The sequence below is a fragment of the Rhinolophus hipposideros genome (assembly GCF_964194185.1).
Source record: "Rhinolophus hipposideros genome assembly, chromosome: 19".
In the NCBI taxonomy this organism is placed as follows: Eukaryota; Metazoa; Chordata; class Mammalia; order Chiroptera; family Rhinolophidae; genus Rhinolophus; species Rhinolophus hipposideros.
Genome location: NC_138065.1, coordinates 38259147 through 38498558, shown reverse-complemented (window position 1 = coordinate 38498558; position 239412 = coordinate 38259147). Strand labels below are relative to the sequence as shown.

Here is a 239412-nt window from a genome sequence, read left to right as displayed (position 1 = left end):
CTTAGGTATTGGTTTTCATAATTGGATGTACAAGAGGGCCTATTTCTTTTGTTTGTCTATGTTTTTCTGAAGAAGGAAAAGGAAAAAGAAGTTGGTATCTGGCACCTGGGGATGAGGAAGGAAGAGAAAAGAGAGAGGGAAAAAGGAAGGACAGGATGTGCTGCATTCCCCAGCCTGGCTTCAGAGATCACTGATCTACAAGAAGCACCTTACATAAAAGATGAATTGGGGGCAGGAGCATGGCTTGATTGGTTAGAGCAAGAGCTCTCAACAACAAGGTTGCCAGTTCAATTCCCACTGCACCCTCCACAACTAGATTGAAGGACAATGACTTGGAGCTGATGGGCCCTGGAAAAACACACTGTTCCACAGTATTCCCCAATACAAAGTTTCTTAAAAAAAAAAACAAAAAAAGATGAATTGTTTGAAGATTCAAGTACACCAAATTCTAGGTTAGGAGACATGTTCTCTCTCTTAATATTGTTTTTCCCTTTTATTATATTTAGCACAATTTATAATTATGAATATTTTTGGTATAATAATTTACTTAATATTTATGTCTGCACTAGCTGTAACTTTCATGACACAAAGAGCCTGCCTGATATCCTCTTGTGTCTAGTGTTCAGGTCAGGGCCTGGCACGTGGTAAGAGTTCAAGATATAGGTGCTGAGTTAATAAATGATAACAGTTTATGTAGGAATAAAAATTACAGGTTTTGTAGATTCATTAGTGTTGAACCAGTGCTTTCTCATGCCTCAATTCTTTGTATATGCTTTCTTTTCAGATGTATTAAACAAACAAACACCCTTCAAAAAAATTATAGCTTTAAGTTTATAGGCATACATAAATTAATGAACTTAAAGTCAATGATTTTCTATGTTTTTTCATATATATTAATTTGCTACTTGTTCATACTGCTATCTTCCACTAATAGACAAGTGGTAGCAGGCACTGGAAATTTAAGAAATTATATGGGAGAAACACAGGAAATTGAGAAAGTTTTACATACCAACTTGTTTTTTTCAGAGATTTTAGAAAAGACAACCATTATTATATTTTACCTGTAGAATACCTCAGTAATTACATCGAATTCTGTACTGGTGTTTGAGGATTGAAAGGTTAATTTGTATTGTTCCAGATGTACAGTAACCATAGATCTAGAACGACAGGAGACCTACTACTTGTGTAGTTCTTGGAGCATTGGTCAAAACTATTACTTCTCCATTACTTTCTAAATGGGAGCTTTGGGGAAGGGACATATGAGGGAACTATATGAATTTCTCATGCCACTGATCCAAAAAGAAGATATCTTAGAGAACTATCAGAGAATCATTCAATTTTAGAGGCAAAAGAGGTTTAAGGCCAATTTCCCTTACTGTATAGTTGGGGAAACACAGGCCTATAAATGAATTGTAGAGTCACACCTCCTGTTGTTACAACTTGTTATAACCTCACATCTGACCTCGGGTCCTGATCCTAAATTGTGTGTTTGTGTGTGTGTGTGTATTTAAATTTGTGTAAATATTGAATTCTTACTTATAATCAATACTGGTGCACATAATTAAACAAGCCTATGGTTATAGCTTTGGTGATTTACCTTGAATGAGAAACCACCCCAAATATACTTATTTCATAAGTTTGGAATTTTTAATATTAGGTTCTCTTTAAAGTGAGGCACAGCTGAACTACTCTGATGAAATCCCAATTTTAGTACAAGTGAAAATGTCACTTTCTCCCCTTACAAATGCTTGCTAAGATATTGGTGAGCTCACCATGTGTCACACAGTTAGGTCAGAGCCACGTGCTGCAGTGGCCCAGGCATGGCTATCAACAGCTGAAGTGGAGGGTCTCTTATACATGAATCATATATTGCCATCCTGCCAATTTTTTTATGACTTGTTTATTTTTGTGCATTTTAAAGGAAATTGATAGTTTTGTACAGGCCATATATTCGTATTTACTTTCTTAGTAACAGAATTTGGTTAAGAAATGACTGATCCTCCACAAATATAGGGAATTTTCTCAGATTTTGTTCTAGAGTACTTGCTTTCTACACTAAAATTGGTATGAATGGCTTTGCTGGCTGCAAGTCAATAAAAACAAGTATTTGGTATAAAACACACATAAAAATGTAATTCACTTTGCTTCAGAACAGCTACTATTTAGATTAAAACATTTTGTTCCTTATTTTACCATTCTTATTCCTTTGTATGATTTTCAAATTTTAGGAATGTTGAAGTTAGAATCCATTTATATCCATTTATAGATCTTACAGAAAAGTGCTATTTTAGCCAAAAATGGTGTTACCCTGCTCCTTCTAAGAATTGCTTTCTTAAATTTTAATCCTGTTTTCAAGATTTGATGATGTCTCATAATAGTTTTTGAAGTTCTATGCCAAGTATCATTAAATTTGAACAATTTTTAAAATTAAATAATACAGAAAATGTGGTAATGCTCTCTCAAGAAAACTAGCTATTGACCATTTCCCCCATATTCTATATTTTAAAAGCCACACCCTTCGTCTTTATCAAAAAGCATGTATTCACTCAAAATTCTGTGTTAAATACAAGAAGGTATCAGTTTAAATATGGAAGGTATTTAAAAAGTTCCCCCTAAAACATGTTTTACTCAACTGTGTATTATCAGCACTCGGCAAACAGTAGGAGTTTATTAAATGTTTTTTAATTAATGTTAATATCAACTAGGTACAGAGTAAAGAATAATAGTCAATAGTCAACTGTACATAGACTATAATATGTAAGATTAAATTCTACACCAATACCATCATATAAGTGTTTATAAGGAGTTTGTAGGAAAACTGAGGAGAAAAGATGCTCTCCTTAATTGGAACAAAAATTCACAAAAAGATTGCATTGATTTTACAGAACATATGGAGCTGGCTTGGCAGATGGGTGGGAGTAGGTGGTTCCTGGCATGCAGAGGGGCCCTATGGGTCCATCTTCCTGCTTTTTGTCAGTAGAAAGAGAATAAGTAGAAGGAGAATAAGTAGAAAGAGAATAACACATACGAAGTGTTTCTCTGTTTTCAAATAGAGGTCCATGAAGCGATGAGACTTGGTCTCTATAATTTTTTTCCTTGCTGAGCTTTCTTTTTTCCGCTCTTTCTTGGACTACTTTACTGTGGTTAACTTATCAGCTAGTTTAACGGAATAACTTTAACTGAAAAAAAATGGTTTAAAAACTGAACGGCAAGGAATGACCAGTTATTTTGGTGCCCTATACAGAGCTTGGCTAAAGACTCAGGTCTCCTGCCTTCAAATCCAGGTCATGGACCACGGGGTGTGTGCATGTGTGTACGTTTGAAAAGTTATGTATAAATTGAATAAAATTTAAAAATCCAAATCTGTAGTAGTGTTCACAGTTAAAGACATCCCTGGTTACACTGATGGTCAATTATTTTTAGTGAAGATTCCTTCTACCGAATCCCAAACAAATGTGTTTCTGAAGCTTGGAATTTTTATATTGTGTTTTCTCCATAGAGAATCTTTGAACTTACTCTGATAGGTTCAAATCCCAAATTTGGTACAAATTAAAATGTCATTTTTTCCTTCTCTATTGTTAACAGTTTAGTATATATACTTCCAGACTTAAAAAAAAAATGCATATGTGTATATGTCCCACCCAAAATGTAGGATGATGACAGTCAGCATTTTGTAGTAGCTAATGCTTAAAAAGCTCAGTTCTTTTTTGTTCTTAAAAAATATGTATATATGTGTGTGTGTGTATGTGTATATAAACATAAAATAACACTACATATGTATGTATGTATGTATGTATGTATGTATGTATATATGTATATAGATAATAACATTATATATATAAAAATAACACATAAAACCTTCGTCAGTATCAGTACAGAATTAAAGTGATTACCTCCGGGCAATGTTAAGATGGAAATGGGATATGAAAACAGACAACCCACCTTTTAATTATATATTTCAATATTGTTTGAAATGAGAACATATTATTTTTGTAATATATTTTCTTGTTTAAACTTTTTATTATTATGAGGGTTTTAACTTTATTACTTTGTATGAATACAAAATTAACCAGAATAGTATAATGAACTTCCACATACCCACCATCTAGCTTCAACAACCATAAACTCATTGCCAACCTTGTTTTATCTATGTTCCTATCCATTTTCCACCTCCTGTCTTATTTGGAAGCAAAACCGAGATACGATATTTCAACTGTAACTATTTCAATACTTAATTCTAAAAGAGGACTCTGTTTTGAATACAAACACAGCATCAATTATCACATCTTAAATTGTTCATAACGATTCCTTAATATTGAATCGATATTCAAAGGTCCCTAGAAATGGCATAGACAGCTTTTTTATTTTAATTTGTTTATTTGAGTTTATTTGAGAGTGTTCTCTCCCAGAGAGATGCCACAGGAGATGAAGGACCTCAGAGCTGTCTGTGCTCAGCAATCAGCTGCAGATAGAAGTAGATCCGGTCCACTGGCAGGGAAGCTGGCCAGGGGTGGGCAGGGCCTGGGGTCACAGATAGGGACCAGGTTTGGGGAAAAAATGTTGTAGTTCTGCCCCTTCCCTCTCCCTGGATTGCCCTAGGCAGATTTCCCCTCCTTTTGGAACTGCGGAGGCTGGATATGAGAGTACAGGCTAGAAGCTGTGTGGCAACTTCAAAGCAGAGCTTTGAGCTGGAATGATTATGAGCAGATGGCAAGGAATGTAGCTGGTCTGCCCAGTCTCTGGAATCCCCCCTCCACACACATCCTGCTCCCAGCCCCATGTGGGCATCCTTTATAATACAGAGTGCCTGCCTCCAATAAAAGATGATTGGGAGGTTCTTTTGAGACCTGTTTGAGCACAATACCCTGCCTCTCCCACAAACGCACCCAGCAACAAACATATGAAGTGTAATCAAAAAATACAGTGAATGTTTAAATAAAAAAATTTATTACAGTAAAAGACAAATTTCCATTAATCCCCCTCAAAACACTCCCCCTTGCTTTGAACACACTTATCCCATCGTTCTTGCCACTTTCTGAAGCAGTTCTGGAACTTCTCTTCTGTGAGTGTCTTTACTTCATCATTCTCCATCCTGACAATGCTCTGTGTCACACATCATTTCTGGTATGGTGATTTCTGTCAAGTAAAAACATTACAGTGTGTCCTCATCCACCTTATTCACCAGATCTGGCACCGTGAGACTTCTGGCTTTTTCCCAAAGTTAAAATGATGCGGGATATCAACGCAGCCACAACAGGGCAACTAAAGACACTCACAAAAGAGGACTTCCAGAACTGCTTCAGAAAGTGCCAGGAATGATGGGATAAGTGTGTTCAAAGCAAGAGGGCGTATTTTGAGAGGGACTAATGGCAATGTGCCTTTTACTGTAAAACATTCTTTTTTTATTTAAATATTCACCGTATTATTTGATTACACCTCGTACATACCAATTCGCCTGGAGAAGCACAAGCTTACTGGACCTCTGCCCATCCCTTCGGGTGCATTTTACTCATCAGGACAGCTCGAGGTCCTGCAGGAATGTGGATGAACTCAGAGGGCAAGTTCTGAGAACGGTAAGCTTGAGGAACAACAAACTGGGCACCCTATACCAGTTAAGGCAAAACTTATGGAAATCAGAAAAGGAATTTAAAACTAGAATAACAAATTATGCTTGAAGAGATAAAAGAAGGTACTGGAAACATGAAGTGAGAATATGTAGTTCAGTAAAAGAATTAGAAATAGTAAGCATGAATCCTGCCAGACAAAGACAAATACTGCATGGTATCACTAAGAAGTGGAATCTGAAATAACAAAACAAAACAAAACCCTCAAATCATCATGTTGTACACTATAAATATCTTAGTTTTGTCAATGATAGCTCAATAAAGCTTAAACAGTTAAATTTAAAAAATAAAAAAAGAATCCTGTAGTTAGTAAATAAAGAATTCAATGGATAGCTTAAAGTAGTAAATATATGAGCTGAAGATTAGGTTTAGGAGGACCCCACCCTTTCCCATCAGGAAACGGAAAAGAACGGAACAAAGAAAGAAAAGAAACTTGGAGACTCAGGTAAGTGTCAAAGCCTATTTCTTAGAGACACCAGAAATAATAAAGGAAATGGAAGGAGGCAAATAGTTCAAGCAACAATAACCAAGAATTTCCTAATGCCACACAGCTAGTAAATGGCAAAGCCAGGAGAGATCCAACTCGAGTATACACCCTTGACTCTCATTTACCGTGTTAGCTCTACCACATCAGATGCTGGTCTGGAGGAGGAGAACTAGGAATAGGGCATAAAGAGGGAAAAATTATAAAATAAGCAGAAGAGGGGCAGTGCGTGAACTGAGGAAGTGCGTTAAGAGTGGGGATAAGTCTGGATGTCTCAACTCAGTGTGACTGAGGTCCTGAAAAACAAACATCAAAACCCCCAAAACACAGAAACCACAATCTAAAAATAACAACAACAAACACGTTACTTCAACTCTCTAGTCCTCACTTTCTTCATCTATAAATGGGAGACTGTAACCCCTACGTAATAAGGTTGTTGTAAAGATTATATAACATAAGAACTCTGAGCACAGGAAAATAACCACATATACTCACATAAAAATAAATTTATTCAAACATTCCATAATTGTTAAGAATCTTCTGTGCACCAGGCAGAAGAACACACTGGTGAAAAAAACAGACAAAAATCTCTGTGATGGAGCTCCTGGGGGGAAGGCAATAAACACACAAAAATAAAGGAACAAACAAACATAAATAGATAACATAAAGTGAAGGGGCATGAGTGCTACCTAGGAACTTAGAAGAGGGGAAAGGACTAGAGATTTGGGTGTGAGGAGGTGCAGGATATTTGGGAAAGGTCTACCCCAGGAATGAAGCCAGGAAATGGAGTGCCTGGTAGAGAACATGTGCAATAATCCTAGGGTGGGAAAGTACTTGTCATGTTCAAGGAATGGAAGAATGTCGGTATGATAGGGGCAGAATGACCCAGGGAAGAATAGTTGCAAATTGGATCAAAAAGGTAGATAGTGGCCAGATCACCTGGGTTTTCATCTATCACTAAATATTCAGTTTCTCTGTTACTATTTGAAAACTCTGTCCTTGCCGATCCCAGGAAATCTGAGGTGACTGTAATGGAAGTGCCAGCACATGCCTTCTTAACGTTCGTAAACATTTTCTAGCGCCTAAGATTTACTATGACCGAAGATACCTTGGCCTCCTAATTGTAGCCGAAGACACTTCAAAATTAAGCTTCCTGAGGAATCTGCCTTTCCCTGCTGGCCACGGAAAGTATCTTTCGATCCTCAGTGGTCATTCCAGACCAGTCCTCTAATTGCCCTTGTCCAGGTCCGTGGGAATGAATCGGAAATGTTTGAAGTCCCAGAGCCAGTCACACTCTGAGTCACCCCTCAGTCCAGGGGAGGCGGCCAGGAAGCAGCCCCGTCTTGGGGGAGGTTTTGATTTAGTGCTGTTGGACTCTCTTACACAGCGCTACCCATACCGGAGGGTAACCCTATCTCACCACTGCAGGCTGGGGTGTCCGTGTTCTTTACAAAGGCATCCCAAACACGAACCAACCCTTCCCTCCCCCAACAAAGGTTGTTCCTTGTCGCTAATCACAGATTCCTTTCATGTCCCATACTTTTCAGAGGGGTGTTCTGGCTACAGCTGCCCATGTGAGAATCGAATGCACCCGGTTCTTGTTTTCACTTTCCAGTCATGTTTAAATTTGTAATCCGTCTGGCAGGCTGTCCAATTTTTACGTCTATAAACTTGGTAGTCCAGTTTGTATTATTATTTGTTGACAACTTCATCTACGTGTTTAAATTACATTTAAAAAATAAGCCCAGAACTAAGGAGATGAGGGAAAAACATAACAAATGAATCGCCACCTAGGGGGGCTCTATTTAAATTTGGCACCTAGGACTACTAGAAGAAGAGTCTATAACATTGGAACCCAGCTTTCTCAGGCTGCATGTAGTTTTAGATAATAATTTTAGAGGTTTAGTGTAGCTACAAATATTAGCAAACACAGACAGTATCAGAAGGAAGGCCATATCTGGACTGGCCCCTTTATTCTGAACACCCTCATTATGAGAAGGTAAAGACACACCCTAGCTCCAAATATTTTTCTTCTGAGGTGGGAAAGGACTGAAAAATGTATACAATGAAGAGGGGACTCTATTGACTTTTTTAACTCAGAAATGTCCTGGCTGACTTGACTTCTTATAATAAGGTGCCTAACCATACTTAATTTTCTATGAACAATGATTTTAAGATTCTACTCAGAATTTCTCTATTACAGTTATTCTTAGCAACCTGGCACCTGTTCCCACTATCATGCCACAAAATGGCAACAGGCAGATATTTTGGAGATTAGATGGGGATAATTACAGCTATCATTTACCTGCCCTCATGGAACTCCATGAAGGTGTTGATGGCTCTTTGGCCAGCCACGGTAAATTCTAGAGCTGTGTACCTTCCTAAGAGCTGGCCTAGGTAGGGATAAAAACAGGATGAAGAATAGTTTAGCTCAGTTCATGCATGATTCATAACTAACTATTCTTAGAAATTAGGGTATTTCTGACCTTTTGAAATTGATGTCATGAATAGAAACGACTCCACACTCCCAGAAAAGTGTAACTTCATGCCAATCAAAAGCTACCTCCTGTATTGCTAGAAGAACCATGGACCCAACTTGCCACTTCTTGGACTTCACAAAGCTAAAAGGTGAGGATGTTGACCCAGGAATTTTGGGAGCTAATAACAAGGTATTAAAGTTCTTCAAGGGGTGGCGGGTTAGCTCAGTTGATTAGAGCGCTGTGCTCTTAACAATAAGGTTGCTGGTTCGATCCCTGCATGGGCCACTGTGAGCTGTGCCCTCCCCAACTAGATTAAAACAACTACTTGACTTGGAGTTGATGGGTCCTAAAAAAACACACTTAAAATAAGTTTTAAAAAGTTAAAAAATAAAGTTAAATAAGTTAAAAAAAGAAGGCCCAGGTTTGAGTCTTGGTTTTACCATTTACTTAGGTACTTAATATCATCATACATGTCTAAGTACAACATACTTAGGTCTCAGTGTATTTCTCTCGTAAACAACAATAAATACTACTAACCTCAACATATCAGTCTGTTCTGGTTGCTGTAATAAAATACTACAGACTGTGTGAATTAAACAACACCTATTTATTGTCTCATAGTTCTAAAGGCTGGATGTCCAAGATTAAGGTGCTGTCAGCATTAGTTTCTGCTGAGACCTCTCTCCTTGGCTTGTGATGCCCTCCTTCATGCTATGTCCTCACATGGCCTTTTCTCTGTGGAAAGAAAGAGCTCTAGTGTCTCTTCCTCTTTTTTAAAACAAAATTAAAAAAAAAAAAAGCCTTTTATTTATTTAAGTGTGTTTTTCCAGAACCCATCAGCTCCAAGTCAGGTAGTTGTTTCAATTTAGTTGTGAAGGGCGCAGCTCACAGTGGCCCATGCAGGGATCAAACTGGCACCTTGTTGTTAAGAGCACCACACTCTAACCAACTGAGCTAACCGGCCACCCTCTTCTTCTTCTTATAAGGACACCAGTCCTATTGGATTAGAGTCCCCCTCTTATCACCTCATTTAACCTTAATTATCTCTGCAAAGGCCTTATCTCTAAATATAGCCATATTAGGACTTTAACACATAAATTTTGGAGGGACACAGTTCAGTCCACAACACTTAACACTGTCACAAGGATTACTTCCAATTATGTATATACAGGACCCAGTCTTGTTCCTAGAGCATTGGAAGCGCTCAGTGGTTATTGGTTCCCTTACCTCATCCCAGTGTCCCTCACCTCCCAAGTGGGTAACTTTCTTTTCTACACATGAAAAGCCATCTTTGCATAGATCATATAAACAGTTATAGAGTGAACAGAGGGATTCCCCAAGACTTCACTTTGGTAAAAATCTTTCTCCCTTCCCTATTGGTGTGGTTTCAGATGCTCCCCTGGGCCACTCACTCCCTTCTGGGAACTGCCCTTCCCACCCATAGGGTTAGCTCAGACACAGTAGCTTGTTCCTTCTCCAAGACCCCAGACTGATAACTCAAGCCATATTCTTTCTCTTGGGAATTTGGATTTGAAATTCAGTTCCTGCTGAAGGAGAGAAATCCAGTCTGGAGAGACAGAATGAGGTTGACGATACAAATAGGTAACATTGAGGGCTCAGTGTGTAGTAGGTACTGTTCTAAGGGTTTTTCACACATTGACTCATGTGATCATTACTATAACCCTATAAGGTAGATATGTTCATCATTCCCCTTATTACAGGTAAGGAAATTCAGGTGTGAGAGCTTTAGAACTCTGTCCGGGGTCACGTAGCTACTAAACCTAGAGCACAAGTAGAGGATGGTATTCCCAGCCAGAGGGAGAAAAGCAGAGGATCCCCTTGGTTCTCTGGTCCCATACTTCTCGTGGGTTCCATGACATGTTCTAGTATCCTGCCAATATATTCCTTTTTCACTTGAACAGCTTGAAGTGGGGTTTTTTTCCTTGTAAACTGAAGGAATTTGTGCTAAGATGATTGGCGCTGCTTACCAGATGTTACACCCAACATTAGATTATGTTTGACAACCATAAGTAAATGACTGTGGAGAGTGTTTTTTTAGTGACTATTCCATTACAAAATCTAAAAGTGTTGAAATCAAAATGAAGAAGCCCTCAAGAAAAGATTTCAAGGGGAGGACGGGTGGCTCAGTTGGTTTGAACGTGAACTCTGGGCAATGGGGCTGCCGGTTCGATTCCCACATGGGCCAGTGAACTGCGTCCTCCACTACTAGACTGCAGTCTATGAGCTGCCGATCAGCTCCAGGTGGCCAGATGGCTCAGTTGGCTGGAGTGCCAGCTCTCAACCACAAGGTTGCCAGTTCCACTCCTCGACTCCCACAAGGAATGGTGGGCTGCGCCCCCTGCAACTAACAACAGCAACTGGAACTGGAGCTGAGCTTCACCCTCCAAAACTAAGATTGAAAAGACAACTTGACTTAGAAAAGTCCTGGAAGGACACACTGTTCCCCAATAAAGTCCTGTTTACTTTCCCCAATAAAGTCTTTTCTTTTTAAAAAAGATTTCAAGAGTAGTAATGCCTTTTCTGGATAATAGATGGTTTCCAGCAGAAGGGGTAGGTGGACTCTTCATTGGCTGTGTGACCCACAGAGGATATTGGATGTCTTTGCACAGGCGAGTGTGTAGGGAGGTAAATTGTGTGTTCCCATCAAGCCCTGGAAAAGCTGGAAGGCAAGGTTGGGGCTGTTGTGTGTGTGTGTGTGTGTGTGTGTGTGTGTGTGTTTGGGGGAGACAACAAGATGAGCCAGATGAATATGATCAGGAAGCTTATACATTTAAGACATGATTCAAAGTCTGAGACCTGAGTTGAAATTAGTAGAGAATTACAATGAATAGATTGAAACTGATAAGGCACTTAGTAGTGCCTAAGTTTTATTTCTTTTACATTGTGCTGAAAGTACCAATGTGTGTGAATTATCCTTTCCAGAGTGTACTTGATTAATATATATTGCTGTTGTATGGAATTTTTAGAGTGAATAATTGGCTGAATCTTGTACTTTGTCATTGGAAAAACTCGTGAAATGCCTCGAGTCTGCCTGACATACCTCACTCTGATATCATTGCCATGGTGCCCTCACCCAGAGGGAGAAAAGCAGTTGGTCACCGCAGTTGCCATGGTTGTTGGCACAATGTCTTAAAACAGATTCATCTTTCTCCTCCCTACTTGAAAAAATACAACCTAAAAAAATCTTTGACATTCTTTCCAGACGGAAGTAACAATGAAATAATTCACTTGTGGCCTAGATTGGCAGGCATGGATTTGGAGGCCCTCTCTCCTCTGACTCAGGTCCCTTTGAAAGGCAGGAAGCCTTTTCTTGAGAGGAGGATAAAGGTAAGAGAAATGAATTGGAGAGGTAATGACCAGAAGGCTTGGTGGCTAGTGATGAGAGGGCATCAGGAATAAGGGAATTGAGATATTAGGAAAGATGATGAAATGGAGACAGTGTGTGCCATAAAAGGGGTGCAGGTATAGCAGACCTCCAAGAGACTGGAGAGCAAACACAAATAAACATTTTGCACTTACATCCTATCTATGCCTCCATAAAACTCATCTATCATTTTACCAATAGTTGAGAGTAGTGTGACTTCTTGGCTTAGTCAACCTGGAACAAGGTCGGGCCTCTTCTCTTCCCCAAACTGAAAAGCCTCCAAGATGCAACCTGGAAGGAAGAAGGGCTCAGTTTTCTGGGTCAGTAATGATTCTCCCTAAGCAGATACCGTGAAGTTCTCTCTAAAGGGAGAAATTATATTATCACAGATACCACACTGTGCAACTCTGGGGATAACATTCACACTGTGGACCATTTAACTCCTGGAGCGGTGTGTGCACTGTGTGGGGCTGTACATGACAGGGCCACATCATCATATAGCTTTTTAAAAACCCCACTAGATGACAATGAGTTCACATTCCAGTCAATTGCCTCCATTGTTTTTATTGATAAGAAGCTCTGAATGTATACTACCGTTACTCTTAACTTTGGTTGTTCTAAAATGTTCTCTTCATTTCCTTTTCTCTGTCACCTAATATTTTTTGAGATGTCAATAATATAGGTTTATTTTATAAAAATATATATTATATTTTTGCTGTAAGTCAGTGGTTCTGAATTGAAGGGGGCCAGGTGTAACAGAATTACTCGGGAAATGCTTTCAAACGGTAGCTGCCCAATATATCAATGGGAGAATGAATAAGCAAATTGTGACAAGTACACACACACACACACACACACACATTGTAATTCCATTTATATGAAGTTTGAGAAGTAGCAAAACTACTCTACGGTGGTAGAAGCAGCCTGGAGAAGTGATACTGAGAAATCACACAAGGGAAATTTTCGTGGTGATGGATTTCTATATCTTGATCTTGGTGGCAGCCACATGCATGTATCCATATGAAAAAGTCATCAAGTTGTATGTACAATTAAGATTTGTGCTTTTTATCAAACGTAAATTATATCGCAATAAAATACTGTCTAATATATATATATACATACATACACACACACGGAGTGCGAAAAAATGTATACATATTTTAAGAAAGGAAAAAACTGTATTAAAATTGTAATACTCAATATATACCAATAACAAAACATGAATACAAGTCATGTGTATACATTTTTTTGGCACCCTGGTATATATACCAACCCAAGTCTCTACTGTAGACCCAGAAAATTAAGATGAATAAGACATGGGTGCTGGGGACCCAGAGAGGATGTGTATTTTGAAAAAAGTGCCCATTGCCTGACCACTGCGCTGTACACCTGAAGCTGAATAATACTGTATGTCAACTATAATTTAATACACATATATATATATATATGTATATATATATATATAGTCACCGGATATGGAGTACAGCATAGGGAATAGAGTCAATGGAATTGTAACAGCTATATACGATGTCAGAGGGGCAATAGATTGAGGGAGAGGGTTATCATCACTTTGTGAGGGGTGAAATGTCTATGACATTGTTTTATACACCTGAAACTAATAATAAAAAAAGAAAACATAAATAAAATAAAAAGTCAAAAAAACCCACAAAACCCCATTTTCCTTCCCTCCATTACTGCCAAACATCCTTCTAGGAGTAAACTGCCAAATATCCTTTTAGGAATTGGAATTAGGCTGAGGACAAAACAAAAAAATTATTATTATTAATAAATGTAACTTAAAAATTTGTAGAAGGTCCCTAGAGATCATCAGTTTTCCTAAGAAAGCTTGCTTACTTTCCAGTTTGCTTCGATTGAGGGAACTTGTTTTGTGTTGCTTTCAGTGATTTCAATATTTTGAGGGTATAAATTCATGCGAGGCACACATTGGAGGTAGGAGGAATCATGGAGGCCCATGAGATTCTGCCTGGATTTGTAGTTTGAATCAGGCTTAGAACAAGCTGAAATATTTTGGAGGATATTTAAGATTGACAAGTTCCTAAAACTACAACGCTTTAAAGCAAATGTGCAGTGATGTGTTTGGGGCCAAGCTCCTGCTCAGTGCGATGCTTATTAAGAAGACATGAGTATAGGAAATGGGTTTTTTGCTTTTTTTTTTTTTAAATTTTTTAAAAAATTTTATTGGGGAATATTGGGGAACACTGTGTTTCTCCAGGGCCCATCAGCTCCAAGTAGTTGTCCTTCAATCTAGTTGTGGAGGGCGCAGCTCATTGGCCCATGTGGGAACCGAACCTGCAACCCTGTTGTTCAGAGCTTGCACTCTAACCAACTGAGCCATCCAGCCGCCCCCGTTTTTTGCTTTTTTGAAAGAAGCTTGTGACTAGCGTTTACATATTTACTCAGAGAATGACTTTTTTCACTTCAAGTTGGACTTTCTATTTAAAAACGATTCTTCACCTGAAACTAATATAATACAGAAGGCCAACTGTAATTGAAAAACAATTTTTTAATTAAAAAAATAAAAATGAAAAATATTCTTACTTGCATTGCCTTTCTGTGATCTCGTCTAAAGAAAGAGAAGTGTGGCTAGTCAGATGTACTTTATGGACTTTTAAATTCACAGTGTGTTTTTTAATGTTTAGAAGTAAAATTCTTTAAATTAAAAATGAGTCCACAGGGTTAGTACTAAACCTTAGCTTTTCCCCCCCATGGAATGCTCAGCAACAATCCCAACATTCATTTTTGATTCTGAAGGCAGTGTGAAAACAGTTCTTTCACTAAAACATCGTGGCTTTATCACTTAGCTTCCTCCACAGGCATGCCACGTGCCTGGAGGAGTACACATTCATCCAAGCTCAGACCTGGAAAAGACTCCAGAGATAAACTAATTCAACTTAACTCTGAACCTCATGTCACACTCCACTTAAGACATAAACTCAGGCCTAGAGGTGAAGTGGCTTGCTCAGGGTCACACCGCTGGTCAGAGGCACAACCAGAAGTCGTGTCTCTATGAAAATGCTTTGCTCATTCTTCTACACCACACTTGTCTTACCACGCTTTGTTGGGAGTTTGGTATCACAGTGATTTTAGAACAATACACAAATGCTACTGCCTTTTCTCTAAGACCCCAAGAGACCTCTTATCTGGGGGGGGGGATGAAGGGGGGTCGGAAATGAAAAGTTGGGTTTTACCTGCCTGGAGATCTTGAAGGTATTTCCGTATCTTTAATCTTAATGTTGATTCGGTCAAATTTTGAAGAGCTAAGTAGCTTGGATTTTTGGGCCAGACAGATTAGGCTCCATTATCCTATTTCACTAGCTGTGTGACCCTTGGTGAGATAGGCAATTTCTTCATCCTCACTTTCCTTATCTAGGAAATGGGGATAATATATAATAACACAGGAGCACAAAATGCTTTCCACACTTCCTGGACCACAGTAAAGCACTCCCTAATTTTCTTTGGAATTCCAGCAAGTCCACATTGAAGATATCTAGCTAGTTCCTTGAAAGGTTGAGAAACAGATCTTCATTTCCTTCATACTTTCCCTTCTATCCCTTTCGGGTCTTCTCTACTTCTTATAGTTCTGGAGACTGGCAAATGCTCAAAGCAGTGAGTCACCACAAATTCTCATATGATGGGTACAAGAGGCTTTGCTTTTAGGTTTCCCATTCTCTTCCCCAAGAGGCCCAGGATTTTTGTAAGAGTTGTGGGACACTTAAGTAATTTGGAACAGTATCTTCTGTGACAATGACTTCAAGGATCCTAAGAAAGGCTGAAAGGACTGGGCTTCAGTCCTACCAAGATACCAGACTCTAAGGCATGTTTTCAGTAATGCAAAAGACCACAGAAATGAAGGCAAACCCTTTAATTTTACTGCTACAGAAGCCAAGGCTTTCAGGGGCTGGAATACTCAGTCATCCAATCGGTTACCAGCAGGGCAGGGCCTAAAACCCAGGTTCCCTCTCCAAGCTTGGTGCTTTTTCCATCATACCAGCTGCGTCTCATTAACTCCACCTCCGAAAGTGCTAAGGAAGTTCCCTCCCAGTGCCTACCCTGGCAGGGTGGGGCGAGTCTGTGGCATGGAAAGAACCGGGAAAACGACATATTCCAACTCCCAGCATGCATAAACTGCTTTTGCGATTCCATGAGCGGGGGTGTGTGGGGGTGGGGTGGATTAAGACTCCACGTCCAGTAACCTGAGATTCCAGGTGTCCTGGAGAGAGAACTCTGACATTGCCTGCTGGGTGAAACCACCTTCCTCTCCGCTGGTCTCCTTCCCCTGTGTAAGTGGCTGCATCAGGACGTCCTGCTTGGAGGGCTCCCCAATGTAGGATGGACTGTGGTCGGTCCAGGACGGAGGGGGTAAATGGTTGCCGCTGCCCCAGCCCTGCAGTTTTCCGAGGTCTCGGTGGGAATTTTCCGTCTTCCCGCTTTTCGCTCCCGCCGGGAGCCGCACGAGGTCGAAATGGCTGTGGTCGCTTTTCCTTCACTCCTGCGCCTCTTACTCCAGGGAGTTTATCCTGTCCTGCGTCCTCAGCCCCCACCCTTTTAAAATGTTTTCCAAACCTACCACGTTAAAAGTGCGCGACTTCTCCCGGGCCTGCAGAAGGAGCTCCTGCAGCCCGACATTCCTCGGATTCCAGCGCTGTGACGTCCCCCGGAGCCGCGCGCCTTCAGCTCGGGAGCCCTGGCTCCACGTTTCCGCGCTCCCCGCGCGCGCCCCCGCACAGGCGCGCCCCCGCCCCGCGCGCGCCCTCCCGGCCGCATTCCTCCCGCCCCCGGCCGCGCGCCCCGCGCTCCCTCCGCCTCCCGGCCCCCAGCGCCGCGGAGCCGGGCCCGGGGGTGGGGGAACCGCGGCCGCCGGCGCCTGCTCCGTCCCCTCCCACTCGCACGGCCCCTTCCTCCCTCCTCTCCCTGCTGCTGGCGTTTCCTGCCGCTCGGGTTTTCCCGGCCCGTAAAAGTTCTTCCCAACTTTTCCTTCCCGAGCGGGCTCAGCGGGCGCAGGCAGGGGGCAGGTTGCTGCGCTCCTGCTCGCCCAGCCGCGCGTCCTCCCGGCTCAGGTCCCCCGGGAGCGGCGGACACAAAGTGGCGGCTGGCGGTCCTTCCCCTGCCAGCTCAGCCCTCCTGCCCGGCCTCCTCTCCGCGGCCCCCTCCCGCGGGACAGCCCCGGGCTTAGGTGGCTGTCCTTTTTCTCCGGCTCCGTGCGGTGCGGCGCTGCCTCTCGCGCCGGGATCGCAGCGGAAACCTCCCTCCCCTTTCGCCTCCTCGGGCTCCTACCCTCCGCCCCTCCTCCGCCAGCCACTGGAATCAATTCTTTGGGGAATTGGGGCTCTGCCGCCGCGGCGGGGGACAGCCTTTCCGTGCGGAACTCCGGGGCACCGACCGGGCCATGTAAGCAGGTAAACGCCGTCTGGGGCGCAGGAGTCGGGCCCGAGGTTGGGGGCCGCCTGGCCGATGATTTGGGCAAAGGCTGGCAACGCCAACTTGGGATCGGCGGCCCGGGACGCGGACTGGGCAGCGAGGGCGCGAGCTGGCCGGGCCGCGGGAGTTTTCTGTCGCGGGGGGTGCCGCCCGCGGTGAGGCGCACGGCTCGTCCGGGGAGTTAGGTGGAAAGTGAGCGCTGTCTGGAGAGTTTGTGGTTGAACCCACACCCTCGCCCCCTCCTCTTCATTGCCTTCTGCGTTTTGGGCACCTGAGACGGCCTAGAAGGGGCAGCTGGAGATACCCAGGGGTTGGGGAAAGGAGGATGAAAGAAAACGACATTGCCGTTGCTCAAGCGGGAGAGGGACGCTGCTCCCCAACCCTCCTCCGCCCCCCTGCCCCCCGGACAGGATCTGAGCAGAGAGAGGAGTTTTTAATGCCCCCCCCCCCGCACGAGGCCCCAGCGGTGCCACCAAACTCCTCTGCTTCTTGGCCCTTACTTGGGTGGTTGGACTGGCTCATAGGGAAAATCTGTGACCACATAATTTCAGAGCAGGTCTCCACCTCCAACTTGCAAGGTTCTGCGTCTTAACAAGTTCCGAGGGTGTTGGTAATACGCTCCTCCCCTTTCTCCCTGGCATGACCCCTAAATCTGGGATTTGAATACTTGTAAGTGGGCTTTCCACCTTTTTCAGGGAGCGGTGAGGTAGCGCTGCCCCTGCGTCCGTTTCCCTTCCACTTCCTTCGGTTCCTGTCACCGCCACCCCCAACCTACCTACAACTTAAGGAGACTATGGGGTTTGTCTAGGAACTGGCTGTCGCAGGCTCTTTGTGAAGGTGAGGAGTCTACAAACTGCAGGCTGCCGCGAACACCGTTAGAGGGTTCTCACCAATGTGTTAATTTCTTAAAATGGATTAGTTCCCCCATTCATTCAACAGACGTACTATTGAGCTTCTACTTTGGGCTAGGAACAGGGGAGAGAAAGGTGCTACCAGAAGATCTGACTGTAGCCTCTTGGAGGGAAACCCACAGGCTGATTGGGAACTGCAGTGTTGGGACAGCCTGGGAAAGCTTGGTCCTGAAGGTGAGGGGATGAGGTGTGCCCTGAGCTCACCTGGAGGAGTGAGTGATATGGAGAGAGCATTGCAGATAGAGGAAACAGCTTGTGTAAAGTAAAAGTCATCCAAAACAACGCATACCAAAAGGTCATATCTATATGGGGGCCGGAGGGGGATGTATGACCAGGTTGGTACAGTAGACAGCATTTTTTAAAAAAATATATCAGAAATGAGACTGGGAACATGTTACCCACATATGAGAACCAGATATCGTCCAGAGGAGCACTGTCTCCTTTTGGACATACCTCCATGCCTGATGGCTGTTTCTACAAGTAGCAGCAGCAGTGCTACCCTCTAAATTTTAATTGACACTAATTGGCCTAAGCCTGGTTTTATTAAATGGTATTGATTCTCTTTTAAAGAGATGCTCGACTGCCATTGGTGATGGTGATAATGTATTAAGGTTACCTTATCTCTGGGTGGTGGTGTTAAAAGCTTGTGTTATAGCAATGATAGCCTTAGTGTGTGGGAGCTGTGCCCTTTTGCCCGATCTGAATGGGTGCCATGATGTGCAGAATAAGTTTATGTATGTGTCCCTGTGTTTGTTAGAGTACGCTCTACTTTTAAAAGTCATTATTGCTTCAGTACAGTTGTGAGGACTAATTTGCCTTCCTCTGAAACTTTATAAACACAGGATATCTTCTAGCAGGTTGGGATGGGCCAGGACTCAGCAGATCCTGTGTAGAAAAATTCCTTCTAGTGCAAGTAGCATTCTCTGCGTGGTTTGCCTTTCAAGGGTGCCTCTGCACTGGGCTGAAGTGGTGGTGTAGTATTTTTCACAGCGGCTGAGTCCTGGCTGAGGTGGCAGAAGTCCAGCTTTCGGTGACCTCAGGCCAGTACATCAGGGTGGGAAGAGCACACTGACTCCCTACAATTTTGAGTGTTGATCCAAGCCCCTCCACAAATACCTTATCTCAGGAACAGCCCCCGGACAAGAGGTTTCCTGAAGGCATAGGACCCGCATGAGAGAAATGGTTGAAGGAGAAGCTCTTTCTCACTAATCCCACCACTTCCCAGCTTCCATCCGTTTGCTTAAACACAGCTATTATTCACACCTTAGTTATTCAAGTTTGTGCCTACTGTGTGGCATGGACGGCTGTCTTGGAAAGAACAGTTAGACTGTTTTAATGTGGAAGAACCTAACGAATTCAGAGAAAAATCAGGTTTTTTTTTTAGGAGAGTTCTTACTTGTCCTGAAGGGATGGCCAGAGGTCAAAAACTATGAGGAATTTTCCCCAAGTAGTTTAAGGGCTGATAGGTTTTTTTTTTGCTCTTAAAGTGGGAAGCAAACATAAACTGTGTCATTGCACATGGTAGCCCACCTGGGTTCCATATCCTTGTCCTTTTTCACCCCCTGTCCTGCATTTGAACTGAGATAGTCACCAAGCGCTGTGTCTTTTTCGAACTCACTCGAAACCTCAGAACAGTGTTACACTCTTTGTTAAAGATAATGCAGGGGGAAGAGAGATAAGATGAAATACTTAATTAACCAATTAAATTATTGCTGTTTGCGCTGATTAAAAAAGAACAAGGGGAAACAAACAAGTTTTGGTAAAAAGGAGGTTAAAATTAATGTCTAAAATAAGACTTTGTGATCCCTTCTGACGCATTATTTACCTTTCCCCTGTCTGAGCCCCAGGGAGGGCTTATTGAGTGGTCCATAGAGTTGGGGTGTGCAGGTTCTGTAGCTTTCCCAGCTATCAGTGTGTTGAGTAGGTGAGAGTTTGAAATATACCTAGGTTTCAATTCCATGTCTGCCCTTTTTTAGCTGTGTGATGTCGGACGAGTCTCACAGCGCTTGAGAGTCTCAATTCTTTTCATGTACACGTTGGGGCCAGTGGTATCTAACGTGGCAGAATATTTTTGGAGAATTCCATGTAATGCTGTATGTCCCCCTCTTAACATAGAGCTTTGCACAGAGCAGGTGTTGAATTAACATGGCTGTTTATGTGTTCTAGGAGTTCTCTGTGGGCATGAATGTGTTCTTGGTGTCATTTCCCTCCAAGCAGCCTGAATTCACATGTGTGCCAATATACACATAAAGCTTTGTCTTTGACTTTTTCTTTTCTTTTCTTTTTTTTTTGGTCTGTTGGCTCAGAGCAAACGTGTTGACTGGCAGCTGTCATGTGGCTCATCCTATAGGAGGAGGAGGTTGAGAGTTGTAGGACTAGGCAGTAGGGAAGCTTGAAGAGGGAAAGCTGCTTAGAGAAGGGTTGAGAAAAGGGTCCTTTTGTCTGTGTACTACTTACTATAACAAGGGTCCCGTGCTACTATAAAGACCTTGGTAATTCTAAGGTTGAAATACAGTTAATTAAAGGAAGTTCGAATAAAGCTGCCTGCCTTTATCGAGTAGCAAGAGGGCAATAGAAAGCTGATCTTTACGAACGAAGGTCTTTGCAACCTCGATTTCCTTCTTTGAAGCCCAAATATAGAGTCAACTTCAACCCCTCTAGTGGAATGCCAGCCTCAGGTCCCTTGAACTTGAATGTTGTCTTTCATCTGAGAAGCCCAAAGTATTTGACAAACATCAACTCCTTGATCTACATATCATCCTCCCAGGAGGAGGGGATGTCAGAAGAAAGGAACCACTCAGAAAATATCAGTAGGGCAGGTGTGTAGTTTGTGTTCTTGAAACACAGTGGATTGTCGAAAATAGCCGAAAATTCGTTAAATCCTCCACGCAGTTTGCATGCTGGCCAGATCATGAAGGTGTCCCTTTGAGAGGTCATGGAGAGAAAGCCTAGGAAAAGTGCAGGTCTGGGTGGGATGTTTGCAATGGGAAGGGAAAGGAAAGCCATGATGTCCAGACCAGCCACGCCTTTGCCATACGTTGCATACATGCTGCTTGTGAAAATAAATAACCTCTGAATTATTTATAATTCTGAATGAAAGGATATGATGCAATGCTTGTGGGTAAGAATTAGAGTTGCTGATGATAAAAACGGTAATGGTGATTAAGTACCTTCTTGTGGAATAGGGGTGCTTATGTGTCTAAGTTGGATTATAAATGGCATATTAACATTGTTTTAATTTCCTTGCCCTTTTCCCTGTTGGTTCTATATTCCTTGGCATGGTTTTGTTTTGCTCTCCCAGCAGTCTTTTGTTTGACTTGCTTCATGGTCTTTGCTATTGGAAAAAACACATTGTGGCCATTCTTAGATCAATCTTGTGTGTAAAATGTGATACGTGGGTGATCTAGCTTAGTTCCTTAGGGGACTAAATTAGGCCCAGCTCAAGGGTTTCATCTTGAGTCTGGTCAATGAGCTTGACCCAGAGGCCTATTGCGTGTCCTGTAACTCTAGGAGGCCATCCCATAAATGCTTGATGTTGGTCAACAGGGAGGTGTCTGGGGAGAAAATGAGAAAGGGAGCGGCTGGTGCTGAGGCATCCTCTGAGAGGCAGAATATCCCCTTTACATTCGTGATGCTTGAGGTTTGAGTACTAAACGATATTCCGAAGTTAGGAAGCTTTACCCTGTACGCCACTGACTTGATCTCTTGTACCTCGCAAGTTTGTAGCTCCCAGAGAAAAGTCACTAATTGTTGAAAGTTAGCAAAAGTTCCTAATGCTTATCATTGTGCAAAGTGTGTCCTTTACTAACACTTCATTTCCTCAAGTCTTGGGACATACTTCTTCCTGGATGTCTTTCTTTCACACTCTGTTCCCCTCAAGTAATTGGGACATTAGCTAAGGCTACAGGCCTCCAACGCCAGGGAGCATCAGAATGACCTGTAGGGCTTGTAAGAACACAGACTGCTTTTCCCCAGGCCCACCACAGCTTCTGATTTAGCAGGTCTGGGGTGGGGCCTGAGAATTTGGAACTCCCAGGTGATGCTAATAGTGCTGGCCCTTGACCTCTTGTTTTGGTCCATCCACCCCTGTCCTCAGGCTTGGTATGTAGTCACTTAAGTTTTTCACTGCGTTGCTTTGAACGATTCTGTACCTGGTTGTTGTAGAGCTCCGGAGAAGCTGGGAATCACTGAATGGCCACTCATCCCCACCCCAGCCCCTGGAGAGCATGAATTGGATGTTTCCATGTTAGTGGATCTGCTTGTCTATCATCTCCAATCCAGACCCCTCCACGTGGTTCCAAACAGTTTGGTTTATCTGGTACTTCCATCCATCTGGATATTGGATATACTTGGCAAATTCTATGTGTCTAAATTGGACTCCCTAGTTTCTTGCCTCTACTCTGCTGCTTCTGTGTTTCCTGTGTTGTTAGTGACACTAACATCAATTGCGTTAGCTGCTGAAGCCAGACACTTGGAGTTCTCTTCATGTCACTCTTTCTTTGCAACCCACCCCCTGCCCCCCACCACTACCCTCAGACACCAATAACAAACCCAATCGGTCCTTAGATCCTTTGAGTTTTCATCCCTAAAATATCTTTAGTTTGCTCCCTTCCCTCCATCTCCACTGTCTCTTGGGATTGTTCATGAGGTTCAAAGCCTGTTTTTTTAAAATATGTTCTTCATCTACTTTCAACGAGTTTTTAAAAAATACAAATCTGTCTTTACACTACTTAAATTCCTCTTTTGCTTCTTGTTACCTCTGTGATACAGTTTCTTTATCCCGACACCTTCCCATTCTCCTGTGATTCCCTCTCCCCCTCTCTCTTTTTCCCCCTCTCCCTCTTAGCACTTGGTGGTGTTTAATTCCCCTCCCCTTTGTTACATTCCACCCACTGTGACCTCTCCTGCCTGCTGCCTGTTTAGCCCCTGCCTGGTCAGCTAAAGGTTCACCTTCTCTGACACTCCTTCCCATCTCCAGTTAGCATTCCTTTCTTTATAGTTCCATGGCACTTGCCTACACTGGTAAGTTTCATCTCACCGTATTATACATGTTTGCCTCCCGGTCTCCTCTGCTAAGTTATAAGCTTCTCCCTGCAGCATTCACGTTTTACTTAGCTCAGAATCAGAATCACCTTCCTCTACAGAGGTTGGTAAGCACTAGCCACGTCTTGAGTTTATTGACACGGACTCTAGCCCAGTTGTTTCCAGCATGTCAGATGATTTTATTAAATCTTTCAACAACCCTGTGAAGTAGGTACTATTATTATCACTGTCTTGCAGAGAATGAAATGGAATTGATTTTTCTTTCTTTTTTTTTTTTTTTTTTTAAAGTGTTTATAGATCAAGGAGTGAATGCGTTTCTGAAATGCTGATCTGAGGGTCTAGAAATCAGCCTGGTTTGGAATCTCTTATTTATTCTCTAATATAGGAAGTGCAGCACTCTGGGAAAATGACATCATGTTAATGACAATTGTGATTTTAAAAATTAAACATACCAGCGCTGTTTATTAAACACATCTTATTTGTTCATTTGAGGAGGTAAATCACATCCTTAAGCTGTGTTACTGGCACTTAGGTTTTTTGTGATTTTGTTTTACTTTGATACTTTCAAAAATGTGATAATTTCTCTGCTCATTTTTCAAACCTAGAAAACCTTGCAGATATGAAAGGAGTGTTAATATCACAGAAGGGTGAATAAGTAGGAACACTTGGAGTTAAGGCATGGGACAAAATTGTCTTTGCAGGTTTAGATATATTGATTAGAATATGCTTAATTTCCTGTCTATGCATTATTTCCTTTTATACCTTATACTGAAGCGGAAAATGCAGAAATACTCCTTATTCAATCTCTGAGTTACTAGTTTTTGACACAAGAGTCGCCCTTCATGACACCACGTCACAGTGGACTTGCCAACCTGCCCTTAACCATGACGGCCTGTTATACACCTAGAATGATAGACACTAAGCAGCACTTACATCATTGATGTTATCCCCTAAATCACAAGGAGAGCTCTCACCATTATTGTAGTTCTTCAGTACAAGGGATGAAAGCGGATTTCCTGGTCATGAAAGTGAATTTGGTATGAATCACACGTACACCGTATACACACTTCAGCTTGATATTTAAGGTTCTCCACATGTAGTCCGCAAACCGTCCTCTGATTTCTTCAGATTTATGTCCCATGATTCCCCAGGGTTCTGCCAAGCTGCAGCTGTTTCCTGAACTGACCCAATAATTTTCCTCCTATGGTTATGCTCTTTTCTTGCCTGGGGATCGCAGCACTCAGCATTGCCAGTGAAAAGCGTCCCTGGAGACCCACTTTAAATGTCCCCTCTCTGGGTGTCTTCCCTGACCTCACTCCCTGGTCACTTTGCTCTTGGCGTTTACTTCTTTGTGCTTTGTGGCCGGGTTAACCTGCCTCATCCCCCTCGTTGGCGTGTCCTCTACCCCCTGCCACCTACCTCTCTCCTCTCCCCACCTCTCCCAGGGCTTAGCAGACTGTCGCTTCTTGTCTGCTGCTGGTCACCTGTAACTGTTTCTTCGGGTCTGCCTCCTCTTTGCCCCGGGAATGCCCTCCAAGGAGGATGCTGCCCTTTCTCCCTTTATTATGACAGCCCTTCGGTGAAGATAGCTGTCTCAACATCTCTTTGTCACCTGTCCCACTGCTGGCAGTGGGGAGACCAGGCCACCCCCTACGCTACAGACTCTTGTTTGAACAACACATCTGATATCTTTACTGTCCTGCTTGAAGTATGTCTTGTCACTTTATATTGTTTAGAACAGGGGTGTCCAAACTTTTTTCAACGTTTTCCACCAAGGGCCATATGCGGTAAAATACACAAATCGCCGGGCGGCTCCCTCGAGGTGAAGTACATATTGCCTCACCTGGTTTATTTAAGTAAACTAAATATATTTTTGGAATTTGCTGCGGGCCAATAAAAAATGGATTGCGGGCTGCAGTTGGCCCCCGGGCCGCAGTTTGGACACCCCCGGTTTAGAGATCCATACATCTGTCATAAAAGTTACAGTATATGTCAGAAGGATAAACTCCAAACACGGGTTGAGGTGGGGGAGGCAGTGAGGACGGAGATGTGGTGTAGTTTTATTTCCTAAGCTGGGTGGTGGGAACGTGCGTGTTTACTATATTCTCCCATAGGTCTAAAATGTTTTATTTTAGAAACACACCAAATTGCCCGCGGTTGAATGCAGACTCCCTACCAGAGCATCCAAGGCTCTGCGTGCGTAGCTCTTGTTCCCACCTAACCTAACTTCTAGTCTCGGCTGGCCTCTCTTGGCTCCCTGTCACCATTCTCCAAACATTTCTCACGGCTGAAACCTTGTGGTTTTGACTCATGTCGTTACTGTTACTTTCCCCTTGAATTCCCTTTCACACCTGGTCACACAATACTCTCCTCCTCTGTTCTTTAATGTCTAATATGAGTTTTACATCTTCGTAGATGTTTTGTCGGACATTCCCTTTGATCATTTCAGATTGTTCATTGTCACCTGATCTGCCCTTTTGTGATACTTTACAATCTTTACTGTGATATGCTTCCCGTTGTATTGTTCTTTGTTCATCTAAATCCTCAAAGTTGTAAGCTCTTTGAGGGCGTGTTTTGTGATTTATGTATCTTTGGGTTCTTGTCACCTGCTGCTAAGTAGATGTTCAGTAAATGGGGAATTGTTGAGTAGTAGATGTAAGATTGTTCTTCATTGGAGTAATATATATATATACATTAAGTGTGTCCAAAAAAAGTTCAAAGCAAATTAAGTATCTCTTGGACTCAGTATCTGAAACGTAGGCTATACATTGAAGGGATTTACACATGATTTCCTAATTCAAGCCCATAATTTGTTTGAGAAATTATTTCTTCAGCGTTTCCTTACGGTGATGGTTTGGTGTTTTGGGTGTGTTTTTGTAGTTTGGCCCCTCTTCCCCCCACCCCGGCCCATCACCATGAGTTGTGCTGATGGTTTCTGTAGTGGTGTCTGAGGGTGTGTGTGAGCCTAGGTTTGGAAGTAGGTCTGGGCTGTGAAGTGGTACCACTTGTAAGGGTGACTTCTGCCGTCGACACTACTTGCTCTGGGGTGGAGAAGCGCCACATCCATTTAGATGAGAGGCAGCAGCGTTTATTTTTGTGGCAGACGTGTCCCACTGCAGAGGTATAATAACTGTAATGAAGGAGGATTATGCCGTATTAGGTTTATGAAGGGTGTACGATTCTGTTACCAGGGTCAGTGGTGACAACGCAAGCCAGCAATTAGGTTTCATTAAAGACTCCAGCAAGCAATTAGCGTTCACTTCTGCCAATGAAGTCCTGTGATCTATATTAAGCATACTCTTTTTCATTGTGCATTTTGTAAAATGTGCTTTAGATGTTGAAGGCACACATTTTTCAGACATACACAAGTCTCCAAGTTATCCTTTGCAAAATGGGGCTGACTTTTAGACTCCTTGTGTTTTTACATCTGTGGGATATACTAACATTCTGGGTGGATTGTGCTGATTTAAAATCTGTACATGTGAAAAAGATCATATAAATTCTTTTATTTAAAGGAATTTGTTATGGAGTATTAGATAATTATGTGATCTCTGAGGGAAAACAGTATGACTGATGTGAAACGAATTAAAACTCCAAAATAATGAAATGACACCTACCGGTCTTAATTATATTCTTGAGAAAATTATTGTTTATTTGAGAGGCATCTAAAAATAAAGACTGGAAAGGATGATTTGTGCTGTGCTTTTGCTGAGCAGCTAGCTGTTTTGGTTATTTTCAAAATGAGGCTTATTTTCCAAGTGCCAGGTTAGGTACAAGTGTATATTTCATGTCCCTTCATCCTTATGAATGTGTTTAGGAATTTGAGCTTTGCCTGTGAATATGAAGTGATATTTACACTTACTTACCAAGCTATTCAAAGAAATTTCCTCCCTCCTTCCATCTTTCTTGTTCCAGCCCTTTCTCCTCCCTGCTTTCTTCCTTTCTCCCTCCTTCCCTTCCTTTATAATACATTGTCATCATTTGGAAGGTTACTTACTGTATAGGCTAATTACTGTATATATATTCAGAATTGATATTAGGGATAATAAAAAGGAGAAATGCATAGTGCACACAACACATCAGGCCAGAAACTCAGTGCAAAGGTCTATAAAGGATGTCTGTTTCCATGGAATGATGCAGCTATTGCCCTATCGTTTGATTCTCGATGCACATTATTATTTTTCTCATTTGTAGATTGTTAAAATGGTCATAGTGGGTGGCTGAGCATAGCAGTTTGAAATCTGTGTACTTGCCTGTATTAAAGACTCCAAGAAATCTTGCAGTAAATCAAAGTGTGTCAAAACCGAATTCATTTTAGTAAGAACCTATTTTTTTTAAATTTGATTTTATGGAACACATGTCATCTCAAGAAACACTATTATTATATAGAATATTTTCTAGAAAACGCTTGGTTGAGGAGGTCCCTGTAATAGAAGATATGTTTGTTGTCTTTAACAAACTCAACATCTAAATTAGAGAATATGGGGACTTGGATTAAGATGAGTAAACATTTAGAATCTTCATGAGCATACCAGATTCACTTTATTTCTTTTTACTAATTGGAGTTTTTTGAGTGGAAGGGGAGCACAGAACAAGAGCAGGTTTAAATTAAAATATCAGGAATTTAGTCACAAAACCAACTATCAGAGAAAGTTTTAGGACAGAAAACAGTTAGTCTAACTTTATGTATTTATAATACAGTGAAGAATAATGTGCAGGTTAAATCTGAATTATTACAAGAACCTCATCATTCAGAGAAAGATCCAGATGTATTCAGTTGTCCGTCTTCTTGAGGCCGGAAGCCTCAGTATATACACTCCTGAAAAATCTTGGTTCTCCCGATTCTGGAAATCAGTCCTCCTCCTTCCCCCTTACTTCTAATACTGCCAAGAAGAAAGCCAATGGGCCAAGGAGGTAGAAACCACTTAGGGCTTTGGAAATGCCATTGCAATTATTTTATTAATAGCAGCCACTGTTTAAGTTTTGTGTAACTGGGCATTTAGCAAAGGTATGGTGAGTACAATATGGGCAGTTTTTCTCCATCATGGCCTCTTTATTTTCGGAAGCTAATTTGTTCAGTCTTTCCCGCATCAATTTTTCCTACTCCAGTTTTTGACCTTTTACAAAGCAGGGCTTCACATGTGGAAATTTCTTTTCCTGTACAACCTTTCCACTCCTAACAATCTTATGAAAGAGATGTTATTTTTATCTATAGTTTCTCCTTGAGAAATATGAGTGTGAAAGAGGTTATTTGCTTACGTCTCACAGCTAGGAAGTGAAAGAAGTGAGATTTGAACTCATTCTCTCCAACCCCACAGCTCAACTTCTGAACCACCATATTAGACCCGGAGTATATGCAGGTCAGGAACAGTGATCTTCCTTCTCCTTTCATTCTTTCCTGCATCCATCAGTTTGTTTAATAAATGCATTTTGATATTTTTTTAAGGTGGGGGTATTTTTCTGTGGCCATAATTTTTAGAAGAATGAACAACTAATAATGTACCTAATGGCTACATATGACCATGTGACACTTGAAATGTGACTAGTTGAGTTGAGACATGCTTTAAGTATCCAATGCACATCAGACGTTGCAGACTTGGTATAGAAAAAGAATGTAAAATATTGTCATTTGTTAAAATTGATTACATGTTGAAATCCTATTTTGGAGATACTGAGTTAATAAAATCTACTATTAAAATTCATTTCTCCTGTTTTGTTTTTGAAGTGGGACTCCTGGAAACGTTAAAATGACCCACGCGGCTTGCATTTGGGGTCCGTTTGCATTTGGGGTCCGTGTTCTATTTCTTTTGGACAGCACTGTGATAGACCATTATCAGACTGTTCGTGGGAGCGCTAGTGATGCGGGGAACAGTGGGTAGGGACAGAAAGTAGAACTTGTTATTGGAGACGGGAAGAAGCTCGCTTATTGCGACACCTTCGCTGACCGGCAGAGAGACTAATATTAGCTGGCATGGAGTTACTGCTTACCATCTGCAAGTACTTTGTCAAGCTCTTTAAGTGGATTCTCTTTTTGATCCTTAAAACAACCCTGTGAAGGAAGCAGTCTCGTAGGCTTATTTTATAGAGGAGAAAATGAGAGCTGAGAAAGGCCGAGGCAGGCACAAGATCCTACAACTAGTAAATACTCGTTTGCTATGTGACACCCCTGGCATGGCAAATACTAGTAAATGATGGAGCTGAGAGGTACATCTGGGTATGGATTCAGAGCTTGTGCTGGTAACCACTGGGCATCACTGCCTCTCAAAGGCGAGAGAGGAAACGTCACCCAGAGCTGATCTGGAGCAAGTGCTTCTGTTCATGCAGAGTCTATGAAGTGTGCACATTCTTCTCTCCAGCACTGGCACATGTCACCTTTGAATTAGGGACAGTACAATAATTGATGTTCCTAAGAATGTTCTTAAGTTATCAAAAACTGATGAAATTGCACTTGCAGATGGATGTGTTACAGAATTGTACACTTGAAACTTATATAATTATTAACCAATGTCACCCCAATACATTTAGTTTAAAAAAACTTTGACTGTATATGAGAAAGGGAAAAAAATGACAAAATTATGCTTGATATACTCCATTTACTAATGCAAGATTGTCTTACTTAGGAAGCTAGTTATCAGAAATTGATTTTAGAAATTTTAAGCGCACTTCAGATTGCTTTGTTGTCTACAGATTGCTTTTTAACTGACAGATATTGATGTGTTTTATAGCAAGTACAGATTTTGTGAATACAAGCTTTAAATCTTCCTCTCTCCTCAATATACTCAAAAATACTTTAAAAACATTGGTAAAAATCTACCCACAAATCTGTTCCTAGCTGTTTAAAATTTTTAAAAATATTTTTCTAGTCTTTGTTCGTACTTGGAGGTATTTTCATAGTTGTAGTTTTATATACTCCTTTACATATATGTGTGCTTTTCATACTTATTTTCTTAATAATTAATAGGTTAGTGTATCTGCATAATCATTAATGTAAATCCCTTTGTTATTTTTTTTATTGAAAACACATATATTTCCATTTCTTGCTGTCCCATAGAGGTTGACTATGAGAATCTTCACATTAATAGTTGTTGAATTTAGGATAAATTTTAGGATAAATTTCCATGAGTGCGGTTGCTTGTTATGATGCATATTTTTATGATTCTTGAATCATACAAATGTAGTGGAATTTTGAGAGTAGGTCATAATGATAAATTCACAGGTACCTCACTTTATTTTCAGATAGCTGATATTCTTTCAGCTCTTGCTTTGCGTAATGTTTGACGACTAGGAAGTAGCTTATCCCAGTAAATAACGCTGGCTTTCGCTTGTTTTTTACAGTTCCTTTCCTTATAGTCTGAGAAAAGAATTGAGTCCTAAATTCATACAAAGGCTGAATACTGACACATGGACTAGGTTCACTTTTGGCATGAGTGTTTTGCTAATCCTTATATCATTTAGAGCAGAAAAAGTGTGTTGGATAGAATTATTTCTCTTGTGAATATGGTATGTATAGAATTATTGAAAAATACATTTATAAAAAGGTAGCACTTAAGTGGGAATTAAAGATATACATGAGTAAATACTTCGCATTAAACCATTACATCATTCTAAGTTAATTTCTAGCACTTGTTTGCTAGCCTTCTTGTATATAGATGTAATTGGTATCTACTTTTTTACAATATGTTTTCTTCTATCAGCTGCTCTGTAACTTGCCATATAGTGGTGACTTGTATTAGTTTGTGCTTTGGTAACAAAAATGGTTCCATCATCTTAGTGGCTTCCAACAACAGACATTTATTTCTTGTCTGTGTTACATGAGTACTGTTGGATGGGCTGCAGCTCTTGGTGGCTGGAATGGATTCGGTTCAGCTCCACATGTCTTCTCATTTGGGAAGCCAGGCTAAAGGACAGCCCTTCCTGGGTCATGCTGTTCTCCTGGCTAAGGGCAGGAATATAGTGAGAAGCTTGCACTCTCCTTGAAAGCTGATTTATGGAGGTGGCAGAGATGCTGTCTGTTCACATCTCATTGGCCAAAGTATTCCACATGACTAACCCCAAAATCAGTGAGTTGGGGACCTATGTTCACCCCACGGCATTTCCAGGCAAGTCACAGGGACATGATGGGATGAAATGTATTACAGGAAGGGAGTAAAGAGTTGGGTTTATCCCATCTTTTATACTTCATTGATTGAACTATTCCTTTACGTCTTGGTATTTGGATTGTTTCTAGTGTGAACAACGATAAATAGCAGTGCTCCAAACATTGTCGAACAAATTACATTTATTTACCTGGAGAGTATTTCCTTGGGATACAGTTTCCAAAGTTGGCTTTCTGGGTCAAAGGGCATGAATTGCTTATAGATCCTGTTACATATAGCTAAATTGCTCTCTCCAAAGAGTATCAGTGTATAGTAACTTCATCAATATTTAAGTATACAACTTTCTTTAGATCCTACTGGTGTTGGGTTTTGCAGTTTTCATTTTGTTACTTTCATCATTGTTTAGATCTTGACTTACGTAATTAGTAATGGTGGTATTTTAAACTAAAAACTATCAGAACAAATTGTATCGTTATTCATCCGTTACTGAATAAAACAAGAGCCACCTATAATTTTCTTTCCTTGCTTTTAAAAGTCAGTGAAAAAATTACTCACGTTCATCCTCTCTTTGTTTTCTTGGCCCCATATTTTTCTCAGTGTACTGTATCTTAAATACATTTTTACCCTGACATTAAAACTAAACTGAAAAAAGTAAGAACAAAACATATACTCGATTTGAGATTTTACAACTTTTATCTGAATCAAATTATAGTAATTATTACTATGGACCTGGGTAAATGGCTGAACCTATTCATATTGCTGAATTGAGTTGCATATTTTCAAGTCTTGGGAGAGGGGATATATTATATTTATTGTCCTCTTGCCTAACATTGGATGGCAGTAATTCTATAGTTTTCAGATTCACCTATTGCCCTAGAGTTTATAAAGCAGAAAAAAAATGCCAATTGAAACTTACGAACCAGGCTTTCCTACAGTTTTCCCTCTCAAACTGTAAGCTAAAACTTTTTATTACCAACTGTATCCTCTTGGTTTACTTTACAAGTGTCATGTTGCCTGCTGCTACGCTTCTCTTTGGCTTCTGCTTAGAAATAGTGGTATCTAGACATGACCATAAATATTCTTGGTTCTGTTTCCTCATGTGAGGCTTTGAGACTTCACAGCAAAGAAGTCTCAACAAAAACACTTGCAGGGGAGATAAGAGAAATCTTCAGGCCTAGAGGTAGAATGGAGAGCGAGAGAGCAAGAGAGAGGATGGGAAGTGGTGCTAGCGTTTGGGAATGACAGTTGGGTTTTGCACCTACCATTAGAATGCAGATACCTCCCACCTCATTTAGTGGAGGAATGTCAAAAATCCTTGGAACTGAGAACTCCATTCTCTGTGTTTTTAGACACAGACTGGTAAAGCTTGTAAGCAATGTTACAGCCCGGTGAGAAGCAAGTCCAAGTGTGGGAGAAGCAAGCTGACGCGTGAACCAGACATTGGTGTGTGAACCAGAGTTTATTTAAATAGAGTTTATTTAAATAGAGTAGTAGTTGCTGACAGCAGAATGTTAAAAAGTGTGTTTAGAATATTAAGTGTGCATATTTAGACTCCAATTAGCATTGAAATATGAATTTGAATAGGTTTGCCATGCAAGTCTTTAGATTTTTTGTTCCTGAAATGGTTTCTGATTTCAATTTAAGTTCATTTTGTATAAGTCTTCTTGGGATTTGTTGCAGATTTCTTTTGGAAGATGAAGACCCATTGGTTTATGAAGTTTTGATTTTGTAAATCTTTTGGGGAAACTGGATCCTGGGGCTCAAAGTGAGAATGAAGATGCTTTACGGTAATATTGAGGATAGGAAGTAATTATAGAACCGAAACTTGCAAAATCCAGTGCAGTAAAATAGGATGCTTGTTTACATTGAACTGTTACATTTTTAGGTTGAATTTATAAAAAGAAAGTTACTATTGAACTCTTCTCAAAGGTTGTCATGGGCATTGTAAATGTTTTCTTAAGCTGCTAATAGTTTTAAAGACAAAAGTGCTTCTCTTTGCGGGGAGTTCTGCTTCACTGAATTCTGTATTTGGGGAGAGTTGAGGCTAAAGGTGTAAAATGTATGCGTATGTGGCTTTTAGATCTGGGATTGATGGTTCCCCCATACGGGACCCTGTGTGCTGTTGCCCCAAAGCAGATCGTGTTTTTTCTCCATTCTCTTCCATTTTCCTTCCCTCCTCGCTGGTATGTTGGCTACTAGGCGAGGCGAACCTACTTGTGTCGTGCTGTGGTCTGAATGTGTTCCCACAAAATTCGTATGTTGAAATCTTCACCCCCAAAGGTGATGGTATTCAAAGGTGCAGCCTTTGTGAGGTGATTAGGTCATGAGTGTGGAGCTCTCATGAAGGGGATTAGTGCTCGTCTAAAAGAGACCACACAGAGCTTCCTAGCCCCTTCTGCCAGGTGAGGATACAGCTAGAGAAGCCTGTGTCCCGGAAGAGGGGCCTCACCCTTGTGGGAACCCTGATCTTGGACTTTCAGCCACCAGAACTGTAAGCACGAATTTCTGTTGTTTATAAACTGTCCCGTGGTATTTTCTTATAGCAGCCTGAATGGACTAAGACACTTGGCTTCACCTGATGGGTGTTAGTCAGGTAAAAAATTGTAGTTGTTTACCCGAGAAGATATATGACTACTAGACTCTTTGACCATACCTGTATCCATCTGACTCTGTCTTTCCCCAACAGTGAATATTCAATGCAACCAGTAGCTTTTTAGACATGTGACAAACTTGTGGTTCTTATAACCTGTTGTTTGTGATACAGTAATTAGTACCTGTTTGTTGATATCCATGAGTTGTTCAAGGTGGTTTATAAGGAGGGCGGTGGCAAAAACCCGATAATTTCCCTTGTATCTCCTTGCTTCAGATCCCAAGGAAAGCATAGGCAGCACTCTCCGTTTTGCTGGTGTGCTCAGTTGTCAAATACAAGTGCATTTGGGGGAACCCATCTTGTGAGTGACCCTTCACCTTCTCTCCTTGGCTTCTTTGATGACCTTGATCTCACAAACACATACTTTGCTTGTGATTAGGTATCCATGACACATGGATTAGGAACCATCATTCTTGACTTCTTTGCCAGTGGGTATCACACTGAAGCCCCCCTTTTTTAAAACAACAACAACAACAACAACCAACCATCCTGTAGTTCTTAAAATGTCTTAAGAATCTTCCCATCAGTTACTATTCTACCACTCAGCTAGCCACTGAGTTTTTATATTCTTTCTAAACTATGTTGACTGTATAACTATAATCTAGTCCTAAATATAGAATAATAGTCAAATAGAATTATATATTGGGTGGATACTTTTTATGCTGCTTTTTCCCCTCTTATCTTTTTAGGCATACTTTCCCCTGGTTCTATACAGTTGTAATGTATATAGAAATTTAATGGAAATATTAAATTCACTGAATTAATTTGTTCTAATTAGCCATTTCTATTTGTTGACTACTTGGGTTATTTTCAGAGTTTGGCGTTATTATAACTAAAATGCCATTAATATCTTTGTACAGGTAATGTCTTTCTGCTTTTGGATTATTCCTTTGTGTTGAATTTCCAGGAGAAAGATTAATGCATCACAGGAAGTAATATATACATTTTTATGTTCTTTGTTGGCAAAACCATCCTTTCGATGATTGCCAGATTTTATGAGTTATAAGGCTCAGACTTACTGTTTTCTTTTAAGATGTTTTTTTATTGGGGAAGGGGTACAGGACTTTATTGGGGAACAGTGTGTATTTCCAGGACTTTTTTCCAAGTCAAGTTGTTGTCCTTTCTGTCTTAGTTGTGGAAGGTGCTTCAGCTCCAGGTCCAGTTGCCGTTGCTAGTTGCAGGGGGCCCAACCCACCATCCCGTGTGGGAGTCAAACCGGCAACCTTGTGATTGAGAGGACACGCTCCAACCAACTGAGCCATCTGGGAGCTCAGCGGCAGCTCAGCTCAAGGTGCCGTGTTCAATCCTAGTTAAAGGGGGCGCTGCCCACCATCCCTTACGGGACTCGAGGAGTTGAACCGGCAACCTTGTGGTTGAGAGCCCACTGGCCCATGTGGAATCGAACTGGTAGCCTTTGGAGTTAGGAGCATGGAGCTCTAACCGTCTGAGCCACCGGGCCGGCCCTTAGTTATTGTTTTGTTTTATAGATTAATGTTAAATATTTATTATTAAGATATTGTTGACTTGATGTCAAGGTCTTTATTCCATTATTGGCCCTTCGTAGGTGCTCAGGAAATTTTGATTAATTGAGCTTTAGGGAGAACTGCTTCTCAGTGTTAGTATTTCCAATATTGTAACTATGTATCTTTATGTGTACTTTACTAATTTTAAATGTTGGTTACAGAGTTTATTTAAAAAAAAAGCTATGAAGAGAAAAAAATTTAAAAACCACTAGACTGCATTTGGCTGACAAACTGTAAGCTTGGCTTAACTACTTTCCCCAACTGCCTTTTAGATTTTTCTACTTGATTGATTATGTTTAACTAGCTGTCCCTCAATCTGCATTTCTGTGCTACTGCGAAAACCAGTCCGTTTTTTAACAGACAGGGCGCCTTAGAATCTTGGATGTCCCTGCTGGAAGGAAGTATTGTTATACTGATAGGACTTTTTGGTTAATGAAAAGGAATGAAAAAGAAGAGTTAAAAATGTAATGAATGTTTGAAGGACAGACACCCTGAAAGGGCAACAGAAATAACAACAGGCTATCCTCATGTTATTACCGTTGGTAGGGTGACTTAATTTCGTTTATGCAGAATTTCTGAGTACGAAATTGATTTGCCCAGGCATTAGTCCTTTTGGGTTGAGAATGAGCTGAGTCCCCTTGACAAGATAGGCTGCTCAGTGTAATTTCTGAGCTGGCATTGTCACTGCTGCTTGTACTCAGAAAATCAAGTTCCTTAACAGGCAAAGCAAAAGACGGGACCTGATGTGTGGACAGAAACCTCTGTTTGCACCCAGACGGAACTCTTGAGCTATTCTGAAACGTCTGGTCTGATTAGTCTGTCCTGACCAGGACCTTCTTTTACTGAAGGCAGGGAGATTTCCTGAAGCCCTCTAGGATAAGATATACTTTTTAGCTTTTTCCTGCTTGCATCACTTGCTCTTTTTATTACTTTATTACTTTCTTTTCTTCTTCTTTTCTACTTTTTCTCCCCTTTCTGTCACTCCCCCCCCACACACATCCCAGGCTTAAAGGAAAACAACAATAACAAAATCCCCTGGATTTTCAAATGTTTTGCCAATCGTAATGGCCCGTCTTCTCTGCTGGGCCTGGGCTGGTCAATACTGGGCTATAATCTTGGTTTCCTTTCATTTCTGTATTTTGTTTCTGGAGTGATGTTGCAAGAACTTCTTCTCTGCTAAAGCTAGCGTTCTCTCTCTCTCTCTCTCTCTCTCTCTCTCTCTCTCTATATATATATATATATATATTTTTTTTTTTTTTTTTTTTCCTTTTAGTGTCTGGGGACCTTGAGTCCCTACTAAACAAATTCTAGAGGTTGTCTCCTATAGTGCATATTTTACTTGTGACTGAGTACATCAAGAGGATATTTTTTCCATCTATTAATTACTCTTTGACCTAGAAAACCAAATAGTGACTTCTTTGAATGGTATTTGAATTACTGTTGGTATGTATACACTTTAACTCCAGCTTGGTATTAATCACCGATCACACATATGTCTAGAAAAGCAACTACCCATTAAAGAGGCAGCAGCACCATGCTGAAGTGACTGGCTTGTTACATGAGAGTCCCTTAGGCTATGTAAGATGAAACCACTCTGGGCAGATGTGTAATGGGCCAAGTCCATTTTGAATTTTTGCAAACTCTCCAACCATCCCCCATCATCACCCATGTGGTCTAGTGGAAAGTGCACTCCTGTGGAATTTCAGAAACTTGAGTCCTACTTCTGCCGCTAATTAGCTATTTTGGGTTTTGGCAAGTTACTTAGCCAGTCATGACTCAGTTTCCTTGTCTTCGTCGTGAGTTAGCTGGTCTAGTAGAAAATGATTTTCAGGATCCGAGCTCCACACTTCCTTGAAAATTCAATAGCTCTAGAAAACTTTTTGTTCCAACTCTGCGGCTGAATCTGTGGCCAGAGTAAAGAAGGAAACTTCTGTGCTGGTCTTCTGAAGAAACTACTAGTTGTTTGATTTACCTTTGTCCAGGGAGAGATTCAAGTAGTATATTTAAATATTAAATTTAAACTGTTTTTTTTTTTTGTGCAGTGATAGTTCATTTTATTTGGCATGTACTTCTGACCCTTCCCATGAAATATGGGGCTGTAATGTATGCACATATACTTGTTACTTCATTCATTTAAAGGAATAATTTTGTTTGGCTATATTTTCAGAGCTTCACCCTCGTCGTTCGGGTCATTTTAGACAGTATTAGGTGTTGCTCTGTCAAAGGTTGGAAATCTCTGGGGTGAGAGGAGGTGTGGAATTTAGCAGAAGTTTCTCTGTACTGTGGCAAAGGATATATATCCTGCTATCTGTCCATTGCTCTCTGCAAAACATTACCTTTGATAGTGTAGGTATGACTTACCTCTTCCGGGAGATTTAATGGCAGGTATTGCTGTTACTGTGGAGGTCTTGAAGTGGGTTTCTGTAAGTTACATATGTGCCTCTTTGGCTTCTCCTGAGCTGTGATTTGTATCCTCATGGGAATTGCAACATCACCTCCAAGGTTTTAGGTTTCCTGACACCCTCCACGGCCGATTTCTTTATAGCATACGCTTATTACATTGATTTGTTTTGAGAATTTCATAACTTATTTTGAAATAATTTGAGACACGCAGGCATGTTTCAAATTTTGGACGTCTCCAGTCCAAAAAGCAGTATGTGATAGACAAGAGAGAAAAGAGAAGATTGGGAGATCGGTCAGTGATTTTCAAACGGAGAGCCATGGCTGATGATGGGTAGGGTTTGCTGGACACGAGTGTAGTTGAAAGAATAGACTTCATAGTATATACATTGCCTTTCTTTTTTGATCCTGTTATATTTTGAGTGCTTTCATATTCTTAAAAGCACACCTTAAGTTGCTTACTTTCTACTCTAAGTAACTGGATTTTAATTTAACAAAAAATCTTTTTTATTTTACACACACACACACACACACACACACACACACACACACACTGAGTTTGTCTTCATTGATACCAGTTGTCATTCTGTCCCTTTTACTGCCTTGAAACATGCATACTATTCTCACTTCTAGGCCTCCTTTCTCAAGGATTGGTTCCAAAAGTTTGTTTGTAAATCAATTAGCCCAAAAGCAGGAATTGATTTTCCTATAGAAAGATGTTAAAATTGGTGCTTCAGTTCTCAGCTAACCTGGCAAATCTCATGCAGCATGTGAGATTTCCTTCTTCAGTGACAGGAGCCCTGAGGCTCCCGGTCAGCCCCAGCAGGAGGAAAGGCTACAGGCTTTGTGCTGTGCCCAGTGCCGCTAGGCCAGCTGCTTGGGGAATGCTGCTGGCCACCTGGGCTCCCGTTCCCCTGGGTGCTTTCCCAGAAACTGCCCTCAGGGCCCCTTCTTGTGGAATCCATGGAGCTAAAGTAATTACTCTGGGTTCATTCTTGGTTAGGAGACTAGCAATTCAGGATGTATAAGGAAAATGGGAAGATAGAGGAGGAGGTGGGCAGCAGCTGTGCTCCTATGAGACATTATGTTGACCTTTGGCTGCAAGGTCCAAGGTCACACTGCCTCTACAAAGATGGATCATGCCTCTCCCTGTAGATCCTGTACTGTAAAAATATCAGGATCACGCAAGGATTAATAGCATGTTAGTCTCCTATAAGCTATTAGTTTCCTCATAAGTGTGATTGAGTCTAAAAAAGTCAGAATAATCTCCATTATTTAGTATGTAGTCTGCTCCTAATCACCATTGCAGTTAAAAAGAAAATCTTGCGTTGGTGTTTCCCTGCTTCTTAATAGCAGGGCTGCCTGCTTTTCCCTCTGTCTTACGTTCCGAGCATCTTAAATGTTACTGATATCTCCTGTAATTTTATTACATGTTAAATGCGGAGTAGTGTGTTAAATCATTTAAAACACGCCTTGTCCTTCTTTTTCACAATTGGTTACCTTTCGTTTACAAGTGACGTTTTTACAGCTTTCTTGCTGCTTTTTCTTCTGGTGATCTTCGCTTTTCATGTCCTTTATTTAAAATAGCCTGGAGTCTGCTAACTGCGCTCTCGGCAACCTTCTCCATTTAGCCCCATTTGGTGCAGTTAGACTCACGGATTGTTAGCTTTTTTTTTTTTTTTTTTTTAAATGCTGGTTTAAGCCACATGTAGTTGGGAAATTGAGTTTCAGAACCTGATGTGGACATGCATTCCTTGTGCATTCTTTGGTTACATTCTACTGGTCTGGATGTTTGTGTTCTGCTTGTTCCTTCTCGGAACATAGACAATTATATGAGTCCATTGAATTAGCTAACTGTTGGTCAGTCATTTTGTAAGTTATCTTTTTTTGAAAAAGAGATACTGGCTTAAAAGCTTGCTGTAATAGTTAGTGATTGGTAGTGATTTTACCAACCCCCAAATTGGCTCTTCTGTATTCCATTAAAGCTACAACTTTTGAATCTTTAAGAGGCTACCTTACTTATATGAAATCTGCCATAGTTGTGCAAAAAAATGATGTTTATATTTTCTTGGAAATTAAATAAAAACAAAACCAAACAAATCTCATAAAGCATGGTTTTAGGTGCCTTTGACAAACAATAAGGAGAACACATGCTGGATCAACATTGCCCATACTTTTCCTAATTGCTTATTTTGCATTTTAAAAATAGATTTCGTATCGCACTCTTCTTGCTTTTTCTTGTGCCTCTTTATTTCTACTGTCATCAGTTTAGTATTTATGCATGTTTTTCTCACATGGGAGGGAACTGCTTTCTAATTGTATTAGTTGTTTTTTTCAGTAAGTTTTTTTCTGTAACTGAGCCACAAGTCCTTTCATCACTAACTAAGGGATTGTCAAATACGTTATGAAAACAACATACATGTGTGTGCATTTATATGAGACATCTTTTTATTCACGCTGTTAACATGTCATGTGTACCATGGCCCTTGTACTGATTCATGCCTTTTCAACACAACTTTTTAAAAAAACATTGTATCTAGCCGTTCTTTTTCTTTTTTTTTTTTTTAAACTGCCACTTTCAAAGATAAATTTCATTCTCTACTTAGAGAAACAGATGACTCTCTTTCCCTACAGTTCCTTCTGTGAAATGGCATCTGGACCTGGCAGCCATTGTGAATCTGTTTCATTTTCCCCGTGTGTTACTACAAAAAGCTGGGAAGGCATTTCAGTCCCTTTAAAGAGAAACAAGCCTGGGGTAAATAACAATTGAGTCCAGGTGGGTAGAAAAGAATGCTTATGACATTCTTTTCATCAGCTCCATGTGTAACCTCCAAGCAGGAGGTCAGGCAGTAAAGCATTTGAGTGAACTGGTGAAATGTTGTGTATTTATTTACAAGACTCTTAATCACAAGACTGATCCCAGTAAACTCAACAAGTCTCGGTGAGGGAGGAAAGTATATGAGGCGTGCAGAACAGTAAATGTGGGGACTGGTGGGGCCTTTACACTGTGTTTAGCCTGCTCTTCTTTTCCCACTATGGAAAGAGGACCATTGGATTCTTTGGTGCAGGGGTCAGGGGTGGCTCGGATGAAGAATGGAATTATATCCATTCTGTTTCCACCTGCTGCTGAACTACTGGACATCTAGGTTCCGGATAGCCTGAGTGTTCGAATTCCGTTTTTGCTGAAAATTCTCATTTCTTTGTTGCTTTAACTTTCTCTACCCCAAACTTCCCTTCCAGCATTCCTAGTGTTTTCTGAATTTTCTGTGGTTCTGGAGTTGGTGACTTGATTTCATTGGTTACCAAAGTCTGATTTCAAGTAAAAGAATTCTTATCCCTTCTAAGTTTTGTCATTTTTTTCAAAATTGTTACCGTATTTTTAAAATTTTGCTTAGATATAGCTTGTAGAGAATCAAAAAAAAGGAAAGTGGACAGTGCCTCCAGCTAAGAAGACCGAAACGTTTTCCACCCAGAAGGTCCTCCACACACTCAGTCATAAGCTCCAGCATCGATAAATGTTCTCTCATCTTTCCTGCAGCCTGGCCGTTCATCGTCTTATTGCATCTCCACCACATGATGGGGAGAGCTTTCGTTCATACCTGACAGCTGGGCTTTTCTCTCTCTCAAATAAAAGATGTCATGGGGTAAGAGGTTTAAACTCTTTGTGAATCTTAATGATCCAGATTCATTTGAAAGAACTTTCATTTTAGATGCTACTAGGAAAACAGTTTTATACAAGCAAGTATCTCACTCGCCTAGCAGAGAAGTCTGGGCGGGATAGATTTCATGAGTAAAGAGGAATAATTTAGTCTTAGCTTGTGATGTAAATCAGAGGGCTTTAGTGTCTGCAATAAGATTTTGTTATTTTTTTGGACATTTCTTTTTTCAAACTGTCTCGAGTGTATTAATGAACATGAGGAAGTTACTTCATTGTGGACCAGTATCAAGTATTACTGAGAATTTACTGTGTTGCAAGTATGGAAGAGGGACAGTAACAATGAATAAATGGCTCCCAGTTGCGAATGACGGTGGGGGAACAGACTCATAATCAGGTCGTTTTAATAGAATGGTGAGGGCTTTGACCCAGAATGCAGTTGATGCTGCTCTGGGAACATGCTCCCTCTTTTCGAGGTTGTGTTTGTGTTTTTTTTTTTTTTTTTTTTAAAGGCACTGATCAAATTAGGGAAGTAGTTTAAAACCAATATTTCTGGAATATAAAACAGAACACAGGGCACACATTCTTAGACATTTTTGCCAGGTTACCATTTCTTTTATTTTGCTGTTTGAATGTAAAGACTCTACATCTTGTAGTTTAGTGTTTTCATTTTGTCTCTGTTTCAGTTTAACTGAATTTAACTTTACTTAAAATGAAATGAATAGCTGTTGTATTTAGAGATAGAGCAAATAGACAACTCTGTCCTTTCCTTATTCTCTCTCACTTGGACGCAGCTGACCTAAGTGTTCAGTGGAGTTTTGGATGGTTTGGATGGTTTCTTTTGAGTCCTTGGCTCAAGAGAACCCATAGGAAATTTCACTTTCAAAGATTTCATCCTCTCTGTGGGAATAAATTACTTGATCATTACCTACTGTTTTTCATTTTCTGTGAGATGCATCATCTGCCATAAATGGATGATGGAGAATAATAGTTTGCTAGACAAAAGAGCTTATATTTGGAACAGTTAGTGTAATACATTGAATCCACTTAGTGACCTTAATGAATGAAGAAGTGAAATAAACTCTTGTTGTTCTGGAAAATCGTTGATCACAGTCTAAAGAAGATTGTCCTGAATCTACCTAGAAAAACCCTTTTTATTTTTTAAATTTTATCAGTACTGGTAAACAGAGATCAGTGGCTTTGGTAGGCTGGAGTCATATTTTCCTTGGGTAGAAATAACTAAGATTTTTACATGATGTCATGCTTCTCCATTTTCCCCCACCCCCAGGCAATAATATCTAGGAAAAGAAGTCCATCAGTCCTGGATTTTCAGTTACAGTACCCATCTCCATCTTTTGACAAACATTTGTTTACCGTGTACTAAGTCAAGTGGAGGTGGTAGTTGAGGGGTTATGAAAAGGTGTGAAATCGTGGTTCTTTTTTTTAGAGGATTTTATTACAAGTTCTTTTTATTTGAAGTCCCTTTTGTTTAGTGGACTTTATTATAAACTTTCCATATTTTAAGTCTTTTCTCTTTCCTTCCCTCTTCCCCCGCCTTCAATTTTTTTTTCTTTCTATTTTATCTTAGAAGAAAGATGCGTTTTGCTTCACTGGTGTGTCCTTGCACCTTTGCCTTTGTGGCTCCTGGTTATTGCTATGATAAGAGTTTTGGAAGTAGGTGGTTAACTAGTTCTTTCTTTAGTGATTTTCACTCTCATTATCATTAGATTTGGTGAGTTGACCTAGCAGCATCATCTTATGTGTCTTCTTTAGAGTCAGTGTACCGTGTTGCCCTGAAAATAAGACTTGGCCGGACAATCAGCTCTAATGCGTCTTTGGAGCAAAAATTAATATAAGACCTGGTATTATATTGTATTATATTATATTATATTATATTATATTATATTATATTATATTATATTATATTATATTTTAGACTCGGTCTTATATAGGACCCAGTCTTATATCATATTATATTACAATAATAAAATAAGACCGGGTCGTATATTAATTTTTGCTCCAAAAGACACATCAGAACTGATTGTCTGTTTAGGTTTTATTTTCGGGGAAACACCATATGGACTGATTTTATCTTTAACTAGTCTTAGCCTTGATGGGAGGGTTCTCACTTCTCCACTTAGGTGCCTAAGTTTTGGTGCAATGATGAATTCAGAAAAGAAGAAATAGCATGCATTTCTTAATGCATATGTACAGTTTGCTTTTGGGGAAAAGTTATAGTGTAGCTACTGTGCTTTCACAGAAATGGAGGCCACACTTAATTCATACATGCTAAGGTGACTGCTAAGTTTCCTTTCCTGAAGCAGGTCTCTCTCTGAATCTCTTTAGGCAGGTGAAGAGGAGGTAAACACTCTTCCTGAGTTTGTTGTTAAATCCCTTATCTCAGGGATTAACAGTGACAAATTTATACACTATTTAATTGTTTTCGAAATAACCTGCATGCCAGGGTACATGCTGGGGAGACTCACTTCCGACCACCACATAACAAAGGGATGTGTGTGAGTTTTCTATTTGGAACAATAAGAATTTTCCTAGATGGAACACTTAGTACCTGCCTGTCTCGCTCAGTTTTCTTTCTTGGTTCAAAGTTAATCTGGTGTTTTCAAACAGAAACTACCTTTCTATTTCCATTTGATTCTGTCTCTAAGGAAAACCAATATGTACAGTCCTGGTGGGAGTATACATTGTCGGGGTTAGCTTTCAGTAACAGGGAATTCTGCAAACACACTTATCAAAACCATTTTGTGTTTCTTTTGCTCTGGTGCTAACCTGGCAAGAATGATATCCCACAGGAAAGTCAACATATCTCAATAACTCATGTGTTTTACAGGAATGCTAGGTTTCTGGCAAATGTAATATCTGCCTGGCATACATTTCTTGGAGATGACTCTTTTAAATTTGTCCCAGTGGAGACTGCATATTTCCTTGGTCACTGCTGTCCTTGCAAAGGATAGTCTGAAGTACTGCGAATTCCTTTTCAATTTGTGTATGTACTTCAGCCTACCCTGTCAGCATGAAAAACAACAAAACAAAACAAAACAGAAAACATCATACATAAATTATTCCTACCTCTTCAGTAGTGCGGCCTCACCTGTTAAGGGTGGGTGGGGAAGGGTGAGGAAACTGGAGAGGCAAATCATTTGTTCTTATTTTGTGGCTGGGCTTGTCAGCTATGCATGTGCCGACACACAGAGGGACATTTTTCTTGAGAACCTGGGGGTGGGGATGGAGTGGGTGGGGTGAGTCTGCCTCTTCTGGGATGAGGTGGAGGGAGGTGTACTTCCTGCTTTTATGGTTTGGCAAGAGGAATTGAGGGGAATTATACCCAGATATTAGGAGCTTCTTTGAAATGTTGGTTACAGCCTTCTTTATCAGATACAGGATAAGGTCTCAGTGAGAATATCAGCCCAACTGTAGTTTGGCCAGGAAATTTGTAGTTTGCCAAATGTTACTTTTCCAAGGGCAGTGATACAGCAAGACATTTTTGAGAGAAGGAAATAAAAACCCATTTTATGGGATTAAAAATGTAACAAATATGCTGAACTCAGTTTGTCAAAACTCAATTAAATAGTGTATAAATTTGTCATTGTTAATCCCTGAGATAAGGCTTTTTTTGCTCAAGGAGGGATCTTTGGAATTTTGGCTAGTTGACTGGTCACAAGACATTGCAGGGATGCCATTCTCTGAGCTGTGTTGCCGTTTTATTAAGTTAGAAGACGTAATGGGAGGAATAATTTCTTTTCTTGGCGGTTGGATCTATTTAGTCATTGCCAGGTGGAGGGAGCCTGGAGGGAGAAGGATACTTGCTCGCTGTTGAATGGAGGAAAGGTACTTCCAGGAGACCGACCAGGGCTGAGGGTTTCTGCTTGTTAGGTGACTTAGTACATCAGTGCCTGAGTACCTGCTCTGGTCCTCACACCAAGCCTAGGGGCACCCAGGTGCTCTGTGATATGAGGGTCCTGAGGGCACACACACCGTTTAGAGTCCCCGTTGTGTAGTTGTGTGCACAGTGGCTCAGGGCAGTGACTGGTTTGAGCTGGGGTGATGGGGTGAAGGCTGGATCTGATGATGGAGAAGTTGGCACATTTCAGGATCTCAGAGTAGTCCCAGTTCCACCTGCCTGGGAGCACGTTAAAACTAGGTTCCTGCGACGGACCCCAGATGGGAGGAAACACACTCTCTAGTTGTAGAGCCTTGGAATCTGCATTTCAACCAACTCCCTGGGCAGTTTTTCAGTTGCAAAACCACTGGTTCATACTTTCCTATCCACAGACGACTGCTCTAAGCGCATTTTTGCAATTTTGAAAAATCTTTCTTCAAGATCTTTCTTATAAGATGGTGGGTGAGTAGCCCAGAGTGGTTCTTATGCACCAACAGGGCTTATATGTGCAGCATATCTTTAAATCATGGTCGCTTTGTGCTATCTTCGCAGAGAGCTTGAGAGTCTATTCAAGCACTTTTAACATGGGCTGTTTTATCCTGTGTTAAGGACAACCTCAGACTATTAATTTTGCTCCCCAGGGCTATCTGTTGAATATGCTTGCTGCTCTGGAATTTGTATCCTGGGAACATCCAGATGGTAAAAGACTACCTGGAGTTCCTAAGTCAACTCTCAAAATTATCCTGGATTAAAAAAGGTAAAGAGTGGACAAAAGAAAAATTGTTGGGGGGTGGGGTGGCACAAAGGAGGAGGGAGTCTTTCCCAATTAGGTGGGTCAGAGAATTCACTCCATATTTTAATTGTTTTCTGGCAATAATAATCACGATGGTGCTGGTGATGGTGAGAGTAATAACAAACTCAATAAAAACTAATAATGAAGCAAGTATTTAATGAGGGCTTACTCTGGGCCAAGCACTGTGGTAAACCCTTTGCATACATTTTTTCATTTAATTTTTTGACAACCCTGTGAAATAAGTACCATTCTTATCATGCCATTTTGCTGATGAGGAAACTGAGGCAGAGAGTTTAGTGCAAGTCAAATAGATAGTAGAGGCGGATGTGGAATTCAGACTCTGTGAAGACTGACTTGGAAGACCAGGCCCAAAATCCTGTACAGATTAAAGATTCAAATGCCTGTAGGGTTAGGCAGGAAGAATAAATGAGTGAAACACGCTTGTAGTCACACGGAATGGTGGGAACCACGGCCAAACCAGAGTGTGCTTCCCTGTCAATGGGGTAGTTACTTCAATCCCTGCTCGTTGTCGCTAAGCTGAGATTCAGGTCAGTGCTCTCAGATTTCTTTTTCCCCTCAAGAGTTCATGGATATCTATATTTTTGTGTGAAACATCTTGATGTTTAAATAGTGGCAACAAGCTCAGATTTTAAAATAAAGTTCTTGGGGCCAAGCAAACAGCAGAATGTAAGCCAGGCTTTCAATGTTTTGTTTACTATTGTATGCACAGTGTCTAGAACAGTGCCTGGTATGTAGTAGGCATCCAGTGAATGCTTGTTGACGAGATGAGTGAGTGAACATTTGTGGGCCACCTCACACCTTTAGGTTGCCAGTTTTCAGCCTCTGCTCTACGGCTTTGCCCAACTACATTTTAGGTTTTTCTGCTGCTTCCTATTCCAGGCCAGATAATTTTTTAGCTAAATATGTAAATCAGAAACACTACAAAGGTTAAAAATCCCCTAGAGTGAGTTGATATTTGGACCAGCATCCCTGTTGCAAGGTTTTTTATTGGTTTGTTTTTTAAAATTATCTTTTAAAATTTGTGGTGAGAAAACAAAATTTGCCATCTTAACCATCTTGCAGCATATGCTTTGCGTAGTGTCACGTATACTCACAACATTGTGCAACAGATCACCAGAACTTTTTCATCTTGCAAACGTGAAACTCTGTGCCCACTCAGCAGCAGCCCTTTCTCCCCGCAAGCCCCAGGGTGTACCACCATTCTGTCTCTAGGAATTGGACTGTGTTAGGCACCGCATATAACTGGAATCATACAGAATTTGTCTTTTTGTGACTGGTTTATTTCACTTAGCATAATGTCTTCAAGGTCCAGCCCCACTGTAGCCTCATCCTTCCTTTTTAAGGTTGAATCATATTCCATTGTATGTCTAGACCGCATTTTGTTTATCCTTTCGTCTGTCAGTGGACACGTGGGTGGCTTCCACCTCTTGGCTATTGTGAATAGTACTGTTGTGAACATGGTGTGCAAATATCTCTTTGAGAGCCCGCTCTCAATTCTTCTGAGTACATACCCAGACGTGGGAATCATATGATCGTTCCGTTTTTAATTTGGGGGGGAACCTCCATATTGTTTTCCAGGGCAACTGCACTATTTTACATTCCCAGCTGCAGTGCACGGGAGTTGCGATTTCTCCACATCCTTGCCAACACTTGTTATTTTCTGTTTTTTGATAGTGGCTATCCTAGTGGGTGTGAGGTGGTGTCCATTGTGGTTTTGATTTTCACCTTTGCGATGACTGGTGATGTTGGACATCTTTTCATGGGCTTCTTGGCCATTGTTTTGTATTTTCCTATTTAGTAGCTTCAAATCTGTGAGTTTTCAAGAGATGTAAAAATGTGTTTCCTACTATTGCTTCGGTGTAACATGGGGAAATCTTGTCCGCATGATTGTGTTCTCTTCCTGCACAAAGACACAAAAAATTATCTAACCAGCCTAACTAGCAGAACCATTAAAGAAATCGGGAACTAAAGCTAAGAACCTGAACTGCTTGGAGAAACATGGCAGAAGACCGACTGTGCTCTGGCCTAGCCTTAGACCTACCCAGAAAAAGTGCAAACAGATTGAGAGGATCCTTAGCTGTTTGTCCAATGCAGAGGAGTCCCTTTTCGTCCTGAGAGCACTGTTCTGTGAAATATAATTAAGCTTTTTGAGGTGAGATTGTGGAGGGCAAGGAAGGTGAAAAAGGAAAAGGTGGAGTGACTATGAGCGTTTTTCCAGAACGCTGAACCATCTCATGGTGGCAGAGCTTAGTGTACTTAGAAGGACTAATACCCTAAAGTAGCCGTATAAGAAAAGTAAACAAATGATCCTTTTCCCTGCTATACTGCTAGTTGGTACTGACTGGAACAAAAGAAAGTTGGTCGAATCAATCTGGTGAAAATAATGGGAATGTCTAAAACCCCCAAATCCTGGAGAAGAGTGACTTATAACTCTGTGACAGCTACTTTGTAGTTTCAGGGTTAAAGGTGTTATGTACACCTGTTGAAAATTTCACTTTAGGGTTTAATATTCTAGAGTGAACCCCTATGGACTCAGGATTAATTGCAAAAAGGTATATATGTTGAGGTCTTGACTTCTGAGATGTCCCTTACTGATAGAGCATTCTTCGGGGATTAACCGTATCTGCAGACTTAGAGACAGGAGGCATTCCTGCCTTTTCACTGTCTGGTTTGCAGACCTGAAGGGTGGGGAGGATTGTCCGGGTTATTGTTAGCCAGTCGGTTAATGGTTAACTCCTGCAGCATGCCAGACATAACACCTAATCTTTGATGAAGACCCGCTGCTCAGAATGAATAATGGTTAACCATTCCTTACTTTTGACTAAGACCATATACCTCCCATAGTTTTTTCTCTTAAGTATGTGAGACTGTGAAGGTTTTTTTTTTTTCTTTTGCAAATAAAATTTACATAGCACAGAAGTTTTATGACTCATTCCTTGCAAAGAAAGCAGGTGGTGTCCATGAAGAGTTTGCCATCTTTCAGAGACTAGGAAAATGCTACCGAATTTTCGAATTTTCGTTTAACTTGATCACTGTGTAGTTAGAGACCAATATAAAATGGTCCTTTCTAAAGTGTAAAAAGTATATATATATATATATTATATATAATTATATATATTTTTATATATATGAAAAAAATATATATATTATATGTATTATATATATATATATATATATATATATATATAAAATATATATAGTACCCTTGTTATCAGACAGGTCATTTAAAAAGTCTGCTGTGCTGCATATGACAGTGAGATTTTCTAATTTATGGGGAACCACCATCGGGACTGGAAAAAGATAAAAAATAAAAACAAAGGGAGTAAAGAAAGATCTGAGTTCTCCCTCCCCTTCACAGGGGCTGCTTCGAGCTGGGCACATTACCTGGTGGACTGTTTCTGAGGACTCAGCCGCCCCATTCCTGGTTCATGAGCGGTGGTTACCAGGTAGAATGCCTGCACCATAGAGATGCAGCTTCAGACTCACCATTTGTTATGTCCAACTGAAGCTTTTGGTGCCCTTGCCCACTTAAGAACATTCTATAAACATTAGAAACAGCCTTTATATTTTTAAAAAACGTTGGCTGTGAAGTAGTTTCTCCCAGTTCTGAGAAATGTGTTCTTAATGGTATTAATGATTCCATACTCGTTATCAGGGTCCTAGTCTCATTTCTTAATAATCTATATAAGCCGTTGTTCTCAGTTTCCTTTCTTCATAGTGGTGAATCTGTTGTCTCAGCTGAGGATGTGTGGCGGCCATGGCCAGCATGTCTCTGGCTTGGATTTACCCCTGAGAGTTCATTGTAAATCTGTTCTGAACTGACGATTTCGTCTGGGTTGGAATATGTCTTGCTTGTTACAAACCCTTAAGTTAAAAAAATAGAAGACTGTTTTATATACCACGTATCAGGGAAATCATACGGTTCTCAACTTCTTCTGCCTGACTTACTTCGCTTAGCATTATAATCTCAAAATCCATCCATGTTGTCGCAAATAGCAGTATTTCATCTTTTCTTATGGCAGAATAATACACCATTCTGTATATATACCACAACTTCTTTATCCAATCATCTGAAAACAACCAAAGAACAAGAAAAACAAATGAAGAAACAAAACTCATAGTGGTTACCAGAGGGTAAGGGGTGGGGTTGGTAGATGAAGGTAAAGGGGATCAAATATATGGTGATGGAAAGAGAAGTGACTCTGGGTGGTGAACACACAATGTGATATGTAGATGATGTAATACAGAATTGTACACCTGAAATCTATGTAACTTTGCTAATAATTTTCATCCCATAAAACCTTTTTTAAAAAAATGACTGGTCTTTTTCCTTTGTAGCTAAGGTTTTTGAGAAAGTTCTGAGGGCTGGCTACATCTCCCATGCAGGCTTTGGCTTCGTGCTCATAGCTGGCATCCTTACTTCTCAGACTCTGCCTTTGGCAAGAGGCCAGACATTTCTTAACAGCCGCAGCTCATAGTTCTCAGTCCTTATCTTATTTGACTTTCCTTTGGAATTTGACATTGACCATGGCTTCTTCCTTGAAGCATTACCTTGGTGGCGCACCCACCCCCCTTGTTCCTCCTCCTACCCTGGGTGTTCCCTTCCACTGTCCTTTGAGGGTCCTCCTCCACTGGTCACCTGTTGAGTGTAGGTGTGGTCTAGCACCTACCTGGTCCTCTGCCCTCCTGACACTTTTCTCTGGGGGCATTCACGTCCATATCCTCGACTACTTTGAGCTTGTGTGTAACTCAGTCCCCTCTCTCGTCAGAGCCCCCACATTCCAGCTGCCTACTGGATTTTCCATGTGATTGACTGCAAATGTCTTAAGCTCAGAATATCACAAACAGAATCCATTCGATTTCTTCTCAGACCAGTCCCTCTTCCTATATTCCCTACCTTGGTGACAGTGTCACCTCCTATCGCGTTAAACAAACTGGGTACTAAAGTCAACTTAGTAAACTCATTCTTCTTCACTATTTTTTTTTTTTGTCATAAGCACCAAGGTAGCTATTTTTTTTCCTAATTCAAGCCAATCCTCCTGTCCTTCAGAGTCATATGTACCTTACCTCCTGCAGGAAGATTCCCCAGAATTCCGGACCTAGCCCCTTTCCCTGGGTGTACTAAGTCTTGTTTACCTGTTGGTTTCCCCTTGATTGAGTTTAGCCACGGCTGGGGCCATGCCTCATGCACTGAACTTTCCCCAGGGCCTAGCAGAGTGGTACCTTGGAGATATGTAACTTCCTGGCAGTATCTGAGAACTGTTCCAGGGCCCATGGCTGTGCTACGTCTCGCATTTGGAAATCGGGCTGGGATAACAGTGTGTGGACTTTCTGGCCCTCACAGCTCTGTTTCTGTTGTGACTGTCATATGTTTGGTGACTTCAAGTTGGATATGACAGCTGTGGGAAGGTGATAGAGGGCAGGAGGCAGGTTTGGTGCAATGGGAAGAATACAGACTTATAGAACTTTGCTGTAAGGATTAGGGAAGGGTAACGTGTGATAAGCTCCTGATGAGGAGCTGGCTCTCATATGTTTGGGGCAGCTGCCCAGCGGCTAGGCTAGGTGCTAGGGTACAGCAGGGACAAGAAGTTTCCCTGTCTGGCTAAATGGCAATTGACTGAGGTCACAGTTCTCATGTATTTTCTGACTCCCCCCGGTGTGGTGTTAAGGTCTCCTCAGAGGTGGGGCTCAGGGGAGGCAGTGGCAGTGGCTTTATGTTCTATAATGTAATTTAGAAGACCTTTCTTTAGTCTTACATGAACTTTCCCACATTTCCATAACTAGTGGGGACGAACTGTGAAGTGGTGACATCATTGGCAGAATTCTAGTTACTAATTCCTAATTCTGCAGTGTGGAGAAGGAACCTGAGTTTCCTATTTCTCACACACCCTCATAGAGGGAAAGGTCGATACACAAAATGGTTCGTTCCAGTTGCTCTAGGCTTGTCCTTACTGTGGAAGCTCAGAGTCAGCTGTGAGCTAAAATAAACAAAAAGACATAAAAGGAAGTCAGGTACATTTGCTGCTGAACAGGTAGAAATATTTTATGTGCAGATAAAACGAAACGACTCGTAATTATTGCTGATATTAGGCTGTGTTCTTTGTGCGGCTGAGTATGTCCATGATTTTCTCTAATTGCTCGGACAAATTGTTCATAGACCAACATTACATTAGTAGGATTAGGACACCACATACTAAAGTGCTGCACTTGGCTCTGCGAGAGGAAAGAATGAGCCCTTGGAGAGCTGGTAGAAACGGTTAACAGTCCTGAAATGAAATTTAAAGTGAAAACTGAATGCTGGTTTTGATTTTTCTTTTTTATAAACTCTAGTTTTAAAGTTTATCTTGTCTTCCAAATATACACCTGGATATTGGAGATAAGAATGGAAGAGGGGCAGCTGATGAAAAATTGATGGCTATGTTTAAGTAAGATTTGCTCCTGATTACTGAGCTGTGTCAAAGATGCCATGTCTTTCAATGTCTTCCTCCCCTGCAACCCCCCAAACCCCGATACTCAACATATGTTTAGGTCGGATTACCTCTTATATGTCATTGGAGATTATTCTGAAGATTTAATGAGTTATTATAAAGGACTTTAGAATAATGTCGGCCACAGTAAACACTTATTTTGCCATTTTATTGGGGTTTTTATTGTTTATCTTAAATAAAATTGTATTTAAATTGTACTTTTAATGATATGTGTCTCCAAGTATAAACTAATATTATGATTTTCGTAATCAGGATTTAAAACTCAAGAATCCGTCAATTAATTAGATTTTGTCTTTTTGGTTGGAATTTTCTTTTTAGGTACTTTGTCTACTTTTTATAGGGTTAGGCTGCTTATATGCCTTGTCCATAATCTATACTAATAGGGTTTTTAAATTACAAATTTGAACAACTGATTTAATTTTTCTACAATCTTTAAAAACTTTTAGGGAAATCTGGTTACATCCTATGCATATAATTAATATAAGGATAACAATACCATTTCACTTGTTTTTCACGTATATATTTTCTATTATTTTTTTGGATGTCATTGTGCTGTATTTCATTGAGAAACACTTTTACATAACCAAATAAGTCTACCTTTGTTTTTGATAATTTCTTCTAATTCCTTGACATTCAGACACTCCTTTTCTCCAAAGTTTACATTAAAATGCCTAGCATTTTTCCTTAGCTCTGAAATGGTGAAAATGTTTTAAATAATATTACAAATATTCCTCAGGGCCTATGACGTGTCAGGCACTATTTGCATATATTGTTCTGGTTTAATCTTTACCACCTTATAGGAAGCTGAGGCTTATTTTTCACCTAGGAAAACAGGCTTAGAAAGTGGGTATCATTTGCCTCCCTAATAAGAGACAGCACTGAATGGAACCCAAGCTCTGTCTCTTGAAGCCCAGGCTTAGCCACCACATGGAAACATTTTCAAAATAATAACCATTAGAATTAATTGAGTACGTACATAGCCTGAAAAATGGATTTAAGTTCATTTTCTCTGTACTACACCTGGTGATCCCAATTCATTTCCTTAACAAGTGTTTATTAAGCTCTTACATTCCAGGCACAGTATTAGGTAGAATTCCACAGGGATAAGACAGACACAGGGTCACTTGCAGTTTATAGCAGCTTGTTGGTAGAATTCTTATTATGTATTCATTGATTAAGTGTCCTATGTTTAACCAGGTCTCTTATGGCGTTTGAGGCTGTAATATTATTATGGTTACATTATAATACTATTAAAACATGAAAAGACAAATTTAGCATTTTTGCCCCGTTCCGCCACATGAATGTCACCATTTGCCACATGATTCCTTGAACTTTGGTATTTACTTAAACTGCCTAGCCTATCAACTTGGAATACATTTTTATAATATTTACTATATTTAGTTTGCTAGACTACTGCTGAGCATGGCGGATCCTTCCCTGTCAGTGTTTTACATAGTTTCTAACAGTAATGAATAATTACCAAGTAATTAAATCTTTCCTCTGACACTCACCTGAATGAATCTGTTTTTCTCACATTAATGACACAGGGATCTGAGGCCCCACAGACCCACTGATGCTATCGTCCCAGGGCAGGCCTCTGCTGGCTTCAGATTTCTTTCCAAGTTTCTTATGAAGACCTTCGATAGACTGTAATCAATTATTCCTTTGTCCCCTTCTGTGATAGCCAACGTTCCTTATATACATTGAAATCTGGTGAGACTTGTGATAAATTGACTACTGAACATTTCTTTCTATCTGCTCCTTGGTGGTTCTGACACCTTGGGACGTGTTCAAGAGAAATTGCTCTTGTATTAAGAACAGCAAAAAAAAGCCATTTACTGAGTTCAAGGAAGAGGGTATTGGTGGCTTTCATCGGTTGCTGACAGGATGGCCCTGATTCTAAGAAGCTTCTCGAATGGAGAGCTCTCGGGAGAGGTGAAGCCATGCCCGATGGAAGGACAGGGGAAGTCGAGATGTTTGAACAAAGTTTGATTTGACTTGGGGATGTTGTAGATTTGGCTGGGAAGGGAGCAGGGTGGATCTATGGCCCCTTCTCATTGGAGTCTGGAACCGTCTTTGGTCCCAGGCTGCTAAGATGCGTTTTCAGGTATCTTTCGTAATTGCCACAAATATATCAACCATATTGACACCTGTGGATATGTGTTACTTATCTGGGAGACATTCTGCAGAAACCTTTTATTCTCGGACACATCCTCATTGATGTCTCAGAATTAAGTATAAAGCCCAAATGCCATAAGCTGGAATTGTGACTCATTGCCTAGAATGAGAACATATCACACAAGGGTTGCTACCAGGAACACTCACAGGTAGAACCATTTTCCCTCTCGCCTCCTCGAGTGGCTGGTACAGATGTCACCAAGAGCAACAGTTCCTGTAGGAAATATAGTGGCTTTTGAAGTTGAGTTTCCTGTAATGGGATGAGTGTTTCTGTAGTGAGAGATATCAAACAAAACTGAGTATTATTTTCTTTTTAGGAGTTATCTCGTAGGCATAATATAACAGCTTTACAGAGAGTTTGACCGATTAACCATTTAAAAAAATTAGTTACTTGAACTTTGGCAGACTTTCCGAGTTTATATAAATGGATAAATTTTTCCATGTTAAAGTGTTGGCTTTGAAATTTCACGTTGAGGGCAGAGATTAAATGTATTAAATTTAAACTTTAAGTTATGTTTATTTTTGCTTGACTGGATGAAAGATAAACAATGCAAAATTTAAAAAGTGCACAGGATTATGCAGTAAAAAGTTTTCATTCTACCGCTGTTCTCTAGTCTCAGGTTCCCCTCTAAAAGGTCACTGTTAGTAGTTTTTAATATATTCTAGAGATATTTTGTATACATACAAACATATGTATATCCCTCTCCCCCTTTTCCCACACGTCTAATGTACTGCACCACTTCGGCTCTGTATGGGTATTGTCTCTTACCCCGGAAGCTGCTTTTTTTCAGTGTATAAAGGGTCTCCAAATTCTTTTTTCCCTTATGTGGATGTACCATTATTTACCCTGTCTTCTGTGGTGAAGTTTTTAGGTTGCTTCCAGATTTTGAAATTACAAAATAATGTCCACCCATGTATGAGTCTTGGAATAAATTTCTAGAAGTGGAATTGCTAGGTTAAAGGTTTGTGCATTTGTAATTTTAATAGGTATTGCCACATTGCTTGCCGTGGAAGTCATACCACCAGCAATGTAGTGGGGCACCTTGTAGATTATTGGCTTTGAAGTCTTTCTCTTGGGGGTGGGAATTAGATAATTTGAAAATGTGCATATTTAAATATGTTTTGATGTACATTTTACTATTGTATAGTCACATTTCAATCTCTTTTTGGAAGCTAGGTGTTTAAGTGGCAATTTTCAACATTGACAGCTATCAGATTGAGAAACGAAGACTAATAAGATAATTTGAAGAACTTTTGGATTCCTGTTCTCTCTTTTTCTCTATGCCCCTCTGAATTCTTTAAGATTCAGCTCAGTGTTGCCTTCTTCCATGAAACCTATAATTATTCCAGCTCTTATTGAATTGGAACAACATTTAGAGCCTGTGTTCAATTATATGCTTTTAAAAAAATTAATCTGTGTCATGTTTGTGAGCCATGTCAGAAGAATCAGTGTTAGAACGGAAAGAGGAAGGCGCAGTTTAACTCTTGGCTTTGCCCTTGGATTTTTGTCTAGTTCTTAGGACAGAAACAATAACATTCAATAAACACTATTTTCTCCAGTTTTTAAAAGCCCTTCAAGCACTTCATTAGAACATTTTAAACATAACTCAGTATTTTTCTCATTATAAAAGTAATAATGATCATTGTAGAAAATGTAATATAGGAAATTTTATAAAGCAGCAAATAAAAAATCACTCAGAATCCTACCTTCCATGGATAAATAAATCACTCTATCAATTCTTTTATCCTTCTTTCTCTCTCTCTCTTCCCTCTGTCTTCTTCTCTCTCTCCCTCTCTCCCTGCTTAAATTGGGAACAACATGCTGATGTAGTTTTGTATTTTCCCCTTTTCACCCTACCAACAACTGACAGTTTGTGTCCTCCCAGAACGTTTCCTATGCACGTACATACATAATCTGAAACATAAAGTTTTAGAAAACAGACGAAAAACACAATTATACCAAGCATAATGCTGCACCTGCTTTTACCACTCAGTACTTTGGTCACCTCTGTGTCCTGTGAGGATGTACAGATCCTAGTTCTTTTAAACATTTGCACCATGTTCCACACAATATCCTAGTGTTATCCACTTTTGCCTATTATAAGTAATGCTGAGGTGAACACCTTTTTATGGAGATGCATTTAGAATCTTGCACGATACATTCCTAGACGTAGAATTACAGGGTTAAAGGTCATGCACACATAACTTTTTACAGGTAATGCCAAATTTCCCCTTAAAAATACCTTCCAATAAAAAACTGTGTATATTCCAATAAAAAACACTTCCATATCTTCATCAGCACTGGAAATGATCAGTCTCTTTAATTGTTTTTCTAACTTGAGAGAAAAAAATGGCCCTTTATGCCTGTGTAATTTACATTTTACTGATATTGGGGTTGAAAAACTATATGCTTCTTAGCCCGATGTCTTTCAGCTATAGATTGCCTGTTTTTTATTGTTTCTTATTATTGGGTTTCTCTGATACTGACTTTTTGTCTGTTAGATATATTGCAAGTATTTTCTCTCAGGTGGTGTTTGTTTTCTAAGCTGCTTTATTTTGTCTTTAGCCATACAGGCATTTTAAATTATGTAATGAAATCTGATATGGTTTCTAAGTTTGGGATCTTACTGAGGAAAGACTTCCATACATTCATATTTATAATGCATTTTCTTCTGGCACTTTTATAAATTTATTTTTTTTACATTTAGACTGAGCTAGCTTGATTTAATACTTTAATTCTACTATTCCATTTTCCTTGTAGTTTAATCGTGAACATTGGGATACTTTTGAATAGGACTTTTAGGATTTACCAAAGCAGTCCCATATTATAATAATAGATCAAGTTAAAGCTGAATGATAGAAATGTACATGTTCCAGATAAATTTTTCTTGAGGATTTTCAAATCGTTCTCCTGTTCTCATTTAGTTTGTCTTTTGAAATCCTATTCCCTGGTTACTTTAGGGGTCCCAGGACTTGCGACTGGGGGTGTCACAGAGGATACGTGGATTATAGAGTATATACAGTTCTGCTTTTATTGTAATGTTTCATTTGAAAATAAAGATGTTGCTTCAGGAGAGAAGCAGAAAACCAACGATTTGCAAATCTGTTTGAAGTTTGGGGAGCTGGGCAGATCATAGTAACCCATTTTCCCCCAGGGGTTCCAGTGCGTCGGTGTTGGTCACGTGTGTGGTCAGTGTGTACTGCAGCTAGAATTCCTTGCCTTGAGGACCTGGGCTGAGCTCCCTGGGCAGGGCTGGGCTCAGCCTCATTCTGCTCCCAGCCCTATCCTGTTACAGTACAAAAGTATGTTCCGTAGTTTGACCTTCTGCTCTAGAATACTTTGCATACTAGTATTCCACATTTCCTCTTAGATACCATTCTCATCTGTACCCTGGGATCTGGTGATGCAGGAGCAATAAATACTTTAGAGCATAAATATTTTGGTTAAGAACTGAAGTACATTTCTAAATCTGTGAGCCCAAAAGTGAAATGGAAAATTACTGAGTACATTATGAGCTCAGGATCAAGAATGCCATGAGAGTGTTATTTTTATGTTGAGAAAACATGAAGCGTTGTTTATCAGTGGGTGTGACAAATAAAAGAGTGTATCATAATTATTTCAAACAGTGTTTTTCCTGCCCCATCTTACTTGGGGAACTTAAGTCTTATCCAAATACATTTTCTCGTAGAGTGGATTAATGCCACATTATTTCTTACTTGGACTCCTTTGAGTTACTACAGATTTTTGACCATTTAATTTTTGTTCCTTACCTTAATATTATAGTTGACCCTTGAACAATGTGGGGGTGAAGGGCTTCACTCCCCCTCCCCTGCACAGTCAAATCTGCATATAGCTTTTGACTCCCACAAAACTTTGCTAATAGTGTACTGTTGACTGGAAGCCTTACCAATAACATAACAGTCAATTAACACGTATTTTGTATATTACATATATATATGTATACTGTATTCTTACAATAAAGTAAACTAGAGAAAAGAAAACATTATTTAAAAATCATAAAGAAGAGAAAATACATATACAGTACTATCCATATTTATTGAAAAACATTCATGCGTAAGTAGACCCACACAGTTCAAAGGTCAACTGTATTGAATTGTTTTTCAAAAGGTATCAAATAATTTTAAGTTCTTAATATCACCTTTCAAATCTCTTTATTTCTTGAATGTTAATTTTGTGCCATCTTTCCTCCAATTGGAGTAGCTATAATAAAGACAACTTATTAGGAATTTATCTGTGGTCCAGATACTCTGATAACTGCTTTACGTCCATTATCTCATAGAATCCTTCCAATAACCCTGTAAAGCGTAGTTCCTACTTTCTTCTTATATATGAGGAAACTGGCTCAGAGATTCGATAGTTTGCCCAAGATTTTAGTTTGTTAAAACTCAAACTTAGTATTCAATTTTAGGACTCTTACTTCAATGCCCAAGTTTTAACTATTGTAATGCATTTAGATTTTTGTCACCTTCATGAGTAACTGGTTGTGACTTCATCTCTTTTTGGGCTGAGGCCAAGGAGAGAGAATATGTCTCACCACAAATGCTGGCCCCAGTTTTCAGACAGTTGCTCCTTGATCCAAAGCGAACTGTGAAGTAATCCCCAAGACCTATTTACCGTGTTTCCCGAAAATAAGACCTAACCGGAAAATAAGCCCTAGCATGACTTTTCAGGATGACATCCCCTGAACATAAGCCCTAATGCGTCTTTTGGAGCCAACCTTAATAGAAGACCCAGTCTTATTTTCGGGGAAACACTGTAGTTTCATGAGTTGAACAAGAGCAATTCCAGGTCTTACAGGTATCTCTTTCCCATAAGTTCATTTGTGGTGAAAATTACACAAGGCTGGCATGGCTAATTATATTGCATTCCTTTTATCCTCGAAACTTGTCAAGGAACAGAATCACCCTCCCTCCCACCCTCTCTGCCCTCCACTGCACAGTGTCGTAGTGACTCTTGGCTTTAGAAATGTCATGAGAGGCCGCTCTTCTTTTAGACTTCCACGTATTTTGTTAGCTTCAGTTCTCTCTGCCTTGTTCATGGAAAAGCTTCCTCTGTCTGACCAGTTTCTAAAATCTCTTCCCACTCTGTCAGAAAACGAACAGCTCTAACGTCTTAAAGTTCGATAGCGGAATGCAGTGGAGCATTCCATTTACGTTGGTTAACTCCATGGGTGAAGAGAAGTAGACCCAGGGCTGGCTCCTGGATTGATCAGAAAGCCTTAAAGCATATGTTAGCGTGGCAGGAATCTCCAACCTCTGGAAGCTTGGCGGATGCTAGCCCAGGCAGTTGGGCTGACAAAACCACTGATGTAATGTGTCAGGTAAGGAAGAGAGAAGGGAGAAAGAGGAAAAGGAAGGAGCTAGAGATGGGACAGCGGACACCGGTAGGGTGTCCCAACACTTCATTTGGTTATCTTCACAGAAGTTGAGTGATACCACCTTAAAAATTGTTCTTATTTTCTTCAAATACCTACTTACAAGAATATGTTCTGTATTAAATCCTCCTAGTATAATCATTCTGCCCATATTTCAGATTTGAGCAGCTTTTGATCACACACACACACACACACACACACACACACCCTTGTATGTAAAACTCTTGTGTGTAACGTGGGTCAGCATGTCAGCGTCTATCATCTTCACTCATGCCCCGGTGCCTTTTGAGTCGATCAAAATTGTCTATACAAGTGAATTTCTTGCTTAATGTTCTGGGTTTTTAGAATAAGATTTAGTGTAATAAATAAGCCTTTTTTTTTTTTTTTTGGACGAGGGGATATAAAAGAAAAATGAATCATGGAAGGAATAAGGTGGATGTTTGCTCTGGCAAGCTACTCAGATGAACTAAATAAACTCTTGGGAAAATCCTGTGTCCCCATCTCATCCTTCAGTCTGTTTCCAAAACCAACTTTCTAAGTTTGGGAGTTTTCGTGGTAAGCCCAAAGGGGAATAGAGTTGTGCATATCAAGACTGGTGAATAAAAGTGGGAATATCCCAGCAGCACTGGCAGTATGCAGCCACCATAGAGCTCTCATATTGCGGTTTTATCCAGGAACTAATATCAAACTGTAGCATCATGAGCACATATAAAATGAGACTTGTTTTTGGAATTTTTCCAGGTTATTCCTAGTCCTACGTAATTATTAAAATGAAATCTGCAGATTTTAAAAACCCATGAAAGAAAATGTAATTTTAACAATAAATCGTCCACTGAATATGGGGTTAATACCATATTAAGCAAATTATATTTCTTAAAATCACCTAAATATAACTACGAATTCTGACATCTTTCACGGTATTGTCATTTATATATGCAAACGGGAAACACTTCTGGTGTCTGATTTCTAGACACACACGGTGTTTTGAGGAAAATGGCATGAAGTGACTACGATTTTTAACTGTGGTCTAGGGATCTATAGATCTAAGGATCTGTAACAGTGATCTAGGGATGGTGATCTATCAAAGGTAAATGTTAACAGTAGCGATTGCTTTATTCTGAGCTAGGTCATCAGTTCCCAGGGAAACGCTTGTCTTGGGAGAAAGGTTAATTCAAGGTTATATGTGAAACTTTTTCCCCTCAAAGCTTTATAGAAAAACAAATGATCTTTAAGTGTTTAGTTCTGGAACGGACCTGGATTGGTTGTGAAAGTGATCCCTCCAGCCCCATTATAGGAGGAGTCACTTTTTATTTGCTTAGAGCCTTGAGATTGGAGGGGAGAGAGGAGCTGGGTATTAGAGGGTTGCTTTTGACCTATACTTTACAACTAATAGCTAACGTTTACTGAACATATACTGTGTGCCACTTACTGAGCTAAGCTGCTAATCTAAATCCTCCAAACAGCCTTTTGAACTATATGCCTTCATTTTACAGAGGAGACACTGAGATTTAGAAAGACGCAGTAAATCGGTCAAGTTGTAAGAAATGGAGTCAGAACTTGAACTTGGGTATCTCTAGCTCCAGAGACTTGTCCTGGAATAAGCCCCTAGCTTCAGTTCTCTTATTCATTTATTCAGTCCACCAACGCAAAGCCTGCTATGCGTGAGCACTCTGCTAGGCTGTGCAGCTCGACATTGAATGTGAAATAGCCCATGACCTTGAGCAGCTCATGAATTAATGGCACGTTGGGATAAAGGGTGTGAGAGAGAGGGTCCATGCCCAGGGCAAAGCAGATCCAGAGAAGAGACATCAGACCTTAGAGAGGGGCAGTCTAGAAAAGTTTCCTGGAAACGTGACACCAAATGAGTAAATGAGTTCTGAAAGACAGGATTGGAAGGTAGGGCCTCTCAGTATCAATAAAGGGTTGGTCAAAAATGGCATGGTGGGTTCTTGCCGATTGCAGGTGATCGGTACATGTGGGGAAAGGGAGATGAGGGAAGACACAGTGCACTGGGTGAGTATTTGGGCTTTAGCTCTGCCATTTCCTAGCTTTGTGTTCTGAGCAAAGTCTCAACCTCTTCAGTCCTCAGTTTCCTCATCTGTAAAATGGGGACAAATAATGTACCTATCTTACAGGGCTGTTATAAGCATTAAATGACGTAATGAACTGGGACTACTTAGCACAATGCTTGACACAATAAGTGCTCAGGACATTGAAACTGCAATTATTAATCGCCTTCATTATTATCACCATCCTCTTCCTCATTATTCAGGTAGGCAAGGACCAGATCCTCACAGACCTTCCTCATACCTTATTTAATCTTTAGGAGTAGCCTTAGCCACACCATGGATTCGGGAAAATTCCAATGTCTTGGCATGCCATAGTGGGCGGGTAAAGTAAATTTCATTTTTTTGAGAAGTGGCAGCAAGCTCCTTTCGATGAAATGCATTCCAACATAGCCGAGAGGTCAAGAGCTTGTTCTGATGTCTGTGCTTGTTCTGGGGAAATCTGTAAGGAGGAAAAGGCAATCATAGTACTTGGTGTCACTTTTGCAGAAATCTTTTTAAACACAAGCTGTCAGACGCCTTTCCTGAGAAGGCCATTTGCCCTCTCCGATTCTTAAGAATTCATCCTTCCTAGATTATGAGCTTCCCGAAGACAAGAACCATGTTGTACTCATTTTTGCGTCTGCGGTGTGTCTGACAGCTGCTAGTTGCTCAGTGGAAATGAGTTGAATGAGGGAAAGTTAATGGGATTCCTTAATAATCTGGTATTTGACATTTAAAGAAGGACAGCTACCGTTCAGAAAAAGGTAAGACTCACGCTGGTGCACCTTTTGTTGATGCTTTTGTGCTCAGCCATGATATTGCCCTGCTTCCGTGCTGTAGAGACTGATTCTTTTGTGTGCCAGAATAGACAGCTGTTTCAGAGACAATTACAGTGTTTCATGGTAGGTGAACTATGTAAACACAGCCTATCTGTGTCTGTGGTTTTAGCCCTGCTGTCTAGCATAGTGCTCGGCCCGTCATAGGCCCTTGATAAATGTTTGCAATAATGAATTACTTTTACAAATAAGGGTTAGGCCATTGTCCTGACATATAATCTTAAATTAACAGGGACAACACGTTTGTCTCTTGGCCTTACTTTTCTTGGCTCGTAAGTGAGAGGATTGCCTGTGGTCGGTACAAAATTCAAGTTGGAGTGAAGATGCTCTTCTGTTTAAAAGGCTGGCTGACATGCCATATGGTGTATACAGAGCCTTTGCTTTCTCCCGTGGTGCCATTTGTGAGTGTCACGTAATGAGGGCAAGGTCTTTGGGCTGAAGGGGTACAGTGTTTTAGGGCATGAACTCTAGGCCCCAGCTCTGCTCCGTGTCCGTTTGCTATTGTGATTATGCCTGGAGGTAGGTTTGGGTCGACTAGAAAAGCCATCCTTTCTTGCCTTCCCCTCCCCCTCTTTCAGATGCAGCCCTTTTTGTAGCCTAAAGATCACCTTACAATGTCTATCTTCCCTTCCTAGGCATGTTAGAGAGGGGCCCCCGTGGGCTTATCTTTATGTCACTGTTCAGCGTGTTATCTCATGAAAAAATGCTTTCAAACCTTTTTCATATGTTACGTGTAAAGTATAGGTTGATGGAGGTTTTGTCCCCTATTCCTCTTATAATTGGATTTAACAGTCTCTGATTCACCTTCCTCAGTTCTAGTCTGGCTAGGTTTTGAGATGTCTCAGTAAGATGTTTATTCCCTCCTCCTTCCTTCACGTTCCTTTTCTTTCTCTAATTCTGTGTGAACCTACCCATAAATCAGTGACATTAAGATGCATATGCCTTGGAAAATAGGTATAATTTACTTGAGCTTTTTTTAATACTTAAGAGGAATGGGTGCAGTGCAATTTGTGTTCACTTCTGCACTTACCCATGAAAACATAAAAGCACATAGTTTTATCTGGTATTATTCTTTTTAAAAAATTCTTTTAAATTTCAGCTATATTGAGGGATAACTGACATATAACATAAGATATTTAAGTGTATATCATGGTGATTTGATCTACATACATATTGGGAAAGTATTTCCTCTTCTAGGTAATTAACGCATCCATCTGTCCTGGAATAAGCCCTTAGCTTCAATTCTTTCTTTATTCGTTTAAGCAATCCCCCAACACAAAGCCTGCTATGTATGAGTGCTCCACCAGGCTGTGGAGCGCCAAAGTTGAATATGAAATGACCCATGACCTTGAGCTGGGGCCTAACATCCGTGCCCTAAGACTGTCCCATTCAGCCTCACATATTTATCTGGTATTTCTTACTTTTTAGGTAGAACAAAAAGATCTTTGGGGAGTTTGACCAAAGTGCTGAAATGCATATGGATAGGTAGAAGGTTGTGCATCTGGAGGACAGTGGGTCAGCTTTTCCAGATTTCCTGAGAAATGCCACAGTTAAAACTTGGAATGTGTGAGTTTGTCATATAAATATCTGAGCACTTTCCCACATTTTGCTTTATTTATTCAGCACCGCACTATCAAGACTGCACTCTGTTTACCACTGGGAGGAGTATAAGGACGCAGGGGGTTGTTTTCTGTTTATGAAACAGGAGGAACAATGCTCGTAAACGCCAGGCATGCGTCTAGAGCCAACACCGGGCACACATCGAGTGAACACACTGGGTTTTAGCCCTCTACTCTCTCTTGTCTTAGTTTTCTTTTTCTAATGACCCTGCGTGGTTTAGCAACTTTGTTCCTGTTGTACGAATCCTACGTTCTCAAAGAACATATTTCTCTAATGTGATAACTAGTTGTATACAGCGCTGTTGGTAGGTCCCGAGCTCTGTTTCCATTGGTGGAGGTTGACTTCCTTGTATTCCTGCAGACTCTATAGAAAAGTCTTCCTAAAGGCTTATACTTGTAAGACACTATGGAAGATGGGAGACCACGTAGCCTAATGGAGACTGTGAGCGCCATCACTCGCTAGTGTGTTGTCTTAGTAAGTTACTCTTACCCTGTAAGCTCCAGTTTACTCATCTGTCAAAATGGGTGTAATGCCTACTGCAGCACTGGTGATGTGAGTACTGGAAATAATACATGTATGTCGCGGCCCGTGCAACCAGGAGGGCTCTGCCTGAGGGGGAAGGGTGAGGAGATTGAGAAAAGACACAGAGACAGGAAAGCTGGGATTGGGAGGTCCACCATCCACGGATGGCGGAGCAGTGGCACAGTTTTTACTATTCACACAGTTTTATACTGTCTTAGAACAATAGTCTACACAAGTAAGTATTCTACACAGCCCACTCCCCACACGTGTGCACAACTTGGTATAGAGGAAATGCTCCATACATGGCAACTATAATTTCTGGTAAAATTAGGGTGTGGCCTTTGGCTTTGACCATGTAGTGAGCATAACTCACTGACCCTCACAGAAATATTGACCATGGTGGTGCCAGCCTCTGTAGATGTCTGTGCTCAAGGTATCACCATGTACAGGTAAAAGGCTGGATGTGTTCATCCCTGGGGTCACCCCGCTTCATGGATTTAGGTTCAGTCCAAAAGCTGTCCCATATTTGCCTTTAGATGAACCTTCTGTGTTATTTGACTGGTAGCGTGGGGAGTTGGAGGTCTAGGTCAGTGGGATTTTAGATTTCTCTTCAGGTCCACGCCTCCCAGTTCAGTGTCCATTGGCCCTTCTTTATTCGTCTCTTCTTGTCCAGTGAGGCCTGGTCCTGGCAATTATCACCGATTTCCTAAAACTGAGGGGGATGTTGTCTTCTTGCTGAAAGAATTCCATAGGCTGCCAGGGCATTCAAGGGGAGCTTTCCTTCCTAGAGAAGCACCCCTGTCATCTCAGGCTATCTGGTACCCGTTGTGTCGTGACAGCCTCCTGACTCCTGGGAGAGACACGAAGTGCCCTTATAAGTGCTCAGAATAAAAATGAGCAAACACAGTAAGTAATGTTAGCTAGGATGATGGGAGTGGTGGGAGCTTGCTCAGTTACTCTGCATTTTCCTCCTCACCATTGTTCCATGTCATTAGCAGCATCAGCACCCTGGTGAGTCGTCACCATTTCATTTGCTTGGTTTTCTTTAAACATCTGACCGAATCTTCCCACACACCTCCAGTTGCCTTATGAAACTCCTCCTTTACAGTTTTGCACATGACCTGATCTTGTCAGATAATTTCACCCCCACTTCCCTTTCTTTTCCTCCTGGAGACATCCCTCTCGGAGCCCTCTGACTTCCTGTTCCATCTGGACTGGCAGGGTTAACACTTCCTTGTAAAGACATTCCAACAACACCCCTACTTTGAAATCCTTACCTACTCACAACCTACACACTTTGCAAAACAAAACCAGCTACCCACCTCACAAAAAAAGAACAAAACACCTGCTACCTTGGGCCTCTCAAAGTTAAATTTAAAGAGGCTTAACTCAAATGCAGCTTGCTCTCCCAGATTTTTCCCTTCTGCATTTATATTTTTTGATGTGGGGGTTTCTGAAATTCCCTTGTTTCATCAAACATGGAATTTTAGCATTTTCCCTTCTCTTGTTCCCCTTCTCAATCCGAAGTGGGTTTTCAATTGGGAAAAGGGTGAAAACATCTTTATTTTGACAATTCAAACTCAGCAATCTCCTAGCCTCTAGCTCCCAATTTCTAATTATTGACTGGATTACAAGTCACCAGACAAAGCAAGGAATTAAACCCAGATATCTCAGACCCATTATATATATATATATATTTTTTCTTTTGTCCTGTTTTCTTCGTTATCTGATACAAACGAGAACAGGCTTAGATTTTATTTTGGTGTCTTCCTTTAGTGAGAGTTTTTCTTCCTTCAAGTAAAGTTTTTATGGTCAAATCTGACTTGTGTGCTCTGTTTTTTTTCTGTTGAATAATAAGTTCATCTCAATGAGTTAGGTTGTAAAGATAACTTGTCTCATTTTAGTTCTGCAACCAAAAGAAAACAAGAAGATAGATTTAATAGGGAACCACAGAGATAATCAAAGGATGATAAACTGGGACATGAAAAGAGAAGGTAAGAAGGGTAGGATTATTTATGTTGGAGAATCTGAGGCAGTGAGTGTCATAATAAGAGAGTTAAATATTTGAAGGTATAATATTTTGTCGAGAGGGTGGTTCCCAGTTGCCCTTTTCAGGGGAAATGATTTTAAAAGGAAATAGATAAAATTAGCAGTAGAGATTTAAGTATATTTTACAAAGAAGACATTTCGACACTGTGAAGAGTGTTACTGAAATGAACCCTCAAGATCGGGTCGCCTTGTGTCATTTTTCTTTGATGTGGTTAGCCACCCTTTAGAAGTTCTAACCTAGTGTGTAAGTGACTAAGTACCCTTACGTTTTTCCAAATCAGTAGGATGAAATCTTCATTCTTCACTAAGTAGTCACAACTCATTTCGGTTGTTCCATTAGAATCGTCGTTTACCAATCGGACTTAAATACAGTAGTGCTTTTGAGAACTGATGACTGGCTCACGTGTTCACTTGAATAGAACAGTTAAAAATAATAAAAACTTACGCAACAGTGAGATGTTGGAATATTTTAATTTTTATTCTTGTCTCGTGGTGTATTTGTTTGGATCTCCCATTGCTTCTGTTTCAAATATTGCATTGATGGAAAATAAGATGAGGTTGGACATGATCTTCAGCACAAACCTCTCGACACTCAAAGCTCTTCTTTTCTTCTTGAGCCGTGTGTCTTTGCCATCTCACTCTCTACCTTTTGTAGAATATTCTGAATCCTAACACAGTCTCCAGATGGTTGGTGTCCATTTCCATTCATTCCTTATTTCTGTCTCGCCTTGCCTCTGGGCTCATCTCTTCCCAGCTGCCCAGTGTACCTGCCTCTCGTTGTTTTTATCCTTACTTAACATGTTCTATGACTTGATAGGCAGAGAGGCTGTCTTTACTTGTTCTGTGGGATTTCTCACAATCAGTAGTCTGTGCTGAATGAATAGTAGTGAGGAAACACACACACACACACACACACACACACACACACACATAAAATATGACCATATATACATATATATGGTCATTTGTTGTTCGGGCCAAGTCATTTCCACAGTTACCCTTGTTAGAGGGAACATGTTCTCTTTCTCAAAAGCTGTCCTTAGAACCACTGCTCCCGAGCTTGTGGTACTATGACACAGCACTGTAGCTGTTGAGAGAAGGGGTCTGCTGCCCAGACCTCTTGTCACATGGCATCATTGCGACTTTGATGTATCTTGGGCTGAAATTTCTTGTACTGCCTTCTTGGGGAGTCATGCTTACTGTCACCCATTAAGAAAAAAAAAGCTATAAGTTGATCTTGGTTGTTTCGACTCCCAAGTTTGATTTCTTTCTGGTTTACATTATGCATGCAGCTTTTTATTCAAATAATTAAGAAAACACATTATTTCCGTCATTTTTCAGGTACAGAAATGGAAGTACTAGCAATTTGCTGTAACTTCTACGTTTGACAGTGCTTTCAGCATGAATTTGGGAGTATTCAATAAGACACTTCTCAAAAAGGAATAGCTTTTGACTTGCTATCCTTAAGGATAGCTATCCTTAAGAAAGAATCACAGGTATAGGCAAATCTTTTTGAACCATAGCAAAAAGTTAGAACCAATCATACATTTCAACACTGGAGAAAGGGTTAAATACATGTGGATCTAAAAGGTTAAATAAAGTGATGAATATTATGCAACATTTTAAACTTGCGTTTGAAAAATTTTCAGTAAAATGGCACCATAAGCAGTAATCAAAAAGAGTGAAAGATATAAAACAATGTAGTACAATCCCAACAATGTAAACAAATTTTCAATATGCTTAATTAAAAGAAAGGGATAAAATATGCAAAAGTTTTAAATTGATCATCTCTGGGTGGTGACATTATGGCTCATTTTTATATTTTCCTTTTAAGTTTTCTGTGATTTCCTCTTATAATGAATTTATGATCAGAAAGTACTAAAGATTATTAAAATTTTAGGTCAGGTAGAAGAATGACATTTTTCACCCTAATAATTGAAAAGAATGAAAACTCATGCAAGTTCCAAGATTTAAGTGGTTTTAATCAGTTCTCATTTTGAAAATGAATTTGCTTCATTGCGAGGGATTTTGTTGTAATTTGCTTTTGCTTTTTGTCAAAGTATGATTGTGTATGCCGCGGAAAACCAGGTGGTTAATGAGCTTGTGCTGTAAATATTGCTATTTAGGAAGGAGACAGATGTGGCAATTGTGTATCTTCCAGAATAATCTCATGGTGAAAGACTGGGCTTTGGAGCCAGCCTCTGCCACCCGTTAGCATGGAACTTTGGCCAGATTATATAGTCTCAGTTTCCTTACCTGTAAACTGGGATTGTGAGGATCAAATGATACAACGCCTATAAAAGTTTTTAGCACAGGTCTGGCTCATAGTAATCACTCAGGTGATGTTATAGTTGAAATGACAAATAGATAGCTAATATAATACTACTCTCTAAGGAAGACTTAGTCCAAATTTTCTTATATATAGTATTTAGGAAAGGCAGAGATTAAGTGGTTTAAAATTATTATTATTATTATTATTATTATTATTATTATTATTATTTTTGTCTAATGCAACATTAATACTCCAAAGATTGCATGAAGACAAAATAGAGCTTTCTGTTTCACCTTTCATCCCTTTGAGGACGGAACTATCCCATACCTTTCTCCACGCTGTGTAAGCACAAACACCAGATGACTGGTTTTGCTTTCTTTTTGCCTTTTGTATTCTGCAACCTTTCCCACTTAACAGTACACCGCTCGGCTTGTGCTCTGAGTCAATAGATTCAGATCTACCTAATTTTTAATAACTACATAATACCCTAAATAATATCCTATGCCAAGATTTATTTGGACATAACTCTACTATGGATTTTCAGGGTGTTTTCAGGCCCCGACCCTCCACTACAAATACTGTTGACTGTGACATCCTTATACATAATCCTTAAGATTTGTTGCTTTTATTTCCGATGAAAGTTTCAAAAAGGGGCATTGCTGAGTCAGAGTACGTGTTAATTATAGTGCAGAGGGACTTGGGGTTGCGAATCTGTATAAAACTTTGTTGGTTCCCGCCTTCTTACAATCTAGTGGAAGAACAGAAGCATTCTTTTTCCCAGGATATTTCTTTTTTTATTTATTTACAAAGTTTCAGTAGATGGTGTTTTTTTTCCAGGGAAGTTGGAAATCCTTAACCTTCTGAAACCTAGGTATACATCAGGAGAGCTTCCGAAGGGAGCCTCTTGAATTAGGTTTACACTGTGTCATATTTGCTGTATTAATTAGCTGTGAGTGTGCCAGAAATTGTACATGTTTAAGTTTTTCAGTGTTTAAGAGCTAAGAGTCCAACTTGAGAACTGAAGCGTTTGACATTTGCCCTCCTGTTCCTCACTGTGTTCGCACCCTCGGGGCTGTAGACATCCCCCACGCCAGCGAGAGCCATTCCCACACGCAGCATCTTGTTTCTGGAGGCCCAGGCTTGCTCAGCACTGATGCAGGCAGCTGAGCCAACCTTCAGCTTGAGGTCACCGATGGTGACAGGAAGTTAGGAAGCATGCTAACTAACAAATGGTTTGCACGACAGTCAAGTTACCGCACTAGAGGTGGACAGCTAATGTCATTTCTTTGTAATGTCACTGAGAGCTACTTAGTATGACGTAAGTTTTTCCAAGTACCCACTTAGGTAGTGTGAGTGTGTGTGTGTGCGCTCCTACTAGGCAGGGGACAGAGAAGAAAGGACAATTACGATGGGTTTGTTGTGCGTGTGTGTGCATGTGTGTTTGTAATCTATCCACGTGAAAGTACCTCCATGTTGCCTGATCATCTCTGTGTAGAACTTCTGTTTTCTCCCATTAGTAATTAACATTTAGTTACATCAGTTGGGATTACGCAACTCTTTAACAGCTGACACTAGTTCATACCTGTTTTCGTTCTTTCTCCCCTCTGATTCAGCTTCTTGGCTCCACAGAAGCGATTGCATTATAATACCTCAGAACCCTCTCAGTTATATTCCTGACTCACTGGAGTGGTCACATATCTGAAACCCACTGGGTACCCTGTCACGGTTCCCTGTCAGTGGGACCTGTACTTGCTTGTTTTGCATTCATGTTTTGTCTTCTTATGAGGAACAGCCTTAGCTTCAAAAGTTCTATAGCTATTGGCTTGTGGGAAAGCAGTGTTTACTCTTGTACTCTTTAGTAGGCCCTCTGTGTTTCCTTGGGCTTCCTGTAATATTGGGTGAAATAGTAACAATAATTAGCAGTGCAAGCAAACACTAACTCCTATAATCCTCCCACCAGCTCTGTGTGGTGGGTATGTTATCGCTGCCATGTTATACATGCAGAAAGTGAGGCAGCTTCTGAGCTGTGGTCGTACAGCTTGTAAGTGGCTTATGCCCGGCAATTACTCTGCCTCTGGGTGAGGCTGGCTGGTGGGGCTCAGAAACCGAGGCACAAGGAGGTGTATGCAGGGAAATTGGGCGCTGGATGTGCAGACCCAGTTGGAAAGAATTGGCAGAGATGCTTGGCTGCTGCCTATGTTTGGATAGGAAGTGACACAGATGAGTCCCTCCCATCCGACAGCCCTGGACCTGCGAGGGAAGTTGAGGGAACTCAGGCATGGGCAGGAAGGAAAGGGAGGTGTGGAAAACTTTGCCAAGGGAGGTCACTTGCAACAGCCTCTCACGTAGAGCCCCTCTCTTCATCAGTTTTGTCCCTTGAGGACACACATCGCAGAGGAGGGCGAAGCAAGTTCAAGGTGTGTTTACCCTCAGAGAGTTTCTTCTTTTTTGATGAGTGGGTCATATGACCAGGCTGGAAAACCTCTTCGATTGCTCTTGTGATTGTTTTTGAGATTCGTTTTTGAAGAGCTCATATGCACCCTACTAGGATTATCTCAGTCCGCAGTGCAGACCAGAGCTGTACAAGGAAAGCCGTCTAGGTAAGAGGCCTTTGGTGGGGTGGGGGTGTTATGGCAGGGGCAGCACTCATTCTGTGCCATGCCCTCTGGACGGATCATCCCAGGGCTGAAAACGGGTCACCAGCCTCAGGGTCCGTCTCTGCCATAGCTGAATAAAGTCCAGTGTGGGTGAGCAAAGACCCACGGCCAATGGGGTATCCCAGTCTTCCTTATCCAATGTGCTTGCTGGCTATAGTCATGTTAGTTTTATATTACCAGGTTGTAGTGTCCAGCCTCCTTTCTGGGTAATGCTATTAGCATAGTTCCTGACCATGGAGTCAGATAACATCATTAGTATCTGTATGATCTTGGGCAAGTTCTTAACCTTTCCAGCCTCGGTGCCCTAATCTGTAACATGGGGGGCATTGGGAATAACCCAAGGGGAGTGGGGCTATTGGAGAGCATGCTCAGCAGCTGCCCCGTCTTTGCATCTGCTCTGAAAGTGGAGGTACTCTTTATTGCTTTCTTAGTATCTGACAATCGCAGGAGTCTCCCATCCTGGCCGTGATTAGCTCCCACATTCCAGGACACACATCACCGTGGGTGTAGATGCTGACAACAAAAAGAACTGGAATCAGAGAGGTGCAGATTCTACCTTCTCAAAGAAGGGTGGAGTCTTAGGACAAAGCATTCCTGGCATGACTAGACAGAGAAGGCTCATTTGAAAAGTAAGCGAATCAGGTATTCTGATTCAGTTGAGTGTGCAGGTTGGCCTGGGGAGAGTCCCTTACCTTATGCCTGATTGATTGTTCTTTGCATTTTTTATCCAACCTGTCACCTTACCTACAAAAATAATGTCTCCTGCTATCTTTCATAAAACTGAAACAAAAAACTCTGTCCATTGGATTTAGTTAAACGCAAGTTTTATTTCGGAAGGGCAAGAGGGATTTGCTTGGAGGGAAAATTCTGACCCATTTAATTCTGTTACATACCTTTGCAAAGTGGGCACTGTTTTCTGTTTTACCAGGTTACTTGACAAAGCACCATTTAGGAAGTACTTTTCATTTAAAACAAAAGTTTTTAATACGAAAAATTTCAAGCATGTACAAAATGTAGACAGAGATACGAGCCCTGACATACCTTGTCTCCCATCTTCAACAACCATCAACGTGGACAATATTGCTTCCACTGTCCCTCCACGCAGTGATCCCACCCTGTTATTTTTAAGCAAATCCCACACAACTATTATTTTACCCATAAGTATTCAAGATGTACCTTGAATGCCTTAAAAGTTCCAGTAAAGTCAAAATTGGGAACTTGCACATTGTAAGATCCTTCTTGTGGGAGGTCATGTCTCTTTAGAAACCTCAGGGCTTTAATCCTCACAGCAGCGGGTGGGGAAATGATTTTGTTTAAACAATTACCTGTCCTCCCAGAGCTCCCCATTTTGGTAGAAAAATCTTAGCCTTTGATGCTTTGTGGTACTGATTTGCTTCTGAGTGTTAGAGCAGCAATAAAAGATGGAACCACTGCTCAGGGGGAAAAGGTGATTCCAGGTAACAGAGGCTCTACCTTTCAAGGACCACTTTTTTTTTGGTTATTGTTTTTAACCACCTTGGATGGGACTGTTTGAAAAATATATTTATGGGGCGGCTGGTTAGCTCAGTTGGTTAGAACACGGTGCTCTTAACAAGGTTGCCGGTTCCATCCCCACATGGGCCACTCACTGTGAGCTGCGCCCTCCACAACTAGATTGAGACAACTATTTGACTTAGAGCTGGAAAAACACACTTACAAGTAAATAAAAGAAAAATATATTTATTTTCAGCCTTCTTAACCAGAGTATGCTAGATATTATTTCATAGTTCCTAGTTATTACAGGGTGTTTTTGACACAGCCTTCCACGCTGTGGCGTGCTTATTTTTATAGTTTACCAGTGACCTCTCTCATTGCAAATTTTCTCACTCATCAACGTGCTTTTCCTTGTCTCTCTGAAATCTGCTAAGGACCAAGAAGCAAGGTCGTGTATGTAAAGTTAGAGTAACCTCTTTCCTGCTCTTCTTTAAGGGGGAAATCAGATAAGACATTTTCACTACTCTTTTCTTTCCCGTGTACTCTCACCCCATCCCTTTGAAAAATTCTCCTTAGGAAAATGCCATTCATTTTTCAAAATCGAGCTGTGCCTTATGCAGGTTTATACACAGGATGGACTAGTTGCATCAATTTTTCCTTTCTCACACCCAGACAAGGGTTACATAGTTTTGTGAGGTGTGCTTGGGAGTTGTAATAATATGGAACGCTGGAAAAATTCCAGAGACTGATGGTAAATATACTATGCAGCTGAATAGCAGTTAGCTTCTGTTAGTGATTTCAGAACTTTAAAAGAAAAAAAACACAAGGCATGTATAAATAACATAGCATGGGAAATAAAAAGAAAGTGTGATGACCATGTTTAAGATTTGGATTTTAATTTCTGTCTTTCATTTCCCAAAGACTGTACAGGTAAGTCAATAAAGAGGATTGATTAAGCTGTGTTTGGTTGATATTATGAGAGATCTCCCCACTTCTTACTCTTTAGATTTAAAGATTTATTAGACCAGCCAAGCGACTGTTTCTATATTATGAACAAGTTATCTTTGCTTTGTGTTTTTAACTTTGCAGGTCTTTCACTGACATGTTTAGGAAAAAATGGAAACTTACGTATTAGCGCTTTTAGGAAGCTGATTGACGAGTCAGGAGTTTTAGAAGTGACTTTGAAGCTTTTCTGTATGTCTCTCCCATTGTAGCCTATTCTAGAAAAGGTGTTTAAAGTGTGCTGTTTACAGAGCAGACATCCCAACAAATTGCTTTCGGCAGTCACGGGCACACTGGAGCACTGTTTCCCACCTTGGTGGTGGCATTGTAGTTTTTGCAAAGAACTTCCATGAGATGTGGCATTTGTCTGGCCTTTGAGACCATTCCCAGTATCAGACACATCACGGTCTGGAAAAGAGACACTTGTGTGGTGGAAATGTTCTTTTTAGAAATGTCGGTTCCCATGGAAAAGTTCGTTTAGAAATTTCGCCCCATAAAGAGCACCAGTGAGCTGAATAACTTCTCATTCCTGTCTTCCACAGTTGATGCCTCTCTTAAGCCTCCAAAAGTCAGACCTATCTAAGGTTCTGAATTCCTCAAGTGTCACCAGGAAGCCCTGCCCTACCTTGGCATCAGAAATTCAATTCTTTCAGGGTTCATTCTTTCTTTCATCATAATGACAAATATTTATTTAGCTTCTCGCCATGTGCAAAGCTCCACTTTAGGGTTTATAGGAGACCACAAAGTTGAATCTGACACAGATCTTATCTTAGGATTCTAAGTGAGGAGCTAAGACACATACAGGGGTCTCTAGTGCAAAGGACACAGACGTGCCATCAGCTGTAGAAACGCAGCCATGCCGATTATAAGACCAAAGGCAATTTGGAACCAGTTTTAACACCAAACACTCTACACTTATTACCGACTGAGATAAAAAAGCTACCATATTCTTACCCACCCAGGATGGGCTCGGAATGGGACATTTTAGCTTATGAATGGCTCCTTTCTGCTCCAGGTCAGCGTTTGGGGGATGACAAGGTGGCAGTGCTGGGAGAACGCATGGTTCATGTTCACATTCAGTCAAGTTTCCCCATGGAATCATCATAGCTTCATGTTAAACTCTATGCTTTGCTTTGTCTTCTTTGTTTTCCTTTTTGAAAGATTTTCTCCACAGTATGTGGTAAGGTACCAAAATCCTCCTTTTCACTAACTTACTATGTGGGGGAACAGGAAAGGACTGTCCACACCTCTGCTGAGGGCCCCGCTGAAACATTTTCTCATTTACCTCTCAGAGACAGGTGAGTAAACTGAGGCTGAGAGAGGCTATAAGCCAGCAGTCACCCCAGGCCTCTCTGGTTAAAGCCAGTTCTTGCTTAAAGGTTTGCACGTGTCCTTCTGAGAGTAAACTTTGGCTCTTAGAACCGTTCAGGTCAGCTGTAGTTCTCTCTCCTCCTGTCAAGTGAGTGCCTTTAACATTCATTTAATATTGGCTTTGCTGAGTCAGAGACCTGGAGCTTGAGAGTTCAGAGTGTGTGTGGCCCTTTCCCTGTCATTTTCTTCACTTTTGCTTCTTATTCCCAAATTATACTACTACTCATACTACTGATCATTCTACGAAAGGCTGGGGTGCTACTTTTCTTTCTATGATACGCCTAAGAAAAAGAGGATCAATAGATTATATTTGGAAATGAGAATGAATGACTGTATTGGAAAAAAAAAATCGAGAGTCAGTCCCGTTAGTTTTACCATCTATATTTCCGTACAGATGGTTTACCGTAAAGTACTTGTTTTAACTTCCATGAATGGGTATCAGCAACAAGTGCAGCTTGATATTATTTACTGGATATGTTCTTGAAGAGGAGATAAATGAAAGTCTGTATTTTAAGTGACTTTTTATTTTTAAAGGAGCTTTCCATTAAAAAAACACACAAGGGGCAGCTGGATGGCTCAGTTGGTTAAAGCGCAGTGCTCTTAACACCAAGGTTGCCGGTTCAATTCCCATGTGGGCCAATGAGCTGTGCCCTGCACAACTAGATGGAAAACAATGACTTGACTTGGTGCTCATGGGTCCTGGAAAAACACACTGTTTCCCAATATTCCCCAATAATTAAAAAAAAAATCATAAAAGTAAACACCTTATTGTAAATAGGATGATGGTGGCCTAATTTGATCTCTTTTGAAAAGTGAATTTCATCAGGAAAATCTTGAGAAAATGGCATTTAGTTCTAGGTTTTATAATGTGCATGTGATTAAAATAAATATGATGAGCCCCCAGAGAACCACATGGGGAAATCAGAAAGGTACTAGGAGCCAGGCTATTTAACAAAGGACATCTAGTAGACCTCATAATCAATTCTATTGTATAGTGGGATATCGTAATCTTTGCTCTCTTTCTATCAAGGACTTAGCAGAGCAATTGGGCTTAAAATACAGCAGGGAGCTGGGTTATGTTTAAGGTAGAACTGTATGCCTCCATGGGGAGTTAAGAAAATAATTAGTGACACACATGCTATGGATTCTTCAAGAGCTTAAACATGGCGAGTAATCCATCCACCTATAATAGTAAAACTGAAAGGACTAACAGATCATCTTCTCTAACCCAGTTGTTACAAGTTAGTGTCAAACAGATTGTTTACCTGGGATAATTTAGGTGTAGCCCTTCCTAAAGGTAAGGAATGTCTTAAATGAGTGCCTAGAAGTTCTTTCCAGAAGCACAGCTCTATGACCACACAAGTTCTGGGTGTAAATGCCATGAGCTTTTAATTTAGGTAAATTATGTGTGTTTTAAAGATAGGGGAGTTTAGAGTAAAAAAATGTGCTGATACATCTAACATAAATTAGATTGATACATTAAAATAAGCACATATGCCTGGGAGTTCAGACAAAGAAAAAGATCAGAGAAGTCCATAGAAAGAGGCTGCAGCATTTAAAACGAGCCATAAGGAGTAGGTATGTTTGGAGCTTGTTTAATACCTGCGTAGAGGGTTGCCTTTTTCCCCCCACCTTTTGATTATGAATAAGTATACAGAAAAGCTAAAAGAATAGTGCAGTGAATATCTGTACGCCTACCTTCCAGATTTAACAACCATTAACGTTTTGTCATACTTGTTTGAGCTCTGAATTTGTGTATGTGCTTATGTGTATATGTATGTGTTGTTTTTCAGTAATTTGTAAGTAAGTTACAGGCATCATGACATTTTCATCCCTAGGTATAACCGCTGGTATATGAGATATTCCCCTAAAGACATTCTCCTATATAACCGCAATTCCACTAGCAACAACAAAAGACGCTTATCAATAATACATTAATATAATTTAATCTCTATTTCAAATTTCCCTAATTGTCTGTGTCTTTTATAGACATTTTTTTCAAACCTGGGTTTGATGAAGGGTCACACATGGCATTTTTTTTTAAACAGATTTATTTTGTTTTATTTTTGGGGGAGGGGGAAGAAGACTTTATTGGGGAACAGTGTGTACTTCCAGGACTTTTTCTAAGTCAAGTTGTTGTCCTTTCAGTCTTAGTTGTGGAGGGCGCAGCTCAGCTCCAGGTCCAGTTGCCGTTGCTAGTTGCAGGGGGCACAGCCCACCATCCCTTGTGGGAGTCGAACCGGCAACCTTGTGGTTGAGAGGGTGCGCTCCAGCCAACTGAGCCATCTGGGAGCTCAGTGGCAGCTCAGCTCAAGGTGCCGTGTTCAATCTTAGTTGCAGGGGGCGCAGCCCAGCATCCCTCCCGGGACTCGAGCAGTTGAACCGGCAACTTTGTGGTTGAGAGCCCACTGGCCCATGTGAGAATCAAACCGGCAGCCTTCGGAATTAGGAGCACGGAGCTCCAACCGCCTGAGCCACCGGGCTAGCCCGGCATTTTGTTTTGATAACTCCTAAAGCTCTTTTACTCTAGAGCAATCCCCTTCTAGTCCCACCTGTTCAATTCTTGTTTTATAATGTTGACCTTGAGAAGGACCAGACCAGTTTTCCTATAACTTTTTTGTTGATACCTTACCAGGGAAGTTTCTTGCAAATTGAAGATTTGAAATGTTTTTAAAAATTTAAAATAGTCAGGTATTTTGTAGGAGATATGTGGCCAGGTTGTCAGATGCTGCCCCCATCTACCTTTTTCAGTAGCTGATGTACTTTAAATGAATCTTTATTTGCAAAAATAATGTGAGGCATTTCTAAAATGTTAGAACAACTCAGACAGACATCTGTAAAATACAAATGAGAATTCTATTTAATGTCACTGCTATACAGCCCCGAGATAACAATTAATCATTTTAACTGTGAACTTACTTTCTTTCTCATTTGTTCATGTCGTTTGTTTATTTATTATAAAAACTGTGATGATCTCTATATGTTGTTGGGCAGCTTAGTTTTTATTTCACTAATTGTGAATTATGGACAGCGTCCTGTAGAATATGTAGCAGGGTTGTTTTCAATAGTGGCTGGGATAAATGTGTACTAAGCCAGCCACATTCCTTCATAGGTGTTTAAGATGAGACACACCCAAATGTAAAGTGCCTGGCCCGGGATTGGAAATGTGGCTTGTCCCCACAGAGCAAATATTTTTCTGTTTGAGGCGCCCTGGCTAATATAGGAATTGAATCTTGATGTTTTCTGCCCTGTGTTTCAACAAGTTGAGGGAATGCATGAGGACTAAACTCTTAAGGGCTCTGTATTTGAATTCTGGCTCTCTTTTTTTCTTTTTTTGGGTGGGTCCCTTCATATTCCTTTCAGGAGATATCAGGAGATCATCAGGTTGGCCTACCTTGAAGGTAAACATGATCCTTTGCCAACATAAAGTGATTTAGAAATGTTAATATATTTTACCAAGCCAATGTCTCTACTAGCATGTGTATTTTAAGCCACCATAAAACATATCTGTCATGCTGAGGAATGTGCCAAAGGCAGGCATCAAAGACAGGCTGAGGGAGTGTGGGGAGTGTGTTTTGCTGTGTTGTAGGGTTGTGCCCTGACAACTTGTGTGAGGCTTGGGATGCTGACACCAAGTGGTTGCTCAATATTGAAGCCATTTTATTTATTAATTCAAGAATTCCTGCAAGTAGTTACTCATATTCGTCTATCCAAGTGTTGGGGGGCGGGGTAGGGGGGAGGCTCAGAGGTAATTCTGTGGATGAAGGATGTGAAAACTGGCTGGACCTGCCTGACTTAGGGAATCAAGTTAACAGCAATCATATGAGCAAGAGGTGGCCCTTAGAGCTTGATGGAGACAGAAAGTTGAACAGAAAGGCTGTCTGGGCATCTCTGCCTTCTTTGGAAGACAGGAGTCTCCTGGTGAGAACATTACTGGCTCAGGATAGAATAGTAATGGCACTTTTGTGGTTGTTATCTTATTGTTGTGTTCTCCATGGCAATAATGTCATCACTGGCATTTGGTGGGACATCAGGGTGTCAGTAAATCTCGTTATTAGTAAGTTCAATTACCTGTAATTGGGTGACAGGGTTTTGCATCAAGCATTTCATAAAAGAACAAAATGATGGTAGGGTGGTTCCCCACATCTGTCTAAATATTTGGTTTAAAAAAAAAGCAGACAAGAAGTTGTCATTTTAAGTGTATTAAAGAATTCATACATTTAAAAATGTTTTTAAAAAGTAGGAAGTTGCTGACTCTATTAAATGTGTAATTTCCTCCATCTTCTGCCATCTATTCTAAGTAAATAAATGGACAAGAAAATAAGTAATAAAATAAATAAAATATTAAAATCAAGAAGGTAAATAATGGTAATGAAAGTAAAGAGGCAGTGTTAGAAAGAGTGAGGAGGAACAAGATACAATTTTAACTTCAGGATTAGGGAGTCATTTAAACCATCAAACCTCGAACTGATCATACAACCTACACCCCAGGGTTGTTAATGAGGTTGAAATGAGATAATATACATATTTAGAAGTTTAAAAAAACACTATTCAAATTTCACTCCTATTTCTTGAGCAGTGAAAAAAGCATGTGAATTGAAGTTGCAGAGACACTGGTTTGAATTCTGGCCATTTAGTGTGTGCGTTCTCGGATGAGTTCTTTGAATCTCTTGGAATCCCCGTTTCTTCAGCTGTCAAGTAGATGTTTCTATCGTATCACCCTTGTAAGATAAGATGAAGAACATGGACTCTCCCAAGTGGCTTGCGGTTCTGGAGGGTCATCTGTTGTGGGGAGAGGGGTAGCGTCTTGTGTTGAAGACGGGCCATCCCACCGCCCACTTCCCTTCCAGCCCCTGACCTTGCTGCTTCTTTTCTGTTTGCAGAGCTCCTGCAGAGTCCCACACTGGGCATGGCCACCTTTTCCTGTGTCTGGAGGAGCACGGCTGGTAGGACCATCGCCCAGTCCCGAAACTGCTAAGGCCATCTCAGGGACGTGGACGCAGGCACTCGAGGGCCGTGTCCGAGGGCCACAGAGCCATGCCTTTCGGCCTGAAGCTCCGCCGGACACGGCGCTACAATGTCCTGAGCAAGAACTGCTTCGTGACCCGGATCCGCCTGTTGGATAGCAGTGTTATCGAGTGCACATTGTCGGTGGAAAGCACAGGGCAGGAGTGCCTGGAGGCTGTGGCTCAGAGGCTGGAGTTGCGGGAGGTAAGAAGACTGTGTGTGTGGTGACTGTATGAGCGAGACCTCACCCAAGGGACCAGCCACCTGAGTCTTGGCACCTGCCATACCTTTCAGCCTCCGCCTTGTGTTTAGAAGAATCCTGTTCTTCTTAGCATGGGCTTGTTCTTACACCCTTCAGTGGATCGGGAGACCTGCTCTGATGTGAGAAACAAGGACACCACCTGGAGCTTGCACGGAGTGGCAGCCTCCCTTTTTGTTTCTGCTGGCGAGGAGATTTGCGGGGTGAGGGGAAGGGTTAAAAATGAGCGACTCTCTCACCAAAGTCATTTTCTGTTCTTAAAGCAGTTGAGTGGGTAGCTGGTGTTTGGCGTTCCTGCTGCAAACCAAGGAGAGAACTCCCACGTGGAGGGTAGATGCAGCTGCTTTTATTTTTTGCTTGTTAGTTTCTGTATTTTCCTCTTCAAAGGGAAGAAAAAGAGAAAAAGCATTTAAAGTGAGTGTGACCAGTGAGGCTTTTTTGTGGGAGCTTGCAGAATGGGGGTTTTGTTCCTTTTGAGAGTCCCCATGACCCTTGCTGTCTTTGTACTGTCTGTGAGACTTCTCAGGGCTTTAAGCAAACCTGGGGTTGACCATTAAGACAGTCACATTGCCACTCTTTAGAAGAGACTCTTACTTCATACAGTGCATCCCTTCTAACAAGCAAGCCTGGCTTTTTTCAGTCTTTCCAACATTCCAGAAAAGAGACTTGGTGAGTAGCCCGTACAAGCATTTGTGTCGTGAGAGCCATGTGGCAGATTGGCTGTGTGTAAGGTGGTAGGGTTGAATGGTTGCCAGTGCTGAAATGAGTATGGGTCCCTGAGATTCAAGCCTTGCTAAAGACAAGGTACAGCTTTGTAGACGTCCTAGGCCTGTGACATCATTACCCAAGTTCCTCAGGGTACTGGAGAAGGGACACGGTGGTGCCCGTTGGAAGTGATGGTGTTTGATCACCCTCCTCATCCCTCACCATCCTCTTCCTTTCCAGGTGCACAAAGGAATTTGGGTGAGGGAAGGTCTTCCTCTCCCCTTGATGTCTTCCTCACGCTGATTCTTATCCTCTGGGGGACTGTTCTACTTGAACTTTTCTATCTCGTGCTGGTCTTCATGTTTATACTTTGGTTTCGGTGATCAGGTCTTCCTTTGAAATTTAGTTTCCTATGTAGGAGACTGTCCTGCCCAACAGATATGTGTAGCTCGGTAGCTGACACAATAGAGTAAACATGTGAAGTGTTCTCACCTTGCTGGCTGATAGCTGGCTCTGTTTTGCTTATTAGTAGCCCATTTGGACATGCATATTTAAACACAGGTACATGCATGGGTATAAAGGAAAAAACCTTAATGCTATGGATTGGTTGGGCAGGACACTGGTCTAAATTCTTGTAAAAATTTTAGTTATAGATCATTTAAAAATACATGACTCTCAAGTAGTTTTACTTTTGAGTATCACCAGTAACTCACATTCGAGTGATTTAAGTAATTGTTCACATGCATTGGGAGGCAGTATAGCATGTGGTTACAGTTACAAGTGCAGGCTTTGGAGTCTTGGACTTGGGTTTAAGTTATAGTTCTGTCACTTATTAGTTAGGTAACCTGGGAAGTTACTGCATTTCTGGGCATCACTTTGCTCATCTGTAAAATGGGAATAATGACACTTGCCTTACTTACCTTAGATTAGAGGGCTGTTGTAAATGTTAAAAGAGATACACTGTGGAAAATGCATAATTCTGTCTCTAATAATATGTCACTGTTCCAATTTGAGAGTCTTTTTTATTAAACAAAATCTTGGGACTTGATGAAATGAAGATAAAGTACAGTTTTGTTTTTAAAACATGCACAGCTGAGTAGGGGAGTCCAGCATTTAAATGAACAGTGAAGATCGAATGTAATCAAGCTGAGATGCAATGCAGGGGCAGCAGTGGCTAACCTTGGAGTTGTGCAGTGCACAGCCTGCCCCACTGAACATCGCAGCCCTGGCAGGGGAGAGAAAACCCCAGAGAAGGATGAACAGAGCCTTCTCCAAGGATATGAAAGAGTAGCTTCTATTTTGGGGGGTTGAGAAGCCACCTCTGCAAATCATCAGTTAAAACTACAGTGGAAGGTATAAGGTGAGGCGTGTCTGAGATGTGTATGGTAATAACTGCTCTCAGCAGACTATTGTTTCTGGCAGTGAGAGGGTAAAGGTCAACCCTGGATTATCCCACAACAGAATTGTCAGGTAGGATTAAGCTGTGAAGTCCAGATTCTGCTGTCAAGCATGTGTTGCAGTGTGACTGATCTCCTAATGCTAAGGTGTGGTTTGTGTTTAGTGTTGGCTTTATTTTGACGGGCCCCAAACGAGTGCATCCACATTAGAGCAAATCACTTTCTTTTTAATTGTGTGCTTTTGTTCTGTGACAGGTGACATCGAAGGTATGGCCTTTTGTGCAACAGTCCTGTAGATACTTCTGAACTAAAGGGTCAGAAAGAGCAGTCTAATACTTTCTTCTTTTGTGCCTCCACACCTTAAGGAGGAATGCATTCTTCACCCAGTAGCACAAGTAGGAGTGGTGGAACACAGGGTCTGCTCCACACACTTGACTTTGGATTTGGGGTCATTTTCCAAATGATGGTGCTTTACAGGAGAAAATGGAAATCCACCTAAAATATAACACAATGTTTAGTCTTTATGAAGGTTTGGAAACCAGATTATGATGGCTATTTGACTTTGCCACTGCAAGTGACCTATAGTTTAGGTGTATCCTAAAGTTTATAATAGCTTTATATTAGGAAAGGAAAATTAATTTTGATATAATGTTTGATTTACATTAATTAGTTTGTGTTTTGCCACTTCATTTTATTAGATAATTTAAAAATAATTTTATTTTTAAAGCAGTTCAAGGTTTATAACAAAATTGAGTGGAAAGCAGAGCTCTATATACCGCCCCCCCAACTCCCGTACCCTCCCCACTATAAACATCCCACACCAGAGGGGAACATTTGTTACAACCGATGAACCCACATTAATATATCATTATTACCCCAAGTCCATAGTTTACTTTGGGGTTCACTCTTGGTGTTGTACATCCTGGGGTTTTGACAAATGTATACGACATGTATCCATGCAGTAAACTTTTTGAGGGTCAAATCTGGTTTTCAATGCATTGAAGTGATGCCATTTTGAATGGCGTCCAGAGGGCCCAGGCCTGGTTCACATGGTCAGCAAATGCAGTCAAGCCCTGGGAAGCTGACTATAGTAGGGTCCCTGCTCCCAGAAACCCTAGAGTTTAGAGAATAGGACAAACAAGCAACATAGCAAAGGGAACAGCCCGTGCCGAGGTACAGAAACAGGAAGGCACATGGGGTTTTCAGGGAATGGCAGAGTTCAGTTTGTACTGATCTGTTTGTGTGTGTCTGGGGGGGGGTCATGGCGGGTAAAGGCAAGAGTGTGGAAAGGCTGGCAGGAGTCTGCTTTGTCTCTGGCTAGGAAATGTTGATTAGATCCTGTAGGACATTGTTTCTACAGTGTGTCACAAAAAAAATAATTAAAATAACCACCCCCTTTTACTGTACTACCTATCGTGCTGAGCACCTTCCATGTATCAGCTCATTTAATTCTCATAACAAGTCTGTCAGGCGGCTACTCTTGCTGTCCCCTTTTTTATGGATGTGGGTCCACAGTACAGGGTGAGCTGCCTGCCACTCCTGGGCTCAAACCCAGGCAGGCTGACTCCAATGTTCTAATTCCCAGGGATGTGTAGTGGCAGACAGGGGCTGTGGTAAATGCTTTGGCAAACACTCTCGGAAGTTCTATAGATGACAAAAAATGGGTCGAACTCAGTATTTCACACTTATTTTAATCTTCTGTTAAGTACTCTTGGAATTGTTTGGGGAATAAAACACTGCTATGAGGTGGAAAGCCATCAGAGGATTTCAAGGTGTAATGTGACATGATCACCTTATGTTTTAGGAAGAGAACCAATTAGTAGAGAAAGAATGGGGCTGGGTGATAGGAGGATCGGAGATGCTAGTTAGGTGGACATAACAATAATCCTGGCAAGAGGAAATAAAATTAACTCTTTCGGGGGGGAAAAATCTGTTTAATTGTTTTAAGTTCTGAAAGAAAAAAAATTAGGTATGAATTTTTGGTCAGGACCTCTATGAAGGAAAAGATTTAAGAGATATAGAAGGCTCAGAAAATTAGAATTTGGGTAATATAGTTACAACATATTTGGATCAATGGATTTCACCCTTTTCGTTTTCCCCAAATGAAATTTTAGGTGGAACTTGAATGTGTAGAATGGAGCTGTTCTGTTTGCAAAGGGGATGGCTATCTGGCTAGAGTTCCATTTCCTTATGTCCTTCCTATCCCCCAGTTGAAAATCACTGTTTGAAAATCCCTGATCTAGGTTAAGAGAGAAATAGATACCACAATGTTGCTTTATGACTGATTCTCAGATTTTAAAAATAAATGCTTGGAGAAGCAGCAGAGTTTAGTGGCGAGGAATATAAGCTTGGATCAAACAGAGTCTGAACCCTGGCTCTGCCACTTACTAGGTATATAATCTCAGATAGTTCCTTACCTACCCTGTGCCTCTCAGTTTTCTCACCTGTATGTACATGGGGATGGTAATAGTAGCAACCTCCATGAGTTGTTGCGAGGATTAAATGAGTTTTTGCAAAGTTGTCGCAGTATCCCAATGCGTGGCACACAGGAAGCACTCAATATGGCTGTCTTCTCTACAAGACACCAACAGGCTATCCAGACTCTGCTACCGTCCATACAGCCCTTCCAGAGACTGGGCTGTCCCCCTTTTATAAGTCTGCTTGTTCTGTTTTTAGGCTTTGATTATACGATGCTGTAATCTTATATTGGGCCAAAATCTTTCAATTAATTGAACAGTTATTATTAATTTAGGATCATGCTGTCCAATATGGTAGCCACTGGCCACATGTGGCCACTGAGTAGTTGAATTGCTGCTCGTTTCAATTGAGAAGTGCAGTAAGCGTAAAATAAATGTACATCAGGTTTTGAAGGCCTAGTATGAAAAAAGTTAAAATATCTCATTAATCATTTTTTTATTAGTTACATATGAGAGGCATCATATTTTGAATGTATCATTTAAAAAAATTTATTAAAATTAACTTCAGGTCTATGTACTTTTTCAATGTAGCTACTAGAAAACTGAAAATTAACTTTGTGGCTCCCGTTATATTTCTACTAACCAGTGCTGTTCTAAGAAGGGCAAGGAAGTCATACTAATAGTAATAAGTAACATCAAGGATTCCAATAAAATGTAAAATATGAATAATTTTCTTTAGGGATAATCTTGACTCTACTTTTAATTAAAAACATAAATAAATGGAGGAGGGATAAATAATTTAACAAAGGTACCTGAGATACTCTTCAGGGCTAAAGTCTATTCAAGATAGGGAACTGTTGTTGTGTTAGGAAGTTTAGCATTCTGGGGATTGGTGAATTTGGTAACTCTTGGGCCTTTCCTAAGGCAAGAAAGATTAAGAATGCTGGTTTTTAAAGGCACCTCAAAAAAAATCCATAATCATTTCATAGGGTGAATGATTATCCTCCAGTTTATTCCCCTTTTCTTTTGCAAATTTATATTTTCGTCTTTACTAAAAGCTGATTTGTCCAAAGTTATTAGCTGTGGTAGAGATGCCCCACATTTTGCTATTTTCATAATGGCTAGAGTTTATAAAGATAGGGAATCTTAAAACGTATGGCCAACATCAGAGAAAAGCTAACTGACATTAAGGATATTTCTATGGTTTGATTTTATGCTAATTTTCTGGGAATGGTAATTTACCTATGATTATGGGAGTACTTGATTAAATGGCCCTGTATTTTATAGCCTGCTTAACCACATCCATATACATTTGTATGTGCAGAGGACTAAAATAATCCTGATGGAGAATCGATTGGAGTAGTCTACTGGGGAGATTTTTGGTCTTTGAATTTGTACTGTTTTTTGTCTTTGTAAGGATAATAATGTGAAATCTTCATGTCAGTTGTGTAAGATAAATTGGCACGAATGTCTGTTTTCTAGACATAGAGGTCTTCATCCTTTTGTTTATTCTAAGTGAGCTGTGCAATCTCAAAGTGTGATTTTTCTTGACTATGAGATTTGCTTCTTGGGTCTATGTTACTCTACAGTTTCTTTTCCTGTACTTTTTGAAGAGATTGGCTAGGAAAATGAAGATGGTGCAGTTGTTAATTATAGACGGGACAGTTACAGAAATCCCAGACCTACCCAAAGTAGAGGTTGATCGCACACAACTTGTTTTTTTACAGTTATCCAACTGATGTACGGTGGTTTATTTTCCAAAGCCATTGGAATGTAATTGCATGAAGTGCTGTTTCAGAGTCTGCTTATGGTCATCTTTTGAAGTATTTTCCATGCCTCAGTAGAAGTTTTAGTGCTTTATGTAATTCCTATATATTTTACGCAGAGGCATACCAACTCTGTTTCTTAGTTTACAACTGAAATACTGGGTATGCAGACAACTTATTACAACTTAATGCCAGAAATTTTGAACTTTTGCTTCTGGATGATTAACTCCCCAAAATGCTTGAGATAAGATTGTGAGTTTAATCCCTAGTAATTGCTGAGACTGTGTCTGTGACCCTTACAAATCGTTTGCATTAGAGCTGTGCCCTTGGTGGCAAAACTGGAAAAACAAAACCCTCAAACATTTTTCCCCCCATTAATAGCCAATGTGGGGGATAACAGCATTTCTATACACAAAGGAACAAATGAATCAAAAACACCCAAACTGTTTTTAAAGGCCATTACTATCATCTTTTCATGATGCTGGAAGAGGGATCTTACTAGGAAACTAAGGTACCCACACACCACTCTGCCACAAGAAACTAGCATATTTTTGAGTGTGTGCATACTTTTATGCTTCCTCTGTTAAAATGAAAAACTCTAAACCAAGTAAACCAAGAAACTACTCATATGAAAATGACAATTTAGTGTGGCATTTTTTTCTTAGTGGTACCTTTTTAGTAATTCAGGGATGTGGTTTCTCTCCCTGGGAACCAGGGTTCTTCTGTCTTCTTTTCTCATCATTGCAGTGAACTGACTGCAGAATTCATGGCACCAGAGCTGTTTGCTAAGAAAACTTGAGAAATAAAGTGGGATTTATAGCTTACCCAGAGGTTTCCTGAGGTTGAGATGGACCTGGCTTCTGTTGGGTGCCACAGAGAGAAACCAAACAGGTGTCTCTGGCATTTACCTGGGCAGCAACACAGTGGGATCCTTTTTGGTCGTGGAGGACATAATATCCATTTGGGATCACCCACCACATTCTCCTCAACCATGTGGCAATGTTTAGGAGTGAAGCTTGCCTTCGGAATTCAGCTGGAGTTTAAACTGGCAAGTCATTTATGAGCAGGCCTGGTGTGGTCCCAGCTGGGCCTGATGGTATTAATGATTCCTGGGCTAACACACAGGAAGTTGATTGGTGCACATGTTAGTTTCAGTGACCTGTTAGGTTCTGATTCCATTTCCAGTGACGCACTGTAGACACATGGCAGAATAAACCTGGGCTGCATTGTAAACTTGACTAGAGCAGGGCAAGAACTTTGAGACAGTTTTTCCCGTCTACTGAACACTCCAGAGTAGGGATAGCTAGAAGAAGAATGAGGGAGGTGTGGTGGGAATGGAGGAGGTTACTTTGGGCATAGCTTCACAGAACAGGGTGGAGATGGGCATCTCATAAATGGACTTTCCTTCCCACTTGATAACTGAATTCAGCGCTTCTAAAATTAGGTTGTTCTGGCCATGAGCAGGTAAACGGTGTCCTCCAGGTTACCTGTCTCTTCCGCTTCTACCCTGCACTGGAAACCCTGTTTTATAAGTAGTTCTGAAATTATTTCATTGGATATATACATGGGGAATCACCCTGAAATATCCTGTGTCTTATGGAAAAGGCTGTATTGCAACAATCAAAAAAATCATGCCATGAGTTAGATTTTTTACATTCGAAGTAATTTTCCTTATTATTTAGAGCTCTGTACTAATATGTCTTAAAGTCTTAATACATGTCTTATGTTATATCACGATTTCCCTTGTATCTTTTAATCCTCCTTTTCAATGTATGCATGTGTGTGTATGTTTTGTTTGGTTGGTTTTTGTTTTGGAAGCTCAGGTCTGGTTTAATGATTTGGTGGGTGGGAAAGAAAAAAAGAAATTTAAAATTTTAGCCTTCAAAGCATAGGAGCAGTAAAAAAGATATTTTTACATTTTTTGAAAAATCAACTGTAGAATATTTATGCAGTTACTGTGGACCTTTTAATAATTTGAATGTTATAATTTGAATGAATGACTGTTATAATTTGAATGAAGTATGGACCATAAAATTATACCCCCAAATGTCAAGATTACTTTTAGTGAAAGATGATAAATCATGGTTGGCCTGTTACGTAACTGCAAAGTTTGCCCTCCCTTTCTCCACCCATGCTTATAAAAGAGCTCTTTTCCAACTAAAATAATTATTCCATAGCATAGCACATTACTGTTTACATAAATTACCTCATTTATTATATGCAAACTCGCTGCCAGCTATCCAAAATAGTGGAATACCCTTCCAAGGAGGCACTGTGCTCCAGAAAGGAACTCAGTATAATGCAGAACTCCCTTGGCTGTTTTCCAGACAGTTTATTCAATTAAGTACCCAGATTACCTCATTTTAGGATTAGCCTAAGCCTACATCATAGATCCCTTTGGACAGCACCAAGTGATGGTCCAGTGTCCCATTAACACCTATAATGAGACTCTAAAGAAAATCTTAGGGAGGCACTGCTTCGTGACGATTTTTCTTTTTCTTATACCTTTTAGATTTTTTATGTTGTTTATAGGTCTTCCATCTTTTACTTTGGCTGCTTTTTTCTCACTCATTTCCAGATAACCTCTGCTTCCTAATTCTGTGGTTTGTAGGGATACCAGTAGTGCTGATGAAAAAGATTCTTGAGGCCCGATTTCATTTACTGATGGTGATGATGATGGTGATGGTGATGATGATGATGATGATGATGATAGCAACAGCAATAGAAGGCAGCATTCATGAAGTAGTTACTGAAGATGTGTGTCCGTGCCCCCCACCCCCACACCCACACATACATGGTTGACAGGCATCCCTTCATTTAGGCCCCTAACAGTCTGTGTGTGATACTTGTAATCATCCCCATTTTACAGATGAGAAAGTTTGAAGGCTCTGGGACGTTCAGTAACTTGGACACAGTTACTGAGTGAGTGTAAAAGCTGGGAGAGGAACTGACTGCAAAGCCTGTTTTCTTTCTGCTCAGCCACATTTCATTTCCTCCACATCATCAGTCACGTTGGAACAACTAATGGCTTCACTGGAGCTGGGAACGGAACAATAGGGTCAGAACTCACTCAGGCAAGTTTGTCTCAGTTGATAGATGTGGAACCTTGGCTTTTTGTTGCTCGAGAAACCCATCAACTTCTGATACGAACTTGCCCTTTGGGACATCATGAAGAAAAGGTGGTCAGATCACTTTTTTCATCTGAAAGTTTCATTTAAAAATAGCCCTTCGAGTATTTGGGACTGTAGCTTTCTGGGATCAAGGACATGTCTGCTTTGCTAGTAAAGTCAGAGTCAGAGCTTTATTACATATTCTGTTAGGGCTGTGGCAGGGTTGGTCTGTGCTATGGTTGAGGGGGCAGCCAGCTGGAATGGGAACATCTGCACAAGCGTGCCTTTGGAAGGGAAGCATTGTAACGAAAACATTCTTTTGAAGGCAGATTTCCAGGTGTGCTGTAAAGCGTTCTAGGCTATAATTGAAATATAAAAGAATGCTTCAAAAGCAGTGATCTATTTTTTGGTGATTGTTGTGCTAATCCTGAAATCTGAGCATTAATTAATATAAAGACAGGATTGGATGCACAAAAGTACCTGTTTTAATCAGTGAGCAGGTTGCTCAAAAGTAAACTGGTTGAGGCTCCAAGTCTAAGGGTGAAAATCTCACTTTCATCTGTCAAATCCCACCCTAATCTGCCAAGAGCAGCCACCGTGGGCCCCTGTGGCAGCTGCGAAGGGGACCCGTCCACTCTGAAAGCTTGATATGGGGAGAGGTTTGCTGTAGTTCAGGTTTAATAAAGTGGTGGAGGGTTGTTTTTCTGTTGGTTTGTTATTTTGGGTTTTTTTTTTTTTTTTAGTTCTCCATTAAAGCTCAAAAAGAGTGAATCGGTTTTCAGTTAAAATCTGGTCCTGGATGAGAATAATTCTCCACTGTGGAGGCTTTCAGTTGGCAGAATTGTCTTAAGACTCGAGTAATCAATTACTTCGTAGCAGGTGCAAGAACTGTGTTTGCCTTTGCTAGCATGCTCCATGTGAGATCACCAGGCATTCAGAAGCCACAGGAAAGTCAGCCTTGAGATCTTAAGGAACGCGTGGTCACTGTCACCACCCTGCACCACCTCCTAACCTAGCATAGGGACATCGACCTCAGGTGTACAAACAGCAGCAGTGGGTATGAATACTGCTTCTGCATACTCGGTGTAGATAACAACATTGTGTGCATGTGGCCTCTTTGTAATTTGTCCCCAAGGTAGAAAGTGAAAGCTGGACCCTGGTGTATGAGCTAGGGAGCCAAAGGTGACATGAGGTGCTGGAGTCTTGGTTCCTGTGTGGTCTAATGATGGCCGTTTTAGGCATGAATTGATGCTATTTTACCCTTTTTATCTAGACGCATTACTTTGGCCTTTGGTTTCTGAGCAAGAGCCAGCAAGCACGATGGGTGGAGCTGGAGAAACCTCTGAAGAAACATCTGGACAAATTCGCTAATGAGCCTCTGCTTTTCTTCGGAGTCATGTTCTATGTGCCAAATGTGTCATGGCTTCAGCAAGAGGCCACAAGGTAGGTGCATATTACCTGGTGTTCTATATAAGGGTGTGGATGAACTGTGGGGACTCATGTGAAGTAGATGAGCTGGTTGATTGGCGGGGAAGAAAGAGGGGAAAGGGGGGAGGGGGAGAGGGAGAGGGAGGAAAAGATGTAGTGGGGAGAAGGTAGGGTAGATGGGATTGTTTACCAATTGCTTTGCAGCTTTAGATTTTTTGTTTGAATTCATGTAGCTAACCCCAGTGGTTCCCTATAATGCCAGTAAGGTAGTAATGATCCTGAGTTAGGCAGAATCTTATGTCCAGCAGCATAGAAATATTAGTTGGAGACTGGGGGTAAAATATCCTAGAATTTAATTAAAAAATTAGCTACCTGTTTACACTTTAGTTCACCCCTTCACTTAGAATGTCCCCACACAAAATGTACTTGTCATGCAGGGAGTCATGCGGGGTCTCTGGTCCTGCTCCCCACATAAGAACACAGGATATGGTGAGGCCAAAAAGGAACACCCACAGAGCCATAGGTAGGGGAGTTATACCACTATATTCTCGCTGGCGGCTGGGTTGGAGACACAGGAGGCAGGAGCCACAGTATCCACAACCTGCCGTCCATTTGTCTCTGCCAACCAACCAACCCCACTTGCTAGCTGCAATCCCCCTGTGCTAACTGCAATCCACTCTTGCTAGCTCAGCCACTATTTTCTTGCTAGCCCCCATTTTTGCTAGCATAGCCACAGCAGTTATATTCGTGGCCAATGGCTCACTGGTTACAGCTGACGGCCAACTAGCCACAGCTGATGGCCATCGAATCACAGTTGATGGCCATTCACTACCTGAGCCAGCACCTTACCATGTGAAGGCGAGAGCCTGGAAACAGCACTCCTGGCTCTGTCCCCACATGTACCATCAGACTTTGGATTTGAGGATTGAGAAGGTAACTGAAGATGAGAGTAGAGTTGAGGAAAATGTTGAGAGGACAAGAGTTTTGATTGTCTTAGGTTAAATAAGGGGAGACAGAAAGCCAGTAGTAAAGAGAAGCCCCAGGGATGGGTCCCACCCTCCTATGCATTGGCTGCTTTACGTTGGAGAAAATCACCTGCCATCTTTGCAATATTTCTTCCTTATCTGTAAAAAGAGGGATTTGGATAAGTCCCTAAAGCTCTGTTTTTTTGTTGGTGGTAGAACAGCTCATTTATTGGTAAGAGTTTCCATTAAAATATACTGGAGGAGTGTCTCCTTATCAATTGGTTATTTTCAGTAATAAAGGGAATCACACAAGCCCTCTGATTTTCGTCTTTCATTTGGATCGTGGCGTTCAGAGTACATGGGATGCAGTGCCAGTCGCATCCTGAAATAAAGGAACAGCATTCTACTTGATAATTGCACGTGTCGTTTCTTAGAGTTTAAATTTCTGACATAAGGGATGTGCTTGAAAATTTTGTATATATTTTAAGATAATAGTTTCCAGCATCTTTTTTCCCCTCTTTTTTTAAAAAAATCAAAAACTATTGTTAAATAGGTGGTGATTCTGTAAACAGAGGCCATGAGGTAGCTTACAATCTGACCCGGAAAATTATGTTTACTCTTTCCGGTGTCATTCATTTGAAGCTCTTGGTCATATACTGTTGTGATCAAGTTATTTCACTTATGTTTGTCGTTTCTGCACAAGAAATTGTTTACTCCTCAAAATGGGACAGTTTCCACTGGCTTTTGATTCCTCCTTGAATAGTTTACAGTGTTAGGAACACAGCATTAGGTTAATAAGTGCTTGCTGTCCCATGACTGTCAGACCAGTCATTGGGTGCAAGGCAATGAGTAATAAGGATGAAACACAGACTACAAATTAATGCACATTGGAAAAAATTCCATCTGGAGAAAAAAAATGAAGTGTCGTCACTCGAGACAGACTTTTTCTGTAAGGTCTGTGTTTGAGGAAGAGCAGTTGAAATGGCGAGGGACTCAGAAATTGCGCTCTTAAGAAGTTAAAGAAATAAGGCAGTTTAAGCTTAGAAAAATGAAGACTTGCAAAGGTGCAGTAGCTGCCTAAGAATATTTGAAGACTTGCGGGAAGGAATTCAATGTCAGCTCTGGAACACAAAATGAGTGAAGTTCAAGGAGCTTGAAAGACTTTTGGTGATTTTTTGGCTCAACATAAGAACCCAGTTTCTAATAATTAAATCCATGTAAAAGTGGAACAAGCAGACATATAAAAGAGTGAGAGCCCGGTGTCTGAAAGTGCTGTAGCACAGAGTGTGGTATCCTGTAGAGGAGATGGCCATATTGGGTAAGGTGTTGGAATGGAACAGTGCTTCTCAGGCAGACGGCCTGCTGTATCCTAATTACCTGGAGCGTTATTGTAAATATGGATTCGAGGGCTGGCTGTCCCAGAAGTCTGAATTGGAATGTCTAAGGCTGGGATCAGGAGGATGTATTGTTTAAAATAAATACTATTCCTCTGGTGGTTCTGATGTTCATCCACACTTAGGAATCAGTAAATGAGGTAACCTCTAAAGCCCTTACAGTTTTAGATTTTCCAGGTAAGTAACATTAACGATGCGTTATTTGACTGTCAATGTTTGTATTCATAAGCTGAAATCTTAAAATTTGAGGTAGAGAGTAAGAATTTTTGGTGGTGGTAGTTATTGAGGCTGGGGATTAGGAAGCATTTCTTTCATTTTTCTTTAGTACTTCTTTTTGCTCAGTGAGCTTGGTTCATTAAGATGAAATTTGATAAGGAGGGACAAAAGTGTTTTCCAACACAGGATTTTGCGGCCAACTGTCATTTCATCAGAAAAACTAATTAAGAAAATAAATCTTTGAAGGACATTTTAAAACTGAAACATTACAGCTAAACTGTGTAGATTTCAGGTATAACCTCTTTATGGCAAAGGATGTTTAAAGTTAGGAGCTGGGATCGCTTCTCGGCCTTTTGGCTAAGATCAAGTGTAAAGTTAGGAGTGGTGCGTGTGTGTGTGTGTGTGTGTGTGTGTGTGTGTGTGTTCAGCATTGTAGGAATTTTTGTTGCCCCAAGGGAAAACTGGAATGTGCCCAGGGGTGTGAGAGCAAGTCAAAGACAGTACTGGGAAGATGGAGAAATAAGAGACAAGAGTATTGTCAGTAGAGAAGGGAAAACTTATAGAGGGAGAAAGGAAAGAGAAAGGGAGTAACATACAGTCGGGAAGATGGCGGGCCACCAGCAATGATTCAGGTGTGATTCAGTGAGACCTACTGTAGGTGGTAGGCACGTAGACGAGAATAGAAAGCAGACCTGATGTGGACAGAATAACGTTTTTAAACGCTCAGGGTTTCTGGGTTTGATGTTAGAGAAGAATCGATGAACTGAATTCAAGGTGACCAATGCTACTCAGAGGCATTAGAAGCCTATTTTGGGGGGCGGGGATCTGCCTTTTTGGGAGGTTTTAGAAAAGCATCTGGAGTCCCATCTGAATATTGAAACTGCCTTCCAGGCAGAGCAGCCAAGGAGAGGCAGTAGTGAGGGGGCAGGATTCCAGAGGAATGTTTCGCAGAAGGAGGAGGGTTGGTGACTAACTCTCTAGCCATCCGCTGTTATCCGAGTTACCTTACCGGGCATCTCAGGTGGGAGATGGGCTTTGGCATCTCAGAGCACCTGGGATCTGCCTTGTCTGACACAAAACAGTTAGTCTTTGTGATGCCCTCAGAGTCAGATATTTGCATAGATTAGAAGTAGAAATCTGCCTTTCATTGTGGGCAACCCGTTGGAGGAGGCGACCATTCAACCATCTGTGCTTAAAAAATAAGCCTTTGTCTGGAGCCAACCAAACTTGTTTTTACCTAACACATGTTTGCAATGGTTTGGCTACTTCTATTTGAGAGTAAAACAAGTTCCATAGCATTAGTCATGACTAGCCATTTCTTCTCTCTTGAATAAAGACAAAGTGTTCAGAATTAATACTCTGGGTTTTTTGTTTGCTTGTGGTATGTGTGTGAACCCACATATATTAAGACACATGGGATGAAAGGAAGATATACTATTTAAAAGGCTTGTATTTCATTTCTAGTCCCCAAACAATCCCATCCTTGAAAACTTGCATGTTAATAGAGTGTTTGGAACAGCACAACAAAAGTTTGAGAACGATGTTGGTTGCAAACTGTTTAAGAAGGCAATGGACTTTATTAAAATGATCAAATCCAGATTTTTTAAATCGATGAATTGAGAAGCTCTGTTTTTTAGACATTAATTCTGACATTCTGTGTCTCATCTGGTCTCCCAGCTATGACTTTTGAAGAACAAATCTCGTCATAAGTGAGGGAAATAGACCAAGATAACTATGATTGAGTTGGAGAAGAAGGGACAATTCATGCCCTAGTTTTAGGTGATAATTTAATGAGAAGACAAGGGGAGTACACACAGGAGTACATAAAAGGGGGGGAAAATCTCTTGATATTCTTTTGGAAGTATGAAGAAAACTTGCGAAGAGGACACACTAGTAGACGGAGGGTGAGTCATAAAACCATAGGAATTAAAAAGATTAAGAAGAGAATAAGACACATTACCTTGGGGCTTTAAAAACCCTAGTTTTCCCCTTTTGGTTAAAATGACTAAAGGCCACCATAATTTTTTCCCATTTTGCTTTTTTTTTTTTTCTCGTATTTCTTTTTGCCAGCTTTTCTGTTCAGTGAAGGGACTCTCGCTAGCATTTCATCTTCCCCCACTATGTTCTCCTCCTGACTCAAAGGAAAGATTTTTGTAATATGTTTTAATGATTTGCATAGCAACAGGCTCATTATAAACACATGGTTTTCAGTTTTTTCTGGACACAGAAAGAAAAAAGATGGCTTGTGAAGAGGTGGAGAAATTCTTAGTCAAACAGAAGGATACTTAATAATAGCCAGGGAAAGGCAGACAACTGCTGGCCAAGATCACTGCTTTTAGTTGAGGTCTGGGATTTTCCAAGTCTTTCTCCAGTGAGGAAGTCCCTCTTGAGTTTTTTTCAGTACTAAAGAGAAAACTTTTAAATGAAAAAGTAATTTTTGAGGGGTGAATTTAGGCTTCAAACGTTTAAGTTGCTGACTGCATGCATGGTTTGAAAAAATGTTTAATTCTGGGACATTTTGCTTTTACCAAAACGTGTTTTCTTTACATTACTCACTGTGGGATGGTATGTTTGCCTAGTGCAAAGGAGCTTTCAATTGTCCTAGTGAGGTAGGTCAAATAACCTTTCCTTTTTTTCTAGGACACGTTTGTAGCCCGTTGTTCAGGTGGGGCTGGCTGCCCTTCTAGTGGCGAGCTCCCTCTATAGGAGCAAAGCAGTGGAACCGTAGCTGTATCCAGCATGGTTACGCCACAAACCAAGGACAGTCTTCAAACACTCATGTATCTGGTGGAAACTCCTGGTCTGTGGGGGCCTGTCCCAAGTTCCCTCCGTCTAGCGGGTGCTGCCTTGGTATTTTCTGTACATCTCCCAACCTCTCTATAAAGTATTGGACTGTGAGGTTCTATTCTAGTCTGCTAGGTTAAACTGCCTGATAGTTATTCCCAGAAGGATAAGAAATACTTAATCTCTGTATGGCATTGTACGGGGACATACTTCAATGTTAAATATAGTTCCTGTCTGGGAAGAACTCACAGGTAAGGTGTCATTCCACATTGAAAGCTGTACTGTTTAGGTCCCATAAAGAGGGTAAGTACATTTTTGTGTGTGTGATGGAAAGTGAAAAGAGAATTAGGTAATTACGTGTTTAGCCTATGATAGGGGCCCCTTTTCTGGGCCAGTGGCGTATTAATGGCAAAGCCAGATTAGGTGAAGTCTTGCATCCCCATAAAGGCCAAAACGGTGTTTTTATTTTTTATTTTTAACTAGGTTTCAGGATGTAGTTCCCATGACCTTACAAAAGCTTTCTTCACTTTTCCTTTCTTGTAAATACTGATGCTGTCCCCATTCACACCCCTGCTTTGACTGCAGTTGTAAATAAGTCTGGTCCAACCAGGGTTGAAAGTGTCTGATTTAAAAGCTCTAATTATGGTAATGTTTCCATTTCCTTTTACAACACCATTTATTTTGTTCCTCAGGTTCTTTGAGTTCTTTTGTTATTTTGAAATGTCATTTTAATGGCTATTTAAAGTGTATCCCTGGCCTGGGAAGGAGGGACTCCCTTCAAGCCCCACTTAAGAGTCAGCATGGGGGTGGCCGGTTAGCTCAGTTGGCTAGAGCATGGTGCTAATAAACCAAGTTTGTTGGTTCGATCCCTGCATGAGCCACTGTGACCTGCGTGCTCTCCTTAAAAAAAAGAAAAAAAAAAAGAAAAAAGAAACGAAAGAAAAAGAAAAAAAGAGCATGAATTCCCCGTGGATAATATAATTTGCTGAGAAGGGCAGGTCCTCCTCCTGGCCAGCTCCAGCAGGTAAATGGGAACTTGTTCTCTCTCTGTTGATGATTGCGAACGGGGCTATTTCTGCCAAATAGTTCAGATACTAGGATTTAATTCCAAACGTTATTCTGTGCAGGTAATATAATGTATGATGAGATAACAAAGGAAAATGGCTGTCCATAACCACCAAAGCAACCTTGAAGGCAAGAAGAATGGCTTTCCCAAAAGCAGATTAGTTGGTGACAGTGTTAGCTGCCATTCTCCATGCTTTACATTTCAACCTTTATTAAAAAGCGCCTAGTCCATGTTAGACGTTTTGCTAGTCAGTGGGAGTGTGAGAAGAAACAGACCTCACCACTCTCCCTGCTCTGCCAAAGAGCTCTATTTCTAAGCAGCTTTCATTTCATTTCCGTGTTTTTGACTTATTGGCGAATTATTTGAGTTTGTCCCTGAGAGCCCAGCAGGTGTCTTCCAGAACCGGGATCAGAACTGGGACCAGCCTCCGGCCTGCGACCTGAGCAGTTAGTTGCACAGGGCCCCGTGCTCAGAAGGACTCTTTGCATAGCTTATTGCTCTGCTTTTATCCTCGTGAAACTCTAGTAATTTCTGAACAACAAACCCTACGTTTTTATTTGTCACCAGGCTGCAAATTATGGAGCCAGTCCTGCCCAGGACACCCTCCTACTTTCCACCTCTGCTCAATTCACCCTGCTTGTTTTGTTGGTACCTTGTGAGTTGCTCTTAGCTGGGTGGATCTGAGCCGGCTGTTATGGGTGTGATCAAAGAGAAAAAGTAAATAAATAAATTTAAAAAGCTTGCAGGGGAAGAAAAATAAAATTTTCACTATCTATGCAAATACGAAAACAGAAACGCGGCCCTGGTAACCATTTCTGCTGCTGGACCTGACTCACTGGAAAATCCTCCTGAGTCTGGGGACCTGTTTGTTCTAAAATCAGTTCCGTTTCCTTAAGGGAAACTGATTGGTTAGCTTTTCTCAGTCCTCAACTAGGATTTCCTCGTGTTTTACTGTGAAGAGGGGACTCCACAAAGTTTATTCTTTTCTTAATAAGAGTATGCGAGTTTCTACCGTGTGCAGGTCTTCCAAATGCATGGAGTTGCTTCTCTTTTTTTGCCCTCTGGGGGGAAAAAAGATGTTGCCTGCAAGATATGCAGAGAGGTATTTAGCTATGGAGGGAACCCACTGCCAATGGAACAATGAAGTATAGACAGATATAATGGAGTTAACCCTGAGACAGAATCTGGTATTTCTTTATTATTCTTTCCCTTTAGGGGAGAGAAAACAAAGAGTAAAATAAATCAGTATTCTTTAGTAAAACCACTTGACATTATTATTCATTGTAGGTGCTCCATAATTGAAGGGGGAAAAAAAATCAGAATTTCAAAAGAAAATGCACCAGAGGCATCATTTATGTTTCCAAAGGAGCTTTCATGGAATGTCAGCATTCTTTAATGCCTCTGACATTTGATTTTCACCCTTTGTAAAGCAAGATATGCTTCTGTGTGTTTTAAGTGTTAGTAAAGCAAAGTTTACAAAAACCAGGTGAGGAGGTATACTTCAAAAAAAATTTTGCCTTTAAAGGGTTAAAATGAGCTCGTGTTTAATCGTATGGTTAGTGTGTGTTTAGTAGTATTTGATGATCTCTTCTGAACTTCTCAAAAGCAAAGAAAAATCATGTGTTTCTGTTGAGCCATTTGGAAAATAATTTCTTTAAGCAAGGGTATTAATTTTAAACTTGCGAATTCCTTGCTTTTCAAAGATACATTCATTCATTTGTTCATTCGCTCATTCATTAATTCCAAGTGGTTATCAGTGTTACGTAGCAGAAGACTGAGAAAGATTTGACATTTGACCCATGAAATTGTAAAGATATGTAGTAAAGTATGGATTAGACTATTAGATTATTCTATTTTTTTCAAAAGCTGGGTAGAACATGATGATCCCACACAGCAGTGTTTACCTTCAGCCAAGGGGTGGAGAGAGGGGAAAAACAAGCAGAAGCTATGGGAAGAGGTGTTTTGTCATGTCAAAGCATGCCAGCTATGCTTTATGAATTTTTTTAAAGACATCTATTTCCTTAAAAAGGATTTTTCGGATTTGTAGGGGTATCATTATGATGGGTGGGATTGGGAATAGTGTGTTAATTTCAATAATGGATTTTTAAAAAATCTTGGGGAGAGGAGGAGGCCCAGGGAGTGGGTGTTCTAGAATTCTTTGCTCCACGTTATTCCTGGAATCTCAGTGCTGGGACCTTGAGTTGGGGCAGAGTGGGTGGGGAAGGAGGAGGGAAGTGATAGAAGTGCCACATTCACTCGTTAAATTGGCCCACTGTCCAAGCAACAACAGGATCTAGAATGCACAGAATTCTTTTTTGTGCTTTATGGTGTAGCTGTTGCCTGACCCAATACATGACCTTAAACCTCCCCAGCCTGAGGATAGTATAATTCTGTGATGTTCTGTGGAAGAACGTAGTTTACATTCCATCACCTGATGCAATTTAATAATAACAATGGTAGCAGCTAGTATTTATGTGTGAGGTGCTGCACTAAGGAAGCCTCTTACGTGATTTTCAGTCCTCACTGGGACCCTGTGAAATGGACACTATTATTATTCTCTTAAAAAGGATGGGTTTTTTTCTACTAGAAGTTTTATTACTCACAAGTGGAGTTTTCATCCGTTAAATAAATTGAATCTCTTATTTACTTTGCCAGAGAAATACATACGTCCCCCACCCTCAGCTTTACTGTAGTGAGAAGGAGTTTACTTTCTATTGAAGTATCAGCAAAGAAATCCAGAGGGCTGAAGTACCCGTAAGGTCATAGCATACAAACTGGTCCCATGAGGCCTGATTCTGGTCTATAGGTGGATTTCGTTTCACCTGGACTGATTTTTAAAGAACTGAATTTGGATGCTCTACAGATAAGCATAGACTGTCTAGTTGGCCCCAGTTAGTGACTCCCCAGGATTAATCAGCAACATTCACTCCTTCATGTGACTGCCTGGCCCTGCAGGCATTTAGGTTTTGACCACTGATACTGCATTTTCATGTAACTTGGAGTGCTTCTTAGTACTGGATCAACCCATCTCTCTTCACTGGCCCAGTTAGATTTATGCCACTCAGTGTCCAGCTGTCTTAACACTTCATCCACCTACAAGAGACTGTAGATGGTCCAGCTGGATGTGAGAGTCTCATGTCCCTTAAGTCCTCACTTGAAAACTTTGTTTCTATGTCAGATCACTCCAGCGTGCGAGATGCTACATGTCCCTGTACTTTGTGTTGTGGAGATGTGGCTCAAGTTTTTCCGATTTCCTCTCTTTATTGCTTTTAATATCTGCGTCATCTCTGACTACTCATAAAAGGTTCCACCTATCAGAAAAGTACCAAATGTCCCATAGGCCAAAAAAAATCATCTAAATTTTAAACAGACATAGCCTGTTTGAGAAAGTACAGTTTACTGTCTATCAAGACAGATGAAGCTTTACCAGAGTCATAGTTTTCTATCTAGACATGAAACAGCACAGATTACAGAGGCCAGTTGCTTTATTTCTGCAGATGAAGAAAGTGAGAACCAGGGAGATAAAGAGACTTTGACCATAGTTACACAACTGCTTAGTGACAGAAGCCTAGCTCTTAAGCCTGGAATGGTCTTAGGTGAACCAACCCTGCAGACATGGGAAAGTCCATAGATAGGATTTATTTAAACTTCCAAAAAGCCATTGCCCATCCTCCCCTCCCTTGCCCTGCAACAGCAAAGACAGGCTGTGGTATTGGAAGAGATGCTGGGTTTTTTCAAAGGGAAGGAAGTAGTTTAGACAGAAGAAAACAAAGGGTAAGGGAAAACAGGCACTTCTTTGAATGGAGTCGTTTAAATAGTGAGCATTATGTAGAGATTGGAACTAAGATGGGTTTTATTTAACGTTTTTATCAGTGATCTGCAGCCCTGGGCACATGGTGAAAGTGCCAAGCTTTCAGATGACACTAAGCCCTTTAGAAGAGTGGAAAATTGAGACATTGGAAATAAACAGTAGAAAGGTGTCAGCAAGTGTCAAGTTACCAGGTGTGACTATGAAATAATGATACCGTTTTCTGGTGTAGTCTGTGAAAGTAGAGGAGGAGTCATCGTTGTGAGGATTTGTTACAACATGTTTCAGCCGAACTCTCTTTCAAGGTCAGCCTGTCAATCTTGTGCCTGCAGCTGGGGAGAGTGCGTAGAGGTATGCCAGCATAAAAATGTGTTACTGTTTTTCAGCACAAAGCCAGCAAATTTTACGTAAGTTGAACTAAAATGCAAGTCAGATATATGATACTTTCATAGAAAACATGGAGATGACACAATGTTGGAAACAAACATTTCTGACCAGGACAAAGGTTTTGAAGAAGGTAGTCAGAAGACAAGTAAGATGATTACTCGAGAGAAACCAATTGCTCTAAGGAAAACTTGGAAAGGTCAATAATTTGGATCCTTGACATGAATGACCAGCTGTGAAAAGATGAGAATACTGATGGGAAAATTTAAATGCAAGTTATGTATCTGCCAGACTGTGTTGTATAGGATGATTGATGGAATCAGCAAACTGGCATTTGGTCTCATCATCAAGGGAAATAATAGCTGGGAATAAAATGTAGTTCAAAACGAAACTTTGCCATAGTAGGAGCACAGACTTGAAGTTAGAAGACCTAGCTCTCAGTATTTGTTTTTTTGGTCAGGCTCTGTAAAACTCCTAAAACTCACTTCTGTGTTGTAATCAGTCAGGAGATGATACTGGCATAGCTATCTTGAGGATTAATTCAGAAAGCACCTATCACTGTGTCCAGCACATAGTAGGTATTCAACTAAATTTTTTTAAATAAAAAAGATATGCTATTAATAGAAGGTAGAGAGAAATTGCTGTGTTCCTCAGGAAGCTGTGTAGGTAGGTGTTAGTCACCTGGTAGAAGAATCAATCCTGACCCTCACTAACTAGAAACATACAGGGATGAGCATTCTGGGAAACGTAGTTCAGCCTAGTCAAGTTGAGACATTATAGTGCCACCAATGGGCTTAGCACATAACTGATGATTAGCAGAGCCCAAATCACTATAAACCCTGTTTTAGTAGAAACTACTCAGTACAAATCTGGTACTGACATATGAGTTCCAAAAATCCAAATTACTCTCAGAAGACAAAGGATTTGATGTTGTTGAAGATAACAGCAGATTTGTCCCTTATTCTCTCTGATACTTCTCAAAGATAGAGTTGTAAAAAACTAATTTATTGTTATTATAAACATGTATTTCCCAAGGAGGTTCCCTGTCCTCACCCCTGTCTCACACAAGGGAGCAAATCAGGTCCAGAGAGCCGAGGCTGAGCCTGCTAACTGCACTGAGGTTATCAGGTGAGTGCGAGGAAACTGGATCAGGCAGACCTGGCCACACAGCCTCACAGATGGTCAGAGCAGCTGTTCAGGGTCTCAAAGCCAGGTTGGCTGCTGCAGGAGGGGCCAGGCTGACCTGGGGTTAATCTTTCAGTACTTGTAACTTGAAGAGGGTGCAGTCTGAGGAAGATAAACAGATTCCAGTTAAAGATTGTTTAAGGTTTGATGGACTCTTGGTAACTAATGATTATTAAAAAAAAAAAAATCTACGAAATTGGGGTCCTGTTGATTCTTTAAGTGTGGTCCTTAGACTGAGTGCATCAGAATTCCCCGTGGCATTCTTTAAAAAATGCAGTTTTTTGTGTTCACTCCTCGCTTCTCAAGTCAAAATCTGTTTTTAATCAGTGCCACAGGTGATTCTTACTGTTAATATTTCGTTAAATGGAACGCAAGTATATCCTGATGTTCCTTCAGCTACAGCTGGTGTTTGATGTTAGTAAACCAACGTTACAGACTCTCGGGATGGATTTTGAGGAACTGGGAGGGAATTAAAGAGTTGCAGGGTTTGGGACATCTGGTTTAGGAGCTCAGAGGGTAGATGGTGTGTTCTTACTTCTTACTTAGTAGAATAACTGTGGGCATCTTTATGGGGGTCCTGGAATGGACAAAATGGAGGGCCCTAGGTTCTGCCAGGAGTTTGGTCAGTTTGTATTTCCTCTATTTCAAAATATAATATTTTAGACTTTTAGTTATTAAACTTCGATAATGCATGATAGATTATGCATAATATATATAGTGTAGTATGTTTACATGCATACGTATAAGTTTAGGGGAATATTTATTGTACAAGAATTTAGCATTATATGCATCCTTAATAAAAGTAGCAATAACAAGTGACCTGAATTGTACTACTGTAGGACTCCAAAACCTCCAGTGAGACCTCTTCTCCTAGTCCCCTAGGCTTTGAAATTGTAGCTTTAATTTTAAAACATGAGAATTTTTAAAAACTGAGAATTCTGTGTATGGATTTCAGTCATTCTCTTTCCATCCTCTGATTTGTCAATTTCTACTACACTGAGATAACTGTAAGATAGGCAAATTGAGAAACAATAATAAAGTCATTTCAACCAGATAAAATTCCCAAGTGGTGGAAATATTTAAGTTTCTTTTCATGACTAATTTTTTTAAGAAAGACATTTTTTAGATTGCTTCATGGACTCCTTGATTCCAACTACTAACCAGAGCACAGTATATTTTCAGTAAGAAAAATTTTAAAGTATAAACGCTCAATTCTAGATAATTTTCCAAACGAACTTCTGTGACCACCTCTTTACTATTGACATTCTATATCATGTATGTTAAAGTGCTGTCTGTCAATTTTTCCAAAAATAAATCTTTATCTGAAAATTTTATTTTAATTGCTCAGGCCAAAAAATTTGCAGTCGTCCTGGAATTCTCTCTTTCTCACACGCGCTATATCCAACCTTCAAAATAGGTCCAGACTGTGATCCCTTCCTTCCACATCCACTGCTACTGCTTTGCCGTCATTTTTCCCGACCGATGTCCCTGTTTCCACCCTTATCCCCTATAGTCTGGTTGTCTACACAACAACTGGTACCATTCTGTGCAACATTTGTCGGTTTAAGTAGCTCAGCACCTTCCACTGGTTTGCCATCTTAGCATAGTCAAAATCCTTTCATTTTGCCCTAGAAGGACTCTGATCTAGACTGTTTCTTGCCTCTCCCCCATCGCTCCCTTCTTTTTGCCCTCATGCTCAGCCTTTGCTCCACTAGCTTCCTTGACATTCTTGAACACCCCACCATACAGTTTCCTGTAAGCCTTGTATCTCCTGAGCTAGAATATCCTTTCCCCAGGTATCTTTATGGCTAGCTCCTCATTTCTTTCAGATCTCTGCTCAGAGTTCACTTTATCAGAACGACCTGGCCGGACCACCTCCCACTTTGTTACTCCCCATATTTCTTATCTGATTTTATCTCTGCAAACTTATTTATTTGTTTAATTATTGTTTGTTGTCCTTAATGGAATGTCAGTCCCTTGAATGGAGAACAGGGACTGGGATTTTCAGTTCACTGCTCTATCCTTAAATGCCGAGAATACCTCCCAGCATGGAGTAGGTACTCATTACGTTTTGTTGGATGGATGAAGAAATAACTGAATATATTTACTGGTACATTTCTAATATCTTACCAGTAAAGTGGGTCTAAGTTGGTTTAGTTATTAAATAAAAGTACTGTAAGAGGTTAAGAAATCATTGTAGTAATAGAATTTGACAACTTTTATGATGATTTCTAGCCAATAGATTTTGTGCTGTTTTAAAATATAGGAGACCATATATTTTCCACACATAGTTTTTAGGAGAAGCTTACTGAGCTTTTTGTTTAAGGGGGAATTTGAGTACCTACTTAGTACTTCTCTTTTGTAGGCATCCTGTCCTCTGAGCATGCCCGGGGCAGCCATTGAATGTCCAAAACTGGTACCCTTGGTCTTACACCCCTGAGGTTTTGGTATGTAACAACACATTTGATGTATTCCCATTCTGGCTTCTAATAAGATACTTCTAAATTCTTAAACATAGACTAAAAAGGAGGGATGTGTTTATAGCAGCCTTCTTTGTGAAATGGAGAAAATGAGGAACTTTTTCTGACGTGATTATAGTTCTCTGCTTGACAATCTGCCTTCCTTGTCCCCATCCCTAAACAGTGGGCTTCTTTCTACCTGTGTGTACTCCCTTGTCACTTTGGGTCATCAGTTTCTTCTCTAAGAAATGGCACTTTCTTCCTTAAAGTTTACTGCGTATTGTGGGTTGTAAAATATCGCCTTGTAGAGACTGGGGCAATTAGAACACTACAACTCTAAAAGAAAAAAGGACATCTAAAATTATTTTTAAATTGCATTAGACAAAAAGAGGATCTAGTCCTTTGATCCTAGAGCCCCGGAAGGGGTTTGAAAGGAAGAATTGTAGAGCTATTTCCATGCATGAAATATTAAGCACAATTTTGGCAGAAATCACAACAGGAAGATGCTAGATTCTTGGGCAGTGAGATGTTTGCTGGTTTGGTATTTTATCTTTGGCAGTTGTGTCCACACTTGATATTCTCAACTGCTTTTGAAGATTCTGCAAAAGAAAAGTATTCATTTCCAGCAGTAAAAATTCAGTAAAAGTCAGTGGACTCATGTGGTAATGTGTTTACAACTTTCTGTCGTTTTTTTCATCCTTTCAATGTTTCCTTTGAGATTTATGCTCCAGACTTACGGACACTGCAGATTGTGCCAGGTTACCACACAGGCACAATGTTGTAACGAAAGAGCCCTTGCCTGTGAAATCGGAAGACTTGGCAAGTCACCTTGCCTCTCCGCATCTCCATTTCCTCAAGGATAAGTGGGAAATTGTAGTGACTCTCTTAACGGGTTGTTGTGAATATGAAATGACCTGAAATATGACACATGAAAACACTTGGAAAACAACTCTAGGAATGGAAAACTCGGTTGTTATTAAGGATTATTTGCATCTTCTGGTTTCTTAATGTCTAAGTTGATTAAAATTTCAGTGGTGGAGGACATCTCTTCCTGTTGATAGACATGTGGTGTTTTCGTTATTCCTTTCAGAGTGCCCGAGGAACATTGTAAAGTTGCTTTCAGCCAGTACGTAACTGGCTGTACGTAAGACCACCTCATATATGGCTGCCGTGATGTCTTGCACTAATGTAAACATACAGTGAATACCTACTGTATGCTAGATGTTGAGGGGAAATACAGAGAGGAACAAAAAAAGGTTTTAAAATAGCCAAGGAAACAAAAATAGACATACACAATTAAACAAATTACCTGACCAATACCATGTTAGAGTTACAAAATGCAGTGGGTACACAGAGGGTAGAGTGAATTATTCCGTTTCAGTGGCTGGGGAAAGACTTCATATTATGCAGTACCTGGAGTTTAGGTGACTTGGGACTTTTTTTGGTGGTGTTTTTCTGCTGAGTCCAGTATTGTTTAATGCCAGCTACTTGGGTGGCTAACTTCCAAAAAAAGCATTCTTTTTACACACTGGGTTTCTCTGAGTCAGTAAACGATCATAATGCTTTCTGCGTAGTTCCCAAGTCTAGGATCGTCAACTGGGTCTATGAACAAAGGGGTAGTCCCTGCCATCAAGGTACATATGGGCTTCATAGAGATGGGTGAGCCTATCATCATGAGAAATATACAAAATCTGTGATATTGAAGTGCTGTGATTAGAGAGAGGTTGAACTTGGATCTTACTGGCCAGATAGAAAGAGGGGTGGGAGGGGGTGGGCACTTGTCTCAGGACAGGTCCCATAGTGTGGAAATTAAGGTCATCAAGCAGGATCTCAAAGTATCGCCTAGTTTCTGGCCTCTGGGAAGAAATAGCTATTTCGCTATTTCTAATGAACATTATATTCAGCTGTGTTTCCCCCCCCCCTGTCAATGTTTTAAGATATACTTTTGATATGGGTCCTTCTTTCAGTCCTCAGACATTTTAAAGCTGTGAATATCAGAAAGTGTGCATTAAGTGACTAAGAGAACACGTGGACACCTGCAGAGTTCAAGCACTAAAGCCCAGTGATTAAAAATATTTAAAACTTCGATTGGTCAATAAGGAAAAACAGCAGCCAGTGTGTAAAATTAGACTTGGCCAGCTCTGAGTTAGGGACAAAACTTGGGTGGGGTCATGGTTTCAATTGCAGAGATTCCAGAGGGAAAGATATAGATAGAGTTGCTCACGAGGAGTCCTGAGGTGTCACAAGAGTCCAAGACAGGATGGACCGAAGACAACTAAAGGATTCTCAGCCCACCACTGTGAACAGGAAAAAAATCACTTATCGATGACATCATTCCCTTCCAACACTTACCTTCTACTGGAGGTCCTCACAACTGGAAGGTGTTCCCTTGGCCTGGTTTGTCAGCTGCCTTTCGTCTAATATAGGTTGTTTTTAAGTCCAGCCAGTGTGTGAGAGTTGGGTAGACTAGCACATTCTATTTGTAAGGGCCTCCTCTCATGCTGTCCTGCTCTGATGGTAGGAAACTGGCTTGTACAAGATAGAATCTCGTACTCAGTGGTCTCCTCATTCACCTCCATCCACACTGCATTTCCTGGTCTCCAGCAATGATCAGATGCCCCGTGCGTCTAGCCCTCTGACTTAACATAGGCTGGGAACTTCCATTTCCTTCGTAGTCTCCAGGGATATAGAATTAATTAATAACTTTCATTCCATTATTCATTCATCAAACATGTATTAAGCCTGCAATCACTCTTTCCTGCTCATTTCTAGGACATGCCTTCATTGACAGAAGTGGCTTCTGAGCAGTTGTTCACTTGTGAGAAAGTAGGAGCTACCTTTAATTAGGAATTACAAGGCAAAATTCATGCCAGTCCACAGAAATGCTCCTCTTGCCTCATTTTTGTTGAGTTTTGTTTTCTCCTTCAGACCAGGCATATTGCTAACAACAGCACTGCTGTTCCATCTGCCAGCTCACCAAATTTTGAAGGATATGATGCGAAGTTCTTAGCCACGAACCTGGCTTGCTACCAGGAAGACAGATCTTTAGGCAGTTGACTCACCCGCTTCCAGATGTAATTTAAGCTCCTCTTTCCCACAGTGGAGTTGCAGGTAATATTATGAACACATGGTTTGCAGGACCGGCAGGTGTGTGGTTTGAGCTGATGAATTAGGACACTTATTCCTAGTGGAAGAGGGGCAGGGATCCATCCTGTACTGTGGCAGTACAGAGGAATGGTTTTGGCTGTGCCGATCCGCACGCAGCCTTGTTCCTCCCTGAGCTGTGTGTGCTCCTTTCGCCCACCATGAGGGTTTATTTCATGCTATTGTTGGTCCTGGACTGTGATTCATCCCTGAGTTCCTTCTTCGCTGCTTGGTAGCTCAGAAAGCAGTTGAAATCATTTACAAGTAAACAAATGGTTCACACCGAAGGAGTATATTTTGGGTGAGACTATTTTTTTTAGAGCAGTTTTAGGTTTACAACAAAATTCAGGGAGAGCTACAGATTTTCCATGTACCCTATGCCACCCCCCTCTTGCATAGACACCCCATTATCAACATCACTCATTGGAATATTTGCCCGGATGACCTACACTGACATGTCATAATCACCCAAAGTCCATAGTTTACCTTACGGTTTGCTACATTCTGTGGGTTTGGACAAATATATATAATGACATGTGTCTGCCATTTGAGTATCACACAGAGTACTTTCATTGCCCTAAAAGTCCTCTATGCTCTGCCTGTTCCTCCCTCCCCCATCCCCTGGCAACCACTGATTGTTTTCACTGTTTCCATAGTTTTACCTTTTCCAGAATGTCATACAGTTGCAATAATACAGTATATATAGCCTTATCAGATTGGCTTCCTTCACTTAGTCATAGGTATTCAAGGTTCCCCCATGCCTTTTCATTTCTTTTTAGTGCTGAATAATTAATTGTCTTTTGTCTGGATGGACCACAGTTTATTTATCCATTCAACTACTGAGGGACATCTTGGTTGCTTCCAAGTTTTGGAAATTATGAATAAAGCTGCTGTAAACATGCATGTGCAGGTTTTTGTATGGATGTAATGGTTTCAGCTCCTTTGGGTAAATACCAAGGAGCATGACTGCTGGATTATGTGGTAATAGTGTATGTAGTTTGGTAAGAAACCACCGGAATGTCTTCCAAAGTGGTTGTACCATCTTACATTCCCACCAGCAGTGAATGAGGGTTCCTGTTGCTCCACATCCTCACCAGCATTTGGTGTTGTCAGTTCTGGATTTTAGCTAGTTTAACGGGTGCGTAATACATCTCACTGTTGTTTTAATTTGCATTTCTCTGATGACATATGATGTGGAACTTCTTTTCATGTGTTTATTTGCGAACTATTTTATCTTCTTTGATGAAGTATCTGTTAAAGTCTTTGGCCCACTTTTGGTTGTTTTCTTATTGTTGAGTTTTAAGGGTCCTTTGTATATTTTGGGTCAGTCCTTTCTCACATGTGTCTTGCAAATATTTTTTTTTCCCCAGTCTGTGGCTTGTCTTCTAATTCTCTTGATATTGCCTTTGGCAGAGCAGAAGTCTTTAATTTTAATAAAGTCCAGTTTATTAATTATTTCTTTCATGGATGATGTCTTTGGTTTCGTATCTAAAAAGTCCTTGTCATACCCAGAATCATCTAGATTTTCTCCTGTGTTATCTAGTAGGATTTTTGTGGCTTTGTATTTTGCATTTAGGCCTGTCATTCATTTTGAGTTAATTTTTGTGAAGGGTGTAAATCTGTGTCTAGATTTATTTATTTTTTATGTCAATTCACAGTTGTTCTAGCACCATTTGATGAAGAGACTCTCTTTGTTCCATTATATTGCCTTTGTTCCTTTGTCAAAAATCAGCTGACTATATTTAGAGGGGTCTATATCCGGGCTCTCTCATTGATTGGTCCATTCTTTTACCAACACCACACTGTCTTGATTACTGTAGCTTTATAGTAAGTTGTGATATCGGTAGTATCATTCTTCCAACTTTGCTGTTCTTCACTATTGTGTTGGTTATTCTAGTGCTTTGAAGGAATTTTTATTACTTTTGTCTAAAAACAAAAGTTTCCTTAGGCTTCTTGCTGGATGTGTAATGGATTACATTTCTGAAACTTTTAGGTGCCTCTTTCATACTCTAGAAATAACATCTGATAATCTTACTATGAGGTGATTAGTCTTCCTCCTTTCCTTCCTCCCTTCTTCCCTCTTTGTTCCTCTGTCAGTATTTCATCTATGCAGAAATGTTTATTGAGTGTCTACGTAGTACCAGGTACTGGCAGTAAATGATAAGGCCCAGTCCCTGGTCTGTGAGCAGTGGAGAAGGTGCAGGAGAGGCCTGCATGAAGTACCGTGGGGGCTGGGAGAAAGGTCCATGAACTGCTTGACAGGGTTTGGGAAGCCTCAGGAAAGGAGATGAACTTCAACTGAGCCTTAAAGGATGAGTAGATGATCCTCCAAATGGAGACAGATGGGCAAGAGCATCCAGACGGAGGAAACAGTGAGGAGGTAGGAAAGAACATGGTGGGTATTAGAAAGCATGGTAAATTTATTGTTATAGCTCATGCTTACGGTGTGTGGTGAAACAGGAAGTTGGAAAGAAAAGTCATTCTGAGAGAATCATCAAGAGCTTCGTGTATTGTCTCAGGAGTGTGAGCTTTTGCTTGATTGGGGTTGTTGGGTGTTTTGTGGTTGAGATAAAATTCACAAAACATTCACCATTTTAAAGTATACAATTCAGTGGGTTTTTTTTTTCTTTTTTGTGTGTTCACAAAGTTGTGCAACCATTATGACAGTGACTGTCTAGTTTCAAAATGCTAGCATTGGTTTCCCCCCACCCCCCACCCCATGTCTAGCAACCACTAATCCACTTTGTATGGATTTGTCTATTCTGGACATCTCATATATATGGAATCATACACTATGTGGCCTTTTGTGTCTATCTTCTTTTCTCTTAGCACAGTATTTTCAGAGCTCATTCATGTTGTAGCATGTATCAGTACCTCATTCCCTTTTATGGCTACATAATATTTTATTGTATGGATAGAGCACATTTTGTTTATCTGTTCATAAGTGGTGGGCATCTGGATTGTTTCCTCTTTTTTTCTGTTATGAATATTTTGCTATTCGTATACAAGTTTTGGTGTGAATATGTGTTCTCAAGTCTCTTGCGTGGAATATACCTAGGCGTGGAATTGCTGGGTTATATGGTAGCCCCATATTTAACTTTTTGAGGAACTGCGAAACTGTTTTCCAAGTCACTGGAGATTTTTAAGACAGAGCAAAACCAACTTATTCTGTTGGTTTTAACATCATTCTGTTTTAACATCTTAACACACTTTAGGACAGTATTTTCTTTTGGGGGCCTAGGTAATTCTCCTTTTGTTGCCATGTTTCCCCTAGTTCAGGTCACAGCAGTGAAACTTATTGGTTTTTAAAAATCCTATCGATGGGATTGCTGTCAAGGAATCTACCCACTAGCATAAAATGGGACAGAAAGAAGGGGTGTCAGGGTATTCTCTCTACCTCTAGAATGTATTGTAGAGAATTTTTCTTTTTTTTAAAGAGAACCCCTGATTAAATGATAGGCTATTATTAGGGAGTTTATCATACTTATAAACTATACTTGGGTTCCCTGTAATTTGTTATAATTAATGCAAGAGTTCAAGAGCAGAAAGCAGGGATCAGGTTGTGGCATGCTTTTCTCTTTTGCAACACCTTGTTGTCATTGGCCTTTTTTTCACTAGTAGTTAAGGCCCGTGTGTGTTTATGAGTATTTAAACAAACACCGTCCTTTTTAGGAAAGAATTGCAATCCTTTGACTCACTGAAACTTCAGGAGTCTCAGTAAGAAGTTAGGTGTCTCTGGAAAATAGGGTACTTACTGATCGATGAATGTTAAAAACTTCTGGAGTTGAACTTCTGCCAAGACAGTCTTGACTGCATGTGTTTGCGTATATTCACGTGTGTTTGTATTTTCACGCATGCACACATGTATTGGCTTGTGGTGTGAAGAGGGCCAGAAGAAAAACTTTCCCTTTTAAGGGGATCTTTGTTGAGTTACAGTTTTAGCCTTTTCCTTTTTTCCCGCCCTCCTTTTGGGTTATTTCAATTTTGCATAGTTGCAGGAGTGTTGGCTTTGTAGGGTTCTTGACAATGCAGTTTTTATTGACTGTCAACTGGAACATTCATTAAATATAAAAGCTTGTAGATAGTGCATGGGCCAGCTACCAAACACATGATTATACCTGAATCATCATAAACTGAAAATCTTCTCAGGGGTTTTGAGGATGAAGGGACAGAGGGAGGGAGGCGTTCAGGTTTATCTGGTTGCCTGCCTGCCTGCGTGCGTACTGTTTATCTGGCCCTGGCAGATGGAGCACTGGCGGGGAGTGGCGGGGGGAACCCTGTCCATTATCTGGATTTACAGCTGTGAACACCCTTTGGAATGGCCGGAATGTGCATTTTCTCTCCTGTTGGTATTTCTGTCGATCTAAGAGTTAAAATTATGCCCTGTTGCTGTCCTGTACCCCCAGAATTCTAGGGCAGTTTGTCTTCAGGTCCCTCTTTTTTTGTCTTTTATAGTAGAGGAACTTGCACATTCATGTCTTCTTTGTCCAATATAATATCAACCAGAAAGTAGTACATGTGCATTGGTATGAACTGCACTGGCCGGTGACAACTGGGTGCTAGCACATTTGAGCAAGATTCTTCTCGTATTGCTGATTGTAAAGGAAGTTTTCTAGCGAGGACAGGGCATTTTAAGTCTTATCTTTTTGTGAATAACAATCACAAAACAAGGACGAGCTCTCCTTCACCCCCCATCCCCACCTCAGTAGTTTTGTGGAAAGGCTTCACAGACAGAGGAGTCTAAGGGTGGTATTGATATGCCCCCTTTCTCTAAATTGTCACATCCCCACTGCCCATGCACATGGGAAGGGATAAGTTGGCTTTCCTGACCTTGAACTGCAGAGCAGGGAAAGGCAGACAGAGCTGTCTGATAATAACAGTGATACTGCAGGTCCATGGTTACAGCTTACAGAGTGTTTCACTAGCCTGTTTTTAACTACGAAAAGCCTTTCCTTTCTGCCCCACATCTCCCTGGGCAATGGAGATAAAAAGAGCTATGCATGGGTGATGAGTGCCGATCATACACCTTCATCAGGTATCATTAAGGTAACCACAGAACGGAGTCTGGATAACTTTTTTATGGTCCATATCTATGAAAGTATCTTTACTCAATGCAAGAGTCAGGAAAGACTGTGTGTGACCCTGATGATGAATTCCAATTTACTTTTTAAAAAATATGCATTTGGAAATTCATACACTTCAGAGCAGCGTTTATCCCTGCTTCTGGGTGTAGCCTCCTCTTCCAGGCAGGAGCCTACAATCAGAGACCCGGTCTCCGGATTCTACTTTATGCCTCTATGCGTCTTCTCAAGTTGTTCACCAGTAGTTAGCATGCATAGCTCCATCTTCTTTCCCCTCCTTCTGCCTCTGAAGAATGAAAGCGGAACATCCCCGAGACTTTGGCTGGGGGGTAAAAAACAGATCTGAATAATCCATCACCAACTTACAAAATACGTCCTGTAATATGTTTTTTCAGAAAAGCTTCTCATGTCAGTGTTTGCCTCAAATGCTGTAGCACAGACAACCCAATGGGGGCAGGAAGGCAGTTTGGTTATGGAAGCCCTTCCTTCAAACATTGGGATCATACAAATCACCCAGTAGTGGTGTTTTATAATGTTTTTTTTTTTTAATTAGGGAAATTGATGACTTGCCTGCAATGGCGGGGAATAAGGTCCTACTCTCATCCCCTGGGTGGTTGCCATGAGGGAGAAGAGCTCCAAACTCCTGTCTGCTCGGCCCTGCCTTCAAGGAGCAGTGTTACCTTGAGCCAGTCATTCTCCTCCCTCAACAAAGGCTCCTTCTTTAAACACAAAGGGGTTGGACTTGGCCTTTTGAAATCCTTCCCTTATTAAATAGCTTAGGCTAACTCGTGCAGCAACAATATATAACTCCCAGACTTTTGTGGCCTTCAAGCACAAAGGCTTGTTTCTTGCCCACCTTTCATGTCTGCTGTGTCCACCGCCTTCTGTCCCCGGGCTTGAGGCTATCCGCGCTGAAGTCCCTACCTGGACACTGCAGATCTCAGGGCAAGGGAAATGGAGCTGGGAACCAGGCTCTGGCTCAGAAGGCTTCTGCTCGGGAATGGCACTTGTCACTTCCACCCCCATTTCATGACTAGACTAACTCAGTCTAGTTACAGAGTTAATGAGGTCAGCTGGTATGACTGTCTAGGAGGGGTGGCCCCGTGGAGAGCAGCAGCAGACATTTGAAGCAGTAATAGTGGCCTCCCACCCACTTGTCTCTACCATCCTGTGATTTATGCTGAACATGTTGAGTCCTTAGGTAGAAGCATAACCAACATCAGATCTTAAGGCTTTCATATTTTCATGGCTATTCCCTATTTGAGGCATTTCTGCTGAACTGGACTTGGAATGAATATTTCGCTTATGGGAGGGGTGGGGGGAATATTTTAAAGACAGCACGTACTTAGCCTGTGAGCTCCTCCCATCCTAATTGGGATTCTGTGCTAGGATAGTGCATACATTTCAGAACATCCCATGGAATTTCTCAACCCAAGAAGTAGTAACAGACCTGCGAGTAAAACATAGTTGCATAAGTGCTTAGAGAAATTCCTCACATGTGAATTAAAAAGCAAGATTGAAGACCTGTGCAGTATATCTGTAAACGTTGGGGATAATGTTATGGGGTATAATTTTGAAAGAGTTCTCTGTTACCACTGTCAAAAGTACTGAATCCCAGGATTTGACCTGGGATGGTGTTTTTAAAAACTTTCTTTTCCGAATTTCAGGGGAAGGAAAGAACATGGAAAAGTCACTTATTTTCTTGAGGTTGGATACAAATGTTCCAGATAGATGAGACTTCCAGAAACTGGTTTGTAGTGTCTGTCAGGAGTCGAGTTGTAACATTTAATAGCACTGATTGTTGGGGAGACTTTTCTGTTTCATCCAGAGAAACCTACATTTAATCCACAAATTAATCTTCTTTGTAGATCCAAAATAAAACAAAAAACTTTGAAAATAGAATTTTTACCTTTGTTCAACAAGCATAATTGTGTTCACCAATTCATAGAGGGAGAGCAGAATCCCAACCTACAACCGCTCGTTGGACTTCAGCAGTCAGATGATTTCCAGGTCTTTGAATATGTAAAATATTAAAACGTTTTCCTTGTGAGCTTGGGTTTTCAAAGAGGATCCCTTCGGAAAGTTGGCAGATACTTACTTTCCTGGCACGAGGATTAGGGTTTTTTTTTTTCTTTTCCCCTCCACCCAATGCTATGACAGGGTGGAGTATACTTCCATGAAATTGCATGTTTCCAAAATAGGACTCACTGTTATATTTTACTGCCGTTAGAATCAAATTGCTAATCAAAAATAAGCAAAAACCAAACATTCTAGAAATAGAATTTCGGCTCATATTCTCTAATTTAGTCTTCATCCAGGATACAGTTATTATATTTTATAAAAGTGCCCTTTGAGCAAAAATGTGGCACACAGTTTCCAAAGCGGTCCAAATTTCACCCTCGTTTCTGAGAGCTCGTGTAGTAATATTCACAATCTCATGTGGTAGTTGTAGCATTACCGTTCACGCAGCTCAGATTCTCTCATAGTCTGGATGGCTTCCAGGAAAGGGCACTGCATTCTTCAGCTCCTTGGTTGTGTATCCCAATACAAGTGCACATCTCACCAAAACGACCAGGAACAACCCTGGTGTTCCTTTGCTAGTGGGTTGGCTAGTGGCCTAGGATGGGTGGGTCTGTAATAGAACTTGCTCATGCGTTATAGAAGTGATAGTTGTAGAGGAAAGTTGGGATCAGCATGGGAAGGAAAACGTGAACTATTGTTTTGCAGGATCCTGTGGATTAATTAATAAGTGGTCTGTTCCCAACGGTGTCAGCTGGTCATTTTCACTTTCAAGGTTACATGTAAAAAGTCTCTAGCTATGGCAGATTATGGCAGGATAACATCTTTTAAAATGTTTTACTTGTTGATTTTTAAAAATTGAACATTTAATAGTGCACTAGAGAAACATGACAGCAGTGGTCTAAGAGAGAATGACCACCCCTGCAAGGAAAGACTGTCGCAGACTTCTCCAGGACGTCCCTTGGCTTCCAGCAGACTTGGTTTCAAGCATGCAGGAAGTGCTTCATCAGTGTGTTATATACATTAATTGATTTAGTCAAATGATGTGGACAGGAAGTAAATGTATTGATTCCATCTAGGTTGAAAGGATGGGAATAGGGAAAAGAGATTGTTTTTCTATTATATTTTAAGTTTCACAAAAAGGATTTTTAAATAACTCCCAGTGTTCCTCCTTCTGATTTGAGTACAGGTTTCTACCACCAGAAACTGACATGATTGTCTTGACCCTGCCCAGTAGACCCAAGAGGAGAGAAGAAGTAGAGACTAGGCTGGAGTGGGCAGAGAGCCTGAATATTCTAACAGGCATTAGATCACTACGGAAGGATAACCATGGTATCAAACTAGAGCCAGCAACAATTAGCTCTCAGTGTTGATTGCCTCTCTCCGAAGGCCTTGGGCTTTGGTTCACTTCTGAGTTCCCTTGATTAATCTATCAAAGTTGAGACAAAGTACAGAGTTATCGTTACCAGCAGCAAAAAGGTTAGCGTCTGCCAGGAACGAATGCTGGGAGAATCTGTCTGCTGTAGAGGTAGAGACTGTATTTTAAGATTGTGGTTAAAGGAAGTGGAGTCCTGGGAAGCAAAGGTTTGGGGTGAGGAGATTTTTAAATGTTTAAGTAATGCTAAGAGTATAATTTTCTTGGCAGGGAAACAATACATTGTGTTAGCTTCTAAAAACAGTGGTCTAGTCTGAGGTTTGATGCTGTGTACGGACACATTCTGTCCGTCTGTACTTCGTTGGTTTGAGAATGCACTTCGGGTTGGAAGGCTCCGTATTGCATGGGATTAGATTTTTATGAGTCATCGACATGTAGGGTTAACCTGGCTCCGAAGAGTTTTATCCCATCCATTAGCAGAATTCCAAATATTTGGCCAATTAGTGATCTACTCTACCCAACTTTTGAGTTTAAAAACTGATGTGTTTCCAGAATTTGTTCAGGAATGCACACTGTTGAATGTAGCTTTGGCAGCTGTGTTGTTGTGGGTCCAGGTGTGGAGGGGTATTTTCAATCTCGGTCTCTGTTTTGAAGAACAGGTCCTTATCAGTCATTCATCCTGCTGGCCCACAATGAAATGATTTGCTGAGAACGCTCTCAAACTCAGAAACGAATGGGATGTGGCACCTGCCACATCAAACAAAGATAAACACAGGCAGAGGTCACTTTCCATCTTTTAGAGAGCTGACCTTTATCAACATCACCTGTGTGTCGTGCTGTGGACACAAGGTTTTACATCTAGAGACATCGCTGTGGGAATATATTCCAAGTATGTGTTTTTAAGGTTATTCCTTCCTCTGTTCCCATGAATAGATATCAGTATTACCTGCAAGTCAAAAAAGATGTGCTTGAAGGACGATTGCGGTGTACAATGGAACAGGTGGTTCGGCTGGCCGGCTTAGCTGTGCAAGGTAAGAGGTGGTCATGACCACAGTATATCTTGTGTTAAACATGCAGTTAGTGAATTTTAGTGGCGGGATGGTGGACTTCCCAAAGCTCTTTACAAACTGCTCATGCCTGTATAATTTATTTGAAGAAATAGCAACTTTCATCCTGCCTTTAATTCAAAGTACATTTCAGGGTTTATGGAACGTTCTCTCAGAATTACTCCACTGTCCAATGTGGTCATATTTTGTGGCTTGATGCTATGACTCTGTAACTTTCACATTTCAAGTGTGATAGCTTTAAACAGTATAGTGTAATTTATTCTTACATAGTTAAAGAGAGAAATTAAAAATGCACTTTGTAATGTGAAACAATAGTCGTGTACTGGACTAAACTTATCTTTCAACCTATCCTTAGATTTATCAGATAGCTATTTTTTAATCTTTAAATTGTTATATATATTTTCACATCTATTTACATTACATATGTTACATAATTTACATGTATTTATATATTACTCTTTATTGAGTGGTAGCTTGTCTTCAGTCATATTCCAAACAAGAAGATAAAAATATAATTATTCTAAGAGAAATGTGTTTCCCTTTCAGTCACTATTTTCTTTAAAATCAGTTAATGTCCAAATGTAAGCCTGCCAGCTGCCGAATTCTTGCTATGTGGGCTGTTGTTTTAGAAGCTGTGAACTGCACTTTAGACTCTGAACTGCAGTTGAATCTTTTGGGTTCTAAAATTTCTAAAGAGGCAGCCTTCCTTTGACCTCTTTCGTTCTGGAGTATTAGCAGGTTGGTGATTTTTGTTGGCTGTACAATTCCTAGTCGTAGTACTTCACTTGAATTGTTACCCTGTGGATGGAAGGACAGAAAATAATGTTGTATCCTATCTATCCACTTAAAGACTGGAAAAGGAAGGAAAAGTACCCAGAACAATGTAGCCGTCAGTGGTTACAGCAGACAAATCAGTAAAATAATGGAAAAAGACACCCTTCATGGGGAGAAGAAAAAGAAGATCCAGTATGTCCCTCGTCTTGATATAGAATCTTTCTTTTTTTAAAAAGCATCCTTTCCTGTTCACTTTATTTGCTCTCTTTTTTCTCCCTCTCATTCTTGAACCATTAGGCTTATTTCAGGCCTCCTGGATACGGGAGGACCCTCTGGAAAGCTTTCAGGCCAAAGGAAGTTGGTGCTGGATCCCCTTCTCATTGGGTCCTTGTTGCTAGCTTTTCAGTCTGATGAAAATATTTGTAAAATCATTTTCCGGAGAGCCCTTATTGGGCAGTTAGAAAGACATATCAACAGAGATATAAGTTGTGATGAAATATGGTAACTGATGACTCAGCTTGAAAATAGGCAGAGCTCGTGATCTTTGCTATTCCCGAAGGCCTCACCTACTTAGTAATTAGTCCTGTGCATTTTTTCACCTAGTTGGTGATGACTCACGTGGGTCTCTGCCTTCTCAACAGTGTCTTCCAGCGGGCCTTCGGGCCTTCCGTGTGGAGCCTTTATCTCTTGTTACCTTCAAGTTACCTGAATCCGCTTCTACTTGATGCTAAATCTTTTACATGAAATTAAAATTCCATGCTCCTTTGATTTTTTTTTTCCTTTGAGAACAAATGGGATTAGAAGCAAGGCCTTTATAAATTTATGGTACAGGCTCACTTGTGTTCATTTTACACTGGCTCAGACATACCAGGGTGAGATGAACACAGGACAAAACAGAAATTTTGGCATCTTGTACCATTTTAGTAGGAGATGTAAAGATTTTGCGAGGTTGCTTGCCAAGGGTGATTTACAGTGGGAATTTCCAGCTGCAAATATATGAAGAGACGGAGATGGGTTTGGCTCTTCAGTTCTCTAAATTAACCTTGAGTTAGAAAGTCCCCTTGGCACATATTCTTAAGATATATGTTGAGACATAGTTAACAAAAAGATAAATAGAGGTTTGATTTATATTTTAAAAATAGCTTAGGAATTACTTTCAAATTTCCCCATTCTTTCTAGAAAATGTGTGGCAGTCCTGCTAAGTAAACGTGGTAACAATATTAAAACACATCTCGGCACTGTTTTTATTTAGTAATAGTGTAGAAAGAGGATGACGTGGGAAGAATAAATATGATGAAATATGGTAACTTAGTCTACCTTTAATTTCATATGTTAAATGCTACCTCTCCCCCCTTCTTTTCAGCTGATTTTGGAGATTACAATCACTTTGATTCTCAAGATTTCCTCAGAGAATATGTGCTGTTTCCTATGGTAAGTGTAATTTCCTTTTTCATAATTAATTTTCTACCTTCTTTGGATGTTGAATTCTTTCCTTTGGAAATCTCAGAGCGTTTTACACATACACACACATATTTCCTGGGGAGGAAAGTTCATGAATTTATAAAGTACATACAAGTTTTGTAAAACACTGAAAACGTAAAGATACCTCTTTCTTCTCAAGACAGTTCTCTGTCCCCTAACACCCCCCAGCATCACCGCCATCCTCACTGCCTTCCAAGCTCCTTTGCTTTCTGGACACACCGAGCTTGTTCCCAAACCAGAGCCTTTGGATTTGGGTTCCTTTTGCCTGGAGCGCTCTGCCCGAGACCTTCTTACGACTTGTCATTCAGGTCTTAATTCACATGTCACCTCCTTAGAGATAAATTACTTTTTCTTAACTCTATGATACTCTCCATCAACCACTTCCTACCAAATCACCTTTCCTGTGTGTACTTCAGAGCTCTTTCTGTAGCTAAACTTTTTTCCCTTTTTTTCCCTTTCCTTTCCTTTCCCTTCCCTTTTCTTTCTTTTTTTTTTAATTTTTTTTTTCTTTTTTAATTGGGGAACAGTGTGTTTTTCCAGGACCCATCAGCTCAAAGTCCAGTCGTTGTTTTTTTCAATCTAGTTGTGGAGGACGCAGCTCACTGGCCCATATGGGAATCGAACCAACGACCTTGGTGTTACAAGCCCTGAGCTCTAACCAACTAAGCTAACCAGCCACAGCCCCTTTTCCTTTTTCTTTTCCTTTCCTCTTTCTTGTCAGCTAGAATGTCATCTCTCTGATCCTTAAGCAGGGACCCTCTCTGCCTAGCTTTAGCCTGTGCTCATAAAAATTCATTGAATGAGTCATGAAGTAAAATGTCTATCAGGGATGAGGCTAAGTTTTTAATCCCTAGGGAATCTTTGATTGTTTGTTTTTTGGTACCTTTGGGATAAATGAGAAGAGCTTGAATGAGAAGGATTAAAACAGTTGAAAAGCATTGTTAGAGAAGAGTTATACCCACTCCAACATTCTGGCTCTAATCTTAGAAATCACGATCATTCACAACTTAGTTTTTTGATCAACTGTTTGGCCCAAAGCACTGACCTGGGTAACTAACCCCTGGGGGGTGAAGTTATATAAAAAACAGGGCTTGTTCTCAGAGAGATAACAAAGTGGATGAGTCAGTCGGAAGTTTGAAAAATCCAAATGCAAGGCCAAGAGTAATAAAGAACATCACAATTTTATGTGGGGAGAGGTTATCTGTTCATGGGGGATTAGGGAAGGTTTAAAGGCTAATGGTGTGCGAGATGCGTTTAAAGGGTGGGCAGGATTGCCCAGAGGTAGGGAGCAAGGAATGATCTAGAGAGACAGGAGCAGAGGCAAGTGGTACAAGTGATTGGGTAAGAGTCAGTGCCCTGACTGTCACTCAGGGGTGTGAGAGGAGACCTGAAGGTGGTAGGCGAGACCGACACATCCGAAGAATTAGAATACATGGGTTCCATCCAGGGCTTTTCAGGCCCCACACTTCGAGAACTGCTAGAGTAGATCAATGAGACCATTTGTGGGAGGAGGTCACATGAGAATCTGTTGTGGTTTCTCGGCAAGAGGTATGAATTAGGTGTTAGCAGTGAAGATAAAAACAAGAAAGCAAAGCAGGAGCGACTTTGGAAGTATAATGGGTAGAACTTGGCATTTGATCTGCTGCAGCATCTGGGAGAAAGCAGAGTGTCTGGTGGCAAAGGTTTTGAGAGACTAAGAGAAGGCAGGCTGTAGGCATTACCCATAATTGGTGCATGAGATAAATTTCAGTTGGTCCAGAAATGACCTTATTCTTATAGATTAGGGAAATACTGCAGCATCTCTAACTTTTCGTGAATAACTCCAGTCTTATTCTTTTCCCTCCAAGAAAACAGCCGTTTTATGTGCCGAGCCTGCTGGGTTTTATGTGTTATTAATCTACCCATTAAATCAACCTCCATTCAAAGCGATTAGCATATTACTTAGCAGAGACATTCTTCACAGGATTTAGTGTCAGCATCCTTGAATCCACACCTCTACCATTTCAGAAGCAACCCTGAAAAGTCTGGATGTTTTCTAGTATGCCTAGTGGGAGGAAAGGGAAGCTCACACCTTAGAATTGTACACAGTGTAGACAGCGTGCTTTTTTTTTTTTTTTTTTTTTTTGGTCTCACATGGAGGCAACGACTTAGGTTGAAATTTCCCTATTGTTTGTTTTTTATCCCCATCTTTCGCTCATTAGCAGTCTTCCTCCCATAGCCTTTAAGCAGAGACCAGGCTTGGGTGCTATGTAGAATTTTCGAAGGTGATGACCAACATGATATTTATGAATTTGTAGATGGTAGAACGCCTTGACAGATTACAATATGAAGCAGTAAAGGAGTTATTTTGCGTATCGTACCCTTTTCAGAATAAGACTGTCTCCCCCACTGGTCTGTAAGCAAATCAGATATTTAAACAGCATAGACCTTGTTAAAGCTCGCAATAGACAGACAAATACTGATGTTGTCATTCTTGGATCTCAAATTTCCCTCTTCAGGCTAGTAGCTACTAGGGGCCAATGGCTATTGACATTCAAATTTAAATTAATTAAAGTTTAAGTAAAAATTCAGTTCCTCAGTTGTATTAGCCACATTTCAAAAGCACTCACGGGCTGGCCCCGTGGCTCAGGTGGTTGGAGCACCATGCTTCTAACCCAGGTTCGATTCCCACATGGGCCAGTGAGCTGCGCCCTCTACAGCTAAGATTGCAAACAACAGCTCTCCCTGGAGCTGGGCTGCTGCGTGCTGTCCTGACCTGCCGTTGGCTACTGTGTGCTGCCGTGAGCAGCTGGCGGCCAGCGTGAGTGGCCGGCAGCCAGCGTGAGAGGCCAGCAGCCGGTGAGAGCTGCCGTGAGCGGCCGCCGACTGCCTTAGCCGGGGGGAACGCAGGCTCATAATACCAGTGTGGGTCAGGGAGCTGTGTCCTACACAACTAGACTGAGAGACAACAGCTTGAACTGGAGGGGGTGGGGGAGGCGAAAGAAGGGGGAGGCAAGTGCTCACTAGCTACAGATGGCTAGTGGCTACTGTGCTGAAAAGCTTGAATATAGGACATTTCCATCCTTTCTGAAGATGATACGGCAGAAGCTGACGTCATATCTGAATAGTGAATTCTTGGGCTTTTGTCATCAGTCATGTATATTTGACAGCCCCCTTCCCTGCCCCCGTAGCCTGTGATCAGGAGGTTCAGAGTATAGGATTCAAGCAATAAAAGTGAGGATAAGCTTAATTGATGAAAGGAGAGAATACATGTGAAGCAGACAGAGGACAGGCAGACGGTACGAACGATCATTAACCAGCTTTGCATAATTAAAAAATCTTGTTTGCCAATGTGAAACTTACACGTTGCATATCGAGATGAGTTCATGAAACATTTATTGATCACTTATTGTATGTTGAGAGCTTATAAGCTGCATTATAGAAAAGCCCAGTGATAGGCCCCAGAAATGATCTGGAGAAGCACGAGCTTAGGTGCCTAGCATGTAGCAGAGGGAGGGAGACAAGGATGAAGGGTATGATAAATGTACAGGTAACTACCTAAGAAAGATGGTAGGCAGACTATGGTAAGGCCTCTAAGAGGGACACACAGAGCAGGAGAGGTAGGCCCAGAGGAAGAACGGTTTATATCAAGCTCAGGGGAATATGGAAGCCCCGTCAAAGGGAATGGTAGTTGAGACGGGATCTGAAGGAGGGGTGGCATTTCCCAGGATGTGATGAGACGGGCCGGAGTGGTTCTTCCAGGAAGGGTCAGCACAAGTGTGACTGGTCTTTCTGAGGAAGAAGAGCTTGCCTGAAACGGAGCCCTTGAGAGAGGAGGTCTGGGAGGGAAGGCTGGGTCACACAGGGAAGTGGTCTGAATGCCAGGCCCAGGTGCTGACCTAATTGAGTAGGCTGTGGGGAGCCATGGCAGGTTGTAAACTTTCTGTTTGGTTCCAGTAGAACTTTGAAAGAGGAGAATGCATTCCTTTAGTGGGGGAGGGAAGATGGGATGAATGGCTGTGTTTGATCTTACAAAGTAACTGAATTTTGTCAAATGGCATTTCTGCAGCAGAGAAAAGAACAAAGTGAAACACACAGGGCACTCCACAGGTGTGCCGCTGTGTACAGGCATGCACTCTGCCATTTTTCATTCGTGCGGGGCCCCTCTCACCCGTCTCTGTGGCCGGGGCACATACCTCAGGGAGGCCCCCAACACAGATTGAGGCTGGTGAGTGAGCACAATAGCAGAGAGGTACCTGTGGATGTTTTCTTCTTTAAAGGTAGGAAGCAGAGGTTTAATGGAGCACGTTTGGATCTTCACTTAATCTTTTTTATTTTATTCTATTGCCACATGCCTTTCATTAGCTTTTCAAAATTATCGGGGCTATTACTACTATATTCAATGCCTAGATGCAGACAGAGCTAAATCTAAGCCATAGAGTACCTTTGTTATTCCACAACATAAAACTGAAAATGTCGAGCTTATTTCCGATCATGACCTTGAGTCACTTCAATGGATGGCTAAACAGGAAACAGCAGATTAATCAGTTAACACATGAAAAATAAGAACTGCCAGTAATTCCCCCCATCTTCTTTCTCTAAGGTCTTATGACCATCTGCAGAGCAATCAGATTTCTAGTATATAGTTACACTCTCATTGTCCAGCTTTAAACAATACTGATTTTTTCACATTTTCCTAATTCGAGATGGGGTGTTTCTTGCAGTTTTGAGATGTACTTTTTTGGGGGTAGTGTTTCATCGAAGAAAAGTGGTTAAATCAGAGGTAATCTTTCTTTATATAAAAAACGGTATTTTAGAATCAAGGGAATGAGGCATTTTGGATTTTTTTGTGCCCAAGTAGTAGCCCCCTTGCTCCCACCCCCAATGTTACAAGGAGCCTCAGAGGGCATCATCAGGACACACACTGCAGAGCCCCTTCTGACACCCCTCTGGAGCTCAGAGGAAAATGGGGCACATCCATGCCTTCTGCCATGCTTAGCAGCTTGGGAAGGTTGGAGGCAGCTGGCCCCATGGCTTGAGCCTCCACAGGCCACCAAAGGGGATAAGACAAGCTCTAGAATCACCACATTTGTCATTGTCTCAGGAACTGATTGCTCGGGTCTCCCTGTCTTGGGTTTATTCGGCCAGACTCCATCTCTCCATCGCAGACAGAGTTTTGCCGGTAAATGTTTAACAAGCCCTGTAAATACTTCCTCCATCATAGAAGGGGAGTTGGGAAGAAATGTGTGCAACTGGCTCTAATCCCATGGGTGCCAATACACCACTGGTCCCAGCGGCTTGGGATGCAGTTGCTCAAGACACCAGCTGGTCAGCTACACAGCTGTTTCCTTACAGAGCTCCCTCGAGGCGTTTTAGCTGTCATGGCCTCTGGCTCCCAAGGCTCCATCGGGTCACATCTGAATGAGCCTGCTCTGCTGTCAGGTGGCTCTCACTCAGTTTGCGGGTGTTGTGCTAGTGGACAAAAAAGCCATGCACAGTTCCTTCCTAGGTTCAGCTTTTGAAGGGACGAGGGTCTGGAAACTCATTTGCCCATCCCCTGATGGTTAAAAAGATACAAGTACTCAGAAAGCATTTTTAATAAGAGTCTGAGAGGCAGACAGGGAAGAGGGGAATGAAAAAAGCTATTCCAAACCCTACAGAATTTAGGTGGCAACCCCAAATATGCAGTGGAGAGCTATGTCAGAAAAGTAAAAACGAACCCTCAGTCCTAAAAATTACAACGTTTAATTCGAAGGAGTAAAGGTGAGATTGAAGAAGGGGGGCTAATCAGGACACCTTCTGGAGAAGAGGGCTTTAAGGTTTATAAGCAAAATAGTAAATGACCTTAACTGCTTTCTGTGTTTTTAGGATTTGGCCCTGGAAGAGGCCGTCCTGGAGGAGCTAACCCAGAAAGTAGCCCAGGAACACAAAGCCCACAGGTAAGGCAGGGGCCCCAGGGCCCAACACCTGGCCCCTTACTCCCAGCCCCTGATTTCAGTCAACACAGGTCTCTTTCTTCCAATGTGTGATTCAGCTCCACCCTTAGAGGTGTGTGTAGATTTGAAAACTCTGAGGCTTGCCCTCCCTCCCCTTTTCCCCTTCTTTTCTCCCCTCTCTTTCTCTTTCTGTCTCTCCCTCCCTCCCTCCCTCCCTCCCTCCCTCCTTTTTTCCCTCCCCTCCCTTTCCCTCCCCTCCCCTCCCCTCCCACTCCCTCCCCTCCCCTCCTCTCCTCTTCCCTCCCCTCTCTATTCTCCTTTAACACCAGCAAGCCCACACAGATACAGAGTTAATGGCCAGGAGAATTCCTCTCTGTGACCTTCCTAAAACTGTTGCCAGACCTAGGAAGTCTGGGCTGCTTGTGCTAAGAATAGAGGCCTAAAAGAGCTGCTTTGGATGGGAAAGTCAAGATCAGAAAGGAAAAATAGGGTGACTTTAACTTAAGGAAGCACTGAGAATTTGGTATCAGGGCTACTGGAGCTCTTTGGGACCAAAGGAAAACAAATGTCCTCCCCTTCTAGCCTCAGGGGACCTGTGCAGTGGTCCTACCCTCCCTCATGTTGGGCACAAAATACCATCCTCATAAACTTTTTATTGTTTTTTTACCTTTTCCCTTTTTTTCTTTTTAACAGTGGAGATTGTTTTTCCCAGGTGGGAGAAAAATAACAATACTTTTTTTTTTTTTTTGTAAAGCGGGCAGCATTATTCTCAGGGATGTCTGGAATAACTATTTAGTCTTTATAGCACTGCTGCTCTTCATTAAATACTTCACCTTCCTCTTATTATTCCCCAGTGAGTAAAAGGCTACTGGGGAAGATGTTAATGACTTGCTTAGTAATGTGTGGAGCCCTCACAGTTGGGTGATAATAGCTCTTCCCAGAACTAAACCACAGCTCTGGAATTTTACTATCAAGAGGGTAGGGTCTTCCACTGACTTTGTTTGTCCTTAACCATTTCCTCCTTTGATGCTTTTTGATTTTAGTGGAATCCTGCCAGCCGAAGCTGAACTTATGTACATCAACGAAGTGGAACGTTTGGATGGATTTGGACAAGAAATTTTCCCTGTGAAGGTAGCATACCCTCTCTTGTACTTGGCTTTGCCTTCTCAGAATGGCGCAGACATTTGGAAAACCAGTGTTGATAGCAACAGGCCAGTACGGCTTGGCTTTCTTACTGCCATGTGGCATGAGTTGGCAAGTCCCGTTTACTTGAGTAAAGCAAAGATTTTTCCATAACTAAGAGATGTTGAAGTTTTCCATGGCCTTCAGCAGAAGACTGTCTCATTTATAAGACAACTGTGTGAGTGAGTACCAAACACCAGCCCATCTAACGCCGTGAAGGTATCAAGGCGCACATCCAGCCTTACAAGGGACGAGTAGCTGAGGTCACGTGTGCCTTAATGAAGACCTCATGCTCATTCTCTCTTCTCTTCTTTAAGCTGACACAGAGATTGTTTGTGAGGTAGAATGAGACATTTCCTGTATGCAATCCTGCTTTATTTCTCCTGCTCTGTTGGGCCTCTGTTGTGGGTTTACAGCTCCGTTGGTGTTTTCTGGAAACTATGTCTAGGAAATGGTTACAGCACATCCCATCCTTTGCAACAAATCCACCTCGTGAAGTGGGTGTGGTTGGGGGGGTGAAGGGGGTCATGGTGCATGGGCATTCACAGAGCTGAGCCTGTAACCCAACTTCATTTTCCTTTCTCTGCTGACCAACTTGCAAAAGTCGGAGTTTTATCAGAAACCTTAAAGCAACTGGCACATTTCAGCAATTTGGGAGACGCCTGCAATTTCAGTGCAAACATTTCACTCCAAACTGGCTCCGCTGGCTGCTTTATAAGTGTTCTGCTCCCCCTCTTTTGCACATTTGCAATTTGCCTTAATGAGAACTGCCCATGTGCATCAAGCAGAATCGAACAGGGTGGCCGCAGCTTGCAAAAAGGGCTAAATGGCTCTTTTTTAGATTTGTTTAATTTTCTTTTGCTTCTCTAATGGCTGCCCTTCGTCGGGGTATAATCCATTTTCCTTGCAATAATGCCTTAGGAAGCCATCTGCATCCCACTTACATTTCAGCAGCCCATATATAGTCATGATATTTTGGGTTATTGAAAAAATCAGAGTAAACTTTTATCCATTTCTAGAGAACTGACTTCTCAATCCCTGGAAGTGGAGGGTTTTGTTGTGGTGGTCATTGCTTGTTTTGGTTGTAGTACTTCTGAATTGTGGGAAATAGGGGCAGTGGAGATAGGGTTGAAATCCACTGGTTTTGGTCCTGATGCACTTTTTAGTCTGTTCTTTCGTGGGAAAGTCCAAGGGGGATACTACACCTTACCCTCAGTAGGCAGTGGGTGGGTGCAAATTACCTGGATTCTGTTTTCTTTCCCCCACCTATCTATTCATGACTAAGGGGACCACCTACAGACCATATGATTGCTGGCAGGCCCAGGAGGACGGGTGGTCAGCAGTACCCTTGGGGGAGTGATGTGGTCAGGTCTGAGATAGTGAAAAAGCAGACGGGGAAGTATGCAGGTCCAGGCTGGGAGTGGTGATGGAGTCCCTTTGCGTTAGTACAGGTCCTTATTGACCAAGTAAAGAAAAAAAGCATGGTATGAATATGTCCTAGGGGAAACACTTCCATTTAGTGGGGGCTTTTCTGTGAGTGATTCCTCAAGATTTTACAAGGCTGGTGGAGGACCATTCTGTTTTCTGACAGGTCTGCTATCCTCTTCCACAAACACAGGTGTGGCCATGCCTCAGTCGCTCCTGTATTGTCAGAGCGCAGGGCCATGGGGAGAGGGCTTGTGGGATGAGTCACACAGAGTCTGGAGCCTTGATTCTTGGCGAAGCTGAAACTTTGAGCCCTTAAGTTTTAACCAGTGCAGGGCCTCAGGCACCCATTCTGTGTTTTTCCCATTGCCCCGCCCTGATGAACTGCTTTTCCTGTGTCGCCTGTCTATCAGACTTGGGTACCGATCTAGTAGCAAAATGCCCAGGGAAGTCTTTCCACAGAATTTTCCTTCCTCTTCCCATCTCCCTATCATCTTTACCCACATGTATTTTTCTGTTGTATAACTTACCTTTTAATTTCTCATAATTACCAGGGCACCTGTTTTCCCTTCCCACTTCTTTATCTCCTAATACCCTTTCTGTTTTGGCCACCAGCAGTTGCCTCACACTTTCTCTATTCCCTGTTGGAAGACTCCTGTTCCACTGTAAGCTTTGGTAGGTGGCTTGAGAAGAGGTCACTGAGAAAGGACACTGTCTGTGTCTTAAACGGGCTTAGTATTATGAGGAATGTAGCAGTTCTTTTCCATCCTGGGCCTCGTTATGCATGGCTTTCCTCTCACTCCACAAAGAAGACATCCCCTCAGTGCAAGCAGGGGGCTGAATGACAGTGTACTCCCTGGAGGTGGAGCCTTGTTCCCACTCTGCTCTCAAGAACACTGGCAGCCAGGTATGCTCTTCCCGGCAGGAGGTTGGAAGCACCTGGCTGGACCAAGAAACCAGACTGAAGATGAGACATCTGGTTTCCTCAACATGGGGCGGAGCTGATTGTCCGTCAGTGAAGTCTACAGTCTACATGCCCCTCCCATGTCACAAAGCTCTCAGTTAGCATTTAGTATCACACCCTGGAATGTGAATAGGTAGCCAAACATCACCCTGCATGATACCCTTATGGGAACCACAGAGGCCAACAGAATGAGGACAAAGCAGCCTGGAAGACAGAGACGCTGCAGGGTGAAGAGCCACCTGCCCAAAATACCATCCTCTGAGTCCCAGAGATTAAATGTGTATATATACATATATATGTGTGTATGTATATATATATATATACATACATGTACATATATATACATATATATGTACATATATATAGATATCTATAGATATCTATATCTATTCTATATCTATATCTATATCTATATCTATATCTATATCTATATCTATATCTATATCTATATCTATATCTATATCTATATCTCCTCCATAAAGGAATTGATTCCTTTTAAAAAGGAACATACTCTCCGAAATTAAAAACATGATATTAGAAATGGAAAACATAATAGATAGGTGAGAAGGTAAAATTAAGAAAATCTCACCAAAGTAATGGTGAAAAACGAAGTAATGGAACATAGAGGCAGGAGATAAAATTAGAGGGCCAGACCAGGATGTTTAACATCCTGGGATTAATGGGAATTCTAAAAGGAGTGAACAGAGGAAACAGAAGGTATAGTAAATTTGAGAAAATATCCCAGAACTGATGAAGTTCTAAATAAAAAAGCCAAAGTATGGTAGATACACATACTATGTTTCCCCAAAAATAAGACCTAACCGGAAAATAAGCCCTGGCATGATTTTTCAGGATGCTTGTAATATAAAATAAGACCTACCGTATTTCCCCGAAAATAAGACCGGGTCTTATATTAATTTTTACTCCAAAAGATGCATTAGGGCTTATTTTATATCGCAAGCATGCTGAAAAATCATGTAGTGCTTGTTTTCCGGTTAGGTCTTATTTTCGGGGAAACACGGTAGACACACACTGGAGCTTTAAGTCATGGAATCTGGTGCCTTTGATGGAGAGGAGATTGTTGGACCAGGACTGCTGTTGGCTTCTCTTAAACAAACTAACAAATATTCAGTTCTTCCAACTGCATATATAATAGCACTTAATAAAATGTGCATGTATAATCAAACTATGTGCATGTACAGTTTTGATTTAAATAATGAAAACTATGGTTAAAAAAAGTAATAGTTGTTCATGAAAGAGAAAATCTGCACCACCGACAAATCTGAGAACCTCCTAAAATTCCTTTAAGCAGGAAATGTGTTGCAACACATTGAGCAAAAGGAAAAAGTATATCCGGACATAGCCCATTAGGATGTTCGGTGGAGTGCGTCCCTTCAGGATCTAGTTGCCTTATTGCCCTGATGCTAACTGTGATTCATTCCATTTATAGGCGAGAAAAAGGGCGTAGTCCCCATGGCTAGGCTGCCGCCCAAGCGCTGGGTACTGCCAGACTCCCGGCGCTCTCATCACGACTCTCTTTTATTGATCTTGTGCAGGACAATCTTGGAAACAGTGTGCACCTGGGCATTTTCTTTATGGGGATTTTCGTGAGAAACAGAATTGGAAGACAAGCAGTCATACACAGGTAGTCTTATTTGCCCTTTTTTCCTTTTTCCCCTTCTAGGGACTCTAGAAAAACCCACTGATTATGTGAAAGTCATACAAGTGAGCTAAGAGTCAGACTGCCAGTCAGAATTGAGCTTTTCTCAGTTCAGATCACCCTCTGTGGGATTTAAGTGGTTCTGGTGAAATTCATCTCCTGGAGGCCTGTTTGGGGGTGGGGTGTAGGGGAAGATTTATTCCCTCCTGACTCCAGGAAATGCATTGTTGAACCCCACTGAGCCAGGAGAATGGGAACTAAATTTTATGAGTCTGGTTGGAAACAGGTTTTCCAGTCCTTTCCTGCTGATTACCTGTGCTGGGATATCCATGACCAGTCATTAAAATCAAACAGGCTTCTTCCCGTTGACCTGCACCCTTTGCCTAACGACAGGTGTGAGAAGAATGCAAGCTAGTTTTTATATTCACAAAAGGGAGTTAGTTTTGAAGGTGTGTTTTGAAAAAGCCATCGGTTTGTTGCACATTTTAAAACGTACTTTTTATTATATTGACACTTTCACCCTCTTTTCCGTTTAACATGAGTTGAACCAGTATAGGGGTTGTGGCAAAGTGTCCCCTCCATTAAATGTCAGTGAGCTTGCTTTGTGCCGCCCATGATTCCATGTGTCTACGACCTAAAAAATTACATGGTTGCTTTTATTTACAAGGGAATATGGCCAGTTGTTTATCGGAAGAACAGCTTTCTGTGTGTGTGTCTGACAGGCAGAGCTACGCACCTAGGGCAGATGGTCAAAGACACATCTTAGAGGGGAAGCACAGTCTACATTCTGGAAGCAAATCGCCGTCAGCCATGTCCTCTGTTATCAGCAGTCGCTGCAGGTCATTTTGAGAAAATTTTCCCCAGCAAAAGCTTCCTAATTGGCTTTTTTCTTCCCTAGGTCCCTACCCTGCCATTATTTTTGTCCATTTATTTGCTCTTGCTCTTTGAATAGAGACATTATTGAAGGGGGAGTGGGGAGAGAGAGAGGACTACAGAATAAAATTTGACTTTGAGACATAGTCAGTGAACCCCAGTATGCCTACAACCAATGATAAATTAATTGAGTAAAATAAAACATGTGCAGAGTTGTAACTATAAAATTTTATGCCCATTTAAAGCTCTCCAGAATTTTTGTCCCTCCCCGTTCTCCATAACTAAATTAATGCTTCATTTTTTTTTTTTTACTTGAGCCTGAAGAAGCAGGCAGGTCTTACATTATAGTTGTCAAGGTTAAATAGATGAAAACAACAGTTTCAAAGTTTGCTGATCGTAAGCCACTCGCAGTTTCCTTAGGAACTTTTCAGTCCTCTTCCTCCAGCACTTAACCTTGAAAGCCCTGCACGGTGGGAATTCACTTCTCCTATAAGGTCATGTTAATTGTGCCACTAGATGAAGTCCTGTGGTCGAGTGAGGAGTGGATTCAGAGTTTTGGCAGTTGACTTGAAGGAATGGAGCCAGAGGAAACCAAATATGTCTTATCTCTAGAGACCTTCACTGAGGAGCATGTAGCTAGAGTCCATGTAGATGTAATCTGATGGAACTGTACGTCGGCAGACAGCTGTAGCCATCACGGCCCCAGCACATGTACGTAAACACAGTCGGTACTGGTGTCATGGAAAGGTGACTGGAGGAAAATCTGGTACAGAAGTCATCCATCCCCAATGATCAGAGTGAATGGGGCTGAGGCATGTCCTCATTTGTGCCTAAATTGCCCCATCTCCAGAGTAGGAACAAAATAGCTGCCTTGTGCACCTTCGGGAGTTGATAAAAGCACCGTGCTCCGTACAGATGGGAGGCAGTATTATCACTTCTCATTCTTTCAGCAAACGTTCATTGCATGCTGTGTGCCAGGTACCTGGCTCAGTGCTTGGAATACAGAGCTGACGAAAGCCGAATCTCCACCCGAGGCATGAGGCCTATGGTGTAGTTAGGGATCTAGTCACAGAAATAAACACTTACAATGTAACGTGGTAACTGATAAAGGACGACACGCGATTGTGGATGGTTGAGGATGAGGGAGGGCTTCCTGGAAAAGGGGTCCCCTGGGCTGAGTCTCGAAGGAATCCTGCAGGCAAAGGTAGAAGTGTAATGAGTACAGGCATGGTGGAGTGAAGTCAGTGGGCAGGAGTTGTAGGTTGGGGCACGAGTGAAGGGTAGGTTGTGGTGAGAGATGGTTAGAAATTGGCTGCAAGTAGAATAGGAAGCAGAGCTTCCCTTCCCTTGTCTGGTCGTTATTTCTGTGTATCTCATGTTAGATAAGATAGGTCTCCATGAGGAAAGAGAAGGAGTGTGTGTGTGTGTGTGTGTGTGTGTGTGTGTGTGTGTATTTTCACAAAAATGTAAGCACATTCATACTTACCCCCTAGGCACTTTTTTTCCTAGGTGGCATAATTAATAATGTACATTGCAATACAGAATCTACGTGGATTCTTCAGCCTAGATTTTGGGAAACACGTGACTTAAATGATGTGCTCCTCCATGATTAAAAGCCAGGATCATGGGAAATACTTTGTCCGTTTGGAACTGTGAAAAACAAGGCAGCAGAAAGCCATTGCAAATTTTCCTTATAACTAACCAGAAAGGAAACAATACTTTATGAACAACAGTATCTGGACGTAGTTCATGTAGGATTTTTAGCTATTTCGATAGATGCATGTTGCATTTTCTGTACTTTTCTGCCTTAAGAGAAGGAACGTGGAGCTTTTAAAAACAGTTAATCATAATTTGTAAAATTAGACTCAGCAGTAGCAGACGACCCTCCCATGCAGGTTTAGAACTGCATGGACTGGCTTGGGGCAGACACCGCTGCATTTCTTTTGACCAGGTGGAACGACATTGGGAATATCACTCATACCAAGTCGACTATTCTAGTGGAGCTCATCAACAAGGAGGAGACGGCGCTCTTTCACACGGTAAGCGAGATGGACAAAGGCAGGTTCCAGCAGGCAGCTCGCTGTTTGACTTCTCAACTCGTAAGATCCTTTCCTTGCTCACCGTTATCTTGAGAGAATAAACATTCTATTGAACTGATACTTTTCCAGTACTTGCCCAGGGCTGTCGTCACTCGTTTCGGGACAGTGGTGGTGATTTCATGTTCAAAACGCCTGCTTTCCAAGCTGAGTTTTGACTCTCAGATTTAGAGATTTCCTCCACCTGCCTTTGTTTGTGATCGATCGCAGTGTCTGGCGGACCTCGATCCCCAGCACTCTAGTTACAGCCCTCATCAAGTAACCCCTGATTATGTTGCTGACTGCTCTGGGTTTTCTTTCCCATCGTAGCCCAAGCCTCATCTGAAGTCAGCTGAGTGATTGCCCTTGTGTTGGCGGCCTCCCCGAGAGCCAAGGCTGTTCATGCATCTCACTGCCTCTCATTTACTGATGCTCGGTGTTCATTCCATGCTCTGCCTCAATTCATTTATTTATTCTTAACACGCTGTGTTTGGAATTCTGTGAAGACAAGCCAGTTCATCAGTGTAACCCCAGAGCCTTGGGCATCAAGGAGTCTTTAGCAGACAGTCTTGTCTGTCCCCCTTTGGTGAACTTCATAGGCATGGCAGCCGCTGAATTTCAGCATGATGGTTTGTGGCTCAGGGTGTTATTTTGTGCTTGACATGCAGAGAGGAAGGGATGTGTCCCTGTTTGGAGGAATTTTAGCGCAATGCATACACAGTCAAACAACTACTTATTGTTTTCTCTGTCTCTTCATTCCCAAGGATGATATTGAAAATGCCAAGTATATTTCTCGGTTGTTTGCTACACGGCACAAGTTTTACAAACAAAACAAAATCTGCACTGAGTAAGTACACATATAGTCCTCCCTCTCACTGGATGGCTTGGTCAGACTGAATTCATGTGTTTCGGGGACGTCATAGATTGCCTTTTGCATTCACTCTTTCCCCTCATTCCTTCTGGAAGCTAAAGGAGTAAGCGAAAGTCGGGCAGGTGAAAGCACTTTAATGATGAAGAGTGTGTGGTGTAGGACTGCGTATGCCCAGAAACAAAATAATTCACAAATTGACTGTGAGTGCTTGACTGCCAGGATGGGTTGGCTCATATTAGTGCCTTTCCAACCTCTGCTATGAGTTTGGAGGAGCTGAGCCGTTGCCCAATTTGCCAGGGCGCCCCTTCGTGTCAGATGTAGAGGCTGTTCAGAAGTGTGTAACACAGGGACGAGCCAACTTGAAAGAGAAGAAGCTCCTGTCATCCTCAGCCCCGTTTCGCTTACACAGTTGGGTAACCCTGCGTGGGCTTCTGGGTCATGTCATCTGCCTGTAAATGAGAGGCCAGGGTAATTAGAGGAAGACTTGGAAGACACTAATAGATGTCACAAATCCGTGTGTGTGTTTTAAATTTAATTTGGAAATAAAGATGACAAAGGGAGTCTGATGAGGGAACTTACATGTGACCTGACCTTCGGTATGGCGTGCTGGGCCTCACGCTATCGTTGCCTTTACCTGGGTTGCCTTCAAAAGGTGTCCCTCAGCAGAGCACATCAGCAGTTGGGGCGCCCAAAGTGTTTAATTTTGTTTCAAAGAACTTCAGGGATGTAAATGCAAGAGGAGAACTGCTTTTCCACTCCCCCAGTGGACACATCCAAGAGTGTCGCAGTATTGTCCTAAAGCCGTTCCTGCTGAAGAGTGCGTTTTAGAACTGCATCATCAGGTCCTGCCAGACTTTTTTCTCTCCATGATGGAGGCTCTTTCAAACCAGTCACTGCAATGGGTCACTGTCAGAGTCTGAAAGTGTATTTGATAATAACAGGTCTGCTGGCAAAGTTTGCAAATGTAAGTTCGAAGAGCACCGATCAGGGAGTGGCCATTAAGTAGCCAGATGTAGCGTAGGGACGCAATGCAGGTGCACACGCCATCCTTTTGAACAGATCCCCTCTAGGTCATTTCGTTGCAGTTCTACTTTGATTTGTGAGGGTATCTTTGACATGAACAAGAATTCTGTAGTGAACTTCTGTAGGGTGAATTAAAGACAACTATTTTGAGAAGTGTAAAATTCTGGTTTGACCATATCTCAACAAATGGCATTATTATAAAATTTACTGATTATTTGTATTTCTTTTGTGGTCTTTTCTTTGAATATTTAGCAGACATCATGTGTTAATCTAAAACTAAGGAAATTATACTTTTTCTTTCTACTTTTGTAATAGTCATTCCTTTCTTTTTCCTAACCAGACATGAGAGGTTCCTAACCTCTTATCTGATAAAAACTGCGACTATCTTAAAAGTATACCCCCCCACACACACACACACCAACCACACCACATTCAGTAAATTCTGTATACAGTTTCAGAGTCTCAGCACAGGCTACATTAAGACCTGGGAAATACCTCTGGAGTTTTATGAAACTAGTATCTTCTTAACAGCATCTGTCTCCAGAGGTCTCCACTCTGACTTCTAAAAGTTTGCCATTGATGTTCCCCCCCCCCCCCCGACAGAGTCACTACTTGTCACCTGCAGATATAGTTTCAGGGAGTGGTTCCCGTAATTCTTGGCTTGGGGAGAAAAAAATTGGGGCAGGGGAGAGGAAAGGATGTTTAACAATAGGTCTAATAATATTGTATTTGGCTAGTTAAAAAAAAATCCAATATAACTATATTGTTTCCATCATTTCTTAAAAAAAAAATCTTACCACCAAAAAGATAGCAAAGACCAAATATCAGAATAAGGAGAGCACTTTAAATTGAAGATTAATTGCACATTTTCTAATTTTAAGGCCAACAAAATTTGAATTGATCCACTTTTCTAACCTAACATTTTAACTTGATGGAAAACCCTATATGTTCTTTTTTTAAAAAAATGATTTCAGTGAGGATGGGGGAAAATTTTATTCTGGAATTTGTACTTGTTTCTCAAAGGCACCTTTGATTTCAGGTCTCAAGAATTTGGTAATACTCAAAAATGAGTTCCCACTCATTTTTATCTCTACATTAAAAAAAATGTTGGTTCTGTCTGGAAAGGATCCGATCTGATGAATATTTGCAATATGTATTTTCTTCATTAAAAGTACCTTCATAACTCAAAAATATTTAATTTATTTTGGATTTTCATTTCATTGGCAGCATCTTAAAAATATGTTTTGTTCTTTTTTTAATTATGAAAGTTCTTACATTTATACAAAGGTAAAAAAAGAAAACAATTTTTTAAAATCAGTGTAATGGTGAAATGTTTCAGTCTTGCTTATTTCCCTCATCTTTCTTTACAAATAGGCTTTATCCTTCTAATATTGCTTTGTAAAACTTATTAAAATATTACATGTCCCAAACATTTTGAAAATAAAAGAGGAAATCGGAATTGTTCTTAACTTCACCACGCAGAAATAATGTCTGTTTTGTTATAAGTTTTACCCATCTTGTCTATTTTTCTCCTCTTCCTCTTTTATCTATCTATCTGGTCTTCTTGTATCTGGTAAATAATAATAACCATCCTCATTTTTTCAACTTTTCATGTAGACAATCAAATTCTCCACCCCCCATCAGACGCCAACCCACTTGGAGCCGATCCTCTCTGGTATGTATGAAATACTCAGTAACCAAGTCGTCTGACTATTGGGGATGGAGTGTCCTTTTGTTGCTCATTTGAAAGGAGAGGTGACTAGGGTATTATGACCCGGTAAGATGTGGTGAGAACACAGAGGGGCATCAGTCTGCCAAGCAGGTATGATGCACATCCATCTTTTTCCCACTTGTGCCCATGCATGTCCATCACTTCTCTTAAGTATAACTCAAGGTTCACCCCCCCACCCCCAACCCCCGGTCAGTCTTATTCCAGGCTGATGAGACCATGTTCCTTCATCTTGCAACCTACTGTTTCTATCGACTTGTTTGCATCTGTTGTTTTATCCCTGTTTCTGGTTGTTGCCTGTAGATGTGTCTTCATATGTAAGCCCCACACATTCTTTTGTGTTCACTGCCATAGATAGAGCTTAAGAAACTAGTCAGAAATGCTTTTTAAATGAACAGGAAATGAATGAGCCTGGCGGATGGTCTCAGGTAGAGTATTCGGTAGGGAAGATTAATTGCACATTTTCTCATTTTAAGGCCAACAAAATCTAAATTGATCCACTTTCTACTTAACGTCAGCTTTTGGTTTGTTTTTTTAACTGTTGTTTTCATCATGTGCATAAGGAAACACAGCTGTAATTTTAATACATGTGTTTGTCTTAGGCTGTGTTCTATTTAGAGAATTACTTAACGGTAATATAATGGAAAGGTGTGGAAGACTTGGTTTCCTTTAAGGTTTTCTACTTGTTTTCATTCATGATTCTTTTAGATTATGACTTTTTTACACATAATCAAAACAATGTGACCTTTTAGTTTTTCACGGTGAACAGTTCCTTCGAGTTGAGAGAAGAATAAAATTGGATTTGTCTTCATACACAGTGTATGTAGGGTATAGAAGTATTGTATGTCTTTAACTTGTCTTTCAAAAGGGAAATTTGGAGGAATTTGTTTTTCCTGGAAAATGCATAGACATGAACTAGAATCCTAGAGTTGGGCCATTAATATCCTCACATACTTCCTGAGAGCCCACATGAGGATTATTAATCCTGACACTATGTACAGTATCTCACAAGTGGCCCTGGCCTTACAGACCTAGGGGGTCACTTTGCACTTTTTCTCTGCTGCACCAGTAGATTCGTTGGTGGCACTGGTTTCTTTGTTAATTACTCCTTTGTTAATTTTATTTTCCTTTTCCCTTCTTTAGAGTCCACATGTCTTTTTAAATTAGTGAGATAGTTTTTCATTTATGTCTGTGAAGCCTATGGGAGGCAAAGTGCTTTAAGGCTATCTTGTGATCTGATCGCATCCTAATTATCTAGAGAAGATACAGAGACATTCCTATTTTATGTAGATGAAGACAGTCTACAGGAAGCCAGATTCAGGGCTTCTCCCTATCCTCTGCCCTTTAGGATTAAACCATCTCACCAAGGGTTCCTTGGGATGAGTAAGAGGAAAACCAGATAACATTGTCTCCTTTTGGCTTCCTTGCTGATAACCAGGACTGCTGATCACTGTTTTTCTCTTGCCCATCTGCTGCCTATATTATGGCATCGAATTGGTTTCTGTATTAGCAGGTCTGGAAAGAAATAGAATAACATATTAGAACATATAGTAGATGGAATAAATAGTCTAATATAATCCTGATATGGTGTTGGAAGGGTTACTTATTACTGCCCTTTGCCTGTATACCTATGAACTATGCCAGTTCATCGATGAATGGTTTTTGACTTACTGGATTTTCTTTCTTTTTTTTTCATAAGCAAGAGAATTCAGCGAGCCAATTTGCCTTGCCATGTATTTCTGTTCCCTTGTAGGAATCCCTCCCCGCGGGTGTTTTTTTTAAAGTCTAAAACTGTCTGCCCAATGCTGGAAAAATTGAGTTGAATTTTGTATTACCAAGAAGAGGAAAAATATTTTTAAATTGCAACACGAAAACCAGCCAGAGGGAGATTTGGGAATATTTAGGGGAACTCATATAGCACCTTTCCTTTTCCTTTGGTACCCTGAATTACTTTCTTAGATTAATTTCAATTCTTTAGTTCTTCTCCCCTGATTCTTTGTAATTTTTGGATCACTTATCTTCATTACCTTCTTCATTCACTCTTTTGAGGCTGAAGCATTATTTGTAGCAGAGGTGATGTTAGATGAGTTGTTTACACAGCTTCCAACTCTGGGGGTTGTTCTTCTGTTGAGGGATACTGAGAAAGTGTGACCCCTGCTGGCTTTGGGTTTTTTTGGCTTGATCTCAGCTTCTCTCCTAAAGCTGTAACATTTCAACTAATACCTCTAAGGCTAAGTTTAAAATAATCAAATAGAAATAGATCACCCTGTTTGGTGATTTATAAGTTTAAAGTTTCAAATTTTTTAACATCAAAACTCTTTAAACAAACGTTCACCTGGAACCCCAATATATTAAAAAATGGATCATGTTTGAGGTCGGGGGAGGGAGACTTGATTTGATTGACAGGAAGCTGAGACCGACTGAGGTTAAATGACTTGCTCTGGGTCACATTAGCGACTAATCATATTTGCCTTGTTGGCTCACCAAATATTGAATCCATTTAAACATGTTTTTGTTGTTGTGTTCTTTCAAAGTTGTACCCGCCTCTGCAGCAGGAAGTTATTCAAATTGAGTCTAAAATGACCATTTTTAGGAACCTTAAGGAAAAGATTCTTCACTGAAGAGGTAGATGATTGAACTCGCACAAGGCCTTTCCACATGTGGTTCTGCAATGAGAGGGTCAACATGCGGTCTTGAGAACTTACACAGTCATTGTTGTCAATCACGTTCAGATTTTCATGTAAACTTGCAAGTGGGCCCAGCCTAACACGACCCCGTCCCTATTTGAGGTGATGTGGCACTGTGAGCTGGGGTCCTAGGTGCAGCTATGACGATGTGTGTGAGTTTGTGGCTCCAGGAGTGAGCCAGTTTTGAATAGAATGAAACCTGGTTCCTCCTTATTGTCATTATTTGTCAGGTGGAACATAATAATATGTGTGTTCTGTGTTATTCCTTTTACAAAAAAAGGGCATTGGGAGCTTTGCAAGTATATTAGAAAATGAATTATAAATAGATGCCTTCCTTCATGTTGATTGCAGCCTCTTTCTTGTCTTGAACCAGCCTCCTTACTTCTCCCTCCTCATTTCTCCAGCCCTACACCTAGTGATGAGTAGAAGAGGGTTGGGTCACGGGGGGGCAGGAGGAGCAGTGGGCTTCCCTGCAGATGCGGGTGACTGATGGGACTGTCATGTGCTCAGCTGGCTCTCCGTGAGAGTGGACGGCCATTTGTGCCAAGACCTTTGCACCTGTGCTGTGTTCTCTGTTTCAGCCCCGGCAGCAGCCATACATCTTGCCTCCCATGCACGTCCAGTGTGGCGAACACTACTCAGAAACACACACTTCTCAAGGTAAGTCTGGTTTGCCATGTTCCCTCCCTAAGACAAAAAGTTGGGTATGGGTCAGAGTAAAAGAAGCTTTTTTGTTTTAGGTGATAGTGATGCTATCATTTTAAATCTTGTCATTATCTGAATGGCAGCAGGCAGCAGCTTCAATTTCTGAAAGGCCTAGAATATCATTTATCCCTGGAAAAAAAAAGGTTCCCCAGAACTGGCTGCGAAGGGAGTTGGGAGAAGGCAGTGAGCAAGTCCCATCTCTCCTCCCTCTCATAAGTGGGCTTAGAGAAGAGAGTGACAGCCAAGTCCAATGGAATACACTTCACCCTCATTGCCAATATCAGAAAGCTTTTAACTGTCAATCAGGTTTTTATGGTGACTGAATACAGGTACCCATAATAATTGAAAAAAATACGCAAATAACCTCAACCCTTCATTTTAGCCATTGGTTCTCATCTCTCTGCCCTTTTTCTGTGCACTTGTTATTGCCTGACAGTAAATTTTTCATTCCTCTTTTTTAACTCCCATGCAAAATGTGTGGGGCGAAAAAACTATTTCAATGATAGTTATAATAATAAAACAATTAACATTTATAGAGCAATTCTTCTCCGTAAGTACCTGCAGTATATGGTTTCACTTAATTTTCAAACTAAACCCACGAGCCAGGTATTACTATTATTTCCATTTTACAAATATAGAAATTGGGATACAAAAAAAGGGTCTTGGAGGAGCTTGAATGTAAAAATTGGTGTCTTGATCCTCAAGCCAGTGATCTTAAACGGGGTACTAACTGCATCTCAAAAAGGGATGGGATTAAACGTCGAATGTTTACAATGTTAAATGCCTAATTCGTTTCTATGTTATCATATGAATGATAACACTGCTCTACACTGTCAAAGTGTGAGCATGAAAACTAACCTAATTAAGACTATTTAATAAGACGCTATTTTTATAAGAGACTAGCAAGATTACCCTGCTTCTGTGGGAAGGCACCACACCCCATTAGAGGTGGATAAATGCAATCTTTGTGTCCATTCTGGTTTTTCTTGACTGGCTCATCTCATCTGGTCCGTGACCACACCCCTCCTCATCAGGCTGCTGAGTGTTTTCAGTCACCTCTACTGTTTTTCACCTTTCCGGCTTTTGCCTTCCTCTACTCTGCTCATGCTTAAATCTGTAGTGTGAGCGTGATGTACTTCGCCCACAGAAAAGTGTTTTGGCAAGTGGTTGCCTTCCAAGGAGAGGGGTGTATGTGTCGTGTGTGTGTGTGTGTGTGTGTGTGTGTGTGTGTGTGTGTGTGTGTGTTTCAGGAACACTGGACACCAAGAATGGGTCTGACTTTACAAATATGCTTTTTGTCTTTTTAAGTACCTCTTTTAAACCATTACTAATTTTTCTGTGAATTGGCCCCAATGATGAAACACCAATTTTAGAGGAGAGTTTTAGGCAGTGGCTAAAAGAACTCCTGATTCTTATTTGCCCTCCATTGGTCGCTGTTCAGAACCAGCTAGCCAGGCACGCTGGCATCCTGGCTGCATTATTTGTCTTGTACCTGTATGGACACTCCGCTGTCCCTCGGGTAAAGGGACCTTTCCCATTGTAGTCAGGGAGATGAGCTCCAAGTACACAATAACTTCCAAATTATTGCCCTATTAACGTTCTTGGCTTTCAGTCCTGTTTCTGAGCCCTGAACAAGTGGACAGACAGGTCTATCCAACATGACTGCTATTCTTGGTGCCTGATTTCAAAGCGCATGGCGAAATCAAGAACTTACCAAGGCAATATATATTCCAAATGGTCATTGCCTTCTTTGTTTAGGCTCCCTTTTCCTTTTCAGTATGCTTTAGAATGTTCCTTTTAGTATATTACTATCTCATCCAAGTAAATTTCAGTTTTTCTGTGGAACACTTGGGCAGAGACCATGGGATTGTACTGTTTAGGACTTCTTTAGATTAAAAAATCACCCCCATGAGTGTGAGGGCGATCTTAGGTGGAGCAGGATGGAGTGGAGGTTCATGTGCCTTTGTTTGACTTCTTGTAGACAGCATTTTCCATGGGAACGAAGACGCCTTCTATTGCAACTCTCACAACAGCCTGGACTTAAATTATTTAAATGGCACCATCACTAACGGCAGCGTGTGTAGCGTTCACAGTATCAACTCCCTGAACTGCTCCCAGAGCTTCATTCAGGCGTCTCCCGTCTCTTCCAACCTCAGTATCCCTGGGAGTGACATCATGCGGGCTGACTACATCCCCAGCCACCGGCACAGCGCGATCATCGTGCCGTCTTACCGGCCCACGCCCGATTATGAGACAGTCATGCGCCAGATGAAGAGGGGGGTCATGCATACAGACAGCCAGAGTCAGTCTCTGCGCAATCTCAACATCATCAACACCCATGCCTACAACCATCCGGAGGACCTGGTGTACAGCCAGCCCGAGATGCGGGAGAGGCACCCCTACACGGTCCCGTATGGACCGCAGGGGGGCTACAGTAACAAACTTATCGGTCCATCTGACCAGATAAACCCAAAGAGTAATTCGGTGCCCAGCAAGCCGGGGGCAAGTGCCATCTCACACACGGTGAGCACCCCAGAGCTGGCCAACATGCAGCTCCAAGGCACCCATAACTACAACACAGCCCACATGCTCAAAAACTATCTCTTTAGGCCTCCGCCCCCATACCCACGGCCCCGCCCTGCCACCAGCACCCCTGACCTGGCCAGTCACCGCCACAAGTATGTCAGTGGCAGCAGCCCCGACCTGGTGACCCGAAAGGTGCAGCTCTCAGTGAAGACCTTCCAAGAAGACAGCTCCCCGGTGGTACATCAGTCTCTGCAGGAGGTGAGCGAGCCCCTCACGGCCACTAAGCACCATGGCACGGTGAACAAGCGCCATAGCCTGGAGGTCATGAACAGCATGGTGCGGGGCATGGAAGCCATGACGCTGAAGTCACTCAACATCCCCATGGCTCGTCGCAACACGCTCCGGGAGCAGGGGCCACCCAAGGAGGTGCCAGGGGGCCACGAGGTCCCCCAGCTGCCCCAGTATCACCACAAGAAGACTTTCTCGGATGCCACAATGCTGATCCACAGCAGCGAGAGCGAGGAGGAGGAAGAGGCTGCAGAATCGGTGCCGCAGATCCCTGGGCTCCGAGAGAAGATGGAGTACAGTGCCCAGCTGCAGGCGGCCTTAGCCCGAATCCCAAACAAGCCCCCGCCTGAGTATCCTGGCCCGAGGAAGAGTGTTAGCAATGGGGCGCTGAGACAAGAGCAGGTTAGCCTTCCCCCGGCCATCGCCAGAGCCAGGGTGCTGAGGCACGGGCCTGCCAAGGCCATCAGTGTCTCCCGTGCTGACCAGCTGGCCGTCAACGGGTCCTCTCTTGGTCCGTCCATCTCAGAACCCGACCTGACAAGTGTGAAGGAGCGGGTCAAAAAAGAGCCCGTGAAGGAGAGACCGGTGTCCGAAATGTTCTCCCTGGAGGACAGCATTATAGAAAGAGAGATGATGATCAGGGTAAGTGTCCCTCAACCAGGGCATTTGGGGGTGGGGGACAGTTACACACGCTGGTCTCCCCCTGCAGCCTCTTTTGCTCCTTATCCATGATTCTGTTCAGAGTGTGACAGCATACACGCTTCAGACACTGAGGAACTTGTGAGGCTTATTCAGGCAATGTGTTAGGGACCTAACGAATCTCTTGGCATTTAAACAGGTAGCATTTCATGTCACAAAAATGTGGGTTTTGCACCTAAATCTTCCATTCTCATTCATGGATTCTAGAATAACAGGTACACTTGGTACTAAGTGTACCAAGGACGGGGTTAGGGTGTTATAGGTTGTCGAGATCAGTGTGTAGACCAGCATTTTGTTGTTTATTCAGGGTCAAACTTCCTATTCTGTGAGCTACTAGGAGCTTGCCTTCCGACACCTCTTGGTGTTTTGGTTTTTTCTGGAAGGAGAGCATCCCCTCCCCCCCCAAGTTAGATATTAAAAGAGCGACGTCCGTTCAGAGCACAGCTTTCTGTGTAGATCTCTGTGTCAGGATGGCCCACCAATATTGACTGGACCATGGTGTGTCTAGCTTTACCGTCAGATTTTCTTTCAGTAGGTGTTTAACACAAAGCCAAGAAAATTACAGTGAACTTGGAAGTTGATCGTTGAGCTTCAACTCCGAATTACGCTTAGTCTATCAAGGATTGAGGTACATTGCATGTGAAAACACGCATACATACAGGCACACACTTACAACATTTGAGGATGCCTCGTATTAGACATAACTAACCTTCTGAATCTGCATCACGCAGAAGGCCCTTACGTTGTCAGAGCGCGAGTGTGCCCATGCAACAGCAATGTGAGTTATCGCTCACAAATGAGAAAATTCCTAGGTTGTGGTTGCTACTTTAAAAAATATTTCACAACACCATCGCTGCTTGTCCCGGAAATTTTCACTCCTTTAAAAAAAAAAAATCATTAACTAATCAAACCCAGGTTGACTTCTCCTCTGCAGGCACCCCATCTGTACCCTGAGATAGCCGGGCTTATTTTAGGAACGCCAGGACAGTTGCAGCTTAAATGCTTTGCTTTGATGGAGTTCATTAGACTTCCTTCATTTATAAGTCTCTCTGATTCTCCAGTGGGGATCAACCTGAAAAGAGGGCCAACATTTAAAGAAGCCAAGTTCTGGGTTTGGGAACCTCATCCGTAATGATTTTATCTCTTTAGACAAACCTTAAGAACATTCTCAGCCTCACAATTTTGGCCATTTGTAGACTAGGGCTAAGAATTTGGTTCAGGCATAACTTTTCCCACTTTTTACAAACCTAGAGGGAAATTGTGAGTAACGTCCTTGGGCCTCTGGCAAATAAAACCATTTGGCTTGGAGATGGCATGAAATGTGGGATCGGATTGGGGGAGAGCTTTCCCAGCTTGGAAAAGGAATTCACTGGTAGGAAGGGATTTTCACTGGTAGGAAGGGAGTTTCTTGGCCCCAAACTCCATGAACACAACTCAGCATTGTTAGACAATAAGTCTAAGCATTCACCTTTGCTCACTTGATATTTACTGATACCTACTTGGTCCCATAGCCCCACTTGGATCATTCATCCACTTCTCTTGTTGCCTGTATTAAACAAAAGCCCGTAGCCAAACTCATGGCATGTTTCCCTGCATAGAGCTTCATGCATTATCGCAAAGGAGCAAGGGGATTTTCCAATGTTTTCCCGTCCCATCCATATGGATAACAGTGAATAGCTGATTTTACCCCTTACCTTGTACCTCAGGAGCATCATTACTCCCTGTGGATTTTTATTTCCAAATCCTGTGCACTCTGGAGTTCAAGGACTATGACACTTGACTAATGTCCTGACCTTAGAGCAAGTTTAGGAGATTCTTCAGTGGCCAGTGTGCCAGGCAAGATGGTGACAGCACCAGTGGCACTGAAGCTTGGAATGGTTCTCCATCTTTTTTTTTTTTTAAATGAAGAAACTCACTCGAGTGCCCTCCCCACATCTCAAATGCTTCTCCCCTCCCCACCATTGGGCACTTTTACATGGCTTGTTAGAAATGAAAAAAAAGAGAAGGCTGTCAGGTCCTCTCTAGGATAAGAGAACAATGAGAAAATTTAACCGCATGGGAACTGGAGAGGGACCAGGATGGTGAGAATTTGCCCTGCAGGGCCGACTCTCCATAATTCTAGAGCTGCTTATCTTTGATGGATGATTCCGGCCTGTTGTCAGTGATAGCTCCTCCTACTGCTGCTTTGAAGACATTTCACTGCACGTAGCCCCCTAACCCTAAATCAGCTGCAGGGAAGAGAAAAGGCTTAATCAGATCTTTGAGTTACTCATTTTTTATTTCTGGTAATGATAGGAGCAGGAACATGTGAGCAGGAGCTAAGACAAAAGTTGATTACTGGAGTTTCAATTCTCACTCGTGAGTAGTAACCTTCCCTGAGAAAGACAGGTTCGTGACTACTCACCTTAGGCCCAGTTAGGGTCACTTTCCAGAGCAGTTGGGAAGGAAGCAGAAGGACGGTCGAAGGGACCTCGGGACCATTTTTCCAAAATTAACTACTTTCTCAAAACTTTACAGAAGAGGGAAACAGATTCTGAACTAAAGAGGTAACAGAAAAAGAAAAAATTCTCCCTCATGAAAACAAACTAATAAACAAACAAAACCCCCAAAATTTAAATTCAAATCCTGCCTGGGATCGAGAAACAAGAGCCACCATTCTTAACAATATTACACCTTTTGGCTGAAAGTTCATTGGTACTTTTCTCACTTTTTCACAGTTCATCCTCCTCTGAGGTGCTCCTTTTGTTTATCTGATGGCTTGGCCCTATCACTGGACAAAACATCTTATCTTAAAGGCAGCCTCACTCAAAAGACCAGGACTCCATTCTGACTTCAGGTGGCATTGAGGGGATGAGGGGACGTATGTAGGGGTGTAATGCCATCCCCTCCCGCCACGATTAGAATAATCTGCTCCCTCTGTGTCATCTACAAACGCCATGGCTTTATCAAGACACCTCTCTGGGGAGTAGATTTGTAAATGATAGAGGAGAAAAAAAAGTAGCTAAAGGCTTGAAAAGAAACCAGGGAGGAAATGACTTGTCTGTGGTAGCCAAAGGAATCTACCAATTGGTTTCACTCCTGTTTGGATCAAAATCTGAAACTGTAAAACTCATTTGTATACTTTATGAAGTTCCTCTGTTCTTCTGACTTCTAAAACAAAATAATTTGGGGGAAATGCTCTAATTGGGTTGCCTGAAGTGAATCAAAGGATGTTTTCTTCATGCCTCAGTCGAGAGGACTGGAGGAAGCGCAGCAGTAGGCCTAACAGCTGGAGCATTGAGGACTCAAGGAAGCATTGATTGGTGCACGTTCAGGGTGTAGGTGCAGGTGAGGAAAGAGAGGCAATGAAAAAGCCACAAAGGCCAGGAGGTAACATCCAAACCTTCCCCTAAGTGGTCTGCTCAGCCCCCTCCTCCATATTCTCCCATAACTGAGGCACATCAGTGAGGACTGCCACCATCACTGGAAGTCATGACGTCTATTCCATCCTTTCTCTGGGTGAAGCTGGAAGGGTATGCCTGCTGGGTTATCTCAGATGGCCCCAGGATTTGGTGTCAACGAATTGACTAAACCACGTCAGCCTTTATTCTAGGAATGACATTTCAGGGACCAGCGGTTCAATACAGGATTGACCTCCTCTGTCTTAGAATGGAAACTTGAGCAGGACTTTCTCTACAATTTATGTATCCAGATCTCTTACTCATGCATTAGAGTTTTTCTGTGTTTTTTCTTCTTCGTTTGATCTGTATGAAAGGTCCTTCACTGTGATGGGATTAGATGATTCCTGAAACTCAGTTTCTCTTTTCCTTGTCCTGTCTTCCTTTAGCTCTTATCTTCCTACAGTGTCTTGCTTGTACAATGCTTTTTTTTTCTTTTTTTTTCTTTTTGTGAGCCGCCCCTTTCCCCCATCCTGTGGAAGGTTGTATGGAGTCTTTGCTCTTACGTGTTTGTTTGTTTGTTCATTTATTCATCCATTTTCAAATAAAAGCTCAGGAGCCCGGGCTTCCTCAGGCATAGTGGGAATTAATGGGAAAGCTGTGTTTGAATTTGCCCTACTAATGGTGATTGTCTGCATTCCTTGGCTGGGGAGTTACAGATTTGGGGAGATTAAAACACATTCCAGCATTCTATTGGCATTATAAACAATGAAAACATGCCTTTTCTTGCCACAAGAATCTAGAGAAGCAGAAGATGGCAGGCCTGGAGGCGCAGAAGAGGCCGCTGATGTTGGCAGCGTTAAATGGACTCTCAGTGGCTCGAGTCTCAGGGCGGGAGGAGAGTCGCGTTGATGGCACCCGAGTTCCCATGGACGAGAGGGTAAGCGCTGGGCTTGTCAATCATGTGATTCGCTCTCTGTGCTCTTAGGATTCCAAAGCTCTCTCCTTGCCCAGACATGCTAACACGAAGGCCTGTTAGAGGCATTCATTCTTCCATTTGAGATGAGCAAGACCTGGTCTAACGGTGTTGTACTAAATTAGTCCCTTCCAGCATCGAATATTTGTCAAGGTGGGATGGTAATGCATGCCTAAAGAGACCAGCTTCTGATAAGCCGTGTGGCCTCAGCCAGGTCACTCACTTTCTTCGGGTCTCTTTCCCTTTTTTGCGAAATGAGAAAGTTAAACAATTGCTATAGCTCTCAATTTCTATGATTTTTGTGAAGGATGATGATTTATTAGGAAGTGAGGATTTTACCCAAGCTTTTATATGGAATTCTCTTAAGATACTGTTGAAGTTGCATGTTAGTGTTTTAGAGGTGATGAACAGTATTCCTTTAGTTCCTGAAATTGCATGAGGGTAAAACAACAGATTAAGAGTGCTATTAGGTTGGTGCAAAAGTAATTGTGGTTTACAGGGTTAAAAAAAAATTTCAAAAACCACCATTACTTTTGCACCAACCAATAACATGAAGGTTTTAGATTCCTGCCAGTATATATAAAGTTTTGGAATGTCTCTAAAGCCAGAAGGGACTTTAGAGGGATTATTTAATCTAGTCGATACCACGTTACTGTAATTAGTAGTTTGGCCATGGGAAAAATAAAAGGAGAGGGTGTTTAATCCTCAGAACTACAAGACTGTGTACCAATATCATCTTAAACTTGAGTAAAAAGGACGCGCTGCATGAGTGGAGAAAAGGCTGTTTGGGTAGTTAACATAATAATCTCCTTATTGCTAAGACTTTAAACAGGTGTTGTAACAAAAAATGCCAATTTTGAATTTCAACTCTTGCCTGGTCTCACAGATTTGTTCTGTTTAAGGCATGGGTGAGAAGGAAATTGGTTATTGGACAAGAGAAACTCGTGATACGGTTAATAATGGGCCCAAATAATCAAGCATTGGTTGTACACTTTGAAACTAACTAACCCCATCACTATAAATATCCAAGGAAGTCTGATTGTGGTGTTGGCGCTTTGGGATAAGACAATTCTGTGAGCTGAAGGTTCATTTCGGTTGCAGTTCAGAACCTTGAAGAAGAAGCTGGAAGAGGGAATGGTGTTCACAGAATATGAGCAAATTCCAAAGAAAAAGGCGAATGGCATTTTCAGCACAGCGGCTCTGCCAGAAAACGCCGAGCGCAGCCGGATCCGCGAAGTCGTCCCCTATGAGGAGAACCGAGTAGAGCTGATCCCGACCAAAGAAAATAACACCGGTTACATTAATGCCTCCCACATCAAGGTAAGCAGGGTAGCATGCTGGGAAGGTGTGTTTACTGATGGCTAGGTTAAAGGTAAAATGCAGGGAGAGAAAAATGTAGGTCGGGCTGCCCGTGTGCATCTTGGCTTGTCCCCAGACCCCAAGGGAATGGTTTTGAACTTCTGGGGTTTTCTTCAAGTCAACTGGGAGGGCATGCCTATCACTACGGAGAGAAGGAGGCCTTAGCAGCTTCCGGGAAAACCAGGTCAACTCTTGCCAAAGCTTGCTCCTGACAGCGGATTTAACTTTTTCTTCTCTCTGTGGGTTAGCACTCTCCCAAACACTCACAGGAAAAGTTGAGGATTGCCCTTTCCAGTTTGTAATTAGCGATGAGGGAGACTTTGGAAGTCAGAGGCATTGTCTAACTGTCGTTGACACCTCTACGTTCCAGAGCAACAGAAACTTACCCATTCTCCCTTGTAATAGTACAGGGGATGCATTTCAGAGCCGAAGTCTCAAAGTTGCATGACATTTAGAAGAATGGACAAATTTAAACATAAGCCATGAATGTGTGCTTCATGATGCATCTTGCAAGATTTGTCACATATAATGCACTATTTCCATTAGTGTCATTAAATTTTTATTACTACTGCAGAGACTTCAAACCTTGATAGCTCAGCATTTCATACACTTTACAATTAGTTAGCTTAGCTTGACCCCAGTTAGAATTTAGAGTTATGGATACCTGTGTACATATAATTAAATGTTTCCTGAATGGCTTACTTTCCTCAGTGTCTCTAACAGCAGAACACATTTGTTTAGAATTCACCACTTGCTCTGCCCTCTGAAGTAGAAGATTCACTTACTAATATTAAAGCAGTTGTTACAGGATGGTTTTAAATAGCACAAGGTTCACGTTAATAGTCTATTAGGATCAACAACGTTAGAAACCTGTTTCTGACTTTGTCCGGAATTATTCCTTTTCTTAATTGGACTTTTCATCTGTAGCTGCATTCTTGGTAGGTTCCTTGGAGCCTCCAAAATATAGCCAGGTGTGTGCACATATATCAGTTATAACAGTTTTGATACAAAACATGAAAAGTATACCATGGTTGTGCATAGTATTTTTTCACACAGAGCCTATCTATATATTTAAGTATCAGAAAGTCCTGTCAAATGAAATATGAAAGAGCACTGTCATGAGTCATACTGTGTATTTTACTCTTATTTTCGAGAGTGAGACCAAAAACAATAAAAAAAAAAGAACCCCAGGAAACTCTGAAGTACACTGACAAGGATGAATTTCATGGGTTTAGTTTAGGTAATGAAACAATGGCCAAAATAATGAGCTCAAACGAAGATGCGACTCACAGAGCTGCTTCTTCATAGAATGTCTATGAAAATCTTACAGAGCTATGTTATACTATCTTCTTCTTTTGGCCAAATCCCCTCTACCATTTTCCATCTGCTCTCTGGAAAAAGCTGTCAGTGTGCATCAACTGTGCCCATTGGGTGTAGTTAACAGGAGCATTCTCTTTCTCAGTGTTCTCCGAGGCCCACATTTCATCTTGTGGATCCGGGTTAGACATGGGTGCATTTAATAGACCCATAGAGCTTGTAAGAACTTGTCCGTGGTTTTGGAATAGAGCTGTGTATCTTGCCAATGTTTTCTCCCTGGGTTCCAAGCAGCCATTAACACAGAACAGAGATTTATTTGCTCCAGAGGTGAAATCACATCTGTGAAATCTACCTCCGTAGCATTGGTTGTTGTGTTTTTAATGCAGTTTTTAATACCCTCTTGTCAATATTTGGAATTTGCTGAAAGGCCCCAGGCAGTAGCATACTCTGGAAGTATTTATGGTTCCTGTATGTTGGGTGCCAGAGAGGCTAATGTTTGAAATCACAACTCCACAGATAAACCAAACTCCTAGCCAGCCACAAATACATGAATGTTATCTCCCACCAGTACTTGGAAAATGGATTTGGCTTGCCAGCTTTGACCTAAACATGCCTTGTGTACTGAGACAATCACTGACATTGTTTTTGTTTGAATCAAGTTAGTATATAGTTTCATAAAATAAATGAGGGGGAAACGTTTCAAACAACGGTCTCTTCATTACTCCTAGAGCTATCTAGAGGTCTGCCCTGGTGAATGTGGAAGGGGGCCTGACTTTGTAATGCTACGGCCCAGGAATGGAAGGGGACTCACAAAGAATCCTTCCGAAGGCCACCACTTTACCCTGGTACGGCCTTGAACACTTTGGGCCCAGCTTCTTCTGTAGGATTCTCTGCCGCTGGTATTTATAGCTACAGACTTCTCCCAAGATCACCCTGAGCTGTATGGGGTAATAATTTTATTATCCAAACCGTCTCATGGCTCTGAAGTTTAGTTGGAGGCGGTGGTCCTGCACAGGGGGAAGTTAATGACACAATAGCATGTGTTGTTGACTTAAGTGTCTTCGTGACACCTCTACCATATGGGGCACAGCAGAGTGACAAGCACAGCATCGGTTTATAACGCATATCAGGTCAGTGGGAGAAAGACATTGCTACCAAAGGGATGTTATTCTGTGGCAGACTCTTACTGTTTAAAGCACTGTGTCTCAAACTGGGCATCACCATGTAATAGTGCGAGTGTGAAATCAACTTAGTCAGGACCTCAGGACCAGTTTGGGTGTTTTGTTTGGTTTGGTTTTTAATGAAATAGACTAGAATAGAGAAAAGAATGGAAATTATTAGAATGCATGGCACATGGTAAGCATAGCTATTGTTTCTATAACAAATTCTGTTAGGTTATACACACACATATTCATGTAATGGTGTGTGTACATGTGTGTATGTGTGTGTTTGTGTTTAATAAGTCCTGGTTTGTACATAATTGCTATGGGTTGCAGACAAAAAAAGATTAGGTGTATTTTAGTAGCATTTTCGTGTGAGAATGTGTCACTATCCCTGTATGGTCTCAGGGTTTTTGACAATGGCACTAACCCATTCGGCCTAAAAAAATATTATCTAAGGTTGTTAGGTGGATACACATGGGCCTGCGGTCAGCAGGTAATTCTATGCTGGATTTGGGGTTCATTCACCTTTGCTTTCCTTGGTTTCCAGGTGGTGGTTGGTGGGGCAGAATGGCACTACATAGCCACTCAGGGGCCCCTGCCACACACGTGCCATGACTTCTGGCAGATGGTGTGGGAGCAGGGAGCAAACGTGATTGCCATGGTCACCGCAGAAGAGGTAAGGGGAATGGCCATACAGCCATCTGTTCCTGGGGGAGGGGTAGCCGTAAGATGGGTTTTGTGTCGCTGACTTTGTTGCTCTGTCGTTCTTCCTGCAGCACTGTTTCTCTGAAAATCCTTTTCTCTTTGGCATGCACATGTTTTCTCTTCCCTCTCTGTAGATTTGTTTTGTTTCCCAAAGATAATGAATTGTTACATCCCATGTTCATCAGTTTTTAAACTCTTTTCCTTGCATTGCCACAAACAAAAAAATCAAACAAACAAGTGCACAAACAAGAAGCAAACTTCCGTTCAGCCAATTCCCTTTTGTGTGCCAAACAAAACCATAATCTTTCCCCTGGAATTTGAGAACCTCCCACTGCTCTGGGTAAATGGGCACATATCTCCAACCCAGGGACATGGCCCACTTACATGCCATTGCGCTTATCAGCTGCAAAGAGACCAGAAGCTGTTGTTCCCATAGAGGTCTTTATCCTTTGGGGAGAGAAAAAAATCTTTTTCTTCCTTTGCCAAGTCAAACATAGTTTTTCTATTGTAACTAGAGAGCTCTACGTGGTGTTATAAAGATGGGCGTTTGCCTTCCATGGGTCTAACCGGTCACTTGGAGCTTGCTGTCTTTGGGGCAAGATGTTTTGTGTTTCTTTTCTTGTCCCATCCTCAATGTTTTATTGTAACCACTTCCTTTATTCCCTTTCATTCATTTTAACTTCTTTTTGAAGTCATTTAAGGGACTAGCGTCATCTGTTTTGTTTAGTTTTGTTTTTACCAATACCTATGCTGTTGCATACGAACTGAAAAAGAAAGTCCTATTCCCTTCATTGAATCTTCTGAGCAGTTGCTTTCCACAATAGCCCATGAGAAGATAGTGATGAAAGGGACTTCACGCTCTTTAAAGCCAGGTTGTACTTCTCTGGGCTGACTTTCTATTGGGCCTTCCCACGGAGTAAATTCTCCTAAAATCTCTAGAACAGTCTTCTCACCTATGGAACTGCACCACTATAAGGGAGTCACATAACTTAATGCAGTGGATCATCTGTGCTAACCTAGGGCCATGGTGCTAAACAAGAAAGTCCTGGTCCCTTTCCCCAGGGAGCTTACATCCTAGTGGGAGGGATGATAAAAAGTGAACAAATAAAGTAGACTTGGATAGTGGTCCGTGCCATGAAATAAATGGAACTAGGTCATGGACCGGGGGGCTCCTTTAGATTGGATGAGCAGCCCAGGGCCCTCTTTCGGATGTGGAATTTGAGCTGAGACCTGTGTGAGAGAGGAGGCCAGTATTATAAACACCAAGTCTAGTCATCTGTGAGGCAGCCAGAGGCTTAGAGCCTCTTGAAATTTGTAATTGATTTAGACACTCAGCAATATAAATTCAAGCCCTCAAGTAAACCTTCTGTCACAGGATCGGTAAACAAATGAGTCAGGCATGCCTCGAACTTAAGAAGACTCAATTCAACCAAATAAATCAGGGCGAGATTCTTTGTATCACCTAAAGATGTGTTGCTTTGTAAGAGGCCTAGTGGCCATCAGGGCTTGTCTAAGGCACAAGTCCCCCTAGCGCTGGCTGCTCACCCCCTCAGCTCAGCATTTCTCTTATGTCTCTACCCACTCACTGCCCTGAATCCCCTTCTAAACCATCTCATCCACACCCTCCAGTGATTTTAAAACTGTAAAGCTTAAAAATAGATCCCATTGTGTAAATGTTTGGGAATGCATGCCCTTGGAAAAGATTATAAAATTAACAGAGGGAGAAAGGTGGTATAACCAGTTGTTCTCTGTTTCAATGGTCGATTGAACTAAAACAGATGGGTCAGGCTGGAAAAACGTGAGGTTGACACAAGATGATAGAGATAGTGTCAGTAGTCAGTGTGGGCTGAACATCAGAAATGTGGAGCGTGACCTAGAACGATTACTAGAACCTATCACTCCCCTGCCTCGGGTCACTCCATCACCTTTGGATGGCTTCTTCCTATCCATGGAGTGAAATCCAAACTCCCTACCATGGCCCTTTCTGACTTCCTGTCTCCCACCCACCTCCACCCTCACCCAACCGTGCCACACTGAACACCGCTCTGTTTCTTGAACACGCCACTTATTCCTGCCTCTGGATTTTGCACTGGTTCCTCTCCATAACATTCCGCTGCATCTCAGTTGTGAATCTCTTAAATTTTCCATTGACGTAACTACTGATGCACTCTTATTATTGGTCTCAACTAACATTTATAGGATCCACTCTGATCGACATTGAACAATGCTACTGAGTTGGTGACTTAGAAGCTATTTGCATTTCCCTCTGTCCTCAGATTTTAAAAGGAAGAGGATAAGAGCTTCCTTTCACTGACTTATTTCCAATTTTGCCTTTGTGTGTGATTCAGGAGGGCGGACGAACCAAGAGCCACCGATACTGGCCTAAACTGGGTTCCAAGCACAGCTCAGCCACCTATGGCAAGTTCAAGGTCACCACAAAGTTCCGAACAGATTCTGGTTGCTATGCAACCACAGGCTTGAAGGTCAAGCACCTTTTGTCTGGGCAGGAAAGGACGGTGTGGCATTTGCAATACACTGACTGGCCAGATCACGGCTGCCCAGAGGATGTCCAAGGATTCTTGTGTAAGTTTTTTCTTTCCCGCTGGGGTTTTACCAACTGTATCAGTAGTCTCATCTGTTGGAGGTGAAATGGAAAGAAAGGAGGCTTCCGTTTTAAGTGGCAATAGTATTGTTACATTGAAGTAGATGTCCCTTCATCTAGTATACATAGGACAGAGAAGACAGATACAGGTCACTTATCATATTCTCTTTACCTTTCATGCAAATAAGCTCAAACTGGGGTAAACTAATTGTTTCTATTTTGATTTAGACCTTTAGCTGCTCATTAATATATAACAATTCTGACACGTGCTACATGTCTGAGCCTTGAAAACATTATGCTAAGTAAAATAAACCAGACACAAAAGGACAAATACTGTATGACCCCACTTATGAGGTACCCAGAGTAGGCCGCTTTGTAGAAATAGAAGGTATAATAGAGGTTACCAGGGGCTGGGGGAAGAGGAACAGGAAGTTATTGTTTAACCTGTAAAAAGTTTGGGACGACAAAAACATTCTAGAAAAGGATAGTGGGGACGTGACGCTTGTACAACACCGTGAATATACTTCATGCCACTGAATTGCACACTTACAAATGGTTAACATGGTAGGTTTTATGGCATGTATATTTTACCACAATAAAATAAACCACAGAGCAATAAAATTTTAAAAAATATTTAGTTTTTATTTTTTCATGGAAATTTGCTCTCACAAGCCATGTGTTTCCCTATAGTAGTGAACCTCAATCGGGACTTTCTTATAACTATGGTTAAGATGCTAAGAATTATTGAAATCAATTTGTAGTTTTTAAACTGTCATTTTTGGGTTCGTTCATTTATATATGTATTTTCAGGATGTGCTTATCTTAGAAACGAATTCACCCAGCTTTTACGCAGTACTTTATTTGAAAGGCTGGAAGCTGGGTGTGTGCCCACCATGTGCCAGGCAGTGGGTCAGGCTCTTAGAACGCAGAGATGAAACGGTCTTCGTGTTAAAGGCACTCGCGGTCTCATGAGAAAGCCAGGCCAGTCAGATCGATACTGTCACGTGCTTTTTGGTGATGGCTGCAGCGCTCCCCTTTCCTTACCACAGCCTTGCTTAAATGTCCTGCATTTGACGGGAAACCCCAGTCCTTCCTTACCCAGCAAGGAAGGAGGCCCTAGGGCTCTCTGCAGATGTATTATTATACCCGTTACGTTGCTGACTCTCCAGCTAGTGGAAAACCTGTGACCCTCATGAAGGAACCATCATCTGGATGATGCATAATGTCAACACCTTCATTTTATTTTGATATTCCTTTAGAATGGGAGGCGGGGTTGGGGGAAAGGAGACAGGATAGATTTTCAAGTATCGAGAGGTACCATCTCACAAATTTGAACAGGACGATTCTGCTGCATACTTACTCGTTGATACAGGCGTTTAATTTCCCATTACAGTGATGGTGGTACTGTGGGAGTTGGACACTGACAGAGAAGAGAAAGCTGATTGGAATCGAAGCATCTAGAGCGTGATATAGGGAGGGTTTGTGATTTGCCTGAGGTCAAACCTATATAGCTCAGATACTAATAGGGAGGCAATGACTTTCACAGAATTCTTTCCTTATAACAATGACCTTCACAAAACTCTTTCCTCATAACAGTGTTCTTCCTTTCTGGTAACCTTTTGCTAATTGAGTGACTAGAATTTTCTCCAAGATGCAGAACATGGAAACAATAAAAGTAGATCAGTTTGATGAATGGCTAACAGCTCTGATAAAAGGTTGAGTTTATAAAGTGGTAAAAATTATAGCCAAATCTTTTACATCTGAACCAACCAAAGGAAGGCCAATCTAAAGTACTGAAAAAATGGAGAATATTTTTAAACAGTATAAATTTATTAATTTACATTTCTAAGAAACTCAGGACAAGTGTGCTGAGTGGGGTCTTAGAAGGGTTGGCTCTCTAGATTTTGAGGAACGCAGAAAGATTTTTGCCTTTAAGTGGTACCTCGGTTTTCAAACGTAATCCATTCCGGAATACCGTTCGAGTCCTGAAACGTTTGAAAACCGAGGCACAGTTTCCCCATAGAAAGTAATGCAAAATGGATTAATCTGTTCCAGACCTTTAAAATCAAACCCTAAAACTGCAAAGTTAGCGTGAATTTTACTATTGGATGATACCATAGATCCATAAAATCTATGGTGTTTGTAAATCGAAATGTTCGTCAATGGAGATGTTTGAAAATCCGCTGTACCGCTGTATTTAGATTAGATTACTCGGATCCAGAGGACCTATGCCAAATTGTCTTCCAGCCTCCAGAGGTCTTCGCTGAGTTACAGCTTTATTAATGTGATTGCTAGGAAAAGCATCCTTTTAAATCCAGCTTCTCTGTGTTTTATGAAACTCCATTTGATGGTGGCACCTGCCTTATTGACCATTATTTCTTTTACTTCTTAAATTTAGCACAAGAAAACCCTTGTCTCTTCTCTATGAACATTGCGTGTTGTCAGACAGAAAATGCTCAGTTACCCAATATATTTCCCCTTGCAAAAAAAAAAAAAAAATTGGAAGAAGACTTTCATGCACAGTATTTTGCTCATGTTAGTACCCCATAGCAACTACTCTGTCTAGTCGTCTCAGGTTGTCTCCCCTCTTTTGTTTTGTTTTGTTCTATTTCATTTTACGATACTGCTGGTGGTGCTGGTGGTAGTAGTTTATTTTGGTAAACTACTTCAGATTACTTTGTAATTATATAAACTTATAAAGGAAAATAGTACTTCTTATTAATTGTACGTAAGCAGATGATTTTAAATTAGCTAGAATGGTTCGAGCACACTGTTTTCTCTTCAATTTGAGCATCTCCTCTAGTCATAGGTACACTGGTGCTTCAGGATGAGATTTCCTGATTATGAAGAACCTTCAAATCGGTTTCTCCCCTGAGCTAGCTTCTACAAAATCTCAATTACAAATGTCCTTTTTCCAGTTTTTGGACTGTTTCAAATTTACATGTATATACTTTTCTTTGGTGATCATGAAAAAAAGTAATTAAGATGGGTATTCCTGTAATTTTTCACTTGTGCCCAATTGGAGCAGTGAATGGACCCCTGCACAGTCCTGCTGAGCCAGGCAGATGTTGGAAGGGATGGGGGAGGTGGCTGGACTCCCTCACCACATGTGGCCTCCAGAAAGGGGGCTGGGGGTTACTCATCAGGAACTACTCACATCACCACATGGACTCCAAACTGAAAAGCAGGCCCCCTAAAGTCTATTTTAAAACCTAAAACTGAAGTCAAGCCTCAGTTGACATTGACTCATTCAGTGAGGGGAAGGAAAAGGGGGCAGATGGATTGTCTTCCCACCATAAATTGGCTCTGACAGGCGGGCATTTCAAGGGGATCTAACTGGTGTTCTGATCCAGTCTGTTAATAGTAGGAATTGCTGTAAGTAATGGCGAGAATCATCTGCTTGGGGGACTTTGGGATTTGCAGAGGGGAAAACAGAATTTAATTTTTAAAAAAGAACTATTTAATTTAAAGAACAAATTCTCCCGTGGACTAATTGACTCCCAGCTGGTCCTTTCTGGATCCAGAACGGTACAGTGGGTACCAGCCAAATAATTAGTGTCTTGTAAGAACTGTAAATTATTGTCACTTAAAAAAAAAAAAAAGAAAAAGATTCACCATCATTGTCTTTCCCCCTCGCTTGTATGCAAAGCCATGTAGGACTTTCGTGACAAGATTTGCATTTTGTCTTACAGCCTACTTGGAGGAGATCCAGTCGGTCCGTCGCCATACCAACAGCATGCTGGAAGGCACCAAGAACCAGCACCCTCCCATTGTTGTCCACTGCAGTGCCGGGGTGGGAAGGACCGGCGTGGTCATTCTCTCTGAGCTGATGATCTACTGCCTGGAGCACAATGAAGTGAGTCGCTCTGGGCTTCTCTGTATACCTCACCTTGGACACAAATCTCCACCATGGCCGAACCTTTGCCTGTGCCCTTCCGTTTCCACTGCCTAATTTCCTTTGTCCTGACGAGACTTTTCCAGACCCCGGAGTCCTCCTTGGACTCTGACATTTACAGCCTCTCTTATCTTTCGCCTTTCACGGCTCTGTGTAGACATCCAGATAATACAGAACAAGAGATGGAAGTGTGAGATAGGACACGTTTAGAAAGTCTGACCTTAGCCAGCATCTACTTCCTGAAGCCTGCGGTGTTTTGTAGACAGTCTGGTTGTATTGTGAGTGATTTTCCATGGTGGGTTACTCGGTCGCATGTAGTTTAGATGCATCTTACCTGTCTAGGATGTGTGTGGGCGTAAATCTTATGTGAAAATGGGTGTACTTTAAAATGTTGTTTGCTCTTCAGAGGAGTTTTTACTTAAAGGGGGTTGTTGTTTGCTCGTGTCTACCCCGGCAGTGGAGTCCTATACCACAGCAAGACCATCTGAGTGCTTTCGCTGAGGTGTACGCCCAGCTCTTCTCCCCAAAGAAGGGACTATAGCTGAGCTTGTGTCCACAGGGTATGTGCCTTCCCCTTAGTGCTGTGGGTCCGCGAGTTAACACTGACGGGCTTTTGATTTCATGACGTTGAGACAAAGAGCAATCAAGGCTAAAGAACAATTCTTCTGCCATTTATTTAATGGGGTTTTAAAATGGCTTTCATGTTTTCTGTTCTTTGTTGGGGTCCTCATAGCAGCCACGTAGAGGAGCCAGCTGGGCACATGTCCGTCCTCCTGCCTTAGAGATGAGGAAACTGAGGCCCAGAAACAAGTTAGTGACTTGTCCAGTGCCGTGTGGCTTCTAAGCAGTTGGTGGCAAAGTGACAAGTGAGATCTTCTACCTCCTGGCCCTGAATTATTTCCTGTGTTCACTCTGCCTTTAAGCGTAGAGTGTCATTTAATTCTTGTTTATTTTCCAAATTATACAGCTTGGAGAATCAAAGGAAGCTTTCAAGGTTGTTTGGTAGTTTTTAAATTAGGAAATGTTATAATGCATGTTCTGTGAAGGAATTTATGTAATAATAGACATATTTATTCAATAGCATCATCAGTGGTTTGAAAATCAGATCAAATATTGCCCCATGAAGTTTGTTATATTATGACTTCCAGGAAAACAATAAACGCTAACTTTAAACATGTTCAAAGGATTTTTAAAAGTTCCTGCTGACAAAAAGTTAATTTGGAAACTTTTAGTCTGTACATATGAATGTTTGTGCTGCTAAAAAGTAGAAGAGGGGTTTGGTATAATGTGGCCTATTGTTGAAAACAACAAACATTCCATTGAAGAGCAAAAGGCCCCTCATGGAAACAGCTGAGACTACATAACAGATATTTCATCGTCTTCTGTGAGTTTTTATCCCTTTGTCTCACATGAGATTTCTTGTTTGCTTCCCTGTCACTATTAGAAGTCGCTAGAAGAGGGAATAGCTTGCCACTAAGTCCCAAATCCACTCAGTGCTGGGAAGATGGAATAAGATGAAGTGGAATCGGGGTACATATGGCTGGAGCATATCCAAGCTCCACTGGGGACACCCCTAGGTCCCAGGGAGGAACAAGGGCCTCGTCATCCCCTCACCGCTCAAATGTCTTTTTCTCCCCTCTCCTATCACTTTCTTTGCCACATTCTCTTCTCCATTCCCTGTGCTCGCCTCCTCTGTTTTCCCTTCTTCCTTTTCAACTTGAGAAGCTATTCTGTCCGTCTTGTCTGACATGAAGGATTGTTCTGTTCTGAGCTCTTTGGAGACCCATCAACAGCCAAGCCTCAGTAATGCGATGACATGAAGGCTCATTGATCACCAGATGTTACTGGCCCAGTAGAACATAAACAACACATGTCAGAGCCAGTATGGCGCACAGTGAGGGGTTCGGCCACGAGCGCCCCACGTGGACTGGTGGTGATTAAATTCTCTCTGGTGTGTCCAAACATAGCGGATTTCCTCAATGCCCAGTTGCATGCCAGAACATTCTTTGCTGGAATGTGGTCAGTCCAAAAAGGACTTCTGTTCCCATTGATATTCAAAGATAGCTAGATGACTCATAGTTTTCACTTCCCTTCCCCAGCACAAATATAGCCAGCCTTATCTGTCCCATTTCCCATAATTGCTATTGGTAGATGTCCGAGGGAGAAAAAAATTTCTCTACTTTGTTCTGTTTCAGGCCTGGCTAGTAAGAGTCAAACCCTTATTTTGGGAGAAGTGTGAAACATGTTTAGTGTGTTCATTTGTTTTTTAAGCAAAGGTTTTGACAAATAAATACGAAATTGTGTGTCCCATTTTTCTCTTGTCTAAACTTTCCTGTCTTCTTCCCATGGCTTCTGGATTAAGCTACTGTATGTTTTATTCTATAATCCATACAGTTTTAATTTTGTCAGTGAAATGCTTTTTCTTTTTCCTGGAACAAAGATACTTTCAGTGAGGTCAAGTAACTGTGAGGTGGGGATGGGAGGGTGCTCTCCCCTGCTGTTCCGAGAAGCTTCCTTGTGGCCCATTGCTTTTGGTCACTGAGTGTTAGCTGCAACATATTAATGCCCGTACATTTTTTTCAGAAAGCATTAGTTTTACGGTTTTCAATACTCTCTCTTGGCCCTCTAGATTTAGCTATCTGTCCCAGATTGGCTAATTACAAAAGACCAGATCAGTACAGCAAGATGTATTGATCTTGCGGCTTTTATTTACTATTCTTCATAGAGTAGGAAGGAGAAAAGGCCTTCTAAGCAAGATTGAGCAAGGTCCAGCTGCCTCATGAGTCTTTGGGTTCCGGACAATGGACATCAGAGCCTGTGGGAGTGAATCTTCAAGATCACTGGGACTCTCTTTGTTGAGGACCAGGAGAACCTCTTTGTCTTGTCTCCAAACTGCCTGTTATCAGATAATAGATTATCCTTGGGGCTGAGTCTTACAGGCTATTGAGATTATAATGCTCATGAAAGTGGTGCAGGTGGGAGTGCAGATGGGAGTGGAGGTGAGTTGGTAGGGGGGTTAGTACGGGGGCGGTGAAGGTGCTGATGATGACAACAATGGAAATATAATAACAGCTAACCTGTATTTAGTGTTACTATGCGCCGGCAGTAAAATCTGTGATGTGCATTACTGAACTGGTTTTGGAGACCTGTGACGAATAAGGATGGCAGATGTTGATCAGAGGTGCACAGTTTGGAGATAGCGGAACTGACTTTTGAAAGAAAAGTAAGAAAAGGCATACAGCGGAGTTTTTGTTATTTTATTTAAGATGCTTTCTCGGTCCTTGATAACTTCATGGGTGCAGTTGTTTGCCTGGGTTAAGAGCTCTCAGAGCAGGGGCAGCATGCCATTGATGGCCGAGGCCATCATGCCATCATTGGCTTGGTGATGCTTCTGCCCTGGCTGGTTCAGGAGGATGGAAATGACACAAGAGAGGGGACACCAGGAAAGCTTGTGGTCTGCTCAAACACCAGTGACCCATCATATTAATTCTCTTCCATTGACCATAGTTCTGTATTCTCAAAGAATTTACACTTAGGCGATCTCATTTCTACTCACCGTGTTTTCAGTTAAGGCTTTCACTACAAACATGCATGCTGTTCAGAGATTGCATTTTGACAATAGTGCTTTGTAAAGAATTACATGTAAATGATCTCACTCGGTCATGACCATGATCCTGTGAGGTAGCAGAATGGGCATGGTTGCTCTCATTTCATTAACATTAATAAAATGAGAATGAGTAGTCTTCATACAGAACTCACTGTGTGCCAGACACTGTGCTAAATGCTTTACGTACTTTTCTTCCCATGATCCTGTGAGGTGGATACTATTTATCACCCCGTGTTATTGCTGAGGAAATGTCGCTGTCTTGGGCAGGGCCACATTGCCATTAGAGGACAGCATCATTATCCTTATTTACAGGTGAAGAAACTAAGACTGAGGTGTCTTCAATCCAGCCCCGAGACCATGTTAGAGTTGAGAGTCCCAATCTGTTTGAACTCCAGCCTCTAGTTTTCTCTAACACACTGGTCTGCATTAAAACACGATCATGTGCTTTTTCTCTTTTCCTGCAGAAGGTGGAAGTGCCCATGATGCTGAGGCTCCTCAGGGAGCAAAGGATGTTTATGATCCAGACCATCGCTCAGTACAAGTTTGTCTACCAAGTCCTCATCCAGTTCCTCCAAAACTCCAGACTCATTTAACCTCCCGACCCAGCTCCGGGAAGAGGGACCCAGCTCTATCTTGCATATGGGAAAGCACCTCCAGACAACATCTTCTCTCTCCTTCAGCAGGGAGCAGATGGCCAGAGCCGGCAGGCCACGGGCTCCCCGAAGACGGAAGCCAAGTTTATTCATAAACATCATGTATTATTTTGTATGAGATAATTTATTTTTTCCCCCTTTGGAATAACTTTTGTGACTCATTGTAATGCAGTTTTCACAGTAATGTAGTACTTTTCATTTGAACCACATTTTGACTGATCTGCATTGTAACTCATCAGTGGGGGGCGGGGGTTGCCTGGTGAGCCATTTGGGGGACAGAGGCATAAGGGAATGCATCTCTTGTGAAGCTGCAGCCAGATTTGTAACCAACCCTGAAATTCTTCAGCTTAATTGTTCATGTCCAAATCAAAGATGGCAAGAAAATGAATTCATCCTAGAATATAAAGATAAGGGCCAAGACCCTTTCCTGCAGGAAAAAAAAACACATTATTATATTTTGGACTCTTGAGCCTTGGTGGACAGGTTTCTTCCTTCTTCCTTTCTGTCATCACCCTCAGTAGTCTCCTCCCCTTTCCCTAACCCCTGACCTTGGGTTAAAGACAGAACAGCTAGAGGAAGTGCCTCCATTACGGCATAGTAATTGGCATCACCAGGTTGAAAGAGAAGATCTGTGTTGTACCTTTTCCAACCCCCCTTTAGTCTGGGCTCTGGAGCCTGTGTTTCCTTGCCAGGAGCTGCACCCTTCGTATTTGCTGCTTCTCCCCATTTGCTCAGGGGGCCCCCAGCCATTGGCCTTTGAGGCCCTGGGCCAGGCCATCTGTGCAGCTAGGCCTCTTACGTGATTGAGAGAAGATAATGAAGCAGAGCGAGAAGAGAAATGAGACAGGCAGGCCCTTGATACTGTATTTAAATACGGTACGTGTGCTGGACAGAGGCCTGAAGGTGATGGCTGTATTCTGTCTTTCCATCAGTCACCAAATCATTGGAAAGATTATAAAGGAAACAGTTGGGAAAGCTGATTTATGGGGGTTGTTTGGCACTCAGGTAGCAAGGGCCCTGGCCAGGAGACACACTGAGTGTGACCCCACTTTGCTGGTATCACCTCTGGGCTTTGGTCTATGACAGCAGAGCAAAGCCCATGCAGGACCCTGTCATCCTGATCTTGGCCCACGTAATGAAAGACAGTGGAACTTGTCTTACACAAGTCCTGTGTGGTCTCCTCTTCCCATAAACCCGCTCTGTGGTCACGTGTGGTGTTAACACTGCCCTCAGTGTGAGCTCAGTCTCAGTCTGTCTCTTCCTGTGCCTTCTCTGGTCACTGTCCTGAATTCTTAGGTTAGTAGTAGGTGTGATAAAAAAATACGGTGAAATGAATGTTAAAATGAAAAAAAATTATTACAGTAAAAGACACATTGCCATTAATCTTCCTCAAAATACTTCCCCTTGCTTTGAACACACTCATCCCACTGTTCTTGCCACTGTCTGAAGCAGTTCGGGAAGTCCTCTTTCATGAGTGTCTTTAGTTGCACTGTCATGGCTGCCTCGATGTCCTGAATCAATTCAAAACATTTACCTTTCATGGTCATTTTGACCTTGGGGAAGAGCCAGGAGTTGCACAGTTCCAGATACAGTGAATAAGGTACATGGGGACAACACTGTAATGTTTTTATTTGACTGAAATTGCCATGTACCAGAAGCAATGTGTGACACGGAGCGTTGTCATGATGGAGGATGAAGTAGACACTCAGGAAAGAGGACTTCCAGAAGTGCTTCAGAAAGTGGCAAGAATGATGGGAAACGTGTTCAAAGCAAGAGGGAGTATTTTGAGAGGGATTAATGGCAATGTGTCTTTTCCTGTAATAATTTTTTATGTAAACATTCACTGTATTTTTCGATCACACCTCATACATAATACATCGTGCTCCACACATTTTCCCCTCTTGCTGAATTTTGGGGAGTTTTCCTCTCTCTAGTGTTTTTTCAGTGCAACTTTTAAATTGTGGTTTTGTGCTTAGAATTGATTGCTGTGGCGTTCCACCAAGTCTTCCTCCTGCTTTCTTTTTTTTCTTTGTCTTCTCCTGAACTGAAAATACAAAGAAAGAATGGCATCAAATCAACTAGAAAAAAGAGGGTGCCTTTGTGATTTCTGTTCACTACATACCAACAGATGGGCGTGGACATAGTCCAGACGAACTACTCGGGCCTAGGAATCAACTCAGTTTCACATCTGGCCAGCTGTTTTGATTATTCCCTTATTTAGACTCAGAATATCTGGCGATGGAGGGCCTTCTGTCTTCTCCTCCAGAGTCTGAAGAATCAGTCAAGGAGTACAAGAACTTCAGCCGAGCTCTGTAGATTCCAGAATTTGCGTATATGTTCTGAAAAAGAAAACCATTAGCATGACATGCGTTTCCAGTGGAACAGAGCTCACAACCCTTTTCACTATGAGATGCTCAGAACTTGGATCATCAACAAGCAAAGAGGTATCTGTTTCCCTTAGAGACGTTCTATACTTGGGATATTCTGCTGTGAGGGTTGTTTTGACAGTTGGTCTGCAGTTTACTGCTTTATTGTTTGATGAACATTAGTATTTCACTTTCCTCTCTTAGGCCCCAGCAGGGGCACTGTTGAGATGCCTCATGGGGGCGGCTTGTAGATCTGCTGTCCCTTTGAGCTCCTCATTCATGGTCCTTCCAGCCTGTCCACTGTTGCCACCTTGTGCTGTGGAAACATTCATTAATGCACAAAGTGCAAGAAAGAAATAGGTTTACTCTCCAATTTCCTAGCCGGAGTTTATATTGAAACCCAAAGGAAACATTTAAAAGTTAGTCCACATCCTTTTCAAAAACAAATGCGTTTGATCTTTTAGCACATTTTGCATTCCTTTTCACTCAGGCAAATGCCAACGTATCTCCTGTTAAATTAGCAGCAGCCATTTAAAGTCCTTTCAGTGGCATCTGCATAATAATTGCCCAGAGATGCTTTATATCTGGGAAGCAAGCCAAGGAATAAACCTTGAAGCAAAGTGTATTAAATTAGTTATCTAGTTAGAGCTTTTGGAATGAGTTCCTGATGATATGTCAAGTCTGAAGCTAGAGCTGTTGGGGTCTATTGCTGCAGCTTGGGTTCGAAGGGAGAAAACTGAAAATGTAGAGGGAACAAAAAGGCATCTCACTACAGAGCTGTCCAACACTTTCAGGCCTCTGGTTTTGAAGTTGTCTGGTTGAAATGTTTTCTTTCTTTCATACGTACTCATTTGGATTCATTCCTCCTCCCCCCACCCCGTGTTCATCCTTGTTTTGTCTGGTCGATGAATCGCGGGGATGGAATCTGATGTCTTCATCCTGGAGCTGAGCCGAGCCTGTGAACTGTGTTGGTTTCGTTAAGCTCTAAGGAGACACCACCTTTCAGTAAGAGTCTCTGGTAGCATTTCCATTAATATACACCTCTTTCCCTGGATGGGAAGTAAAGGTGGATTTGGCTGCATTAGAAAGGGATGTCAAACATCAATTTCTTTTTAAGATTTAAAAAAAAATATAGCTAACATACAATAGTATGTTAGTTTCAGGTGTACACAATAGTTTTTCAACATTTATATACCTAAAGAAGTGATCACCATTGTAAATGCAGCAACCATCTGACACCATAACATGCTATCACAATATTATTGACACTCTTCCCTGTGCTGTACATTATATCCTCATGACTTACTGGTTTTATACATGGAAATTTCTACTTATTCCCCTTCACCGTAACTATGTATGGTGTCTAGATAGGTACTAGATTTATAGGGGTAATAAATGGGAGGGGTTCAGGGGCCGGGTGGAAAAGGTGAAGGGATTAAGAAGTATAAATTAGTAGTTACAAAATAGTCATGGGAATGTAAAATAAAGCATAGGAAATACAGTCAATGATATTGTAATAACTGTATATAGTGCCAGGTGGGTGGGTACTAGACTAGTCAGGGGGATCACTTCTTATATAAATGTCTAACCACTATGCTGTACACCTGAAATTAATGTAAAATAAGATTGAATGCCAACTGTTACTGTAAGTCAAACATCGATTCCTTTATAGGAAAGTAAAGAGCTCTGAACTCCTCTCCTCAGTTGTGGGGAAACAGTCAGATCCGGGAAGGTGTAAACATCTCCACATGCAATATTTTGGAGTAATAAGTTTTCAAGGAGACTAAATAGAATTTTACTTTTATAAACTTTGTAGTCCTAGACTGAGAAGAGAAACTGATTTTTTGATTGGCATCAATCTGTCATTTTTTTTTTGCCTAAGAGTCACGTGTCCATGTCCGGCCCCTTTCTCCACCAGCCTGGATGGGGGTGTAAAGCGGGGGCTTGTGAGCTCTGCTGTTAGACTTGACCACGGGCTTGCCCGGTACTCACTGAACCTTCATCCCGCCCACTCTCAGCTTTTGTGGTACAGTTACAAACTCCAGTGGGTACAGTAGCTCAGCATTTTTATCCAGCTGCTTACTTTTCTTATCTTTTCCAGCTTAATATAGGCTGACCCGTCTGAAATTTCTAATAGTTGGGCCATATTTTACTTACAATAACAGAAAATTTACATAGATTAACCTGATACGTATAATACGTTTCTTCCCCTGCCTTAGTATGGGTCCCAACACACCACACGAGGTGGGACAATTAAGTTCGTCAACTTGGCACCGTGCACTCACATGGTGGAACGTTGGTGAACTTCATTGTCAGAACGTGTGTATGTCGTCTCTCCAAACAAGTGCTGATGAACATGACAGTGTGTGCGATGGATAGTTTGTCTCTTTCTGTGAATATGCAGCTTGTTCTAGTGATTCTTGCCTCCCTCAGTGAGTGGCCATCACGCGGGGCTTGGAAGTCACTCGGCAAACATTTTCATACACCGGTTGATTCTGATAGGCAGAGCTGGCCATCGGGCACATACATCAGTGTGGGGTTTTCAGCCGCCGTCCTTTTCTTGATGTACAATCTGTATTAGCTGACCTCATCCCAGAGGCCCATGCAGAGTGATGTATGGGCCCCAGAGGTGTCCTCCCTCAGAAAACAGAATGTGCTTTCTAATCTCTCCCCGCCTTCCAGTGGTGTGTTTGATGGGAAAACGGGTAGAGTTACTGATTTTCTTTTCGGGAAGATGCATCAATCATCTGAGGTGGGCAGTAGGGAAGGTGCAGGGGCATTGTAAGATGTGTGCCAGGGAGCTCAGACTTGGGATAGGATTGGGTCAGACCCACGTTAGTGATAATCTGCCCTTCATTCCACCTCAGTGTCAGAAACAGGTGGGCTCCTAGAATAAGAAATTTCCAGAAGCACTAAATAATCACTGTTGGGCTCTTAAGGTGGCCTTTTGTGGGAAGCCAGCTTCCTCTTGTTTTACCGAAGAGTCGTCTGCTGTTTTATATTGTTTCGTATGTCTTTTATCAGACACTTGTCATGCTCTTACTGCTTTCTTTTTGTGAGCAAAATAACCCGTCTAGCTCTACTTTCAAATGGAGAGACTTGGGTTTTCTGTGGACACTGCACAAATTTTCCAGTGGCTCACAGCTTTATGGGTAACATACTAGCTGGCCCTGTAGGGTGGAAATCTCTAAGATGTTCAATTGTGTTTGACACTTCCCTTGAACTCTGAGCAAGAAAGCACAATGGTTCTTGACTTTGCCTCAGCTTCGAAGACATTTGGGAGCAAACACTTACGGATGCATTAGTTGAGAGTAGCAGCAACATGCCTGGGAGAAATGCAAGGGTGTATCCAATCAGATTCAGCCACTCCAAATGTGTTGCACCCAAAAGCGCCATGATGCATAGGATCCTGTGAAACTCAACAGCCAGCTTGCCTGACACCCAGCCTTCATCCTGCCTACTCTCAGCTTTGTCAGTTCACTTGTAAACTTGAGGGTAAGCATTTTTATCCAGCCACCTTTCTTATCTTTTCCAGCTTAATATTAGCGGCATGTTCTTTCTCAAGGCCAAACTTCTGTTTGCTAAAGGCTAAAAAAAATTCTGTTAAAATGTCCATGAGTCTGGCATTGAGAGTCTGACATCAATTGATTTCGTAAGAGTAGATAATTTATTATGGTTTGGTGCCATAAAGGGGAGGGTTGTGCATCAGTTCCTACTATTTAGAGCTTCAGCCAGCCCTCCCATTTTAAAAATAAATTCAAGGACATTTAGTTACAAGGCTGGAGAGCCAGAGCTGATGTGCAGCCCTCATTTGACGAGCATCTGCGTGAAAAGTCACTGTTCCTTCTGCCACACTTTGGACCATCAGGATCATTCTTGCCGGAAAGTGCCGGAAGCTTGCCGAGAGAGGAGCTATGCATGGGGAGAGGAGGAAGAAGGTTTTTAGAGCAGCCCTGAAGTTGCTATCAAAACTTTTCGTTGATTCACAAATAATTTTCTGAACTCTGGACTGTCTCTCTTCCACCTTCCCTTCCCTTCTGCGAGGCCGGAAGGATGGAAACTGAGGCGGTACCCGTCAGAAAGACAGCTGCAACGCTGGGATGTGTTTCACCCTTGCTCATGGCTTCAAGCTGTGTCCTCGCTGTTGCAAGGCGGCTTGATGGTGTCATGGATTCTGATGGCTGCCTGGATTTGCTGCTCAGGAATACCATCTCATCTCACTTGCTGGTGGCCCTTTTTTGTCTTGTAGCCTTATTCGCAAAGCGTTCTGCTCCCCTATGTGGCTCCAAGAGTTAGCTTCACAGCGTCTACGCATCTTGATGCCTCCCAGGGGCCTACAGAGGATATTCCCCTTTTGTAGCAGTGGTGTTTATAAATCAGGGCACCCAAACTGGAATGTCAGCACAGGGACGGCAGCTGTTCCTTGTCTCGCTGTGGGGGGCATGAGTGGGACGATTTTGTGATGTCACCTCTTCATTCCCAGAGCACCTCATTCGCATTGGGCTGTGCTGCCCTTTCTGTGGTTTTCATTTGCTCGATAGACCAGCTCTCATCAGCTCACGTTTTATTTTCTTTCCCTATCCTTTTCGTGCAACCCCTACAAAACAGTTAAATCTACTCAGAGAGTCACCCTTGGATTTCTCCAAATGATGTAGTCAGGAAATCTAATGTTAATTTTTAAAGTTTATAGAGGTTCAAGGAGTAAGATCTGGCAAATGGAAAGAACCAGAATGAAAATGGCTCCGAAGCCATCAGCCACCAGGAGGCTGCCCTTCCCCACCCTTTTTTTCCCTTGGTGATAGAGCCTCACTCAATAGTAGGAGAGATGAAAGAGAAGATGGATTCTATTATCAGTCCTGTTTCACGCAATGATTGTAGTAGTACGTGTTATTTCAAGGTGAACTTACGTAGATTCACAGTATCTACATTTGGCTAGTGGCATGTGAAGTTAGATTGTTTCTAGCTTCTTCCTGAACCATGTTCCGTTCATCATAGCCTCTTTACACAGACTGGCCAATCTGGTGAAACAGGGAAAGCTCTGGGCTCCCTGGGAATATTTACAAATTGTATTGCAATCAGTTCTGTTATCTAGGGAGGGGCAGGGTAAGCTGTTGATCCAATCTGTAGCTTATCCTATTCTTTTTTCCCCAATCTCCTCCTTCAGGGAAACACAAGTGCCTTCTCAGCTGACAAAAAGTTTCGAGGAGAAAGCAGAAAAGATTGGATTGGGGTCTTTTTGTGCCTTGGTGTGGAATTATTTTGCTAAAATCTCAGGAATCCTGCTTTGAGTTTAGCTAGGGTAGCTCTCAGAGCAGGGGTACCTGGCATTCTCAGCATTTCTCAGGGGCCTCCCACCTCCCTCAATTGCAGTGTTAGCTAATAAATACCTTCAGACTAGAACTGAAAGCTATAATTTCAGAGCTTTTTTTTTTTTTTTAACTTGAACATTGTAAAATGTTACTGCAGTTCCCTTTGACTGAACTTTCTTGCCACTATTTGGAATCTTAACGTTATCCTGTCAGAAGGTTACTCTTCATCAGAGATGATTTTCTGTGTATGTCCTTTGCTCCTTTTAATAGCTACCTTGCTTGAGGAATCTTGGGGAAAAAAAGGTTTACATATGCAGATGACTATATTAAACATATAACCTTATGTAACTTGTGTTGCATTACCTAAGACTAATCTAGTTTGTGTCATTGGACTATTGTTAAACTACTTAATTCAGTATTTTGATGCTTTCCTTGGTTTTTTATGAAATGTTTTATGAAATGTTGCCAATTGTGGTATTCATTCAAAACAATGGACATTTAATAGATTTCATTTCCAAACGATGTACAGACAAGTCCCCAGCTTAGAAGCCAGTTTGTTTTTAAGGTTTTTGGGTCAGCCCACAGAAGCCTTCCGACCTTAGCACAGCTGAAATGTAGGGATGTGTCAGCCAGAGCTGGTTGCCTGTTGTGGGCTGACCTGGAAATTCAACCACCTGTTAGTTTGTTGCTGTGAGAAATGCATTCCAGGTTGGGACTTGGGATCCTGAGAGCACATTTTTCTCCCCATGGTGGCAGACTTGCTACCTTGCAAGATGCAAGTCCAGTCTCTACTACCGACTTGTAAGGGGAGAGAGGGAGTGAGAAGTTTATTGGACATTCCCTAAGTTGGGGAGAGATTTATCAATATTCATATCAACTCTACTTTGTTATAGACTCCCTCTCAATTTAATATTAAAAGCCTTAAAACTATGCATGCTATTTTCTATGTGCTTTTTTATATCAGTAAATAAGCTTATGCTTGGCAGTTTTATACACAGTTATGAGGTGTATAAAACTGACTTTTGACAGTATTTTTTGCACTGTTTCCTATCTGTTTTTATAAAGTCTTATTTAGATACTGGTCCTAGTTGAGTATTGTGTATGTTCTCACTGCTTTTGTTGTTGCTGTAAAATGTTTCATATGTGCCTTTACAAATGTGAGATCTTTATTCTAACTTTTTTTGTAAAAGATATCTATTGATTTACATATGCAATAAACCTTTTTTTTTTTTCAGAGAAAACAGTTGAATTTTCTCTTCTGTACTATGTATGTCTGCATGAGTTGAAAGAGTTTATCTCTTACTTTTAGGATTATTTTCATAGGCACAAGTGCCTGGAAACATTTGCTCTCTCAGTTTTTTTTAAACCCATTTATTTCTACCCCCTTTTCATTCCTGTATAACTTGATCATACTTTAGAATTCGTTTGACATTTCCAGAGTTGTCATGATTAGAAAAAGCCTGAAAGGGGGTGATCGCTTGGCAGCTGGAGTAAAGAATACACAGAAATAGATCCTTCTCACAAATGCAATCATGACCCTTATTAAGGGCCAAGTCCCTTCCCCTAACTGTCATTTACTCAGATCCCAAACTGTAGACCTGGAAAAGACAGGCACCAAGCTGCTAGAGAAGATCCAAATTCTTATTTTTGTCTTTCACCTTCAGTAACAGCACAAGTCATCTCTAGCTTTATTTAAAGGTGGCTGCCCTGCCCTCCATTTTTTTCAGCCTTTCAACTGCCATAGACATACATGATGAACCCCTGGGGAGGGAGGTGGACACTTTCTTTATGCATCTTGGATAAGTAATAAGGCAATATCACCACTTCTGCAAGTAACCTATTTACAACGCTATCACTACATAAGGAGTTATTTGTTTATCCACCAGAGGTCTTAGCTTGTTTCACATCATGAAAGTGAGAATACTGAAGCCACTCTGGGTGAAAGGAGATGGCAAATAAACCTCACTAAACACATAAAGAATTCTGTGTATATGGTGACTGCGGCAGTGAAACAATTAGAGTTCTTGAAAAAAAGTCACAATGTTAAAAAAAAAAAAGAGAGACAAAATGCCAATGAAAATGGAGAGAAGTCCAGTAGAATGACGTGAAAATAGGTACATGCACTAATTTGTTTTATCTTTCATGGTCTGAGTTCATAGCTTCAGTTTCTTTTCTTTGGTTGATAAACAGAAAACATAGCCTTATCATACAATGTAGAGACAAAACAATAACCACTAGCAGACCTGTTTATCTCCAAACAGACTATAGCAGGGCTAGGGAAGATTTTTTTTTTAAGTAAGAGAATAAAAGATAGATAGATAGATAGATAGATAGATAGATGATAGATAAATATATACACACACATATATGCATATGTATATATATATACACATATGTATATATAAAACACACAAATATGCAGTAAAATGACAAAAACAGCATCAAACATGTCTATTTTGTGATTTTACATTTTATTTAATAAAAATAAAAGGGGAGAACTTGTCAGACTTACCAGTTAAGAAACATCATGGGAGAAAAGAATTCATTCATAGTAGCTACAGAAACATAAAACCTAGGGATTAAGATGTATGTATAGGACCTGTATGTAGACATGACTAAACTCTTTTGAGGCAAAACATAGACAAATTGATAAACTCACCACATTCTTGGATAGAAAGATTCATGATGAAGAGGTCGGTTTTCTGTATCACTGACTCCAATGCAATTCTAATAAATACCACACTAGCACTTTCGTGGGGGAGGTGGGGAAAGACCAAGAGAGAACTTGGCCAATGATTTCCAAGTATTTTGGAGGGTTAAACTTGGGAAAATGGTCAGAAAAATTCAAGAGAACACAGAAAGTTAGATCTAGTAGATACTAAAAGTTTCACAGAGCAACAATAATTAAGAGTGTTTTTACTGGCATAGGAATGGACAGATCGATGGAATGAAGTAGTGCAGAAACTACAAGTCTTATGGGAATGCTAATGAGAACATTTCAAATCGGCAGGGGAGAATAAGTCATTCAATAAATGATCCTGCCATAAGTGGCCAGCAATTGTGAAATTAAAAAATTTAAGAGTACAATCAGATCTCTTTCTATTAAATATAACAATTCCAGATAGATCAAAGACAAAAGTATTTATTTCTTCATCTAAAGATGAAAAAATCCTGTTTTGGTTCAGCAAGTGTCATGAAAAATGACGGACAACCAGAGGAAAATTATTTTCAGTACATGACAAAGAGCTAATATCCTAATATACATTGAGCTCTTACACATTATTATGAAAGACATGAATAGCAAAATAGGCAACTACCATGAATAGCAACTCAGAAGAAACACAATTCCTAAGTATGTGGGAAAAGTACCCAATCTCATTAATAAATGCATATAAAACAAAATACTTCACGCAGGAGATTGGCAAATTTTTTTTTAATAGTACTGTGTTAAGAGGGTAAAGGAAAACAAATACTATAAATACATCTTACTGGTACCCAGTAGTTTTTTTAAAAAAGGAAATGTGGCCGTATTTATTCAAAGAGAAAAATATTTCCACTACTTGATACTGAAATTCCACTTATAGGACTCTGTCCCCCAAAATGCTACCACACATCAGCAGAGTCATTTGTCTGAGATTGTTCATTGTGGCATTGTTTATAATAACAGCAAACTAGAAAAACCACATGTCCATAAATAGAATGGCTGAGTAAATTATGGCGTGCACATTCAATGTAATGCTCTGCCTTTAAAAAGAATACAGCCAATCTGCAAATGCTGAAGTGAAAGAGGCCCTTATTGTTAAGTCAGAGGTTACAAAAGAATATGTCAGTACCATTCTGCCTTTCTTTCTCCGAATCTATTTATAGAGATACTTGGACAGGCATGGGGAAAATGGGGACCCCACACGCAAACTATTTACAGTGGGTTCCTCTGGGGAGCGTGGGAGTGGCAAGGAAGCAGAAACGGCTCACTGTTCACAGATACGTTTGTCATTTTAAATTTATTGAAACAGTATTACGTTTATAACTTTTACAAAACCCACGGAGATGGTGGGCTAAGCTTATTCTAGGCTGAGCTACAGAGTATATCAGCATTCTTAAAACACGAAGCTCCAGAGCCAGGACAATGCTCTACTTACTGACTTCTGTACACAGAGAGCTATTCACAGAGAGCTGTAATGCATATAGTAGGTGTTTAATAAATGCCGTATTACACTTCACTGGACAAGAGGATGCGTCGTACACGTGTGCAGTGAACTGCATGTAGGGGTGTGTGGAGATGAGGGAGGGTAACAGACTTACAGCTGTTCAAACTGTGTGTAGATCATGAATATAAAAGAAAGCTGAAGTGAAAACCCCATCGGGCTTTAATTGTTACCTAATGGGGAAGATCCTCTCTTTGCACGAAGAGAAACAACCCTGCGCCCAGAGCATGCCTGGTTCTGGGCCTGTGCTTCCTTGCAGCGGTTGCTAATAAACAATTCCCAGGTTGCTACCTTCCAGGCTATGGGGAAGCTGGGTTCCTGCCGGCCAGCAAGCAGGGAGAGACCAGTGTTTGCTCAACAACACAGAGTTGGTAAGGAAAAATTTTTTTCTTCTCAAAGTTCCCCTGGAGTGTTTCCAGACAAGGAGAGTACTGCAGAGAACAAGAAACAGAATGAGAGCTGCAAAGTCTGCTTTCAGACAGATGAGGGAAGCGTGCATTGAAGCACCTTTATGCCTTGAAGGGAAAAACCGACAGATTCTCTTGCCAGGGAGGGGCACCCAGGTCACTTAACTCTTCTCCCCCACAGGTACCTTGGTTCCCTTCTTGCACATTCCCCCTTTCTTCCTCCATAGGCACTGTACCCTGAAATCAACTGCAAGCTAAAGAGGCCGCCTGACCCCGCCTCTTGGGGGAGGCCTTACTGACTGAGGCAGAACAGATGTGACCCAGCTCCCACCACCTCTTTGAAACCCTCCCCACAGACAGGAAACACAAAACTTCAAATACTATTACCTTTTTTATTCTCTTTCATCATTCAGGTTTTTCTCAGAACATTACAATAGGCATGAAGGGGAAAATAATAGCATTTTTAAAACTCAATCTGTCCAAAGTATAATATATGAAACCAGGACATTATCTCTTAGAAAAAAAAAAAACACATTCAAAATTAATTTGATATTAAGATTAAAGATTAAGACCAAGTCCAAGTAAGCTATGTGTAAGGTTTAAGTGCAAACAGTGTTTTTATTGCAATGATTTTACAGAAATGCTGGAGTGAGGTACATGATTTGAAATATTCAAATCCTGGAACGTTTCTGCACTAGCATTCAAGTAAAAACGACCATTTTGGCATCGTTTCAGTGGCTTTCAATTTCTTGCTTGATCTCAGAAACGTATGGATGATCTTTGCCGTGAGCTACTTCCATGATTGCAATGGCCTAAGAGAGAGACAGATACGGGGTTAGGAGCCAGTCCCCTCACACTTCCGGCTGGGCTAACTTTAATTCAACTTGGATTCCTCTGCTTTAAGGCACAGGACGCAAACTGGCTTTTTAGAGCCTGTGTTCTCCTCCAGAGTCTGGCTTTAAAAAAAAAAAAAAAAAAAGCCAAGATTATCTAGTAACAAAATAGTCACCCAGAGACTACTGCTGAGTAAAACATTCTGTAATAGTTGAAAAAAATGATATAGGGAAATTGATTTCATGACATTCTTTTGCCCCAACATAATAGAGATTTCAAGAAAAAATGCGTTAGGGATGGAAGTATTTGGTTACATTCAACCAAGTAAACAGGTAATGCTGAAACAGAGAAGTCCACAGTGAACTTGACATCAGATCTGTTTTGATTTTAGGTTACATTACTAATCTGTAAGACACGACTAAACCGTTTTCCCCTTTTAGAAAGTGCATGCTTTCTGCAGGTTTCATTTGAGGAAGCTAGAGAGAATGTATTTAAGTGTTTTTTTTAGAGTGAGGCAAAATAAAGTGGAAGGGTTTCTAGTGGCTCCATCAGTTCCTAGCTGTGTGACCACGGGCAATTTACTTAACCACTCTGTGCCTCCATTTCCTCATCTGTGACATAGAAATGATACCACCTCTCAGAGTTGTTCATACACATAAAGTGTTTAGAATAATGCCTGGCCTATGGGAACTATATATCGAATGTCATCCATAGGTATTTATTTTGCTCTTTTGTATTCAACCCTGTTACTCATAGACAGGAAAACTTAAATTACTCTTTCTCTCCCAAACAGGGAATTTCTGATGGCCTGTGACTATGATAGGCATTCCTTTCTATTATATATCATTTCTCTTCCTCTTAGATCTCAAACCAAGAGGAGGCAGCCAAGGGACACTGCCCGTCTTCAGGAATCACTTGTTTAAAGCCTCCCCTTGCCTCTGAGTTCATTTCACAACTCACATTCCTTGCTGAGATCTACTCTGTCCTTCGCTGACCTTTTACTTAATGTCCTACCAGCACTTTGCGATTGTGACCTAACTGGTTAATTTCCTCCCAAATCACTGAGGCAATAAATATGTTAGATGACAAATCCACAGGCTTAAAAATGGAAAATTCTATGCTTAACTCACACCCCTAGCCTGGTGGAGCCAACACCTTCATGGGGGATGCAGGACCTTACTTCATCTTCCCAAATAGTCTACTGGGCAGATTTGGGAGAATCTGGAGGATTGGGCATCTGTGTCCCCAACTTTTACAAACATTCTCTTATAGGAGTTAACAGACTGTCCTAATGAAAATATTTTATCAGCTGTTAAGTGCTACATAACGAACAAGGAGAATCTATTGTTAACATCAAACTGCTGTAAGGTGGGGGTCCCTCACCCGGGGCAGCTGTGAAACAGTGAGGGGGTTTAGATGCTGCCCAGGCTCCCGGTTTCCCCTGCCTGGTGGTCACAGAATGAGTGTGGGGAGCTGAAGTTTTCAACTCAGAAAGACCCCAGTTTGAATCAAGGCCCCACCACGTATACTCTAGGCTAATCACTTAATCTGTTTCAATCTCAATTTCCTCATCAGGAAACTGTACCTCATTTTTGTGAGAATGAAAAGAAAAACCACACGTGAGGGTGCTGGCATATAACTGATACTCGACGAACAGTGATGATGATTAAGTACATTCTAGAAACTGCGAATGGATAACCCTAATATTGAGGAACTCCCCATAGCCAACGGCCTTGATTGTGGGACATCATGATTCTGGAAATCTTAGAGGGCAGACAAATGGAAAATTCCCTCACTAGTCTCCTGACCCGTTCAGTAGCCTCTGTCCACTTCCCTGGCTTCACATGGGACAGGGACAGTAGTCCCTCTCCCCAGCCGCGGGCTGAGCTGTAATCAGAGCCAGCCGCTCTCACTGTGTACACCCCGCCCTTCCAGGGGGGCTGGGAGACAACATGGCAAAGCTCAATGACTGACCGTACCCCCATCTGGCGATCCCATCCAACCCCTCCCGCTTCTATGGCCAAAAGGTGGGTCGAGAGCTGGTCACGCTCCACCCCTTCATGAAGCATGCAGCTTCATGAGGGATGAAGGAAGGGTGCTAAGAAGGCCGTGCAGGCCCAGGGAAGCCTAAGCCCTTAGGGGAGACATACCTTCCTCAGGGCTTTCTCTCCAGCAGCTTTGTTTTCCAGGCCCATATAGAGTCTTCCTAGCTTCAACCACATGGAGGCCACGTTGAGGGAGTACAAAGGATAATGCTTACTGGAAGAAGAGAAGAGACAACAGGCCATCCTGTCAAAGGCTGCCAGGCAGCCCACAGGCCGGGTTCAGTACTCCCATGGCTGTGGAGCTCACGGCCACACGCTCCATGGCGGTCAGGTTTCTCCAAACCCTGGGAGGTTCCGGGTGGAGAGTATGGATGGTTCAACCCTGTCGAACCTCCAGGAATGCCCTTCATTCTGCGCAGCCGGTGTGTTTCTGAAAAGCTACGTTAAAACTGCAGGAGAAATTCTAAACAAAAACGTTTATAAACACACCAGCCCTTCTCCCAGATTTTTGTTTTAGGTGCACCCAAAGCAGGGCATTAGGAAAACATTGTTTAAGGTAAATTCCTTATTATGAGGATATTAGGCTTATCCCCTTATACTAAAAGACAGTATACTTAAGAATATAAACACACCGATGTCTCAAGACCCCAGCTTTCTGTCACACTCTGACTCCACTTGGTTTAGCAAAACTATAAGCTGTGTGAAGTAAGGAGAGCACATCCTATTTCTTCTAGATATTCTCCCTCTCTAGTCCAGTAGAAGGCTCCAGTATATATTCGCTCCGTGGTTTTAACTGAAGGTTGACTGATGAGGCTTGCCTAGGAAAGAGTCATTTGTGTGTACAGGTGTTTATTTACAGGCTGGTCCATACTGCTGTACCCTCAAAACCCATGCAAAAGAGACACATTCTGGCTGTATTCCTGGGTGGGGTGTGGGGCAGCATGCTGCCTGGAGGAAGCCCTGGCTGGGACTCAGTAAGCTAAGCAAGGGTTCAGCCCTGGGAGAGCAACCACGGGGCTAAACGATTTCATTCATTCTCACTCTCTCCCTGTCCCTTCAGATCTCACAGAGGGAAGTGTGCCTGAGACCAGGAAGAAGGATAGGCTTTGACATTATCCCCGATGTAGCAAAATGTTTCTAAAAGCAGATTTTAGCAGTGGGTTTCCTCTTGGGCTCCCCCTGCTGGCTACTCAGGGCAGCGTGCAGAAAGTGGAGGGTGGGCCTGGTGGTGGAAACGCAGACTAGACACCAACTTCACAGTTCCTAATCTTGGGAGTGAACTGAGGGCTTCTCAAATTCACGAGAAACCAATGGGGTGCTTCTGGAACACAGGGATTCCAGACCCAGATCCTGATTCACTCGGTCTTGGGGGAATCCTGTCAATGCATAATGTGTGTTTGACAAGCACTGCAGGGATGTGATCGAGGCCACCTCAGCCCCAAAGTGGCTAATCAGAGTCAGAGAACAATGCCACGACTGCCACCTCCACCTTTAAGGTTTAATAACCCTCTCAACAGGAAAGTTCCTCGCAGCTGATAGTCATTAATATCGTATGATACAACCCAACTTGTTTTATTCAAAACTGGGGGGGATGATGAATAAGCAGAGCCAACCCAATGGCCCCAGCACTTCCCTGTTTGCAAACCGGGCTGTACTTTACCAAAGCACAAGAAGGGGGCGGTGTAAGTACTGATGGAAAAGGAGGGTTCTGAAACCACCGTTCACTAACTAGTAAGTGCCATTTAACTTGGCAGGCATGGAAAGGGAAAGAAACACACTGGTGGCTTTTTACTCCTGGTGTGAATTAAGCACAATGGATATAGCACCTGGTTAGGTCCTGGGACGGACCTTGCCCCAGCAACCCCTGCGTAACCTCAACCTGCCTCCCTAGGTGTGGCTCCCAGACGGTGGCGGGAACAGGCCAGCCCGATGGAGCGGCACCTGGCACCTGTGCCTCCAAATGTGGGTGCAAAGAAGAGACAGCTAGCTGGTCTGGGTGTGTTCCAGTGTGGGGCGGTGAGAAGACAAAACAGCCCAGGTACGCATCCCAAATCACCAGATTCCATTCCGTGCTAAGATGGCCAGAACAGCCATTGCAATCACCTGTAGGGTTTAATGATTTTCTGTCCATATCGCAGGGCTCCCTCCCAGTCTTGCATGTACAAGCAGACGCCCATGGCCTGGTACATCATGTGCAACATGTACACGTTACTGTCCTCAAACACGGAGCTCATCTTCTCCTGGCTGAGCTCGCAAATCTCCAGCAGCTCGCTAGGGGGTGCTCTGGCGTCAAGGAAATGACTGGCCTGCTCACTTGGCTTGGAGACTTCCCAAGGCAGGCTGGGTTCAAGGAGTTATTTCATGCACTGCACCCCAGAAACTCACACGCTGAAAGAGTAAATTACAGAAAGCCAAGCAAAAGTGAAAGGAATCACATTTTTTTCTTGAAGAAACAAACAGGAAAAACTGAAGACCTCAACTGTTAAACAGAACTAAAGAATTTTAGCGACAGGCAAGCGACCCTCAGTTCAGCTGTAAGCAAGTTGATTAGAATCACAAATCTTCAATTTTCTAGTGAAATTTAAACCCTCACCTACGCTGAGCATTTCAGCTGAAGCATTTTTAAGGAAGAAGTCCCCACCATGGGAAAGTTCTTGCTTATGCTAAGGAGAAAAAAACAACAACTGTGCCTTTCTCTAATTCCCTTTCACTGATTTTAGTTCCTCCCTCTGCACAAATCTAACACCCAAGAAAACGCTATAATGTAATGGTTAAGAATATGGATTGTGGTGGTCAACACAGCTGGGGCAAAATCCTGGGTCTGCAGTGGTGAGCTGTGTTTTGGGCAAAATTACCTGATATCTTAAGAGCCTGTTTCCATCTGCTGGAAGGTGAAGGGCGGGGTAGGGGTGGGGGGATGACCTACTGAGTGTCCTTTTGAGGATCAGCTGAGATAATATAAGCAAAGCCCTCAGCACTGTGCCCAAAGTAAAATACCCAATAAATGAGGGCCTTCAAGGAACTGCTCTCTGTAGTGTTAGACGATAAGACTCTTCCACCACATCGAGCTCCTGACCAAACTAGCCAAACAAGGAGAAATAAGATCAACATCATACACTGATGTGGTTGACTCTAGGTCATGGTGATCAGTAAGTCTTTTACCAGGAGATATTCTTCCTTCAATATTCAGAATCTTAAACCCATCCTTCTGCTCCCTCTTCCCGACTCTCCAACACCTCTTGTAGGTGAGAACCAGTAAACTTCCACACAGTTCTAAAGGATATACTTGTAGTGCTTGGCCCTCCGGAACTCCTCGATGACATTGCGTGCGTATCTGACCATGTCACGGATGGTTTCTGCCTTTGGGGCATCATTGAGCTTCCGGATTTCCACCTTGGCCTTATCCTGAGGGAAATGACCACAAGTACAAGGTGTTACCTCCTATGGAAGCCATACTGATGGGCAAACCTCTCAAACAGTACATTCTGTCATGCACAGATAAAGGCTTGCCTGTTCTAAAGTTACAAAAGAATGAAAGGAAATGAGGCAATGGGTCTCAGAGAAATTCAACACACCACTACAATATACATATATATTCACATATTTATAATATATATATTTTCTAGACAATACTCATCTAGGCAGCACACCTAGATGGCATGGATGGATGTGTGTGTTCAGACATCTATGAATCAGAACAGAATAAGGAGGAGTGAGTGGCATTGACAAAATAATGTGGGCAATGCCAGAGAAAATTCTGCATATCCTGAACAGGTGAACTGGTTGGGAAGCCTGCAAGTTATGCTCATGTGCTTTTTCCCTCCCCTCTCTCTTTTGAGCAGTCGTTTCTTTTTCAAGAAATAGCAGTTGGGCAAATCCTTCTCTTATGTGTACAGTGTGATGGAAATGTTTCCATCAGCTCTGAGGGTCGGGTTGGAACACAGACCTGGTCTGACTGGATTCCCTCCGGCTGTCTTAGTAAGGCGGGTTTAAAGGGGCAACACCACCATAGGAGGAGACAGCCCAAGTCAGACAGGGATGCTGGCTTGGAAGAGATGTCCTGAGATACAGAGTATGGTCAGGACCTTTGCCGGACCAGGGAGCTTACCTTGTCTTTGGTGGTACACTCCTGGCATTCACACGTAAAGAAATAGGAATCTCTTAACCGGTCATTCCTATCTTCCGTTGGGTACAGGAGGTCAATGTAGCTGGTAAAAACCTAAGGGGATGCGAAACGTTGACAATGCAGCCTGCTACAGGTCAGCTCGCTCCTTATCCTCCCTCTGGCCCTGCCAACATTCACGGTGGTTGATTCGCACACCAAGTCTCCTCAACGCAGCACCCCCTAGTGTTGTCCAGCTGCTTGTGGTGGAGAGAAAGGGCTTCTATAGAATCAAGGAGTCCCTCAAACGGGACATTGGAACGTTGAGAGCACCCCCACCTGTATCCTCCCCAAAGAGAGCAAGCTGGGGTTTGTCCCAGCAGTAATACCTTGTCTCTCGGACAGAAGCAAAGGCCCCCGTTCTCAGTGGGGCTGGCTGTGGGCTGTCCCTGCCTGGCCTTTAGTTAGCCTCTTTTCCTTCACAGGCTGGGATGGCTCAGATGCATTGCTGGCTGGGTGGAAGGGGCACATGAACACACACATACTGGTCTGTTTCCCTTTCCTTTCTCCTTCCATCTGCTGGCAGTGGAGCAAGAAGCTCAGCTAGGCAGGCTGGGGCAAGTCAGCGGAGGGCAGACACAGCTTCTGACACCAGCATGCTGCTGTCTTACCCAGCTGGGCCAGGGAACTCGGAAAAGTCTTACCTTTGGGCTCATCGGGGTCTCCCGTCCTTCCTTTTTTCTAACGGGGTCTGTAACTGAGACTTGGAGCATATGGAGGAGACCGGCATTTAACTGTCCATTATCTACTCACTGGGACGGCACTTGCTGCTCATCCCACACCATCCGGCAAATGTCTGACTGAACAGATGGATGTCACAAAGCCATCAGCGTGCCAGGAACCTCAGGCACTGGCAGGCAGGCAGGGGGGCACTTGAAGGTGCCGCCAAGCTCTCCCCACCCCAGCGGGCAGTAATGGAGACCTCACGGCTCATCGACGCCCTGGGAAAAGGGCTTTGTCCTCCTTGAAGGGCAAGCCACCCCCAAAGCAGTGACTTCCTCAAAGTGAGGTTACTGCATTTCAGATTTGTGAAAGCCCAAGGGCAAACCAACAGGAGCCTCCTGCCTCATTTCTGGGAAGTGACTGATAGTCACCAAGTGCAACAAACAGAGGAGCCCAGAAGATGGCGACAAAGGCCGCTCAGTGTCACTGCTCCCGGCCCAGCGAGAGCCAGTCTAGGTGACATCCTGCACTTGTCACCAGTGAGCCCACAGGAGCTCCAGTCTCACTGATTGCAATTGTCTGTGACACCCTGACCCCAAACAGCATATCCTTGTCATGATGAACTTAGCAAAGGTGTAGGAAGTATAATATGATCAGGTCTCAGTTCAGCTGTGGGTTAGTTAACTTCAGGAGAAACCAAGGCCTTCACCATGTAGCACACTGATTGTTGTATTCAAAATATAAAATCCAGACATGTCCCTTAAAACAGCAGTAAAGATCATTAAACTGAAATCTAAAGTGTGTCATAAATCCTAACAATTTATTCGTTTTTTTATTATTTACTTAAGAACATATAGCCTACATCTAATGATTTGCTAGGCCAGCCTTTTTCAGGTAAGATGTCTCATAAGGTAGTCATGGAGTCACAGCTCAGGAAGGGAAAAGGGAAACAGTGAGCAGGTGACAGAACATCTGGTTTTCTCCATGTCCTGAAATTAAGCAGGGGAGCTCACAATGCCTCTTGGCTACAGGCTGCCTCTACATGCCCATCTGTGTGTGCAATGGACCATCTGAATTACGTTCCTAAAAAGGGAACTCTCCGAAATTCAGATTTGGGATTGATACGACGCAAAGTGCTGATGTATCATTTGGAATTGTAACTCCTTAGCCACTGCTGGGGTTGCCTTTTTTCTTTTAGATAACAATGCTTTTGACCTTCTGGGGGGAAGAATGCCAAAGTTCACTAATCAAAAAACAAACAAGCTCAAACGCCATTGTTTGACAATTGGAATACTCAGACGCTAAAGAAAATCCAAAATTTCATTCTGGTTATTTTGGCAGTCGCCTTCCCCCATAAATCTCTATAAAACTTTGTGAGGAATTTAACTGGAATTTATCCTTTCCTATTTTGTCTTGGATGGAAATGGAGAGCACCAAACTGAAGCCAAAAGGGTGGGACTCCAAGCCCCAGGTCATAAATCTGATTATGAACCCTGCAGGCCCTGGGGATGGATACAGTGTAACTGCTGGAGTCATGCACAGCCTGTGTCATCCAGTGCTTTTCCTCCACTGCTTTTCAAAACAGGGGCGTGAAGTACGCAGTCCCAGCCACTCTTGACCACGCACTCACCTCATCTCCTAGGTTGATTTCCTGTACTGCTCTTACTTCTGCGAGGGTCCCCTTGTAGGTCACAATGACATTGGGGCAACAACTATGATTCATCAACGCAACACTGAGAAAGAGAAATCAAAAGAGAAAACCAAAGAGAAATCAAAAGAGAAAACCCAATTATCTCAGTAAGGCAGACAGACCATCTAGATAATCCTTGGCGGCTTACTTGCTACTTACTTACTGGAACTTGAGTTTTGCAGGATAGTAATGAAAAAATCAATAGCTGGACATCACATTCTAAGCGGTCCCTCTGCATGCATCTACAATCATATCTAACATCTTAAACTTTCACAATATTGAAAAGTGAAATCTGCCATTCAAAATAGTGACATCTATGCCAACCCCCCCCCAAAACACACACACACACACACACACACACACACACACACACACACAACAAAACAAAAAAAACCCACACAACAATAAAAATGGCAACAATAGCAAAGCCCACAAAAATCCTTTCCCAACACCTACAGGGAACTGCTACTTACTATACACTGTTCAAGACAAATGGTTGTCATATTCCAAGCCACTTTTTATATTAGTGGATTATTTCCAACATGTTTTCTTCAGAGGCCGAGCAATCGCCACTGGGGGAGATGCCAGCTTCCTAAATGAGGGCTTGTGATCCCCCGAGAGTCCTGGAGAAGCCCATCTGAGTCTCTCTGCACCTCAATTTCCTCATCTGGAAAATTGGGACACTACTGCTCCTGCTGCTCAGTGTCTGCTTTTCAGGGACGGAGAGGACAGAGAGATTCGCCTAAGCGAGGGGCTTTGAGCTTTCTGATTATATCAAGGTCAAAGTTCTGAGAACAGAAATTTCTAAACTACAGGGGGAAAATGCTTGATCTCTGAAAATGCTGCCTTTGAAATCACAATGCCGAAATGATTTCAGCCCAAAGGAATTTTCCCCCAATTAAAACTGCCTGGAAACTGGGGCTCATCTGGGCACTCACGTCCACATGTATCATTGCTCTGCTTGCCAGTGTCACTTGCCTGGACCCTCCGCGACCAAAACCCCTCTCCCATTTGCCCCCCCAAAAGCAAAGGAGTTGTGGGGCCGGACAAGGATGAGCTGCCCAAGTTGGCCGAGTACAAGGGGGAGCAGCCCTCCTCCACTGCCCAGTTGCTCAAGGTCTGGGTGAAGTTTGTGGTTGGCCCTGAGCCTGTGACAGCAGGTAGCAACTTCCCTGTCTTGTCCTTGGGGAGGGTCACCGCCACCCTGCATCCCAGCCCCACAGCTTCCTGGCAAGTGGCACAAAGTCTCAGGCCCTGGGAAATCGGATCAACAAATGCACCAAAAGTCAAAAGCAGATTTCTAGAAACATCTTGTGGACGAAGTATTAAATCCATTTCAAGGCAGACACCTAGATTCTTTTTAATGAAAGAGAGGGAAATTGACTAAGGCAAAAACAACCCACAGCAGCTTCTTGGCAATCACTGAAAAGGGTGAAACTGCAGACACCACCACCCTTAACCTGCGTTTAGTCTTTACGATGCTGAGAGCAGAGACAGTCCCGAGTTTATTTCAGGTCTGAAGTTGTCAAGACCAGACTTCTGAAGAGAGTCTAATGGCCTTTCTCTTTCTCTCCTTCCTTTTCCTAAGGGTGAACGTCCAAAAGAGCTTCTCCCCAAAACACTTCTTTCCTCACTATCGGAATTCAAACTGCAGGTGACAAGACACCATTTTGGCCACAAGGACAGTCTTATTATGTGAATAAACGTTTTGTTTCTGTGGTTCAGGAAAGCCAGTGACCGCTGTGCAGGAGACCTGGATCTATGCAGATTCTTTATCTTGTGGACCCGTATGACGCACAGAGCTGGGCAGCAACAGATAGAGGTACCAGGGGAATCATCCATCATCCATGCTAACGCATGAGTGGTAAGGGTTTCCCGAAATGGCTTCCGCCTGAAGCCAAAGACTCCCATAGTAAATATGAAGCAACATCACTTTAGACAGAACTAATCTACAGTGTGGATTAATTCAGACAGGGGGTGCAGGAAGGCTCCATCCGTAAAGCAAGGGCTTGATTTCAGGGGACTGGAGCATTTTGAAAGCACTCATTCCATCAAGCAGACAACCATAAAGCCGTCCTTGGCAATCCAAAAGAGTTGGAGGTATGAAGACGTACACTTGTCAACTGGCAGCCTTTCTTGAATTACTTGAGTAGCCCTGAAGTAAAGTAAAATCCTAAAGTTCTTTGAAATTTCCCCCGAGTTTACTACTGTAGCATATTCTCCCTCCAAACTGCTGTTTCTAAACCGATGTTTTTCAAAAAGTACAGATGGATAAGAAGCGCATGTATTCTGTACATCAGCCTATGGCCAATTGTTGGTTGGCAAATTAATGTTTCTCTTTGAGTGGAAGAAGCCCAAAGATTTCCATAACCACAGATACAAAAAAAGTACATTTCTCAGCATGGCACACTATAAAATATCCTTTAATAACTGCTCTCTACCTAGCAGGACTTAACAAGTAACTGTCCTCTTACCTACTACCGTCGGATCCTTAAATGTAGGGAAAATAGTCTGAAATCTGGCAGAATTAAAACATTATACTTAATTTGCTTGGAGGTTTGTGTCTGCCACATGCAGTCAGGTAGGTTATTTAAAAATAAAAAATAAATCAAGTTAGTGTTAAGTGAAAAAAAAAAAAAAAAAAAACGAAATGAAAAGAAAAGAGGTCAAACTCAGCCTACTCAGGAAATATTGCTGATCCCAGATGAGAAAGTTCTTCATCTTCAATTGTGAAGCCATTACAGTTAACCTGCGGTGAGAAAGGGGGACAAAGAAAGAAAAAAGAACCAGCTGGAGCTTCTGTCTGGATAGAAATCATTTCTGTAATTTTTGACCTTCAACAAATTAACTAGGAAGATGTTCTGGTTTAGTGATTTTGAAACCTTTCTTTTGGCCTAGGTATCCTTCGTTCGGACAAAATTTACCCATCAGCCTCATGTATAAACAAATACAAAAGCAGCAATGTCAGGGGGAAGCACTGTTAGTCTAGCCTACCCACCCTCTTACACTCGGTGGCCAAAAACGACACAGACCACAAAGGTCCAAGGACTAAAGGTCGCATATTTGCTTGGGACTCAGCACACCTGGAGTCTGAGCCCAGCTGTACCACAGGTCTGTTGTGTGATCTGGAACCCATCACTGAGTCCTCTGTCCTTGATTTTCTCCCATTAGAAGTCCCTTAACCTCACACCTATCTCATAAGGTGAGGTGGTAAATAGGAAAGCTCTTACACAGCTGATCTAACTGCTCTCTATCCCCTTGAGAGGTACAGGGGCCTGAAGCTAAGGAACTGAGTGAGACCTTCCTATCATGTCTCCCCCAGATCAACCACTGGCCACTGCCTCATCCTTGAAAAGACGATGTTATATTGAAAAATACCAAGGGCAACTCTCACCATTCTGGAAGTTTAGCTTAGAGGTAGCAGGCTAAAACTCATGAATATACATCCCCGACTTTATATTGTTCCATAAATTCATTCTTTTCACAGACATTCATTCATTGAGAACCGTTGTGTGCTGGGCACTGTGCATAGAAGGAAGAACAGGCACAACTCTGTGCCCTCAGCAACACCCAGTCTATTGGGAGACAGTTTGGTGGGTGCTTTCATTTGTATCTGAAGTTTCAGAGCTGACAAGGAGACTCAGTCTCTTCTTTTGAGATGTTGAAGCTGAGGTCAGAGAGAAGCAGTGATTTGTCCAAAGCCAGCAGCAAAGGCTGAGACCGCTGCTCTTCCCGAGCTGCTAGGAAGGCTGTCTGTGAGGCATGCATGCTGAAGGATTTGACCCCGTAGGCTGGGACCACATCCTTCCACACCAGAGACACTGCACTGGTCCATTTCAGGTCAATGAATGTGCTTTTGAAAACTAGTCTATCCTGAGCACTCACTCTGGACCAGGCACTGTGCTAGGCACTGTGCTACATATTTACCCCCTCATCTGTCTGCAGCACTACTCTGGCATAACCCATTTTACAGATGTGGGAATTGAGGCTCAGAGAGGTCAAAGATTAAATAACGTGTTCAAAGAACATAAGTAATGATTGGGAAAATAGGAGTCAGAATTCAAACTAGACATTCTGACGGCAAGCTGTCAGAAACACAAAAGTGTTTCTTCAACCGATATGAATACCATGTTTCTTTGAAACTGTTCTGCTCTATGAATGTTAATGTGGCAATTTTACTTAAAATGAAAGGGTCAGTATCAAAAACTTGGAAATCTCGGCACCCGGAGAAGTAAAGACTACGATGGGTTTGACTTACTGTTTTTCCAATTCAACATATTTGTAATCAATATTTTAACCTAAAAACAGGTTACTGCATGTTAGTAGACAAATACATAGCCTTTCAATCCTGAGATTTTGGGCATTTCTGCATAGAAGCCTGAGCATACTCTTTTTTTTGTCTGCCAACTTCAAGTACCCTAACCTGTTCTGTCATCAGGACATTAACCAAATACCATGAACCAATGACCATCAGTCAACATTAGGTAAGAGTTTAATTAGGGCTTTCATTCATTCAACAGAATTTACTGAGGCATGAACAATGTGTTCTGCAACTTACGAGGTACTGAGTGATCCATGTACAGCCTCAGACTGGATGTAGCATGCCTCGGCAGAGGCTGGTACCCACAGGATGACAGCAAATGTTTACAGAATGAGGGAGAGAATTCAGCAACAATTTCCAAAGCTGATCCGGGAACAGACAGCTCCTGCCTAACTCTGAGGGGTGGGAGACTTGCTCCTTTGTCTCTTTCTCTGCTTGGAGCCCAACTGGGCCCATCTATGACTCCAAACCCCTTCAGGCTTGGATGTTCTAAGACCACTGGTCGCTTTGTTCCCTCTGCCCTCCTCTGACTGTGCAAGAGTGAGTGTTTCTTCATAAGCAGAGTCTCCGATCAGCATAAGTGTCATCCCTGTTCCTTTCTCGCAGGCAGTGATAGTGGTTAAGCCAAATTACATAGCAATTTGCCTGTCAGCTTTCCCTCCCTTCAGAAATATCCCTAGAGAAGAAAAGTGAACTTGCGTGTTAAGAAAGATGCATGGGCCATAGTCCTTTTTTTTCACGTCAAATCAGGCGTAAGTGCCTAGCTAAAATCATTCTCATAATTAGCATTTAGACTAGATGTAGGCTGCACACCAAAAACACATTCCCTGACCATGCATATGTCCCCAGTGATTAAAATGCACCTCAGTGCTGTCGAAGGAATGTAGTCGCCTCTGCTGCCAGCTGCTGCTGGGCCACAGGCTAACCCACAACACCTCCCACGGACCAGAGAGGATGGGGCGCAAAGGCTGCAGCATGGGCACTGGAGCACAGACACACAGCTGGGGACCGACAGGCGGGACATGGGGCTGGAACAGCACTTTTCATTTTTACGTTCGAGTTTTCTTGGGGGATACTGAGTGTTCTTTTTCAAATTTACATACGAAAAAACATACAGATGTGCGTGTGTGTGTACTTACATGTACACACAATCTCAGAATGGGGATTAAGGTCTGATAAACATAAAGTCCACAAAGGAATTAATTACCTACAGTTATATATGTGTGTGCATATAGGTACACACTGTATTTCCCCAAATAAGACCGAGCCCGACAATCAGCTCTAATGGGCCTTTTGGAGCAAAAATTAATATAAGACCCAGTATTATATTATATTATATTACATTATATTACATTATATTATATTATATTTGTTATATTATATTATATTATATAAGACCCGGTCTTATAGTAAAATAAGACCGGGTCTTATATTAATTTTTGCTCCAAAAGATGGATTAGAGCTGATTGTCCAGCAAGGTCTTATGTTCGGGGAAACACAGTGTGTGTGTGTATATATATATATATTAACATATGTATATATACACACACACATATATATACACATACATACATATATACATATAGTAATACATATATACATATGTATATACCGGGGGTGCCAAAAAAATGTATACAAGTGGACACTTTGGCCAACGTTGCTCAAGCAGTAGTTCGCTGTAATCAGAAGTGTCTGGACGCTGATGGTAACCACTTCGAGCACCTCTTGTAATTGTAGAAGTCAAACGTGACTTGTACTCATCTTTTGTTATCAGTATATATTGAGTATTACCATTTTAATACCGTTTTCCTTTCTTAAAATGTGTATACAGTTTTTTGGCACCTCGTATGTATACACACACACACACACACACACACACACATACACTCTCTTGTATCTATCTCCTGGATTTTCTGAGTCGGTTCAAATTTCAAAGACTGAATATTTTCACCACAAATATACTTCTGCTTGTGAGATCATATTCTGAAAATATGGTGCCACATCTACTACGCCAACACTGAGAAGTCCTCGCACTATGCATTACTGACTTGGTGGAAAAGTTATCTTCTTTTCACAGCTGGAAGTGAAGAGAAGATACCTTAAACTTATTTCATCTCTCCTGCTTTCTCATATAACCATGACTCATCTAACCCAGAAAAAGACGTCATGTATCTAGTTTTTTAAAAAAATGTAAGAGAAGTCAATTCCTCAACTTTCCATTTACCGAAACCCAGTTTGAGGATACTTAGGAAAGTATGTTGTAAATCAGGATAATATGAAAATCAGGAACGTTTTCATTACTATTACTTTAACACTCATAACTTGAACCCATTTTTTCTTTTACAAAGAACAGCTTTTTTTTTTCTTTCTGATTGACAGTCACACAATAGAAATACATCTATTTATCAAGGAATTCATCAAACTGTTAATAGTCATTCTCATGAGAGGTTCAAGTGGATTGGAGAAATGATGAAGACTCACTTCTTTCTTTATATGTATGATTTTTATACATATAAAGTGTATACATTAAATGTATAATTTTTATACATTTAAAGTGGAAGCATAATGGATTTTTTTTATCTTTTTCTTCTTTTTAGTATTTTCTTAAGTTACACATGTTCATTGTAAAAAATCTAGAAAATCATCCAACAGTAAAAGTAAAAATTTTCCACAACGCAGGAGATTACCATCCATGAATTTCTATTTAATCCTTTTTTATATATGCATGTATATTTTCATATTATACACATTTTTTATCCTGCTTTTACACTGTTATATCATCATTTTCCATGTCTTTCTTTGAAATATAACATATTATATGCTATAACTTATTAATCAAACTCTTACCAGTGGCCATTTATAATATTTCCTTCCTTTTTTTTTTTTTTTTGGTTTTAAAGAGAACCCCACAATAAACTATTTGCATGTGTATCTCTATCCATAATCCCTGATCATTTCCTTAGGATAGATTCCTGGAAATAAAATTACTGGTCAATAGGTACATAGGGGATGCTTATTTTGTTCTAAGACAATGTGTAAGTGTCTATCCAGGCTATTTTATATATGAGCGTATCTAGAGACTGATGGTTCTGGCAGGGGAATGTGGCAACTGGCACCCATGGAACAGAATTTCAGTATTTCTCTCTCTGGGAAGGTCACCTTCAACTACATGTTCAGCTTATAGGAGAAAATGCAAGTGTATTAAGGAGAGAAACCTGATCTAGCAAGTCGTGCCAAGGAGAGCCATCCTTGCAATAACAGGAAGCCTAAGGGTGCCAGGTGCACCTTCTTCTCCTGTCGTAACCGCGCCCCCGCCTTAGCCTTTCCCTCATGGCTGGTTTCCAGTTCTTTAATCACTTATAAGTTGCTCTTGTCTAGTGGCTCTCTAATTTTTTACTATGTCTGATTTTGGTAAATGTAGGCTTCTCTAAAGTAGATTTCATAGCAACTGTCAGGGAAGACTTCCTGCACCTAGACCCACGCCCTCATTGTGGTGACTGTCCTTCCTGGGCCGTCAGAAAGGGCCACCCTCTAGGGGACATCTGTATTTGCCTGTGTTTTATCAACACAGTGTCAGTAGGAATAGAAAAAAACAGTACTGTCGGAATGGAAAGTTTAAGAGAAGAAAAGTAAAATTTAATGGAGAAACTTCCAGTGGCCTTTTCTTTCCGAAGAGCTTCCAGTATGCCACAGACCTGGGGCACTGGCAACTCCTCTGTTTTCATATACTCCTTCTGTGGCAAGAAGCAGAGGGAGGGCAAATTTCCTGTGCTCCATCCATCAACGAGGGCCAGCACAGAGAGGACCCCCCTCCATCTGCTCAAGGTCACCTAGCAAGGCTATGCAAAACAGGGTCCAAGAACCCTGTCCTCAAGTAGATGCCATCATTCTGTTTCTGTTCATTCACCTTCACAGAGTGTGCGCGGGGGGGAGGGGGCTCTGGCAGGGAAAGGCTAGATGAAGTGTTGTCAGGTGTTGCATTCTTACCTGTGCGAAGAGAGCTAACAGGCTCTCGTGGTCGGGAAATTCAAGATGCTTAGAGTAAAAGTGATGGAGAGCAGAAACATCACTCTGAATCAAATTCTTCTTCTCATTGTCTAATTTATCCAGATCTGTGGATGAACAAACCATTATTCACCAGGTGGAAAACTGGATATCTAGTTACACCCTTTTCTTACTGTAAATGGCATGGAGGAGAGGGAAAAAAAAATATGTGGAGCCCCCAGAAAATGTTCTTCCTCATCCCTTGGTCTAACTGATAAACCCTAGCGGAAGAAAAGCATGCTATTTCTTTCTTTGCTTCCTCTACAACTGGAAGTCGCTCAGGACGTAAAATGTCAACTGATCATTAGTGATGAGGTTAGGGATGAGTGGTGATGACTGACATAACTAGCCTTAGTCCAGGCAAGGGCCCCCCCCCCGTTGGCCCTGGAATCTGTGTCATGGTCAAGAAACCGGACAACCCCTGATTTAATGCCTTTCAGTAAGGACATCAGCTGTTTACAGGACTGCAATTCAGCAAAGATCCAAAAATATTCAGCATGCCGGTGCAGCCAGCAGGAGATAGATCGGGATGCAATAATTCATCCTGCAAGTTCCTACTTCCCCTTAATTATTTCCTAGTGATCCTGTCAACTCAGGGGGAGGGGGGAAGTTATAGTCATTTTTCAAAACAGCACATAAGTCAAAATAAAAGCTAATAATTATAAAATTACCAGCAGTACTAAGAAGACAAACTATCGTTTCTTGTCTTCAATCCTGCCTCATCTACATTAAACAGGGAGCTAAAAGACCTCCTAGCTGGTCACAGAAAGACTTACGTGATTCAAACTCCTTCACAGCTAACAATTTCTCTGAAGGTGTTCTCTCTGGGTGACTTTTCTAGTAATTGGGGAAGAAATCACACAGATACAGATTTTAACAACCAGGGCAAAACGGAGTGGGTTCGCTTTTACATCCACAAGAAGAAAAAGCAAATAATTCTCAACACAATAAAGACAGCTATCCAAATTGTCTGCCATTTGGGCTCTAAGAGTGTTTGCCCAACACCCAAAACCAAAGACTCCTTTGAAAAGCTTTTTTAAAGTATCTGTAGCACTCCTAACACCCCAATAATGCTATGCACACAGTAGGCTCAAAAATGCTTGTTATGGGAAAGAACAGTGGCTAGAAAACAACTTTTTAGGAGCCTGACTTAAAAGAACTGACTCTACGGATGAACCATCCTATTTATTATTTCTCCTTCTAAAAGGAACAAAATCCTACCCCCCATCCATTTTACACTTTCTTTAAGCATAGGCTAAAATGATCTCGGTGTTTCAAAAAGAACACTTCTGGTTGTATCCGTGAGCCCAGATTCACTTTAAACGTGTTGCTGGCTTTGTTCTAGACACCCCAAGAGGAGCTAACAATAGTAAACCCGCTAGGCTTTGAGAACATGAATAAACTTGGTGTTGACAAGAGTTCAAAAGCAGAGCTCAAGAGCTGGCCCTAGGCGTGTCTTTGTAATCTGGCTATTCAATTTGGGGATACAGGTGGTCTCGCAGAGCGCTCTCACCTCCCTAGTTAACATGTTAAGCTTCCCCTTGGTAGTTGGGTAGCCTGTCTCCCTTAATCCTTTGCAAGCTACTAGAATACAAATGGCCTGTTTTTTTAATCATCAAGTCCTACAGAGATGAAAAGGTGGCCAGGTAACTTTTCATTTAATAGACTATTAGTAGTAGTAGTAATTATAATAAAAGTTGAATGAAACTGGTCTAAACTCATCATGGCATTCAGACTACTCTCCTGGTGCCAAAACATTTCAATAGTCCTTTTTTGGGAGCAGAAATCTTCCATTCACAGGATACATTTCTATAAGATTAGTCGCTCATTTTGCCTGGGAAAGCTTTTCATTCAGGAAAGTATACTAGCTTCTTGTGAATTCTTCACCTGAACACTACAAATAACATCAATGAGTGGGGGGAGAGCAGGGAGGGGGTGGGGGGAACGAGCAGACCGGTCACCCAATCGTCCCAGGATGGTCCTTCCCCCTGACACTCCACCCTGTCTCACGGCTTCCTCCTACCCTGTCCTTCTAACCAAGTACTCTGCATATCTTTAAAGATAATTGTAAGGATCCAAAAGTCAGCCTCCTTCTGATTTCCAGGTCTCGCTCCACAGGCAGTCCTTTGAGTGCCTTCAGTTACCCTGAGCTGGTGCAATGGCATTTCCACAAGCACCTGACCCAAGCTGAGCATAACGGAACAGTGAGCTCAGAGTTTGGAAATGTGCTGCTTCTGTTTACAGCGGCCCAGGATCCCAACTTAGCCCGGGGACAGGTATGTGCTAATGGTTACGATCACATTTGGCTTAGCCAAAAAAAAAAAAAAAGGAAAGAAATAAATATTTCAAAGGTGGGGTGGTATAAAGAGAGGGGGATGAAATTTCAGCTTTAGAAGATTTACAGTGCAGAGCCTCCACCAACAACTTATTATTAGCAAGCACCGCCGTACACATATGCCTCCTAATCTCCACGCAGCCTGTCTCATTGTGTCACGTGAACAAATCCTGTGGTGTTTCCCTCCCCTCTTTTTAGTTTGGTCCTTTGGAGATCAGGCGCCCCACACGCAATCTCTACAGACGGAGCAAACAAGGGCAGAACAGCCGGTCCCAGCATCATTTTTGGAGGAAACTGCTGATGGTTATCACGTTCCCACCAGGGGCATTTCTTTCTTTCCTTCTTCTTCCTTTTACCCTCTTCCCCTTGCCTCAGTTTCTACTTTTCCATTCCTCTTTCTCTACCCCTTTGCATATGCCTTCCTGGCTGTTCCATCCCATTCCTTGCCCGCAGAAAGGAGACAAGAAGAGCAGAACACTGGACGGGACCGGAGTGTGGGGTGCACGCTCTCTGTCAGAAAAGAAAGAGGGAAAATCTCAAAGCTTTGCAAGCCAGTCTGGTTCCCCAGGACGCGCTAATTATTTTCAGTCAGGTGTACATGCCTTGAAAGGCCGTATTTTTCTATGTAATCCTGTCTCATAAAGAGCTCAGAATTTAACAGCTGTGGTTATGTTCCTGACCTGAGGTAAGCGACATCCCAGTTGCACAAACCAACTTACACCTGCAGTGCTGTTCCCACTCCCATCCATATGGATGTGACGGGAAACGGGAGTCCAAGAATGATTAACAAGAGACGATCACCATAGGTCAGTTACTCATCTTTTTGACCTTTAAGGAAAAAAATAAAATAAAATGCCCTTGAACATTATCCCATTTCCTCACCTGTTTGGCCAGAATCCTTGCAGTGAGCCTTACAGTCTCTGAGGGATTCCAGTTTTCCCCAAAAACAACCATGGCAGAACATTCCAGCTTGTGCATGGGCCAATCTTCTTTCTGGGAAGGTTTAAAAAAAATGTATTACACACACACATACTGGAATAAAGTTTGAGAAGAGAGGATGCAATAAGTCCTCCTAGCTAAGGTCAAGTGAAATATGTTTCCTTTTGGAAAACATGACAACGCTCACAAAAGCGAGAGATAAAAACATCCTTTAAGATATATCTGGTTGTATAACCTTGACTCGGGCCTGGCCAAGGTTGTCAGGATGAGAAAATCCGCTTTGTGTTTTTTCATCAAGCATCTCATGTCTTTCCGCAGCCCCTCATTATTCCAGACGACACATCTACCTTTCCATCATCTGTGGAAGCTGTCAATTCGCAGGAGTGAGCGATTTGGGTCTTAGCCATTGATTTGGCTCTGCTCCCTGACAGTTCTGTTCTGGCTCTGTTCTCACATCAGGGCACATACCTGGTGGTTGATATACACAGCAGCTAGTCCCCTTTTATAGGTGACAAACACAAAACACAAATGAGGGCTCTGTCCAGGGCCCTCAGAGAGTCTGGCGAGGGCACCTGTTGGGAATACTTAGGAATACAGCCTTCTTAAAGGTTCATTGGATAAAACAGGAAAACAGTCTTTCTTTCCATGCCAACTCTTGAAGCTTTTATGGTGGAGGGTGGAGATACGTGTTCACTACTAGAAAGGTGGAGGTGCCATCAACTGAGACGGGAAACGATGAGGGAAAAGGACACGACGGTGCTGTGGAGACCATGGAAGAAAGTATTATGAGGAGTGGGAAGCAAGTGATTGTGACAGCGCTGGTGACAGGGTTAGTGTGGGATGGCTGAGAACGGATTGGACACTCTGGAGGTCATCGCTGACTGATAAAATCCAGGAGTGGTGGCATGATGGGGATGACAGGCTGCTGGCAGCGGACTCGAGAGAGTGGAAGGAGACATGAAAACTGGGAGAAGTGGGGTAAAGGCTTAGAGGGATGAAGGCTGGAGGGGGAAGCATTTTTCAGTTGAGAAGCACGTTTGTATACTGATGAGCGTCTTCAGACACTCTCTTCCTCACAATGGAATTGGGGACTGTCTTGTTCTTCCCTCAGCCTTTCCTCCTCAAAAAATGGCAAGGTTATTCTTTCAGATGCTGGGGCCACGAACCTTGCTGCCCCTCTCTCCCTCTCACTCCACATTCAACTCTGTCAAATCCATCACCTCTGTCTTCAGAATAGGTCTAGATTCTGATCACTTCACACCACCCTCACCCTTCCACAGACCCTGTTGCCGCCCTGACACCTCTGATGGCCCTGCCTTAGACCTGGATACCTGCTTCTGCCCCGACCCCCACCAACTGTGACCAATAGAGCCGCCAGAGCCATCAATTTTGTGAAACAAAACTCAGGTCATGAGATTTCTCAGCTCAGAAGCTTCTAATGGCTTCCCATCGCAGAGCAAAAGGCAACGTCTTAGATGACCTGAGGCAACACACAACGGAAGTCACCCCCCACCCCCGCCCCTCAGCCACACTCTCTCCTGGTTGTTCCTTGAACACACCAAGCACACACATGCTGTATTTCCTAGCTAGCACCCACTTACCCTAGATATCCATATCGCCCCCTCCCTCACTCCTCCGGGTCTCTGCTCTAGTGTCACCTTTTCAAGATAACTGCCATGAATACCCTATCAGCACTTTCCCCTTCATGCCCCTTTCCTTGCTTTATGTTTCTTCTCAGTACATCTCACCACCTAATATAACACATACTTATTAGTTTTTTGGTTTAGTATTTGTCTCCCCCCATTAAAATCAAGGAACTTAGTCTGTTTTGTTCACACCCGTAACCCCAGGACCTAGAACAGTGCCTGACATTCACCAGGCACTCAGTAAAGTTCCTCAGGCAATGAAGATAGCTCCCTGTCCCCTTCCCTCCACCCCCATCCCAAGAAGGAAGGACACAGTGTCACTTAATGATTTAATTCACCATGTGGCACAGACCCTTGGCTCAAGTTCTGTGCCAAGATGTTCCGCAGAGTTAAATAACACTGTGCCAAATATAACTGAGAGCAGGTAGAGAAAGAAATGACAAGATATGCACAAGGGAGAAGAGGATCTGCTTTTAGGCATGGCCTAAAATAAGAACATAGTGAGGAGGCAAAGAGGAAGGAGCAGGTAGGTCCAGCTCCCTGCAGGCAAACCAACTCCCTCCCCAGATGCAAACCAAAAAGGAAAAGACAAAGAGGGCTTCCTGTCTTGGGATATGGAGGGCAGTGGGGACCACCAGCTGGGGACAGATGGATAATTAACAACTATGGAAGAGAGTCCACTGTGACCCCAGGAACTCAAAGAACAGGCCTTTGCAGGGCCTTTAAGATGTTGGCTTTCTGAATTGTTGGTGGTGTCTTTGTGTTTAATGACAATGAGCTTGTGGGAGAAAGAAGTTTAATATTAACATTTCTTAATATGATTTCTTTATTATGTATTAATAGAATTAAGTTATTAATATACAAAATGAATGTTAATACAAAATGAATGTGACTATAAATAACACACAATGTTGACATTTATTGATGTAAATGTCCTCAAAGGGAAGGGATGCTAACGATAAGGAACGCTCTGGGAGGAGAGCAGAGAAGCTGACCCCACTGGGCAGAGAAGCAGCTGTGTGACCCTAGACGGGCCTCTTAATCCCCTTGCATCTGTACCTTTGGCTGTAAAGAACATGATCCCTAAGTTACTTAGCAGGTCCAGAATTCTGAGTCATGATTTTACACCTTCCAATGGTGATAATCAGATACAAAGCTTGAAGGCTACCAAGAAATACAGGACCTTCAGAGGATAATCAGGCATCCCTGCAATCACAAAGGGACACCGTGAGGCTCCCATGCACTTAGGGCAGTGCCTGGGACACCCAGCATCTCAACAAAAAGTGGTAATTGTTCATTTACGAGTTCATTCATTCATTCAATAAGCCCTGCAACTTCACCTGGAGACAGGGATGGGCGATGAAATCTTTGTCTTTAAGTAGTTTATGACTATATCACAAGCTAAGAGTAAGAGCACCTATAATGCGATACAGTGCCACACACAGCAGTTAAATCAGAGCTGGATAAGTTCAAGGAAACGCAGAATCACATGGGTTTCATCAAGGGAAATTTATCAGAATAATAATACGTTTTTACTTTCTTTTGAAAGGTGATGGTCCACATTATCTTAGAGCAGCTGACACAGACAATTTGCCCTAGTTTTGTGCATAAGAACCACAAACAATCAGATTGAACAAAATTGAAAATAAATTTAGTTAGCCTTTTTTGTTTACTATTAGCAGTTTCTTTGTACACAGAGTGGTTTTGCAACCGTTTATGCTTTTTAAAAACATATTTGTCAATTTTTCTTTTATTTGTTTATTTAAGATTTTTATTAAAATATAGCTAACATACAATATTATATTAGTTTCAGCAGTACACCATAGTTATTCAACATTTATATACCTAAAAAAGTGATCACCATAATAAGTCCAACAACCATGACACTATACCATGCTATCACAATATTATTGACTATATTCCCTATGCTGTACATTACATCCCCATGACTTACTTGTTTTATACCTGCAAATTTGGACCTCTTATTGCCCTTCACCTCCCCCCGCCCTTTAAATGTTTCAATTGTAGTTAACATTCAGTATTATTTTATATTAATTTCAGGTGTACAGCACAGTGGTTAGACATATATATACATAATTTCAGAAAAGACCCCCCTGACTAGTCTAGTAACCACCTGACAGTATGCATTGTTATTACAATATTATTGACTATATTCACTGTACTTTACTTTACACCCCCATGACTATTTTGTAGCTACCAATCTGTACTGCTTAACCCTTTCACCTTTCTCACCCTGCCCACCAAACCCTCCCATCTATCACCCCAACAAATCTAGAACCCATCTGACACTATACATAGTTATTACAATATCACTGACTGTATTTTTTATGCTATACCCTATATCCTCATGACTAATGTGTAACAACAAATTTGTACTTCTTAATCCCTTCTTCTTTTTCACTCAACTGCAACCCCCCTCCCATCTGGCAATCATCAATATGTTCTCTGTATCTATGAGTTTCTTTCTGTTTTGTTTGTGGGATTTGGCCATGTCCACAGCTTATAGGGTGCTGTGGGGGGGGGGGCTGACTCCACTGAGTGGGATTCACCCCAGCGAGCTCCAGTGCCTGTTGAGACTACCCTTTGGGGGTCTCAAAGACCACCCCACTTGTAGGGCTAATTGGGTGGTGTTCTGCTATGGTCTGAAGCCAACCTCCATGTTTGTTTTGGGGTCTCTTGCAAGGGGTTCTGGTGCAGGCCCAGGTCACCCACTGCCTGTGATTGGCTGGGGACTACCTGGTAGGAGATACACAGCCATGAGCAATTGTTTGCTGCCTGTGCTAAACCTGGAGGCATAGGGAAGAGGCCACGCTCTGAATTGAGGACTAGTACCACCAGTACCAGGCCTGGGGTAGCTTCACAAAAAGCCAGGATAGCCTGAGGTCTGCTGCCAGCTGCAGGCTCCCTTAAGTTTCAGTCCTTTATAAAGCCTCGTGCGGCACACGAGTTGGGTGAGTCGGGGTCTCAGGGAGTCACTAGAGTGGGAAGAGTTGTGGTCAACAGATTAATGTAGATTCTGGTTTGGTACCAGTGCAGAGTCTGGCGCTACTCAGCAAAAGTCTCAGAGCACACTGAGGCCAGCTGCCGCCTACCTGGGTCTTACAGACTCTGATAGTTTTCAGGAAAACGTGTAAGGTGGGTGGGGCTGGCTGCTCATGGAGAAAGTACCTCTGGTGTTGGGCTAATTGCGTGGGGCGGGGTCTGAGTGAGTCAGCAGGGTGAAGCAGCAGAGTTAACTACGCCAATCAGATTCAGATTTGGCCTGTGAGGGGAGGGCTCAATACCGGAAAAATGGCTCCCACCTACCAGCTGCACAGAGCAGGACGCCACACTGGGAAAATGGCAACTGTCCTTCGGCCCTCGCTCCAACACCCCTGAGTTACTGTGCCTCAGCTGGAGACCAAGGTGAGTGCCTGTGAGTGAGTCTGTGCGCGGGCCGTTTAAGAGGACGTCTGGGTTTCCCGCAGCCTTCAGTCCAACCCAGGCAGCCAGAATTCCCACGGTTTTTCACAGCCAGATGTTGTGAGGGCTCTTTTCCCCAGCACCAGTACTCTGGGCTAGGGAGACTGGTGTGGGGTTGGGGTGTCTTGCTACTCCAGTGGGGACTCTCCGTGGCCGAGATATCCCTTCCGGTTCTCAACCACCACACGGAGGTTTGTGGCTAGCTGTTTTGCGTCTCCGCCCCTGCTACCAGTCTCAACGTGGCTTCTTCTTTATATCCTTACTTATAAAACTTCTGTTCAGCTAGACTTCAGATGTTTCTCCAGATTGATTGTTCTATAATTTAGTTGTAATTTTAATGTGTTCACAGAAGGAAGCAGGCACAGTGTTTATCTACTCCGCCATCTTGGATCTCCTGTCAATTTTTCTAAAACCTTTTCTCCTGTTTTTCTTTGAAATTCAACCTATCATGCTATATAAAATTTTACGTAAACTTGGATTCCATTTTCCAGAAAAATAATACACAAATAAATTTAGAAAGATGTATACCAAAGTGTTACTAGTGATTTTCCCTGGAAAGATAAAATTATGGATACTTTTTCTGTTCTTCTTTTAGTCTGTACCTTGAGTTTCCTATAATGAGTACAGAGTATTTGTGCAATTAACATAAGTAAATCCATGTAAAAGGAAGATATGGAATTTTTTTAGCACCAATTTTTAACTTCTAATTAATTTTTAGCCAACATAATAAGTGCTCTGCATGACTGCATGGACACAAATGCTTAAAGATGCACAAGGAGTTGCAAATTGTCTCCTGGTACACCAGCATTTCCAACACTGGAAGAAAACAGTGATTGTTAATGCCATCATGTTTTCTGCTGAGCAAAGGATACATTGTCTTCCTGGCTAAGGAGACTGGATTTTTATTGTGAAGTCATTTGCATTTGGTGTTTCTCTTGTTCACTTGCACACATGCGTATGTCCTTTTCTAAAATGTAGACGAGTAAGAAAATGCCAGAGTATTTCTGCTTTCCACTACCATTGTTTTCACGAGGAAGAGTATCAAAGGAATCAGGTGCATACTGATCATCTCACACAAAGATCACTGACACTGCTGACCCCCCCACCATGAGGACATATGCTTCATTTTGTATCCCCAGTAAAAGAGTGATAGGCTACAATCAGTCATTCACACATTTTTTTCCTACTGTAAAACATGTACAAAATGTTTCTAAACATTATTAGAAAACAAAACAAAACAAAAAGCCACCAGTGGCTCAGGTGGAGATGCTTCCTACATCTGGGTTAAGAGACCAAAGTGAATTCAACCAGGATTGAACCCATGACTCTGGCCCCATTCACTGATCACCCGTAACAGCAGGGTCATATGAGTGTTCTGAGATATTTTCTGCACCTCAGTTATTTTCTAGTTGATGAAAGTCAAGAATTTTCTCACATCTTTAGTCACATGCCCCTCACACATGCTTTTTTTTTTAAAAAAAAAATCACCGCCTGTGCATGCCCCTTCATACTTTCAAAAGCACTCATAACCCCGTCACCTCCACTTACAAAACACAAATAGTTTTTTTCTCTCTCTATTTGTTAATGTTAAGAAATAATGCCCTAGAAAGTTCTACTCTACAATGATTCCTCTATATAATGACTTTCTAAAACTATTACATATGCAATTTAATGAAGAAGTCTAAGCAAGTGAATAATAACACACTCAGCCTTCCAGGCATATTTATAAAAATAAATATAGTTCATTAAAACACATAGGTTACATAATAAGCCAAACTCAAATGGGACTTTTTTTTTTTTTTTGTATTTCCTCTCATTACCCTTTCATGCATCGTCAGTTAAAATCTTTCCTCTGGCAGGATCACAGCAAGTGACCAAACAGGAAAGTAAATGGGACAAGATATAGCCAACTTGTATAAAATACAGCAAAATCCTAAAGTACTGCAGTTAGACAGGAGGACCTGGGGAGAATAAACATGGTGACTAGGATCTCCTAAGATGCTGTATTCCCTGGAAAGAGGAAATCCTGGGGGAGAACTGTGTGCCTAGCACTCTTGGAGAGGTTTCTGACAAAACCACACTGGAAGGGGCTTTTCCCTTTTACATCTATTAAAGGCCACTTCTCTTTCTTTGACACACTCCCATGGCACCTCTTCTCCTAGAGGGCCCTCAGGACTCACAGAGTGTTGGAAAGTGGTGACAGCCCTCCCCTAGCAGTCAGTACCATCTAGTCCCAGTTCTGTCACTGTGTGACCCAATCACTGTGGACACTGTTTTCTTATCTACTGACAGGCTGGACCTGATAACCTTCATTCTAACCCCATCCTCTGCTGTGAGGTAGTGACCACCTGAGGACTCCAGGTTGGGAGGGGACCCACCTGTGGAGAAGGTAATGACTAGCCCAGGTGATGACCAGCAGGTGAGGCTTTGCTTTCTTAGGTGGAGAATCACTCAAGGACCTTCCTTCTCCATCCCGGCTCTTGTTCTGTGCCCCATGTTGCCCTGTAGCAGAGCCTCCACTTTGATCCCATCCAGCATTCCCTTAGGCAGAATCCTGAATACATTCTTGTCTAGAGCAAATGCCTCAGATTCCTCCCTAACGATTTTCTATAGGAAGACCTAGGGATGCATTTATTTCTAGGCACTTACTGTTATTAAACCCATTTGACTGCTCTATCTCATTACAATACACTGCCCTACACTTCTTTAGTTCTTCAGAACTAAAGGACGGAAACCCTTAATGGCCGTTAGCCTCCTCCTTCGACAATAGGAGATAGATAGAAAAAAAAAAAAAGAAAAAGAAACTTACAGGTCAAATCCAGCCTGTCACTTCTAGAAACAAGGGGCTTTAGAAGCTGTATGACCACTTCTCATCCAGGAGGCTCCTTTGGTCACTACTTAACAGAAGCATAGACAAACTGAATTGCAGAAGTACTCTCCAGGGCTGAGGGTTCCCCGGCCCAGGAACTGGGCAAGTGGCAGGGAAGACTCTCCATCCTAAGGCTGGACACAGCTGTCTTGGCCTGAGGTTTTTGAATGTGACTTAGAATCACAGGACTGTATCCTCCATCCTGGGGGTCCTTGCTACCTAAGCAATCTTGTTATGATTTAACCACCTGGACAATGTGACTACAGGAGGAGAATGTACCGATGGTCAAACTGCTTGTTGTAAAGTAATAAATAGGCATAGAGGTTTGTGAACCTCCCGAGGGAGGGCACCCCTCCCTGTGTGCTCACCAGTGAGGTTTCTGAGTCTGCAGATCTGGGAGACCAGGTCCTGACGGCAGGGGAACCACATGGCCACCTCAAAAACTCCACATGGACCATCATGATTCATCAAAATAATGCTACCTAGTGAGGCCTAACAGAAGGCAGCTTAGCAGTATGCTCAGGAGACGCAGAGGTAACCCTGCATCTTGCATTCTGATGTCCTGTGTTCATGCAGAGTTTACAGTTGATCAGAGAAGTGAAGACTCATTTTTGCAATAAGCAAAATAAGCACTCACAGAGTGCACACCATTAGTGTTCTCAAGTTCTTAGAATCCATCCATTCTCTTAGGTTAAAAAAAAAATCAAGCCCCTTAAATCTAAAGTATGCAGTATGCTTTATTCTTTGCATAAAGCTAAGCTTTCGTCCAGCCTGGATTATTGTACCATGATTTTTCATAAGCAATCATACCTGCACAAAGTCACAGTTTATATAGAACTTTCATATCTGTTAATTCATCAAGATGAGCACTACAGTCCTCGTTTATATTTGTAGAAACTGAGACTGAGAGATGTTCTTGGAACTGCCAGGTTCAGAGTTGGTAAGTTGTACATCTGGAATCATGTCCACCTACTATTCCGTGTTATATCATCTGAACTGTATGTGATTTTCCACCTTGCTGCTCTAAAACACCGGAACGTAATGAGTTATTTTTTTCTAAAAGTGTTTAACTTAAATATAGAAACAGCTAACTTATCAGGCCTGGAATCACATCATGTCATTCCCAGGGCTTGGATCTCTCCAACGCTGTAGCAATCTGACCACAGAATATTCTATCCACAATTGGTAGGAGCAAAGTATGATCTCTCCTTTTCAAAAGAAGGCATACTCCCTGAAAACTCAACTGCAAGCCCATTTACATTTTCACTGTCACCCAGGCTGACAACCTCTGGAAGCCAGCTGTGGGGGGCACAGGGGAGTAGCCTGTGCACACAGCCTTCAGTGCCAGGGAGACACTCCCTCACCCATGGCTCAGCCTGTGCTTCATTCCGGCACAGGGCCACTATGTCTGCAGCTCTACGGTTAGATGATACCTCAGGGCTTAGCAACCTCTCCCATGGCGAAATAATGCTCTTTGGGGATGTTCAGAGGCCAACTGCACAGGGAGAAGAGAAAGAAACAAATGAAATAGTGGGTAATCAGAAGTAGATGGGAGGTGGGGGCTGAAAGATATCAAGTATGGGAGGACCAGCCACCAAAGAGAGACACAGATATGGAAAAAATTTTCCCTGTCATGCACAGCCACTGTTTAATACCAGTATTTCCCAAGGTGTATTAGGTGTCCATTAAAAATATATATATATAGGCAGGAGAGAGTATACAGAAGTCCAAGATCATATTCTCCCCAAGTTCAAATTGTTAGAACATTTTGTAGAACTAGTATCTAGTAGGAAAGTTTGGAAACACCACTCCTAGTCCCTCAAAGAGCCTACAGGAGTACATACCCCCAAACTCCTCAAGCTTCCCATTCCCACATTACAGGATTCCCTTGAACTTATCCATCAAACCAGATGGCCTGCGCTCTATATGCAGCCAGCCTCCTGAACCCACTCAGCCGGGGCTGCTTCTGAGGCACTGGCTCCAAGTACAAGTTCGGAGCAGCCACCCTCTGATTGTACAAAGGCTGTGCCAGGGGCTCACCTAAGTCTAGCTGCAATCAGGTTGGGTTCAAACAGCCCACGGGTGACATGGGGCCTGCTAGAGGGATTTATAAAAATACAGACCTGTGAGGGTAAAAACTGAAAAGTTTTAAAGATAACATTTTTCACTTGTCATCTCTGCACGTTCCATTTGCTGCTGGTAGCCTTGGGGGCAAACTGTTAACCTTGGTAATACATCTGCCTGTTTCCAACATGGCTCTCCTCGTGTCTTTCCCACTTCTCCGGCATCTTATTTTTGATTCTATATGTGGCCCCAAAAGGTTACTGCCTGTCACTGGTCCTGGGCCAGCCAACAGACGGGTATCCAGCCACATCCCATGTCACAACGAAGCTTTACAGCTCTGGCTGCAGGAGGGTGCTGGGGAAGCCATGACAAAACAGAGAAGGATGTCGGGGTCCCGGTTTTCGTAGGAAACAAGGCCCTCCCTGCCAGTGGCCCAGCACCTACCTGACACTCCACATTGCAGTAAAATGCCTGCTTGCATCTTCCACATTTGGACAATCCTTCTTTCCTTAAAAACAGAAAGGGCACTGTAGTGGGGAGAGGCACAGAAACGCGAAGCTGCACATTTTATCATGCAATAATCAACGCCATCTGGTCAGAAAGCAGAGCCAAGATTTACCTTACCTTCCTCTCCCCTGAGAAGTGGCATTTTCCCGAAGGAGAGTTTGACCAGATTCAGCCCTTGAGTAGGAATGAGTTAGTCAAAGAGTACACAGGCCGACTTTACAGACCCTGACCATGGAAGGGCACTTTCCAGAGGTGAATGACATGCTCTTTGACTTGGGAGCCTGGCTTGGAACACCACAGCTGTTAACATCACCTATACTACTGCTGTTAGGGGCAAGTCAGAGGCTCTTAGGTCCTGATTTCCTCACCGGCTAAAGAGGGACAGAAATAAACCAAACCATTTTGAAAATTTGACATCATAAAGACTGAGAAGTTGGGTACACCTGCACTGGTGCCAATGCAATGAGTGACAGCTTTATTACTTAGGGACGCAAAAAATGCAGAAGACAGAATTCAGTATGTCAGTGATTCAAATGTCCAGAAAGCTAAGTTAGAAAAATAATGCAACCCAGCAAGCGGGGACATATTCTTGAATAAAACATAACGGGATCTGATTGGTATACGCACCCAACTTGTGAGTGAACTGCTAGTGATTCTTCTTCTTCCTTTTCGTAATTAGGTCAACACTCCCTGTGCACTGCCATATTATTTGCTTCCCATAAAGCACAGGGATAGAGTTGTTTTCCAACTGTTAGGTGTGAGTGTGTTTGCTGTTAGATGAGCCAAAGCTTTTAAAAAAGAACTCTAAAGCCACTGAATTAAATCACACCCGACAGAACTCTTAAAAATTGCTTTGAGGTGGAGAACACCACATCGTTTTAATCAGACCACCATCTGTAAAGCCTAGGGTCTCATTCTCACCCACCGCACTTTCTGACCGGTAGAAATGGCAGGACCAGGAGGGGCATTCTGCAGCTGCCAGGAGTGCTGGACGGCAGCGGAATCACCCCATAGCCACCCCTCCTGCAGCATACCCAGGGGAGCTGGTATTTTAGAATCTGCATAGAATCACGCTGCAGAGTTCTCCTCTGCTCCTTGTCAGCCAGTGGTAGTCACCACTCTCCTCCCACGGAATCCAGCAAGTGTGCCAAAAATGCGAATGTTGGAACGAAACAGACTGCCTTGTCATTTTCATGACAGCACTTGGATTACCAGAAGCTGCCTGAAGAATGTGGGGGAGAAAAACACATCTTGTGCTTGAAGCATAAATAAATATTCCAAGTTTGCACATCTCAGTAGTTCACAAAGGAACCCACAGATTTAGCTGAGTGTATTCTCTGGCCTGAAATACCCTCCAGGGTGCATCTCAAGGGCTCCAAACTCCGACTTTGCATTTCGGAATATAAAAGGAATGAGATGGATGGTCCCTGCTCTCTTGCACTTTCTACCTAGGGAGAAGGGGCAGAAGGTACATTCAAAAACAACTGTGAAGTGACGGTAAGCAAGTGCTAAGTGATGTGGACCATGAAAAAATGCTTTCCAACAGGAGGTGTGTTTGCAGATGGATAATGGGTGGGTAGATACCACCCTATAAAAAATGTCCACCTGAAACTGATGTTTGTTAATGTTTGTTTTTGCAGGAGGAGAGGTCACAGAACCTCTCTGAGAATTTGACTGAAGCTATTCCCTCTCCCCAGCAACCCACCTTCTCCCCCTACCCGGAAAAACAAGAGAAAAGTCTGTAAAATTTCAAGGGCTATACTCAGACCCCTGAACAGCCTCTGAAACCAGAGTGAAGACACCCAGATATAAAAGATTAGGAAATGATCACAAAAATATCATGACTAGCTCTACACCTTACAAAATAGAAGGATTACATAGGTCTTCTCGCACAGATACCAGCAGTCGAGTTAATATGAAATAAGCCTTGTTTTCAACTTCAAGGGAGAGAAAAGGCAACTGGGCTCTGGTGAGCGAGGGTGGATATCTAGTGGGATTTCACCAAAATAATAAATCTCCCGGGCCAGCCCGGTGGCTCAGGCGGTTAGAGCTCCATGCTCCTAACTCTGAAGGCTGCCGGTTCGATTCCTACATGGGCCAGTGGGCTCTCAACCACAAGGTTGCCGGTTCAATTCCTTGACTCCCGCAAAGGATGGTGGGCTCTGCCCCCTGCAACCAGGATTGAACACAGCACCTTGAGCTGAGCTCCTGGATGGCTCAGTTGGTTGGAGCGCGTCCTCTCAACCACAAGGTTGCCGGTTCGACTCCCACAAGGGATGGTGGGCTGTGCCCCTGCAACTAGAAAACGGCAACTGGACCTGGAGCTGAGCTGCGCCCTCCACAACTAAGACTGAAAGGACAACAACTTGACTTGGAATAAAAATCCTGGAAGTCCACACCGTTCCCCCAATAAAGTCCTGTTCCCCTTCCCCAATAAAATCTTATAATAATAATAATAATAATAGTAATAATAATAATAATAAATCTCCCAAAGGCCGGGCTTCATTCAACCAATCCAGTCACCAAGTCCCCAACCCATAAACAATAAAGAACAGGAGGAAAAAGGTAGCTTTTAAGAGTTGGCACTATGTTACATCATTTCTACTATCGATTCCAATAGTGCTCAAGCCGTGGTCTGTAGACTGCTGGAGTCCCAGAAGCCCTTTCAGGGAACGGGTGAGGTCAAAACTATTTTAAAAATACTACGACTGTCTTGATGTTTGTGCCGCAGAGGTGTGAGGTGTAAAGAAACCCAAAGCGCAAAACTTCCAGTGTCTTAGTACAAATCAAGTCAGTGACACCAAATTGCCCGCGTGGTCACTGTGTTCTCTCCACTTTCACACACTCGTAGCAAAGGGGAAAAGGCCAGTTTGACTTAATGTCCCTGATGAAGCAGCAACAAATATTCATTTTATTAAATCTAGGCTCTTCAGTATGTATCTTTTTGTATTGTGATGAAACGGGAAGAAGGCAGACATCTGCTCCATATTGACCTGTGATGGCTGTCTCAAGGATAAAAGCACTTGGATATCACTGGAGGTATACGCTGAACCAGCCTCTTTTTCCTTGGAATCCCATTTTTACTTGAAAATACAACTTTAGACAAACTGTGGTTACACAGTTTGAAGAGAGCCCATCACATCAAGGAAAACAATGGGCAATATTTGTTGCCAATGATTAAAAATTGGGCTTTCAAGCAAAAATTAGAGCTTTGGAAAACATGTATCTGTCACCCTGAGCTTGACAGTCTCTCATCTGATGAGACTGGTGGTGATATTAACAAATGTGATTGTCTTGATATGGTTTTATGAAATGAGTCAACTTTTAGAAGGTCTATCATATGTAATGAACGAATATTTTCTAAATGACCAGTGTATGATGTTTTTAAAATTATGCATGGCTAATAGAGTCATTCGAAGTACAAGACGGACCAGGGAATTTTAATGTAAAAGAGCACATGAAGTTTACAGATATGGCTTCAGATTACACATTACAAGTAACCTTAAAACACTATCACTTAGCAAGTTTTAGTGTTGAATTAAAAAATATCAACAATTAACTGAATATGAACAATGAACTGAAATCAAAGAATATCAACAATCAAAGAATATCAACAATTGACAATTACTCCTCCCTTTCCAATGACCTATCTGAGGCCGGATTGTCTCCACATACTACAACCAAAATTACATAATGCCCCAGACTGAATTCAGAAATAAATTTGTGAATCTAGTTGTCTTCTGGAAATCCAGACATTACAGAGATTTACAAAACTGTAAAACAATCCCACTAATCCCACTAATTCTTTCGTTTTAGAAGACAGTTCTCATTTTTTAAAAAAATGTCATGTGAACAGTAATGGTTGTTGTCATTTTAAAATGAATACTTTATATTTTCCTCTGTTTTCAATCCAAACATGGTAAACACTGATAAATGTAACCCAGGAGAACAAAAGCTCTTTGGAGTTCTCAATTTTTAAGAATATGGGAAGGGTCTAAGACCCGAAAGTTCGAAAACTGCTGATCTAGCGTAATAATTCTATCAGCTCTATGAAGGAGTTATCATTTCTCTTTTTCAAGTGGAGATAATGAGTATCCTAGAGGTGAAATCTGGTCATGCACAAGTAGGTAGCAGAACCAGAATTCAATTTTGTCTTCATCATGCACGCATATCCTTCCTTGAGGCCTGGGACAATTACCCAGCAGCACATACTGCAGGGAGCAAAAACAACCTATGTGGTGGGATAAGGTAATAGCAGTAACAAAGCAGAAGTAAAGGCCTTCTTTCCTCTGGTCTGCATGATGTCCCAGATCCAGGGGTTTCCCCTCAATGTTCCTCCCCTTCAAAGATGCAAAGTGGAGGACCCAGGATCAGTTTTTAAAATGAGATTTGGGAAGGGAACACTTCCACAAAGAGTCTCTCTCAACAAACTGTGGCGCAGGAATTGACTTCACTTGACATGGGCTGGAATAAAATAAGGATTGATTTTTGTATTCACCGTGTTGCCCCGAAAATAAGACCTAACTGGAAAATAAGCCCTAGCATGGTTTGTCAGGATGACATCCCCCGAACATAAGCCCTAATGTGTCTTTTGGAGCAAAAATTAATGTAAGACCCGGTCTTATTTTCAGGGAAACACCACAGTCTGTGAAAAGAGGGTCTCTCCCTCTCATTCAGTGCAGTTCTCATTGTTCCTCAGACAGGCGCTGGAGGAGTCCACGCTGGATAGTGTCCTGTGTGAACCAGGTGACAGAACACTGCTGCTCTCAGGCCCACTTCATGGTGTGTAACGGAGTCAACTACCTGGTTAGATGTGAATGTTTGTGACACGTTCTCCTGAGCCAGGCTGCCTTCAGAGGAGAGAAGGAGAAAAGCTAAACCAGTTACAGATAGTTAATAGCCTAAGAATCCACTTTCGGCAACTTTGTTATGAACGATTCTAGATGAAGTGGGGTGGGGTGGGAGAGGAAGCCCTGTTTAAATTACCCAGATGTGTGATTCCATTCTTTCCATAGTTAGCGAGAGAGATAAACTTTTCCTAAGTCTAATGGTTGAAACTCAAACTCAAATGTGTGAGTGGGTACCTGCCGTCATGGGTGAGAGCGGGAGTGAGAAAGGAGAAAGAGAGCCTGTGAGTGTTTGACTACTGCTGACTGAGAAGTTTAGCCAGAGAGAAACCCCATATGGGGATATCCGTTTTCACTGCAGGAATACACAAGGCATTTGGAATAAACTCCGTTCCTACAGAAGACACAGCCGTAAATCTTTCATTTGCAATGTAACGTGATCGGAATTGTCCAGGAGATTTGGGGGGAAAGACTGCAAAACAAAGAAAACAAAATTCCGCTCAAAGAAAGATTCAGAAAGGCCACTTGGAGGAATGGAGTGAAATATGAAATAACTCGAAGGAAGTGAAGGGTAAATCAGTAATAACCGCTCAGAGTATCTCAGCCTTGGCTGACAGTGCCTTTCTGGACCTGGGGAAGGGCCCAGCGATTCTCCTTTGATTGGTTTTTGTTGGAATGTTTTAGAAAGCTCCCCAGCAGACTCTAATGTGTTTCCAGAATGCCCAGGCCTATGGGGATCCATTCCGGTTGAGTGGCTATTTTTTTTTTTTCCTGAGGGCAGAATTTGCTGAATGGTATTGAAGCATTCTTCTCTGCAATGCAGATGTTTTACAATGTAAGCTGTCTTAAGAATGAATGACACACACTGGTTGTATCAGGTCGTTTAGCTACCTTGATGATGAATTGTTTACGTAAGACTAAAGTGGCAGGCACTGTATTTTCTAACTATGGCAAGAAAGTATTCTAGAAGCCAGGTGTGACTTTAAAAAAGAAAGCTTTCTGACCAGCTCCTCCTGATACCCACTTCACAATTTAGGATGAATAAGGTGGTGAGTTACCTTTCCTGCCTCCATCACAAATCCTTTATTTTTTCTTTCTGGCGCTTGAGGGGTTATATGATTTGGAGAAAACTACTAATCCTTTCTGAACCGGTTCCCTCCACTATAAAGATATAGTTTCTACTTCATGCGTTTGTTGTGAAAACTAAATGAGAAAACACAAGTGACGTGTACTAGAACTGTACTTTTAATTAGCCTTCATTCCTGTTTTTTTTTCTCAAAAGTGACGTCAACTCTGAAATACCTTCAGTACGATGTCCCAACTCATACTTCCAGGACTTATGTATCTAAAGCCGTTGTTTTATGGGCAAATATTTACCCTGCTGTGAATAGAGGGCTCTTTGAACTTAAGAAATGGTTCCAGCCACAAATGGAGTAAAGAAATGCTACAGGAAAGTACAAGAATCTATTATTAGTGACCCAGAACAGAACTTAGAAGACACGCTCCTGTCATTTTTTTTTACTGGAGGAGACACATGTGGCGATTAATTTTCTTGCTTTTAAAATTTGGAAGCCATGAGGATCAACAAATTAGAGATGTAATTAACAACTCCTGCTAGTTAACGTGTTGCCGCAGGTGATCTTGGTGTAGACAAAAAGGATTTGATCCTGTAAGCTCCCTACTTTCTGCTACTGAAATGAATGCTTAGTGGGTTTCACCATGAAAGGAAATGATCCCGGCATGGAGGGGGTTTGCAATAACAATTACTTTTAACTAACAGGCGACAGAAGAAGTGACAAGTGTGCTCTGTGTAACAGAGACAGCCCCAGCCAAATGAAACAGAGAAAAGAAAAAAAGCCCAGCGGCGCAATCTAACTTCACCGTGGGTTGAAATAAGACAATCAGAAACAAAGTTAGCCTCCCACCCAGAGACAGTGGTTACACCAGCAAAGTTTTATTTGAGAGAAATAAAAATTGGAGGAATTGTGGCGGAATCCTATTATAACCCTGGTCAGGGGACAAGGATAATACGAAGGCTATGGGTTTTTTCCACACATCACTTTAATCCGCAATGTAACAGGGAAAAGGGACCCACATGCAGCAGGGAGCCTCTTCCCAGAGCCCTGCTGAACCCTCCCCTTCACACTGGGCTTTGTTCTGAGGCTTGTTAAAAGTTAGAGCCCAGGGTCTCTAGGGGAGGCAGGAAATATTTAGGGCAGTAAGGGAGCAACTAATAGGTTTTCCCAACTATTGGAATAGGAGCTAGGTTTACAAGGAGAAAGCTGGCCTTGGTGGTCAGAGCAATGAATGGTTGACCTTGCTATAAAATGATGCACTGGGGTGATGTAGGTCAAAGGGTACACATGTTTTTCAGTTATAAATTCTAAACATTTCATGGACAGCATGGTGACTATAGTTAATAATAAAGTATTGTATACTTGAAAGTGGCTGAGAGTAGATCATAAGCATTCTCACCGCACACACAAAAAAATTAACTCTGTGAGGTGATGGGTTAATTATCCTGATGTTAATAATCATTCCACAATGAATATGTATATCAAATCATCGTGTTTTACACTCTAAATAGGTACAATGACATTTGTCAATTATTACTCAGTAAAGCTAAAAAATATTATGACTCTACACCTCACTGCTTCATTAAGAGGCAAGCTCAGCAATGAAAAAAAAACTGATGCCACTGATTTAGGATTTGTTTTAAGGCAGGCTTTGATAGACACAGAATCTCTTTTTGCCTCAGAAAGAAAAATCACGAAACTTATGGATAGAGGACAGGAATATTCAGCCTCTGAAACAGGAAACATTCAGTTCTTCTTTTCAGCCACTGGACCACACCTCCATCCAAACCTCATCTTGCAGGCCCTGTAAAACCCTAAAAGTTCAAGCCTGCCCAAAGAACCCAGGTGTGCACTTTAACATTTTCCTCTGGAAAGACTTTCTGTCTCAACTTTTGCAGGAGATCAGAATGACACTTCTTTGCTACTTTATTTTTTATTTCTTTGAAGCCTAGTGACTGGGAAGTCACAATGAAAGAAACAATGAACGAACGTCTTTCTTTTTAACTTCTCTCATAAAGGAACTGACAATAACTAACATTCACCATTTCTTCTAATGCAGCAACAAATGGCAGATGTTATCATGGGTACTTTGTAATGAATTAGATTCCCCTATGACCACTGTTGTCCTAACTTCCACACAACCAAGGTGACTATCGAGGAAAAGGACAAAACCAAAGACACATAAATGTAACTATTTAAAAACTTAAAATGCTCCTTGACAATATTCCTCACTTCAACATTCTGGTCACAGAATAGGAAAAAAAATGGAAACAAATACCTTTATAACCTAATGCTAAGGGTGAGTTCTAGAATATAGTCAGGCCCTCTAAACCAAACTTGAGTATTCACCTCTTGCCCTATTCTCAATCTTATTTGCACCTTTTTAATTGCTTACAGACACCCTCTCATCCTCTTGGTTTTAATTTTCTACAAACAATAAATAATTGAATTGTCAATTTGTTTAGGTAAATTACTCCCACTGCAGATTTTACCTTGATAACTCAAACCTAACAGATGTTGCTTAAACAGATGTATCAGATTTTTTCTTCAATCCTTATTGATTTCAATTATATTTCTGAATAAAGAACGTTTTTATACTATAAACCTTGTACATGAGGCAGGAAAGACGTATGTTAGTATACCTTGGCCAAGTAATTTCTATTGAAAAAGTGTTCTTTTCTATGTGTAAAGTACTGCGTCAGGGTCTAGAGGAATCATATTTTTGTGAAAATTGAGCTTTTGGGGGGGAAGTAAGCCCTACCTTCATGACAGTGGTAAATGTAAATACAGGCAAAATGATTCAGCATCCAAATGGCCCAAATCACACTGAATTGAGAGCAGTGTGAAGCCACTCGCAGGACTGAGCTCTTTAAAGACACAGAAGTGAGGACACTTACACAGAACGCTGTATTAGTCATCTCTGAATCCCCAGGGACAGAGCGCAATGCTGGGAAGGGGAGCGTGTTCCATAAATGTAAACAGTCAACTATTGTAAAAGAAATATGAAGTAGTAACTAAATAAAATCAGGTTCGTGGGCAGAAGTACTTAAGAGGACACTTCATAAAAGAGATGCAATTTAAGGGCGACCTCCCTCTCTTGGAGAACAGACTTAGGATATAAAGCCTGACCTGGGAAGAAGGCTGAGGCTAAGGAAGGGAATGATGCAAACAAAAGCCTTCCAGGTTATAAAAGGACAAAAGGCAGATTGAAGAATGACACAGCACCTTTGTGGGATACTGGACAGACCACCCAGATTGTGTTTAGGGTTTAAGGAAAACAGTAAAGGAGAATTCTGATGAGGCTGGGGAGGGCACTAAATATAGAGGACTTGAGCAGTCAAAATTTCGTCTTAAACAGGAACCAATGACAGGTTCTGCAAGGTTTATACGGATTCATTTCCAAGAATGAACAGAGCAGTGTATTTAGGTAGATGGTGAGGCCTGTCCAAAGAGCCACTAGTAAAATAAGTTGCAGAAATGAGACTATTCGTTTCATCAATATTTACTAAGAGAGTGCCAGGCCTCGGGCTAAGTGCTGGAGCTACAAATATGAGTTAGGACCTGTTCCTGCACTCGAGCCACAGTGACATAGGAAGCATGTACGAGGTGCTATGGGAGCAAAGCTGAAGAGAGCTGATCCCAGCCTGCAGAAATTAGGACAAACTTCTCAGAACCTGAGACTCAGCCAGGCAGAGAGACCGAGGGGAGAATCAGCAAGATGTGTATGCATGTGTATGTGTGTGCATGTGCACGTATGCATGTGTGCACGTGTGCACACGCACATACATGCGTATCACTACAAGCAATTTGAGACAGCTGGAGTAAAACAGAAACAACAGGGCAAGCTGGACTCAAACATTATTCCTGATGCCTAGCTCCAGGGGCTCTCATCAGGCAGCACTGACTCCGCAGTGTGGTTCCATCAGGGCCTTTCTGTGAAGAGAAGCTGAGGGTAGGCTTCCTTTTGCCCTTTCCCTGTACCTAGAAAATATTTAGTAGCTGGATGTCTTGGAAGGTCTCAACACGTGCCCAAATCAATGAAATATTAAGTGAAATACATAGATCGTAAATCCCTACGATGTTATAGCCTGAAAGATTTTTAAGGTTAAAAAAAACGCTAAAGGTTTTTAAAAGTTATATTTAGAAATATTTTCTCGGGTGTATGAGTACACGAAATTTCATTAACTTCCAAGAAATGTCCACCCAAAGCTGCTGTTATTTTAGTACAATGTGGGAATGTTACAATTTCATGAGATCTAAGTATTATCTGATCAGAACTCTCCCTAGTTTGCATAACTCAGAGTGTGGTTAAACATAAAGAATTTTCTTTATGACATACATGGATTAGTTTTCAATGAAATATGAGGGGGGAAAAAATCAACCCCCAAATCTTACTGCTTTTAACACAACATCTGCTGAAACCATAGAGTTCAAGGCACTATGGGAAAAACAAAGATGGAGAAAACCTACTAGAATATACATTCTCTGGTGATAGGGATTTTTGTCCCTTTTCTTCACAGTTGTTCCCCCAGGGATTTAGAACCCAGCAAGTGCTCCGTAAATTTAGGTTGAATACATTAAAAAACAGGATTCCTACTCTCAGGGAGTTTGCCATCTGCTCATAATTAAATGTCTCTTACAGTTGAAGTTTTGAGAATGTCTGAGGCCATCACTGTGAACAGCAATTGTCTCTCTACTACAGATTCCTACGCCAGATAAGAGGCTTTGCAGATGACACATGGGCAAGTGACGAAAATCAACAAAATATGAGCCTGGGACCCACATCCCTGAAGAGTAAGTACTTCCTGGGCTCACAGACCTAAGTGCAAAAGCTGCTCCTGTCCGGGTCTTTCCATTTTTGTCACAGATTGTGACACAACCCCCTCCAAATTCCAAGACATAAAGTCCTCAAGATTTTGATTTGGCTCAGAGAAAAAATGGTATCTCGTTGGTCAGCCAGATTTTTCTCTCCACCTCCACCCTTCCGCCCAACCCCCATCTGTCTCTGTCTTCACGCCCTGGTGTGAAATTCACTTCTTCAGTGAATTGTCCTTATTCCTCCTCTCCTTCTTGGGGACTCTGACTCGCGTGGGCACCGACACACCATGTACATCATACTGCATGCGTGGATACACCCCAGTGTCTCAACTGTCATGGCAACCATCCATTTTGGTTTCTAGGGACCATAAACTTGCCAAGGATAAGTGCTTATGAATTCTCAGATCCCCCTCTACCTATAAAAGTGAACTCAATCCGTTTTAATAATATACACTATTTCCACTTGGTCTTCTGAAACCTTCCACTTTGTGTACAAGAGTCATCAGATTTTATATTAATAAATTGGCACAAGGAGTCCCATACTATTTTTCAATTTTTCATTGAAGAAGAATCTGAGACACAGCTGGAATCTCAATGAATGTGTGGACTCGAAAGATAAGTTGTTCCCTGAGCCCTCAAGACTTTTTGGTATTATTTTCCTGCTAAATTGCATATTTCTGTCCTTCAGAGGAGTCTTGAAGAGATCTGATTTCTTTCTGTTCTATTGTGTTGGTGTGAACGCCTTTGCAATTGAAAAGGAGACTGCTGAGGGTGGTAGGAACATAGTCTGCAGAAGTTACACAGAGTGAGGTGTGTGGCTTTGTGACAGGTTAGAGCGCACTTGTGCTAATGAGGCCGAGGTCACCGGTTCAACCCCTGGAAAGGCAGTTACTTCCGTCAATTCCCTGTTGGAGGACTGCACCCCTAAACCACTACAGATTTGCCAAAAATCCAAAGATGACAGGGTTGGGAATGTGGGTGGGAAAGGTGACAGTGATGTACAGGGTCTGATTATGCAAGTCCCTTCAGAGGGGACAGAGACCTCTGGTCCCAGAACTGGCTGCTCTCCAGGGGGTTAGGGGCAAGGGGCGGGGTGTCCTCCCCTCATCAGAACTGCTACAGAAAGCAACCAGGCTGCCACACTGACCAAAGGAGGGCTCAAAGTCTGAACCTAGTCAAGTACAGTCAAGGCGCTCTGTTCTAGGTCTGCCTAATTCCCTGGTGATGATCAGGACACACACATTCAGAGACGTGTAGGAGAGGGGCCCTCTGTGAGATGAGCAGGAAATGGCAAGAAGGAATCAGTAATGGCGGAAATTCTCCTAAATCAAACTGGCCTTGCAAAGACCAGATGAAAGCATGTCTTGACCTGAAAAATAGGAATACCTCACTCGATACATGAGGTCCGCAAAAAAGGTATATGTGGGGGTGGGAGTGACTTTAATTATTAATGACTCCAGGAACATAAAGGATATTTATAATTACTGATTACCTCCTTGGGAAGCAGAAATAAAGTGGCATAAAATTGTAATTATTTCATATTTTCTTTATATTGACAAGAAAAAGAAAGGGGATGTTTACCGAAGGCAAAAGAGATGTCTAAAAACATCAAAATCAAGTAGAAACTTTCTTCGCAAGTTTTTGTTTCAAGTGCAAACACAGAAAGACAACTTTTCCTGTCCCAGGTCCTCACCAACTCTGAGTTCTCTTGAAGACCAGTTGCTGCCAAACTATAGCACTGAGTTCTGGGTCTTTCCAAAGAAATTGGAGACATGTCTTGGTATTTTTAAAAGAACCTTGGCAGACACTGTGCAATCTGCTTATCCTACAGGAACACCATCCAGGGCCTCCTAGAATACCTGTGCCATCAATTCTACTTCCAAACATTGCCGATTTCACTTTGCACAAAGGTTCTGAAGAATGGACACGTTTAAGGGGGAAAAAAAGGGGTGATACTCTGACGCTGCCCTACCAGAGGGTACGGAAACAAACTCTATGTAGGTACAAAGACTAACATGACAAACTCATCTTAGTTCTAGCATCATATTTAAAAATATTCCAAACCCACAAAAGGACCAAAGCCTAGTGTTCGCTTTAATGGATACGTCAATTGTAATAATTGATACATAATACAAAAGAATATATGTAGCTCATAGGCAAATTCCAAAACATTGTAATAAAAACAATCTCTGAACCCACAGCAGCATAAGACAGACATTCAAGGCAGATGAATCAATTGATTTGTTAAACTCTTAGAAATAATTGGTGTGTTGAATTACCTATTTGGGGAGTGGGGGGAAAGGAAAGGAAGTGATAAAAACTGCATTCATTCGAGGAGAAATCAGAGATGAATTCAGGTGTGGTGTCCACGTGTGACCTATGCTGTAGATTCAGGCCAAAGCGGGCAGGGGGAGGAAGCTTATACTCAGAAGTGAAGACAGGGCTCCATCCGTAGACACAGAGCACGGCCTTTAGGAGGCACTCAATAAACACCTGACACACACACACAATGAGCAATTCAAGTAAACAATTTAATCTGTCCAATACTCAAGTTCCTTCCTACCTAAAACGGAATAAGGCCCTCTCTACACCAGCCACTCTTGGGAGGATCAAAATAAGAACGTGCCTGGAAATGCTTTCGGAGCTGCAAAGAGCAACGTGAGTTAAAGGAATGTCATTTTATATGGGATCTTCAGAATTTTTTTGACTGAGAGGATTTTGTGCAATTGCTTTTGGGAGGGAAAAGTGTTAGATGGTGGTTTTAACTCACCAGGGTTTGAATTTCACTTCAGGATATCCTGCTGCTGTTCTGTCTCTTTCATCTCAAAATCATTTCCAAACAGGCAGCTTGGTCACTGAGCCCCTATAAGCTATAAATTATGTTCCCTGCATATGAAAAATATGCACCTCACAGCGCTTGGCACATCTTAGTCTTAAAGGAGAGAGCAGAGAGGAGCCCTGGTTTCCTTGCCATGTGGAAAATTCTGTTTTCTTCCATTTCTCTTTTCAAATACTTGTTTAATCTCATGGTAAAAGAGTCTAAGTACTTTGGGGCTAGCAAAGGATCTTTTCTTAAAAAGCTTAACTTGTGTAGGTTTATTATATCACTTTTTCTATTAAGTTTTGAAAAATACGGAGAACTGACCCCAGACAACCATGATTATTCTGGGGACCTGAGGTTAAGAACTGCGACTTTTAGCTCTGGGTCAACATGCCATCTGAATGATGATTCCATTAGTCAACAATTTCAAGTGTTTCCTTCCCAGTATCCCCCACTCCAGCCCCACTGCCATACAAATGTCCCTGAAATTACAATATTGCATCACACTAGTTAACATTTAACCAGCAGAGCTCATCAAACAAGTACGAGCAAGCCACCGGGCCAATTTTGACAGCGTACTCCGCGTTAGGGCTGTGTGGTGCACTTGACTTCCACTGTCTCAGGACTAGCTCAGGAGGAGGGTATTAATGTGCACATTTTACAGATAAAGGAACCTGGGAGTTCAGAGAGGTTATTTAATTTGCGTAAAGACAAATCATTGGGAAGGGATGAAGCCAGAATTCAAACCACGTCAATCTGGCAACGAAGTCCCTCCTGGGCCGTCTCTAAATAAAAGAAGAAACTTGAAATATTGAAACGTTGAAAGTGATGACACAACATTTCATTTAATAGACCGATGGCTGAAATTTGTGTCTTTTAATGTGATCTTTTTAGAGGAAATCTGTTTTTTGTGTGTTTTAATCTTACTACCCATTAAAAAAAATACAATGTAAAAAGGAGGGAATCTTTTATTGAGTGGGTGTCTGATTTTTCATTCACAAAGCAAGATAACTTGAGGACGTGAGAAGCCATTTCTCCTCTTAGAGACTCTCCAATTCTCAGAGAATGTTCTGGGAATAAACAGAATCACAGCAGCCCTGGGGACAATGACACCCCTTCTGATGGGCAGCTTCAGGCAGATAGGACCAGGGCTATTTCAGAGAACCTTTGGAAAACAGCATCAAGAGTACATGGCTCTCAATACACATTAAGACCAACTAAAGATTACTTTGCCAGTTTGGTACAACAATGGGAAAGAGGAGATGAATACTGCTACAGAATAAATCTGGGGGTTGTTATGTCTTTACATCTGCTGAACTGGAACATCTTGATCAGAGTGTTTTGTTCATGCAAACATTTTCATTTTTAAAACGACCACTCTGAATGAGCCAGACATAATATAAATTCCTTGAAACTGGGTTCCAACAGCTTTATTCCCAGGAGGTTAAAGGGGCCTTCCTACTCCACTCCCCATCCCCACCCCAATACTCTGAACAAACTAACAAAAAAAGACAATATTCTTGTCCTTAAATGACCCATGAGTCAAGAGAATAAAAGGTCAACAGGGGGATATCTGTCCACCTGAGGAACTGCACACAGGTGGGACACAGGTTTTTCCCTTTCTGAGACAAGTAACGTCAAGTGTAATAACATATGTCCAATATCAAGTTTGAAATACAATGCAAAAAAATCTGCCACAAAATGCTGGCCAATGGCCCCAAAACACGTCCATGTGCATGCACAGGTACATAAAATGTATCTAAGAGGTCTGATAAGGACAGCTCCCAATTGGAACATTTCCATTCTTACATTTTTAGAAACTGCCTTCTAGCAGCTGAGGCAACATACACATCTTCTCAAGAGTCACCCACCCAGACTGAGAAAATGTGATGCAGATTTAAAACTCCCAGAAATACACCTTTGTCTGAATTGTCCTAACAGTAAAAATACCACTGTGACCTAAGAAACTTCCCATTATTTTTCAACTAATAGAACATACTTATTCCTGGGGGGGGGGGATCACTTATTTTCCTTCAAAATAAGTTAAACCCCGACACAATTAATGTCACAGGGAAAATCTCTAGTGGCTCATTTATCTTAAGCAATATTGTCTACATTAAAAACTTTTGGCACAAAAAAGAATAAGGAGTAGTTTTCTTTTTTTTGGGCGGGTGGGATGGAGGGAGGAAGTAGCAGATTTGCCCTGTATGCTTCAATTATTTGAAAATTCTGCTCCTACTCCCTTGAGGCACCATGGAGACTCATATGCCTTCCTCTAGGACAGGTGGACAGACTGATTTGTTCTCAGTCACAGACAAACAGCTGACAGCGGAAATGGTGCTAAATTTGTGAGAATGGTCTAACTGATTCTAAACGAATCAGATGTAATATCATAGAGAGGAGTATGAAGATATTTCTAATTTTATAGGTATCATTTTATCATTATTTCTTGTATATTATTTCAGTTGACTTCAAAGGACTCGTTGGGAGGAGAGGAAGTGAGTGTGGGTACTGACAGAGGTTCACCGAAGCCAAGAGAGAAAGGTGGAGGAGGTGCAGTAGGACCACCCCTGGTGAGGGGTTTAAGGCAACAGTTAGCGACACTAACAAATAGTCATTCAGAAAATGGGGGGAGGAAAGCAAGTTTTGTCACACGTGGCAAGGTGATCTGCCAAGTTGCATGTGACTGTATATTAATGTTCTAAGGTTTGGGGGTATGTGGAGTAGACAGGAGATTCACAGCTAAAGAGAAGTATCTCAGCTCTGCTTCTCCCCTTCTGAACCCAGAGGGATTTGATTTGTAATTCCCTGGAGGAGTGGACTTGTACTACCATCTGAGTACCTACTATGTACCTGGCACTGCAGTCTTCTTTCACACGATGGACTCCAGGAATCACCAGGATCCCTGATAAAGGGAGAGAGGCACCTTCTGTGACTGGTGACCCCGCTTTGCTCCTGCCACTCCAGACACCCACACTGCCTCAGACTCTGAGCCACAGCAAGGCTCAGAAGATCAAGGGGACCAGTCACAGCAGCCTTTTTAACTTTGGGAAAACCCAATGCTCACTTCACTCACACGTCGCAAAGTGGTGCCGTGACCCTTTAGCTCTTGGCTCACCAATTCAAAGAGCCACATCACATACAGCCCTTAAGCTGCCCACGGTATGATTCTGTGTCTAGTTCCTTTCCAGGTCCCCCCAAGCGGAAGATAGCTCTGGTAGGGAGTCTGGGCAAGATTACTATAGTATTTAGCTTTTGTCCCTTTTTTTACTATGTCTTATTATGGAATAAGGTGCACAGGTCTCAGAGATAGAGTATTTCAGCGTATGCTGGACTTGAGACCTGTATTCAAAAGGTACCTGCAGGACATCAGCTTCACTTCATCTAGCCCAAGAATCTCCATTTCAAAGATAAAGAAACTGAGGTTCAAAGAAAGTACAGCAGGATCCATTTCTCAAAGAGTAGTAGAAGGCCAGGTACAGAGTTAATGCCAAAACCCTGCTTCCTGCCTCACTAATTTTACTGAGCACCTAACTACGTGGGAAATGAACAGAACTGAAGAGACCAGATTTCATTCTCTTAACTGTAGGTGTGACTATGTATACACAGTTACACTTCCTCTCTGGGTATTAGTTTTCTTGCCTGTAAAATGGAGAGCGTGTTGCATTGGAAATTTCTTTGCTTCTTCTTTTTTTTTTTAATATTCCTTATGCTATTCCCTACATCTCCATGACTACTTTGTAACAACCAATTCTTACTTCTTAATCCCTTTCCCTTTTTCACCCATTCTCAACTGCCCTCTCATCCCCCCACCCCAGTCTGAACACCATCAAAATGTTCTTTGTATATATGACTTTGTTTCTGTTTTGTTTATTTGTTTTGCTCTTTAGATTCCACATTTAAGTGAAATCACATTGCATCTGTCTTTTGCTGTCTGACATACTTTACTCAGCATAATACCCTGCAGGTCCATCCATGCTGCCACAGATGGCAAGATCCGATTCCCTTCACTGGCCGAGCAATATTCCATTGTGTTCATGTACCACCTCCTCTTTATCCATTCATCCATCAATGGACACCCAGGTTGCCTCCACATCTTGGCCATTGTAAACAATACTGCAATGAACATATGGGTGCACACATCTCCTCAAAGTAGCGTTTTGGGTTTCTTCAGACAAATACCCAGGTGGGATTACTAGGTCCTTCTTTGTCTCTTGTTGTAGCCTTTGTTTTAAAGTCTATTTTGTCTGGTATAAGCACTGCTACCCCAGCTATTTTTATCTTGTTTCCATTTTCATGCCATATCTTTTTCCATTCCTTTACTTTCAGACTGTGTGTGTCTTTTGATCGCGCATTGGTAATTTCTTTTTTTGTCTGTTTGTTTATGGCAGCTTTATTTGTAATTACACGTACTTTCAAACTGTAGGAGATTTATAGATGTAGATACAGATGGACATAGTATTAGTATTGTTCCTTAATCTAAGGATCCATGGGGTAATTTCTAATGTGCCTTTCAAGTCTAAAACTAGCATAAGACTTGAGGATATAATTGTGTTGATGTATGTGAATAAATATGCATATATACACAGACAGGTATACATGTAATATGCTACAACTAAACGACACGTTCAACCCCACATTTTGCCTATCCCCTCAGCCACCATGTCTACCCCGTCCCAAAGCTGGGCTGGATACATCCCATCAGCGCAGACACTCAGAATCCCGGGGGTCTGGCAGCGCCCCTCCGGCTTTTCTCCAAACATCCAGTGCAGAGACGAAGAAGGAAGAAGAGGGGCCGTATACTTGACACGAAACGTTAAGTGTCATTAAGCTCCTTGAAGGAAACAGCAAGTCTGCGGCAGGGCTGGGCTGCAGCGAACAGAACAAGCCGCAGGAAGCACAAGTACCTGGGGCCCCCGCCGGCAATGCAACGAGTGGGCAGCGCCCGGCCAGGCGTGGAACAAGCCCAGCTCTGAGCTCACGTTGGCGAGCAGGACCCTGCCCTCCCAGGTAGGGACATCCTGCGTAAGCAAGTCCGAACACGTGCCACGCAGGCAGAGCACGCGGCGGGCACTCGCCTCCGGTTTCCCCTCGCGGGGGCTCAGCCCGGCGCGGGGTTACAAAGCCCCGCCCGCCCCCCGGGGCCGCCGCCCCACCGCCCGGCGCTAGGACCCCGCGCGCCGCGCGCACTTCCTCCCGCCGCGCTCCGAGCCGCGGCGCGGCGCCCCCGTCCCGCCCGCCGCCTACCTGGCGAAGCAGTGTTCGCAGTGGTTGCCCCTCTCGTTGACCGTGAGCACGCAGGCGTAGGCCGGGCAGGAGAAGAGCAGGTCCCCCACCTGGAAGGGCCGCAGGGCCCGCAGCCCCCGGCCCTTGCCCGGGCTGCTGAAGCGCTCCAGGCCGCCGTATCCCTCGGCCCTCATGGCGGCGGGGCGGGCTCGGAGGGGCGCCCGGCGCTGGCTGAGCCCGGAGCTGCGGCGCCCCGCGCGCTGGTATTGGAGAAGCGTCACCCGGGGCTGCGGGGGGCGGGGTGGGAAGCAGCCGGGCCGACGCGGCGGCCGCCCCCGCTCCCCGGAAGGGACGACGGCCCCGCCCGGTCCTCGCGCGCCCCCGGCGGGAGGGGACGAGACCCGCGGCCCCGCCTCGAGCGCGGGACCCTCGGCGGCAGCCCCGAACGCGCCCGGGGCCGCTTCCGGCGTGGCCGCGACAAAGAGTGGCCGCCTTGCGGCTCCTGGGAGGAGGACGTGAGACGTCTGCGCCCCCGCCGCGTGTCCGCGGAGACAGCGGGACGCTGTCCCCCGTCCCGTGGGCAGGACAGGGGCGCCTGCGGGGACAAGCATCCAAGGCGTCCCCCGGACAGGCGGCTTGGCCCATAGGATGGCCTGTCCTTGGTAACTTGAAGGGCGCAGAGATGGTGTTCAGCCTTCTGTGCCTGTGTCCTCGTCGGACACCCTAGAAGGAGTCATGCGGGAACACGGAAGAGAAATGACAGTAGAAAAGTTGGAGGTGCTGGGGATTGAAGGGTGCTTCCGTAAGCTTACAGGTTTTTAAACTTTGTAGGGGGCCTCTCGAGTTTTGTTCGGTGTGAACAGAATCTTCCCTCTGCCCCGCTAGTGGGAGTTAATGACATGGACGGAAGAGGAATTGCGCAGGGCCCCGGAGCTCAGACGCTGCCCAGGACGCCAAGAGATAACCTTGCCTTCCAGGAACGTAAGCCGCTTGTTGGGGGCAAGGCCCTGCTGTGGCCAGAGTTTGACCACTCACTCACTGTCACGGTAGAAAAGTCAGGTCATGCGTCTCATAGAGGATGTTAAAACCCCTGAAGCTCAGGACAACAGTGCTGGGCACATACGTCCTGTACACATGCGTGCTGTTGATGTTATTCCTATGAAAAAGGAGGACATACTCTGTGTGCCCATAGGCTTACGTGAAGGCTGAAATTGATGTGTGTGCAGTAAAGACTAAAAGCATAAAGAGAGCAGAAAAAGACTTAAAACGCGTCTGTTCTCAAACTGTGTTACCTGGGTAAGCTCAGGACTAGTTCAGCCAAAGGAAAGACGAATATGAGTTGGGGTATGTCATAAGATCCCTAGAATTCAGTGAAATTCCTAAAATGAATAAGCCTGTATCCTTCCTGTAAAGAAAAATACGTTAGGGATACGATTTCATTGATGCATTTAAGAAGCGTTCACTGAGAGCTCCCACTATGTGCTAGTCACGAGGATAGAGAGTTGGACAAGATGTAGGCCTGGGTCTTTGCATTCAACACATTCACATTCTAATAATTAACCATTAGTTATTGAGTATTATGCATCAGGCTTTGTGCTAAGTGCATGAAACACAGTATCTCATTTAATCTGTAATAACAGCCACCCAATGAGGTATGTCTCCCGTCTCCAAAATTAGGCAACTAAGACGCAGAATAATTTCCAAGGCCACACAGTAAGTTGCAGAATTTGGTTTCATCCTCAGGTCAGTCTGAATTTGAGGCCCATGCACTCACCCCAAATGTCCCTTTGCAAACAAATACAGCTTACTAAGTGTTATGGTAGCTTGTACAAAGTGTTCTGTGGGAATACAGGCAATGAGTGACAAACTCAGCCTGGGGAGTGAGGGTTTGGTCTGAACCTAAATGATGGATGGGACTTTGCAACTGTAAGAGAGGAGAACGGTTTTCCAGGCAGAGAACAGCATGTACAGGCAGAGGGACCTGAAAGAAGAGCATGTAATTGTATCCTTACCCCCCCCATGTGATTCTGAGTGGGACAGAGCGGGCAGGAGGTGAGGCGGGAACAGTGGAAGGGCATCCTCTCAAGGGGTGAATTTTGTCCCAGATGTGTGGGAGTCACTGAAACTATTTAAGCAGAGGGGTCCAGTGTTTTAGACTGAGTTCCCTGGCAGCTTTGCAGATAGATTGGCAGGGGAGAGGACTGAACACAGGACCAGCAAGTAAGGAAGGGAACATGTCCAATATTTTAAATGGGAGATAAAGCCAGAATGAGGTAGTGGCATTAGGGAAAGAAGCAAAGGTATGTCAGAGTAATTCCAGTTTCTTGCTTGGCATATGGTCTCCATATGGGGAGATATAGGCAGGCAGATAACACAGAATGTTGGCTTTCTAACTATAGCCGGATCAATCTTGTATGCTCGAGACAGGAACCATAAATATCCTGGAATTTTGGGACTGGAGGAAGCATTTTCTTACTAATGAGAAAAGTGAGACCCTGTGAAGTTAAATAACTTGCCTAACAACCCAGTGGTGGGCAGAGCTAGCATGAGATTCCACCACATATTCATTCATTCCGTGCGTACTGTATTCCAATGACAGTGATAAGGGCTGGTGATATAATGGTAAGAAAAACTGACTTATGACTTATTCTCTGCCCTCAGAGAGCTTTGTATGGCCTGGAGGAAGCAGACATTAATCACATATTCACACAAATACAAACTCAATGGTCTCAAGTGCTAAGGCAGTACTTAGGGCATCTAAACTGGTCTGGGAAAGCTTTTCAGAAAGTAATGCCTGAACTAAATCCAAAAGATGAACAGAATTCAATCAAGAGTAGGAGGGACAAGTATTCTTAGCAGAGGGAACAGCATGTGCAAAGTTCCATAGGTGTAATCTGTATGAAAGACAGAGCGACTGGAGCAGAGCTAGGAGAGTGACGTTTGAGATCATTTAGGAGGTAAGTAGTTCTCCTTGTTGGTCAAGCTACAGGAGTCTACTCTGACCAAATATCCTCCAACAGGTGCCAGATTACTCTGGTAGATGAGCTTTATGCCAGTCATGCTGTTCTCTAAATCGATGCTGATTATTGTGTTTTATTACAGATGGATATTACATGTTAATGAAAGAAATTTCTCAAACCTTAGAAGTTTCTGAATATGTGCCTACCTAGGCAAATCTTCGATAAATTTGGGGGTTCTATAGTTTTTTTTAACTTTCTGATTTCTGGGGGCTCCAACCAGCACAAAGGTGAAAAGATGCCATAAAAGTAAAGAAACAATTATAAACAGTACACAAGTTACAAGGAGTAATTGTGCAAAGTAATCTCCTTGTTTACTTCTTTTATTGCAAGTACCTGATTTTTTCCTCTTACATTAAGAAAGGTTTCCAACTGCTGAGAAAAGCAATAGCGTGGTTACTGAGTTGTCTTTCCAGGTACCTGGTGACTGGAACAGAACTTATTCTTGTGGGTGAATCACGTATTCCTGTGATTTAAGAACAATGGAAAAGAAACATCCTCATTTCAGAAAAGTGCTTGTGCTGAACTCAAGTGACTAGAAATGGGGAAATGGTCATGAAGCAACAGCTATGAATTGAGGCGCTTTAAATTATGAAGAAAACTGTGTTTCACGTAAATGGTGAAGGAATGGCAGCAAACCAGCCTGGGCAAACTGATGACAGCACATTTGATTCAGTTCATGCTTGTCAATCTGCCACTCCACATTCTCACATTCCGTGCCAGTCACCTTCCAGCTGTCAGGGTCCCTCCATCTTTTCCTTCTGTCCCATGGCTTGGAAGGAATGGAGTTTGAATGGAGTTTTTTGGTCACCTCACTGTAGCTCAGAAGTGATACAAGGATAAAGGCCCCCTTTGCTTAACATCTCTAACCTAGAAATTGGTTTAATTCGTGAGTAAAATTTCCTTCCAATCACAGATTAGCACATGAAAGAAATATTAATAGCTCTGGCGTAGGGAAGTCAGAGCTATTATAACAAAGATGGAATCCTGATACACATGGGCAATGGACCTATACCCTATACCAGCATACCTCTACATGTATTTCAGTTATTAATTATAGATTATATGCTTAGACTGTGGTAGACCCTTGTTCTACAAAGGTGAAAAGACCAACATACATGCAAACAGTTATGTAGTAGCTGCTGAATGGCAACCAAAGGTATTAGGTCCCAATCCCTGGAACCTGTACACGTTACTTTTCCTGTTTTAAGAGGGTCTTGGAGATGTGTTAAATTGAGGAACTTGATATGGCATGATTACCCTGGTTTATCAGGGCTGGCCCTCAATGCAGTCACAAGTGTCCTTACAAGAGAGAGGCAGAGGAGCTTTCACACAGACAGACAAGGAGGCAGCAATGTTATCACAGGGCCAGAGTGGTGTACCCACTGACCCAGGAATGCAGATGGCCACCAGAAGCCGGAAGAGGCAAGTCACAGGTTTTCCCTTAAGAGCCTCTGGAATGAGTGTGGCCCTGCCAACACCTTCAGTTCAGCCCACTTATGCTGATTTCAGACTTCCAGCCTCCAGGACCGTAAGAGAATAAGTATCTGTTGTAGTAAGCCATCCATTCTGGGGTAATTTGTCACAGCAGCCATAGGAAAGTAATACAAATTATAATACAATAGAAGTTTTAGTAGGAAGTCGAACAAAGTATAGCAGAAAGGCTTCACAGAGGAACTGAAAGACTAGAAGGAAGATAAAGATTGACCAAGGGAAAGAAGGCCCCCCAAAATGGGTTTAAGATCCTGCAGGTGTAAATTCACTGAGGTAGAAGAGAACTTGACAATCCAGAGAATTCTTTTTCTTTAACAAACACTTCCATAGCTCTTCCGATGTACCAGGGCACTTTGTAAATATATATACTCAGTCCTCCTCACCACATCTTGAAGATGAAGACCATGGTTAAATAACTTGTCCAAAAGAACCGTGGGGATGGCACTCAAAGCGAGCTGTGTGCGACTCGTTCGTCCATGCTCTGGACCACTGCTCCACGCTGCTTGACGCATTGGCCAGAGCTCCAGTCATAGGCTTGGGTGAGGCTGGACCAGCAGGAGTGGCCCCATGAAGTAGCATTGTGTGAGGCCGCGAGCACAGGGCTAGGTGCACTGCACAGGCACTATGGAGCCAGACAAGACGTTTGGTGGACGTGATCCAACAGTTGCTTTAGGAAGGTCATTTTCATGGCTGCATGTAGGATGAATTACAGGAGGGTGAGGGCAGCGAGAGAGAGAAATAAGGAGTCTAATGGAATATAATCCAGAGGAGACATGTTGGCATGAACAAGGATAGTGACAGTGGTGATGAGAGGAGGGATATGGATTTGAGAATGTTTAACAGGACCTAGGAATTAGAGAATGAAGGGAAAGAAGGGGTATTACGAGCCATGAAGAAATACGCTCGATGACAGCCGACATCACCTCCAGCCAATCCCTGGAGTGCATGTCCTCCCACCTTCCATGCTATGAGTGTTCCACAAAGAAGATCTTGTTATTTCTTTCCTGTATTTCTATTATAATTTAATCTCCCCTCATTTCCATTCTGATGTCATTCGGCTCTTATGCTTCACTTCTGGATTACTGCAAGGGCAGTCATGTTTTGAGATAGCCAAGTTTCGTACATCCAGCTCCTCATTTCCTTACCTCCCATTTATGTTAGTGGCATTGACTTGAGAAGAAATGATGTTGTGGCTTGGGAGTGTAATGGCTCTTGGGCTTCAGGAGACTTAGGGCTCCAATCATAGCAAATTCATGATGATATAGGAGCCCAGGGCTCCCTCTGCCCAGGAGAGATTCTCCAGGACTCAGGTGAGAGGGAGAGTTGCAAGGAAAGCCAGAGGGAAGTTGGGGACTGAGAAAGGCATTCACCTTTGTTTCCCTCCAGGCTGGACCCTGGAGGGGTGGGATAACATAACAAAAACTCCATAAGGTTGAGGGGATTCAGAACAGCGATAACTTATACCCTAATCTCATGTAGACCCCAGAATTCCCTGCATACTAGAATTGGGTGTGTGGGGTGAGACTTCTCTGGGATCTCCCAGGGGAAGCAGGACAGTGAGCTCCCATGCACATAAGAGGAGCCCTAAATCAGACAAGTGAGGCATCCAAGAGAGCCACTGTGGATGAGAATAAGGGAACAGTGCGGAGAACAGTTTGGACTAATGACAAGGACCAGATGTTCCACGCCCTGCCAATCACTTAATGCCTTAGCATCATGGTGCCACCCAAATGCAAGAGGCAACCCCAGGGAACTGACTCACATGACATTTTTACCACGTAGGGAAAATGAAGACGCATCAGGAAAATTATTAGTTTTTGAACCACATGCGTTTGCAGATGAGCTTCATCTGTCTGGTCTCTCTCCTTTCTGTGTGCCCTAATTACTGCTGTCAGACCCATGTCTTAAAAGAACTGCTTTAATAATGAGACTTCTGTTGAAGAACTTTCAGTTGCTCTTTATTGTATAGTTCATCAAGGACAAGCGTTTTGCTGGATTCAGAGACCTATCTCTAATTGTCTTACCTTGAGTTCTACCTACTCTCAGAAGCTTCTCCAAACATTTATGCCCATAACAATTTCCATTTCCGAAGGTAAGTTTTATCTATTTGTACCTTCTTGGCACATAATGAACAACTTTATATATGTATCCCTATGTAAGTTAAATGTCTTTAAAGGAAGACACTGTTATATTCATTTGGTAGTCTTCTCTGTGGATAGTTCAATATTTATGTGTTAGATCCTCAAACATTTTCTGAGTGACTGAAGTGCTTAATGGGCTGATAAAGTTTTGATAGGTGATAATACTTGGATATTAAGAGTACGTTATACCGGTCACGTTTTTGATCTAGCGCCTAGACTTTCTTACACCCTATCCCAAGAATGAATAAACAGTTCTAGATAGTGAATCTATGAAAAGTTAAAAGATCAGAACCTTTATTCTGGCATAGTTAAGACCTAGTATAAAAGGAGTGAGAGTTTTTTCTTGTTGTTTAGAGGGGCTATATTGTTATTTTCCTGATCATGTAGGTCAATTGTAGATGTTGACTTCCAAGGCTTACGAATCCAGGTGGCCAAATGCACCCATGTAATGCTCTGTTGTCTCGCTGGCAAGCAAAGGAGTGGGCCTGAACAGAAATAAAACTCTACTTCCAAACTGAGGTGCAGCAAGGGCATCCCTAATGCATAATTTACAGTCTTCACACCAGCCTCTCAGCTGCACTGCAGCGTTTTCACTACAGGCAGAGTTACCACAGAAGAAGAAACTATTGATATCAGTGGGAGGAATAAGAATGCCAGAGGAAAGTACATGAATAACTATTTGTGGGTTGGTTCAATCAATTCTGAAACTACCAGCCACGTTCTTTTGTATTTACAGGGAAAAAGAAACAGAAAGAAAGAAAGCATAAGCTGGGTTTGTCTTCATCATTCAGGAAATGTGATAGTTCTAACTAGATTCTAAAAATTGAGTACAAAGGCAACAAAGATCCAAGTAAAAGGCCCATTGCAGACATATTTGGTTCTCATGTAGACTTAACAAGCTTTTTTCTTTATCTCTGGAAAGTCTCACTAGCTTTCCCCTCATTTTTTTTTTAAAGGTGCTAAATATAACAAAGTTTAGAAGTTGTGCATATTTTTATTTTCTTGAGAATCATTTACTTATTTGGAGGGAGGCAGTATCATCTAGTGGTTGGAGGAGGAGGAATGGGCACAGAATTTGATTTTGTTACCAAAGACTCGTGACTTTGCACAGCTTACCTGGGGCCAGATTTTTGGAGCTTTCTGCTCTCTCTAAAATCCCCACTGATTTTAAGTGAAAGCAGAAGTGTTCCATAAAAAGATGAGATGATGCATGATAGTTAATGCTGGAAAGCCTTAGTCTACCTGTTTTATAGGTTTAATCTTTGCATAAAATTTGAATATATCACTATAGTTTATTTCTTTTATAAGAGGGAAGAAAAACATAGGAGGAAAAAAGTCAATAGAAGAAGAATCCATGCCAAAGCTGGAAATGAACAACTGTCATCATCCTAACTATGAGCTATTACAACACATTAAAAAAAAAAATCTTTGGTTTAGTTTTCTTTCTGCAAGCGTTAAAGATTAGTAACATTGACTGTTTGTAATTTGAGAAATCATTAAAATTTAAGGTAAATACAAAATCTTTTCTTAAACTGGAAAAAGAGAATTTGTTACTTTGCTTGAAACAAATAAATGTGTACAACTTTTACAATCTTGAAATACAGCTAATTTAAGATCCAAACAATTATTTGAACTATTTTGGAATAGTTATGGAGGAGTCAAAGTTAAATCAGACCCAGATCTGTCCTCCAGGAATTTAGAATTTAGAAAATGAAACATGACATATACTTAGAAGGCTATGAAAATCTACTAGAATATAAGCCTCATGAAGACAAGGAGATTAGTCTGTTTTGCTCCAAGCAATGCCTGACACGATAGGTGTTCATTAAATACCGGGGGTGCCAAAAAATGTATACAAGTGAACACTTTAACATTGCTCAAGCAGTAGTTTGCCATAATCAGAAGTGTCTGGGCGCTGATAGTAACCACTTTGAGCACCTCTTGTAATTGCAGAAGTCAAATGTGACTTGTGTTCATCTTTTGTTATTGGTATATATTGAGTATTACAATTTTAATACAGTTTTCCTTTCTTAAAATGTGTATACATTTTTTGGGCACCTTTTGTATTTGTTGGATGAATGGATGATCCAAGGCAGAGAGTGTAAAGCCATATAAGAACTGTAAAAAAAAAAAAATGAAATTAGTAATAGGAGGGAGAGATAGGTTCCAGCATCTTTGAAGTTATGTGTGTAACTTACAGATAATTAAGCTGACAATCAGGCCATGAACAGAAGTTCCTTTGCTTTGTTATTGTTTTTCAAATCCATCAACTGCTCTGCCATCCGCATCAAGTTAGATCATGAACGCGTTAGATAATGAAGACATTACTTAACACTCTGGGCCTCCATGAAATAAGGAAGTTAGACTAGATGAGTGTTTGTGGGAAGAAATGTGCAAGATCCTTTTCGATGGCAGAATGACTAACTGTGTAATGATTAAATGTGTCCACTAGCTCACGAAACCTGATTTCATAGATACTATTGCCCACGAGGGAGACTTAATGAAAAAACTATTAAATAAATGAGAGTAGGGGGTGTTATGCAAATATGACAAAACTTGTGAACATAACACATTCATGACTGAGGTTTAGGAAACGGGAAGGAAGATCATTAGGGTCAATGAGTTTTATTGCTTTGTTATTTAAATTAACTTCAACCAAAAAAATTGCCGTTGCCCAACCTAAATAACATTAAATCCAGTTCACGTTTTTAAATCCCCTGAATTGTTTCTCAACAACTTTCTGAATAGTTGACTGATTAAATATACTTAGTGTCCGTCTATCTAGAGGTGTTTTCTTGCAGTGACCCCTTATTAGATAATGGTGACTTTTCATAGTAGCGCTAGTGCCTGCTAGGTTTCACCAGTCTGCAGCAAAATTAGAGAAACACAAACAATATGATACTTCAACAATATGATACTTATATTGAGAAAGCTAAACTGACTCAAAGAGAATTTGTTTAAAAATCTGAGATTAGGACCTTTTCAAGATTGGAATATCTTTTGTTTTTAAATGATGAAGGCTGTGAATGATATTCTTTTTAATGTTCTAGGCAAAAGAAAAATTGTCAATCCTCTGTGGATCCCACCACCTTTTAAATGAATTATACTATTTTCTGAAATTTAGCAATGTGAATGTTAAGAATGGCACTACAGAAACTACCTGGGATTATTCTTCCGCACAGACTATTGCACTTTCAACTATCCTTATGCTAAATATTTAAATTCCTTTCATTCTTGGTCACAGACACCAGTGCTTGTCTATTCCATTTAAAACACCAGACTACTAGAGATCAAGAAATAGAAGGCCGCATGCAGTTGAAACTATGACTTCTTTAAAGGCATTTAAAAAATTAATTTCTGTTTTTACCACGATTTCATTATTTTTGGAAAACAGATTAGACACCTTTCCTGACAGTATTATTAATATTGCCATTTTAAGCAAGCATTTACGCATGTAGTTTTATTGAATCCTATTTTTTCTTGGACCATAAATGATTTATGTTACCTAGAGTACTAAGGAAACAAAGATTGATAAATCCACTGATTTTATTGTTATGTAAGCAAGGTATATAGTACCTTGATAAAGTTAAGAAAACACATATAAACCCAGTGATTACCCTTGCAAAGTTTTTGTTGTAGATCCGCCCATACCTATCTTTATAAACATATAAATACTTTACAACAAAAATGGGATTGTCATACATGCTGTTTTATAACCTGCTTTTTCAATTTAAAAAAATATGTTGTAAATCCCTTTCCATGACATCAAATATTTTTATATCATTTTAATGACTTCATATCGTGATATTCGATGATATACTATAATCTATTTAACTAGTTCCTTGTTGTTAGATACTAGTGATGTCCATTTTTTCTATTATTATACTGAAATGAACATCTTTGTCAAATTAAATCTTCATTTACATTCTTAATAATTCCTTAGGATAAATAATAAAAATGTAAAGTAAAAAGTGAAAAAAATCATATGTAATCGCACCAACCAAAGATAATTACTCTAAACTTTTTGGTCAATATCTTTGTAGTTACATACGCAGAGGGTGCCAAAAAAATGTATACACATTTTAAGAAACAAAAACTGTATTAAAATTGTAATAATATATACTAATAACAAAAAATGAATATAAGTCACGTTTGACTTCTGCAATTATAATAGGTGCTCAAAGTGGTTACCGTCAGTGTC

The 239412-nt window shown here is 41.9% G+C and overlaps 2 protein-coding genes across 5 annotated transcripts; one reads left to right on the top strand and one right to left on the bottom strand.

Moving 5' to 3' along the window:
* Positions 1 to 16046: 16046 nt before the first annotated feature.
* PTPN14 (protein tyrosine phosphatase non-receptor type 14) lies at positions 16047 to 169369 on the top strand. 4 transcript variants are annotated; one of them, XM_081026396.1, is made up of 19 exons: positions 16047 to 16274; positions 81198 to 81525; positions 92249 to 92418; positions 119217 to 119314; positions 121488 to 121555; positions 127454 to 127524; positions 128565 to 128652; positions 132649 to 132737; positions 135577 to 135664; positions 136465 to 136547; positions 139212 to 139269; positions 142592 to 142670; positions 144697 to 146171; positions 150402 to 150545; positions 151683 to 151901; positions 154968 to 155096; positions 157474 to 157708; positions 161420 to 161583; positions 165694 to 169369. In XM_081026396.1, exons 2-19 carry the CDS (start codon positions 81352 to 81354, stop codon positions 165820 to 165822), a joined length of 3561 nt encoding a protein of 1186 aa, XP_080882522.1. In that variant the 5' UTR covers positions 16047 to 16274; positions 81198 to 81351; the 3' UTR covers positions 165823 to 169369. The 4 variants fall into 4 exon arrangements, with proteins under 4 accessions (XP_080882522.1, XP_080882519.1, XP_080882521.1 ...); XM_081026393.1 differs by lacking the exon at positions 16047 to 16274 and adding an exon at positions 16931 to 17390; XM_081026395.1 differs by lacking the exon at positions 16047 to 16274 and adding an exon at positions 46227 to 46345.
* A 7316-nt stretch (positions 169370 to 176685) lies between these two features.
* SMYD2 (SET and MYND domain containing 2) lies at positions 176686 to 229283 on the bottom strand. Its single transcript, XM_081026903.1, has 12 exons — positions 228581 to 229283; positions 209709 to 209772; positions 199146 to 199256; positions 196705 to 196765; positions 195872 to 195996; positions 190245 to 190312; positions 187504 to 187606; positions 185157 to 185267; positions 184335 to 184453; positions 183152 to 183331; positions 181154 to 181262; positions 176686 to 178981 (listed from the first exon to the last, which is right to left on the bottom strand). Exons 1-12 carry the CDS (start codon positions 229168 to 229170, stop codon positions 178901 to 178903), a joined length of 1722 nt encoding a protein of 573 aa, XP_080883029.1. The 5' UTR covers positions 229171 to 229283; the 3' UTR covers positions 176686 to 178900.
* Between the last annotated feature and the right edge of the window lie 10129 nt (positions 229284 to 239412).

Coding starts and splice junctions, on each gene's coding strand:
- PTPN14 (XM_081026396.1), top strand. CDS start 81,352: ATGCCTTTCGGCCTGAAGCTCCGCCGGACACGGCGCTACAATGTCCTG. Junction 92,419..119,216: donor CTTCAGCAAGAGGCCACAAG/GTAGGTGCATAT, acceptor TCCCATGAATAG/ATATCAGTATTACCTGCAAG. Junction 127,525..128,564: donor CAGGAACACAAAGCCCACAG/GTAAGGCAGGGG, acceptor TTTTGATTTTAG/TGGAATCCTGCCAGCCGAAG.
- SMYD2 (XM_081026903.1), bottom strand. CDS start 229,170: ATGCTTGTCCCCGCAGGCGCCCCTGTCCTGCCCACGGGACGGGGGACA. Junction 195,997..196,704: donor TGTGAAGGAGTTTGAATCAC/GTAAGTCTTTCT, acceptor GTTCATCCACAG/ATCTGGATAAATTAGACAAT. Junction 178,982..181,153: donor GAGAGAAAGCCCTGAGGAAG/GTATGTCTCCCC, acceptor TCTCTCTCTTAG/GCCATTGCAATCATGGAAGT.